Source organism: Loxodonta africana, chromosome 9, assembly GCF_030014295.1.
Source record: "Loxodonta africana isolate mLoxAfr1 chromosome 9, mLoxAfr1.hap2, whole genome shotgun sequence".
NCBI classification, from domain to species: domain Eukaryota; kingdom Metazoa; phylum Chordata; class Mammalia; order Proboscidea; family Elephantidae; genus Loxodonta; species Loxodonta africana.
In genome coordinates this window covers 114,039,694-114,290,233 of record NC_087350.1, presented here as the reverse complement: position 1 = coordinate 114,290,233, position 250,540 = coordinate 114,039,694, and the positions used below count along the sequence as shown (strand labels likewise).

Here is a 250,540-nt window from a genome sequence, read left to right as displayed (position 1 = left end):
ACAACAACAGGCAAACAGGTATTGCCCAGTCAAAAAGTCCCTGGGTGGTGAAAAGATTTTGCACTTGACTACTAGCCTAAAGGAAACCCTGGTGTCCTAATGGTTAAGAGCTACTGTTGCTAACCAAAAGGTGGGCAGTTCGAGTCCACCAGGAGCTCCTTGGAAACTCTATGGGGCAGTCCTTCCCTGTTGGGTAGGGTCGCAATGAGTCAGAATCAACTCGACAGCAACAGGTTTTACTAGGCTAAAGGAAACATTGGTGGCACAGTCCTTGAGAGTCACAGCTGTGAGCAAAATGGTCAGCAGTTGGAATCCAACAGGCGCTCCTTGGAAACCCTATGAGGCAGACCTACTCTGTCCTATAGGGTACCTATGAGATGGAAATCAACTCAATGGCGATGGTTGGGTTTGGTTACTAGCCTAAAAAGGAGCCCTGGTGGTGCAGTGGTTAAAGTGCTCAGCTGCTAACTAAAAGGCTCAGTAAAGATTCCAGCCTTGGAAACCCTATGGGACAGCTCGATTCTGTCCTATAGTGTCACTATGAGTCAGAATCAGTGGTCTCACTAAGGGGGTGTGAGGGGCCTAGACTGCACTGGGTGACACTGTTAGAAGGAGTAACACCAAAATGACATCTGTAAAATTTTGTATAAAATTTCAGCAGAAATTTCTTACTTTTTATAAAAATATCCCCGTAGATGGAACAACAAAAGAAATTTTTATAAGCCCAGCTTACATGTGTGGATATACCTACAAGGCTAAAACTTTGTGCTGATTGACTTTTTGAACCTTCTAGCACACTCTGGTCAGAGCTGTCATTATCGCCCGATTACAGTGACGCTTCCAACCACGAGGTTTTGTCTGCTGGAGCTACAAGCACCACCGTTGTTTTCATTGCTGCCAATGTTTTTGTAGCCGCTGATTTCGTCAAAATTTCTGGTGTTTAAGCTACAATGGAGCCCTGGTGGAGCAGTGGTTAAGAGCTCAGCTGCTAACCAAAAGGTCAGCAGTTCAAATCCACCAGCTGCTCCTTGGAAACCCTATGGGGGCACTTCTACTCTGAACTATAGCATCGCTATGAGTCGGAATGGACTTGAGGGCAACAGGTTTGGGTTTTGGTTTTCAGCTACAATACTGTGGTAATTAGCATAGAGGGTGACACCATGAGTTACTCCACTGGGCAACGCCAACCCTAGTGATGCCACTGGTCAGAATTGATTCGACTGTGATGGATTTTTTTGTTTTGTTGTTGTTGTTGTTTTAAATCTTTTTTTATGAAATTAAAGGTTGGAGGTTTGAAACCACCCACTGGCAAGTTCTTTCCAAGGGACTTTGATTAATACTACAGAACCCTAGAGAACTCTCCTACCTACTGCCCATGGCCCTACACCAAACAGCTTCAGCCTCACTCCTCTGGAGAGCAACAGAGAGAGACCAGACGAGGATGATCCAGAAGGCCTGCTCTGCCCCTTTCTACACCCCAAAGCTCAGAACTCAGCTTTCACTAGTTGGCTTGCCACTTAGTTATAAGCACTACAAAGCGTAGGAAATAAACATAAAATAACCCAGTTGCTGCCTGTCTCAGAAAACACATACGATAATCATTACCTAAATCTAGGAAGAAAACCGGAACCCTGCTGCCATCGAAGAAGAAAAGAGGACCCCATTTATTTTGACCTACAACATGAAAGCCCCACACTCCTTTCCTGGAAACAAATGTGAAAGATAAAGGCGACTTGGATTCCTTTGTTTTAGTTACTTTCAAAAGTAAGGGAGGGAGGGAGAAAGGGGGACCTTTGCTTAGGGGGTGCTGAATTTCCACGGATGGTGATGGAACAATGTAGAAAAGCATAGTGGCGATGGTTGTACACATGATGAACATAACCTCACTGAATTGTAAATGTGCAGATGGCTGAATTGGCAAATGTTATATATATTCTGACCACAGTATTAAAAAAGTAAGTTAGGGTTCAGTTTACATGAAGCTGAACCCTGTAGGGGTAAGTTTTATGCTATTGAAGGATATGGCCCTAGTTCAGGAAATTTGAGCTTAGGAGTGAATAATCTTTATTCATCATGATAGTCTTCATTATCCGATTGTCACTATTATAAAATATTTACGGAACATTCAAAAGTGTGTGACGGTCTACTGGGATCCTAAGTGAAGGGATTATGTGTACAACCTGTCCCTGCAGACCCACTATTTTTAGAACATTTATTTATTTAACAATATTTTCCGAGTGCTACTGTGCTCAAGGCATTGGGTTAGGCTTTATAAAGGATGAAAAACAAAAAAACAAACCTGTTGCCATCAAGTTGATTTCAACTCATGGTGACACCATGTGTGACAGAGTGGAACTGAGCTCCATGGATTTTCTTGACTGTGGTCTACACAGAAGCAGATCACCAGGCCTTTCCTCCTTGACACCGCTGGCTGGCTTTGAACTGCCAACCTTTAGGTTAGTAGTTGAGCATAAAATGTTTGTGCCACCCAGGGACCTTGGAAATAGGTTTCGGTGCCATAAATTCTTTATTTATTTACAAGCTAGGAAATCATGATTCCGCGTTGATAGTTTGGACTGTCTCTATGGTCACAGAGAAAATGACTGCAAACTGGAGGGGAGGCTCCTGGGGCCTTTTATCATGATGATGATGACACTATAATTACTCTGCCCCCACCTCTCCCCACCCCAGCCCCACTGCTCTTCTCGCTGTTCTTAGAACACCCCAGGCGTGTTTCTGTCTTAGGACAGCTGTGCTTCATGTCCCCCAGCTGTCCCCCCAGATCTGCATGGCCCCTTCACCCACCATCATAGCTCAAGTGTCACCCCCTCGGAGAGGCCTCTCCTCACCATGGTATTTAAAATCACACTCCCCCTATCAGGCTGGCCCACCTTCCTTCCCCTGCTCTTTCCCACTGCACTTATCACCGTCCACATCCTACGTGGGAATCTCTGGGTGGTGCAAATGGTTAATGGGCTTGGCTGCTCACCGAGAGGTTGGAGGCATGAGTCCATCTAGAGGTGCCTCAGAAGAAAGGCCTGGAGATCCACTTCAGAAAAATCAGCGTTTGAAAACCCTGTGGAGCACAGTTCTACTCGGACACACCCGGGGTCGCCATGAGTTGAAATCGACTCAATGACAAAAGACAAATATCCTACATAATTCCCTTATTTATCATGTTCATGCTTGTCTCCCAACACCAGAATGTAAGTGCCACAAGGGCAAAGATTTTGGTCTCTTTTCTTCCTGACCCCTGCTTTGTTCACTGAGAATCCCTAACCCTAGAACAGTGCCTGGAATTGCCCTGCTTGTGGATACGTGTGTGCTGGATAAAATGATTAAATAACAAGAAACCAAACCCATTGCCGTGGAGTCGATTCTGATTCATAGCAGAGTAGATCTGCCTCACAGGGTTTCCAAGGAGCGGCTCCTGGATTTGAACTGCTGACCTCTTGGTTAGTAGCCATAGACCCCTTAACCACTTCACCACCAGGGCTCCCCAGCAGCAATACCAAAACCAAAACTAAACCCATTCTAACCCATAGCGACCCTGTAGGACGGAGTAGAACCGCCCAATATGGCTTCCGAGGAGCACCTGGTGGATTCGAACTGTCAACCTTTTGGTTGGCAGCTGTAGCTCTTAACCACTACACCACCAGGGTTTCCCCAGTACTAATAAAACAAAACCCAGTGCCGTTGAGTTGATTCCGATTACCAGTAGCAATAGGGGCCTTAAATTATCTTGGTATCAGAGTAGCTCAGTTGAAAATTTAATTGTCAGTTTATTTTCCAGCCATGCCACTTGAAATTTGGTAATGAAACTATGAAGAGACTTAGTCCAAATAGATGTTTCTGGAGAGGATTATCCCCTTTTAAAGAATATTTTCCCGTTTGCTGCAATGTTTACTTATTAGCCAAAGAAGATATGAAAATTTCTAGAAACAAAAGTTCTGAAAACAGACGACGCTTTTAACTTAACAGAGAGATAAACCAAGTCAGGAGTAAAGTGTTTCTACTGCCAAGTCATATTCTGTCTAGTGACCCTATAAAGCCTGAACAAATATTTATTTACCTTTGACATCAGGAAACTCACTTGAGCAAATGATATTTCATAATGAATGAAATCAAAGAACTTCCTTCCTTTATTTACTCTGGATAATCTACTAGTTTTTAGTATGGTTTTCTTCCCCCAGACACAGAGGAGGTATTGTGTGGTAGAAAGTTAGCACCTGTTCTAACTTTGCCCAGTTCTACCTAGAACTATTAACTATCATCTTGCTCATTTCAGAGTGTCAATTTACTAGTTGAGAGTGTATTTAACAAAGGTCTCATTAATACTGAATTTTTCTTCAAACCAACTTAACAGACCAGCTATAGTAATAAAGCTAAACGCCCTGGTAGTTCCGTGGTAGGATTCTCACCTTCCAAGTAGGTTCAGTTCCTGCCCGTTGAACCTCATGCGTGGTCACCACCCATCTGTCAGTAGAGGCCTGCACGTTGCTAGGATGCTGACCTGGTTTCCGTGGAGCTTCCAGACTATGATGGACCAAGAAGAAAGGCCTGGCAATCTACTTCCAAAAATCAGCCAATGAAAAACCTATGGATCACAAGGGTCCACACAGGTGGCCATGAGTCAGGGAGGGCTGATTTGATGGTAAACTAACAGTTATCAGGAGGGGTCAATCCCTGGAGAAGGACATCATGCAGGGCCAGTGAAAAAGAGGAAGACATTCAATGAGATGGATTGACACAGTGGCTGCAACAATGGGCTCAAGCATAGCAACGATCGTGAGGGTGGCCAAGGACCAGGCAGTGTTTTGTTCTGTCGTGCACGGGGTCGCTATGAGCTGACATCCACCTGACAGCGCCTAACAGCAACGACAACAACAGCAACGAGTGCTAGGCAGCATGCCCGCATTATCTCTAAGTCTCCCAGTTCAAAGCATGCTGTACGCACTGTACACACTGTTCATACTTGTACATAGTGTACATACTTCGGTCACACAGGAGATGACTGAAACCCAGGAAGGTTAAGCAAGTTGCTAAGATCACAAGGTCAAGGCAGAGACACAAACTAAGGTGACCTGTCTGATTCCAAGGCCATCCCAGTTTCAGCATGTGCCTCCCTAACCCCGTCCAGCAGCCTGAACGGTGGCCTCATCCATTTATCTTTGCACTCGCGGCAGCAGCCAGCCTCTCTCCTGCGACAGTCTTGCCTATGCGCGAGATTGCAGCAGCGAAATCTTTTTCAGCTGGATTTCTATAGATTCCAGGAGATCCAAGGCAGATTCTTAACTGAAGAATAGTAGTAACTCTTGACCTAGAAATGGACCATACCTCTACAACCATCCACAACGCCTTCCCATTGGCCTAATTAAAAAAAAAAAAAATTGTTTATTGTGCTTTAAGTAAAAGTTTACGAATCAAGTCAGTCTCTCATACAAAAACTGAAACACGCCTTACTATGTACTCCTAGCTGCTCTACCCCTAATGAGACAGCACACTCCTCCTCTCCACCCTGTATTTCCATGTCCATTTGGCCAGCTTCTGACCCCCTCTGCCTTCTCATCTCACCTCCAGACAGGAGCTGCCCACACAGCCTCGTGCATCTACTTGAGCCAAGAAGCTCAGTCCTCACCAGTATCATTTTCTGTCTTATAGTCCAGTCTAAATCCCTGTCTGAAGAGTTGGCTTTGGGAATGATACCAGTCTTGGGCTAACTAAGGGTCCTGGGACCATAACCTTGGGGGTCCCTCTATTCTCAGACCATTAAGTCTGGCCTTTTTACGAGAATTTGAGGTCTGCATCCCGTTATTCTCCTGCTCCATCTGGGATTCTCTGTTGTGTTCCCTGTCAGGGCAATCATTGGTGGTAACCAGGCACCATCTAGTTCTTCCGGTCTCAGGCTGATGTAGTCTCTGGTTTTTGTGGCCCTTTCTGTCCCTTGGGCTCAGCTTTACCTTATGTCTTTGGTGTTCTTCATTTTCTTTTGTTCCATGTGGGTTGAAAACAATTGATGCATCTTAGATGGCCACTTGCTAGCATTTAAGACCCCAGATGTCACTCACCAAAGCGGGATGCAGACTGTTCCTTGATACGTTTTGTTATGCCAGTTGACCCAGATGTCCCCTGAAACCATGGTCCCCAAACCCCCGCCCCTGCTACTCTGGCCTTCGAAGCATTTGGTTGTATTCAGGAAACTTCTTTGCTTTTGGTTTAGTCTAGTTGTGTTGACCTCGTCTGCATTGTGTGTTGTCTTTCCCTTCACCTAAAATAGTTCCTGTCTACTATCTAATTAGTAAATACCCCTCTCCCGTGCTCCCTACCCTTGTAACCATTAAAGAATATTTTCTTCTGTTTAAACTTTTTCGTGAGTTCTTATAATCAGGTCTCATACAGTATTTGTCCTTTTCCAACTGACTAATTGGAAACCCTGGTGGCCTAGTGGTTAAGAGCTATGGCTCCTAACCAAAAAGTTGGCAGTTTGAATCCACCAGGCGCTCCTTGGAAACTCTATGGGGCAGTTCTACTCTGTCCTATAGGGTCGCTATAGGGATCAACTCGACAGCAATGGGTTTTTTTTTTTTTTATTTTCACTCAGCATAATGGCTTCCAGAGTCCTCCATGTTATGAGATGGTTCACAGATTCATCGTTGTTCTTAATTGTTGCATAGTATTCCGTTATGTGAATACATCATAATTAAATCTTTTTAATTAAACATTTTATTGTGGTGAAATATCTATAACAAATGTTGGCCATTTTAACCATTATTTTTTTATTTTATTTTAACCATTTTAAAGTGTACAATCCAGTGACGTTAATTACATTCACCATGTTGTGTCGGAAACCCTGGTGGTGTAGTGATTAAATGTTAGGGCTGCTAACGAAAAGGCCGGCAGTTCGAGTCCACCAGGTGCTCCTTGGAAACTCTATGGGGCAGTTCTACTCTGTCCTGTAGGGTCGCTATGAGTCAGAATCGACTGGATGGCAATGGGTTTGGTTTTGGTTTTTTTATGTTGTTCCCATCACCACTATCTGCTTCCATGAGTTTTATATCACCCCAAAATGCAGAAACTAAGTACACCTTAAGCAATACCTTCCCGTTCCTTCTTCCCTCCTGCCCCTGGTAACCGCTAATAGACCTCAGTCTCTCTGCATTTGTCTATATTCTAGATAATTCATACAAGTGGGATCGTACAAAGCATACCTTTTGTACCTGACTTGTTCCACTTGGTATAAATGATCTCCAGGTTTGTCTATGTCATAGCATCTATCAGGACTTCATTTCTCTTTATGCCTGAATAATAACCATTGTGTGGATATGCAACATTTTGTTTATCCTTCATTTGTTGATGAAACTTGCCTCCTGATTGGCTTTTCATTCTATGCATTCTATATGATGATTAGAACAACATCAACAACAAAAAGAAACCATTTGCTACAATGGTTTCTAATATCCTAAAGTATCAAGTTGGTTCTTTTCAGAGGAGTTGGCGTAAGGGGCATGCAACAAGAAAGTCACCATGACTGGCCATGGTTCATCAAATCACAAGTCGGAATAGGCTCAACGGCAACAGGCACCGGTATTCTGTGCTGAGTGTTTTTCTAGGTCTGCAGACACAGGGAGAATCAAAACAAAATGAATAAATTCTAACCTTGCGCAGTTTCCCAGGTGATTCCCAAACTCATCCCGATTAAGAAACAACTGATCAGCCACCATAATTTTACAGATTGGGAGACCTGAGGCCCGGAACGATGACATTATAGCTCAAAGTCACTGAAAGAGAAGGGCCTGGAGATCGATTCTCTTAACTCCTAGTCCAGTAATTTTTTTTTTTTAAATGTCTCCCTGTTGACCATATGTCCTCAATTTTCCAGAATACTCCCCTTTTAAAATAGTCCATTATCCCCCAAGGAGACCCTGGATGATGCAAACAACATGCTCAACTGCTAACCAAAAGGTTGGAGGTTCAAGTCCACCCTGAGGTGCCTCGAAAGTAAGGCCTGGCAGTCTACTTTGGAAAAAACAGCCATTAAAAACCCTGTGGAGCACAGTTTTATGTTGACTCACATGGGCTTGCCATGAGTCAGAATCAATGGCCACTGGCATTGTCCTTAAAATTACAATCTTTGGTTTGCAAAATATGAACTCAAAAGCTATGCTATCCTTAAACCCAGCAAACCCAGTGCCGCTGAGTCGATTCTGACTATCCTTAACAACTAAAGAAATTTAATACTGCTTGGGGCTCTCTCTTGTCACCATGGCACCCTGACTGGGATCACAGATGTTAACAGAGAGTAGTGGCAGAGAATCCTGACCCCAAATGAAGGAGGCAGTCATTGTTGGGGCTAGCTTCATTAAGATGTAGCTGTAACGGCCTATGTGGTATGCGTGCTCATAGTTCATGGACAGGACCTCATTCATTCCTTTCATCAATGACACGGGGAGGGATACCGTCGTAACTGCTCTTTTACTGTTGATGTACCTGAGATTCACTGACAAGTTCAAGTTCAAACAATTCATACACATGGCAGACACGGACTGAAATCCAGGTTTTCTGTCTCCATATATTGGAATGAAATAATCTGAGGGCAAATAAGAATTTCAGCTTATGTGTTTTTCTTCCTCTTCCAGCATGAATGGGCGACAAAGCACCTGCCACAAAGGTGGAAGAAACCTGTAGTTACTTTCCAGGCATGAACGTCCCCTCATGTGCCAAGGCCTCTCTTTTGCCAGCAGCTCTGTCCTCCTCTCAGGCTACACATTCCCACCAAATTGGACATGTTGAGGATAGGCCATTGCGATGGTTAAGGTTATGTGTCAGCTTGGCTGGGTCCTGATTCTCAGTGGTTTGGCAGTTGTGATGTAGTTTGGCAGCTATGTAATGATGTAATCATCTCCATAATGAGATCTGACATGATGTAACCATCTCCATAACGAAATCTGCTACGAGCAATCAGTTGAAAGGGAGTTTCCTTGGGGCTATGGCCTGCATCCAATATGTGTGTTCTTCCCTGCAAAGCTCAATGGCTTTTGCTTGCTCGGATCCTGCAGCTGGCTTGTCATCTGACCTCAGGTTCTTGGGACTTGAGCTACCAACTTACCTTCCAATCTTGGGACTCGTCAACCTCCACAGCCTGTGAGCCAGCAACCTGCTGTCTGATCTGCTGATCTTGGGTTCACCAGCCCCTGCAGCTACGTGAGTCAGGAGGAGCCTCCAGCCTAAACCATGGACTTGGGACTTTCCAGCCTGTACAACCGCATAAGCCATTTCCTTGATATGAATCTCTCTTTCTCTCTCTCTATATATAGATATATGCTTCACTGGTTTTGCTTCTCTAGAGAATCCAGCCTAAGCCATTTATTGCAGAGAACCTCAATTAAAATGTAAGCAAGTCACCCAGGGGCTGCACCCCAGGGGGCCCCAGTACTTGCAGGGATTAACAGAGCAGATTAACCAGTAAACACTGAATGCACAGGTAAGGGCCAGGATGGAGAGTTTTCCCACAGATAGGTATGAAATTGTACTAGGACAGGGAAGAAAAAACCAGGAAGTGAGAGCTTGGGTTAATCGAGAGGATGTTTGCTATTGTCGCTAGTTGCTGTCCAGCAAGTTCTAACTCATGGCGACCTTATAGGCAACAGAAAAAAACGTTGCCTGGTCCTGCGCCATCTTCATGATCATTGGTATGTTTGAGTCCATTGTTGGGGCCACTGTGTCAGAGCATCTTGTGGAGGGTTTCCTTGTTTTCATTGACCTCCTACTTTAACAACCATGATGTCCCCGTTGATGGGAAGATGTTTACTCCTTGTTAAATTTTCAAGTACCCCCAACGCAGGCATACCGCTTATCAGGGAGTGAAATAAACTCCACTTGAATTTTTAAAATAAAACTGAAAGAGGCTGCTGACAGCTGTGGCCCTAGGCTCCTGTGGGTACCAGGCTACCTTCTGCAGTGACAAAGCTCTGGAGGGTTTGAGAAGCCCAGCTCTAGCCCACCTCCATCGTTTGAGGAATAGCCACGGTCATTTTCCCAGGTCTCAGCGTTAGTTTCTTCATTCCACACTCCAGCCCTCCACACACTCATCCCACTGTTTTCCAGGTTATCTATCTATCCCTTTAGCTCAATTATTTCCAATGCCCTGATGATGAGTACTGATTTCAACAATGGCATTAGAATGTGGAACAAAGTTCTGTTGTACCTAGGGTCCAAGTCACGCTCAAGTACTGGTGCAGACCCCGTATGTTAAATAATTATATTTTGAAGTATTGCAAAAGCAATTTTGCAAACCGCTCTCCCCACCTACAAACCCACCTGGCCAACTCCCTAAACCCCCACGCCATCCTGTATACATCCACAAGCTGAATTTTCCACTACTTTTACCATGGCCTTTCCTGCATAACAGACTTCCACGGTGGTACTGCATTATAACAACAATGCTTATTCACCTGCTAATTCCTGGCCCACCACAGTGCTTAGGTAAGGATCAAAGGAGACAATGTCAGTGAAAACCATTTGAAGAGGATATTACATGACATCCATACAGCATTTCCCAGAGCGCGAAGCACTTCATGTGTCTTGTTTAATTCCGAGAACCCAGCCAGGAAGGGCAGATGTGTTATTTTCCTTTTTTAACACATGTAAATCTTGTTTTTGGAGCCCTGGTAGCGCAGTGGTTAAGAGGTCTACTGCTAACCAAAAGGTTGGCGGTTAGAATCCAGCCACTGCTCTTAGAAATCCTATGGGGCAGTTCTACTCTGTCCTATAGGGTTGCTATGAGTCGGAATCAACTTGACAACAACAGGTTTGTTTTTTTTTTTTAATCTTGTTTCTCTAAGTAGGCTGCTAATTTCTTGAATGTGAATCAGGTCTTGTACTTTTTTGATGAAATTTTAAGATGCTTACTAAATTATGATATTAAATATCAATTACCATCTCCTATAAAATACCAATTAAAATTAATAAGGCAGAGAAGTCATCCATTTTACATCACAAACCCAAAACCAAACCAAATCTGTTGTCATCAAGTCAGTTCTGACTCAGGGCACGCCCATGTGTTTCAGAGTAGAATTGTGCTCCCTAGGGCTATTATTATTATCATTGTTATTACTGTAATTACAAAAGCACTTTGCCAGACCTTTTTTCCATGGAGCATCTAGGTGGATTCAAGCTGCGAGCCTTAAGGTTAGCAGCTCGCTGATGGCAAACCATTTGCACCACCCAGGCAGGAATAAAAAATAAGACTTTTGCCACCATTGGTCCTTGTTCGCACTGGATGTTGAAAATAAAAGTTGTAGGAAACACAAAGGTGCAATTAGAACTGCAAACAAGTTGTTTGATTCCATGAAAAAATGGTTTTATATAATTAGAAGGGCTTGTCAAATATGTAAAGTACTTGTTTTATATTTTTATAGTGAATAAAGTCTAAGTTCAGAAAAAGGTGTTGTCTCTGAATGAAAAGCCAATGGAAGTCTGATTACTATGTGATGTAAGGCTGCTTCTTATTGACAGGAGGCAGGAAATGCATGGACTCTGGAACCTGTACAAAATCTGGGTTCTGGTACTTTCCAGTTGTATGACCTTGGACAAGCTAACCTCTTTAGACCTCTGTTTTCTCATCTGTAAAATGGGGATGATAAAAACACCAGCCCATGGAGTGGTTGAGAACAGTAAATGAGTTAATGTTAGCAAAATACTTAGAACAGGGTCTGCCATATATTAAGCATTTTATAAAAGGAAATGGCTATAATTATTATTATTATTTGAGGAGAGAAAGACAGGATGAAACTCAGGTCACAGAGAGCCGAAGCCTTGTCCAAGTTCAGCTATGAATCCTGGCTACACAATGTACGTGCCTCTGCAGGACTGAATCTTTGTAAAAGAGCCTCTGTGATCATATATCAAACAAATCTGTGACAACAAGAGATCTGGGGGTGGCTCTCCCAGCTGAATAACCAGTTAATAAAGGTTCCAACTCTAGTCATTAGAGATGGATCAATAATTTTTGGAGTCAGTTGAAATTCTTCCCATTGCAAGAGATGGAAACCCCAAGTCAAAATGGCTTAAGACAAGGGTGGATTTCTTGGCTAGTGTAACTGAAAAATTAAGGAGAAGCGCCCGCTTCAGGTTTGGTGTGATCAAGATAATCCACTGGTCTCACCCCTTCGGGAGCGAGGAAGAATGAGGAAAACCAAAGGCACGAGGGAAAGATTAGTCCAAAGGACTGATGGACCACAACTACCACCAGACTGAGTCCAGCAGAACTAGATGGTACCCGGCTACCACTGCTGACTGCTCTGATAGGGATCACAATAGAGGGTCCCAGGCAGAGGTGGAGAAAAATGTAGAACAAAATTCTAACTCACAAAAAAAGACCACACTTACTGGCCTGACAAGGACTGGAGAAACCCGAAGAGTATGGACCCTGGACACCCTTTTAGTTCAGTAGTAAAGTCACTCCTGAGGTTCACCCTTCATCCAAAGATTAGACAGACCCATAAAACAAAATGAGACTAAAGGGGCACACCAGCCCAGGGACAAGGACTAGAAGGCAGGAAGGGCCTGGAAAGTGGTAACAGGGAACTCAAGGTTGAGAAGGGAGAGTGTTGACATGTTGTGGGGTTGTTAACCAATGTCATAAAACAATATGTGTACTGTTTAACGAGAAGCTAGCTTGTTCTATAAACCTTAATCTAAAGTACAACAATAAAAAAAAAATTCTACTCAAAAATAAAACAAAAAAAAGTTAATCATAGAATCACCATATGACCCAACAATTCTACTCCTAAGTATATACCCCAAAAGAGGCGAAAACAGGGACTCAAACAGATGTTTGTATGTCAATGTTCATTGCAGCGTGGTTCACAAAAGCTGAAAGGTGGAAACAACCCGAGTGTCCATCAACAGATGAATGGATGAACACAACATGGCCTATCCCTGCAGCGGAGCATTATTCAGCCATAAAAGGAATGAAGTTCTAATACATACTATGACATGGATGAAAACCTTAAAAACATTATTATACTAAGCTAATAAGCCAGACACAAAAGGAGTAATATTATATGATCTCACTTACATGAAGTATCTGGAATAGGCAAATGCATAGAGGCCAAAGCTTATTAGTGGTTCCCAGGGGCTGTGGGGAGGGGGAGGGAGTGATTGCTTAAGGGGCCCTGAGTTTCTGTTTGAGGGGATGAAAAAGTTTCAGGAACCAGTAGCGGAGTTGGGTGTACAACACTGTGAATATAATTAATGTCACTGAATTGTACACTTAAAAATGGTTAAAAGGAAAGACCAAATTCACTGGTCTGAAAGAGACTGGAGGAGCCCCTGAGACCATGGCCCCCGGATGCCCTGCTAACTGAGAACTGAAGCTACTCCTGAAGTCCACGTTTCAGCCAAAGATTAAAAAAAAAAAAAAAAGACAGACCTAAAAAACAAACAGCACAGGTGAAGAACCTGCTTCTTAGTTCAACCGAGTGTGCGAGACCAGATGGGCAACACCTGCCCAAAAGCAAAGCCAAGAAGGCAGGGAGGGACAGGAACCCTGGACAAATGGACAGGACAAACCCAGGTTGGAAAGGCAGAGAGTGTTGGCACATTGTGGGGATTGCAACCAATGTCACAAAACAATCTGTGTATAAATGTTTGAACGAGAAACTAATTTGCACTGTAAACTTTCACCTAAAGCACAATTTTGAAACATGGTTGGAATGGCAAATTTTATGTTATAGATATTGTACTGCAATAAAGGAATTTAAAAAAGGCAATGAGACAAAAGGAAAAAAAAAAAAAAGGCCAGTGAAGGTGGGATGAACCATGCTGGAATTTTGTTCTTTGAAATACAGAGAGTAGCAATCCACACATAAATCCAGAAGGTCCTTCTCTCGGGACTTAAACACCTCAGCCCTTCCTGCTGTGTTGTCTGAGGCTCGGTGCTGCCCAGTGACCCGTGGGGCCCACAGGTGAGCTATGAGAGGAGCCCTATGGGAGAGACAAATCAGCACCTTTGTTTGCTGTCATTTTATACCCTCTATTTTTTTTTTTTATCACATCTCTCACTGTCTCTTTCAGGCTTGATTCCCACTGCTTGGGACCATGGGTCAAAGGAGGGCAGAGGTAATGGGGCAGGGTGACAATATGGCTCCAGCTTACCTGATTTTCCAGGGCACAGGGAGAAACGGTGCTGCAGGCTCTTCTTTCTTAAAGGATGGCAAAATCACCACAAAATATCCAGGTGCCTCCTAAGAGCTAGGTATGTGCTAAGTGCTCTACATCATTGTTCTTTTAATCCTCGCCACCACTCTGAACACTGGATAGTCTTGTTGCCCGCATTTATGTGTGAGGACACTGTGGCTGAAGGAAGTTAAATAAGGCTGCACAGCTTGTCTGGGGTAGAGTCAGACTGGGGGCCGGGTCTGTCTGCAATGTGTGAGCTTTCAACCACCAGGCTGTTTGTCTACCTCGAACAAGTCTACAGGGACCTAGGTGTGTTAATGGTGTGTTCTCAGCTGCTAAGCAGAAGGTTGGCGGTTCAAACGCACCCAAGGCACTGTAGAAGAAAGGCCTGGTGTTCTCCCTCTGAAAAATCAGCCATTGAAGCCTCTAATGGAGCACAGGTTTACTCTAACACACCTGGGGTCACCATGTGCTGGAATCCACTTGACGGCAATGGGTAAAAAGTCTGTGGATTGGCTGCAGGACCATTCACAGGGACGGATCGAAGGGGAAGCACTGCTCTTGGATCACCTGTGCAGAAGCAGGGAGGAGTCTGACCTGGATACATGTCACTGTTGGCAGCAAAGCTACAGATGGAGCTCCTGGAGGTACAAACTGCTAGCGCACCTGCTGCATTTGGAGGAGGTGGAACCGTTGGGCCAGCACCATGGTGGTGGCGATGGCCATTATTAATGAATTTGAATGCGCTTCATCCAGGCATCTTCTCTCCATGCCTGCTTTCAGCTCTCCTTATTCTATAGTTATCTCAGCTACTTCACGCCTGTTACCTGCCTGGCTCTGAAAGGCATTTGTCTTCATGACTCTGAAACAGTGTGTGGGGGGGAGGCTAGCAAGTTACCAAGAATGTCTGCACAACCGCCTCCTCCACCCCACTGTCAAAACCAGGAAGAACCTTGAAAACATGAAGCTAACTGAAATAAGTCAGACAAAATGACAAATTTTATATGACCCCACTTATATGGAAAAAGAGGAAGACTCTCAACAAGATGGATTGACACAGTGACTGCAACGATAGGCTCAAACATAACAACGATTGTGAGGATGGCGCAGGACCAGGCAGGGTTTAATTCTGCTGTATGTAGGGCGGCTATGAGTCAGAACCGACCTGAAGGCACCTAACAACAACAACCATTTATATAAAATATCTAGAATAAGCAAATGCATAGAGACCAAAGTTTATTAGTGGTCGCCAGGGGCTGGAGGGAGGGGATAAAAAAAAAAACCCAAACCTGTTGCCATCAAGTCGATTCTGACTCATAGTGACCCTATCCGACAGAGTAGAACTGCCCTATAGAGTTTCCAAAGAGCACCTGGTGGATTCAAACTGCCGACCTTTTGGTTGGGAACCATACTTCTTAACCACTATACCACCAGCAATTCCCTAGGGAGTTACTGCTTAAGGGGTACTGAAGTTCTGTTTAAAATCCCATTGCCGTTGAGTCGATTCCAACTCATAGCAACCCTACAGGACAGAGTAGAATTGCCCCATAGGGTTTTCAGCTGGTGGATTTGAACTGCAGGCCTCTTGGTTAGCAGCCAAGTGCTTAACCACTCTGCCACCAGGGCCCCAGTTTCTGTTTAGGGCCATGAAAAAGTTTTGGAGATAGATAGTGGTAATGGTTACACAGCACGGGGAATGTAGTCAATGTACTGAGTTATACGCTAAAAAATGGTTAAGATGGCGAACTTTTTGTGACATATTTCACCACAATAACAATTTAAAAAATCAAACTATGAAAAACAACAGCAAAAAAATAAAAAGCAAACAGACAAACGAGCAGGGGATAGATCTTCTCACGCAAACACATGGTCTTTCCACGTGAACTTTGATTTCACTGTGGAGCAACAAGGCTGTGAAAGCAGACCAGGGCCTAACCATGGCTGCACACCCTCATTCCCGCCTAGCTCAGTCCTCGCATCAGCCCTGTAAGGCAGACACGGCTCTCACCCCCATATTACAGGTAGGAGGCTAAGGCTCAAAGAGGTGACAGTCAGCCCAAGCGCTGGCCCTCAGCCCCACTCACTGCCGGTGTCCTCACTCCGCCTCACGCTAGAGCCCAAGGCCTCTCAAGAGCACACCATCTCTGGTCCAAACCCAAACCTATTAAACCCAGCTCCCTGCTGGGGGTGTGCTGGGACCTGGGGAGTTTTTGTTTGTTTAAGCGCCCCAGGTCACGCTACTGTGGTGAGAATGCCTCACTAACAATTTGAAGAGTGGGTATCTTAGTACTTCAGCGCTGCTGTAACAGAAATACCACAGACAGAAATTTCTTCTCTCACAGGTCAGGAGGTTAGAAGTCTGAATTCAGGGCGCCGGCTCTAGGGGAAGGCTGTCTCTCTCTCCGGGTCAACTCTATCGGCTCTAGGGGAAGGCTGTCTCTCTCTCCGGGTCAACTCTATCAGCTCTAGGGGAAGGTCCTAGTCTCTTTTCAGCTTCTGGCTCTCAGGTCCTTGGTGAACTTCATGTGGGGTGGCATCTATCTTCTGCCATGTCTGCTTTCTTGCTGTTTGCTTAATCTGATCTTTTATATCTCAAAAGCGATCTCTTTAAGAGACAGCGTACTCTAATACTGCCTCATTAACATAACAAAGAAAATTTATTCTCAGATGGGATTATAGCCACAGGTATAACCAAAACCAAACCCATTGCTGGGGAGTCAGTTCCAACCTGCCCTATAGGGTTTCCAAGGCTGTAATCTTTAGGGAAGCAGACTGCCACGTCTTCCTCCCGAGGAGCAGCTGGTGAGTTCAAACCTCCGACTCTTCAGTTAGTAGCCGAGCGCTTAACCACTGTGCCGCCAGGGCTCCTTTACCACAGGTACAGGGATTAGGATTTACAACACATATTTTTGGGGGGCACAAATCTGTAACAACGGGTGATACAAATTCACACACATCAACTGGGAGCTTTGCTTGGGCAGCCGGGGTGCACATCAAAGGGAAAGGGCAGAGCTCTGGGTACTGCAGTCTGTGTTTACACATGGAATGCCACACACACGTGGTTAAAGTGGTCAGTTTTATGTTATATACATTTTACCACAACACAAAAATCAAAAAGGAAAAAAAAAGGTAAAGAGGACAGGGGTTTGCTTCTCCCACCCTCGTTAGCTCTATGACTCTGGGCACATATGTTCTTTAAGTCCTCTGAGCCTCAGTTTGCTAATCTCTAAAGTGGGGATGATAATGGACCCCACCTCAGAGGCTGTTGTGCAGAGACGAGTGAGGACATGCATGTACTGAGCTCAGCACGGATCCCGGGAGCAATTATTCTCCTCAGCTACTGAGGGCTGCCTCCACCGCCACCAATGACGAGTGCGTACTGCAAATACCAAGTCGTCTGGAAGAGAAACTCAAACTCCTAAGGGGATTCTGCTTCCTCACTTCTGATCACCTGGTTTTTAGAATTAACCCTCTTCACTTAAAAATTGAGTTCACTTGCCTTGGTGGTTCAGCGGCAAGTGTAATTTTCCTAGAAGTGGCCTCAAAAGTTGGTCACGAAGGACAAATCTTATACCATCCCATTTACAAGAAAGAGCTACAATAGGCAGGAGGATAGAGACCAAAGTTTATTAGTGGTCACCAGCAGCAGGGGGAAGAGTCCTGGTGGTACAGTGGTTAAGCACTCGGCTGCTAACTGAAAGGTCGGTGGTTGGAATCCACCAGCTGCTCCGCAGGAGAAAGGTGTGGCAATCTGCTCTCTTGAAGCTTACAGCCTTGGAAATCCTGTGGGGCAGTTCTACTTCTATAGAGTCCTATAGGGTCACTATGATTTGGAATCGACTTGATGGCAGTGGGTTTGGTTTTTTGGGTAGGGGCAGGTAGAAGGGAGGGAAAAAAGGAGACTCATTGCTTCTGGGCACTACCTTCTATTAAGGGTGATGGAAAAATTTGGAAACAGATAATGGTGTTGGTTAGCCAACATGATAAACACAATGAATCACACTGAATTGTACATGAGAAGAATATTGAAATGGCAAATATTTGCTACAGATACTTTTACCATTTACCACAATAGTAAAAAAAAGTTCTTCCCAGATGGAAATGGTACTTCACAGACAACCAGCTGAAACCAACCTGTTCCACATTAACTTCTTTAAATCCTTTTGGTGGCTCATGCTTCACTACTTAAGGCTTGTCCCACCCCTGAGCATTCAAGCACAAAGTTGATTTAAGCCTTTAATCAACATTAAAGATATAGTTACATGCATCTTTATATTATGCAAGTATCTCAACTGTGTACATGTGGATGCCTTTCCCAACTTGCTCTTTGGGAAAAAGGCAGGTAACCTGGATCACATTTGGCTTTGTTCTTCAGCTACAGCTATTTAAAAATGACGTTGGCCAACAGCCTCTTCACTTTTCTGGAAGAAGGGCTGCGTGAGTCCATTCAACCTTTTGTCCTTAAGAAGGAAATTTCTCTGTCATCTTGGAATAATCTTATGTTCGTCTTGGCTAGCCTGGCTGGGGGCGTTTTCAGAGTCGGGGAGGCACCAGCACTGCAGAAGTCGGCGCTGGGAGAATATGATGGATCTCAGGAGATCTTATCGCCCATGGCCCCACCAGGCCCAGACATTTTCACAGCTTGCCACATAGATGTTAGCGCCTGCCTGAACGCACAGGAATGCAACCCCAGCAATTATTTACCAGGTGGAATGCTGTCTCGGAGCTGCTCTCTGTCTTAAAGGAACTCTGTCAAAGTTTTCGGTTCTAGTTTTGCCTGAGTGGTTTGTAGATCTCTTATAACCTGATGAGGGGAAAAAAAAAAAATTGAGATTTTTCTGTTTTTAGGAAAAACGATCACCCTAGGAAGGGCCATCTGGAGAACTGGCTGTATAATAAATCACTGCTAACACCAACACCAACTATACTTACGGGGCCCTGTGGTTTTCTTGCAAGCAGAGACAGGAGGATATGGTATTGGCTCCCGAAAGCAGTATCGTCATGGACTTGCTTGTGGGAACACCAAAGGTTGGGAAGGCCCCAGGCTAGTCTGAGAAAAAGGACTTGCTGGAATGGCAGAAATGGAAGATCTTTTGAATTTTTTCTTTTCTCCTTGAGCTGTAAATAAATATCACAACTTTACTCAATTGTAATACAAAATTAAATATGTTTTTATCCTACCCAGCTTTTTAAAATGGAGTCCCCGAGTAGAGCAAACGGTTAAGCATTCGACAATTAGCCGAAAGGCTGGCAGTTCAAACCCACTGAAAGGGGACTCAGAAGACAGGTCTGGTGATCTGCTTCTTAAAGGTCACAGCCTTGAAAACCCTACGGAGCAGTTCTACTCAGCACCCCTGGGTCGCCATGAGTCAGACTCGACTCGGTGCTAACTGACAGTATAGCCTATGTATAATTCTGAAAACTGTTGTCCTTTGCAATTTGCACCGACCCATTAATCCTGAGATGCAGATTTTCAAGTCAGAGACTCAGGTTCATGTTCTGGCCATGTCACTCATTCCTGGACAACTTTAAACGTGTCGTCCAGCGCCTTTAGCCTCTGCTTCCGTTTGTAAAAAGTGACTAGTGGAAATATGAGCAGCAGGGCTAACTTCTTGGTACAGAGGTGATCAATTAATATGGAATTCCCTTCTCGTGTAAGTAATGAGTCCAAGAGAAGAGGCGGTCTATATCTAAATAACTTTAAATCGGAAAATAATCGAATCCAACCTGAAGTACAACCTTGGAAGCAAGGATGGCGAGAGTACGTCTCACATACTTTGGCCATGTTATCAGGGGGGACCAGTCCCTGGAGAAGGACATCATACTCCGTAAAGCAGAGCGTCAGCGAAAAAGAGGAAGAACCTCATCGAGATGGATTGACACAGTGGCTGCAACACAATGGGTTCAAGCGTAGCAACAGTTGTGAGGATGGCTCAGGACTGGGCAGCGTTTCATTCTGTTGTACACTGGGTCACTGTGAGTTGGAACCGACTCGATGGCACCTAACAACAACAACAATGACCTAAATATTAAGCAATAGAATGTTTAAAGAAATTATGGAACATTTATGTGTGGGAGACCCAACATTTAGATAATATCTTTCTATTAACAGATTCCACCTTCTCCCTTGTGCTCATGAAGAACCAAACCAAACTCATTGCCATTCAGTCAATTCCAACTTAGGGTGACCCTATAGGACAGAGTAGAACTGCCCTATAGGATTTTTAACGAGTGGCTGATGGATTCGAACTGCTGACCTTTTGGTTAGCAGCCGAACTCTTAGCCACTGTGCCACTAGGGCTCAGGGCTTCTGCCCATCAAAGGGGTAGAAAATCAACTCAGAAAAGGCCATAGCATCCGTCCCTTCAGCCACAGTGATTGGGCCAGGACAGCACATGCTCCAAGCCAGCCAAAGGGCCTCCCCTTAGATTTTGTCTTCCTTTCCAGTGGAGAGCTGAGTGACAGAGATGTCAGCTTTGCAGGTGAACGTGGCCCTCATCATGTGGAGGACCTGGAAGACTCATGAGCCCTGAGGAGCCCTGGTGACATCCAGCCCTCAATCCCAGCACTCAGGCCCACAGGGCCGTCTGGCTCCTGGAGTTCTCATTCCGTTCAGTGGACAATGCTGGTATTCTTCCTTGAAATCCCCCCTTTCCTTAAGCCAGCTGAAGTTGGGCTTATGTGACTTGCAGCCCTCAGAGTTTTGACCATCAGCTCATCCATCTATTAACACTGATGATCAAGAAGACACAACAGCAGCATGGAAAACTACTTGGGTGAATTTTAACTACAGCATGATATACAATTATGTGAGTGGTATGGTTACAACTATCTAACATGCATTACTAGTAGGGAACCCAGGTGGCCTAGGGGTTAAGCTCTAGGCCGCTAACTGAAAGGTTGGTTATTTGAACCCACCAGCTGCTCCATGGGAGAAAGATATGGCAGTCTGCTTCCGTAAAGATTTACAGCCTTGGAAACCTTATGGGGCAGTTCTACTCTGTCCTACAGGGTCGCTATGAGTTGGAACGTACTTAACAGCAATGGGTATGCAAACCAAGTAGAAAGGAAATACCTTAAAAATGCAGTGGTTGTTTAGCGTGTTAGGGTTATGGATGAGTTCTATTTTTCTTGCTGTCGTTGTTGCCCGTTTGTTTCCCCTTCATATACTTGTTGCCGTTGATCGTTTCTGACTCATAGCAACCCCACAGGACAGAGTAGAACTGCCTTCATATAATGGGGTCAAAGTTTATCAAACTACGTTCAGCTGTGCTGAGTGTGTGTCACTGACTTGTTTTCCACAACCCACCAAGTCTTCCTCAGGGGCTCTCTCCGTATTCACCACTAACTGTATCTTAGTCTCTGAGTATGAAAGAGGGTTTGGTTTAAAGAGTCTTCCTTTCTATTTATTTATTTATTTTCTTTTATTGTTCTCTGCCCTCCTTTCCAACATGGTGTCTTGGTGTCCTAGGCTGATGGCTGTGTGACCTGAGGCAGAGGATAGAGAAAGTTCTAGATGTGCACACCCTGGGCCTCATACTATTTTCAGAGTTGGTTCCCTGCATCCTCATTTTGTACTAAACGTGTTGCTGTAGTGTCGATTCTGACTCATAGTGACCCCATGTGACAGAGTAGACCTGCCCCATAGGGCTTCCGAGGCTGTAAGTCTTTAGGGAAGAACACTGCCATGTCTTTGTCCCGTGGGGCGGCAGGTGGGTTCAAACCTTTCGGTTAACAACGGGGCACTTAACCACTGTACCACCAGGGCTCCTTCCAGTTTGTACCAGCCCCTGCAACTTATACAGCGAGCTATTGTAGCTGGACCTCTTTCCACGGTGGCTCAGAGCTCCAAGAGGGTGAATACAGCTAGCAGCTGCCTTCTTTTTTTATTTTAACTTTAGTGAAAATACACACAGCAGAGCATATGTGCCTTCATCAATTTCTGCATGTTCAGTTCAGTGACACTGGCCACACTCTTCCCATTGGGTCACCATTTTCGCTGTCTCTACCCACCCTGTTCCACCACCTCAGCTTAGACTCCCTGTCCCTAAACTTCTCATCTATGCCTAAGAGTTACTGGGGACAACTGAATCTCATAAAAATAATTCCTGAAAAGACCACAATGCTCATGGTGAACATTCTTTACTAGTTTAGCTAAACATTTCATTAGTTTAAAGATGGCTTCAGGGGATAATTTTGGTTCATGGTTTGAAGATTTTCTCAGAGCGACAGATTTGGGAGTTCCTCCAGCCTCAATAGATCCAGTAAGCCTGGATTCTGCAAGATTCTGAAATTCTGTTTCACATATTTTTCTCCTTTTAATCAGGATTCATCTATTGATTCATTGATCAGAATGTTCAGTAATGGAATCCAGGCACCACCCAGCTCTTCTGGTCTCACAGCTAAGGAGGCAGTAGTTCATGAAGGCAGTTAGACCTGCAGTCCAGTTTCTCCTCTGACTCCTTGGTCTCCTTTCTCTGCTGCTCCAGGTGAATATAGAACAATTGGTTTACCTTGGAAAGGCTGTTCCCAAGCTATGAGACTTCTTAAGGTCTAGGCTGGAACATCACAGCATCACTTCTGCCACACGCTCTTGGCCGAAGCAATTCTTAAGCTCACCCCCAAAATCAAGGCGAGGACCAGGAAAACCTTTTGACCATCCACTTCACCTCCATTCCGTTTCACTCCAGGTACACGTTTAGCCGCCATTTCTGGGTTCCCAGGATTCCATGAGTGGTATAAACAATTAACACACTCAGCTGCTAACCGAAACGCTGGAGATTCTGGCCCACACAGAGGTACCTAGAAAGAAAGGCCTGGCAACCCACTTCAGAAAAACCAGCCATTGAAAACCCTATAGTTCTAGTCTGACACACACAGGGTCACCATGAGTCAGAGTCAACTTGACAGCAAGTGGTACCGGTCTGGGTTCCCAACTGGAGGGGCCCAGGAAAGGGATTTTAGAACTATATCCACCTGCCATACAGAGCTTTAGTGGGTTTTACTTGATTCCCAGGAGTTCCTGAATGGTGCAAACAGTTAAGTGCTCAACTACTAGCTGAAAGTTTGCCAGTTCAACCCACCCAGAGGCACCTCACAGGAAAGGCCTGGTGATCTGCTTCTGAAAGGTCACAGCCTTGAAAACCCTATGGAGCGGTTCTGTGCACACTCGGGGCACCATGAGGTGGAATCGGCTCTATGGTCACTAACAACAACAACCACAATTTGATTCCCGCTTCAACTCCTTTTCCTGCAGCTTCACAACTCTTGGGAGAAGCTTCGCCCCAGCTTGCCGGAATCTCTGGGCTCCTGCTGTGCAAAGCCTCAGTTTCCCTGATTGCCAGCCGCTCGCTGATGATAGGCTGAAAGCAGAGAGCACTGCAGGGAACCCCGTGACCTGGAACCCCATTTAACTGTGGTGCTGCCTGAGGTAACCCTCGCTCAATTCTTGGTGGAATGGGGTCATTGGGTTTCTTAATAGTTGGGACCCTTGCAGGAGCGGAATAACCAGAGGCTTGCACTGAGCAAGGCACCCAACCCAGCCCAGTGCCGTCGAGTCGGTTCCGACTCATAGCGACCCTATAGGACAGAGTAGAACTGCCCCATAGAGTTTCCAAGGAGTGCCTGGCGGATTCAAACTGCTGACCCTTAACCACTATGCCACCAGGGTTTCCGAGCAAGGCACACAAGGGCTTAATTGTATTTACTTGCTAATCTGTGGTGAGCAATTTCACACAGGTTTCACCACATCTTTAACGAAGTAGTGGGCTACAGGTGAAATTGTGCAGTGCAGATTGGTGGGAAGGCACAATTGGGCCCACATGTACCTTGCTTATTGGGTGATCCGGCCCTGGATCCATACAATCCTCTTTAGAAACTTTTTCTTAATATGCACCTAGAGACGTTCACCTCCTGGGTACTAAGTTGGAGCCAATGGAGTGCAGCAGGCAGGCTGCAGACAAACCTGGCTTCTACACGAGCAACGTCAGCTTCCTTACAGTAACTCTGCAATGGCTGCCCTGTCCTCTCTTTCTTCCTATTAACCGGGAGGAGCCTAGTGGCACAGTGGTTAAGAGCTCAGCTGCTAACTAAAAGGTCGGCAGTTAGAATCCACCAGAAGAAAGAAAGAGCGACTCATGGCTATTTCACCGTGAAAAACCCGACGCTCAGCGAGGTAGAGACCAGGCAAATTAGAGGGCTGGAGGATGGGAGAAAAAGAGACCGAGGACCAGAGGCTTTGAGCAGTTAGAGTCTTCTTCATTATCTCGCTAATGTCACTGATAATCCTGTTGGATGACAGAACAATTTATTTACCCATGCCATGTTCTCTCATTGCATAAAGGAGCTGAGCAGAGATGGGGTGGAGGAGCTGGTTTCTGAATCCTAATCTTTGGAGCTATGCTGTTACTGTTGTTAGTTGCTGTCCACTTGGCTCCGACTCATAGAGACCCCTCGTACAACAGAATGAAACACTGCCCGATCCCGTGCCGTCTTCACCATCCTTGGTATGCTCAAGTCCATTGTTACCACCACTGTGTATTCCAACCCAGGGGGCTCTCTGCCAGCACAGTATTAGTTAGTACTCAGTTGTGATCCATAGATGGAGCCCTCGTGGCATAGCGGTTAAAGCATTCGACTGCTCACCAAAAGGTCGAAACCACCAGCGGCTCCATGTGAGAAAGATTTGGCAGTCTGCTTCTGTAAAGATTTACAGCCTTGGAAATCCTATAGGGTCACTATGAGCTGGAATCCACTCAATGGCAGTGGTTTGGTTTGGGTTGATCCATAGGGTTTTCTCTTGCTGATTTTCAGACGTAGATTGCCAGGCCTTTCTTCCTAGTGTGTCTTAGTCTAGAAGCTCCATCAAAACCTGTTCACCATGGGTGACCCTGCTGGTATCTGAAATACTGCTGGCATAGCTTTCAGCATCATAGCAACATGCAAGCCACCACAGGACAACACACTGACAGATGGATGGTGGTTCAGAGCTATCCCAGCAGTCGAGACAATTCTGACTCATGGTGATCCCATGTGTTGCAGAATAGGACTGTGCTCTGCAGGGTTTTCAAGGCTGTGACCTTTTGGATGCAGATTACCAGCCCTTTCTTCTGAGGCACATCTGAGTGAATATGAACATCCAACCTTTAAAGCAGTCAAGCGTTCTACCATTTAACCCCTTAAAAATTGCTTCCTTATCCTTGCTACTGCAGTGGTTAATATTGGCAGTCCAAATCCACCAGGCGCTCCTTGGAAACCCTATGTGGCAATTCTACTCTGTCCTATAGGGTTGTTGTGAACGGGAATCAGCTTGATGGCAACGGGTTTGGTTTGGTTTTGTCCTTGTACCAGTGATTTGCAATCTTCCGATTTGTGGGAAAAATAGTAAAAGTGAAGCCATGGAGCTGTCAAGTGATACCACAAAAATCACCATCAATGTAGGAGCAGAACTGGGTTCAGAAGCACCATTCCAGGGGAGCCATGAGGACCCCAGGATCAGGGAATGTGGACCGCTCTCCAGGTGTTTTCAACCAAGGCTATGCATCGCTTCCTCCACTCATCTCATGGCTGGACATCTACTGATCATCAGAGAGCTTGCTGTTCAATCAGGCTCCATGAAGCTGGGTTTAAGATTACAGAGAAGAGGAAGACTTACTACAAATAGCATGGCTCAAGGGAAAGTAGCAGAAAAAGGGGAAATCCTCTTAATTCTGGCCAACGCCCTGGTAATAGGCAAAGTCAACAGTGAATGGAAAGCCGTTCTTCTGGAGCCAATTGATCCTAGTAGCCTATCCACCATTGTAAAAATGATAACCAGTTGCTGGCAGGTCAACTCTGACTCACAGAGACCCCACGTGTGTCAGAGTAGGACTGTGCTCCATACGTACACCATGACTGATTTTTCAGAAACTTGATCATCAGGGCTTTCTTCCAAGGTACCTATAGGTGGACTCGAACCGCCAACATTTCAGTTAGGAACTGAATGCTTAACCATTTGCACCACCTAGGGACTCCTACCCTCTGTTAGGTGCTGCTCTTACCTCAGAGGTGCAGGAACGGAATAGTCCGGCATGAAGTGTCACCGATGGCCACCTTCACTCATTACTTTTGTCATTTACAAACATTCCTTGAGTACCTGCTGTGAGTCAGGCACTGGGGAGACAATGATGAGCAAGAGACAGTCCTGACACCTGACTTTTCCCTCTCAGCCCAATGTTCTTCATTTCCTGTTATCCTCTCTCGTCTCCCGCCGCCACTCCCCCTTCAGCTCTATAGTTGTGACTCCTGATCATTGGCTCCATTTCTGGCAGGACATTCTAGAAGATGAATTACTGGTTCAACAAGGACACCCCTCCCTGCATCTATTCCTGTCCCCACCCCAAGCCATGGCCTTTTCAATCATCTCGTATGCATGTACAGCCAGACAAAGAAAAAGGAAGACAGAGGAAGAATGGATGCATTCCAACTGCGATGCTGGCAAAGAATATTGGAATATACCATGGACTGCTAAAAGAAAGAACGTATCAGTCTTAGAAGAAATACAACCAGAATGCTCCTTAGAAGCGAGGATGGCAAGACTTCAGCTTGCTTACTTTGGACACGTCATCAGGAAAGACTAACTGCTAGAAAAGGACATCATATTTGGTAGAGGGTCAGTGGCAATGAGGGGAAACCCTCAATGAGATGGATCAACACAATAGCCACAACAATGAGCTCAAAGATACCAAGTATCATGGAGATGGCCGAGGACTGGGCAATGTTTCCTTCTGTTGTATGTGGGGTCTCCGTGAGCCAGAGCCAGCTCAGTAGCATCTAACAGAAAACTCCTCCTTCATATACTGCATGTCCTCCTCTAGGGAGGGTCCTGCCAGGCCAGTTGTCGAGAACATTCTATTCCATAAGCTGTAATCCTGGTCTCCACTCTTCTGAAGGCAGGCTGCTTTAAAGCCAGCTGCCTTGCAGTGAGGCCAGTGGTTAGCTTCCTTTCCCCTTTCTTCCTGGTTCCCTGATTAACCTCTAGTCCCCTACCCTCAACCATGTGGTTTGAGTGATATCAATCCCACATCTAGCTCCAGGGGAGAACCCTGATTGGCACGAAGCTCTCCAATCAGTGTGCACCCAATGAGTTCCACTAGGAACACTGGGAGACCTTCTCTTCTTTGTGGGACTTGGTGGTGCGAGGGTGTGACACTGAGGTCTGCCTTTGCCTTGAAGGGAGAGCCTTGAATTTCCATGGACCACTATGGAAAGTCTGAAGACAGAACCAACCAAAAGAAGTAGAGATGAAACTGGGCCCAGGATATTATTGTGTGCATCCTGAATCAAACTGGCCCTGAGCCAGCACTACCTCGGGATGGTTCTGTTAAGTGATCCAATAAACTCTATCACTGCCTCCCGAAATACCAACCTGAGTTTGGGTTTCTGTCACTCACAAAACATTCCCAGCTGAGACCTGCCCTTAGGCTAGTACTTCCCAAGTGGTATGCCCTGGTGCACCAGTGTGCTGGGTTATAGATATTCCGTGATGTTGACCACCCGTCCCTCTAGGAAGGACTGGGGCAGCCAGGGTGGTTATCTCCAGCAGCAGATAGCCTTGTCCACTTACCCCAGTCAGATAACAAAAACACAAATTTTTAGCACATACCCATGTGAATGGTTAAACACTCAACTACCAGCTGAAAGGCTATTGTTTTGAGTTCATCCAGAGGCACCTCGGAAGACAGGCCTGGCAATCTGCTTCTGAAAGGTCATAGCCTTGAAAACCCTGTGGAATACAGTTCTCTGCACACATGGGGTCATCATGAGTTGGAGTTCGACTTGACGGCAACTAACAACAACATGGTGTTTTTAAAATGTCCAAAAGTTCTTTGACACTCCTCTGTTCAAAATGTAGAGCCTATTTCCCCTCCCCTTCAATGTGGGCTGGATGAGGTGACCCCCTTGTACAAAACAGAATATGGTGGACATGGGAGTGTATGGCCTCTGAGGCTAGGTCAGGAACTATACTGCCACCTCTTTGGATCACCCCCGCTAGGAGAGGTCAGCTGCCTCCCCTTGAGGGAACTCAAGCAGTCTGGGGAGAAGCCCACATGGAGAGAAACTGAGGTCTCCCATCAATGGCCAGCATCAACTTTCCAGCCATGTAAATGAACCACCTGATTCCAAGATCCTCCAGCCCCAGTCATGCCCTCAGACAGCTGCAGCTCTGGCTAGCATCTTGACTGCAGCCCCATAAAATGCCTTGTTACGGATTGAATTGTGTCCCCCCAAAATGTGTGTCAACTTGGCTAGGCCGTGATTCTCAGTATTGTGTGGTGGTCTACCATTTTGTCATCTGATGTGATGTTCCCATGTGTTGTAGATCCTACCTCTACGGTGTTAATGAGTTGGGATTAGTGGCAGTTATGTTAATGAGGCAGGACTCAATCTACAAGATCAGGTTTTGTCTTAAGCCAATCTCTTTTGAGATACAAAAGAGAGAAATGAGCAGAGAGACAGGGGGACCTCGTACCACCAAGAAAGTAGTGCCAGAAGCAGAGCGCATCCTTTGGACCTGGGGTCACTGAGCTGAGAAGCTCCTAATCCAGGAGAAGATTGATGACAAGGACCTTCCCCCAGAGCTGACAGAGAAAGCCTTTCCCTGGAGCTGGCACCCTGAATCCAGTCTTCTAGCCTCCTAGACTGTGAGAGAATAAATTTCTGTTTGTTAAAGCCACCCACTTGTGGTATTTCTGTTATAACAGCACTAGATAGCTAAGACCTCAAGTCCGACCACCCAGCTAAGAAACCGGGTAAGATAACAAATGTTTATCGCCTTTTTAAGATGCTGAGTTTTGGGGTAATTTGTTATGCAGCAGTAGATGTATTTACACCCATGATATAAAAAAGATTGGGAAACGTTGCCTTGAGCCCAAGAAAGAAGACATGGGACACTTGTGGACTTGCCCGGCATTCTGGAAATGTACTAGAGCCTTTAGTTTTTTTGTTGTTTGTTTTTTGTAAAACGGTACTTAAACAATGGTAGCTTTACAACATTTGGGATCACAAGCACTTAAAAATACATTCAAAGGAAAGCAAAGATTCCCTGTCTTTGGAAACATACTTGCAGTTGCAATTACCAATGGCTTTTCTAAAAGGTTTTTTTTTTTCAAATAAATCTATTGTCGTCGGAAGCATCCCTTACAGAATAGGATGATGGCATTTCGGACAACGTGTGGCATGGAAGCCCCATCAGATCTGTGTAGCATACCCACGTTCCGTTTTCCTGAGATGTTAGGAGACAGAGTGGCGGTCATGACCTCGTGGAAGGTGAGTCATGGAGCTCATCAGAAGGGTCCCTTCTATAAGCTATGGTAGAAGGGGTTTCCAAAGTCAAGTCAAGATGGCTATTATGGCCTATAAGTTGCTGTCATTTTCAGGAGACAAAAGCCTTCATTTGCTTTACCCTTGTTGTTGTTGTTAGGTGCCTTCAAGTCAGTTCCGACTCACAGCGACCCTATGTACAACAGAATGAAACACTGCCCGGTCCTGCACCATCCTCACAATTGTCATTATGCCTAAGTCCATTGTGGCTGCCGCTGTATCAATCCATCTCATTGAGGGTTTTCCTTAGGAATGTGTAAAATGCTTCCTTCCTCACCCCATATTTAAAATACAAAATCAGATGACCAATGCCCAAGATCTTTGCTCGTGTCATTATTTAAACAAGTGCAGCAATGCCCCCACTTTATAACTATTACTTAAAGAACGGGCCCTTGGGTGGCGCATATGGTTTGCATCCTGGACTATTAACCTAAAGCTTGGCAGATCAAACCCGTCCAGCAGTGCCATGGAAGAAAGACCTGGCAATCTGATTCCATAAAGATTATAGCTTAGCAAACCCCATGGAGCAGTTCTACTTTGTCACATGGGGTCAACATGAATTGGAATTGACTGCTGGGCAACAGATGCTTAAAGGACACCTAAACTACGTGGAATTGAGGAAAGAGTGGGGGTGGGGTGGGGTGGTGTTAGCCCAGAGAGCGTAAGAGCAGCCAAAGTCAATATTGACTCGTCCGTACTCCCCAATGCCATGAACTTCCTTCCTAGGCAAGCCCACGGGCTCTCACTGAGACCCTGTCATTCTTGCTTTATTTAGATACCCTCCCTCCTACTTTGGTTATCTATATGCTGAGCCAACAGATCACAGGCATCAAGTCTGAAAATCCGGAACCTTCTGGAACTGCTCTATCCAATATGATAGTCCCTAGGCATATGTGGCTATTGAGCACTTGAAATGTGGCCAGTTCCCATGGAGATGTGCTGTGTACGTGTAAAATACCAGATTCCGAAGACTTAGTATAAAAAAAGAATGTAAGATGTCTCATTAATAATTATTATGTTGGTTACATGTGGAAATAATATTATATATATATATTGGGTTAAATAAAATATATTATTAAAAGTAATTTTACCTATTTCTTTTTACTAGAAAATTTCAAATTGAGTACGTGGCTTGCATTTTCGTTCTGTCGAATGGCGATGTTGTAGAAGCAGGCAGACGCACCTTCCATTCATTTACACTTCATTCAATCATTTGCTCATGCAGCAGATATTTATTGTCTTCTGTGTGCTGGGAGCCCCGACGGTGCAGTGGTTAAGGGCTACGGCTGCTAACCAAAAGGTCTGCAGTTTGAATCCACCAGCCGCTCCTTGGAAACCCTATGGGTCAGTTCTACTCTGTCCTATAGGGTTGCTATGAGCCAGAATTGACTTGACAGCAATGGATTTTCTGTGTGTTGAGCACTGGGCTAAGGGACAGGAACATGACAATGAACACGGTTCTTCACTTAAGCAGCAAGCGGCACCCACCGTGGTATAAGAGAGAAAACAAAAAAATAACACAAAAACAAAAAAGTACCACCAGGGATCTAAACATAGGGGACATTTAATCAGGAACATTTTAGATCATTTTTTTTGGTCATGAGGGTTTATAGCCAGACTTACACAGCTTAAAAACCAAACCACCCCAGTTGCCACCCAGTCAATTCCAACCCATGGCAACCCCATGTGGGTCAGAGTAGAACTGTGCTCCATAGGGTTTTCAATGGTTGGTTTTTTAGAAGGGATAGCCAGGCCTTTCTTCCAAGGCACCTCTGGTGGGCTCAAAACACCAACTCTTCAGTTAGCAGCCGAGCACTTAACCATTTGTACCACCCAGGGACTTCTACATAACTCAGAGCCCCTTCTGTTTTCAGGCAGAATATAGTTAGGTGTTGACAATGACAGGCATCCCTGAGTCACTCAGAAAAGGTTCCTTTCTATGGGCTCTGCTCTGCTCTGTCTTGTGTTACGGACACACACATATGAACTGAGAGGCACTGGCGGGCAGCAACAATGTTTTATGACCACATGTCTCAGACAGTATATCCCACACAGAAGGTGCTTAATACATATGAAAATACACGTGGAATAAAATTTTGCTCTGTCTGCTCATTTAATCAGTTAAATGTATAATGTATTTTAGAAAGAGTTCTTCCCCCAATGACTAAAAAAAGGCACTGAAACTAGTAAGCTTTGGTTACTTTTTAAAAAATGCCCTCTTTCAAGAATATAAATTCATGCATACCTGATGCCATAAACAAACAAACAAAAAAAAAGCTCTGTAATGTCCAAACTACATTCTCCCTCGTGGCCACAAAGACTAATTACTGAACAAGAGGAGCAGTCTAGAAAACACTCTTTGACCAAGGCCATGATTATGCCTCTTTCCTCTCTGAAGTGATTTTAAAAAAAAAAGTTACGAGTTCTAAAAAAAAAAAAAAATCAGTCAAAAGGGGAAACGTTTTGTTTGTAATTCTTATTACATTGTTAGTATAAGTCAAGATAGTCATATTAAAAATATATAATTTAATTCTCAAATAATAACTTCGTTCATCTGTTTTCTGAAATATGTTGTCCAAAAAGAATGCAAAGCTGGATATCATTTTGTACATAGGCAGACACTCGGCACAGTGTTCTGAAAAGAAAGCAGAGATATTATCCTTTCATAGAACAAACCTGGTCCCAGAGTGGGCGGAAAAAAGGGAGAGTGAGTGAGAGCGAGCGCGTGAAAAGAAAAAACGCAAAGCACTGGGAACTGATTCAATTTAAGTGATTGCAACATCCACAAGCTTTGGCTGAGGGCTCAGAGTACCATGTGTCTCCGAAGTCAATGTTTCTGGTGTGTTGCTCTATAAACACACATGCATTTAACTTAACAATAAAGCAAAAATAACCATGCAACGAGTCCACCATTACCAAAAGGGTAAGAACCCTGCAGGTAACGAATGTACCCCTAAACTTGTAGCCATCAGGAGTTTTAGATTTCTAGTGTAGCCCTCTTGTCCTCTCACAAGTGTATGGAAAATGTTGCCCCTCCCTCAAGCTCCTTCTTCCTTCCCTGAAAGAGGGGATGAGTGAGTTCATTTGGAATAAGTTGGTGGGCCAATTTTCCAATTTTTGCCTAGGCAATTTATCTTGTAAGTCCCAATCCAAGCCAGAGGAAGTCATCTTGCCATGCAGATGGTGAGTGACCACTTAGCAGGATAAGCCACTTAGGCCCCATGTGGTACAACCTTGTGAAAACATGTTTTAATAAATACACAGGCACCCTCAATCCAGTATGGCCCACTTCGGGTCAAAGTCCATTGGGTCTAATTCCCGTGGTCCCATAGACCCCAAAGCTCTCAGACTTGGTTTTAGGGAGCTTGCGGGCTGTCCTGGGTGGAAATGTCCTATCTCTCCAGGGCCCCAGCGCCTCCAAGGGTGAAGATGGCTTTTCTTAGCTGTCCTGTGACAACTGGGTCTCACATTTCCTGAAACTGGATCTGTGGAAGGAGTCTCTGAAACGAAGAAGAGGGAGAGAGAAAAAGAAAACAAAAACAAAAGCAGAGGTGAGTAAGATCAGTGAGCCTTTTACAGAGAAGGAGAGAGAGGAAAAATCACCCACCAGGAGAAGAAATCAGTCATAGAGGAAAAGAGGGAAGGGGCTGGGACCCCCTCGCGGATGCCAGGAACAACACAGGCGGCCATCTACCCTGGGAAGACTGCTGGCAGGGGGCCAACGCACAGGGGTCCCCACGCGGTCATGGGCAGGTGCCGGGGGATCACACTCTGGCTGTGGCTCTGATTCCAAGTGCCCGCTCCCACCCTGGAGGGTCTGCAGATGACAGTACAGCTAGGTATTCCCTGATTACGGGCCCCACGTGCTCACTCTCTGTCCCTAGGAAGACACCCCCCTGCCTGCTCTTACCTCTTTTGACTCTCCACTCGGAATATCGGCTTGTAGAGCTCTGGAATTTTCCGCTCCATCATGGGCCTGAGGTTCTCTCTCAGCTTGCTGTAGTTCTTTTTGAGTTCCTGCTGATACTCCCTCTGGTCGGCAGTGATGAGGCGCTTGTTTTTCTCCACGGCCTCACCACATCTGAGTTAAAAATATAAGGGTGGGGGCAAAACACGGATTCATTTCAAATGTGTTTGTCAGAAGTTTGGAGATAATGATACGTCTATTCTTAAGTAGGAGCCCTGGTGGTTGAAGTGGTTAAGAGCCCGGTTTCAATCTACCAGCCACTCCTTGGAAACCCTGTGGGGCAGTTCTATGGGTTTTATTCTTGAGTAAGCATTCAGCTGCTAACTAAAAGTTGGCGGTTCGAAACCACCCAGTAGCTCTGCGGAAGAAAGGCCTGGCAATCTGCTCCTGTAAAGATTATACCCTAGAAAACCCTATGGGGTGGTTCTACTCTGTCACGTGGGGTCGCTATGAGTTGGAGCTGATTTGACAGCACCCAACAACAACAACAACACTCGTGAGTACCTCTGAGAGTGTTTCCAAAGCTGGTAACAATCAGGATGACCTGTGAGGCTTTTCAAACTACAGCTTTCTGGGCCCCATCCCAGATGTCAGAATCTCTGAGGGTCAGCGCCCATGAATCTCTGTTTTTGAACAGTTTCCCAGGGAACATCAATGCCTAACTAGCCAGAACTGAGAACTTCTGGCTTAGTATGCAGCAGGCAGAGTTTTACACGTCTTATTATCTGTGGTGAATAACGCTGACTATACCACGCACTGCCAGAAGAATGAACAAACCAGTCTTAGAAGAAATACAACCAGAAAGTTCCTTAGAAATGAGGATGGTGAGACTTCGACTCACTTATTTTGGATACGTCATCCTACCCATTGCTGTCGATTCCATCTCATAGTGACCCCATAGGGTTTCCAAGGCTGTAAATCTGTACAGAAGCAGACTGACGTATCGTTCTTCTCTGGGGCCACTGGTGGTTTCAAAGTGCCAACCTTTCGGTTAGCAGTGGAATGCTTTAACCACTGCGCCACCAGGGCTCCAGGACACGTCTTCAGGGGAGACCAACCACTAGAGAAGGATGTCATGGTTGGTGAAGTAGAGGGTCAGCGAAAACGAGGGAAACCTTCCATGAGACGGCTTGACACAGGAGCTGCAACCACACGCTCGAACATATCAAAGATTATGAAGACGGCCCAGGACGGGGCAATGTCTTCTTCTGTTGCCATACGTAAGGTCGCCATGAGTCGGAATCGATTTGACAACAACAAATCTTTATAACAACCCTGCAAAGTCTATTTCTATCTTAGTTTTATCTCTGTTGAAGGAGCCCTGGTGTAAGTGCTTGGCTGCCCACTGAAAGGCTGGCCTTGAAAACCATCAGGTGCTCTGCGGTAGAAAGATGTGGCAGTCTGCTTCCATAATGATCACAGCTTTGGAAACCCTATAGGGCAGGTCTACTCTGTCCTGTAGGGCAGCTAGGAGTCAGAATTGACTCAATACCATGAGGTTTTTGTTTGGTTTTGTCTCTGTCGCTCAGAAGTGTTAAGTCGCTTGCCTAAGGTAACACTGTGAGGAAGCAGTGCGTCTTAGATTCAAACCCAGGTCATGCAGATTAGGGCCTGTTGTTCTTACAAACAGCTCGCTGTGATTTAGGGCCAACATGGTAGATGGAGCAGATGCCACTCAGCTCCCTCCCGCTACATCCACGTGGGAGCGCTGGGAAAGCACAGCAACCACTTGCTAGGAGAGAAAGCGAGACCCCCCCCCCAGGTGCCAGGAAGGAAGAGAACAATCAAGGCCAGAGTGATAGCAGGTGTTGATACCATGACAGTGGCCACTTGTTATTGCTGTGGCTGGGTGCCATCAAGTGGGCTCCAACTCATAGTGACCCCATGTACAACAGAGCCCTGCCTGGTCCTGCACCACCCTCATGGTCCTTGCTGTGCCTGAGCCCATCGTTGCTGCCACTGTGTCAATCCATCTCGTTGAGGGTCTTCTTCTTTTCGCTGACCCTCACTTTACCAGCATGATGTCCTTCCCCAGGGACAGGTCGCTCCTGACGACATGTCCAAAGTATGTGGGATGACTGCATGTAGGTCCCAGAGGCTGGTGGAGGGGTCTCAGTGCCCACAGAGGAGCAGTGATGTAGCCTTGGGAAGGGCAGAGTATGGTCTGGTCCATGTTACCGACATATTAGTCAGAGTCTTTTAAAGCTGCCCCATCTATGCAAGGGACCTAGGAAAATGCCGTACATCGTCCAGACAGGTGAGTGGAAGCCTGAGGCCATTAATGAGAAAATCGCCTTGAGAAACTGAAGTTCTGAGCCTGCACCACACGCGGATGTGAGTTACACATTCACCAGATTTTATGCAAATAACGAGCACCTTCTAGGTTCGTTTGCCAGCGGCTCACTCCTTCCCCCTGCAAGGTATTTTCATAAGTGCTGCTGTGCCAAAAAAGTGGCGAAGGCACGCGTTACTTGCATAAAGTACGGTATATCCCCCTATGGGTGCTACTTAGGACAGCAGAGGTTCAGTAGTAGAATTCTTGGCTGTCCTATGAGAGACTGGGGTTCGAGTCCTGGTCAGTGCACCTCAAACGCAGCCACCACCTGTCTGTCCGCGGAGGTTTTCCTGTGGCCGTGACGCTGAACAGGTTTCAGTGGAGCTTCTGGATTGAGACAGAGTGAAAAGGAAGGCCTGGCAATCTACTTCTGAGAAATCACCCAGTGAAAACCCCGTGGATCACAATGGTCCAATCCCATTGTACAAGGGGTCGCCATGAGTCAGGGGCCAATTTGATGGCAGCTAACAACAACAACATTGTAGCTACTCCAAGGTGGGAAATAAACTTAAAAATCAGTCTAAGATTATTGAAATTCCTGGGTTCACACAGAAACAATTGTAAAGTTGCTTTGTAGGAACATTTTTTGAATCAGGGCACTCAGGTCTCCTATAGAAGCACCAAACTCCACCAAAGATAAGCTCACAACAACCATGACGACAAAATTACAAACCACGCAAGGAAGCCAACCACCATGAGGGAGAGCCAACAGTTGCAAAAAGCAGAACAATCAGTCTGATAAAAATTAGAGACAATAGAGCAATGAAAAAAAACCCAAGTTAATAAAGAGATAAAAAGAAGGCATAAAATCTATTAGAACAGGACAGTATGAAAAAAGAGGCCAGGAAAATTTGAAAACAAATCAAATAGAACTTCTAGAAATAAAAAATGTAGTCACTGAAATAAAGAGCCTTGGTGGTATAATGGTTAAGTGCTTAGCTGCTTACAGAAAGCCACCCAAGTCTCTCCGAACTCAGAGGGTAGGATTGGTGGTAGGGGCAAAAAAAAAAAAAAAAAAAAAAATCCATACTACCCACCAAAAATTCAACAACACGCTAAACAATTCGGCATGCTTCCATTAATGAAAACACATGGTATCAACACAAATTTCAGAGCAGAAAAAGTTAGGCCTTGAAAGGGTTAAAGACAAAGAGACAATCTTTAAACCTCATTGTGACTTTGTGGTTTGTGGGCCCTGAGACCTAATATTTTCATAGGCTTCCACTCAGTGTGTGGTGAATCTCCAAGAAGAAAATCATGTTCTTAAAAGACCATGAAGTCTTGCCTTTTATTTTACACCGTTCTACCCAAGGGAACTTACAAGTCAACAAACCTTAAAAAGAGCAATAAAATGGCTGAAATTAGGCTGACAGGCAGTAAGTAATAATTCTGTCATCTGTCAAACTATAAGATGCTGGTGATCAATGTGGTTTGAATTGTTTTCCTGGTGCCTGATTTGGGTTAAGTCATGGAGATTCCAGGCCTCGTTACCAAATCCAATTACCACTGAACACTTTCAGCGAAGAAGGGCATGTGGCTGTGGGGCAGGCGAAAGGTGCCTGGCCAAGGCAAAATTAACCCTCTGGCCTCAGCTCGTCATGGAATGAATCTTCACCATGGAATTAATCTGCTGTAGATAGAGGACTTGATTTAACTCACCCAGAAGCCAGAAGGACTCACTTAACTGGATTCTCACCTGTCTTTTAAGTCTGACATTAAACCAGTTGCCATCAAGTTGGCTCTGACTCACGGCAACCCCATGAGTTGAACTGAGCTCCACAGAGTTTTCAGTGGCTAATTTTTTAGGAAGTAGATTGCCTGGCATTTCTTCCAAGGCACCTCTGGTGTCTCTGACACACACGGGTCGCCATGAGTCAAAGTTGACTTGACAGAAACTGATTGGTTAATTCATCTCCAGCCCCAGCACCCCTCCCTGCATGGTGCCCCTTCCCCAAAGCCACAGAGCACTGACACGCTGTGAGGACCAAGATCCGACCAAGGGGGTGGGGGTGGAGCAAGGTAGGGGAGGACAGAGTCCCACTGCAGCAGAAGTGGATTTTATAACGCAGGTGAGATGGGAGGAAGGAGGGGCCCAGGTGTCTGCATGTGCCTGGGGGTGGTGTGTGTGTATGTGGTATCTGTACCTGTGTGTGGTGTGTGTGTATGTGGTGTGTGTATGGTATGTGTGTAGTGTGTGTGTGTGGTGTGTGCATGGTGTAGATGTGGTATGGGCATGTGTGTGGTATATGTATGTGTATATATGATGTGTGTGTGGTGTGTATGTGTGGGGTGCATGTATGGTGTTGTGTGTGTGTATGGGTATATGCATGTACACCCATAAATCCTCACAACTGGACCAATAAGCAACATCATGATAAATGGAGAAAATACTGAAGTGGTCAAGGATTTCATTTTACTTGGCTCCATGATCACCCCATGGAGGCAGCAGTCAGGAAAGCAAACAATGCGTTGCATTGGGCAAATCTGCTGCAAAAGACCTCTTTAGAGTGTTGAAAAGCAAAGATGTCACTTTGAGGACTAAGGTGTGCCTGACCCAAAACAGTGTTTTCAATCCCCTTATATGCGTGTGAAAGCTGAACAATGAAAAAGGAAGACAGAAGAATTGACACCTTTGAATTATGGTGTTAGTGAAGAATATCGAACATACCATGGCCTGCCAAAAGAATGAACAAATCTGTCTTGGAAGAAGTACAACCAGAACGCTCCTTAGAAGCAAGGATGGATAGGCTTCATCTCCTGTACTTTGGACATGTTATCAGGAGAGATTAGTCCCTGGAGAAGGACATCATGCTTCGTAAAGTGGAGGGTCAGTGAAAAAGAGAAGACCCTCAGGGAGATGGATTGACACAGTGACTACACAAATGGGCTCAAGCGTAACAGCGTTCATGAGGATGGTGCAGGAATGGGCAGTGTTTTGTTCTGTTGTACATAGGGTCGCTATGCGTCGGAGTTGACTCGATGGCACCCAACAACACATATGGTGTGTGCGTGTGTACGGGTTTGTGTATGTGTGGCTTGTGTGTGGTATGGGTATGTGTATGTATGGTGTACGAACTATATGTGTGAGGTGTGTATGTATGGTGTGTACGTGGTGTGTATGTGTGTGTGGGTGTGTGTGTGTGGTATGTGTATGGAGTGTGTAATGTGTATGGGTGGTGCTCTACTTAGTGCTCAGTTTTCTGCCCAGCATCCTTGGCCCCCTAACACAAGGTTCTGTGACCCTGGCAAAATGACAAAGGTCACATGTCCCCACTGTTGACCTGCTCTTGAGAAACCCCTCATGAAATTTAAGGCCTAAGCAGGCTTTGTTCTCAGATCTCTTTCCACACACTGCTTCTCTCAGGTGACACATGTTTGTCTTTCCTTTGGCCACTTTGGGCAAGTCCCCTCTCCTTCCTCTTTCCAGACCCCAACTTCAGCTTACGACCACCACTGCTCGACACCCTGTGTTCAACTCCATGGCCATGTAGGCAGCAGAGCCCTCTTCCGTTGTATCTTCCCTGCAAGGGGACCTGCACAGGTGCCATGGAGCCCTGCTGTCTTTTATTAAAATATAAAAGTGTGTTTTACAATCACATATTCTTTATAGAAACAAGAAATTTCAGAGAAGATGAAGGAAATTTAGAAACAGATTGTGGTACCTAAAATGGTCTGGTGCTTTGGGGTGCAGGGGAGGGAAACAGGGCCTTGTACCTTCCCATCTTGGCTTTGGAAACCCTGAGGTGTTTTTTCTTATTGCAGGAAAAGGCAGGAGGGACTGAGGTCCCAACTTGGCAACCTCCTGAGAGCTGCAGGGCTGTCTGTGTGCATGTGTGGTGGCTGCCAGGTTCTTTAAGGCCGCTGCGGCTGAGTCAGGAAGGTGCTACTGGGGGCGGAACCCTGGCCGCCGTGTCCCTGGCAAGCGTGCAACGCCACTATTAGTGGTCACCATCAGAAGGCTCACTCCTGTCACCTCGGGAATGGGCTTACTGACCTGCAGCCCAAGTAGAACTCACTAAGGGAGAGGCTGAGAGCTTGTCCCCCCAAACGCTGTCCAGCTCTGCTGTCTGAAGGCAGCATCAGGAGGAAAAAAAGAACTGGTGCAAACAACTTGACCAAGCAGTTGTTCTTTCCATTAAAAAGCTGCAAGGGCAGGAGGGTGGGAACGGTCGCACAACGTGAAGAATGCAGTCAATGCCACGGAATTGTACATGTAGAAATGGCTGAATTGGCGTATGTTCTGCTGTGTGTATCTTCAACAACGACGACAAAAGTAAATTACTTTTTTCAATAAAAGGGAAAAAGGAAAAAAAAGAAAAAGTTGCAAGGTGCTGACTGAACCCGAGACGCAATGAAGCAGTGGGAGAGGGAAGCTTTCCTCACTTGCCACTTGTACGGAGGTATACTTTTCACACCATAAAATCCCCCCTTTTTAAGTGTACAGCTTGATGAGTTTTAGTGAAGTTAGACAGGCGTGCAGCCAGCACCACCATCTCCCCCATGATTGCTGATTTATGTGAGACGAAGTGGAAGGTAAGTGAGCCATGGAGGCCGGGAGCGGTACAAACAGTGAATGTTCTCGCCTACTAACCCAAAGATTGGAGGTTCGAGCCCACCCAGAGATGCCTTGGAAGAAAGGCCTGGTGAACCACCTCCGAAAAAATCAGCCACTGAAAACCCTATGGAGCAGTTCTCCTCTGACACACTGGGTTAGCCATGAGTTGGAACTGACGTGACAGCAAGGGGTTGGTGTTGGGTTTTGTATCTGTTCTGTTGTCAAGAGCAGGGCTCTTTGCTGTCCTATAACCTCTGTTGTACCTGGGTCACAGAGTGCCTAGGAGACCTCTTACAGGTCCCCTCAGAGGCCAAAGAGGTCAGGCCACTGCCAACTTTGGGAGCCTTCAATCAAAATTTTAAACGAAGATACGTGAAAAAGCAAATAGGTCTAAATAATTTCCCCAAATATTTTCAGCCCTCTGTTCTGGGCAAATGTTACTACTTACTGAAAAAAATCTAGCTTTGGTGTAATATCAGAACTGCTATCTAATACAGGAAGCCAGTCAAACACCCACACATGAGTAAACACAGTCTCTGTGTGTGCATGTCTCTGTATATACACACATACACAGGCAGACACACAGAGACACACACACCCATTCTACTGTGTATACACACACATACACAGGCAGACACACAGAGACACACACACCCATTCAACCACCAAGCAGCTGTGATTCCCTGCGGGGCAAAGTGTGCCTCCGCTAAACACCACCCCGCTACATACCTCTCACCAAAGCTGTCAGAGAAGAGATGTCCCTAACCTCACGCAAAACCAATATTATGGGATTGCATTGCGTCCCCCTCATCCCTCAAAATATGTGTGGGAATCCTAACCCCTGTATCTGTGGATGTGATTCCATTTGGAAAGAGAGTTTTCTCTGTTATGTTAGTAAGACCATATATATCAGTGTAGGGTGTGTCCTGAACCTACTTGCTCGTGAGTTATAAAGAGGGCAGATTAGACAAAGGAGAGGGCATAAACAGGGGAAGAGATAGGCCACGTAAAGACCACCAAGAACCGAGGAACGCTGGGGTTACAGAAGCTGAAAGAGAAGAATCTTCCCCCAGAGCTGACAGAAAGAGCGCCTTCCTCTAGAGCTGGTGCCCTGGATTCAGACTTCTCATCTTCTCAACGTCAGAAAGGAGCCCTGGTGATGCAATGGTTAAGTAGCTCAGCCGCTAACTGAAAGGTCAGTGGTTCAAACCGACCAGTGGCTGACGGGAGAAAAGACCTGGCGATCTGCTCCTGTAAAGACTGCAGCCTAGAAAACACTACGGGGCAGCTCTGTTCTGTCATGAAGGGTCACTATGAGTTGGAATCAACTCAACTGTACCCAACAACAAACTGTGAGAAAAAAAATGTCTGTTCATTAAAGCCACCCGCTTGGGGTATTTCTGTTACAGCAGCACTAGGAGACTAAGACAGTCTGCATTCTGATACGTTTTCACTAAACTTGGCAACCCTTACAGCTTTTATCTTCCTTCATCCCCATCTGCCAGGTGAGAACATCCCTATTCTTTATACGACACTCTAAGGTTCTGTTGTTGTTAGTTGTCATTGAGTTAATTCCAGATGAAACAAAATATGGGAGGGGGGTTTTCTAATGCCCGTTTCTCTCAGAGGTGAAATGCCACTATATCCTTCATAAACATTCTTTTTAGGACCCCAGGAACCCCGATATACCCGTCTGTATTACAATAACAGACTGTAAGATCTTGCCCAGAGACAAGATCTTGCCATTCATACCCGGGCTGAAAAGGGTGCTGGTGAAGGCCACTCCAACGCAGAGTTAAGGAGCAGAGAGGAGGCTTGTCTCACCCTGGGAACAGTGATAACGTGATACCTTTGTAAAAGCCTGGTTTTAGAATCTTGCCTTTCTCTCTCATCTTGAAGCTGCGTCTATTTTTACAGTCCTAAAAGTAAGTTATTATATGATATGGCAAATTACAAAGACTGCCAAGGCCAAGAACTTCCGGACAACTAATGCATCAGCGGGAGATCAGCCACGTCGATGAGGGTACGGGCTATCTGGGCTCAGAACATCTCGGCTTGCACTTGACTCTGCGGGTTACAGACTGTCTGACCTTAAGTTAAATCATCTCCCTTCTCTGAACTGCCAATTCCTCCTTTGAAAAATGAAAAAACAAAACAAAACCAACAAGCAAAAAACTGTTGCTATTGGGTCGACTCCAACTCACTGAGACCCCATATGTGTCAAAGTAGACTGTGCTCCATAGGGTTTTCGATGGCTGATTTTTTGCAAGTAGATAGCCAGGCCTTTCTTCAGATGTGCCTCTGGGTGGACTCGAACCTCCAACCTTTTGATGAGCAGCTGAGTGTGTTAACTGTTTGCACTATCCAGGGACTTTTCTAAGTGAGGATGACCATGATAATAACTCTTACAGTGTGACCGTGAGACACAAAACCAAACCAGACTCACTGCCACTGAGTTGATCCCGATTCATACTGACCCTACGGGACAGAGGAGAACTGCCCCGTAGAGTTTCCAAGGCTGTAATCGTTACGGAAGCAGACAGCCACATCTTTCTCCCACAGAGCAGGTGGTTGGTTTGAACTGCTGACCTTTCAGTCAGCAGCTGAGTGCTTAACCACTGCGCCACCGGGGCTCCTTCGTGAGGCACAGGAGAGATGATAAACACGACGACACTTTGCAGTTGAAGGTCAGTTACTTATTAGTAATACAAGTAGCTGGCTGTAATGCCTGGCGTCCCAAATTTTGGATGTACCTGAAGGGCTTGTGAAAGCAGAGACTACTGGGCCCTGCCCCCAGGCTTTCTGACTCAGTTGGACAGGGTTGAGACTCTGCCTTTCTAGCAAGTTCTTGGAGTCCCTGGGTGGTATAGACTGTTAACACACTCAGCTGCTATCCAAAAGGTTGGAAGTTCGAGTCCACCCAGGGGTGCCTGGAAAGAAAGGCCTGGCAACCTACTTCCAAACAATCAGCCATTGAAAACTCCATGGAGCACAGTTCTTCCCCGACACATGGGGTCACCACGGGTCGGTGAGTCGGTGTGGCCTCAAGGGCAGACAGTTCGGTCCCAGGTGATGCTGAAGCTCTGGCCCAGGGACCGTGTCTGAGAGCCACCGCCGTACGGGATGCCCAGCCATCTCCCGTCTTACCGCATGATGAACTCCTTAAAGCATAGCCTTAGCTTGTTGTGGTGTCGATAGAGTTTGGGGTCAGCTGGGATCTCGGCCAGGAACACTTGGGCCACTTCCAGGGGTCCCTGGTCGGAAAATAAAAAAAAAAAATACTGATACCGGAAGGAAAGTTAGATCATTTGGCAGAAAGTATTGGAGTGACTTCTTAGTTTGAACATTCAAGTCTGTAGTTGGTGTGATTAAAACAAGAAATCAAGGAAGGTCTTGGCTTTCTCAGGGAACTCTGAATTCTGAGGAGGAGTCTGGAGTTTTAGGAGAATACTTGGAAGTAAAAATGTATTTTCTCAGGGAAACACCACTACTCACAAGCTTTCCTTCATATATAAAGTTAAAACAACTGCACTAAAAGGTATGTGCTTTGAGTTGCTTCTCTAACGTGGGGATTGCCTTGATCCATCCATTCATATTTACCTGTCTAGCTGCCCTACTGAAGAACACCCGTTTGCATAATTCCTGACATAAGACAGAGAGAGGCGTCGGTATCTAAGCAGTCCAAGGCTGTGGGCTCACCAAATCTTCTATTTTCATCAAAGGACTGGGGTTTTACAGCAAAACCTTCCTCCTTTCTTTCGATTTGGAAAATAGTCATTTTCCCTCTCTGCTATTTCTGCTCCCCTGATGTTAAGTGGGCTCAGAATTCTTCTGGGGAAATTCAGTTGCGCTGAGCAAGCAAAGAGTCAGAGGCTCATTTAAATTCTGAGTGGGAATTTGTGGACAAGGGCTGGCCCGGAAATGAAACCAAAGAGGCCTCCTGGGCAGAGACTGCTGGGCTAGTTCCTCCAGCCACCTGAGAGTGGTTTTGTTCCTTACTGAGCTCGGCAGTTAGGATTCTGAGTCTGAGACCATCTAGCCTGGTCTAAAGGGGCCCAAGAAGCCTGGTCAGCTGAGGTCACATGGCTGACCACTCCTGCTTAGCAATCCCTGGCATGCTGGGATCATCTGGAAGTGACCTAGTGGCTGGGTGTTCTAGACCCTCTCTCCTAGACCCTTCTCTGCTACAGGCACGCTTAGGTTATTCTCAAGCTCTGCAACCCCTTTGTCTCCACTGGGTACGGATAAGCATTCCCCAGCAGGACCCCAGATCTACACCCTATTGCCAAGTCTGGTCCCAACATGAAGACTCCTCCAGGAAGACGGAGCTCCTGAGACCTGGTCCGCTCATCTCCAGGATTTCTATTCTGCCTCGAGTTGTTACATGAAGAAGAAGGAGCCAGTAGAAGTCTTCTAAATCTCACACAATCTAAGTGTAGGAGTGTCGTCTGCGTGCAGATTGGACTCTTCACCGACCCCAAGGAAGGTGTAGAAATTCCCTGATAACTACAATGACGAGGGTCAGAGGCTTTCCACACCTGGTTTACAGTTGTTCCCACTGAGCCTTGTAGCACCATCTGAAGCATCTTTGCGTCAGGGGGCTCCTGGTTAACGGCAACAGCTAACTGCAGGGTCTTCTTCTTCATATCTTCAATGGCGACTTCAATTGGTGTCAGCACAAACTGAACACAAAACACAAATGCAGGTGTCATGGTCCTGTCTCAGAAGCCATGGCCACACCTCGAGCTATGACCCAGAGGGCACCGGGATTTGAAGAAGCAGCTGAGGAAAGACTTTCAGAGTAATTCAAAATAACCAGAACAGGTTAAAGAGGCGGGAAGGGCCTAGTATTCCTTAGGAACTTACTAGGTTCCAGGAACTACACACACAGTTACCACTTACTCCCTTAAACAACCTCATGATTCTCCCCATTTTACAGTCAAAGGGGAATCTGTAAGGCTACGTTAGTTCCAAGGAGCCTGGGTGACTCGAGGTTGCTAACCCAGCGACTGGCAGTTTGAACCCACCCAGCAGCACCATGGAAGAAAAGGCCTGGCAAACTGCTTCCGGAAAGATGAACCAAAAAAGAAAAAAAAAAAAAGAAAGATCAAACCCATTGCCGTCGAGTCAATTCTGACTCATAGTGACCCTACAGGACAGAGTAGAACGGCCCCACAGGGTTTCCAAGGAGCGGCTGGTGGATTCTAACTGCTGACCTTTTGGTTAGCAGCTGTAGCTCTTAACCACTCCACCACCAGGGCTTCTCCATAAAGATTACAACCAAGAAAACCCTATGGAATAGTTGTACTCTCTAACACATGGGCCGCCAGGAATCGGGGGCTGAGTGGACAGCAGCTAACAAGTCCCCAAAAATGACACGGTTAATAAGTGGGAGGCCAGAATTTGATCCCATTTCTGTCTAAACTTAAAGCCGTACTCTTTTTAACCTGGTAGCGAGGTTTCCTTCTATTCTCAACGAGTGATAGGCTCACACCTGGGGGAGCTATGAGAAGGAAGGTACTGAATTCCCTACCGTAACCAACTTGTGGCATCCCTGGTGCCTTCTTCAACGCGACCTGCAGGTGAATTCCTAATAAACAGACTGTTCTGAAGGCTCCATCTGCTAGTTGCTAAGATCTGCTGGTTTGGGGTTGGGTCCTTCCTGAAGGATGGCCAAGAATAACAGATAGCCAAGAAAAGTTTTGCTAATACTTTTTGGGACCATGAGTTTATTTCTGCACTATGTATAGAATGCCTAAGTCTTAAAAGTCCAAAACAATAAGAGATAGAGCAGATACCTTCTTAACCAACCTCCTTGTACCTGGCTCCCTGGCCAGGTCTCCTTTACCCTCTGTGACAGTCACCCTCTGAGGCTGTTGGCTGCTGAACCCTCAGCTGGTGGGTTCCTCAGCATAAGCTCAGGCTTTTCTGCTCCTCCCCAATGAGGCGCAGATTCCCCAAGACCCATCGTATTGTTTACCAACCTGATTGTTCACCAACCTGATTGTTCACCAACCTGATCACGCCAGTTACACTTGTTATTTTAATGACCTAATCTAATTAAATCATGTGTCATCTGATGGACGCTGGGTGTGGGAAAAAAAAAGAATTGGTCCTATGAAAACCAAGCGGGATGTTTGGGCAGGACGTTATAAAGATTCCTGTTATATTAGGCATGAGTAAGACAACTGTAAAAGCCTGGGGAGGGGGGGACCATTAACATCTAGAAGGATTCTGTTGTTACATTTTTAGTAAGTACCTTGAAGCTCTCACTCTGCTTTACAGAAACCAAAACTGAAAATCAGAGACAATGCATCACGGGTGTAGTTTATACCAGACAGACAATGCTGAACTGTGACCAGGGAACCACAATCACAGAGAATGCTGTGGCCCTGTACAAAAAGAGTGACAAATAAATGTACATGTATGTGTTTTAGGAGTCCCTGGAGGTGCAAATGGTTAATATGCTCAGCTACTAACTGAAAATTGGAGGTTCAGGTTCACCCAGAGGTGCCTCGAAAGAAAGGCCTGGTGACCTACTTTTGAAAAATCAGTCACAGTTTGTCATGGATTGAATTGTGTCTCCCCAAAATATGTGTCAACTTGCCTAGGCCCTGACTCTCAGTATTGTGTGGTTGGCCTCCATTTTGTGATCTGATGTAATTATCCTACGTGTTATAAATCTTAACCTCTATGATGTTAATGAAGCAGGGTTAGAGGCAGTTATGTTAATGAGGCAGGACTCAAATCCACAGGATTAGATTGTATCTTGAGTCAATCTCTTTTGACATGTAAAAAAGAGAAGTGAGTGGAGAGGAGAAGGACCCCCTACCACCAAGAAAGAAGACCCTGGAGCGGAGTGAGTCCTTTGAACCCGGGGGCCCTGTGCTGAGAAACTCCTAGACCACGGGAAGATTGATAACAAGGATGTCCCCAAGAAATGACAGAGACAGAGAAAGCCTTCCCCTGGAGCTGGCGCCCTGAATTTGACTTCTAGCCTCTCCGACTGTGAGAGAATAAATTTCTCTCTGTTAAAGCCATCCACGTGTGATATTTCTATTATAACAGCACTAGTTGACTAAGACACAGCTCTGCTCTGATGCATATGGGAATGCTATGATTCGGAGCCCACTCAAGGGCAGCTGGTTGACTGGCATGTGTTTTAATGTAAAATAAAATGTTCGTGGTCTGTGTAATTCTGAGTGATCCTGTGGTTTGAGAGACCTTCTTAATCAGTCCTGTAACAGTAGCTGGGAAGTCCTCTACTGTACATAAAATCAGAGAAGCCACAGGGCCCCCTCCTGTCAACATACAGAAGAGGAAACTGAAGTGGCTTGTAGGGGGCCACAGGATGAGGTCACGAGTAAAAGCTGCCAGTCTCCTTGGCCATCTTGCATGGGGCCCCGCCTACGGTATACCAGTGTTCCTGGGGACCACTCACTTGCTGCTCTTGTCCCTGATAATTAACAACAATGCTTGAATCACCTGAACACTTCTAAATATATACAAATTTTATAGAGAAAATTTAAATATATAAAATCTATATAAGTTAATCATTAAATATATACCATTAAAAAAAAAAAACCTGCCTTTGAGTTGATTCCAACTCAGGGCAACCCCACATGTGTCACAGTAGAACTGTGCTCGATACGGTTTTTAATGGCCGATATTTTGGATGGAGATTGCCAGGCCTTTCTTCTGAGGTGCCTCTAGGTGGACTCAAATTTCTAACTTTTTGGTTAGCAGTTGAGTGTGTTAACCATTTGTACCATCCAGGGAGTCCAATTAAATATAGAAATATCTGATATTATGTATTGTAATTATGTATTTATATTAAGCATATGTGTTTAACATAAAAAATATTTAAATATACAATCATGCCATAGAATATGTAGCTGCCTAAATGAGATCCCAGGTCCCTGGGTAGCGCACACAGATTGCCCTTGGCTACTAGCTGAAAGGTTGGCAGTTCAAACTCACCCAACAGCACCATGGCTGTCTGCTTCTGTAAAGACTATGGCCTAGGAAGCTCTATGGGAAGTTCCACTCTGTCACATGGGGTCGCTATGAGTCAGAATCGACTCAACAGCAGAGGATTTTTAGTTTTAAATGGGACTCCTGGCAGCACAGAAATAAGAAAGTAACCACCATCACAACATTTCAATATTTCCACTCCAGGCCACCAGGAAGGAGCCCTCAGGTTTGCGGTCACCCTGGGGAGTCTCCCGGTCCACTCACTCAGCGGTGGCTCCAAGCTGGAGCCCGGTCCCCCTGGTGCCATTACCTCCTCCTTCTGGATAACTCTGATGCGGGTCTTGATGTAGGGGAAGGCGTGCATGGTGGTCAGGACAGTGTTGCGCTGGTACTGCTCCTGCAGATCCCCCCGGGGGCGCCCCTCCAGGGTGAAGGGCGTCGTGTACATGAACCTCCGCAGGTTGAAGCTCTTCTCGAAGTAGGTCACCCTGTCTTTCATCTCATACTCATCAAAGTAGGGCTCCACAAAGGTGATCTGGATGTAGGCCTGAGGGGGAAAGGGAGGGGACGGAGAAGGTGAGTTCTCCAGGCACAGCACACCATGATGCACCTGAGGGCGCACTGGGACAGGGTGCAGCACACCCCTGCCCTGCCAATGCCACAGAAGCTGAGGGCATCTGCGGGAATCCAGCCCTGCAGTCATATCTCCCTCCGCCACGAGGCAGGAGCGGAGACAGGTGCACAGGTCAAGTCAGGCTACCAGCCGCCCGTCTGCCAGAACTAACCCAGCCAACTGGACGTTTAGGCCGGCAAACTGCTTTTCTTCATTTTTTTAAGTTGTGGTAAACATAGTGTAACAGAACATTTGACATTTCAACAATCTTCCCGTGGGCCGTCCAGTGACATCATGTTCACCGTGTTGGTCAACCACCACTCTTATCTGTTCCCAGATTAAACCATTGCCCATAACAGAAGCCCAGTGTCCCCTGAGCAATGAGCCCCCCTTCCCCCCTCCCTCCCGCCCCTGGTGACCACTAATGAACTCTGGCCTCTACACACCGCTTGTTCTATGTATTTCATAGAAATGGGATCGTACACTGGCTGTCCTCTCGTGTCTTGGCACTCAGCATAGTGTTTTCAAGGTTTATCCATGTTGCAGCATGTACCAGGCCTCCATTTCTCTCTATGGCTGAGTAATATTCCATTGTGTGTGTGAACCATATTTCATTGATTCATTCATCTGTTGACGGGCATTTAGGCCGCTTCCACTTTTCAGCTATTGTGAAAAGTGCTGCAATGAACATGAGTGTACAAGTATCTGTTCACATGCCTGCTTTCAATTCTTTTGAAATTTCTAGACATGGAATTGCTAAATTCTATGGTAGTTCTACGTTTAAGTTTTTGAGAACTGCCAAACTGTTTTCCATAGCAGCTGTACCATCCTACAGTCCCACCAGCCATGGAGCAGGGTTCCCATTTCTCCACATCCTTGCCAACATCTGTTGCCTTCCATTTTTTTAATCATGCAGGCTGCTCTTCCATAGGGACAAACTCTCCTTTTGAGGACAACCAAGTCCGCGCTGTACACTCATTACAAGGGCTAAAGAAAATGGACGATACCAAGTGCTAGCAAGGGTGGAGCTGCTGGAGCATGCATCATTGGGGATGGGAATGCAAAATGGTACATCACGTTACAGAACAGGGTAAGGCAGTCCCTTTCACAGTTCAATATACACTAACCACACAACCCAGCAATTCCATTCCTACGTGCGTGTCCAAAAGAAATGAAAATTTAGGTTTCCACAGAAACCCAGACCCCAACGTTTATAGCAGCTTTATTCATAATTGACAAAACTAGAAACAACCCAAATGTCCCCCAAACGGAGGTACATCCCTACAATGTCGTACCGCTCAGCAATGAAAAAGAATGAGCTACTACACATGGGTGGACCTCAAATGCATTACGTTAAGTGAAAGACACCAGGCTCAAAAGGCTCCTGTACGATTCCATTTATAGAACCAAACAAAATGCCAAACCTGTTGCTGTCGAGTTGACTTCGACTCATAGTGACCCTATATGACAGAGTAGAACTGCCCCACGGGGTTTCCAGAGAGTGGCTGATGGATTCAAACTACCAATCTTTTGGTTAGCAGCTGAGTTCTTAACCACTGTGCCACCAGGGCTCCATTTATATGGCATTCTGGAAAGAGCAAACCTTCAGACAGAATACAGATCAGCTGTCAGGGGTTGAGGGGAGAGGGAGGGAATAGCCACAGAGGAACACAGGGAAACTTTTTGGGGCGATGGAGCTGTTCTACATCTTGATTGTGGTGGTGGTTACACGTGTTTGTTAAAAATCCTAGAACTAAGTACCAAAAAGAGTGAATTTTATTGTGTGTGAAGAAGGGTATTTATTAAATATAAGAAAAAGAAATCCAGTTGCCATTGAATCGATTCCAACTCATGGCAACCCCATATGTGTCAGAACAGAACTGTGTTCCACAGGGTTTTCAATGGTTGATGTCTTGGTAGCAGATCACCGGGCCTTTCTTCTGAGGTGCCTGTGGGTGGACTTGAAATTCCAACCTTTCATTTAACAGCTAAGCGCGTTAACTATTTTGCACCACCCATGGACTCCAAAAATATAATAAAAGCCCTCTTTATCCAAGATACAAAAATTGGTCTCTATTCACCTGGAGCAGCAGAAAAAGGAGACCCAGAAGTCGGAGAAGAAACTGGACTGGAGGTCTGACTGCCTTTATGAACTACTGCCTCCTTAGCCATGAGGCCAGGAGAACTGGATGGTGCACGGCTACCATTACTGAACGTTCTGATCATGAAATCAATACATGAATCCTGATCAAAAGGTAAAAAAACGTAGAACAGAATTTCAGAATCTCAGAGAATCCAGACTTACTGGATCTATTGAGACTGAAGGAGCTCCCGAATCTATCGCTCTGAGAAAATCTTCAAACCATGAACCAAAATTATCCCCTGAAGCCATCTTTTAGGAAAAGTTTAGCTAAACTAGTAAAGAATGTTCACCATGAACATTGCGTTCTTTTCAGAAATTATCTTTATGAAATTCAGTTGTCTGCAGTAACCCTTAGGCATAGATGAGAAGTTTAGGGGCAGGGAGTCCAGGCCAAGGTGGTAGAACAGGGTGGGTAGAGACAGCGAGAATGGCGTCCCAATGGGAAGAGCGTGGCCAATGTCACTGCACTGAACATGTAGAAACTGATGAATGCGCGTATGCTCTGCTGTGTGTATTTTCACCAAAAAGAAAAAGTCCTCTTTAAAACATAAAAAAGATTGGCCCAGGGCCATGGACTCAGGGATATCCAAGTTCTGAGGGCATGGGTGGGGTCACTGGCCTCAGTCCCAAAGTCATGAATCAGTGTAATGAAATGTGGTTGGAATTTGGGGTCCAGATCCTCATTCAAAGCTCTCACCACCTACCTTGGGCATTTTAAAAGAGGGGAAAAGGCCACCTGTTCTGGTGATGTCACAGCTGATCCTACGCAGCACGTGCTGGGCACCGAGCACCATGACGCATGGCAGAGCCTATCTTCCAAGGACCTCGGGCGTTTTGTCTAAAGCTGAGCTCCACTGTACAACAGTCACTGCTTTTCAAGCCTTGACTAGGGAATGCATCTAAAGTGAGCAAGTGCTCTGAAATGTGCAGAAAACAAACCCCTCCGTCTAGTGCAGTCCTCCCTGCTTGCATCACTTTCATCATATCTTGGGGGAGAGAACAGAGGGAGGAGCTTGGAGCCTGCATTTTACAAGCCCGCCAGAGGGGGACGGATCCTCCATCCTTCCCCTTATTATACCTTGCACTTGCATGGTTTCCAGCAGCGGAGAAAGCTCTTCCATGGCAGGTGGGCTGGGCAGTCAGGCATCACCCTGAAGCCCAAACCCTTTCCATCGTACCCCCAACATCACAGTGACACTTCACCTGGCTGGAAAGAACACCTGCAGCCTAAGAAAGGTGCTGCTGAACGCTCGCTATCTGGGAACAGCCTGCATCTCTACAGCACGCTTTCAACTGAGAGCGTAGAGGTTTGGTAGAAGGCATTGGAGGGCAGAGATGATTAAGGGTCTAGGTTTAGAGACAACAGACCTGAAGTTCGAGTACTGGCTCTACCACTTGCATGAGCTTGGAAAGTTGCTTGACCTGACAGATTTTCTCATTTGTAAAATGGGAACAAGGAAACCTACTTCAAAGAGATGCTGGTGGATGAAATGAAATGATCCATGCAGAGGGCCTACTGTAGGACTGGCCTCCCACCCGTTGCAAAACCGGTGGTGCCCCACATGAGTCCGGCCTTTGAGTATGGTTTCTTTAAGATCTAACCAAATAGTAGTTGAGCCCTAGACAAGAATGTCTGGCTGCATTTGAATGACTTGGAGAGCCCAGACAGAGCAGGTCATTTTATGTTTGGGGGTAGAATAAGGGGACTCAGAACCTGATGGTCATTTTGTGCAAACTGTTCCCATACCTTGTTAGGATCCAATTTAGCTTTGTCCACAGGTGTCGAGTCTTTGATCACTTCCACAAATCCTGCACCAAAACACTGCCCATAGAACCCCTGGGTAAGAGGAAGCAAGAGTTTATTAAAGTCATTGTAATATAATGCACCTCTTCGTCTTCTCAGAAGTAGAATCCATTTGGAATAAGTATAAGGTAGCATTTGCTCATTGATTACTGAAAGTGCCCCTGAGCTCCTGAGCAGAGTTCAGCATTTCCTGAGACAAAAATAAAGCTAGAAGGAAGTGTAGCACCGCCTCCTACAATACGTAGGCTTGAGCTCGACTTCAACGAAAGTCATCATATCTTCTAAAGCGGCTCTTTTGAGATGGCATTATTTACTTCTTGCCATTTGTACTGTGGGAACTTGGAGGTCACCAGATTTCCCGTAACATGGCAAACCACAGTGCACACGGAGACAAAGTAGATGCCTCTAGGCCTTAGTAAGGCGTCCTTGGGTGGTGCAAACAGTTAACGTACTCAGATGCTAAACAAAGTTTAAAGTTCAAGTCTGCCAGAGGTGCCTTGGAAGAAAGGCCTGGCGATCTACATCTAAAAAATCAGCTATTGAAAGCTCTATGCAGCACAGTTCTACGCTGACTCACGGGGTCACCATGAGTCGGAATTGACTGGACGGCAACCTTTTTTTGTGGTTGTTGTTGTTTTTTAGACTCAAGCTGTGGTCCAGGGTGGATGAGTGACTTGCCCAAAGTTGTTCAGCTCATGAGAAGGAGACCTAGGAACAGACCCCAACCACTTGTTTCTCTGTCTGATATTATTTCCCCTACTTAGGACTAACCAATTGCCGTCTCGTTGACTCCAGCTCGAGGCGATTGTGTGTGTGTCAGAGTAGACCTGTGCTCCATAGGGTTTTTGATGGCTGACTTTTCAGAAGTAGATCACCAGGCCTTTCATCTGAGGTGTCCCTGGGTGGACTTGAACCTTCAACCTTTCAGTTAGAAGCTGAATGCATTAACCGTTTACACCACCCAGGGACTTCTTTTTTCAGTCAAGTAAGGATAAAAGTCCTTTGTCTTATTTGGCATGGATGAATAGTGTCAAGAATAATTAAACAATAAATTTAAAAAGGATAAATTTAAAGCAGTAGCAAGAGAGCAGGGGGTATCAGCTCAGGGGACCCCAGTCATCCTGCCTGAGTGGGTTTTGTTTGGGGGGTACCCTTTGGCTTTCTTCCTGAGTTCTTAGAGCTTGGCTCTTTCAACTTCTGCCTCACTTCCTCTGACTCCCGTCCATGCTGTTTCTCTGTTTCCCCATCTTTTCCACCCTTTCCTCTAAGAACATGCTTCTCTATTCTGGGACATTAGGGATCTAATGTAAATGGCAGGTTGGAATTGGGGCCACCAGCCCGCGAAGAGGACACTGGCTCTGATTGTCCAAATAGCGGCCTCCTTGAACCAGCAGGACGAGAGCGCCACCCTACAGCCCCAGAGTGCGCTACTGTTGAGATCTCCTCTGTGTCAGAATTGGGGTCTATCCTGCAGTGACAACAAACCAACATTTGCTGAAGCCTTTTCTAGGGGTAACTCAGTAATTCGGCCTGATTCTAACCTTAAAGCTGCAAACATTATTACTAAAATCTGGACAGGGTTATAAGAAAGCACAAGACATGCATGGAATTTTGGATCGAGAGTCTGGAAAATAAATACTCCCAATATAAATCTACCAGTGTCGAAAAGCAGACCCAGGGATCTTAGGGGAAAGCTACCCAAATTGCTTTACCACGTGAGCCCAGCTAGTGCCTTCATACAGTAAACTCAGTGTGGAAAAAATTTCACGCAGGTCAGTGATGAACCCGTGACTTGTGTTTTGTAACACAACCTCTGATGACCCACTGTACCTTGTTTATTCTGAAACAGACATTGTCAAGCACACAGACCACTTTGCTTACCTCTAGCCTGTGGGAGATTTCAGGAAGCTTGGTAATTGCAGGCTCCTTGTACACAAATTCCTGGCCATTCAAATCCCCAAATTTGGATCCATAGAAACCAACTCGGAAGTAGGTTCCAAACATTCTCTTATGTCCCTGATGAACAAAATGAGAAATCTCCCCTTAGCTACGTAAGATCCATCGGGTTGCAAAGGGCAGGAGTCTTCTCTTGCTGTGTTACCAAGCATTTTATCCCTATGGTTAATATAAACAAGAATCATTCCTTTAAAGAGTATAATGATTATGGAATCAACTTTGGAAATAATAAGCAGAGAAATCCCACGAAAGGTTTCTAGGACTTCTTTTAAGTGAATTTAAAGTGATTCTCGCATTTCCTGGTCATAAGGTAATTCAGGCTTCTTTCTTTCATACACAGAATTCTGGCCCCCTGTCTACTCCCAGCCCTTCTCTGTTTGGTAGGTGAGAGCTACTGTAATGATGGTGTTGTTAATTGTTATCAAGTTGGCCCTCGACTCATGATGACCCCTGCGTAATGGAACTGCCCAGTCCTGTGCCATCTCTGTGATTGGCTGTGGATCAGACTGTTGTGCTCCACAGGGTTTTCACTGGCTAATTTACAGAAGTAGATCACCAGGCCTTTCTTCCTAGTCTGTCTTAATCTGAAAGCTCCACTGAAACCTGGGTAGCATCATAGCAACGTGTAAGCCTCCAATGACAGACAGGTGGTGGCTGTACACGAGGTGTGTTGGTCGGGAATCAAACCAGGGTCTCCGGCATGGAAGGCAAGAGCTCTGCCACTGAACAACCCCTGCCCACTTAACGTAATGATGTGCTGAAGGTACATCGCTTGCTAGAGAGGAAGGGGAGCGAGCATCTTCAGGTCACAGGAAGTGCTGGTAAAGATCTGCAGCTACCTTGTTTATGATGCTGTCAAAAGCCTTCTGCAGCTTGCTGTGAGTGGCGGTCAGCTTCCGGAAGTCTCGATGCGCTTCCAAGATGGGGATGACCAGCTTGTACACTTCATTAACCGTCTCGTACAAGCCCCCCTTGGAAAAAGAGGAAGAAGATCAACAGAATTCAATGCACTGGAAACATAAGAAGTGGACGCACAGTTCATTTTCCAAGCAGTGGACGCGAGAGCAGGTTTATTGCTGGCATCGCTGACTTTACAGGGCAGGTGTGATGTCAGAACCTACTCTTGTCTTGGGGTGGCCTTAGGTCAAGCTGAACAAGGCCGGAGCTAAATGGCTCCGTACCCTGCTGTCAGTAGGAGAAGGGTTTTCACGGAAAACAAAATATCACACGAGGTGAGGAGACTGGCAGCAGGGACTAAGGGCAATTCAGAAAAGAAGCCTTAGTGCGTGTACATTTCACCAGGGAGCCTCCTGCATCTGGGTGCTTAGCATTTGCCTGGAAGGAGTTAGAAGAATCCCAAGGAGTTCATTTTCTTGAATTTCAGGCAAAACAAGAGTATATCAGACTTTCTCTGACTCCTGAAAAGAAAAGTAGGAAAAAAGAGAAAGAGAGAGGATAGCTAAAACAATAAATAAAATACACAGAGGTTATAGGGAAGAAACTGAGAAATGAAAAGTGAAAAGAAAGAATAATATAAGGATGAAAATGACCTTGGATCAGCTAAGTTTAGTAAAGTATTAAATATTGTTGTCACTGTTAGGTGCCGTTGAGTTGATTCCAACTTGTAGCAACCCCACGTGACAGAGCACAACTGCCCCACAGGATTTTCTAGGCTGTCATCTTTATAGGAACAGATATCCAGGTCTTTCTCCCACAGAGCCTCTGGGTGGGTTTGAACCACTGACCTTTCAGTTAGCAGCTGGGTGTTTAACCACTACGCCATCAGGGCTCTGTATTAAATATTAACTTGGCTTAAAATTTAGGGGAATGGGGATTATTAAAATGAAAAAGGGCAAGAGACTCTTTCTCTCCTGCCCTGAACCTCAGTGACTTAGCTCTCTAAGTTTTCTCACATCAGGAGTGTTAAGGCCCAGTGCTGGGCTATTCAGTTGAGGGTCTCAGTGGTTGCCCACATGTCTCTGAGCTGGTCCTGAGTTGCAATAATTCTGAGATAGACACTGTCTAGTTACGTCTTCCCTCTAATCCCAGGGGCTCCTTTCCAAGTTTTTTCGCCATGAGACAGAAAAGGAGAGAGTGCGAACACGTCTTGTCATTTATTGTGTAACCCTGAGCACGTCACTTCATCTCTCTGTGGCTTCCTTTCCACCCTTATTACATGGAAATCATACAGTAAAATTATTGCCCAGTGACAAGCGTGCAGTGAGAACCAGAACGTTACAGGGATGAAGGCTCTGTGCCTCCCTCAGGGAGCTGACGCAATTTGCATACATCACCCACTTCCCAGCCCAGCCAAGCCCTCCACGCCCAGCCTGGCAGGTTGTCGTCATGAAGTGTGGCTGACCAGGTGGTGAAGACCACAGAAACCGGAGCTCAGCCTGAATGCGTGAGGTCACACTCTGGGTGGGTGCTTCATGCACTGTTAAGGATTGCGTTAAGTCCCCCCAAAATATGTGTTGAAATCCTAACCCCTGAGACCTCAGCTGCTAATCAAAACGTCAGCAGTTCGAATCCACCAGCCACTCCTTGGAAACCCTGTGGGGCACTTCTACTGTGTCCTACAGGGTTGCTATGAGTCGCAATCGACTCAACGGCAATGAGTTTTTTTACAGGTACCTGTAAATATGACCCTATTTGGAAATACGGGTTTTATTTTGCTATGTTAATGAAGTCATACCAGGATAGTGTGAGTCCTAAGCCTCATCACTCCTGAGTTATAAAAAGCAGAACAGATGCAAACACACTCGGGGGAAGACAGACATGAAGGAACACCAAAGAACTCCGGAGGAAGGACCCTCCCCTAAAGCCGATGTCCTGAATGGACATCCAGCTTCCAGAACTGTGAGACCATACAGTTCTGGTTCTTCAAAGCCACCCGCTTTGGCGTGATGGAGGCCCCAGGAGACCAAGGCGGGCACTGACCGTGCTGAAGAGCTCAGCGGCCTGCTCCAGGAGGCCTACCAGGCCGCTCTCGGTGAAGTACCGGCCTGAGCACACGCCGTCTTCGTCGGGAGACAGGGTGTCGTCAGATACTGCAGACTCCTCCAGCACATTGGATGAGATGTTCTGAAAGGGACCAGAGGAGAACCAGGCTACAGAGTGGCTCCGACAGGAAGTCAAACAGAAGGGCCAGGGACACTCAAAACCCTCGCCGGCCTGTGGTTATGCAAGGTCTGTGATGCCACCCAGAAGAGATTCTGGTGGCTACACTTTCTGACAGGACACACTGAGCAACTGAGCAACCGACGACCATAACTCCGTTTTCTTTTCTAGAAACTGTACTTTCCCTGTTGTTGTTGCAGCTGCTGGTGAGTCGGCCCCCAACTCATGGTGACCCCACGCACAATGGGGTCGCGCATTGTGGCCCATAGGCCTTTCACTGGCTGATTTTCAGATGTAGATTGCCAGGCCTTTCCTTCTAGTCTATCTTCATTCGAAAGTTCCACGGAAACCTGTTCAGCATCATAGCTACATGTAAGCCTCCACTGATAGACAGGTAGGTGGTGGCTGCGCATCAGGTGCATTGGCTGGGAATCGAACCTGGGCCTCCCGCATGGAAGGTGAGCATCCTACCACTGAGCCACCACTGCCCCCCATTCTTTCCCTAGGACCCTTAGTACACTTACCACCATGTAGCATCAGTTGATTTGGTTGAACTACCTGAAGGGACATATAGTTGGGGTCATGGTTTTTCAAAAGCAAAGACTGATTCACAGTTAACTGAGATGCCTTGTTTCAGCAGCTGAGGGAACCTCGACTTCTGGTGGTGGGGGGGGGGTTGTTCTGAAATAGGCTGCTGCTACGACTTGCCTTTCAGATGAACAGCCACAGAACTATATGACAACCACGAAGGAGAATATCTACTTTATGGATGTTTTTATGGTGATATAGCATTTACTGACGTTTTACCCAAAATATTCTATTCTTTTCTACACAATACACCTTTATGTAAACTACAGAGTTCAGAATCTCTGGCTGGGAGTCCAGTGCCCAGAACAGGACTGGGGGAGGCAAGTGACGCACCCATGGTACAAAATTTAAGGAGGCAATCTCTCTCAGGATAGCACCAGTGCCAACCCTGCACTTGGTCACCTGAGAGGGAGTACCTCCTAGAAGCTTCACTTGCCTCCCCCAGTCCTGGCCCCGGCAGTGACTCTCCATACGTTTGACAGCTCAAGAGTCATATTCTTTGACCTGGCTCACAGCTATGGAAGAAATGCAGGTGGATCAGGGGAGGAAGAGGAAGACCCCATATACAACAGAAGGAAACCCTGCCCGGTCCTGTGCCATCCTCACAATCCTTGTTATACTTGGGCCCATTGTTGCAGCCACTGTGTCAATCCCCAATGTTTGGCAAATACTTTTACAGTTGTCAGTCTACTGTGCCAACCACAAGTCTTTGAGACCAAGAAAGACTTTAAATGACCTTAAGCAATCGCTTTATCTCTCAGTTTCTTCATCTGTGGGAGAGTCGTACTAATATGTTCCCTATCTGTTTCACAGGCTTTGGGGAAGGTCAAGTGAAATCACACATGCAAAGGTGTCTGGGAGTTTCCAAAGTGCCTATCAACTCCATTATGAGTATACACAGTAAATCCTATTAGGACAGCATTATTAGTTATCATAATAGTCATAGCATGTAATAATATTATAAGGAGCAATAATACCACATTACGGTAGAGCATTATAATTATTTGGAGTCCCTGGGTGGTACAAACAGCTAATGCACTTGGCTGCTACCTGCAAGGCTGGAGGTTCGAGTCCATCCAGAGGTGCCTCAAAAGAAAGACCTGATGATCTACTTCTGAAGAACCAGTCGCCGAAAACCCTACGGAGCACAGTCCTACTCTGACACACGTGGGGTTGTCAGGAGTCAGAGTTGACTTGATAGCAATTTATTATTATTATTATAATGGAGCCCTAGTGGTACAGTGGTTAAGAGCTTGGCTGCTAACCAAAAGGTAGGCAGTTCGAATCCACTAGCTGCTCCTTGGAAACCTCATGAGGCAGTCCCACTCTGCCCTATAGGGTTGCTTGAGTCAGAACCGACCTGTCCGCAATAGGTTTATTATTATTATAGCAAACAATAATTAAAAAAAAGAAAAAAAACACCAAAAAGAAGATGGCAAAGGGATTCATATTATAGACACTCGGGGCTAGATTTTTTTGTCGGAGGGATGTCCTGTGCACTGTAGGGTGTTCAGCAGCATCCCTGGCCTCTACCCACTAGATGCCAATAGCAGCCTCTCCCCACCCCTAGTTGTGACAACCAAAAAGGTCTCCAGACACAGCCAACTGCCCCCTGGGGGCAGCAAAATTACCTCCGCTTGAGAACTCCTGCTCCAAATTACCAGGGGACCTGGCTCCTCACCTGAAAGCTGACACTGCCCACGGGTAGGTAGCTGTGGTCCTCCAGCATGCTCAGGTACTCGGCCACCAGTGCGGCCGCGTGCACCAGGCACATGGCCGCCTCCGTGTAGCACTTCCTCTTGGTGTGCTTTTCTGCCATGTTCTGGAGCCAGGTCAGCCGCAGGTCAGGAGACGTCTGGTAGCTCTTGGCGATTCTGAAGACAGAGTGAGGAAGGCTTTCAAGAAAAACTGGCCTGTGACACTGTTCTTCTAGGGGGTGTGGTCACTTTTTCCCATGAGTTTCCCCCGAACTCCCCAGGATTTTTGCTACATATATAGAAAATGAGAGAAAAGGCAAACATTTATCAATCCAACTGTTTTCATGCCGTGTCTAGGGTGTGCTAGAGCCTATGAAATAGCTTTTAGTAAAAACCTTATAGGAGCCCTGGTAGTGCAATGGTTAAGCACTTGGATGCCAATCGAAAGGGTGGCAGTTCGAACCCCCTAGCCACTCTGCAGGAGAAGACCTGGTGATCTGCTCCCATAAAGATTACAGCCTAGAAAACTGTATAGGGCTGTTTTACTCTGTCGCATGGGGTCACTTTGAGTCGAAATCGACTGGACGGCACAAAATAACACCAACAACAAAAACTTTATGGGAAAAAAAGACCTGCTAGGATGATGCAGATTTGAATGGATCTTTAGCAATCTTCTTCCTTTTTTTCCCTTTCTCTCAAAATAATAACAGAAGACAAAACTATTTCCCTTCTTACGAGGTGTATCAGAATAGTTTTGTCTTTGAACCAGGACTGCAAAGCTAGGTTTTAAACTCCAGAGTCAAACACGATTCCTAAACTATACAGGCACATTTGAAAAAATGATTGGAAAAAAGCCATCCAGGAGATAATTTGCATAACAATTGATCACTTTTCTCTTTCATTCTGTGGTGAATAGAAGATAAGCCAGTTGCCATGGAGCCAACCCCAACTTATGGCGACCCCATGTGTGTCAGAGTAGAACTGTGCTCCACAGGGTTTTCGATGGCTGTATTTTTAGAAGATCACCAGGCCTTTCTTCCAAGGTACCTCTGGGTGGACTCGAACTGCCAACCTTTTATTTAGCTGCCAAGCACATTACCTATTTGCACCACCTGAGGAATTCAAAAAGTAGAAGGCAGTGCTGTAAAATAGGTTCCTCTCTTTGAATTAGGGAGATGTTTTTGAAAACTTGTATATAAAGCAACCCACTCTGAATGGTGAATTTCTCTTGGATGTCATTCAGAGCGGTGTATCCACACTGCCCGTGATAATCACGTTAGTAAAAACTCTGCAGTGACACATCCTAGACCCTCAAGTGACCCCCTCTTGATTTTTTTTTGAAAAGTTTACCTGTACATGAGATCCATAAGCATCTCAGGGTCTTCCTGAAATTCCCTCATTTTCACAGTGTCATATAAGATGCTATTCAGGTTGTACAGAAGTTCCTCCACCTGCAAAAAGCAGAAGTACCCAAACACCCTTGGCTTTGCAGTCTGTGGTAAGGAATTCAGATATCATTGGGAGTGCAAGGGGAAGCAGAGATCAGAGCTGCAGGGCATCTAGACTGGACTCTCTTGGCCTTCATCTTCACTGGGCCATTTGCTTCTGAGGCCCGGTATGTCCATGAACTAGCCTTGAATCCTTATATCTCCCTCGCCACCACATTTTGGTTTAAATTAGTTTCAGTTATTTGCAACCTGAAAAGTCCTAAACTCTACCCTTGAACATCAGGGCTTCTTATACTAAGTAGGAGGCAGCTTAGGACCTCGGCTTGGGTACCACTTCTCAGGAGTTTCCTGGATCTTCCCGCTGACTCAGAGTCTGAGAACCTCTTGGTACCACTTGTTCTTAATTACAAAAGCCAGCAGAGGGGCCACCAATGGATCCTAAAGCACAGAGAGGGTCAGAGACTCTGGCTCGGTCTGGGGACCCTGACAAGAGGCTCCGCTGCAGAACGTCCATCCTGCCCACTCTACACCAGCTGGCTTCGAAACTTTCTACCACTGCCCTGGGCTAGGGCATTGAAGAGCTCCATTCAACTGTCAGCATTTTGCTTAGTCTTACTGGTAAATATCTCTACATAAATGATGACACTAGATAGAGCCCATGGCTGAGAGGAAATGGAAGAGAAGAGAAGAGAAGAGGAAAAAGATTCTGAGAGGGAGGAAGCAACATTGCAGGCAGGACAGGAGAGACTCTGAGCAAATATGGCTTTTGGACCAAAGGAAGGAAGAAAAGCACTCACTCGTTCATGTAGTACACAATTAGAACCTTCTACACCTACTCCTTACTTACCAACTATCTCATTTTCCAACATTTCACATTTACGACAACAGTAAAAAATTTACTATCTATTTTGTGCATTAACAACATGTCTGGCAGTGACAGACACCGAGGTGCGAGGTAAGAGTAACACTGGCTATGATGGTTAAGGTTATGTGTCCACTTGCCTGGGCCATGATTCTCAGTGGTTTGGCAGTTATGTAATGCTGTACTTTGGCAGTTAAGTAATGACGTAGTCATCCTCCATTTTGTGACTCCATGGGTCACTATGAGTTAGAATCGACTTGACAGCAACAGGTTTGCTTTGATTTTGGTTTGATGGCCATCCTCCATTTTTGCATAACACCAATTTTCGTATAACAACTCAGTCTTTGGAACCTAACCATGTCAATAAGTGAGGAGTGGATGTACATAGTAGGCTGTAGATTAGGAGCTGGAGTTAAAAGAGAAATGAGACATGCTAGAACTCCATCAGGCTTTGTAACGGACATGGAAGAGAGTATTGTTCCCACAAATTTCCAAGAAGCCTAGTGGCTCAATGATTAAGTGCTTGGCTGCCAATCGAACGGTTAGCGGTTCGAGTGGCTCTATGGGAGAACAGAGTAGAACTGCCCCACAGGGTTTCCAAGGAGCAGTTGGTGGATTCCACCTGCCGACCTTTTGATTAGCAGCTGAGCTCTTGACCACTGTGCCACCAGGGCCCCTGTATATGTGTGTATGTGTATGTATATATATGCATATATATGTGTGTGTGTGTATACCACATATACATATATATAACCAGTTGCTTTTGGGCCAATTCCAACTCATGGCAACTATATACATGTATCTACAAATTTATAACTGGTTGATGCCAAACCCCGGAGAAGACCAGGCCTGGCCTTCAGGCTACCTGCGTGGGGAAAAGAGTGGTCTGCATGGCCGTGTCCTCTTCTGCATAGGCCAAAATCGTCCTCAAGGATCTTCTCAGGTGCTCCTCATTAAAGTCTTGTGCTTTGCCCACCAAAGATGCCAGGGACATGGTTACCTGCATCTTTACTCTTGCAAAGTTCTAGACCAGGAGGAAAAAAAAAAAAAAAAAGGAACAAAAAAGAGGCACTCAGCTGTTAGACAGGTGAAGACCATCGAGCCAGACACCAACAGCGGTCTGATGTTTCTCACAAGTCTCCCTGGCTTCCTTTTCTCTCAATGAAATACGAGCTGTGCTCTGTACAAGAGTCATCTGATTGTTTAAATGGATAGCGCTCCGACATAAATCATGCTTATACCGTTGGACTCCCTTTAAATTTTAATTTAGGATTGGGCTGCTGCCATGCTCGCTGGCTGGAATATTCCTACAAAGTTGGGCCACAGGATTTATCCTTTTTCGCCAAGGTTCTTCTTCTTAGGTCTTTATTTAAACTGCAGGGAGAAATGGCGTCTCCAGGGCAAGGATTACTGAGATTTCAGACTCTAGGCAGGCAGCCACTTCCTGTTCTCCCTTTCCTTCCAGGCCCATGGAAAAACACGGCTATCCCAAGGGTCCCCGAGGAATGTCCTAAAGACTTTCAAACAGTGATCCCTGATATATTCTGAGGACCCTGCCTTTCTACCATGGGCCAATTTATCTTCTACTGCCACTCAAGCATGTTCATGAACATGACCCCAAATGGAAATTCCAAAAGAACAGATCCAAATCTAGACATACACAAGCAAAGGTTGACTGCCGGCAACCCAGCTGAACTCCAAAGGCTGCTAAGCTTTGTTGGAAACCTGGGCCCAGCGGATACTGATGATTTGGAATTCTCTTCCACAGTCTCCTCTGCTGCCAGCCAATCAGAGTCTAGACTACAGACATCTTTGGAATTCTTAGCCTGTCTGTTGCATTTCCCTCCACAACTGATAGTTTTGAATCTACACAGATTCATTCATTTCCTGTTGAAATAGACCACTGGAAACCACTGTATTCCCCATCTTGATATTTCACTTTCAGATGCAAATTCAAACCAAAGATGGAGGCCATCTCTACACTCAATTCTTTCTTTCCCCCGGGACAGATGTAAACGGCAATACTGCAAACTTTGGCTTATTTTTTGCCTCTGGGTCAATGCCTTGCATTGACTCTGTCTGTGGACACCCGGTCCCCAGCGGGTCTGAGCTCTTACACTGACGGCTCCGAAGCTGAACCGCATGAGCAGGTAGAGGGTGGCGCAGGCTTGGCTCCGGGTGACGTCCATGCTGCTGCTGCAGTGATGCAGCACACGCTGGCACAGGTCCGCACACTGCTCCCCCTCCTCCTCGAACAGCAGGTCTCCGAACTAGGAGAGACACAGGGGCCGTCAGCCAGCACCTGGCACTCCGCCCGCTTGCTGCGCTAGAAGCCCGCTGAAGTGTGCAAATGTCTGCTTGGGAAAGCAGAAAGCCCAGAAGAGTTAACGCACAGGTCCGTAAACATAACGAGCCACCTGAGTCAGAAGACGGGCTGAAGCAACAGAGTCGACTCGAGATTTAGTTACGAATTGCACAACCAAAGTAAAAGCCAGTGGCTGACGAGTCGACTCCGACTCCTGGAAGACCCCACGTGTGTCAGAGTAGAACTGTGCTCCGTAGGGCTTTCAGTGGCTTGGTCTTTCAGAAGTAGATCGCCAGGCCGTTCTTCTGAGGCACCTGCAGGTGGACTCCAGCCTCCAACCTTTCAGTGAGCGGCTGAGGTTAGGTATTGCATTATTAACAGTACTGCCGGCCAGGCTGCATTCACTGGCGAAGTCACAGCTTTGAGGGGATTATCCTCAGTTTCTTGGGGCTCCTGGAAATGACTGGAGACTAGAAAGAAAGTGGCCTTGATGAGGGAGAGCAGGAGAATCCCACTGTCTAAATTTAAAAGATCCCATGCAGAAGGCACCAACCAAGGCTTTTAACAAAGGGGAAAACGTATCACCCCAGCACGTTTTACCTACGGATAATCTATATTCCTTAGGCTGTGGGAAGTTTCTTTCTAAATCTCCTGGCATTTTATGACCTGATATTTCGTGAGACTTATTAATAAGAGTCATGTGTAGGGCTTTCAACGCACTTGTCGTGTGCTGTCGAGTTGATCCTCACTCCTAGTGACCCTGTAGGACAGGGTAGAACTGCCCTGTAGGGTTTCCTAGGCTATAATCTTTATAGAAACAGATAGCCAGGTCTTTCTACTGTGGAGCCTCTGGGTGGGTTCCAAACGCCGACCTTTTGGTTACTAGATGAGCACTTAACCATTCTGCCACCAGGGCTCCTTTCATCACGCTTAGAGCAGATATTAAACAAGATAAAAGGCAAAGCTGCTTGACTGGCATCTGCACACACATCTTAGACCCTCCGTGAGCGGCTGTTGCAAATGTCTACGGCTGGGCCCACGTTCCAGGTGGGAGAGCCACTGTTTTCCTGCCTCGTGGTGACTTCCTATAGACTCGGTGCCTCTGCTGTCTCCTGGGAAGACATCCTGCCCCTTGATACACCCTGTGGGGTCTGGGTGCCCTGAAACAGATGGGTGAAGATAGACGAATGTCACTCATAATTAAGAGCCAGAAAACGAACAGCCCATGTTTACCTTAGCAATGAGAGCCCGGAGCGTGGCGAAGCAGTGCGTCAGGTACGTGGTGCTCTGATCACAGCTTAGAGAATTCACCAGGACCCTCAGGACACCTCCCAGCAGGTTGTCCTTACAGTCCAGAGCCGAGGTGGCCTGGGGGAATGGAAGAACAGCATGGCTGAGTCCTGCCTTCTGACGGCGCATCTGTCTCACGGGTTTGGTGAGCCACCACACTATCACCATCAACCATGACAGCTGAAGACATATTTCCATATGATCTCGTTCCAAAGCTGCCAGTTGATCTGGGATTTACACCTGATTCTGGGCTCCCCAGCTAAGTCATAGGGCACACTGCCCCATCCTGGGCCACAGCCTTTGGAATGTTCTTTCTTCCCATACAAGGCACAGCTTTTCTCTTTAAAGACACAACTGTGGGCTTCCCGATACAATAGGGGTTACTTGGTGGCAGCAATATTTCTAAATCAAGCTTATTTACGAGCTACCAAACAAACAAACAAAACCTGTTGCCATCCAGTTGATTCTGGCTCATGGCAACCCCATATATTACAGAGTAGACCTGTACTCCGTAGGGTTTTCTTGGCTGTAATCTTTATGGAAGCAGATCTCCAGGCCTTTCTTCCACAGCACTGCTGGGTGAATTTGAACCACCAATCTTTCAGTTAGTTGTTGTTGTTAGGTGACATTAAGTCGATTCTGACTCATAGTGACCCTATGTGACAGATCAGAACTGACCCTTGGGTTTTCTTGGTGGTAGTCTTTATGGAAGTAGATTGCCAGATCTTTCTTCTATGGAGCTGCTGGGCAAACTTGAACTGCCAACATTTTGGTTAGCAGCCAAGCGTTTAACCTTTGCACCACGCAGGGACCTCTTATCAGCTACAATAGGACTAAAAACACCATAACCCCCAAAACCCGTGGATGATGTCAATTAAGTTTCAGCTCTCTTTGAAAACTGTGAGTGCATTTTGGGACTGATGTTAGACATACAGCTGTCAAAGTAGTGTCATGTAAAGATGTAGTCTACGTGATATCAGGCATTTAAATTGTCAAAGGTATCGAAGTTACCAAAGATGCCACATTCTTTCTGTCTTAATTTTTCTATAATAATTACTTTGATTTTAGAAAACCTAAAAAGCTAGATAAGGAAGGTCGCACTGTGTTTTGACAGTATTTCTTCTAGCCCTAAAAATCAATACTAGATCTATTCTAATAAATGATTTCTCAGTGGAAACATTTTTCCACTGGGCTTAATTATTAAGTTCCAGTGGACTCATTTTTCTGCAGAACTAAAAGCCCGTTATTGCCGAGACTTGGGAGATTTGGAAACATCTACCTAGAAGATAAAATTAGGATGGTGAATTGTGTCACTGCAAAGTTCACAGTGACACCACTCTTCAGGCAAATACATGTGCACGGATACCTTCCCTTCCCTGAGTTGTGCCTGAAGCAGACATCATTAATCAAACTCAGCACTCTTTTCCTTGTAACCTAGCCCAGTCATAGCCTTACCTCCCAAACCAGGCAGGATTAACGGCTGCACCCACCCACTAGAGCTGACCCATCGGAAGAAACCTATTTGCCTTCCCTGTTCCAGATTCTGAACTATAAGCCCACCACCTACATTTATTATACGCTTGGTACACACTCTGGCGTATTTAACCACAAGGGCCAGCCAGCTTGACAAGCATCCAAACTGTTTCCAAGTGAACAGCAACTCAAAGAAGCCAGAAAAATGTTCAGTATCTGTGGAATTTGTAAGATGGACACTATTATAAACAGTAAATGTCCCAGCTTATATATATAAAAAAAAAAAAAGGCATTTTGGGATCATGCCTGTTTCTTTCACAATTCTGTATAAAGGATTCCTTATTAAACTCCTGTAAACACGTTCTTGTCGGGCCGATCAGGTGTTCTTTGGCCTCACCTGGATGATATTTTCCTGCATGTCCAGGATGATTAAATTCGCCTCGGTAGCCAGGTTGCCACTGATCAAGGCCTCTTGATCCAGCTCTGCCTTTGTCCTAAGATACAAAAAGAGATCAAAGTAAAGCCCATGTCAAACCTGGACACGGTCCAACGATGGCAATCTATGCACCAAAGTGTAAAGAAACCTCTAGAACAGTCAACCTCAAATAAAAACAAAGCAGCCAGCGACAGGTAACTGTGGAACGGCAGGCGTATTCTGCGATTGGCTAGTCAGGTTAGAAGGATGGTCTAGGTAGGCTCCAGGCCATTATCACCCTCACTGTTACTAACAATGATGGCAATCATAAAAACAACAAGAACGGAGAGAGGAACAATTACTGGTTGCTGCTAGCCATTAGGCTAGAGCATTGGGTTGTGGACTAGTGGCTGGGGCCATTCAGCATTTCCTGTGGAGAACAAGCTCTGGATCTGAACCACAGGCTGGAGACGGTGAGGCTGGGTGTGGTGTGAATTTGGCAAACGGTGATGCTACCCAGGGTACGGGATGCTTCCAAACTGGGTCAAGGAAATGTCCGGCTTCAGACTTAACAAAGACCACCTGGGGGTGTGGAGTCAAGCCTGGCCTTTCGTCACTCCTCTCCATTGGCTGGGTCCGTTTCCATGGGAACCCAGGCTGCCTCCCTGTGGGGTAGGTCAGCTACCACCCTGGTGGGGGTTGCTGATCACTACCTATGACCAGTTGCCATGGAGTCGACTCTACTCATGGCGACCACACGTGTGTCAGAGTAGAACGGTGCTCCATTGGATTTTCTTGGCTGAAATCTTTATGGAGGAAACCCTGGTGGCGTAGTGGTTAAGTGCTACGGCTGCTATCCAAAAGGTCGGCAGTTTGAATCTGCCAGGCGCTCCTTGGAAACTCTATGGGGCAGTTCTACTCTGTCCTATAGGGTCGCTATGAGTCGGAATCGACTCGACGGCACTGGGTTTAATCTTTATGGAAGCAGATTGCCAAGCCTTTTTTCCAAGGCACCTCTGGGTAGAGTCGAACTTCCAACCTTCTGTTTAGCAGCTGAGAGCCTTAACCAGTCTCACCAACAGGGACTCCCAATACCCACTAAACTACCCCATTGTGACTCATGGCGACCCCATGTGTTACAAAATAGAACTGTGCTTTTTCTTTTCCTTGACTGTAATTTTTTTTTTAATTGTGCTTTGAGTTTACAGCTCATTAGTTTCTCATACAAAAATATATACACACATTGTTATGTGACCGTAGTTGCTATCCCTATGGTATATCAGCACACTCCTCCTTTCTACCCCGATTTTCTGTGTGCATTCAACTGGCTCTTATCCCCTTCTGCCTTCTCATCTCACCTCCGGACAGGAGCTGCCCATTTAGTCTCATGTATCTACTTGAACTAAGAAGTACACTCTTCACGAATATCATCTTATGTTTTATAGTCCAGTCTAATCTTTATCTGAAGAGTTGCCTTCGGGAATGGTTTTCGTTCTGGGTTAACAGAGAGTCAGGGGTCCATGTCTTCCAGGATTCCTCTAGTCTCAGTCAGACCATTAAGTCTGGTCTGTTAAGTAGAATTTGAGTTCTGCACCTCACTTTTCTCCTGCTCCATCAGGGACTCTCCGTTGTGTTCCCTGTCAGGGTGGTCATCGGTTGCAGCCAGGTACCATCTAGTTCTTCTGGTCTCAGGCTGATGGAGTCTCTGGTTTATGAGGCTCTGTCTCTTGGGCTAATATTTTCCTTGACCCTTTGGTGTTCTTCATCCTCCTTTGTTTCAGGTGGGTTGGGACCAACTGATGCATCTTAAATGGCCACTCACCAGAGTTGGATGCAGAACATTTTCTTAATAAACTTCGTTATACCAATTGATCTAGAGGTCCCCTGAAACCTTCATAGGGTTTTCTGGACTGCAATCTTTATGGAAGCAGATTGCCAGGCCTTTTTCTGTGGTGTGTTTGAACCGCCAACTTTTTGGCTAGGAGCCAAGCGCAAACCACCCAGGGACTTCAAATTCCCAGTAAACCAAAAGAACAAGTCTCTCACCATCGAGTTGATTTTGACTCACAGTGACCCTGTAGGACAGAGTAGACCTGCCCCACAGGGTTTCCAAGGCTATAATCTTTATGAAAGCAGACTACCACCTCTTTTCCCATGGAGTGGCTGGTGAATTTGAACTGCAGAGCTTTCAGTTAGCAGCTAAGCACTTAATCACCAAGGCTCCTTCATTGCGCAGCCCATGACGGGAAATTACCTGGCACTGCTTTTCAATGAGGTTTCATTTTAAGGAATCAACGTTTGATGGCCTAGCTCATCTACCCTCATAAAACCCATGTGAGGCTGGAAAGGAACACTTCGTATCCCTGGCAAATGTAGTTGCCAGGAAGGGGTGTGTGAAGAGTTGACCTTCCCAAGATCTGCTGTGGCCACGATGTTGCCACAGGGGCTGGGACACCATGCATCAGCTCAGAAGTCTGGGACCAGGGCTGTCACTTAGTGGTTCTCTAGTCCCCTCAACCCAATTATGTACCCTTGTGGGCTCAAAATAAACCCTTGCGGGTGTGAAATGTTTTCACTGTTAGGATAGACTCTCCTGACCTGAGCTGCTGTACATTTTTTCCTCCACATTCTTCAAGTGATAGTCTTTGTGTGAAGTAAGTGAAATCTAAAAGCTGTTTTTTCTTAATTTACTGGTAAGTCACAGGAACCCTGGTAGTGCAGTGGTTAAGGCGCTGGGCTGCTAACTGAAAGGTTGGTGGTTTGAATCCACCAGCAGCTCCGTTGGGGAAAGATGTGGCTGTCTGCTTCCTTAAAGATTACTACCTTGGAAACCCTATGGCACAGTTCTACTCTGTCCCATAGGGTCGCTGTGAGTTGGAACTGCCTCAACGGCAACGGGTTTGGCTTTGATTGACGACAGCAACAACAACGTGAGAGAAAAAGCTATGGATCACAACGGTCCAACCCCACTGTGCATGGGGTTGCCATGAGCTTGATTTGACAGCAGCTAACGACGTAAGTGAAAAATACGCGTCGGATTTTGAAGACTTGGTACGAATGAAAGAATGTGAAATACCTCATTAGTAATTTTTGTATTGATTATATTTTGATGTATTGGGTTAGTAAAATATAAACCAAAACCAAACCCGTTGCTGTTGAGTCAATTCCGACTCACAGAGGCCCTACAGGACAGAGTAGAACTGCCCCATAGGGTTTCCAAGGCAATAATCTTCAAGGAAGCAGGCCACCACATCCTTCTCCCACAGAGCTGCTGGATACCTGCTGCTAACAGGAATAGGAGACATATGCTATCTAGTCAAACAAATTTAGTTTTAGTCTTCATATGTCTAATTTGTTGCATATATGAGATATAGATATATAGATCGATCGATCTATCTACTATCTATCCATCCATCCCTCCGTATATCCATCCATTGCTGTCTTCAGGTGCCGTTGAGCTGATTGACTCATAGTGGCTCCACGTGACAGAGTGGAACTGCCTCATAGGGTTGTCTGGGCTGTAATCTTCAGGAATGCAGATCCCCAGGTCTTTCTCCTGCAGAGCTGCTGTGTGAGTTCAAGCTGCCAGCCTTTCAGTTACCAGCTGAGCACTTAACCATTGCTATATATATACGTTATATGTATACACATAAAGTGTATAGTAAAGTCAAACAGGATTCTTCATTCTTTTTTCAATATTTTTTTCCTGATAAAAATACACATCCACTGTGGGAAAAATAGCCAAGAATAAAGAAGAAAACACTAATTACCTATATTTTCAACACTGAAGAAAACCACTGCTGCTATTTCCGTAAATTTCCTCCCAGCCTTTATGTAACTGCACACACGCAATTAGAGACTTGAGATGATGTGGCCCCCACCCGCCGTTTTTACAATTTCAAATAACACTGACATGAGTGTCTCTGAATGTCCACCTTTACACATGTCCCCCAGTAGAAATCTGGATTTGAAGTGATGTGTTCTTGTCCCCCTTACTCTGTTTCTCTGCCTTCCCCACCCCCAATGGCTGCTTTTGTCAAACTATCCAAGGTTGCTAGATATTAGTTTTTTTGAAATGTTTATCAATGTGTTACATTTTAAGAGCTGGAAGTCATAATTCCTTATGGTTTTGGTTATCCCGGGCCCCAGGGAGGAGCTGCATTCACACAGACACTGATGTTTTTATTTCCTACCCCTGGAAGGATGTCTTTGGTTGTTACAGTAACGCAAGCAGCCTGGGAAAAGTAGTTCTGGCCATTGGGGAAAAGCTGCACTACGACGCCGAGTGACTTACTTATCTAGCTTCTCATTAGCTTGCCGCCAATGTGTCTGCTCTTTCCGCCATCTCAGGTTCTCACTGAGGCCTGGAAATCGGTCATTCCCTAGGAGTTAAGAAAAGCACGAGAGGAATTTGATTAGCACGAGAGCCTCCCAGATAACCAGAAGTTCCGTAACAGAGCAGACTCAGCAGCTCTCCTCCCACTAATAGGTGGCCGTGCTGGATGCCCATGTTGTTTGGCCTGCTCTCTGATGGACAAGCTAAAGCTGCAAAAGAGCCCCTGCCCTGCCATTCCGGGGCACCGGGGAGCCCGTTTCTCATGAACAGAGGGTTCCTGTGAGGCTCTGGGTTTCCCACTGTCGTTGGAAAGGAAAGCGTTGGGGCTGAATGAGGGTGCCCCACCACCACTGAAAATGCGGAGCTGTCTCCAAGCGCCCCGCCATTGTGTCCCATGGAACAGGACAAGCTGTCTCTCTGTTCTAGTTGGAGCCCAGCCAACAAGCTGAAGGGACCTGAGCATTTTTCTATCTACAGCTCAGCCTTTTTCAGATTGTTCCGGGTGGGGTGGGGTCTCTGGGGGACTAGAACACTCTGAGATCATTTGGGGGACTGGCTTCCATCCTAAGAGTGCTCCCAAATGACTTGTTGGATAATCTTCAGACCAGAATTATCCACTTTCTTGGTCCTGACCTAGATTTTCATGGCGCCTCCATGTGTGTCAGAGTAGAACTGTGATCCATAGGGTTTTTAATGGCTGATTTTTTGGAAGTAAATTGCCAGGCCTTTCTTCCAAGGTGCCTCTGGGTGGACTTGAACCTCCAACCTTTATGTTTAGCAGCCAAGGACGTGAACCATTTGCAACACTCAGGGACTAGATAGTCTAGCTCAACTAGTCAAATGCCTCCAGAGAGGCTGCTGCTTTGACGGACACGACTCTACCTCATCCTACAACTCAGCTCTTGACCTTTTACAACCACAAGTGTGAGTCAGAAGACGCCATCTGGGGCCATTTCCAGTGTTCCTGTGCTCTCAGGACAGTAGCTCCCCCTCAGAGGAGCAGGGCTGACGTTCTGTACATCACTCTCTGAATCCCAGAACCTGCTGTCTCTCTGATGTTGCCATAACATCTGAAGGAAGTGGTGGTGCCTACTCACCCTGGGGACAGCCCTACCCACAAAGGGCTCAGAGCTCTTCACCAAAGCTCTGCAGGGCCGGCACTGCCCTCACTCACACACCTGGAGCCCCACCGCCACCCACGCACCTGGAGCCTCATCTCCTACCTGCACACCTAGAGTCCCCCACACCCACATCTGGAGCCTCATCTCCCACTCACACAGCTGGACCCTACTGCCACCCACACACCTGGAGCCCCACCCTACCTACACTACACACCGGGAGCCCCATCCTACCCCCACCCCTGGGCCTCATCTCTCACACACCTGGAGCCCCACCCCCACTCACACACCTGGAACCCCACATCTACCTGTACACCTGGAGCCCCAGCCTCACCCACACGCCTGGAGCCCCACCCCCACCCCACCCACACACCTGGAACCCCACCCTCACCCACCCACCTGGAGCCCCACTCCCGCTCCCACACCTGGAGCCCCACCTCTACCTGTACACCTGGAACCCCACCCTCACCCACCCACCTGGAGCCCCACCCCCACTCCCACACCTGGAGCCCCACCTCTACGTGTACACCTGGGGTCCCACCCTCACCCACATACCTGGAGCCCCACCCCACATACACTATGCATGGGAAGCCCCACCCCCACCCCACCCCTGGACCTCATCTCTCACCCACACACCTGGAGCCCCACCCTCACCCACATACCTGGAGCCCCACCCCACCTACACTATGCATGGGAAGCCCCACCCCCACCCCACCCCTGGACCTCATCTCTCACCCACACACCTGGAGCCCCACCCCCACCTCCACACCTGGAGCCCCACCCTAACCCACCCACCTGGAGCCCCACCCCCACCCACAAACCTGGAGTCCGGCGCCGCATCATCTCTCCTCGGGCCCCTTCCCCACGCAGCAGTGCCTCCTCCAGCCGGGCCTTGACGTCCCTGGACTTCTGCAGGACCTGGGTGCTGACCTTATCCGAGCTCTGCTTTCCCTGGACATGAGAGAGGAGCAGAACATTTCACCAGGTGAGATCTCCATCCACAGAGAGAATCCTCCAAACAGAACACTCCCTGGTACCCACAGCCCATTTAGCCACATGCTGATAGCTACATGTGCTGCCGGGGGCAGAGGGGGGAATCTTTTGGACAAAATCCTGCTTTGGCTATTTACTAACCAAAGGGATGATCCTAATTACAACAACACTCTGAAATAGCTACACATAAAATGGTAATAATGGAAATAACTGGGGTTAGACAGAGACCCCCTGCCTGTGGAATGATCATGCTCACAATGTAAACAGGTTACAGGTGTGAGCACAGACACAAGAAAAGTTAATGGTGCCACCATGGCCCACACAAAGGGGACAGTCCCAGGACAGGCCTGAGCGTGGGAGACGAGAGCCAGCACACAGCCAGCTGCCCCACACTTACCTTGTACTCAAAACAGGAGACGCAGATGAAGAGCAGGTCTAGAATCCTGTTAAGCTGCATGGAGGGCAGGTCGGCAATCCACTTCCGGATGAGGCTCTGGTCAGCGTTCTTCATGACCCAGAGGAAGCAGATCATGAGGTTGCGGGTGGTGTCGGCACTCAGCACGCTGCACTGCTTGTAGGGCTGGGAAGAAGGCATGTGGGGACTTGAGGGTGAGCAGCAGAAACATGGACGGCTGCTGGCTCCTGAGCTCGTAGGGCACGGGCCTAGGTTTCTCCTTGGGCTGGGATCTGTTTGCAGTAACCCTGCCTTCCCCGGCCATTGGAAGCTGTACTTTTTGTTTGTTTGTTTTGTAGCACAAACACATTTATGGACTAACCAAAGGGATGATCCAAATTCAATCAACACTTTGAGATAGCTGTATGCAAAATGTTTGTGATAGAAATAATTGAACTAAACCATAAATCAATAAATAAAAACGTGTTGCTGTCGAGTCAATTCCAATTCATAGTGACTCTACAGGACATAGTAGAACTGCCCCCGATAGGGTTTCCAAGGCTGTAATCTTTACAGAAGCAGACTGCCACATCTTTCTCCCATGGAGTGGCTGGTGGGTTTAGCTGTTAGCAGCCAAGCACTTAAACCACTGTGCCACCAGGGCTCCTTTTGAACACAGTAATGAAAAAAAAAAAAAAAAAAAACAGCAGCGGTACAGAGATTTACTCATTGAATTGAGCTTGTTCACTCTCATGACTTCCTGTCCAAAGTGATGATGGGATCTTTGTTCTACTTTCTCATAGAAGAGAGACAGACGACATTGTTCATAACTCATGACCCCTGGACTTGGATTGTTGGAGTACACTGTGCCTGGGGTTAATTCGATTGTTCCTATCACAATTGTCCACCTTCTACGTTCCTTGTTGGAGCCCTGTGGTGAAGTGTTTAAGAGCTACGGCTGCTAATCAAAAGGTTGGCAGTTCTAATCCACTAGCTGCTCCTTGGAAACCCTATGGGGCAGTTCTACTCTGGCTGGAATCAACTCAATGGCAACAGGTTTACTTTCTTTGTAATTGCACTTTCCTCTCCACCCCACTCCTCCCCACCCCACTCCCAGGGTTGAAGAAAGCACTGCTGGGACTGCTGCAGACAGTCTCAGCTTTTCCGCCATCAGCTGTAGCTTCTTCCAACTTTTCTCCCAGGTTACCAGGAAGCTTTGTTATTTTGGGTAGCTTTGTTCTGTTTTGCCACAACGTGAAGAATGTAACCAATGTCACTGAATTGTATATGTACAGATTGCCTAGTGGGCATGTGATCTGCTGTGTGTCTTTTCACCAAAAACAAAGTGCTCTCAGTTTTGTTGGTGAGGATCCTACAATCAGAAGAGATGACACAATCTGACATGGCCACTGCACCCATTTTCCGCATAGCCATCCCTGCTCTTTCTCCTCCCTGCATTAATCGGAGCCTTGCTCTCCCCCAGGTGCCATCTTCCTATCAACTGAATGGTGGCCATGGTGCGTGGATGGGTGGATGTGCATGGCGGACGCACAGGTCCCTGCACCAAGAGTGGGTGGGCTGGTAGTGTGTTCTTGGGCTTGGCTGCTCAGCAAAGGGGCCCCTCATGGGGCGGTATGTATCTGGGTATGTAACTGGGCTGCCTCCATTGAGGAGGTTGTCTTAGTCCCTAATGCTCCTATTACAGAAATATCACACGGGGGTTGCTTTAATGAACAGAAATTTATTTTTTCACAGTTTAGGAAGCTAGAAGTCCAAATTCAGGCCTCTAGGGGAAGGTTCTGTCCTTGTCTGCTCCGGGGGAAGATCTGTGTCTCGGCCTCTCTAGCCCCAGTGTTCCTGGGTTCCCTGGCGATCTGTGTGTGGTGTCTATCTCTCCCTGTTTGTGCTTGTCTCTGAGTCTATGCTGCTCCTTTATATCCTAAAAATGCTTAGGGTTAGGATGCCCTACACTGATGTTGCTCATTAACATAACAAAGAAAACTCTATTTCCAAATGGCATTACATCCACAGGGGTGGGGTCAACACATATTTTGGGGGGATACGATTCAACCCATTATGGCAGTGTGGTCTGGCAGTTTTCTCTAGTCTTTCATACTCCCCAATCTCAGTGATACAAAAGGGGCTTTCCTGTTGTGAAACTCTCCAAGTACTTCTCCTTCAACTGGACAGTGGAGGCTTGGACGTGCAGAAGAGGACTAGCCTGGCTGGGAGCCACCCACACTCCCATTGTCCCTGATCTAGCTTCTCGGTCACAGACTCCAAACATTGGGGTCATGACCTGCTTGGCAAATTAATCAAGTCCAGAACTCCGTGAAGTCTTCCGTCATAAGACGAGCCATGAATTATGTCTGCCTGTAGGTGGGGGTCAGCTAAGCCTATCTGCTTTAAGCCTTTGGCCACGAGCGCTCATTTTACGGCGCCAAGTGCAGTGTTACTCATCAAATCCACACCAACAACAATACACGTCTGCAGCCTCCGTTCAGGAGGCATAGCTAATATCTGGTGGAATGTGCTGGAGAAATTGCAGTGAGGTATTTGTGAGTAAATGAGGGTGGAGTCAGTTGTGGATGGGGATATCAGCTGATGGAGGTACTTTGACTTGAGTTTTTCAGAGCAGGTTGAAAAGAAGAATGAAGTCTTTAGATACATTATAACTTTGCAGGGAATACGTTCTGACAGGTCATCTTTAGGCGGTGGAGTTTCTCCCTTAGAGGCAAACAATATCAAAGAGAAAAACTGATAGCAGATATCTTGCTTTGATTTGGGGGTTTTCTGACCAACAAAACCAAGTATTCACTTTAAGGAAATCCCTGACCAAAACGAATCCGCCTGTGGCTTTTCGTTCTCCCAAGGTGACAAATCCTTTCTTTCCTGCTCAAAGTCAGGGTTACTAAATTTGAATCTGAAAAGATATGGTTGTCAACCAATGTCGCAAAAACAATGTTATTGTTTAATGATAAACTAATTTGCTCTGTAAACCTTCATCTAAAGCACAATTAAAAAAAAAAAAAAAAAAGGTATGGCTGGGTGGAGGGGCAGACACCATCTTGTGACCTGGTATCAACTGATCTCAGTAAAGGGACGAGGGCAGGGTTCAATCAATCATGTTAAGATTAGCCAATGGTCGATCATCTACGTGAATTTCTCCCACCTCTTCTCTTTATAAGCCTCACCATACCTAGCTAGGAAACCCTGGTGGCGTAGTGGTTCAGTGCTACGGCTGCTAACCAAAAGGGGGGCAGTTCAAATCCACCAGGCGCTCCGTGGAAACTCTGTGGAGGTGTTCTACTCTGTCCTATAGGGTCGCTATGAGTCGGAATCGACTCGACAGCACTGGGTTTGGTTTTGGTTTTGCACCTAGCTTACTTTGAGCCATTTGCTTTTTCTGGAATTAAAATGGTCTCCCTATGTGCATACAGGAGCCCTGGTGGTGCAGTGGTTAAGACCTCGGTCAGCAGTTTGAATCCACCAGCTGTTCCTGGGAAACCCCATGGGGCAGTACTACTCTGACCTATAGGGTTGCTATGCTTCGGAATCAACTTTATGGCAACAGGTTTGGTTTTGGCTTTTATATGCATAAAGAGTAACAGCTCAGAATAAAGTGTTTGTTCAAATTTTGCTGAGTTTTCATTATTTTTAACAAAAACAATGTAAAAGGCATGCAGTGCCTCAAGCAATTAACTTTCGGAAGACGGATATTACCATGGGGGAGGAGGTCATAAATCAAACAATAGCTATCCAACTGTAGGATCAGAGACATCAAATCTCCAAAGTCCTTTCTCCTTCCTCTGCCTCTGCCTGTCTGCACTCCAGCCCTCACGGGGTGTTTGGGGACAAGGAATTGCTAAGTGCCAGAGGGAAGAGAAGAAAGTTACCAGTAAAGAAGAGTTAGCCCTGGACCTGTGTTATGGATTAAATTGTGTCTCCCAAAAATATGTGTTGTAAATCCTAATCCCTCTACCTGTGGAGGAGCCTGGCAGTGCAGTGGTTAAGAGCTTGGCTGCTAACCAAATGTTAGTTCGAATCCACCAGCTGTTCCTTGGTAACCCTATGGGGCAGCTCTACTCTGCCCTATAGGGTCTCTATGAGTCAGAATGGACTCCACGGCAAGAGTTTTGATTTTTTTGGTTTGGTCTTGACAAAGAGATAGTCAGAGCTCATGAAGGGATAGAGATGGGTCTTACCTCAAGGGAATCAGAGGCTGCCTTCCCTGAGGAGCCTCTCTTTAAGCCCACACAGTCTGCTCAAAGGACAGAACCAAACAATTCCTTTTTGGCTCCGCCTTGTTGCTGTTAGCTGTCGTGAGCTGGCTCCTACTCAGGGCGGCCCCATGCACGACGGAACAAAGTGCTGCCTGGTCTTGTGTCATCCCCATGATCAGATGCAGAACGAGCCATTGTGTCCTACACTGTTTTTTCATTGTCTGACTCTCGGAAGTAGCCAGGCCTTTCTTCCTAGTCTGCTTACTCTGGAAGGTCTGCTGAAACCTGGTCAGCGTCACAACTACACGTAAAACTCCACTGACAGATGGGTGGTGGCTGCACGTGAGATGCACCAGCCAGGAATTGAACCTGGGTCTCCCCGTGGAAGGTGAGAGGTGAGAATTCTACCACTGAACCACCACTGCCCTCATGTAGGTTCCCTGGGGACATAGTAAAGCTGACTTCCTTTACTTAAGATGCGCTTATCCCAAGCTACAAGCCCCCTTCGTCTCTTTTTTTTGTAGGCAGACAAAGTACAAGGAATGAATACACAGAATAAAACAGTCCCAGCGCCTGTCCTTGGGCAGCCTTCCTTTGATCTCCTTTGCAGTGATCTCAGATTTCCCAAGGCACCTCTTTCCTGGTTTCCTGAACCTTGAACTTGGCACCTTTGGGTCTGCAAGGATTTGACTGAGGATCTGCTGTTGCCAGAACCCTGACCTTGACCTGCCTGCTGCTTCCTTTGTGCCATCTCGGCCGCCAGCCTCTCGGTGATTCCTTCCGGAAACAAGCAGTGAGGCAGACACCCCCACTGCCTGCTCTACACCAGCTTCTGGTCGTGAACATAAGAACAGACCCATCAGGAGGTGGGAGAAAGTGCGCAGTGGAAATCTGGCCATGGACACTGGCTGCACAACCTGATTAACGTAATCGACATCACTTACTTGAACACATGAAAAACGTTAAATTGGCAAATATTATGCTACAGATGTTTTTGTTAGTGTCGTTGTTGTTGATTGTGGCTCATGGTGATCCCATGTGCGCTGAGCAGAGCTGCTCCATAGGGTTTCCAAGGCTGCGTCCTTTTGGAACCAGGTCACCAGGTCTTTCTTCTGAGGTGCCTCTGGGTGGGCTTCAGCAGCCAACCTTTCGGCTAGTAGTTGAGCGCTTCACTGTTTGTGCCACCCAGGGACTCCCAACAACAACAAAAAGTAGCCTGGGGGAGGGGAGAGGATAAACCAGAGAAACGGGCACCAACATACCAAAGAAGACAGGCTAATTCCGCTGGCCTTCAGATTAAAATTATTCCCAGCGATGGCCAGGGCTACATTCTGGTTAATTGGACTTCCTCCTTCCTGTTCTTCATCTGAGCCGTTGGATCGACTTTTTCCACTACGGGCATCTGCAACTGTAATTAAAACACCGTTGGTGATGCCAAGCCAAAGACACTATTTCCCTGTGTGTCCCCTGCCCAGCAGTCAGCAAATCTAAGTTCCAACTTATTGATGTTGCTGTGAGTTGCCCTTGCATCAATTCTGCCTCATAGCATCCCTGCGTGCGCGGAGTAGACCTGCTCCATAGGGTTTTCAAGGCTGTGACCTCTTGGAAGCAGACTGCCAGGCCTCTTTTTCAAGGTGCTTGTAGGAGGCTTTGAACCACCAACCCTTTGGTTAGCAGTTCATTGCTTAACCATCTGCCCCACTCAGGGACTCGACTTATTTATACTGATACTTACTAGTCACAGAATTCGGCAGAATAATTTTAAACCTGAGGTCTAGCACTATTTAATCTGGTGCCATCTATTGGAAAAAGCAGGCCAGCTAGCAAGAGAGATAAAACGCCCACTACAAGATAAGGCTAGAATTTAATTTTTCAAACTGGTGAAGACAAAAGTTTTCAAAGCTTTCATGAAACTTTCCTGCAGTCTAATTTTTTTTTTTTTACCTTACCCATATATTTTAAATAATGACCACATAGAAAGGACTTCAAATTTATATAATTAAATAAGCGCCTTATAGAGTAACAAGCCACATAGCTGTAAATTCAACAATAATTTATTAAATTTCAAAATGTTGGAAATGTTATTGTTATCTATGAGTTGGAATTGACTCAACAGCAACAGGTTTATACAACAGAAAAATATCTGTAAATAGGTATAAGGAGCCCTGATGATGCAGTGGTTTAAGTGCGTGGCTGCTAACCAAAAGTTGTAGGTTCGAACCCACCAGCGGCTCTGTGGGAGAAAGATGGCAGTCTGCTTCTGGAAAGGAAACCCTCTGGGGCAGTTCTACTCTGTTCTACAGGGTCTCTAGGAGTCAGAATCAATTAGGCAGAAACAGGTTTTTTTCTACATAGGTATAGATGCATACAAGCAAACAAAAGAAAAAGATCCTGCAATTTAAAAGGTTGGTTGTTAAGAATGCTACCGGATATAGGCACAGAAACTGTTTGAGCAGTTCTTGGAAAAGTGTTAAAGAAAAACCTTGCTGCTGATTTATTATTAGAAACTCATTGTATTAGACCTGTCAACACCGTAACGATTTGGACCTTACATTTTCCAGAAAAATAACTGTGTAAACAACATTTTCATCTGGTAAAGCTGCTAAGACAGAACACAATTTTTAATAATAATAATACACTATTGTGTTTTAAGGCAATTTCATCACACGGTACTTTGCATTTGGAGGGAATGGGAAGAGCTGGACGGTTTGAAATTCCAAGAATGACTTCCTGAAAGGATGGCTTGGCTCACGTAAACAATCCCCAGACCCCAGTCTCCTTCGTCAGCCAAGAGAGGAGCATGGTAATTTCCAAGAACTTCCTCTAAGTTGAGAAAAAAGCAATAACCACTTTCGGAAGTGATCAGAATCGTGTGTGTGTGTGTGTGTGTGTGTTTCTGTGTGTGCATGTGCGGTCGGCAGGCAGATAACTAGCTGCTGTCAAGTCGATCTCAACTCACGGTGACCCCATGTGCAGAGTAGAGCTGTGTTCTGTAGGGTTTTCATGACTGTGAGCTTTCGGAACCGGATCTCCAGGCCCTTCTTCCGAGGTGCCTCTGGGTGGACTGGAACCTCCAATCTTTCAGTTAGTAGCTGAGCATGTTAACCATTTGCACCACCCAGGCACTCCCCATACGTATGTGCTTGTATGTAATTTCTAAGCAAACATATGTGAGGTTATATGCTTTTGGATTTTTTTTTTTTAATCGATTGGGACCTGTGTTCAAGAGGCTTTGGGGATGTGATGGTTATTGTTATGTATCAGCTTGGCTAGGCCAGGATTCTCAGTGGTTCGGCAGACATTATGTAATCATCCTCCATTGTGAGACCTGAGGTGAGCAGCCAATCAGCTGGAAGGGAGGTTTCCTTGGGGGTGTGCCCTGCCTCCAATATATATGGATGTTCTGGCAAAGCTTGCCATCTCCTCCTACACTCCACCCTGCATTTGCTTTGTCGTTCGCTGACCTTGGTTCTTAGGATGTGAGCCAGCAGCCTGACCTGCAGATTTTAGATTTTCTAGCTCCCACAACCCTGAGAGCCAGCGGCTGGCCACCTGACCTGCAGATTTTGGGTCCGTCAGCCCCTACAACCAGGTCAATTCAGGAGAAACCTCCAGCCTGTTGCCTGACCCACGGATTTGGGATTTGCCATCCTCCACAATTGTATGAGCCATTTCCTTGAAATCAGTCTCTCCCTATGTATATATTTATATATATGCTTACTGGTTTTGCTCCTCTGAAGAACTCAGATGAGGACAGGGGACCACCAGTGTGGAGAATTGCTCATACAAACATGTTCACACTGGAGCTAATGTGAGTGACCTCATTCTGCTGGGTATGTGGCAGAGGCTCCCATCGATCTGGAGTCCCTGGGTGGTACGAATGACTGGTTTTTGAAATTCACCCAGAGATGACTCAGAAGAAAGACCTGGCAATTGGCTTCAGAAGGATCATAGCCATTGAAAACCCTATGGAGCACAGTTCTACCTGAAACACATGGGGTGACCATGTGTCAGAGTTGACTCAGTGGTAACAGGTTTTGGTTTACCTGCCAGTCCAAGGAAGGAAACAGAAGGTGTCTTACCTGTAAAGTCATAGAACTGTGGCAGAGCATCCAAAATGATGCCGACCAAGGGCAGATAGAGGGAAGCAATTTTGACCTTCACGTCCGGTTTGACACACCGCGGGTCCAGGTCGTGACTGCTCAGCAGGCTGTGGATGGCGCTGACAGCCTTCCTTTGCACTTTGCTGATTCTGGGGGCACAACACAGAAAACAGAGGTTATGGTGCCCTGAGACTACCCAGAGAGCTCCTAAACAATAAGGACATCAGAGTGCCCCTCAGAATGAGGTGACAATGTGAAAAACAGGCAGAAAAGGGCAGAAGTTAATGGATTCCACAGCCAGGCCACGTGTGTTCCAGTCCTGGGTCTGCTGCTCCGCACGCCGTTCTCGAGGTTCATCGTGTCGTAGCGTGAATCGGTACCTCTTCCTTTTGTACTGCCAAATTGTGCTACGTTGTACGGATACACTGCATCTTATTCACCCATTCATCAGTTGATGGACGTTTGGTTTGTTTCCGCTTTTTGGCTACTATGAATCACGACTGCTGCCATGAGTATTCACATACAAGTTTTTGTGTGGATGTGTTTTCATGGCTCTCGGGTATCTACACGGGAGTGGAATTGCTGGATCATATGGGAGCTCTGCGTTTAACCTCTTGAGGAACTGCCAGGCTGTTTTCCAAAGTGGCTGCATCTTTTTACATTCCCACCAGCAATGGATGAGGTTACAATTTTTCCACATCCTTGCCAACATTTGTTATTGTCCATCTTTTTGTTGTAACTGTCCTTATGGGTATAAAGTGGTATCGCATTGTGGTTTTGATTTGTATTTACTTAGTGGCTAATTGAAGAAGCCCTGGTGGCACAGTGGTTAAGTGCTCAACTGCTAACCAAAAGGTCTGCAGTTCAAACCCACCAGCCTCTCCGTGGGAGAAAAACCCATTGCCATCAAGTCGATTGCAACTCATAGAGACCCTATAGGACAGAGTAGAGCTGTAGGGTTTCTAAGGAGCAGCTGGTGGATTTGAACTGCTGATCTTTTGGTTACCAGCCTGAGCTCTTAACCACTGCACCGTGAGGGCTCTTCCCAGGGGAGAAAAGACCTGTGATTTGCTCCCATAAATATTTCAGCCTAGAAGAGGTGAGAGCAGACATCTTTGTCTTATTCTTGATCTTATGGGGGAAAGCATTCAGCCTTTCGCCAGTAAGCATGATGTTGTTGTTGTTGTTGTTAGGTGCCGTCAAGTTGATTCCGACTCACAGTTACCCTATGTATGACAGAGAGAGACAGTGCCCAGTCCTGCATCATCCCCACGAACGTTGTTACGCCTGAGCCCATTGCCACAGCCACTGTGTCAATCCATCTTGCTGAGGGTCTTCCTCTTTTTCACTGACCCTCCTCTTTACCAAGCATGATGTCCTTCTCCAGGGACTGATCCCTCCTGATAACAAGTTCAAAGTATGTGAGATGTAGTCTTGCCATCCTTGCTCCTAAGGAGCATTTTGGTTGTACTTCCTCCAAGACAGACCTGTTTGTTTTTTTGGCAGTCCATGGTATATTCAATATTCTTTGCCAACACCACAATTCAAAGGCATTAATTCTTTTTCAGTCTTCCTTATTCATTGTCCAACTTTCTCATACATATGAGGTGACCGAAAAACAACACGGCTTGGGTCAGGTGCACCTTAGTCTTCAAGGTGACACCTTTGCTTTTTAACACTTTAAAGTGGTCTTTTGCAGCAGATTTGCCCAATGCAATGTGTCTTTTGATTTCTTGACTGATGCTTCCATGGGTGTTGATTGTGGATCCAGGTACAATGAAATTCTTGATCACTTCAATCTTTTCTCTGTTTATCATGATGTTGCTTATTGGTCCAGTTGTGAGGATTTTTGTTTTATCTTGAGGTGTAACCCATACTGAAGGCTGTGGTCTTTGATCTTCAACAGTAAGTGTTTCAAGTCTTCTTCACTTTCAGCAAGCAATACTGTGTCATTTGCATATCACAGGTTGTTAATGAGTCTTCCTCCAATCCTGATGCCCTGTTCTTCTTCATATAGTCCAGCTTCTCAGATTATTTGCTCAGCATATAGATTGAATAAGTATGGTGAAAGAATACAACCCTGACGCACACCTCTCCTGATTTTAAACCACGCGGTATCCCCTTGTTCTGTTCGAACAACTGCCTCTTGATCTGTGTACAGGTTCCTTATGAGCACAATTAAGTGTTCTGGAATTCCCATTCTCTGCATTGTTATCCATAATTTGTTATGACCCACACAGTTGAATGCCTTTGCAAAATCAATAAAACACAGGTAAATATCCTTCTGGTATTTTCTGCTTTAAGCCAGGATCCATCTGACATCAGCAATGATATCCCCAGTTCCATGTCCTCTTCTGAATCTGGTTTGAATTTCTGGACGTTCCCTGTTGATATACTGCTGCAGACACTTTTGAATGATCTTCAGCAAAATTTTACTTGTGTGTAAAATTAATGACATGCTTCTAGGTGATCCAATTTACAAGAGGTAAATGGACTTAGAAGGAGCCTGGTAGCGCAATGGTTCAGTGCTGGGCTGCTAACTGAAAGGTAGGCGGTTCAAACCCACCAGCGGCTCTTGCAAAGATTATAGCCTTGGAAACCCTATGAGGCAGTTCCATTCTGTCATACAGTGTCGCTTTGAGTTGGGATTGACTTGACAGCACCCAACAACAACAACAACAAATGGACTTATACATCCTGAGCATGTGGCTTCTGTCTTAGCCTGTGAGAAACACAACCCAGACACAGAACAAGTCTTCGTCATCGGCAGCCATGTCTTTGGTCAGCTTTGAGTCATGTGCCACCTTGCTGCAGCCTCTGGGGACTGTCCCCATAGTTAAAAATGGTTTTGTGGACCTGTACATCAATGTTCACTTTAGCACTTTTCACATTAGCCAAAACGTTGAAACAATGGAAATGTCCATCAACAGACAAATGGATACAGAAAATGTGGTCTATCCATACAATGGAATACTACTCAGCCACGAAGAGGAATAAAGTCCGGACACATGCTACAACATGGATGAACCTAAAAAACACCATGCTGAGCAAAATAAGTCACTCCCAAAAGGACAAATACTGCATGATCTCACTTATATGAAATAAGCAAATATATAAAGAAACCAAAAATAATTAACAGTTAGCAAGGGAGGTGAGGAGGGGCAAAGGAAAACCATGTTTATGTGAATGGCGGTGGAATATTTTTGGGAAAGGATTGCAATAATGGTGGCGCAACACGAACAATGTAATCAACGGCATTGAATTGTAAACGTAGAAGTTGTTGTGCTGGCTAATGTTTTGGGTGTATATTTTCACCACAATAATAAATAAACGGCTTCGTTCCTGTTCTCAGGGAGTATACCAATCAAAGTATCACCGTGAAAGCTGTTATAATAGAGTTGGTAAATTCTCGCCCATAAATAAGTGACTGAAAGAAGTCATTCTGTGGTCCCTCTCCCGCCCCCGACACCTTTCCTGCATTCCTACTGGGACCTGTTTCTCAGAACACGAATGCATCTCCCCTCTGGAACTGGCAAATGGTAGAGTTTTACACCAAGCATGAGACGTTGGACTCCAAATCTTATTAAGGACATCTTTCAGCTCCGTATTTCCTTTTAAAGGTCAGAAACACACCCTTCCCCTTCGGCATCCAGAGCAGCAGCCAGTTCAGTAAAGAGAAGGCCGGTGAGGAAGTGCTGCTGGCGGTACTCGGGAGTCAGGTCGAACATGCCAGCGATCTTCTGGTCCTGGAGACTGGAGCCGGAGCTGGAGTTCTGCAGAAACACAAGGAGTAGCTGTAACTATAGGAACGAGTGTTCCTGTAACTATAGGAACGAGTGTTGTAGTAACTACAGGAACGAGTGTTACTGTAACTATAGTAACAAGTGTTGTTGGGTGTCACAGAGTCCATTTCCACTCATAACAACCCCAGTGACAGAGTAGAACTGCCCCATCGGGTTTCCTAGGCTGTAATCTTTACGGGAACAGATCGCCAGGTCTTTTTCCCACGGAGCTGCTGGTAGGTTTAAACTGCTGACTGTTTCATTAGCAGCTGAGTGTTTAACCATTGTGGCACCAGGGCTCTTAGAGAAATGATTTGTTTTTTTTTTTGTTAGTTGCCATGGAGTTGGTTCTGACTCACAGTGACCCTATAGGAGGGAGCAGAACTGCCCCACAGGGTTTCCAAGGAGCAGCTGGTAGATTTGAACTGCCAACCTTTTGGTTAGCAGCTGAGAATTTGAGGCGGGTACTAGTATTATCCCTACGTTCCAGATAAGGCAATGGTGGCTTAGGGTGGTTGCTTTGTTTTACCATACCCACAGATGGAGGATCCCTAGGTGGTATAAACAATTAAGCACTCAGCTGCTAACTGAAAGGTTGGAGGTTCAAAGCCACCCAGAGGCACCTCGGAAGAAAGGCCTGGCAATCAACTTCCAAAACATCAGCTACTGAAAACCCTGTGGAGCACAGTTCTGCTCTGACATACTTGAGATTCATTAGTCGAAGTCAACTCGATAGCAACTGATTTGGCTTACAGATGGAGGACTGCTAATTGGGAAAATGAATGTAAAGCACTCAGGGTCTGGCAAAATTGATTAGCACTCCCTTCCCCACTGCAGATCACAAGTTGAAGATTCAAATCCCAGGATGCAATTTGGATGGGGAAGTGGGGACTGTGTCCCAGCCCGTGGTTGGAAACAGCAATTCCCCTACAACTAACTGCCCGCCTTTTGTAAGGCCCCCTTTACTCAGCTACGGTTATGAATACACTTAAACACACTGTCTGCATTTTGCCAGCCGGGACCTAGAGGTGGCATCAGGCACGGAGGTGTCAGATTTACATCCGGGGATTCCCTGTGTACTTATTGGGCACGCTGGGTAATTCACGAAGAGAAGCTAAACTGTCTCTCAGGTCCTTCACAGTGTGACCACACTGAGCCTGGCAACACTGAGCCTGGCCCTGGGCTTGTCAGTGCCAGAACGGGGGAAGGATCGGGTGCAAAGTTAACTCCTGCCTTCTTAGGAGGCGTCTGCGGGACAGGATGCTGCAGAAAGGCTACGCAATCGGAGTGGCAGCTTGTCAGTCAGACGCTTCCTGTTCACACCAAGATGGCTATCTAGCTAACATCTGGACCATGTCCTCTGGTATGAGTGGCTAGGATTTTTTAAAAAATTAATAACAAGCTTTTATGTTTGTGTCAGTAACAAGGGGTATGCAACAGAATTAGAAAGTAATATTGAGAAATCTTGTCTGTTCTGGGCTACTGAACTGTCCCCTATAATCAGAACATGGCTATAAAACAGCATTTCCTAAAGCTATTCTAGGGCAGGAGCCCTGCTGGCGCAGTGGTTAAGAGTTCGGCCACTAGCCAAAAGGCTGACAGTTCAAATCCACCAGCCGCTCCTTGGAACCCTATAGTGCAGTTCTACAGTGTCCTGTAGGGCTGTTATGAGTCGCAATCCACTTGAGAGCAATGGGTATGGGTTATTCTAGAGGAAATACAACAGCCATTTCAGTGGATGGTTGCGTGTCGCTACAATGCTGAACAGGTTTCAGTGGAGCTTCCAGACTAAGATGGAATAGGAAGAAAGGCCTGGAAACCTACTTCTGAAAATCAGCCAGTGAAAACCCTATGGATCACAATGATGTGATTCGCAACTGATCATGAGAATGGCACAGGACCAGGCAGCGTTTTATTCTGTCAGGCATGGGGTTGCCATCAGTCGGGGCCAACTTGATGGCAGCTAACAACAATTCTAGAGGACACTAGTCCCTTGAGATGATCTACAAACAAAAAACGTTCCCTTAGTCAATTCACTTTGGGAATCCCCGCTTATCATACACTTCCCCTCATTTCCTTCTCCGCCCCTGGGGCATTCATGATTTACACTCACAAGTTAAAGGCTCTGGGATGGACCTTTGCAAAGAAATCTATTTAACACTTAACACTGGGTTTCCAAACCTTATTTGACTATGGGACCCTGCATTTGTCTAATACCTCTTAATATCCTGCAGAAGTTGGAATTTAGGGAAGCTAACTTGGGAAAAACTACTCTACAAACAGATTGGCCACTTTCATCAAAGCCTTGCTTCTAAATATTCATACAAGTGCTACTTCTCTACAAACAGATTGGCCACCTTCATCAAAGCCTTGCTTCTAAATATTCATACAAGTGCTACTTTCCTTAGCTTGTCAAGAAAAAGACTTGGTAGGAATACATTCTCTATACAACAGGCAAATGAGACCTGGGGGCACAGTGGTTAAGGACTGCTGATAACTGAAAGGTTGGTGGTTCAAACGCACCAGTGGCTCCTCAGGAGAAAGTCTTGGCAGTCTGCTTCCGAAAAGATTGTTGTCATTAAGTGCCATTGAGTTGGGTCTGACTCATAGCGACCCCATGCACAACAGAACGAAACACTGCCCGGTCCTGCACCATCCTCACAATTGTTGCTATGATTGAGCCCATTGCTGCAGCCACTATGTCAGTCCATCTTGCTGAGGGTCTCCCTCTTTTTTGCTGACCCTTTACAAAACGGCCTCAGAAACTCTACGGGGCAGTTCTGCTCTGTCCTATAGGGTCGCTATGAGTCAAAATCGACTCAGTAGCAACAGGTTATACAACAGGCCATTTGATTAACATAATGCGATCTTCTTAGTGCTTCAAGAACTAAAGTATCTGGAATATGATCCAAGACAGACCGATTTTATACTGAACTCTGGTCTGTAACAGTGTCAACAGGGAGCTCTAGGGTAGTTCAATGACATAATATCCATGTTAAAAAGCGCTGCTAGATTAGTTTGGAATCAACATGAAGTAACCCACATTTTCATAAATTTTATGGTACTGGGATCTAGGCAAAGAAGCTGTCAAGCTAATGTAGAGAAACGATTGACGGCAGAACTAAGGAAAATCGCCACACCTGTCTGTCAGTGTGTTGCACTGTGGTGGCTTGTGTGTCGCTGTGATACTGGAAGCTACACCACCAGTATTTCAAATACCAGCAAGGTCACCCATGGTGGACAGGTTTCAATAGAGCTTCTGGACTAAGACAGAGAAGGAAGAAAGTCCTGGCAATCTACTTCTGAAAATTAGCCAATGAAAACCATATGGATCACAACAGAATGTTGTCCCGTACGGTGCTGGAAGATGAACCCCCTTGTGGCCACAGCAATGGACTCGGACACACTGACAATCGTGAAGATGGTACAGGACTGGGCAATGTTTCATTCTGTTGTACATGGGGGGTCACCATGAGTCAGAGCCGACTTTACAGCAACTAACAACAACAACAAGGAAAACAGGTGACTTTTTGACGCATTTCTAAATGTTCATAGTGCTTGAGGGTTCTTCGTTCTATAGGCCTCAGCGGGGCCCGTGGTCCTTGGAAGGAAGCATTGCTTAGCTTATAAAGGATGAGTTAAGATGGGGCAACCTCAGGATCTGGTCTTGTCTATATCTGGATCAACTGATCTGGTGTGAATAGCTTGAGTTTTCTTCTAATTGGTAAGAACAACTGCAGGGTGGTGCTATTCAGCTATATGCATTCCCTCCTGATGGAGTCAGCTTTGCTCTTCCCCAAAGCATGCTGGGGATGAACTCGGGATGGACTCGGGCTAAGGTACAAGGCTGGGAGTGGCATGACTGGGCCAGGGGCCAAGGCTGAGGAATGCCTTAGCGACAAGAAGAAAAACATCTGGGCCTGGACACGAAGTCCCTGGAAACGCTGGCTGCCCAAGGACTTGGGAAGAAAAACAAATGAGCCTTAGTCCCAGCTGGAATGGTATATAAGCTTGTGTCCCCTGCTAGGCGGTTGTGGAGCGCTCACCTGGTCCAGCCACCGCCCTGGACCCAGTGTCCTGTAAGTAAGCTCCCCGAATAAACCATATGTCATCATCCCTGGTTCCAGAGTCTTTCTTCGGTCTCTTGGAGATGCGGCCAACTTTGGGTCTGAGTGCCGCTGGGTTGTTACACACTAGCAACCTTTATAGAAAATGAATGAACTAAACTAAGCTAGTTAAGTAAAGCAGCTTGAGGAATTCTTTCTGTTAACTGGTTACCTGGGAAGATATAGAGGGGCAGGGCGATGCTGGTGCAGTGTCAGCGCTCATGAAGAAGAGGTTCAGGTTGAGGTAATGCTCGTGGCTGCAGAGGACTCGCAGGAATTCCAGCCGCATGGAAATGAGCGTCGGAAGGTTATTGAGCTTGGCCGACAGCTGGGGACACAGCGGAGAAGGGAAAGCCGCATTTACTATCAGGTGAATGGGATTGTGGTTGAAGGGCACAAAAATTCTTTTTCTCCCCAGATGAAGGCAGTCACTTTAATAAAAATGATTGGGACAGTGCAGTGCAACAGATTGTAAACTGCCTTGCAGAGAGTTTCCACCCATTGCTGTCCCCTTTGATGCTTCCAGCCTAGTGCTGCCCAAAATGAGGGTTCCTGCCTGACCCCTCCCATCGCCAAGTCTATAATGCCACAGCAAACCCGTGTTCCACTTGAACGTGGGGGACGTCTTCAGGGTAACATGCTATGGAGGAAAGGACCTAGTTTTACCCTAAGTAAGATGGCTTTAGGAGCCCTGGTGGTGCAGTGATTAAGTACCCAGCTGCTAACTGAAAGGTCAGAGGTTCGAACCCACCAGCTGCTCCTTGGGAGAACGATGTGGCTGTCTGCTTCCACAAAGATTACAGCCTAGGAAACCCTATAGGGTCATTATGAGTTGGAATTGACTTGGCAGCAGCGGGTTTTTTGTTGTTGTTAATCTTTACAAAAGCAGACAGCCACATCTTTGTCTTGTGGATTGGCTGGTGGGTTGGAACTGCCGACCTTTCAGTTAGCAGCTGACCACTTTAACCACTACGCCACCAGGCTCCTTCGGTAAAGATTACAGCCTTGGAAAGCCTATGGTGAAGTTCTACCCTGTCCTATAGGATCAACATGAGTCGGAACTGACTGGACGGCACACAACAGCAGCAACGACAACAACAGGAAAAGACAGCTCACCACAGCGAGGAGCATTACAGCAGATGAAAACCAAACCTGTTGCCACTGAATCAATTCCGACTCATACCGACCCTATAGGACAGAGTAGAACTGCCCCATGGGGTTTCCAAGGAGCAGCTGGTGGATTCAAACTGCCAACCTTTGGGTTAGCAGCACTGTACCCCCAGGGCTCCTACAGCAGATGAGAAGGGACAAAATGGCGCCCTCGGAAGCACACCCACCTGATTGCAGTAATGCCTGACGAGGTTGAACACGAAGCCCCGGTCCATGAGGGAGAGGAGGTCGTACAAGAAGAAAGCCAGGCTGATGTTGATCTTTTCCGCCTGGTCATTTTCCTTAAAAACAAGCCGACAGACAGACACCTGAATCATTTTGTGGTAAAACCCAGGATATGGACTCCCTGATCCCTGGTGGGCAAGGTGGGAGAAGGAGGCCCTATTATTTAGCCACCGTCCCACCGGGCGACACTGGGCAAATCAGGTACCCTTTCTTTTTTATTGTGTTTTAGATGAAGGCTTACAGAGCAAATTAGTTTCAAGCAGGTAACCTTTCTGTCAGTTTCTCCCTCTGCAAAAGTGTAGCAAATATAATTTAGCCCTTGCTGTTAGCTGCTGTGGAGTTGGCCCCCGACTCATGGCAACACCATGTAAACAGAACAAAACAGCACCCAGTCCCATGTGATCCCCATGTTCAGTTTTGGGTCAGACCATTGTGATCCATAGGGCTTTCACTGGCTGGTTTTTGGATGGTGATCACCAGGCCTTTCTTCCTAGTCTGTCTTCATCCGGAAGCTCCGCTGAAACTGGTTCAGCATCATAGCAACACACAAGCCTCCACGGACAGATGGGTGGTGGCCGCACATAAGGTGCCTTGGCAGGGCTTCAAACCCAGGTCTCCTGCATGGAAGGGGAGAATTCTATCACTGAACCACCACTGCCCTCAATTCAGCCCTTAACTAATGCCATAGTGTTGGGTTGAATCAAATAATTCCTTGTCTACTGTTAATATTTAGGTACATTTCCTTCCAGTAGTTTTTTTCCCCCCACATGCATATTTCTGCCCGCATTTTTTCTGCATGCATATTCTACATATATGTGATCCGTCTCCCTTCTATATGCAGTGTCAGGTCCTGAATTTTATTCAACCTTTGGTTATGAACACTTTCCTGCATTTTTGAAACGTCTTCACAACCAGTTTTTAAAGGCTGCCTGACAGTTCTTCATAGGACTACCGTAATTTAATTCTGGTAAGGATTGTTTTTGTAAAACTCTTAAAATGTAGTAGCCACCAGATTCTTCATTTATAACGATTGTTGCAGAAAATCCAATCAGGATGAGAGAATCAGTTTTTACCTAAAGATTTTTTTCCTCCAATTAGGCAACATTCCCAGAGTAAGAGGTCAAGGGCGTACACGGCAGAGTGAACTCTTGGCACAGATCAGGCCAGAGATAACTGTTTCTTTTATCATTACTTCTCAGTGCTCATATTTATGAGGGCTTTTATGGCACATTTGAGCACCTGGGGATTCACCTTTTCAGGTTTATGTCCCTGATTCTCAGAATGATAAATCAGTTTCCTCTGACGCTATTGAAAACATGACTTGAAAATGTTTTCATCTTTGTTATGATGTGCAATTTGCAAAATTCAGGCTCAGCTGGCCAGCCATGGGGAGGGACAGAGGCCTGGGGGAGAGGCTTCACAGCACCAGTGGGAGGCAGGTCCTCTGCTCTCAGCATCGGCCACGCGGGCCACTTCTCCTGGGTTGTCTGCATAGGCAGTTGGGAATTCTGAGCTTGGAATCTCCAGTCTTGGCTTTGCTGCTGGCTGTGTGGCTTTTGGAAAATGGATCAACCTCACTGTGCCTCATTTTTCATACCTGCAGAAATGGTGATGCCATTCTTGCTCTAACTGAAGCTTTGCCAGGGGAGATAACCAAATGGAAATCATCTCCCAAGCACTTGGTATTGTATACTGCTGTTGTGGGCTGCCATCAAGCCAGCCCCCAACTCATGGTGACCCCAAGCACAATGGAACGAAAATCTTCTGGGTTCTGTGCCATCTCCGTGATTGGTTTTGGATAGGACTGTTGTGATCCACATGGTTTCTGTTGGCTGACTTTTGGACCTGGATCACCAGGCCTTTCTTCCTTGTCTGTCTTAGCCTGGAAGCTCCACCGAAACGTGTTTGGCATCCTAGCAACACACATGCCTCCACTGACAGACAGGTGATAGCTGCATATGAGGTACACTGGCCGGGAATCAAACCTTGGTCTCCTCATGGAAGGTGAGAATTCTACCACTGAATCACCAATGTCCTCTCTGGGTACCTTGTAAATTCTAAATAATGATAAAATTCATAATAAACACTGCTGCCTAAAATGTCATAGTTACCTTTTAAAATTTTGTTTTGTTACATTTTACATATTTTTTAACTTTTTATTTTGAAACAGTTTCAAACTTACATAAAAAAAAAGCAAGAACAGTACAAAAAACTCCAATATGCCTTTGAACCAGATTCAGCAGTACTTGACACCTCACTACATTTGCTTTATATCATTCTTTTTATATATATATATATAAATTTTTTTTATATATATATATATATAAGAAGTCCAGTCCCTGGGTGGTACAGATGGTTAACTTGGCTGTTAACCCAAAGGTTGGATGTTCAAATCCACCCAGAAGTGCCTTGGAAGAAAGGCCTGGCAATCTACTTAAAAAAAAAATCAGCCATTGAAAACCTTATGGGGTATAGTTCTCTGACACACAGGGTCTCACCATCAATCAGACTCAACTCAATGGCAACTTTTTTTTTTTAAATATGTATCTATGAATTAGTTTTTTTCTGAATCATTTTCAAGTAGGCTGCAACTATCATGCCCATTTACCTCTCAGCATTTCAGGGTGTGTTTCCTTAGAATGAGAACAGTCTCTTCCCTACCTGCCTTTATACTATAATTCAAACTATAGGGTACATTATAATTCCTTTGTAGCCCCCCCCTTCTAATCCAATGTAACACACTGTATTTAGTTATCACCGAGAGTTACCTTCTAATCACTGTTTTAAAATAGTGCTCATTTCCCTCTGATTGTGAGAGTAACAAGTGCTCAGGGTGAAACGTTTAGAAAGCAGAGCGTAAAGCCCACAGGTACCTTCTGGGGTTTTACTAAGAGCGCCGCAATCTCCGAGGTGACCACGTTGACAATAGTTGTTATGTCATCTTTGAAGCGGTCGGAAAAGCGGGTCCTCCGAAAACTGTCCCGTTTGTCTGTGTTGTGTACATACTGGGCCATGCTTTTCACCTAGAGGAGGGGGTGAGGGACGTCAACAAGGAAATCGGTGACCAGCCTGCACGGCGCGGCAGTGGGGCACAGGCTTGAAGGAAAGCTCATTAACAATGGCCTTTCTGACACTGGATCTGTGCTGGTGGCTGCCCAAGCAGGCTTAGTGATCAACGTGCTCCTGACACACGAGTGGTTACCATGGTGGCAGAAGGGGGGAGGGTGTCCATCCTCTCCTTGACCCCAACACAGGGGACTCCCTTCTTGCTGCCGACAAAGCCAAGGAGCTTAATACTTTAGCTCCAGTGTCAGCAGACACCCATTCTCTCTAGGTCCAGGAAGACAGACCTCGCCAGCTCCACACCCACCCAGGCATCCCTCTGCCAAAGCTCAGAAAGCGAAACACTATGGACTGTGGCTCACGTGGACTGAAGCCCTTTCTGTCCTTAAAACTGTAGTCAAGAGAAGAAGGGGTACATGTTCCTCCTATCTGGAGAGCCAAGTTGAAATCTGGAGCACAGCTTCTCCAGAAAAAAATTCTACAGTTTGTAATAGTGTTATTTTCTGCTTCTGTACATTTCAGGTGTATTCTCTTTGGGGCAGGGTTTTGTTGGCTAGCTAGAAAGCTAGACTATTTAGAACATTGCGTCTAGGGGAAATTATGTTGGATCTAGGGGAAATTATGTTGGAATATGTGTTGGAATCCTAACTCCTATACCTGTAAATATAATGTAACATAATGTAATTATGTTCCATAATGCGATCCGATGTTAACATTAAGGAGGCCATACCTGAGTAGTCATAAACCTAATCACTTCTGAGTTAAAAAAAAAAAAAAAAAAGAGCAGGGTGGACACAGAGAAGCAAGCACACACAGGGGAAGACAGAGGCCATGGGAGGCTCAGCCACAAGCCAAGGAAACAATGAACACCTGGGCTACCAACAAGAAAGGAATCAACACAGCTGAGACCCTGATTTGGACTTCTAGCTTCCAGAACCATAAGAAAATGGAGTTCTGTTCTTTATAGCCACTCACCTGTGGTATTTCTATTATAGGAGCATTCACAAATTAAGACAAGTTCTTTAAAACTAAATTGTAGTGATTGTTTTCTTTTTTAAAATAAAAACCCAAGTATCAACTGGTGACTGCTTGTATTATGACCAATGCAATATCAGCTCAAGCCTAGCCAAAACCCAAAACAAAACCCATTGCTGTAGAGTCGAGTCCAACTCACAGTGACCCTACAGGACAGAGTAGAACTGCCCCATAGGGTTCCCAAGGCTGTAATCTTTATAGAAGGAGACTGCCACATCTTTCTCCCGTGGAGGCTGGTAGGTTCCAACAACCAACATTTTGGTTAGCATCCGAGTGCTTAACCACGGCACTACCAGGGCTCCTTTCATGCCTAGCATACAGTTTTAAATCATGAACATGCTTGGTTTTTAGGCTGCTTTTTGGGGCCAGGGTATTTGTGGGCCAACACAGTCCACTTTGACACAGTCAGAGGTCGAGTCTTGTCTGTGTTGAAAGTTGCTTAGAGCTTTAAGGAACCATCTGGTGGGCAAGATTGTAAGTTCCTTGTGGCTGGGTGCCTATCTCTGAGGCTATTTTCCTAAGCATGTCCAGGCTGACCAGAGAATCCCCACATAAAGAAGTGGTTCTGTGTGCCACCACACGGACGAAGACATCGTGCTGAGCAAAATAAGTCAGTTGCAAAAGGACGAATACTATATGAGCACACTTACAAGAAAGAAGCAAATAGAAACCAAAGGTTATTAGTGGCTCCCAGGGGCAGGAGGGAGGGGGAAAGGAGGGGTTTTTGTATGGGGGCATAGAGTGCATGTGAGTGGTAGTGGAATATTTTTGGAAAAGGATCAAGATAAGGCACAGCCTGACAAATGTAATTAATGTCACTGAATTGTAAATGTGGAAGTCATTGCGCTGGTGAACGTTTTGGCGTATACGTATTTTTACCACAAAGTTTAAAAAAACAAACAAGGAAGAAACGGTTCTGGAAATGGAACCACCACATTTGCCTGAAGGTGACACCAAGGTCAGGGCTGGAGGAGGAGAGGAGAAGACAGTCATGTGAGAAGCCCGCCTTCCACTCGCAAGGGCACTGAGGGAAGAACTCCTGCACACTGACAGCAGATTTCTGGTTCTCAGAATGTGCGACTGGCAATTTTCATGAGCAACGAGCCAGAGAGAAAAAATAAGGAAAAGCTAAACCAAGAACAGAAGGAGAGAGAGAGACAGGCTTTCTGTGTTTCTCATTTGAAGACAGTGCCAGGACTGGCTTGCAGAGGACTTGAGAACAACAATTCTGAAGGCCAGGTGAAGACTCTGGAGTTCCACTTGTACGACACTCGGATCCATCCCTACCCCAGAGAGCCACACAAATTTGATGGACAGACCTGATCCGGTGGCGAGAACCAAACCCCATTTTTTTCTGACTCAAGTGTCTCTCTCCCTTCACTCCTAACAAAGGACCTGAGAAGACAAGGCCTCTTTGTCCTGGGCTACCCCAATCCCAAGTCTCTGCTGGCTTTTAGAACACACTGCTGTTTTCGGCTCCTGCCTGCTGAGTTGGCCATCCTACGACCAAATAAATAATTCTCACAATAGCGTACTTCTAACAGATGGCCTCTTTCCAGACTGGCAGCAACTTGCCAGCTACTGTATCCTCTGGGTCCCAGGGAAGAACACCCAGTAGAAATATTAGCGAATGTTTGGCCCATTATTTGGGAGGTGGAGGGAGTGGAACGAGGGAAGAAAACACTTCCCCCTATATTGGCCTTCGTGGCTCATTCAAAGTAGGGGTGCCTCTAAAGGACCCATTGGTGTTGAACTTGAATAAGTAAATCAGGTCACCCATTTAGCTCTGGGTCCCGGAAGGCTGGCTCAGGAGTTTCAAGAAGCAGAGGGGTTCATTCATTAGCAAGTGTGAGATTCGCCAGGGACTAGTTCCACAGCTCTCCAGCCACAGTGGTGGCTCATTAGCACTTGGGCAACCCCACCACAGAAGGGTGTGAAGTTGTCCAGGTTGTTGGCCAAGCCCAGGAGGCTGTGGTTTCTTTCTCTTCAAGTTTCTTGGGAAAAAGCTGTCTTGGTTTTTAAATAACTTCTCTACCATCACTAAGGCAGATATCCATGAATAAAGAGGAACACTGCAGGCCCTGTCTGACATCAATTTCCTCGCGAGGGTCTAGCTGATACTTCTCGCTTGGCACCACCCATCCCTCAGATGGAATTCTTGCCTTCTCTGTCCAGCACTGAGCCCTGAGAAGCTGATCTATGGGCTGTATCACCAGGCCCCTTGCCTTCTGGCTCTGGTTGGGATTGGCCAATGGGAGGCACCAGCAAGGATCAGTGGGCGGAGAATAGAAAGGCTGGGGTATTATCCATCCTCACAGCCCTCATCCCTGCCTGCTATGGATTGAATCATGTCCCCCGAAAATGTGTTATAAATCCTAGCCCCTATACCTGTGGTAGCTACAGCTGCTAACCAAAAGGTCAGCAGTTCGAATCCACCAGGTGCTCCTTGGAAACTCTATGGGGGCAGTTCTACTCTGTCCTATAGGGTCACTATGAGTCGGAATTGACTTGACAGCAATGATATGGGTATACCGGGGGTTAGAATCCCATTTGGGAATGGGTTTTCTTTGTTATGTTAATGAGAGTATTAGTGTAGGGTGTGTCTAAGTCAATCTCTTTTGAGATATCAAAGAGATTGAACGAGCAAGAGAGCAAGCAGAGATGGCCGAAGAGAGATGCCACACCACACAGATCAGCAAGGAATGAGGACCTTCCTTCCCCCAGAGCCAACAGAGAGAGAGTCTACCTCTAGAGCTGGCACCCTGAATTTGGACTTCTAGCCTCCTAACCTCTGAGAAAATAAATTTCTGTTTGTTAAAGCCATCCAGGAGCCCTGTTGGTGCAGTGGTTAAAGCGCTCGGCCGCTAACCAAAAGGTCGGGGGTTTTGAACCCACCAGCTGCTCCATGGGAGAAAGATATGCCCATCTGCTTCCTGAACTGTGAGAAAATAAATTTGTTTGTTAAAGCCACCCACTTGTGATATTTCTGTTATAGCAGCCGTAGGTGACTAAGACAGGGAAGTGAAGGGTGGGGAATCCGAAAAAGGCCTTGAGGCTGAAAAGCCCTTGGCACCCTCAAAGAACCAAAAGGGGGACAACGTGGTGGAATAAGGAGAAAGACAGCAGGGGACGAGGCTGGAGACGGAGGGAAGTGACAGAATCACACAAGGGCTTTTTAGGCCACTGTGAAAATTTGTGTTTTTTTCCCAGTCTGCTGGAAACCATTATTATTATTTTTTTAATTTTAACTTTATTGTGGTAAGTTTCATATAAGAACTTTGTCATTTTAACCATTTTTAAGTGTACGATTCAGCGACATTAATTGTATTCACCGTATTGTGCAAATATCACTACTACGTTATTTCTGAAAATTGTTCATCACTCGGTACCCACTGAAGAAGAGTGCTAGGGGTGGTGACATGGTTTGTTTATACTGGCTGCCCCGTGCAGAATGAATGGGGAGGGGCAAGAATGGGTGCAGTTAGGGAAAGAGGAGGTGATAGCAAGAGGCACAAGAGACAAGATGGCGGCTTGGCCAGGTGGGAAGTGGCAAAGACAGTGAGAGGTGACAGGTTGGACATGGATTTTAAAGATAACATCAGTAAGACTTGGTGAAAGACGGATGAGGGGTCACAGTGTTAGATTCAAGAAACGAGTCCAGGTCTCTCAGACAAAGTGTTTCTGAACCAGGGAACTTCACTGCCTTTCTTGACAATGCGCTTTTCACTCCACACTGAGCACGGGTATAAACATGCAAGGGTCTCACCAGAAGCTCAAAGAAGAACCAGGCGTACTTGAAGACGTTTTCCCTCACCATCCCAGTGCTGACCACCATCTGCAGAGCCAGCTCCTCATGGAAATGCTGAAGGAAAACCACAAAGACCAGTCAGTGGCCACAAGTGCTCTGGGTCACCAACGCCCCCTTTCTTTTTACCAACTCTATCAGCTTGTTGGGAGCTCCTGGTTTATGTAAACGGTTAACACGCTTACTGGCAGTCTACTTCTGAAAATCCAACCATTGGAAACCCTATGGAGTGCAATTCTTCCCTGACACACATGGGGTCGCCATGTGTCGGAGGTGACTCAACGGCAACTGGTTTGTGTTTTCTTTTAACCCCCACGAAACCTAGAATAACGATAGATAACCTCATTATTTACTGCTCAGTGGGTGAGAAAGCTAAAGCTACTTAAACACCATGGTGTTCTGAAGTTGCATCTTACGTGGAAGCTTTAAAGTCAACACCTAAAGCAAAAATTGCTCATGGCAAAGGTTGCCCATGACAATACCTTAAATGACCCACGACGTCCAGTATGGATGCAACCCAACTTGCTCACTCTTATGTGCACTGGCGCCCTGGTGACACAGTGGTTAAGAGCTGGGCTGCTAACCAAGAGGCCAGAAGTTTGAATCTACCAGCCACTGCTTGGAAAGCCTCTGGGGCAGTTCTACTCTATCCTATAGGGTTACTATGAGCTGGAGTCGACTTGATGGCAATGGGTTTAGTTTTTCAGTTTTGGTTTATGTACATTAAAAAGGAGCCCTGGTGACACAATGGTTAAGCACTTGGCTGCTAATCAAAAAGTTGGTGGTTCAAACCAACCCAGCGACTCCAAGGAAGAGAGACCTGGTGATTTGCTCCCATAAAGATTCTGGCCTAGAAAATCCTATGGGGCAGTTCTACTCTGTCACATGGGGTCGCTATGAGTCAAAAAATGACTTGACGGCACCCAACAACAAGATGTACATTAAAATCTGAGAACTACTTCATAAAAACCAAACTTGTTGGCGTGGAGTTGATTTTGACTCATAGCGATACTTTAAGGACAGAGTAGAACTGCCCCATAGGGTTTCCAAGGCTGTAATCTTTATGGAAGCAGACTGTCACATCTTTCTCCCATGGAGCTACTGGTGGATTTGAACTGCCGACCTTTTGGTTAGCAGCCGAGCACTTAAACCTCTGTGCCAGTAGGGCTCCTAGAGAGCAACTTAGCTAAACCAAAAGGAGACAAATGGAAAACCCGTGTGCAGATGTCTGGGCGGCCTATCAATTTATACTGCCAGCTGGTGAGTGATGTTGATGGAGAATGTGTGTTTTAGCCCCTCAGTAGGTCTCTTGCCATTGGGTCAGGCTCATCAAACCTTCTCATCTTGATTCACGATCACACAATACTAGCTGTTGTGAGTCTTACGAGGCTCTCCGGCCTAGGGGAGGCGTGGGGCTGAGATTTAAGCTCCCATTGTTGTCTGTTTACATGGTGTACCTCGGCTCCACCCCATTCCCACTGCAGGAAAGAAGGGCACACCAGCTTCCGGGGCAATCTCTGGAAAGTAGGTCAGTCTGTCTGCGGAGTCTTACGGCAAGCAGAGATTAGGAAGGATAAGCGCTTCTTAAAGGAATTTGTGCTGCTTCGGGGTGGCATCATTACAATACTTCGCTCCAGAGGTTACATAAAATAGCCATGCAGCAAAACCCCGTCTGCTGAGCGATGAAGGAAAATCACCGGCTAAACATCCCTCTGAAATGAAGTGACTCTGCCGGCCCTTTCAGGTCAGAACAAAGCAATTGCAAAAACAAACACGAATGTTCCCGAGAGAAATTAGACGATGCCTTAATGAAGTCAGGCTGTGGGCAAAGGAAGGTTTTTAAGGAAGAAAATGGTGCTTGGAACCGATCACTGCAAAGGGGCTGTGTCAGCCTGATGCTAAGCTTTAGAATAAGGGAGACATTTATTTTTAGCACCTAGCCACATCTTTGTTCACCTCTGCTTTTCCAGTTAATTCCTGGGATCTCTCACCAGACATACGCAGTGCCTGGACCATTACAGTCTGCAGCACCTGGCCCCAGCTGGGCCTCCCGTGCTAGAACTTTCCCTCATTCAGTAGAAGTGAGCCCTCCTGAGGCTCAGTCCCTCCGTGCCTGCTTAATAGGCAAATTTCCCTGTGGTGTTAGTGGCTGCAAATGGCTTCCTGCATTCATCTTTCCTGATTAACATCTTTGCATTTTAATAAAAACCAGTTGTCCTTGAGTGGATTCCAACTCCTGGTGGCCCCATATGTGTCAGAGCAGAACTGTGCTTCGTAGCGTTTTCATGGCTGTGATCATTTGGAAGTAGACCACCGGGCCTTTCTTCTGAGGTGCCTCTGGGTGGGTTCGAACTGTCAACCTTTCAGTTACTAGTTAAGCACGTAACCACTTATGCCACTCAGGGGCATTTTAATAGGAGTCTTGAAAGACACTCAAGGCCTTAACTTATGCTGCTACTATAATGGCAAGACTTCTGGGTGCCTGGCGGGGAGAAAACTCGAGATGACAGCTTTTTTTCCCCTCATCCCTTAAACACACAGGAGCCCGGGGGGGAGCAAACAGTTAACACATTCAGCTGCTAACTGAAAGGTGGGAGGTTCAAGTCTACCCAGGGGTACCTCAGAAGAAAGGCCTGGCAATCTACTGCTGAAAAGTCAGTCACTGAAACCCCCACAGAGCGTGATTTTACTCTGACACACGTGGGGTTGCCAGGAGTTGGGGTCTACTAGAACTCCACTAGTTTTAGACCACACAGGCCATGACTATGATTTGGACGTTTTAATTAACGAGCCTTGGTAAGCAGCTTAACAGCTTGTAAAGATTCTGAACTCAAAGCTAAGGCTGACTATAGAGAATAACGAGGAAGCGTTCTGTATTATGTTAGGAACCACAGAAACGAATGATAGCTAATTGCTGCCATTCACTTTGGTCAAGGATGAACTATCCCCGAGATCACCGTCTGCTAAAGGAAGACGCTAATGCAGTGATTCTGCAAGTGCGGCCCTCCGGACCATACACCAGGTGGGAATTTTTGAGAAATGCAAATTATTTGGCCCCGCTCAGACCTGAATCAGAAACACCAGGGCGGCCCCCGACCCCGCAATCGGTTCTAACAAGCACCCAGGTGCTTCTGAGCCATGGTAAAGTTGGAGAACCACTGAGGAAACAGGCAGGTGTTTGCTGCCGTGGAGTTGGCCCCCTACTCATGGTGACTCCACGCACGAGGGAATGAAGTGCTGCAACGCTGCCTGGTCCCGGGCCATCCCCGTGATTGGCTGCAGGTCAGATCGCTGTGATCCACAGGGTTTTCACTGGTGATTTTCAGAAGTAGATCACCAGGCCTTTCTTCCTGGTCAGCCTTAGCCTGGAAGCTCTGCTGCCTGTTCAGCATCATAGCAACACCCGAGCCTCCAATGACAGATGGGCGGTGGCTGTGCATGAGGCGTATTGGCCGGGAACTGAACCCAGGTCTCCCACGTTAGGTGAGAATTCTAGCACTGAACCACCGTGGCCCCGATAGATGGTCAAACAATGGGGGCAAGGAAGAGGGCTGCAAAAGTGTGTATACGTGTGTGGGTATGTGTACATGCATGTACAGGTATGTGCACACGGGGGTGTGCGAGTGTGTGTACAAGCGTGTGTTAGGACGCTGGGGAGCGAGGCGGGAGAGCACTCGGATGGTGAGTGTTTTTGATCATTTTCATAACCTTCTCTCGTCCTGAGATTATCCTCGTGCTGTCTAGCACAGTACCTTTTTGTTGGCTGGCCTCGGGGCGGAGGTCGAATTCGGGACATCGTTGTTGCCAGAGCTGTAGTATGACACCCGGTTGCAGTTGCGATCAGCAATCTGAAATACATAAACCACAACTGAACAGTCAACCAACAGTGGCACCCCACAGCCTGGGCATCAGAACCTCAGAATTAATTTGTAATATATCTCTTATTTTATCTGGCTACAAAGGGAAAACAACTCTCGTAGATAAATATAAAAATTTTTTGGGTAGATAATCGCCATTAACAGTTTGATGTGTTGTATAGTTACAAAGTTGCTTAGAATCAAGGAGTAATGAATCATTCCTTAAGCATTCTAAGATTCTGTGACTTTACTGGAAAACAAGGGAGAAAAAAAATGTGTGGAAACAGCGCCTCTCTGTGGTAAAATATGGTACCGTACTCAGTCTCCTAAACACACGCAGACTTTGGAAGGTACTGTCACGCTCTATTCTTTTGCTTGGACAAAATTCCCACCCCTTGCTACAAAATAATTACAAAATTGTTAACCCAATTCACATAGGAATTTAATATTCTCGTTTTTATTAAAATAAATCATAAAGATCAAGGCTGTCCATCAGAGTTGGAATCAGAAATTGGTGTTGCTTAAAAAAAAAAAATAAATAAAGGAGCCTTAAATATAAGGTTGAATTAGTAGCGTACTGGCAAATTTTAACTGCTGCGGTGGGGGATTAATTTGCCAATCTCCGTGGTGTAAATGCTTCCATCGTGGCCGGTTCCAAGCTTCCAACATGATGTCATTGAATGCAGAAGAATAAATTATACGGTATTTTTACCACATGGATACAATAGGCATAAACAGCCTCAAGAACATAGATAACAGTAGCATGTAGAAAATAATTAGGGAAGGTTGAGGTTGAGTATTTATTACCTTTTTGAAATAAACTTTTAATTTGGCGATAATTTTGGATTTACAGAAAAATGACAAAGCTTAGCCCAGAGATTCTTGTATACCCTTCACAGTTTCCCCCAATGTTAGTATCTTACGTGACTGTGGTACATTTGTCAAAACTAAGACATGAACACTGGTACATGTAGTTTATTAACCAAATCCCAGACTTTTTTTCAGATTTCACCAGCTCGTCCACTAATGTCCTTTTTATGTTCCAGGATCTAACAACCCAGGATACCACACTGCACTCAGATTACCTTTTTTGTTTTTTCAATGAATGTTGTGTTTTTAAACCAACTTTTTATTTTGAAAAATTTCAAACCCACAAATTGCAATACTCCGCACAAGAAGCAATCATAAACCCTTCACCCAGGTCTAGCGATCGTTAACATTTTGCCGTGATTGTTTCTCTGCTTCCTTCTCTCTCTCTCTGTGTATGTATGTATATAAACATATTTTAAAAAACCACTTGAAAGATGTCTGTGTGTGTTTAAGTATAGATGGCATAAGCAGTTTGCACACAACTACCAACCGAAAGGTTTGCGGTTCGAACCCACCCAGAGGCTGTGGAAGACAGGCCTGGCAATCTGCTTCTGTAAAGATTACAGTCAAGAAAATCCTGAAGAGCACAGTTTTACTCTAACACACAGGGCTGCCACTGAGTCGGAATCAACCTGACTGCAACAGTTTTGTTTTTTTTTTAAATACACACAAAATGTATTTTTTGAACAATTTAGAGTTGCAGACATCATGAAGGATTACCTTTGTTTTTAATATAGTTTTTTAAATTTTAAGTTTTATAGTTTTAGTCATGTCTGTGTCCAACAAGTGGCTCAAAAAATTCCTGAAAACTTAGCAATCGCCTCTCCTAAATGGGTACGAGGCAGTGTCAGCACACCACTGGGTTGACTGCTGAAAATAACAAACAGTAGAATAGTGACAGTTTTATTTAAAGGTGTAATTTAAAAAGATACAGTCATTTAAAAAGATCCATAGATAATTCCTAAGTCCAACCAGGGCTCCAAACCTCTGCAAAGGTGAGGAAAACCACAGCCCACAGCGGGCAGGCGGGGTGTTGGAGCCAAGGCCCGAACCCTGGTCTGGGGATCCCTTTTCTCATTCCCCACTGACCCACGTAGGTGGCGTTTGTAAGGACGAACTATCTAAGCCTAGAGGTTTTGATTTATCTTAAGCAGGGGGAAATGATATTTCTCCAAAAGCTTCCACCACCAGGAGGCCGAAGATAACTAGAAAGAAAATTTTAAAAAGTAGTTCGGTGAATATGCAGAAAATCATTGAATTGTACACAATAAAAGGGTGAATTTTATGATATGTGACTTACATCACAAAATTATTATTTTTTTTAAAATTCCAGTTGAGGGACATTCTACAAAATACTGACCAATACTCCTCAAAAGTGTCAAAGTCAAAAAAACCCAAAAAACAGGGAAGGTCTGAGAAACTGTCACCCACACTAAAGAGGAGAGAGACCAAGTGGACATACTGATTAAAGATAACCTGGGGTCTTGGATGGGGTCCCAGGGCAGAAAAAGGCCAAGATGGGGAAGCCAAGGAAATCCGCGTGATGTATAAACACCAGTTAGTGACAATGCCGTAATATTGTTCATTAATGACAAACGTAGCCTTCTAATGTAAGATGTTATCAACAGGAAACTGGAGGTGAGGTGTACAAGAAGTCCTAGACTATCTTTGCAATAACTCCGTAAATCTAGAACGTTTCTAAAATAAAAAGTTTATCAAGAAAAAAACGAATTCACATAAGGAAAAAAAATGTATACTGCAAATCACCAACCCTCTCAGAATCTCAGTTGTAATTTGTTTACAAAATTTTGGGTTTACTCCTTGGGGTTATTATAGGGGATCATCAATCTATGGATGTTAATGAGTGTACAAAAACTAAAAAAAAAACAAAAAAACCCAAACCCATTGCCAATTCTGACTCATAGCAACCCCAAAGGACAGAGTAGAACTGCCCCCTAGGGTTTCCAAGGAGTGTCTGGCGGACTTGAACAGCTGACCTTTCAGTTGGCAGCCGTAACTCTTAACCACTACACCACCAGGGTTTTCGAAGCAGGTATTAAAACAAAAATGACAAGACAAAAAACAACCTCCCTAGGCATCCAAAAAAGTGAAAAAAATTTTTTTTCCCTTGAAAATAAAATTCATGGTATTTATTGACTCAGTGTGGCTAAACCAGCTACCTGTTGCCATCAAGTCGATTCTGACTCACAGTGATCCTATAAGGCAGAGAAGAACTGCCCCATAGGGTTTCCAAGGCTCTAATCTTTACAGAAGTAGCTTTCTCCCATGGAGAGGCTGGTGGGTTTGAACCACTGACCTTTCGGTTAGCAGCCAAGCACTGGACCACTGTGCCACCAGGCTCCCACCAGAGTTTACTAACTCTGAAAAGACCCTCAAGTGCCAGTCTTGCCTCTGCAGCTTCAGCTCAAAAGAGAAGAACTTCAGAGCTGCTGAAGCTGGGTACGGAAGCATTTTACCAAAGCAGTGGGCAAAACAGCACAGAACAGCCTTCCTCTGGCTAGGGTCCTTCAGTGAAGGTTGATTTTGTGTTGTTTCCCCACGTTTTAACAAAACATAATACAGCCTGTGTGGCCATTGGGGTTTGACGTCTCCCTACCTTTGCCGACATGATGCTCTTTACTTCCTCGTCCGCTGCAGAGTGTGCCCCCGCGAGGTCCGGGTTGCTGCTACTCATCACCCGGGCCTGTAGCAGCTTCGAACTCACAACGGCGGCAGAAGTGCGTCCGTAAGTGTGGTAACGAGGATCAGGGACAGGAGTGAGGCCGCCTGCATGCCACCAGGGAAAGAATGGCAACAGACAGGGACCAGGGTCACTTACGTGGAGAGGGACTGGGTAGATGGTGGAATAAATACCTACTTGACAGGCCTTGGAAACCCTGGTGGTATAGTGGTTAAGTGCTATGTCTGCTAACCAAAAGGTTGGCAGTTCAAACCCACCAGGTGCTCCTTGGAAACTCTATGGGACATTTCTACTCTGCCCTATAGGGTAGCTATGAGTCAGAATCTACTCGACAGCCAATGGGTTTGTTTTGTTTTTAGACAGGCCTTGGAGCCCTGGTGGCACAGTGGCTAAGAGCTCGGCTGCTAACCAAAAGGTCGCCAGTTCAAATCCACCAGCCACTCCTTGGAAACCCTATGGGGCAGCTCTATTCTTCCTATAGGGTCGCTATGAGTCGGAATGGATTCGACGGCAATAGCTTTAAAAACATTTTTTTTTTTTATTTATACAGGCCTTGGAATTAGGGTCTTATTATCAAATGCCTAGGGGAGCCAGCGAGGTTACGTTTAGGGTGTGAGGCATTAGGGAGTGGTGAGGACTGTGGTGAACTGGAAACACATGTCTCGTTCAAAGGCAGAGGCTATTACTGTATTTTAATGCAAATAATGCCCCTTTTTTTGCCAACTGTGCCCTCCCCCCAGCCCCTTCGAGGTATTTCCCGTAAGCTCCCCTTCCCTTTACATGTTGCTGTAAAAAAATTAGCATAGTGAGCTTACAAAAATACCTCGATGTGGGGTGGAAGGTGTGGTTGGTTAAAAAAAAAACTGGGTAAAGACCAGTGAGGGATTCTTAAGGGGGCAAAGTAAGTGCTTAAAGTGCAAAAAAGGGAGGAAGAAAGTGAGAGAGAAAAATCTAGAAAGAAACTTTTACTTTCAGCACTCATGTCAGTTTTTTGTTATTCTGAAAAAGGACACTTTGACTTGAGGTTTTTTTAAATTCTATTTTGAAGTTCATGGCCAGGGTGAGGAGTGGGGGCACCCTCCCCTCCTGACTCTCACCTCCGGCAACCCACCTGACTTGGGCACATCCCTGTGCAGCTCTGGGAGGCGGAAGACGTAGTGGACGTAGGAGGCGAGCAAGCAGTTCCGCCCGTGCTGGTCCTTGCTCAGGTCCTTGCTGTTGTGGAGACTGTTGACAATGGCTACCACGGACTCGAAGGCAAACTGGGAGAAGTTGGCTGAGGAACCAAGAGAAGGGTGGCGGCCCCATTAAAATCAGTTGCCGTTGAGTTGATCCTGACTCACAGCAACCCCACGTGTATCAGAGTTCAACTGTGCTCCACAGGGTTTTCAGTAGCTGGTTTTTTGAAAGCAGACTGCCAAGCCATTCTTCTGAGATGCCTCTGAGTGGACTCGAGCCTCCAACCTTTTCCAACCTTTCAATTAGCAGCCAAGCATGTTAACCATTTGCATCACCAGGGACTCCAGCCTACAACATAGGACATCTCACCTGTGGAGCCACAAAAGATGCATCCCAGGATGCAATGGCACCTGGCAGATGAAGAGGAAACCTTCCTCCCTGGGACTGAAACCCCCACGTGGCTCAGCCCATGCGGTCAGCCTCAGGGCCCCGCCCCCACACTCATGTCACGCAGTCAGCCTCAGATCCTCCCCCCGCCCACACCCATATTCCATGGAGACCCTGGATAGTGCAAACAGTTAATGCTCTCCGCTGGTAAAGAAAGGGTTGGTGGTTCGAGTCCACCCAGACGTGCCTCAGAAGAAAGGCCTGGTGATTCCACTATAAGACAGAAAGTAGGTGAGTGACTGCTAATGAGTATGGGGTTTCTTTTTTGGGGGAGATGAAAATGTTCGGGAATTAGTTCCATTTTTTGAGATTCCCTGGATGTTAAAAAAGTTAAAGAAACATTAAAATAGGCTTCTTAAAATTATGGTATTTTAAAAAATAACCTTGATTAAATCACTAAGGAAGTCTTTCAAATCATGTTCTTAGCAATCTATGCATTTATTTTACTTCTGAGATATTTCTGTTTTCTTGGCCAACAAAGAAATATAACATTTTATATTGTGATAGTTGTACAACCTTGTGAATATATGAAAACCCACACATTAAATACTATATAACTAAAATACTGAATTATATGGCATGTAAATTATCTCAATAAATAAAAAAGAGTGACCATGCTGAATTTGAACTCCGAGAGCTGATTCCTCTCCATTGATCATGGTCTGTCTTAGTCTTTTAAAATGTTTAATTTGCTTGTTGGTCAAGAAAACAAAAATAGAGGGGAAATAAACAAGTCCATAAATTACCAGGAATGGGATTTGAAAGGCTGCCTCTAGTCATTCAATAAAGTTTATTAAAAAAAAATACTGTCACCTTCCCACCAGTCGCTATCATCGACTCCAGCCCCTGGTAACCCCGAGCATCACAGAAGAACTGTGCCCCATGGGGTTCTCAATGGCTGATCTTTTGGAAGTAGATCCCCAGGCCTTTCTTCCAAGGCTCATCTGGGTGGACTCAAACCTCTAACCTTTGTGGTAGAAGCCAAGTGCATTAAAGGTTTCTACCACCCAGGGCCTCCACAATAGTCTTAGGAACCCTGCTTTAACATTTGTTTGTTCGTTTGTTCATTCATTCGTTTATTCATTTATTTTTAAAATCCAGAGAGTCACAGAACAATGCACCTGGGCTTGGCTTCCCCTGGAACTCACATCACCAGTAGAAGGGAAGATGACATTGCCCCTGCTCCCTGGGTTGCTGGGAAATCCTGTTTCACAGACAGAGCAAGGCCTCCTCCCAGGACCAGGCACCTCCCTGGCCCAAGCCTGGCCGCAGGCATGCCTCCCTGGCCCTAGCCTAGCTGCAGGCGCCCACCTGTCTGGCCTGCGATGACCATGGGCTGCACCGACAGCTGGAAGAGCTTGTCAAGCACCAGGTGCAGGAAGAGCACCAGCGGCTCCAGGCGGGAGGAGTTGAGGCAGATGATGCTAAGCTTCAGCTCGTGCTCCAGTGCGCCCTCGCTGATCTTCTGGTCCAGCACGCGCAGCGGGAAGGTCACCTGGCTCTCCAGGGAGTGGCAGAGGGTGAAGAACTTCTCCAGGTGGTTGTCCTGGGGAGGGACAAGCAGACCATGTGGTCTCATCCCACCCACGTTCCCCAGTGGACTCAGAAGCAGAGCCAGATAGCTCTTCCTAGGCGGAGCCTTTTAACCAGTGTTCCAGGCCAGGAGCTCTATGACAAGATGCTTCAGACCAAGTTCATGAACATTGCTGTGCACAGGCTATGACCTCTCCATGGTCATGAACCAAAGAGAGCAACATTTCAGCTCTGACATGATCTGCAAGCAGAGGCCAGCACAGCAGATACACACTGTCCAGAAAGGGGTCAAGAACTGCCATAGGATGTTGCTGGACGGTATGTGCTCAAATCGTTGACTGGGTGCATGTTTTGCTTTGTACAGTTCCACCAGAAACAAAATTAATATTATTTAAAAATGAACAAAAAACTGCCATATGACCCAGCAATCCCAATCCTAGGCAGATACCCAAAAGAACTGAAAGCAGGGATGCAAACAATACTTGTACACCAATGCTCACTGCCACTCTACTCAGAATAGCCAACAGGTGGAGAAAACCCAAGTATCTGTCAACAGGTGAACGGGTAAGCAAAATGTGCTGCCTCCATGCAATGCAATATTGCTCAGCCATAAAGAGAAATGAAGTCCTGATCCATGCTGCAGCATGGAAGTACCCTGAAAACAAATTGCTGAGCAAAATAAGTCAGTCACAAAAGGACAAGTATTATATGATCCTACTTATATGAGGAAACCCTGGTGGTGTGGCGGTTAAGAGCAGTGGCTCCTAACCAAAAGGTCAACAGTTCAAATCCACCAGGCGCTCTTTGGAATCTATGGGACAGTTCTACTCTGTCCTATAGGGTCGCTATGAGTCGGAATCGGCTTGGTGGTAATGGGTTTGGTTTTTTTGGTTTTACTTACATGAAATATCTAGAATTTGGCAGATATGTATAGAGACCAAAGTTTATTAGTGGTGACCAGGGGCTTGGAGGAAGAGGCATGGGGAGTTATTGCTTAGGGGGCACTGAGCTTCTGTTTGGGGTGATGGAAAAATTTGGAAATGGATAGTGGTGACGGTCACAAAACATGGTGAATGTAATTAATGTCACTGAATTATATGTGTAAAAAATGTTGAAATGGCAAATGTTTTGGTATATATATTTTACCACAATAATTTTTTTTCAGGTTTAAACAGAAAATAAAGGGGTCTAAGCAGATGCAAAACTCAGACAGCGACAGGAAAAGGAAGGAACGTGGAGCTATAAGAAATGAAAAAGGCTGGTCAAATGGCAGAATTACGACCGGCAAGGAGACAGCAGCAGACAAATGTTTCAACAGGGTAGCTACTGGCTTCCTTCATTCTGGGGCTTGACATTTTTGTCGGGTCTTTCTATTTAAACCACAGATAGAACCCGAAAAGTCTTGTAAGTGCCCACTAAGAACTGAAGGTTCTTTTCATGATTTTAAATCCATATACAGAGGTTTTCATTTTTGCCTCTTCTTGGCTTGTCCCTGGAAGGTCTCCCCGCTGCCGCCCCTACCTTCATCACCAGCCTTCTGGTCTGATTGCAAGTTGACCTTGAAGTTTTTTACCTGGGTGTGAACGGAAGAAACAGCTTGCACTTCAATATTAAATACTCCCTTATGTCCTTCAGCCCACTTGACGGGAGGATTCTGTAAAGGGATTTTCTGTGTTAGAGAAAAACAAACAAACAAAAGATTAGCCATTCAGTCTCCTTTTCTGATTACTAATAAGCAGAGTGAAGGCAGTGACTGCAAATGTCAAGGCTACACAAATATAAACCAACCAGGTGCCTTGGTGACCGCATGTGTGCCAGACTCCAACTCATGGCAACCCTTGTGTCAGAACAGAACTGTGCTCCATGGGGTTTTCAATGGCTGCTTTTTTTCAGAAGCAGATTGCCAGGCCTTTCTTTCAAGGTGCCTGTCGGTGGACTTGAACCTCCAACCTTTGGGTTAGCAGCTGAGCATGTTAACTGTTTGCACTACCTAGGAGCTCCTTACAAACATAAACACCACCCCCTAAAATAAAGACCTTGGAGTCAGGAGCTGGGTTCAAGTTCAATCCTGCACTGAACTAGTCTTTTTACTTTGGCAAGCCGGTTAAAACGCCCTCAATGCATGATGACCCCACCCACAATGGAATGAAACACTGCCTGGTCCTGCACTACCCCCGTGACGAGTTGAGGATTGGACTGTTGTGAGCCATAAGATTTTCGTGGGCTGATTTTTGAAAGTAGATCACCAGGCCTTTCTTCCTAGTCTATCTTAGTCTGGAAGCTCCACCTAAACTTGTTCAGCATCATAGCAACACACAGGCCTCCGCTGACAGGTGGGTGGTAGCTGCCCAGGAGGTGCGGTGGATGAGAATTGAATCCAGGGCTCCCACATGGAAGGTGAGTGTTCTCCCATGGGCCCACCACTGCCCTCTCAGAGATCATTTCTTGCCTTCAAGTCCCATCAGAATTGTCTTCCTCCAGAGCCACTGTGCAGTGTGGAGTAAGGAGGGCCTCGGCTGATGCTGCCACCCATGTGGGGTTTTGTGTCCATTTCAGTTTTAAGGAACCAGGCTGTATCTCCAATGGTCGGTGTGTACATGGCGTGGGGGCCCTGAGAACCATCTAAGGCAAAGAAAGTGACAACCTGGGGCCCACTGGCTCGATCCGGGCCACAGAGTGTTGGAAACTTTTTTTGAATTTGTTGCCAATATTTGCAAGTCAGGAAATTTCACATAAAAGACTGCTTCTCTAACTTTGTTTAAAAGGTGGAAGATATGAAAACAGTGGCCTTGAATCCAGTGGAGGTGCAGCTGTGGCCTTCGAACCGGCAGGCAGCCTCCAGTGGGGACAATTTCCACCAGGACTGGCTCTTACTTACATTACCCGTCTGGCTCCCAGGGAAGCCCGAGTTTGCCATCTAAGATCCAATGCAGCGCTGTCATTAGAAATATGTCAGCCATAGATGCAAAAGTTAAAATTTTCCAGTAGCCACATTAAAAAAAAATGAAAAGGAACATACGAAAATAATTCTAATAATACATTTTGTTTAACCGTATATAGCCCAAAGACGATAATTTCAACGTGTAATCAAAAAACACGATTGAGCTATTTTGCATTCTTTTTTCTAAGTCTTTGAAACTTGATGCGTATTTTGTACGTACAATGCATCTCAGTTTGGACTGGCCACGGTCAAATGCTCAGTAGCCACACTGGGCAGCGTAGGTCTAAAGGATATTTCAAGAGGCTGGGGGTGTATCTATGAAGATAGCCTAAGGCAAGTAGGAAAAAAGAGCTAATATTTACTTCATTGACTTTGTTGCTTGACAGACATTATCTTACTCAATGCTCACAGCAACCTTACAGGCAGATATGGGTTCAGTTTCATCTTTGAGACTCAGAGAAGGCAAGCAACTTACTCATTGTCACACAGCTAGTGAGTGGCAGAATGTGGATTTTGGATCCAGGTATGCCTATCTTCAAAACATAGGTCTGTTCCAAACATTAAGAAGGTGATTGGGAGTTCTAGGAAATTAGCATGCGGGCAGTGGTGGGTCAGTGGTAGAACACTCGCCTTCCATGGGGTAGACCTGGGTTCGATTCCCAGCCGATGCACCTCATGCATAGCCACAACCCGTCTGTCAGTGGAGGCTTGCGTGTTGCTATGATGCTGAACAGGTTTCAGCAGAGCTTCCAGACTAAGACTAGGAAGAAAGGACATGTGATCTATTTCCAAAAACCAGCCATTGAATATCTCACGGATCACAACAGAATATTATCTGATACAGTGCTGGAAGATGAGCCCCCTAGGTTGGAAGGCATTTAAAATAAACAGTGGCTGCAACAATGGAATTGAGCATACCAACGAACATGAAGATGGCACAGGACCGGGCAGTGTTTCATTCTGTTGCATATGGGATCTCTGTAATTCAGAGCCGACTTGACAGCAACTAACAATAACAACACATGAAGGAGGTTTCTCGACCAGTTACTCCTCCTGTCCTATCAGACCAATGAGTGTGTCCTGAGCGGTGCAAATGTTTGCACTTGATTAGTAACCTAAAGGAGCCCTGACGGCGCAATGGTTAAGAGCTCGGGCTGTTAACCAAAAGGTCGGCAGTTGGAATCCACCAGCCGTTTCTTGGAAACCCTATGGGGCGGCTCTACCCTGTTCTATAGGGTCTTTCTGAGTCAGAATCGATTCAAGGCAACAGGTTTGTTTTTTTAATGTAATCTAAAGGTTGGTGGCTGGAACCCATCCGGTGGCACCAGGCCTGGCAATCTGCTTCCGAAAAGTCAGTCACCGAGAACCCCGTGGAGCAGTTACACTCTGTAACACTTAGGGTCTTCATGAGTTGGAGCTGACTCGACAGCAACAGGTTTGGTTGGGTTTGGGTTTTATCAGTCCAATGTGTCCTCAGAAAATGTTGTGTCCTGACAGCTTACTGCTCCGAAAACAAGACGAGCATCCTGGGTCGTGTTTAAGGTGAGGACGTGTGGGTCTGGGAAGGTGGTTACCTCTGCAGAATGCATGGAGTAGTTGGGCGGCAGCTTCTCCAAGGCGACGGGGAGACAGAAGGATCCCATCTGCAGACGTTCATTTAAGAGCATTGGCAGCCACTGCAACAGAGGACGTAAACACGGAAGCGGCGTTGATCACAGCGCGTGACTCTGGCAATTTATCCCGCTCACAAGAATCAAATGCAACTAAACGATGACTAGATATTGACCATGGCTCTTTCAGGCCGTCATTTCTGTCAAGTTCTTTGCATTTTAAATCCCCTGAGCGCTCCTGAGGTGGAGGGTTTGCAAAGCCAAGGAGGTAGCGCTTTTCTCGAGAGTCAACATCTGTGTGCATCTGAATACCATCAATGTTTGTTTTTCCTTTTCTATATTTTTTAAAGAAATAACTTTTGTTTTCCCCCCGGAGAAAAAAGAGCTGAGTTCACCTACGAAGCACACGTATTAAACGTGCGACTCTTTTGCTGGGCCTGAGCGCTCTTCCTCAATCTATCAGGCACTAGCTTTCCGTTCCTGTAATCCGTCGTTGGCTAAGACAAGGCTCTCCTGCTCTTTGTGAGAGTCTGGGTTAGCACATATCGCTCTGTCTGACCGGGAGGAAGCAGGTGAAGGGTTAGCACATATCGCTCTGTCTGACCGGGAGGAAGCAGGTGAAGAGAAGTTAGCTGTTCACCTCTGCAGGGGCCCTGAGTGTGCTAACCGCAGGGTGGGTAGTCAGGTGAAGACAACTTACTGAGTATCCCAGGAGGCTCTCCACGGAGGCGCCCTGCTTCTGCTGGCAGCTGATGTGATAGAAGGTGAACAAGAGGTGGTGGTTTGCTGTAAGCTTGGCAGGGAGCTTGATTTTCACTTCTTCATAAAAGTCAGGAGACCTGTTTCCAAAGCACGTTAGACACAAATAACTTTTAGTGTGAACAAGGACTTGTCAGGCCGCAAGCCATAATACCACACACTCTGTGCCCCTCAGAATTTGCCGGCTTGGCTGTTGACTTTTCTTTTTACATTATCTGATTCCTATACCGGAAGTCCTTGGAGTGGCTCACAGAAAACTACTCAGAAACGAAAGGTGTCAACAGGAAAAAAAAATCCCCCACACAATGGAAACACCCAACAACTTAATTTGAAAACAAGGTGAGATTCGAAGTCCTGCAGTAACCTCCTTTTCCATCTCTGCCCTGAGACAGGCACGTGGCACACTTATCGGATGGTTTTCTTATTTGTGTTTTTTTTAATTTTTATTTTGTGGTGAAATATATATACCAAAACATTTGCTATTTCCACCATTTCTATGTGTACAAGTCAGTGACATTAATTACATTCGCCGTGCTGTGTGACCATCACCACTGTCTGTTAGCAAGTTTTTTTCATTATCCTTAACAAAACCTCATGGGTCCCTGGGTGATGCAAATAGTTAATGCACTCAGCTAATACCAAAAGGTTGGAGGCTCGAGTCTACCCAGAGGCACCTTGGAAGAAAGGCCTGGCAATCTACTCATGAAGAATCAGCCATTGAAAACGCTATGGGGCACAGTTCTACTCTGACACACATGAGGTCACTGTGAGTCAGAGTCAACTCAATGGCAACTGGTATCAAACACTCTGTACCCCTTACACAGTGGCTCCCCATTGCCCCCTCTCGCCCACCCCTGGTTACCACTAATAAACTTTGGTCCCTCAGAATTTGCCTATTCTACATAGAAGTTTCCTAGTCATATCCAAACACCCTGAGGGCAGCGTTGCTGGGGCTGGGGGCTGGGGACCACAGTCTCAGGGGACATCTAGGTCAACTGGCAGAACATAGGTCATAAAGAAAATGTTCTACATTCTCCTTTGGTGAGTAGTGTCTGGGATCTTAAAAGCTTGTGAGCGGCCATCTAAGATATATGTATTGGTCCCATCCCACCCCAAGGAAAGCAGAATGAAGAAAGCCGAAGACACAAGACAATATTAGCCTAAGGGACTACATGAACCAGAGCCTCCACCAGCCTGGGCCCAGAAGAACTAGATGGCGCCCAGCTACTACCACCAACTGCTCTGACAGGCATCACAACGGAGTCCTGGACAGAGTGGGAGAAAAATGCAGAACAAAATTCAAATTCACAAAAAACGGTCAGACTCACTGGTCTGACAGAGGCTGGAGGAACCCCCGAGACTATGGCCGTTGGACACTCGGCTAACTCAGAAATGAAGCCATTCCCAAAGCCCACTTTCCAGACAAAGATCAGACAGGCCTATAAAACAAACGATAACACACATGAGGAACCTGCTTCTTAGTTCAATCAAACATACAAGACCAAATGGGCAACTCCTGCCCGAAAGAAAAATGAGAAGGCAGGAAGGGACAGGAAGACTGGATGAATGGACAAAGGGAACCTGGGGTGTAAAGTGTTGTCACATCGTGAGGACTGCAACCTATGTCACAAAGCAATATGTATATAAATTTTTGAATGGGAAACTAATTTGGACCGTAAGCTTTCACCTAAAGCACAGTAAAATTAAAGAAAAAAAAAAAAAAGGAATTTGCCTATTCTAGATATTTCATATAAGTGGGATTATACAATATTTGTGCTTTGGGGCCTCAAAGGATGTTGAAGAAACAAATGAGTGGAGTGAGGAGGAAAAGGAACTTGAATTTAATGAATTACTAAGTACCAGATATTCAGTGCTTTATGTCGAAGATCTCATTTAACTCTCATCCTAGCCCTGGGGGTTCAGGGAAGTATTCAAACGGGCCAAGGTTATCAGGCCAGGATGAAACCCAAACTTGTCTAATCCTGTAAAGGTTTCCCTCCTCATCTGTGAAATGTGAGTAACACTGTAGACATTATTCTGTGACTCAGTTTACTGACAGTAATGAATGCTGCATTTCTACTTGGTCAAGTTAAATTTTCTTCAAGGAGGTAATGAGGCAGGTCTGAGGTGGTATCTACAAGATGAAGGGACGGCGTGAGGAGAGCTGGGTTCTGTTTCGGGCTCCCTCCAGTACCTCAAAGGAAGTGATGAAACTTATCTGCTTATCGAACACCATAAAACTTCCCTCCATCATACTAGAAGGTTCTAGAAAAGTCAAAACAATATTAGCTTCTTGAAGATTTGTTCTTTCAGTCTTAGTTAGACTGCACATCTCCAACACAGGATCATGGAACTACCATGGATTTCCTCTGTCTGTTGGCCCCTAAATTATAACATCCATTGCAAGGAATGACCCAAAGAGCTCAGAAAAGGCAGGAGATAATGAGCCAACCCTGGCAGACATTTACAACTCTGAAATGTACTTACTTATTATGGTAAGTGACAGCTGTGTACGCTTCCTGCAGAAATTCAGGCCCACTGGACTTTCCAAAGATGACCTGTCCAACAAAATAGAAAGGGCCAAATTAACATTTGGGTCTATCAAATCCATGGTCATCAGCCCAACAGGATGTTCTGATCTCATGGAGCTGTATCTTGTAAATCAAGGCTGCTGGGCTGTACAGCTGGCCCAACCACACCAATGCAGAAGAATGGTTATGAAGGGCAAACTGAGGTACCAAAGAACTAAATTAGGGATCAAGGGCCCCAAGTATGTGAGGCTGAAACACCAGGGTCCTCTCTACACGGTCTCACCACCTACAGGTGTACTCTACAGGGCAAACCCACATACTTTTGCTCTCAATGATAGATCCCAAGTCCAGGCTCTTCTCCCTCCAAAGACATGGCCTGGTTGCTTGGGGAGAAGACTGGTGAACACATATCTGTGCGCTTTAGAAAAAGCTCCTTGAGGCTGACGCAGCTCTAAAGGCACCTGATTTGACAAGAAGGCTCACCTTTGGGCAAAGAACTAAAGAACCCTTTCCTCCAAATGAGGCCTCCTGGGCGGTGCCAACAGTTTGTTCTCAGGTTTGTAGTGAACGGGGGGCCCTGGTGGCACAGTGGTTAAAAGCATTCGATTGCTAGACAAAAGGTCAGCAGTTCAAATCCACCATGCGCTCCTTGGAAACCCTACAGGGCAGGCCTACTCTGTCCTATAAGGTCGCTATGAGCCGGAATCAGCTCGATGGCAGTAGGTTTGATTCGGAGCCCTGGTGACGCAGTGGTTAAGAGCTCGTCTACCAACCAAAAGGTCAGCAGTTCGAATCCACCAGACGTTCCTTGGGAGACCCTATGGGGTAGTTTTACCTTGTTCAATAGGGTTGCTATGAGCCGGAATTGACTCGACGGCAGTGGGTTTGGTTTTGGGTTTTTATTAATCGAACAGTGGCTGCAACAACGAGCTCAAACATAGCAATGATTGTGAGGATGGTGCAGGACCAGGCAGTGTTTTGTTCTGTTGCACACGGGGTTGCTATGAGTTGGAACTGACTCGATGGCACCTAACAACAGCAACGTTAACTGAAAGGTTGGTGGTTCAAACCCATTCAATGGTGCCATGAAAGAAGGGCCTGATGATTTGCTCCCATCAAGGTTACAGCCAAGAAAACCCTATGGAGCTCAGCTGTACTCTAACATGCGGGCCACCGTGAGTGGAACTGACTTGGTGGCAACAGGTGTGGTGTTGGTCCTCCTTTCAATGTAGCCATCCCCATGCTGGGTGACTGGAGGACAGGCTGGAATGGAGCCCCCGCCTGCCCTCTTGGCTGGGTGCCTACGTGCACAACCACACCTGGAAGGCCTGAGGATGGTGTTCCAGAGGCCAGAGCAGGGACAGCCAGAGAGTCCCCTTTGAGCCACGCATTTCTGCCCATTGCAAGAGCACTCCTTGCATTGAGAAGGTAGGTGGGACATTGTTGGTGTCAGCTGCTGTCGGGTTGGCCCCCGACTCATGGCCACCCCCTGTGTTACAGAGTAGAGCTGTGCTCCACAGGGTTATCTTGGCTATCATCTTGACAGAAGCAGATGCCAGACCTTTCTTCCGCAGAGCTGCTGGGTGGATGTGAACCACCAACCTTGGGGTTAGCAGCTGATCGCAAACTCCTTGCACCACCCAGACTCCTATGGTGGGACATCAGAAAGATGGTAAAATAAGAGAAGAAAAAAGTAAACATTTGAAGAATGAAAGCACTGGAAAAAATCACCTCAGTAGAAAGGAATGTGAACTGAATTCCATGGCTTATGCCAAAACCAAACCAAACCAAGCGCCGCTGAGTCTATTCTGACTCCTAGTGACCCTGTAGGGCAGAGTGGAGCTGCCACTTAGGCTGTAATCTTTACGGAAACAGACTGCCACATCTTTCTCCCGAGCAGCTGGTGAGTTCCAACTGCTGACCTCTTGGTTGCAGTTGAGCGCTTAACCGCTGTGCCACCAGGGCTCCTTCCACGACTTATGGGACATAGTAACAGCTTACCACCCATTTCATTTAGTGGAAAATGGTTAAAAAGTAAAAATTCTGGCATTTTTGGTTCCTCAGAGAACAACTGCATTGTACTATGTATTTATTATTTAAGAAGCCCCGATGGTGCAGTGATTAAGCGCCTGGCTGTTAACCAAAAGGTCTGCAGTTCGAACCCACCAAGCCACTCTGCGGGAGAAAGATGGGGCAGCCTGCTTCCTTAAGGATTTATATCCCTGGACACCCTATGGGGCAGGTCTACTCTGTCCTGCAGGGCCGCTATGGGTCAGAATCGCCTTGTACTTGCCGAGTACTGTAGACCCGTAATAGACACACTCTGTATACTGATGTAAGGCCCTGGGTGGTGCAAATGTGCTCGGCTGTTTACCGAAAGGTTGGAGGTTCAAGTCTATGGTGAGGTGCCTTGGAAGAAAGTCCTGGCAATCTGTGTCCGGAAAAAGACTTTCCACTGAAAACCCTATGGAGCACAGTTCTACTCTGGCACGCCTGGGGTCACCAGGAGCCGGGGCTGACTCAACAGCAGCTGGTATAAAGGACAGTGACGAGCGCTCGCTATCGCCCGTGGGAATTCACAGGGGAGTTGAGCCCACCCTGGTCTGAAGCCAAGGCTCATTTCCCTCGTTACCGGCAGAGCGTTGCTAGCATCCTCTCCGCACATAAACTGGATCTTTATTGTAATGTTCCGGGCAGATGCCAGCTTGCTAGCAAAGTTCAGCCTCTGTGGGTAAACGTAGAGAAGGTTTCTGGAAAAGAAAAGATAAAGAACCAGTGAGCAAGGCCTAGAGTCTATTTTAACCAAGTTCTTCGTGGAATGCCGAGGTCTACACTCCTGGGGTGATTATTTTGAAGGGGTCTTTCCTTTCAGGAGAGGATTATTTTAGGAGAAGCATGTGTGTGATTCAGCTTGTAGTCATGTGATAACAGGCAGCAGCACCATGCTCCCCTGTTTTGGTACATTTAAAGGTGTACCTGTATCTGGTGCAGCTCAGAAAGTCCTCGTGTTTAGGAATGTGGGACTCTGCCTAGAGGTGATGGTACCCCTGACATACGGAGAAGAAAGCAGAAAAGGTTCAGCTCATTTTCAACGAAATCCACAGCCACAGGGGATTGCCTAATTGCATCCCTTCTCTTTCTCGTTTTCTTCCTTAATCTTTATGGAGTCGTTTCGGTTGTCCACACTGGCATAGCTTTCTCTGCTGCTTTCGCTTCTCTCTCCTATCTCAGATGAGAGCTGAAACCACCAAGTCTCACTGAACTGTATGTCAGTAATAAAAACAAGCAAACAACAGCGACGATACGAGTGACGCGTCCATTAGGTCACAACTATAGGGCAGGTACTGGGCTAAGCATAACTGTGCATGGTTTTTTTCTCCATTTGCGTGATTACTAATACCTTCCATTAGAAGGACGCCCTGGTGGTGCAGTGGTTAAGTGCTCAGACGCTAACTGAAAGGTTGGTGACTTGAAACCATCAGGTGCGCGGTGGGAAAAAGATGTGGCCGTCTGCTTCCGTAGAGACGACAGCCTTGGATGCCCTATGGAGCAGTCCTACTCTGTCCCACAGGGTTGCTATGAGTCAGAATCGACTGGACGGCAGTGGGTCCATTAGAATGGAAGCTCCATGAGAGCAGGGATTTGTGTATGTTTTATTCACTAACATACCTCCTGTAGCTAGAACAGTGACTGGGACAGAGCAGTGCTAAATAAATATTTGTTGACTTAAGGAATAAATACGTATATTTTGATAAGCTGTATTCCTGACTTAAAGAAAACAGTAACGCCACTAACATGACACTTCTCCTGAGTCAAACAATGTTCCGAAGACTTTTCGATGTACTAATTCCTTTAATTCTTAGAATTATCCTGCTGGGTAGGCACTATGATCATCTTCACTCCCTTTTCGCAAAGGAGGAAAAAATGAGATAGAGTTGTAAAATAACGTGCCCCGGATCATATGGTCAGGAAATGGCAGTGGCTGGAATCGAAGCAGATGGCCTGGCTCCACAGCCACCCTCTTCAGCACTAGGCTGCACTGCCTCAGCTAAGGCTCCCATGGAAAAGGTAACAATGCCTTTTTATACCAGGTTATCCTTTGTGTGGGTGTGTATGTGTATGTATGGTGAAATGTATCCAACAAAACATTTGTCCTTTTGTGTCTGACTTACTTCACTCAGCATTGTTTTCTAGGTTCATCCATGTGTAGCATGTATCAGGGCTTCGTTTCATTTCTTGGCTGACTAACATTCCATTGTACGTCTACGTCACATTTTGTTTATCCATTCATCTGTCGATGGATATTTAGGGTGTTTCTACCTTTCAGTCTGCCATCTCGTGAGTGCGTGTGTGTGTGTGTTAGGGGTAGGGAACGGATTTCCAGGCCAGTGTTTGCACAATCCATAGGTTTACCCCGCCATCCTTGCTACTACAATATCAGCAGTGACACACCTGTAAGTAACTACCACCCTGGGTGAGACCAAAGGCGACTGCCTAGACCTGCCTCCTAGACACGTGGTGCAGACTGCTCGTGTAAATTACTGAATGGCAAATATACAAATGGAGGGCGCCCAGGTCACGAAGCAAAAGGGAGGGCTGGTTGAAACTGTCCTTGTGAACCACCAGGGCCAGTGGCTCACCCTTGCAATGCCTCTTCTGCTCTGATGGGAGAATATGAGATGATGTCTGACCCGTTAGGATAGGAAGCTATCCTCAGAGCTAAGAAGGCACTAGACTAGAACGGCTAGTGCTGGGAACCAGGCCTCACTGTATCCTATTCCACAGTCTAGCTTCACTTTCAGAATGAGTTTTACTTTTTTATTCTGTAGCCCACCCAGAGGCACCTCGGAAGAAAGGCCTGGCCATCTGCTTTGGAAAAAATCAGCCACTGAAAACCCTACGGGGCACAGTTCTACTCTGACACACGTGGGGTGGTCATGAGTCGGAATTGACTCAATGGTTAGTTAGTGTATTTCACAGGGCACAGTTCTACTCTGACACACGTGGGGTAGTCATAAGTTGGAATTGACTCAATGGTTAGTTAGTGTATTTCACGGGCAATATTTATCATTGTTAAAAGCAAAGATACTTATTTCATTTAGCCTTCCAACAGGGATAAAGCTAAGGCCTCACCACAAACCAGCATTTCCCAGTGCGTTCCGGAGAACCCCAGTGTTTTGTAAAACATTCCCGAGTGTGTGGGGAAGGGCTGGTGGAGTCAGGCACTGCTGGGAAAGACGGGTGAACCAAGATAAACAGGTGAACATGCACTGCGACTCTCTTAGATGCTGCTCGTTTCCCCACGTTCTGACCTCAGGTTTCATTGTATTTATTTTTTCATCGTGTATTTCACAAGTTTAATATTCTGGGAAATCACTTAGGGAAACTTTGCAGTAAACCTTTCTGACTTCAAAAGAACATCCTACACCAATTAAGGAAAAATGAAAGCATAAGGTTTCCCTAGCAAAATATCTTGTACGATAACGAATGCTGTCAGGTACCCAGGAAGAGAAAATAATATGTACTTGGAACTATCAAGAACACAGGAGCCGCTACTTTACAGGTACAAGGTCAGAGGCCATGACAGCTAGTCAAATAACATTGCTATGTCTTACTTTACCCCACTCTCTCTCGAGGCTCAACGACCTTCAAACAAGTGATTCACCACTCGTACTGTGGTGGCTTGAGTGTTGCTGTGATGCTGGAAGCTATGCCACCAGTATTTCAAATGCCAGCAGGGTCACCCATGGTGGACAGATTCAACAGAGCTTCTAGACTAAGACAGACTAGGAAGAAAGGTCTGGTGGTAATCTATTTCTGAAAATTAGCCAATAAAAATTCTATGGGTCACAATAGAAGACTGTCCGACAGAGTGCTGGAAGATGAGACCCCTAGGTTGGAACGACTGAAAACGCACAGCGGCCACAACAACAGAGATCGTGAAGATGGCGTCTAGGCGACATTTCCTTTTATCGTACACGGGGTCGCCATGAGTCGGAGCCAACTCAACAGCAATGAACAATTACTATGATTATGATTATGAGGTACGTACAGCAAGTCAAGATACACACCTCAACCTACACGCCCACCTGCTCAGTCACTTCTCTTCTGGACCCCGGCCACACTTTCCTAATTGGCCTCTTGACTTCTACACTGGCCTCTTTACAATCTACCCACACCTGGGTCCTAGGAGCTTTCAAAGCTGAAAACATCTCACTTTCTTACAAGAGGTTCTCAGCTTCTTATCATGAGTCCTACATGGCCTAGTCCTTGGCAATTTTTCTGATGTTATCGCTTATCACTTTCCCACACTGGCCATTTATCTGGACCTAGAACATTCCAAATCTACTCCAACCTCAGGCTTTTGTTCCTCCTGTTCCCCATGCCTGGAAGGACTTCTCCCCAGGTTTAGAAATGGCTGGCTCTTTCTCATCTCCTGGGTTGCAGTTCGAATGTCATATGCTGTTTCTCATTGGTCCACCTCTCTGCCTCTTAAAATCAGATAGATGGGTAGGTAGGCAGGCAGGCAGGCAGATGGACAGATAGATAATAGATAAGATAGACGATAGACAGGCATACACACGACGATGAAAGTAAGATACGACTAGGAAACTAATGCGTCCATTTTCCAGTCCTGAGTAGTTAAAAAGTCCCGGGAAGTATAAAGAAGAAAATAGCAACCACCCACTATCCCAGGACACCAAGAAAAATCACTGTTAGAACTTTAGCCTCTTTCCTTATAGTCTTATTTTTCCTGTACATTAAATCTTTTTTTTAAATCACACCGTATACGCAAAGCTTTATCCTGTATTTGTGTCACTTAATCTTGTTCCATCCAGGCCATTTTACCAAAAAATATTCTTAATAAACATTATTTTGATGTTTGTGTATTATTCCATATTATGAATGTGCCATAATTTAAACAACTATTCTCAAAAAAAAAAAAAAAAAGCATTTAGGTTATTTCTCTCCCCCACCCCTTGTTTTTCCAACTATAAAGCTGGGATGAGCACTTTGTACATGTATCTTGCCCCTCTGCAATACAGTATACTTTGGGGGAAATTCCTTTAAGTTCTACGTGCTCTGAAGTCTCTGGGTGGTGAAAACGGTTAATGTGCTCAGCTGCTAAGTGAAAGGTTGGCAGTTCAAGTCCACCCACAGGCAGCTAGGAAGAACGGCCTGGTGATCTACTTCTGAAAAATCAGCCATTGAAAACCCTATGGGACACAGTTCTACACTGACACACACGGGGTCGCCATGAATCCGGATCGGCTCGATGGCAACTGGACTGGTCCCTATAATGCCGTTTCTCCATCTCTGAATTAACTGGATCAAAGCCTTTCTTTCTGCTGCGTTTCAGGTATAAGGAGCCAGAGCGTGTTCAAATGCTCTGATGTAGCTGGATGAGAGGGGCTGTGTAAATGACCACAGCAGCAGCCTTGCCAGGCTGGATGGTCACATAAGCAGTGAGCAGACTCCTCTCCTTCCCTCTTCCACAGGGGTACCAGCCCCCTGCCCCCCACACCCCCCAAAACTGGTCCACAACAGTGCACGCTGCTTCCACTGTGGGTGCTGACCCCGTGTTCAAACCTCACCGGGAAGCCAAGGGTATTCAATGTCCTGCCGTCCTGCACGCACTTTCTGCATAAAAGCTGGAAGGGAGGGCCGAGATCATTCCATCCAACCTCCCTTTCTGCAAGCCAGGAAGCCGACTCCCAGAGGGGTTCAATGAGTTTGCCTAAATTTTTTCCAAGAAGATGCATTTCCCAAGGATCTTCATATTTCTTCTTGGCAAGAACGCAAAGTGATATGTTTTGCTATGTCTGCACGCTCTTTAAGAAATGAATATAAGAGAATAATAAAGTTTTCTCTTGAGAACAAAGACCTGACCTTATGGCCAGCAATCCCACAGCCTCCACCAGCTAGGAGTCACTATTAACAAACTGACAAGCAGGCCTGCAGGTTTTATATGTGGTAAGTGCTTCACGTTAGCTGGAGAAAAGCCTAAGAATTATGTTATCTAAGGATTTTTGAGATGATAGCTCATGACCCAAGTAAGCATCGCTTATTACGGCCAAGTTATTTTCTGAGTTCTTTAGTAACTACAAGTCCAGCGTACGTGCAAGGCGTCAATATAATCTCATCTGTCCCCAAATATGGACAAAACGGTTTTCTTCTGGACGTACATCTCAACATAGAACAGAACATTTGGGATTCATCAACAATTGTCCTTCCGGGGTCACTTCAGATGACTTCTCTTGATTACAACCTGTTTTGGAAACTCCAAATTCTTTCCACCGACTCAGCAACAACCTCTCAACTTACCTGCAATGTGCTGTCATTGAGCAGTTCTAAGGAGTTAGGGGTTAACTTCTGGACTTTGGTCATTCTTACATTGAATTGGTAACCAAACTGTCTGTGCTTGGCGTCTGGGACCTTCTTCTGCTTCCATTACTACAAACAGGTGAGAATACCCCAAGGACCCTGAAGTCCTTCAAAGCCACGATGCAAAAGACACCAGTGTGGCTTCTTCAAAGCGTCACCTATACTTCACTCAGTGCACTGAAAACAGAGAAACCTGCCCATGTCACTTACGCCCAAGATGGCACCAATGTGCTCTTCCATGGGCTTCTCCAGCTTGGGGCTGAGCTCAAGCATCGAGTGAGCTACAGCAAAAAGCACACTGTTTCAACAACTGGACACGGTGAATGCCTCGCTAGGTGAGCTGCTAGCACAAGGCCTGGAGGGGAGAGCTGAGCAGCTGGAGCAGAGAACAAGCACCTCCACCAGCTGGTAGGGCAGCTCCAGCACCAACCAGCTGCAGGAAGAAGGTCCAGAGAGATTCAGTGACAAGCTAGCATCACTGGAGCAGAGGATGGAGGGCACTGTGATCTTCAAGGCGGGCGGGCTTTCTCTGACAAGGGGGATGGAGAACGTCATGGTGAGTAGGTCATTCTCGAAAATTTGAGTTGGCCATCATTTCAACAGATTGGCAAATAAATCGCAGGGAGTCAGATTCATGAAGTTGGGGTTATTTCTTCTGCAAAAAGGACAGGCTGAGAAGAGCGGTGGTAAGGACAGGAGTTGTATCATCCCATATATGAAATATCCAGAATAGGCAAGTGCATAGAGACCAACGTTGATTAGTGGTTACCAGGACTGGGGGAGCGGGAGGGGGAAGGTATTGCTGAAGAAGCACTGGGTTTCTGATCCATACAGAACGTGCTTCTTAGTTCAATCAAGTATCCAAGACTGAATAGGCAACACCTGCAAAAGCAAAGATAAGAAGGCAGGAAGGGACAGGAAACCTGGACGAATGGACACGGGGAAGCCGGGGTGCAAAGGGAAAGGGGGAGAGCGCTGACACATTGTAAGGATTGCAACCGATGTCGCAAAACAATTTGTGTATATATTTTTGAACGAGAAACTAATTTGTGTTGTAAACTTTCACCTGAAGCACGTTAAAAATTACGAAGAACTACTGAGTTTCTGTTAAGGGTGATGGAAAAAACGAAATGCACAGTGGTGATGTTTACACACCATGGTGAGCTGCATTGACACGTAAAAGTGGTTGAAATGGCAACTGTTCTGTTATTTCTAGTTCACCTCAGTTAAAAAAGAGAGAGAGAAGGAAATTAAACCTTCATGATGTAAACGCTGATTTATTGTCCTCTCCTGATAACGGCAATGTCTGAATAAAAAAACATTTTTCGTTCCCTCTCACACCTGCCAAGGCACCCATGAAGGAACCATTAGCCAGGTTATAAAGCCACACACCTAGCCTTCTAGGCTCTGAGAACATTTTACTCATAGAAAAACAAACAAAAAAAAATAGGGCCTTGGAAATCCCAGAGTGACGAAAGGTCAACTGTGGTCTGTCAAGGACAATCTCTGATCCTTCTTTCCTTGCGCTTCCCTGAACACAGGCCTGGAGTCAGTTCAGGGGCTAACGCTCACCGCATCATGGTGAGGGAAAATGCAGAATATACAGTTTTATCTACCACAGGATGTAAATACGCAGAAACTCAACGATTACCCCTTCCGACTCACAGCGACCTTGTAGGACAGAGCAGAACTGCTCCATAGGGTTTCCAAGGCTGTAAATCTTTACGGAAGCAGATTGCCACATCTTTCTCCTGAGGACCCCCTGGCGGGTTCAAAACGCCGACCTTTCGGTTAGCAGTTGAGCGCTTAACTGCTGTGCCACCAGGGAAAACCCTGTGCAGCAGCTCAGCTATCACATGGGGTCACTCTGAGTTGGAATTGACTTGTTGGCACCTAAGAACAACAACAACAACAAGTCCTTACTCAAGGCTATCAAAACAGCCTTTTTCACGAAAAGCATCCTGCTTTTCTAAATAAACACTCTTTTCAACCCAGTTATTTTGGCGATTTCACAGTAGCTTCCTATGCATTGATCTTACTCAGGTATAGACTGATTTTCCTTTCACCCAGAAATGTTATATCTTGTACAATCTCTACATGGTGCTTCAGGTAATTTTTATGAATGTTGTCATTGTTAGGTGCCGTCAAGTCAATTCTGACTCATAGCGACCCCATTTGACAGAGTAGAGCTGCCCAATAGGTTTTCCAGGGTGTAGTCTTTACAATAGCAGGTCATCAGGTCTGTCTCCTTCAAAGCCACTGGTGGTTTCGAACCGGCAACCTTTCGGTTAGCAGCCAAGTGCTTAACTGTTTGCACCACCAGGGCTCCTTGGTTTATGAAATAAAACACTTGCAATGTCCAGTCCTGCCATTCCACGGTCTCACGCCATTCCTTGTGTTTATTCCTGTTTCCAGCGCTTTAGGTTAGAGCAAAGCACAAACTCACAAAGGCGCTGATGCAAAAATGGAAATGGAAAGAAAACCCCTGGTGGGCAGGGTGAAGGGGACGTTGCATCTTCAGAACTCAGAGCGGCCAGAACGAAGCACGAAACCTTCCAGGCACCCATCAGAGGCCACGCAGCCGCCTGCCTGGGAGACTCTGCAAGATGACAAGGACCCATTGGGGCCGTCACTGCAGCAGCTGGCCCTTCGTCACCCCTGTGCTCTGTGGGCCGGACGGCTGTATAAATGCTATCGTCACTGCAGTGGGAACATCGGGACCTCTGCTGCCCCATAGACTGTGAATGGGGTTCAGGTGTTAGAGACAACACGCTACCAACTGTTTAGAAACACTAAAATAACGACTCCATCTTCTCTCCCAGTAACCTTCTGTTAAAAAAAAAAAAAACACTCAAAAACAGAAACCAAATGAGAGAGGGAGAAAAGCAAAAACAAAAACCCAGCAAATCCTAGTACCTCTAATCACAACCTTGTAAAGTTTTTTTTGAAAAAAAAAAAAAAAAAAAAACCGCTTTCTCAGTTGATGGATTACAATGTGAACAGGAAATATTGTGACTTTACACAGAATAACCACTATTACTACTAACCATTTGTCTTTGACTGTGAACTAATTAAATACTCTTCCCGGCCAAGAATTCACCGTCTGAGCCAACTAAAGTGTACAACTGTGTGGCTTTTAGGACATTCCTGGTATTGTGCAACCATAACCGCTAAGTCATTTCAAAAGATTTTCATCACTCCTAAAATAAACCTCAGGTCCATTCGGCAGTCATCCCCTGACCCCTTTTTATGAAACAAGCAAGAGTTCCTCTCACGTGACTGCTTGGCCGACCAGCGCTCCTCCTGTAAATAAAGGAGAACGTGAAGCTGGCACAGAAAGAAAGCTGCCTTTTCAAAGCAGCTGAAATGCCCTGAATCAAACCCGTTGCCGTCAAGTCAATTCTGACTCATAACGACCCTATAGGACAGAGTAGCACTGCCCCATAGGGTTTCCAAGGATGTCACCTTTATGGAAGCAGACTGCCACATCTTTCTCCCATGGCTGGTGGGTTTGAACTGCCAGCCTTTTGGTTAGCACTGGAGTGATAACCTTTGTACCACCAGGGCTCCTTGAAAGGACCTGAACAAAAAAACCAAACCCATTGTGGTCAAGTCAATTCCACTTGTTTAAGAAAAGTCTAACTATGCAACTAGTTTTCAACAGCAAAAGACTCAAGGAAAAGCTGGGGTTATGGTCTTAGGTCTCACCCAGATCAGACCTCCATCACAAAGAATCACAAATACACGAGCCCTTGGAACCTGCTGGAGAAAATGGCAGAACAAGGCACTCTCTGACCCAGACGTTATAGAACTGACTGAAATTCTACCAATTACAATACCCATCTTGGCAAACGTCCTTTGAAAACACTACTGAGCAAACTCATGGAATGAAGGGGTTTATACTCCCACCTTCCTACGAATTCGTTTACTCTGCTCTTCTCCCCCTCACGGAGTGGGGTGAGTGGGGAAAAGGGATAAAACAGAGGATGGGGAATTCCTGACCATGAGGAGCTGCTCCGGGGAAGAGCCGATGCTTGAGGGGGGTCAAGGAGAGGGGGGAAGCAAGGGGAGATGGAAGGTGCCCAACCCCGAATTTCTTTATTCCACAAACCAAAAATACCAAGCTTGTTGGTGTCGCGTCAACTCTGACTCACGGTGGCCCCATGTGTTACAGAATAGAGCTGCTCTATAGGGTTTGCTTGGCTGTAATGTTTCCAAAAGCAGATCACCAGGCTTTTCTTCTGTGGCACCTTTCAGTGGATTCAAACTGCCAGCCCTTAGGTTAGCAGTTGAAAGCAACTTCTCTAAAACTTAAACCTGAGACTGACGAAATCGTCAAAAGATTCACTGGGCAACTGCCCTTCTTCTGATGCTCAGGCCCCCCCCATGGTACCCACGATGGGCTTTCAAGGCTGAGTTATCTGGATATTCCTGTTTTATTTGTCTTTATGATTCCCACCAGGGAGAGCTCAGACATTTGCTGAATAGATTGAGCCCCTCAGTTGGCTGTGAGAACCCTGTTTTCAGTGACTGTATGCCTAGGAAACATTTAACAAGAATTTTTTTTTTCTAAATGGGGAGAGATTGGGACCCTTTTAATAGCATCCTGACCAAGCCAAACTCATTGCCGCAAGTTGATTCCTACTCATGGTGACCCTATAGGACTGGACAGAACTGCTGCATAGGGTTTTCCAGGCTGTAAATCTTTATGGAAGTAGGCTGCCACCTCTTTCTCCTGCGAAGCGGCTGGTGTGTTTGAACCTGAAACCTTTTGGTTAGCAGCCAAGTGCTTTAACCACTGCACCCCAAGGGCTCCCTTTTAATAATACATATTTCAGAAATCCTACAAAAACCACCGTTCCGTACCTACATTTTCCATTTCTGTCAGAATAACTTTATATATAGAATTAAATAGGGAGCCAGAGCTACACACACGCAGGAAGCGAGGGTGTGTGGGGGAAGGGGACAGGGCAAAGTCCTGGAGGCTGAGCAGGGAGATGATTGAGTTATAGTCTCAGAGGCCCCATTCCTTAATACGCACAGCTTAGGGCTATTTTTTAAAAATATTTTATTACTACCTATAGAAAAATATTCTTAATCTTAAAATAGCCTCCTTGGAGTCAATCCAGTCCCAACTAAGTATAAAAACTTGGGAATTTCTAATAATATAAATACTTTTTCTTTGGTCCTAGTTGTGGTTCTATTAAAGGAACTAACTAGGGTCTCACTCATGAAGAGGCTGCGACAGTCCAGACAAAAGATGAGAAGGAAGCTGAAAAGTGCCTACCACAAACACCTTTCTTTCCCCCTTAAAACATTAAAATTTACAAGGCTTCCAACAAACTGGTGCCGGTTCGAACCCCCACCGAGAACCCGCATTTCTAACAAGTTCCCAGGGGATGCTAATAGTGCTGGTTAGGGACCCATTCTGAGAACCACTAGCGGAGCAGCGCATCTCAAAATTTATTATACATAAGAATCACCCGGGGAGCTTGTTAAACTGTAGATTCTGATTCAGTATATCTGTGAGGGACATACAAATTCTCAGCAGGGGTTTGAACCAGATCAAACCAGTTAGAAATGCTGAAAAATTTTTTTTTTTTTATAACTTTATTAAGCTTCAAGTGAACGTTTACAAATCCAATCAGTCTGTCACATATAAGTTTACATACATCTCACTCCCTACTCCCACTTGCTCTCCCCCTCTTGAGTCAGCCCTTTCAGTCTCTCCTTCCTTGACAATTTTGCCGGCTTCCCTCTCTCTCTATCCTCCCATCCCCCCTCCAGACAAGAGTTGCCAACACACTCTCAAGTGTCCACCTGATATAATTAGCTCACTCTTCATCAGCATCTCTCTCCCCCCCGCTGACCAGTCCCTTTCATGTCTGATGAGTTGTCTTCGGGGATGGTTCCTGTCCTGTGCCAACAGAAGGTCTGGGGACCATGGCCGCCGGGATTCCTCTAGTCTCAGTCAGACCATTAAGTTTGGTCTTTTTATGAGAATTTGGGGTCTGTATCCCACTGATCTCCTGCTCCCTCAGGAGTTCTCTGTTGTGCGCCCTGTCAGGGCAGTCATCAATTGTGGCCGGGCACCAACTAGTTCTTCTGGTCTCAGGATGATGTAGGTCTCTGGTTCATGTGGCCCTTTCTGTCTCTTGGGCTCTTAGTTGTCGTGTGGCCTTGGTGTTCTTCATTCTCCTTTGATCCAGGTGGGTTGAGACCAACTGAGGCATCTTAGATGGCCGCTTGTTAGCATTTAAGACCCCAGACGCCACATTTCAAAGTGGGATGCAGAATGATTTCATAATAGAATTATTTTGCCAATTGACCTAGAAGTCCCCGCAAACCATGTTCCCCAGACCCCCGTGCTTGCTCCGCTGACCTTTGAAGCATTCATTTTATCCCGGAAACTTCTTTGCTTTTGGTCCAGTCCAATTGAGCTGACCTTCCATGTATTGAGTGTTGTCTTTCCCTTCACCTAAAGCAGTTCTTATCTACTGATTAATCAATAAAAAACCCTCTCCCACCCTCCCTCCCTCCCCCCCTCGTAACCACAAAAGTATGTGTTCTTCTCAGGTTTACTATTTCTCAAGATCTTATAATAGTGGTCTTATACAATATTTGTCCTTTTGCCTCTGACTAATTTCGCTCAGCATAATGCCTTCCAGGTTCCTCCATGTTATGAAATGTTTCACAGATTCATCACTGTTCTTTATAGATACGTAGTATTCCATTGTGTGAATATACCACAATTTATTTACCCATTCATCCGTTGATGGACACCTTGGTTGCTTCCAACTTTTTGCTATTGTATACAGAGCTGCAATAAACATGGGTGTGCATATATCTGTTTGTATGAAGGCTCTTGTATCTCTAGGGTATATTCCTAGGAGTGGGATTTCTGGGTTGTATGGTAGTTCTATTTCTAACTGTTTAAGATAACGCCAGATAGATTTCCAAAGTGGTTGTACCATTTTACATTCCCACCAGCAGTGTATGAGAGTTCCAATCTCTCCGCAGCCTCTCCAACATTTATTATTTTGTGTTTTTTGGATTAATGCCAGCCTTGCTGGTGTGAGATGGAATCTCATCATAGTTTTAATTTGCATTTCTCTAATGGCTAATGATCGAGAGCATTTTCTCATGTATCTGTAGGCTGCCTGAATATCTTCTTTAGTGAAATGTGTGTTCATATCCTTTGCCCACTTCTTGATTGGGTTGTTTGTCTTTTTGTGGTTGAGTTTTGACAGAATCATGTAGATCATGTAATGAAAGCCCTCCCCCCACAATGAAAACAAAACAAATGCTTCAATAATACCTGGCTTTGTTCAAGACCTAAAATTCAAGTTTTAAGACACCATTTTGATGCCAAACCTGAACAACACAACATTTTAAAAAGCCACCAGACGGAACTGCCACATGCAGGCTACCCACAGCCAGCCTGCCTGCTCCTTTAATGGACAGAGGGACACATTTCTTCCAGGCTTTGCAAATAGTTTCCGAAAACAAATCTGCCAGCTGACAAAAACACATGTCTGTGCCTAAACAGTTCCAATTTTTGCTGCTGCTGAAGCGGATTTATTTATTTTTTGCTTTGGATACTCTTTTTTTTAGTCCTCTACCCATTCAAAGAAACAGCCCATGAGTATGTCAACAGCATTTGTTAGCATGCTTGTTTTATAGAATACTTTCAAGTAACATTATAAAGCAAACACGTTCAATTTAACGTAAATTTATCAGATAGGTACTCAGTACGTGCCCACCAGCGCCTCACCTTCCTCCCTACCGGGGTGGTTAAGGCACAAACTTTCATAGCACCGTAAGGTCCTTGCCCAGCCAGGTGGCAGGTGTATTAGTGGCTGCCTCCTGCAGGTGTGGCTGCCTCCTGCAGGTGTGGCTGCCTCCTGCAGGTGTGGCTGCCTCCTGCAGGTGTGGCTGCCTCCTGCAGGTGTGGCTGCCTCCTGCAGGTGTGGCTGCCATCAGAATGTTACGCAGACTGGGGTCATGGGCTCGCAGGGGTGCCAGGGATGGGCCACACCGTGCTGAGGGCCCACTCTACGGTACCTAATGACTAACAATTTTATCCTTCTTAAACTGGTGTCGTTGTTGTTAGCTGCCATTGAGTAGATTCTGACTCCTGGCGACCCCATGTGTGCAGAGTAGAACTGCTCCATAGGGTTTTCAAGGCCGTGACCTTTCAGAATCAGATCTCCAGGTCCATCTGCTAAGGCGCCTTGAGGTGGGTTCAAACCACCAACTTTTCAGCTGGTAGTCCAGCGCTGAACTGTTTGCACCACCTAGGGTCTCCTAACTCACAGCAGCGTCTCCTCATTACTGCCTCACCAGTGGATTCCAGGCACGTTCCTTACATTCTCTTAATTTTGTACACAGGGTAGAATTGGTAAACGTGTAAATATGTATAGTGAACAACCCAGACACACACGTACACACATCACCCCAAAAGACCTCTTTGTCTCTTTCTCTCCCGCTCAGCATCAACCAAAAACCCAAACCCACTGCCGTCGAGTTGATTTCGACTCACAGTGACCCTACAGGACTGAGTAGAATGCATTACAGGGTTTCCAACCAAGGCTGTCATCTTTACAGAAGCAGACTGCCATATCTTTCTCCCATGGAGTGGCTGGTGGGTTTGAACTGCTGACCTTTCTGTTCGTGTCTGAGCGCCTTACCACTGCGCCACCAGAGCTCCTTTATTCAGCACCTCGGGGTAAATTTCTCATCCCCCTCCCCACTGCATCTTCCAGAAAGTGCCTGATTCCACAGCCCCACCCACTGCTATCCAGCGGATTTGGACTCTCGGCGACCCCACAGGGTTTCCAAGGCTGTAAACCTCTTTGGAAGCAGACTGACACATCTTTCTCCCTGGGAGCTGCCGGTGGCTTATGAACTGCTGACCCTCATGGTGAGCAGTTGACACCTTAACCACTACTCCACCAGGGCTCCTTGATTCTAGAGTCAGTACTCACTAAGGAAAGAAGACAGAAGCTAACAGGTTAGAATAAAATTCTTGGTAAAAAACGACTCCAGAGATCTCTCGGGGAACTGGAATATTTTTTCAGTTTTTCTCGGTCCTGCGTTTTAAGGGCAAAAAATAAAATGCGTGTTCTACTTTAATAATCCATGAATCCATCTGTGTTGCAGCTGTAATGTCTAAGTATGCCTGAATCTAGAAAGTGAGCAAATTCTTCCCTCTAGTGGTGAAATGTTGTACTGGAAGGGTATTTTTGCAAAACCTACAACTATTTATTAACCTTACGTAATCGGCTTTTTTAATCGGCTTCCTCCATATTTTTTTCATCGTAATAAAAAAACTTATGATAAAATAATAATAATAAAAACTCATTCATTGTGTTTTGGAGCAAGGCATCAGGAAAGCGAGGACTGTTTTCCTGATATATTATTGAAACCAAGTAGCCACTAGCAAAGTCAAGTGATGGTGGTGTTTCCTGTTGTCGATTTACACTCATGAGGTTTCCACGGCTTTAATCTTTACAGAAGCAGACTGCCACATTTTTATTCCACAGAGTGTCTGGTGGGTTTGAACCACTGACCTTTTGGTTAGCAGCTGAATTCTTAACTGTCACACCACCAGGGCTCCTTGCAAAGTCAACTACCCGAACCAAACCCTCTGCTGTTGAGGCAATTCCGACTGATATGTCGACCCCATAGGACACAGTAGAACTGCCCCATAGGGCTTCCAAGGCTATAATCTTTATAGAAGCAGATCACCAGGTCTTCCTCCTGTGGGTAACTGAGTTCGAACCACTAGCCTTTTGGTTAGCAGCCCAGCGCGTAACCATTGCACCACCAGGGCTCCTTCCTATAGAACTGCTCTTCAGACTGTAGTGTTCAGTGAAGACGTCATGGTGCAGAGGAGTGTGTAGGTTATGCTGTACTGGTATTAACCCAACCAGCTGCCATCAAGTTGACTCTGACGACTATCCCACGTGTTAGAGTACAACTGTGCTCCACAGGGTCTTCAACGGCTGATTTTTCAGAAGTAGCTCACCAGGCCTTTCTTCCAATGCACGTCTGGATGGACTCAAACCACCAACCTTTTGGTTATCAGCCTAGTGTGTTAACCGTTTGTACCTCCCATGGAGTCCATATTTGTATTAAGACAGGAAAAATACGTGGCTGGATTGGCCTGTGTAGACACAGTCTATGTCTGCAAGGATACACAAGAAGCCGATCTAAATGGCTGCCTCAAAAGGTTGGCAGTTCGAATCCACCAGGTGCTCCTTAGACACCCTATGGGGCAGTTCTACTCTGTCCTATAGGGTCGCTATGAGTTGGAATCGACTCGACAGCAACGGGTTTGGTTTTTTGTTTTTTAAAAGGAGGAACTGGAAGGCTGGAGGTCAGGAGTGGCAGGGAGAATTTTGACTACTTGCACTTTTGCACCTTTCAAATATTGAACCATTAGAACAGGCTACCTATTCCAAAACATAATTCAAGCAACAAGGGAAACAATACAGAAGGAAGAGCTATTACTCTGACAGAGGTATAAGCAAGACATTGTTTTGAGAGTGATTTAAAGAGACAAGAGTCCATCACGCCAAAACCATCAATGTGTTAATGTGTGATAACGCTGAAGTACTTCTAGCATCAAGGGGCAGTGATGGTCATGGTAGAATTCTCGCCTTCCATGTGGGAGACCCTAGTTCGATTCCCCACCAGTCACCTCATGTGCAGCCACCACCCATCTGTCAGTAGAGGCTTGCTTGTTGCTATGTTGCTATGTCCCTGGAAAAGGACATCATGCTTGGCAGAGTACAGGGTCAGCGGAAAAGAGGAAGACCCTCAACGAGGTGGATTGACACAGTGGCTGCAACAATGAGCTCAAGCGTAACAACGATTGTAAGGATGGCTCAGGACGGGGCAGTGTTTCGTTTTGTTGTGCATAGGGTCACTGTGAGTCAGAACCGACTCGACAGCACCTAACAACAACAACAACATGTTGCTGAACAGGTTTTAGCTGAGCTTCCAGACTAAGAAGAAAGGCCTGGCAATCTACTTCTGAAATCAATCAACAAAAACCCTATGGAGTACAACTGTCCAATCTGTAACCCATTATGCAGAGGGTACACGGCTGGGCAGTGTTTTGTTCTGTTGCGACTGGGGGCCCCATTAGTTGGGGGCAGGTAACAACAGAAACAATCCTTTAAAACTGCACTGTGATGAGGAAGGCACTCCCCTGTTAGGCCAGATACCAGGTCGGCTCTGAGAATGCTGACTGCTGGTCTGGGGACTTTCGGCTGAAAACGAAGAGGCCTAGAAAACGGCTAATTATCCATCAAAGAAATCGTGTTTCCATAGATAGGCTTGTTCTCAGCAATCACGGTCCTCCACAGCAAGTCTGATAATTGGATAAACAAGACCTCTGAGACTCTCAGGGGCTGGGAGAGAGATGAAAAACACTTTATGTGGCTTTCTCGAATGTAATCACCAGTTAAAGGGCAAGCAAGTTGTTTAATGAGCTCATTACAGCCCCATCATCTGTGATCTCCACACAAAATCCTGCGGCAGCTGCAGTACCACAGGCCCATGAAGGCCTGGCTGGGCCTTGGCTCCGACCCTGCTGTTTTCCCTCGGCCTTCACCAGGAAACAGCTGGCATCTCCACGTCCAGCTGCTGGGCCACATGGAAAAGAAGCCCAGAGTTGGTTCAAACGTGTTTCCAGGCTCATAGCTAGTGTTTTCTTAATCTGGGCATGGAGAAAATAATGTCAAACTCAGGTTTGGCTAATCCTGTTTATCTGCCTGATTTTTCCAGCTGTTCGGCTCTACTTTCAGAATTGCTAGCTGGCTCGTGACTTCTCAAAGCCTCTTGCCTGGGCCTTTTTCAGGGAACGTTAGTCTGCCTTCATGCCTTTGACCCATAGACAGTGGACTTGGCATGGCAGAGGAGCAAAGCCCCTGGTTTGGGAGACCCTAGGTATTCCTGGGATAACACTCTCAGCTGCTAACTGGAAGGTTGGAGGTTCGAGTCCACCCAGAGAGCCTTGGAAGAAAGGCCTGGCAATCTGCACCTGAAAAATCAGCCATTGAAAACCCTATGGAGCAGCTGCACTCTAACACACATGGGAGCACCACGAGTTGGAGGCAGCTGGTGAACTGGTTAGTCACTCTTTGGATCAGCACTTCTGGCTGTAGAAGCTGACTGCTCTCCCCAGAGCAGGTGTTGGTTGTACGAGTGCCCAGCCCTCACTGGCTCCCAGGGGTGGTTCCTGGAGTCCTGGGCAGGTCAGCTGTAACTGATCCAGCTCGTTTTCTCAAAGCAATCTGAGTACGGAGAAGGCAGCAGGGACACCACCCACAATGGATACAATCTGAATGGTGCCCCTTGAAGGACAACATGGTAGCTGTCCTAGTGGCCCAGGCTGCTGTCACAAAGTATCACAAAGTGGGTGGCTTGAAATGACAGGAACTTACTGCCTCACAGCTCTGGAAATTAGCAGCCAAGTTCAGGGTGTGGGCAGGGTCATGCTCTCTCTGGGGGCTCTAGGGAAGACTTCTCTCTCCTGGTTCTTGGTGGCCCCAGGTGTCCCCTGGCTTGCAGCTGCAGCATAGCTCCCTGTCCTCTCTCTCTGTGTCTTCTCCCTGTGTTGGGTAAGGGCCCACCATATTCCGGTATGGGAGGGCATTGGAGGTTTAGTGGTAGAATTCTCACCGTCCGTGAGGAAGACCTGGGTTCTATTCCTGGCCAATATACCTCATGTGTGGCTACCACCCACCTGTCAGTGGAGGCTTGGATGTTGCTATGATGCTGAACAGGTTTCAGCAGAGCTTCTAGACTAAGACAGACTAGGAAGAAAGGCCTGGCAATCTACTTCCAAAAACCAGCCAGTGAAAACCCTATGGATCACAATGATCTGATTCGCAACCCGTCAGGGGGATGGTGCAGAACCGGGCAGCTCTCCGTGCATGGGGTCACCATGAGTCGGCAGCCAACTCAACGGCAGGTAAAACAACTCCAGTGTGACCTCATATTGGCATAACTGAGAACGTCATCAAAGACCCTATTTCTAAACAAGGCCACGTTCACAGGTAAAGGGGTTAGGCCTTCAACATATCTTTGTGGGGGACACAATCCAACCCATAACAGTGACCCTGACTCAGGGCACCTGAAGAGTCAGGGAAAAGAAAGGAGACGTGTGAAGAGGTGGGAGGCTATTCTGGCTTATCCCAACTTTACCTGAGGCTTGATGGTAGCACCCATTTAAGAAAAGGTAAAGGTACCTGGGTTCTGCTCACTGTGTTAACTGGAAACCCTCCCCCAACACTAGAATCCCATAATGTGTGACTGACTGCCCCTCACGCTCAAGGCCAGACAACCCCCGCCATTAGAACCACGGAACAGTTCCCGCCAAGGAGCCCTGGTGGCGCAGTGGCTAAATACTCAGCTGCTCACTGAAAGATTGGCCATTCAAACTCACCCAGCGGCTTCAAGGGAGACCTGGCGATCTGCTTCCGTAAAGATTACAGCCTAGGAAACCCTATACGGCAGTTCTACTCTGTCCTATAGGGTTGCTAGAGTCGGGATCAACTGGATAGCACCCAAAAATAGCTCCCTCTACCCAAAGGTGCCCTGCCGTTTATGTTAGAAGCACAGGGATTAGAGATTGGAATCCTGGCTTTGTCAGTGTAGGTATTTCCTGCTTGGCCCAATAGATGGATTCTCCAAAGTTACAGGTGGGCCAGATTTTTATAAGTCAAGCCATATCTCAAATTCCTGAGGTGAATCCTCTATAAAACAAAGGCTTATACCTGAACGTATCTGTTCTAGCAATCTTAACTGTCATTTATCTCCTTAAAGGTATACAGCTGTGACAGGGATAAAAAAACCCAGTTGTGGTCAATTCCGACTCATGGAGACCTCACGCGTGTCACAGCAGGACTGTGCTCCCTAGGGTTTTCAGTGGCTTACTTTTCAGAAGTAGATCGCCAGGCCTTTCTTCCAAGGCACCTCTGGGTGGACTCAAACCTCCAACCTTTTGGTTAGCAGCTGAGCACTTAACCGTTTGTGCCACTCTGGGCCTGCTGTGACCAGGACTAGAGGCACGGAAATAGCAGCTGTCAACAGGAAAAAGTACCCCACATGCCACAGCCTATATAGAACTCTTCAACTAAGTCTTCAGCTTTTCTGCAAGAACCAGGAATGGCTGTTCCTACTGAAGTGATAATACTGTGGGAGAGATAAGACTTAAAACTGTACCTGTTATTGATACAATAGTGTGAGTGAGTTTAGAGATCTTTGCTTGAGAAAAGCCTTTTTATTTATTTTTTAGGGGGTGTGGGGTAGAAAAACTATGACAATATACATTTTTTGAGGTATGGGAAGATGATACCAAAAAACCAAACCCACTGCCGTCGAGTCGATTCCGACTTATAGCGACCCCATAGGGAAGATGATTGGAAGGGTCAAAAAGAGGAGGAGATAGACAGAAATGAGAAGATTAGGCCACCATGACAAACTTTGCCAACCTAGCAATCTTACCTAGTGTCATGGACTGAATTATGTCCCCCGCAAAATGTGTGTATCAATTTGGCTGGGCCATGGTTTCCAGCATTGTGTGGTTGTCCTCCATTTTGTGACTGTAATTTCATGTTAATAGGCTTAGGATGGGATTGTAACACCACCCTCACCCAGGTCTCATCCCTAAGCCTATGTAAAGGGGGTTCCCCTGGGGTGGGCCTGCACCACCTTTTATCTCTCGAGAGATAAAAAGGAAACTGAAGCAAGCAGAGAGTTGGGGACCTCATACCACCAAGAAAGCAGCACCGGAAGCAGAGCGCGTCCTTTAGACCCGGGGTTCCCGCGCAGAGAAGCTCCTAGTCCAGGGGAAGATTGACAAGAAAGACCTTCCTCCAGAGCCAACAGAGAGAGAAAGCCTTCCCCTGGAGCTGACACCCTGAATTCGGACTTTTAGCCTACTTTACTGTGAGAAAATAAACTTCGCTTTGTCAAAGCCATTCACTTGTGGTATTTCTGTTATAGCAGCACTAGATGACTAAGACATCTAGGGTTCAAACCTGACTTGATTCTTTCCATTTCCATCTTGTAAGAGCGGGGTGGAAATGTGGGAAAGGGGAGCGTTAGTCTAGGACTGGGTTCTGTTGAGACCAACCTAATCAAAACCACTATAAAGCATGTGATGGCTGGGGAAGAAATTTTTACAATAGCAGCGGAGATTGAAACAAGATGCCTTCTGAGTTTCTGTAGTGTTCCCATAGTAAAATTCTAATCCAAGTTCATTGTAGCTCTTCTGCCTTAAACAAGCCATAAAATTGATCAAAGATGCTATGGCAGTATCCTGATCAAAAGAGGGAAAATGCAAAATGGAATTTTAAAATCTCATGGAATCCAGACTTTCTGGATCCATGGAGGCTGGACGAACCCCTGAAACGATTTCCCTGGGTAATCTTTAAATCTTAAACTGAAAATATCCCCCCAAATCTTCTTAAAGCCAAACAATAGTTCAGCTTAACTAGTAAGGACTGTTTGCCTTGTGCGTTGTGCTTTTAAGAACTATCTATACAGGATCAAATTGACCTCACTAACTCAAAAGGTTAGACAGGAAACGAGAGAGGAACAACGCAGAGAAGGCGGGTGAGAAGGGCTGCACAACTCGAAGAATGTAATCAATGTCACTGAATTGTACATGTAGAAATGGTTGAATTGGTGTATGTTCTGTTGTCTATATTCTCAACAACAACAAAAATAAAATAAATTATATATATTTTTAAAAGTTATAAAATGTGATGGCCTGGGAGCCCAGAGAAAGGGCTGTGACCAAACCGGAGGGAAGGGTTTTCTTCTATCATTCTCAAGAGCAGCAACCTGGCTTCTGATGGGTGGTCTTGGCATTTCTACAGGGCACAGGACAGCTAAAGAATATTCGCTCCACACTTTTTCTTAAGATGCCCAATAGGGTCCCCAGTACTCTGTCCAGACTTGTCTCCTGCGCACGCCTACGTTTCTGAATCATCCAGTGCAGACTAGCGCACTCCCTGCCTGCTGTGATGGAATTAAAGGGTGATGCTTGCAGCCGGGAGGAGAGAGTCGTAAATGCATCCCTGGGTGATTAAATGCTATGAGGAAGTTGACTAACTGTAGGATTCTCTCATGCAAACTTATTCCAATGTGACGCGTTTTTTTCAATCATAGGAAAAGGTTTACTAAAAAGAAACAAAGCGCTCCATCCCTAAGCAAACATTTTCATGCTTTCACGGGTTTGGTTTTGTTTTTTTTGGCTCTCTAGGAAAAAGAAGGTTAAACCTACTGCACCGTGGGGACCCTAGTGGGTGTCTTATCTGGGAGAGGGGTTTGGGCTGAGTTTGTATGTAAAAAATGGGGATAGAAAATGAAGAACTAGTTCAGGAAGGACTAAGTGGGGGGAAACGGGTGTGTACCTCATGAATCTGGGAAGGAAGAGGCATGTATCTAACTGTGTGGGTAGTTGGTTTTATTTCTCATTGTCATTTTTTACCTTGATTAACTGCTCACTTAGAAGTCCCGGGTGGAGCAGATGGGTAAGTGCTTGGCTGCTAAGCAAAGATTGGAGGCTCGAGCCCACCCAGAGGTGCCTCCGAAGAAAGGCCTGGAGATCTACTTCCAAAAAATCAGCGATTGAAAACCCTTTAAAGCACAGCTCTACTCGGACACACACGGGACCACCAGGAGTGGGAAGTGACTGACAGGAGCTGGCTACCTACTCACTTATTTTCTCTGGGTCTCAATTTTGTCACCCGGGAATGTCGGGGGTCGGGGTGGGGAGAGCTTGGATTCCTGAGCTCCGAGGTTCTTTGCATTTCAGTCCCACGTGTGTCATCCTGGAAAGTGTGAGGATCTGGGAAAATGGGAACTCTCATGCCCTGCTGGTAGGCTTGCAAGCCGGTACAATTTGGGGCAAAAAATAGCAGTATGAAGACAACTGGAAAGGCACATAACTGGTGCACCACTAATTTCAATTTTAGGCATTTTCCTTAGGGAAACTTCCACACATGTGCACAGAGACACAGACAAAAAGTTTTCAACGCACAGTGTAAGAGCAAAAGCTAGGGAAAACATGTTAGCTAGATAAACAGCTACTGATAGGGAAGGGGATAAATAGAACTGGGCCAGGTCACAGAAAGGAAAGCCATACAGCAGTTTAATGGAACGACGGAGCTTTTTGTAAAGCCAATATCCGTATTTCTGCGAGTGACACACGCCGGTAAGGAGTCCCACGGGCTAAATTTGTGAAAATAATATAACTTAAAAAGAAATGAGTGCAACTGAGTGTCACACATTAACTCTTAATAGAGTTAACTCTTAAATTATTATAGACTCATGAATTAATAAAATTCATGAGTCTATAATAATACTCGACCGAGCCTTCGTGGCACAACGGTTGAGCATTCAGCTGCTAACCGAAACGTCGGCAGTTGGAACCCACTCAGCAGCTCTGTGGGAGGAAGACCTGGTGATCCCCTCCCATAAAGATGACAGCCTAGAAAACCCTATGAGGCACTTCTACTCTGTCACGTGGGGTTGCTGAGTCGCAGCTGACTCGATGGCATACCACATCAAAGACCACGATAACATAGTAATAAACAAAAATCATATTGCTGAGTGAAGAAAAGCAAAGTGCAGTAAACAGGTACAGTGTGAACTCCTTTATGTAAATGGGATTGTGTAAAACTAACCTCCTCCAGGGTTCACAGATACACATATGAGTGTATAAAACCTGGGAATCTGTCATCTGAGAGGCAAGACAGAGGCCTGGGGATGAGGAGACCTGGGCTTAGTCAGCATTAGTTTATTTCTTTTACATAAAAAAGGCAAAAAACCTAACAACAAATGTCAACAACATAATACCATTTCTGGATGGTGGGGGAAAGGTGCTGGTTATAGCATTCTTCTCTGCATTAAAAAAATTTGTTTTCAAAATACATAAAGGGACGTGAACAACAATGTTCTGGGCAAGTGTGTCCTGGCAGTGGCCCTTGCCAGCCCTGCAGGGAGGCTTAGGTGGCACTATAGGGGGCACTGAGAAACAGAGACGGCCTCATTTTTTAAGGTCTCTATGGTGTGGTGTTGTGCTATCCCATATGGTAGCCACTGGACACATGCAACTACTTGAATTGACACCTAAATGAATTAAAATTAAATAAAATCAAAATGTCAGCTTTGCCGTCGCCCTGGCTAAATCTCCACATGTGGCTAGTGGCTATTGTATGGTCAGGGCAGATACAAATCACTTCTATCACTGTAGAAAACTCTACTGGACTGAGTTGGTCTAGAGAGAAATACCTGTCTTTTAAGGCCCTAGAACATTTTTGGTCCCATTATTCTTTTCCTGTTATGACCTTCTGCACAGAGAAAAACCAAGATAACGACCAGGAGGTATTTTTCATTTCTGGAAAGATTATGTCCACTATGGTCCTAAATTATGACCGAAGTAGAGGGCTCTTGTTAAAAGAGACTTGGATAAACCACTTTTAGAAAGAGATCTAGCAATTATAGGTCTGGTTGCGCAAACATGTTTCATTTCCCCCAAAATTTAGGAAGCAGGAAGATAGGCTGCAGGACGATGAAAGCATTATCCAAAAAAAACTCGGGATGTGGGTGCCATGGCTTCCCAGAAGTCTCCGGCCCTTACCTGTACACAGTGTGAGGGACGTATACTTCCCGGGTTGGAAATTCCAAAATCTCTTTGAGTGGACGTGACCGGTTTTCAGAAAATGGTCTCACTGGCAATATTTCAGGAGTCAGACAGCAATTGAGAGTCTCTGGAGCTGGGGAAATTTCCAGTTTAAGTGAGCCTAAAGGGGGGAAAAAAAAGGACTGTTTTAGTAAAGAAATTGCCACGTGACAAGGGAACTGTGAAAGGTTGTTGTACTCCACATTCTTTTATGAGAATGAGTATAGGTTGGGGCAGTGTAAGAGTTTTGGAATTCTCAGGTATTTTCCTGTAGTTTGTCACGTTGTCACGGCAACATATGAGCTTTGGAAACCCTGGTGGTATAGTGATTAAGGGCTATGGCTGCTAACCAAAAGGTCGGCAGTTCGAATCCACCAGGTGCTCTTTGGAAACTGTATGCGGGCAGTTCAACTCTGTCCCATAGGGTCACTATGAGTTTTGGAATTCCTAGGTATTTTCCTATAATTTGAGAAAAATGCACATCATGACAACATTTGAGCTTTAGTTTCTATAAGTTAAAAAAGAAGAAGCTGTAAAACGAATAGGGATGTGTTAGATAACCTTTAAAGTCTCTTCTGGAACTACTACCCTATAACAGTACATAGTTAAGGAGCTTCCACACATTAAAAATTGGTGGTTTTCAAACTGAGCTCCCTGGTGCCCTAGGGTGCTACAGGAGTGCCTCAGGGGCTACTAAGCTAAGGATGAGGTCGGTGCCCTCACCTGCAACCAGAGAATTGGACTCTTCATTATTTGTTTTTATAACAGGGTTCCATATAATATTTCATTTGACAAAAAGGGGCACACATAGGATTGCCATGAGTCGGCATCGTCTCTACGACAGCTAGTTTGGTTTTTTTTTGTTGTTGTTCAACTGGTTACCTGAGAGCCCTGATCTAAAGCATGGTCTCTATTTACAGAAGCAATCTTTAAAAAAAATACAAAAACAGAAAACATTCGTTGCGTTGTCAAAAATGGAGACCAAGTCAGGTTTCTTAACCATTAAAGCAAAATCCCACGTTTCACTCGGCAAACGCGGTTTTATACATTCCAGCAGGAGACACGTAACGTGTCTGTCATCCTGGCTCTGGCACAGTGGTAGAGGATAAAGACCAGAATCCCCACCTGGAATGGACTTGACCCTCCTCTGTAAGGATGAAGACCTTTTGTAGTCAGCTAGGAACTTGAACAAGTCTTCGTCACTCAGGCGGTCTCCCTCCTGCCAAGAGAGGCATCATGTTAGCAAAGAGCTGCCGTTGGCTCTTGGGTCAGGAGCTAACGGTTTCTGGGTAGCCTTTTATCTTTAAGTGCTTTTTTTTTTACCAACCTGTCTTTCAGAGAAATTAGAATTACAGGTAACTCTGAAATCATTTGGTTCAACCTCTTGTCAAATATTCCTGCTCTTCCCCTCCCGGCCCAGCCTCTTATCGTGCCGTCTAACACTTCCAACAGCCATGGAGGACGTGTCACCATCCCTGTTTGTAGATAACGACCTCGAGGCTTTGCTCCAAGCCCCAGCCCCATCTCTGTATCACTACCTATGCCCCTCCCTTAGAGTTCCAGCACTCCTGCCAAGGTGGGGCCAAAGCCAGACACAGTGTAACGTGGAAAGGTACCTGCTTAAAAAAGCTGTTAACGTTCATGGGAGTGGCTTTGAAGTTGTGTCCAACCCCATTTTCCTCCAAGGACAGGGCTCGCTCAGAAAGCCTTCTGGATTGGGACAGAGTCCTCCGCTCCCCCACAGAGCTTCTCCCTTCAAGGAAAACGGTCATCATTCTACAGCATGCCCTTCTGTTCGAGCACGCGAGTAGTTGTTAACTTTACTGTATATACCAGTACCAGCTGCTGTGGGATCAGCTATGACTCACAGTGACAGGGACTCCTTACCACATAGAAGATACGTTTAAGGTCTTTGAGAAGGAGCCCTGGTGGCGTAATGGATAAGTGCTTGGCTGCTAACTGAAGGCTCAGTAGTTAAACCCACCAGCTGCTCCAAAGAAGAAAGATGTGGCAGTCTGCTTCTCTAAAGATTACAGCCTTGGAAACCCTATGGGGCAGTTCTACTCTGTCCTACAGGGTCACTATGAGTCAGAATTGAGTCGACGGCACACAACAACAACAAAGTCATTGAACAAGAATGCTAAGCATGGCCACAATATTTTGAGTAACAGTTTCCCCCTGCTGGTTCTCACCTTTCCTAGTCCTCCTGTTGGAGTCCCAGGTGCCCGCCCCTGCATGTCTAAGTATCTAATCCCACTCTGGCTGGAGCAGAGAGGCCGTGAGCAGCTCCTCCCACACAGAGATCAGGGTAGACCAGATGCCACCAGCAGGACTCCCAGCTGTAGCTAGCCAAAGTCTGCAGAGATTACTGTTTGCTTTTGTTTTATTTTTACATTTGAATTCCACTGGGAGAGGCATGTACTCACATGGCCTTAAAGGCATTTGGGATTACCACCCAAACAGGCTAGGGTCAGTGTTGGCACCTTCCAAACCCCAGCTTTCCTCTGCTCTCACTCTGTGAACCAGGCAACAGAATGGGGTCCCTGTCTTGGTTGGCCTGCCCAATGGGGGTCAGAACCCTGAATCACACCCCGATACTCTGGGCTGAGACCCCATACTCTGCTTCATTGTTTCTCATCCCCTTTTGGGATATATGTTGTTGCTTTTATACTGTTATACGCAGGGGTTCTCGTCAAATTCCTTACAACTCTAATATTGCTGATCCCTGTCTTTGACTATCTTCTCATCCTTATTCATGCCATGTTGCTGAAGTGGAACTCTGTGTCACCAGTGCTCGCCACACTGCCCCAGTATCGTACACTGCATCTTCTGATTGCTTCTTAAGAACCAGCCTCTGCACCTGGGTGAATTTATCCCTGAGCTGGCTTCCCTGTCCTCCCTCCCTGCCTGTTACGGAGGTCCCAGCATACCCCACACCTGAACTTACCCTACTTACAGTGGCCTCTAAGCTCTAGGCGTAACGCTTTCAAATAAGGCTACTGGGGTCTACATAGAAGTCAGCATTAAAAAAAAAAAAAAAAAAAAGTTGTGCTCTGAAGGTCAGGGTGCACTAAAGTGAGGTTTTTTATTAACAAGTCAGAAATAACCCAGGGATTCTGACTGGTAACTAACCAAAAGATTGAAAGTCTGAGTTCACTCAAAGGTGCCTTAGAAGAACTCCTGTTGATCTACTTCTGGAAAATCAATCATGGAAAACCCTATGGAGCACAGTCCTACTCTGACAGACATGGAGCCGCCATGAGTCATAATCAAGTGGATGGCAACCGGTCTTACTGGTTTTCATTATGCAACAGTGACTCCAGAATAGTGGCAGCAATGACAAAATACCCTTTTCTCCACTTCCCTGCTTAAATGGCAACATTTCAGAAGTGGCAGAGCGAAAGAATGCATGAGAAATGTGAACCTAGACTTAAAGATTTGCTGGACACCAAGACATTGAGGAAAACAGAAACTCCGCCACAGGTGGTGGGGTGGGTCTACCTGAAAATTCTGAAACCCTGCCATAGCTCCAGGCCCAAAAATTGCAAAGGAAATTAATGATTCAGATCCAGGCTGAGGTATGAAAAAGAGAGAAATATGCTGAATATATTGGAACAGTAACTAGATATTCTTTTTTTTTTTTTAATTGCATTTGGCAAAATAAACACTCAGGGACTGGACATCGTGCCGAGAAGCCTCAGTTTTGCTTTCTGAAACCTTGAGACGGTTGGTTTTCTTAGGTTTAGGAGTCAGCCACGTGCCTTTGTTTAATGCACTGGTTACTAGATTTTCTTGCCATTTTTAAGAATTTTACTTTTGAGTGGGGTGGCTACTGAAAATTAATTTTTTAAAGTGTCAATCCATCCAGAACATTCTATCCAAAAATCTTACTATAAAAGAAGAATTTATTTAAGCTCCACAAATATTTGAGACAGTGTTGTGGGCCACTGTCTAATCAAGCATTTGTGGTTCAGTCACAACTGTTTCATCCTATCTCTCGCCTTCTTTTCACTCCCCAAATCCTATTGTCTTCCCTTGCCCCCCCAAAAAGCCAGACTAGTTGCCACCGAGTCAACCTCGACCCATGACAACCCCGTGTGTGTCAGAGTGGAACTGTGCTCCAGAGGGTTTTCAATAGTTGATTTTTTGGAAGTAGACTGCCAGACCTTTCTTCTGAGGTACCTCTGGGTGGATTCAAACCTCCATCCTTTCAGTTAGTAGCCAGTCCTGTTAACTGTTGCACCGCTCAGGGACTCTACTGCTTCCCGAGCCCCTCTAATGAGCAGTTGACCTTGGAGCTGGTATGAAGGTTGAAAATCTTACCAACCATGGTCTCCGCATCAGTTACCTCCCTTTCGAGGGTGTAGACATTGAAGAAGCTGCTCAGGCTTATGGGAACCCAGGCAAAGGGCATCCGGTACTTCCCTAAACGCTGGCAGAAGGACTCTGCTTGAAGTTTCAGTTTTTCAATCTTGTCTTTACTCTAGAGAAAAATGGAAAGAGACCATCAGAAACAAGCAACACAGTATCTTCCCCAAGTCTACTGCCTCTGACGTGGATCTGACAGCCTTCTCTGAAATCCCTTGGTAACACAATAGTTAAGCGCTACTAACCAAAAGGTTGGCGGTTTAAATCCACCCAGTGGCTCCATAGGAGAAAGACCTGACAATCTGCTCCCATAACAATTACAGCCTAGGAGACCTGAGGGGCCAGTTCTAACTCTGTAACACATGGGGTCACTAGGAGTCGAAAATCGACTCAACGGCACCCCACAACTACAACAACAAATGATAAAAAAGAGCCAACAAGCAGAAACATGACTCAAGTGGGATCAGAAGCCTAGCTGGTAAGGAAATCAAAGTTTTTTTTTTTTTTTTAAAGGAAAGGTCTAAAGAGGGGCTACATTCAATTAATAAATTACACTTTCAACTTACAAAATATATATATATCTCCAAGGCTTGTTATCCCCGCTACTCAATTAATGCCTCTTTTGGGGGTTAGTTATATGATGCGGATTCATATGGGGGACTCTCAGGCTAAAAAGTCCTGTATGTCATCTACCAAGCTCTCAAGCTAATCTGTTTTTCAAAAGTTGCCTTGGGAAACTCCAAAAAGACACATAAAGGTTCTTAACAACTTCCTTATTAGGTTGACAGTACTTCCAAGGTCTTCTTCTAAATTCAGAATAAAAGGTGGATTCTTAAAAAAAAAAAAGTCTTTAGCTCAACAAATCTGACTTGAAATCTATGAGTCTGTAGTAGGATGCTGACTTTAAAACCCCAAACCCATTGCCAGCAAGTCAATTCTGATTCATAGTGACCCTACAGAACAGAGTAGAACTGCCCCATAGGGTTTCCAAGGCTGTCATCAACTGCCACATCTCTCTCCCGTGGAGCAGCTGGTGGGTTTGAACCTCTGACCTTCTGGCTAGCAGCTGAGAGCTTAACCACTGCACCACCAGAGTTCCAGGATGCTGATTAGGTAAGTGCTATTCCAGAAAGACCAGGTTTTTACAATTATATTGGGGACCTTGGCAAATGAATACCAAGGAGCAGTGTCCTTTTCACAGGTTCCCTATCTGTATTGTGCTAATGACTTACGGTGTACATTACCACAAAGATCAGTTGCCATCAGGTCAACGCCAACCCATGGCCACCCCATGTGGGTTTGAGTAGAACTGTTCCATAGGGTTTTCATGGCTGTGACCTTCTGGAAACAGATCACCAGGCCTTTCTTCTGAGGAGCCTCTTAGTGAATTCGAATTGCCAACCTTTCAATTAGTAGCCGAGCGCTTATCCTTTTGTCCCACGCAGGGATCGTGTGCAGTGATCTCAGCCCTCCCCGTTGCCCTATTAGACAGGACGGTGCCCCAGGCTGCTGAGGAGGCCAGTGGAGCTTTGGGCACTGGTGGGTTTCGTTGGGTCTCCACAGCCATCCCAACCAGCTGGGTCAAAGCCACAGACCCAGTAAGACAGGAGGTGGCTTGCCCCGGTCAAGTTTTGTTTTATACTCTGGTGTGTATCATCATTGTGTTGTTGTTGTGACTTGCCGTTGATACAATTTCAAGTCACAGTGACCCCATGTGACAGGCAGAACTGCTGCATAGTGTTTTCTTGGCTGTAATCTTTACAGGACCAGATCACAGGTCTTCCTCTCAAGGAGCCGCTGGGCGGATCTGAACCACCAACCTTTCAGTTAGCAGTTGAATGCTTAACTGTCGTGCCACCAGGGCTCCTCAGAGCATCATTGGTGAGTTCAATAATTTATGTCTTTTAAAATGTATCCTCACTGGCCAGTTTCTCTTGTTTCTTTTGTTTAAATACAATTAATTATGTCTCACCTGGGGATGCAGTATGGACCACGCCCCATTAACTATTTCATGGAACACACCTGAAAAGATCTGCCTATTAGAAAATGTCGATATTCAACAATGCGCGAAACAGCATACCTTTCCACCATCGCTTTCTTTGATAACCATGTAGGGTTCTGCACAGTCTCCGATCTCTCCTTGCTGAAGGACTTTTTCTATCTGCCAACAAAAATAATGTTAAAACAAAGCACATTCGTTGACATTCACATCGTGGAATCTACGCCACCATCAAAATGATGTTTTATGACACGATTTAACAACATGGGAAGATATCTATGATAGGTTTTTTTGATTAAAAGATAATTAATATGAAGATTATTATCCAGTTTTGTTAAAAAAAAATCATCAAGGCTTATTAGAAGGGTAAGGGTAGATACACACCAAACGTTAACAGTAGATGTCATTGTATGGCAGGATTATAGGTGATTTTTATTTTCTTCCTATTGCTGATGTCTACTTTCTACCTTTAAACAATAAACATGTATAATGTCTACAATAAAAATGCAGTGAAAGTTATCTTATAAAGCAAAGCACAGGAGACATATGTAGGAAGCGAGAAACTCATTTTCTTGACGATTGCTTACATTGTAAAAAAAGAGATACGGCCTCTCTGAAAGTCGGGGTAGGGACTGGAACCTTCCACTAAATGAATAAATGAACAGAATAAATTATCTGTAATTATCTCCCTTGTATTTCCTATTAGGGCTGCTTCTCTTGATTTAACAGACCAGAAAGGAAATGCGAAAGCCCAAGGATCATACGGCTTCTCTCTTTGGTAAAAAAAAAAAAAAAAAAACCCAGCTGGTTGATAATACCAATAAGTGCTATAAAAACTCAAGTATTTACAACACCACGCAATAAATACTCAAGGGTCTTCTTCCACTTTGCTTCAAGTAAAGGACCTGCCTGGCACCATGTTTAGAAAAAAGAAAGGGAGAATGAAATTTTCCAACCCTCTGCTCAAGGAAAATTCAGCCAAGCGCAATTAGCTCTATTAGCTTTGTGTCATTAGTTGAGATGGTTCTTGCAGAAGAAATGTGGGTCAGTATACTCCAATAGGAGAGGTCTATTAATTAGGCAGAAAGCATTTAAACCAGAAATACCCTACTGATGGAGGGACGTTTAGTGGGGTTTTTAAGGGGGTAAGTTGGGACTACTCAACGGACAACAACTTCAGGGACTTCAGGGACGCCTCGGGAAGGAAGTCTCTCCTCACGCCAGACACTTAAGTCACTCTCACATTGTCAGAATATGAAAGGACGGCTGATCCCCCAGAGAGACACCCCAGGTGGGAACACAGACACATGGCCTTTGAGCTAGCACACCAAAACACCCATTGCCGTAGAGTCGGTTCTGCCTCATAGAGACCCTGTTTGGCAGAGCACAATGGCCCTGTAGGTTTCCAAGGCTATAATCTTTATGGGAGCAGATCGCCAGGTCTTTTCTCCTGAGAAGTGACCAGCGGGTTCAAACCTCTGACATTTCAGTTAGCAGCCAAGTGCTTCACCACTGCGCCACCAGGGCTCCGTAGTTGAGCTAGAGATTCCCCAGTATCCCCACTAGTCAGCACCAGTCACTTGCTCATTCATTCAAAAATTATGTAGTAGTTACTGGAGAGGGAGAGGGGTGAATAAGATGAACATGGCCCGTCTTCTCCCGAGGCTCATGGTCAAGCAGCTTGGAGAGGAAGTTGGATGGAAGCTCAGTTTCCCACAATGCCCATGGGTAAGGATGTGGTCTTTAAAAGTGAACTTTGAACAGAGGTGAGGAACTTTTTAATGAGGACGTTAAGCGAGAAATGGGAACTCCATGGCTGAAGCACTCCTAGTGTGTAGCGACCCAGGTAGCCCTCGTGTGTCCTCCACGATTTACGTGTAAAAGTGCGTCTCATGAAATGTGCACTTCCTCATAGCCATGGAGGGTAGGGGAAAGGCACGTGTCACAGTCACCTGGGAATTTTTTTTAAAACTTATTTTAAAATAATCTACAACTTTAGAGTAGCTGTAATAGTAGCTTCTTTAGTCGCTAGTTGCTAACATTTTTCCGCATTTGCTTTATCACTCCTGTACTCTATATTAGGAGCCCTGGTGGTGCAGTGGTTAAGTGCTTGGCTGCTAATCAAAAACATCAGCAGTTCGAACCCTCCAGCTGCTCCATGGGAGAAAGATGTGGCAGTCTGCTTCTGTAAAGATTACAGCCTTGGAAACCTTGTGGGGCATTTCGACTCTGCCCTGTAGGGTCTCTGTGAGTCAGAATCAACTCGACGGCAACGGGTTTGGTTTGGTATTCTCTATATCAAAACATTTTTTTCTTGAGACATTTTCTTATTGTGGTAAAAACATGCAACAAAATATTTGCTATGTCAGTCTTTTTTCTCAAACCATTCAGTGACATTAATCACATTCACTGTGTTTGTAAACATCTTCACTATATCTTCACTACCCACTGCCAAATTACTTTTTCATCGCTTTTAATAACAGAGCCTCAGTGCTTCTTACGTTTAACTGCCCTTTTCTCCCTCCCACCTGCCCCTGTACCACTAATGAACTGTGGTCTCCGTACAAGTCGGTGGGCTCATACAATATTTGTCCTTCTGTGTTCAGCTGCTTTCACTTAGCATGACGTTTTCAAGGTTCACCCACGTCGTAACATGTATTGGGGCTTTGTTTCTCTTTCTGGGTGAATAATGCTCCGTTGTACATATTTACCACACTTCGTTTATCCATCTATCTGTTGAAGGGCATCTAAGCTGTTTCTATCTTTTAGCTACTGTGAATAGTGCTGCAGTGAACACTGGCGTACAAATACCTGTTTCAGTCCTTGCATTCAATTGTTTTGGTATCTACCTAGGAGTGGAAATGCTGGGCCATATGGTGATTCTGGAGCCCTGGTGGCGCAGTAGTTAAGAGCTGGGCTGCTAAGCAAAAGGTCAGCAGTTCGAATTCATCAGCGTCTCCTTGGCAACCCTATGGGGCAGTTCTACTTTGTCCTATAAGGTCTCTATGAGTTGGAGTGGACTCGATAGTAATGGTGATTCTATGTTTAACTTTTTGAGGAATTGCCAAACTGTTTTCCACAGCAGCTATGCCATTTTACATTCCTACCAATAATGGATGAGAAGGCTCCAATTTCTCCACGGCTACTCTTTGAGATCTGTGTTATTATCCCCACCTGATGGATGAGGAAAGTAAGTCTCAGAGAGGTTAGGTAATTGACCAGAGTCATATCGCTACTAAGTTGTAAAATCAGGATTCAAACCTAGGGCCGGGAGAGTCCAAAATGCACTGTCTTTCCAGCTTCTGGCACAGAATTTTCTCGTATTGGGGAAGAAAGAGGGAAGTTGAGAAGGAAACAAAAAGAACCTTGCAGAAGACAAGCAGACACTCCCTGATATCTCTTTCACCCCAGACATGTGCTGGAGATGAAGCGGCCATGGGAACAACAGGATATGCAAATCAGATCATGTTTAATACCTTGATGACCAGGTAGATGTCGGTGGAGGGGTAGGTGACAGAGAACACCGCAGATCTCGCCTGGCTCGACGCCGCCACGGAGGGGGTGTGGGTGCGCAGAAAGCCTTTGAACTGGTCCGAGTTCAGGTCGCAGTGGAAAGTTTCTGAGATCTGTAAAGGAACCGCAGAGGGCACGGGAAGTCAGAACTGTTTTGTTCTCATGGTCTAAACATGGTAAAAAAAAAACAAAGGAGTGCAAAAACACAAAAACATCTCAACAGAGGAATGGGTGGAATCAAGGACACGGTTCAGAAAATCTGATCTTTTGCCACAATTTCTAGATATGTGGAAGCGATTTGAGAGAGACTCCCCAAAACATCCACATTCTTATCCAGCAGCCAGTATTTCCAGAGTGCCAATGATGTCAAGACACAAAGACAGAAACTTCTTGTTCTTTAAGCGGGTGGTTCTCAAAAGGCTCTCAGGCCAGCAGCATCAGCATCGCTTGAGAGCTTGCTAGAAATGAAGATTCTCAGGCCCCACCCCCAAAAAGCCAAACTGGTTGCCATGGAGTTGATTCCAACTCATGGTAGCCCCACGTGTGTCAGAGTAGCACTGTGCTCCATAGGGTTTTCAAAGCTGTGATTTTTCAGTAGCAGATTGCCAGGCCTTTCTTCCGAGGCGCCTCTGGGTGGGTTTGAACTGGCAAGCTTTTGGTTAGTAGTCAAGCCCTTAGACGTTGTTGGCACCCAAAGACTCAGACCTGCTGAATCAAGAAGTCTGCAGGTAAGGTCCAGCAATCTGTGATTTACTGAAGATTGGCAGTTCAAATCCACCAGGCGCTCCTTGGAAACCCTATGGAGCAGTTCTATTCTGTCCTTTAGGGTCAACTCGATGGCAATGAGTTTGGTTTTTCTTTTTATAGGGTATTCAGAGAGGCCCTGGTGGCACAACACTTAAGTGCTCTGCAGCTATCTGCTAACCAAAAAGTTGGCAATTCAAATCTACTCAGCGGCTCTGAGGGAGAAAGACCTGGCAATCTGCTCCTGTAAAGATTACAGCCTAGAAAACCCTATGAGGCAGTACTCTGTCACATGGGGTTGCGACGAATCAGAATTGACTGAACAACACAGGGTATTCTGATATGTATTACAGTTTGAGAACCATTGCTGTAAACCACTGAATTTGAGGGTCTGTTTGTTACAGCCATTAGCCTACCCTCATACAAATCTCAGGGGTTATTAATATTCATTCAACAGACACATGTTTCCTTAAATCTACAAGGGTTATGGGTAAAGAGGGACTGAAACATCCTGCTCTGGTTTTGGTATTTTTTCTCCTTTGTCGTTGTTGTCAGTTGCTGTCGAGCAATTCACAGTGACCCTGCATACAACAGAAGGAAACACTGCCCAGCTCTACACCATCCTCATAATCGTTGCTATGTTTGAGCCCATTGTTGTAGCCACTGGGTCAATCCATCTTGTTGAGGGTCTTCCTCTTTAAGTGTTACAAAATGACTAACCACAAAAACACTCAAGGGGATTTGTGGGTCACAGAATTCTTTTTGCTCAAAAGCACTTTGCACTTGCTGAGGTCTTCCCCAGTGGGGTATGAAGATTTTTACTGCCAAGATGCTTTGCGTTAACAATGAGCCCATTTCACGGTGCAAAACATGCCCAAGGTGAGGAAACTTTCTGTGCACACTCCAGCTTGTCAACAACGTATTTAAATGGCTTTGTTTTATGGGGACCCCATGTGCTATTTTATTTCTCTCTGTATCCCAACCCAGCCACCACCTCCAACAGACCTTTCCCTGAAAGATTCTGCAAAGAACATATATCACCAATGTTCTCAGATCATCCATTCAAAAATTACAAAGGCAAGAGAACTGGATCCATCAGAGGTCGCATGCTCTCAAATCTGAGATGTCTTTGCTGCACAGAAGTGAGATTTAAAAACGGGAACCCGAGAATCAGGGATGGTCTGTGTACCTCACAGATGGGCTATTCTCTGCCACCCTCAAGGTTACAGTGGCTTACCTTTTTTCTTTCTTTAACGTCATAGAGGGCAATGCTGGCAAACAGAGGCTCAATTTCAATCTCAAACCTGGGAGAGGAAGAGAGAGATAGTTGTAACTTGGCTAATTTTGAGTTTTCTGAAAGTACCTGGACATAAACCAAAACCAAACCCATTGACATAGAGTCGATTCTGACTCGTAGTGACCGCATAGGACAGACTAGAACTGTCCTATAGAGTTTCCAATGAGTGCCTGGTGGATTCCAGCTGCTGACCTTTTGGTTTGCAGCGGTAGCACTTAACCGCTACTCCACCAGGGTTTCCACCTGGACATAGGAAATGGTTAAAAATGCAGACGTGTTTGGATAACTCCATACATATGCGAATCTCACACACACACACACGCATTGCCATCTAGTCGATTCTGACTCATAGCAACCCTATGGGACAGAGTAGAACTACCCTATAGGGCTTCCAAGGAGTGGCTGGTGCATTCCAACTGCTGACCTTTTGGTTAGTAGCCAAATGCTTAACCACTGTGCCACCAGGGCTCCATGAGAATCACACTGGGACTCTGAGTAGAACCTCCCCTTAGGGTTTCCAAGGCTATAATCTTTATGGAAGCTGAATGCCACATCTTCCTCCCAAGGAGCAGCTGGTGGGTTTGAACTGCTGACCTTTCAGTTAGCAGCCGAATGCTTCAACCACTGCACCATCAGGGAATCGATTTGACGGCAATGGATTTGGTTTTTTACTGGGATCTTGGTTGAGAAATATGAGAAGCTCGTGGAAAATTTATCATCAGTTGAGATCATGGTAGATGGTACATTCTCCCAAAAACTGCTTGGGACAAACTTCCAAAGAGTTTGTCAAAATGCAGGTTCCTTGGTTTCCACCCAGGACCTAAATGTGAACCAGCATCTCTTGGGGGAGCGGGGTGGTGTAGAGGGAGGTCTCCCAAAACCTGCATTTCAAATAATTTTCCTGGGTTAAATCTTACCCACACTGAAAATTCACCACCTAGAAGGCCCCTCCAAGCCTAAGATGGCATTAAACTTTAAACTAAAAGACTTTTTCCCTCCCTTGAAACACAAAATAGAAAAATATTTTTATTGTCTTCTTTTTTTTCTTGCTGCTACAAGCATTTGCAAAATCATGCCAGGCCTAATTCCTTCTGTATCCTTCAAGGTTTATGTATTTCTCAAAAGCAAAACACAGACATTTGTATATCTCAATGAGTTTTTAAAAATTCCCTTGTTGATAAAACCTATAGGATTATAAATAGAACCCCGCTTATTAAGGTCAACGGGAAAATGTGTCTTTTTAACATTAATGCTCAATTTTTACTATTCATATTTTTAACATTCTAGGTTTATTATAAGAACTTTCTTCCTTTTATCCAGTTTACTCAAAGTTGTAGGACCTTATCTTTGGTCCATCACTCCTCTTGCAGGTCAGTGTGGGTATGAATGCTATTTAAGATACATACAGGGTCACTACGAGTTAGAATGCACTCCGTGGTAACTGGTTTTTCAGCAGGCCAGGTGCACTAGGCAATACCTCAATTCTACTTAATTTCATTTTTCAAAGTTGGAGGAAAAAATCGCTTGGCAATTTCCATTAAGAGAAATCCAAGTGACTCATTTTTTTTTTTTTTTTTTTTAATAGCACATGTGTATTAACGGGCCATGTTTGACCACCTGTGAGAATAGGTGCCGCTTGTTTACTGGAACGGTCTAGAAGGCTTGGTGATGAGCATCACCGGGGAGACTTCCTCTGTCCCTAACAGCAGAGCTACTCACTGCATTTAAAATCAGCCTCGCCAGGCATCCTGTGGGGGCAGGGAGAGGGCTGACAATGGTGTCGGGCTTCCTGAAGGACGCTCTCTCTACTCTGGTCACTGTTAAATGTGCGTTGGCAGGGAGGATGGATGACCCCTGAAACTATCACCCTAAAATAATCTTACCTTAAACCAAAAATATCCCCTGAAGTCTTCTAAAGCCCAACAATAGCTCAGCTTAACTAGTAAAGAATGTCTGTTGTGACCATTGTGCTCTTTCAAAGAACTATCTATATGGGATCAAACTCACAACAGCAACTCGAAAGGTTAGACAGGAAGCTTAGGGGCAGTGAGTTTATGTTAACGGGGGAGGAACAGCTCAGAAAGGGAGGGTGAGAGTGGTTGGACAACTGGAAGGGTGTCATCAATGTCACTGAATTGTGGGTGTAGAAATGGTTGAATCGGTGTATGTTCTGCTGTGTATTTTCTCAAGAACAGCAACAAGAAATAAAATCAATTATTTTAAAAATGAATAAAAATTATCTTTTAATAATGTATAATATAATAATATCATTCAAGATCTGATGATAAAGACACAATTTGTATCTAAAAGGTAAGATGAATCCTAATGTCATGGGTAATGTGGAACTGATACTTACTTCAGGGTCAGCAACTTGACCAGGATTCTGTTGCCCAGATGTTCCTTAGGACATTCTGGTACCGGACGTATTTCCACAGCATCCTCCTGTTATTAGTCACATTGCAAAGAGATCAGGAGTGAGTTTCCAGGAGGGGTGGCTGTCCAGTTGGACTCAACCCAGGGGAGGGAAGGCCACCCTCACTGCCAGAGTCAACTCGCATTTGCTTATTTCTAATGGCAGAAAAACATCCCGACTTTTACAAGAGACTGCTCTCCAACCCCCAGCCATCAGAGTCAGCACTTAGGCCAAAGCTTTTCTCCTTCCAGAAACCCACACACCGAAGACAAAGAGACTGAGGGAGGAAGGAAGGAAACGGGACATGGGTATGGCTTAGTAATATCCACCAGATGGCATTGCAAAATCTTATACCTATTGTTTTTTGTTTTTTTGGCCTGCTTCAAGTACACACTCAGAATATTTCTCCAGCCAAAGGGCATTAGTTGTAAATACATGAGTTTCAGATCCGAGATCTGAATCAGAATAGTTTGCTTCAGGATAGAGACCTTCAGTGCTATCACAGAGCCTCTTTCTCCATTCATTGTTTTCATAAAAAGATAATAAGAGATTTGGGGTTGAATTTACAGATTCTATATAGATGTGCCTAGCTAGAACTCACTGAAATTCTAAGTATATGAAAGCCTAGTAATGACAAATTAAAAGATATGCCTGCCTATTTTACCACCCAGGGACGAACAACTTAAAGAGCTATATCAAGTCCTTATAGTAACATTTGCACCAGCCATTTTTTTATCTGTCAGTGTGTCATCCTGAGGTGGCCTGCATGTCACTATGATGCTGGAAGCTATGCCACCGGTATTTCAGATACCAGCAGGGTCAGCTGTGATGGACAGGTTTCAGCAGAGCTTCCAGACTAAGACAGAATAGAGAGAAAGACCTGGTGATTTACTTCTGAAAATTAGCCAGCGAAGACCCTATGGGTCACAAGCAAAGTTTTGTTATGCTTGTACATAGAGTTGCCATGAACCGGAGATGGCAACAACAACTGTAACTTTTAACCCTTAAATCGGAACTACCATTGCATCTTCGTTATATTCCTCTACACAAAGACAAGGTCCCCGGGTGGCACAAACAGCTCTACACTCGGCTGCTAACTGAATAGTTGGCAGTTGGAACCCACCCAACAGATGCCTGAAAAGAAATGCCTGGCACCCTGTTCCCGTAAAGATTGCAGCCTAGAAAACTCTATGGGGCAGTTCTACTCTGTTACACGGGGTTGCCATGCATCAAAATCAACTCGATGGCACACAACAACAACAGGGATCATACCCTGCTCTTGGGGTCTCCCCTGACATGCCCCAGCCTGAGACATGCACCCACCTCGTCCACCGACGGGTAGAGGGCGAACAGCTCGGCCTGCCGGTTGGTCTTCCGGGCCTCCTCATTCTGCCGCTCAAAGTCTTCGGCGCTGACATGTTGCAGGAGGTGTCCGAGCCGCTGGTCAGGCTGCAGGCTGCGGAGGTCGAAGTCACAGGCAGTGATAGGACCTTTCCCGGACACGTCACACAGCACACGCAAGCTCCGGGGGCCTGTCTGTGCGAGAAGGCACACCTTCGTGAGACAGCGGGGTGGAAAATGAAGACTAGGAATCTAGGATGTCCCAGTGCTGCTCCAGCTTTGGTCTACAGAATCTAAGGCCTCAAGGAGTTTGACAGAATGATGCCTTCACTTGCGAGCCTGACAATCCCAAAATGAAGTATCTCTTTCCTACTCTTTGGTTGGAGCCGTGGTGGCACAGTGGTTAAGAGCTCAACTGCTAGCCAAAAGGTCAGCAGTCTGAACCCACCAGCTGCTCTTTGAAAGCTCCAAGGGGCAGTTCTAGTCTGTTCTGCAGGGTTGCTATGAGTTGGAATCGACTTGACGGCCACGGGTTTGGTTTGGTACTCCTTGGTGGCATATAAGCCAGTCTTTGCGGAAAGGTTTGAAAACCGTACTATGTTCCAATGAGCTTGGGCCTTGTTCTTCTCTGGAGGTTGGCAGCCAAGTCTCTTATGAACCATGTCCAAGTCTCATGCTCGAGCAGACAGAGAGGGAATAGGGTGCAAGCAGGACAAAGAGGCTGAACTGGGGCAGGAAGAGACCCCATGGTAACCTCAACTCCTGAACTGGATTTTCCAAATTGTAAAATAAGATCATCACTGAGGACCCTCCCAAATTAAACCTTATATAAACCCCAAAGCTGAACATTATGCTCCCAAAGACAGGAAGAGACCAGTCCCTGGAGAAGGACATCATGCTTGGTAAAGTAGTGGGTCAGTGAAAAAGAGGATAACCCTCAATGAGATGGATTGACACCCAAAAATGACACAGTAGCTGCAAAAATGGGCTCAAGCATAACAACAATTTAAGGATGGCCCAGGACTGGGCAGTGTTTCATTCTGTTGTACCTAGGGTTGCTATGAGTCAAAACTGACTTGATGACACCTAACAACAGCAACAACAATAATAAAGACAGAGAGGAGGCTCTGGGAACCCTTTCCTACAGGACTTCTGTAACTCTCACAGGAACATGCACCTGCCTGCCCCCCAAAAAGGAGAAGGAAAGCCAGAGGAGGCAGAACATTTGTTCTTTGAGCAGTATCCTCTGTTAGCTGGAACACATTAAAAAAAAAAAAAAAAAAAACGCATCTTAAATCAGTCACAGAGTAGATTTCTTCAATTAGGAATATCTTGGTAGTGGGAAATTGCATGCCAAACAAAGATTTGGCAAAGAACAAGTAACTATATTCAATATGTCCTAAGAATATAGGTGGATCAGTTATAAATATCTACACGATTTACACTAAGATGCTATTCCTGAGAACCCTGGTGGTGTAGTGGTTAAGTGCTACGGCTGCTAACCAAAGGGTCGGCAGTTCGAATCCGCCAGGCGCTCCTTGGAAACTCTATGGGGCAGTTCTACTCTGTCCTATAGGGTCACTATGAGTTGGAATTGACTCGACAGCACTGGGTTTGGTTTTTTTTTTTTTTTTTTTGCTATTCCTTAAGTTTCACTAAGTGGACGTGCCATTGCGTGTTTTTATACACTACACACTTTTTTGTGGCATGTGTCTACTCAGAAAGGGCTAATCAACCAGATTATAAATTTGACCTAAACTTAATGTGCTGGCAATAATCAATATTAATACCATAATTATTAACTCTTTTGCCTGGATTAGAATTCCTAAGAGATTGGGGAAAATGAATTGAATTGCTTTTGGCACTTGCCTTGGAGATACTAATACCAGCAGGGCAATTCCTCCTCCTTGGCCACGCTTCCTCCCCTCTTTGGAGGTTCTAGGTTCTGCTAACTCCAATCTCTTCCCTCATGATATCAGCCTGGCCTCATGGGAAGGTAGAGCGTTGATTCAATCAATCATGTCTACATAACGCAAAATAAACCCCATTGCCATTGAGTTGATTCTGACTCATAGTGTCCCAACAGGACAGAATAGGACTGCCCCTTTATGGTTTCCAAGGATCAGCTGGTGGATTTGAACTGCTAACCTTTTGGTTAGCAGCCGAGCTCTTAACCACTTCACCATCAGGGCTCCATGTCTACATAATGAAGCCCTAATAAAGTGTTAGGATCCCTGGGTGGCACAAACTATTAAGAGCTTGAATACTAGCCAAAGGTTAACAGTCTGAACCCACCCAGAGGAACCTCAGAAGAAAGACCTGGGGATCTGCTTCCAAAAGGTTGCAGCCTTGAAAACCCCACATAGCACGATTCTATTCTGCACTACTCCCACAGCAATAAAGGCTCTGGACGTGGAAACTCCATGGGCTTCCTGGTTGGTGATAGACATCAACAATACATGTGGGAGGTAGTGCATCCCCTTTTGGGACATGGAGCTCTAAACAGGGAATCCTTCCTGACCTCACCCTCTGGGTCTCTTCATTTGTATCGTTTTTGCTATAGTAAAAACTGTAAACCTAAGTATAGTGCCTTCCTCAGTTCTGTGAGTCATCCTAGTGAATTACTGAACCTGAGCGAATAGCGGGAGCCAGTAGGTCAGAAGTGAGTGGGATCTGGGGACCCCCAAGCTTGTGAGTAGCATCAGAAGCAGGGCTTTGAACCAGTTCTTCCCGGTTCACTCACGGCCAAGGAAGTAAAACCGCAACAGACCCTAAAGTTTACAATTTGGGTGCTCCAGAACGGTAACCAGAATGGGAAAAAATTATACTTCGAAGCCCTGCTAGAAACCTAATGGCCTTCTTACAAAACAAGGGCAGTGTACACATTGCATAGCAACCGAACCTCTTGCCCCTCAGATTTGGAGCAGAGTCGGAAACAGCACTGCCCTGCTCAGAGATGGCAGCCTACTGCGCTGCTTTGAACGTGTGTGGCTCTCCGCAGTCCTGACAATAATCCAGTCTCCTGCATCAGGCTCCTGAAAGGGCTCACCACGCCTCTTCTGAGTACCCCATTTCAGGGATGTGACTGGTTATTTTTCCCGTTCCAGTCCAGAACACCCAAATTGGGAACATTAGGGTCTGCTCCAGTTTTGCATCGTCAGCCATGACTGAACTGGAAAGAACCAGGTCGAAGCCACGGGCTGAAGCCTTGGGCAGACCTGGCAGTGTGGAGGATGGTGTTCTTTAACTTGTGAGGTCTGGCAGAGCTCCAGGTGGTAAGGGTCAGGGAAGAAGTGCTGCAGGTGCACTTGAATTGGAATTGGATCGATTGCACTCACTCAGTCAGTGTCAGAATCGAAGTGGAGTTGACCGTGAGAAGTGGAATAGATTTGATGGACAATACAGTTACTATAATTATCGGGTTTTCCAGGGGAGGAAATGCAAGCACGTAGGGCTAAACATCTTGCCTAAGGTTATAGTGTTGGCATGTGGCATGGCCACAAAGAGAACTGGGGCAGACTGGCCTCAGAGCCTGGCTTTTTAATCCCTCTGCAGAGCCCTGGTGGCACAACAGTTAAGCGCTTGGCTGCTCACTGTAAAGATCAGCAGTTTGAACCCACCCAGTGACTTCGCACCAGAGAAAGACCTTGTGATCTGCTTCTGTAAAGATTACAGCCTAGAAAACCCTATGGGGCAGTTCTACTCTATCACATGGGGCTCCTATGTGTCGAAAATCAACTGGACAGCACCCAACAACAACACTGCCTAGTGGTCACTTAGAAGCCCTGGTGGCACACTGGTTAAGCGCTTGGCTACTAAGCAAAAGGTCTGCGGTTTGAACTCATCAGCCTCTCCATGGGACAAAAATGTGGCAATCCGCTTGGGTAAAGTAAAAATTACAACCTTGGCAACCCTGTGGGGCAGGTCTACTCTGTCCTATAGGGTCACTATGAGCCGGAATTGACTCAATGGCAACGGGTTTTTGGTGGCACAGAGTTTAAGTGCTGGGCACTAACCCAACAACTGGCAGTTAGAATCCGCCAGTGGATCCAACAACAACAACATCCTGCCTTTGGGACCCCACCGAGCTTCTGCAGGAATTGTCACAGCCCCATTTATTAGAGATGCTCCACTTTGATCTACTTTACTTATTGAGCTCCTGGGTTTTCACTGCAGTTACAAACAAGTTTGGGAAATAGGTGTCCCTGACTCAGATGTTGGAGTTCCTCTTCTAATACTCTGCGAGGCTATGTTTTATTTCAGCTAAGAACAAGTCGACAGCTTGCCCTGGGCAGAACCCTGCAGGTACCAGGTAACCCAGGTGACCTCGTGTTGACAGGAAGTACCTGAGCACTGGGTACAGCGTACTCCAAGGTCTCTGACTCAAATGTCTGCTTCTGCAGCGTCTTGTGAAAATCTTTTCGGGATCCAGTCTTCTTAAAACCGCAGGTCTCCGAGCTCCCTTGATTCCTTTTGTGGTTGTTATTATTCAATTTGTAAAGAGAGACAGAAAAGAGAGGGAGAAGGGCAAAACCATTAGCTTGGACATGAAAGTAACAGCCTAAGTTTGGACTTAAGTCTGAAAGCACTTGCAGAGACAGGACCAACTGTAAATGCTCACGTCTAATTATGCAGCGGGGCTACTACAAGGCTCTGTTGTCACGAGATCCGGGGTGGCCTTCTGGCTGGCCTGCTATTGAAGGCAGGGCCGGCCTGGGAGGATGGCATCCAGAGGGGCAGTCATTCAGCTGTGGGGCATTTGGCTACAAGCCAAAGTGTAAGAGGCCAGGATAAATCCAGCAGCATGCAGAAGAAGCAAATAAAGATCGTTTGAAGATAAAAATAGAGGAAAACATTTCATCTGCACAGCAATGCGCTTAAAAATGAATAAAAAAGGAGGGGCGTGGTTAAGGAAAAATAGAAATCCATGATGTAGCCACCAAAACTTTTGGCTAACATTCTTAATCTATGCTCCTTGAACTCCAGCAGAAGTTGTGTTTTAAAAAATGTGTAGCTATGGAAAAAGGGTATTGAAATATAATGCCTAGCACTTTCCCCTGGAGAATGAAATTAGAACATTCTGGAAAAGGCAACAGACCTAAGTGGCCAAATAATAACTACAGAAACCAGCGTATGTACTATTCCCCATTTTTATGACCCAAACCAAGGCCTGTTGTGCTGGAGTTGATTCTGACTCATAGCAACCCTATAGGACACAGCAGGATTGCCCCATAGGGTTTCCAAGGAGTGACTGGTAGATTCGAACTGCTGACTTTTTGGTTAGCAGCTCAGTTCTTAACCACTGCGCCACCTGGGCTCCTACGACTCAAAGGCTTCCCAGAGAATGCAATTGCACAAACATGCAGGCATCTTGCTTGGATTCCCACGTTACTAGAAACACTACTGAGTAAGTTGGGAGCAGGACGTGAAGGGAGGTTGAGGATTTATTAGGCAGGCCAAATAGCAGACAGAGCAGAGAACGTAGGAGAGCTAGTGATGATCCAAATACAGCATTTCTAACCCTTTGGGGTGCAGGGTTATGCACCCTGGTGAACACAGAGCAAGTGTTTAATGAATTAAAGATAAATTAAAATGTCTCAGTGTCACCTGTGGAGCCCTGGTGGTTAAGTGGTTAAGAGCTCGGCTGCTAACCAAAAGGTTGGCAGTTTGAATCCACCAGCCACTCCTTGGAAACCCTATGGGGCAGTCCTACTCTGTCCTAGAGGGTCACTATGAGTCAGAATCAACTCGACGGCAACGGGCAAAGTGTCCCCTGTAGGGAGAGCAGCACTCTCTCCTTGGATATCATCGTGCTTTGAAGACAAGCAATTTGTTTTTAGTAAAAGGATACCAGGAACAGCCAGGAAGAGAGCCAAGACAGCTTGGGGACTAATTTCAGTTTCCTGCTGGCCATTTTCAATGTCTCCTGGCCACCTGAAATGCCCTAACCCAAACCTGTGGAGTCGTGGTCCCTGGGTGGTACAAACAGTTAATGTGCTCAGCTGCTCACCAAAAGGTTGGAGGTTGGAGCCCACCCAGAGGTACCTCAGAAGAAAGGCCTGGTGATCTGCTTCCAAAAAATCAGTCATTGAAAACCCTCTGGAGCACAGTTCTACTCTGACACGCATGGGGTCACCGTGAGTTGGTCTCAAAGGCAACTGTTTTACTATTTTTTTAATGACAATACACTGAGTCAGAGATGAGTTTTCCTGAAAAATTGACTTTAACGGGGGGGAAAATAATGCCCAGAGGAATGAACTAAGTAGTTCTAAGATTTAAAGCAAACAGCAAATTAAAATTCCATTTTCAGCCTTTGGCATTTGCCCTTGGCCTTTTTTAGGGTCTGTATACTCCAAGGAGTACTGAGGCATGTTCAATGCCATATGCCTCTTCACAGAAGACTCATCCGGGCCCCAGAAGTCCCAGCTGGGAAGGAGCCTCGCTAAAGGCCTGCTGTGTGGGGGGCTTAGCGACCAGAACCGTATCTGCTTTACCTTGACTTTTCGTCTCATAAAACGCACCTATTTACTTGAGTGTTTATTTACAGGTGAACGTTAACCACACATGCACACACATGTGCATACACGTCCGTAACATGCATGTATGCAAACACACACACGTGCACATACACGCATATACACACGCACACAGGCAGACATGTATCTGCCTCCCTGAGGTTCAGTGCCCATCCTCTAGTCACTTTGCTCTGAACCTCTGTTTCTTTGTCAGGTGAGGCAGGGACCTGAGGTGGCTTCTAAGACTTCCCCACAGTTTTAAGATGTTCGCATAAGAAGTTCATACACTCTATCTGAAACACTTAAAATTCAATTTTCTGCGCAAAGGATGCACACATTTTGGGGACATGTCATTTATTCGGCTTCTGTCCTTTGCTGTTTTACACAAATGAGCACTCACTTTCATTTTTGTCCCCCGTTTTCCTAGAGTGCTTCTGGAGTTCTTTACAAGGGCCTCAAAGCCATGGATAAACGGGCCTTTAAATAAATTAGTTATAGGATATTATTAAAAGTTCACTTCACAATATACACACTCTAACCTATGTATGGAATCCCCTGGGTGGTGCAAATGGTAAACATGCTCGGGTGCTAATCAAAAAGCTGGAGGTTGGGGTCTACTCAGGAATGTCTCGGAAGAAAGGCCTGGTAATCCACTTCCAGAAAATCAGCCACTGAAGACCTCATGGAGCACAGTTCTACTCTGAGACACACTGGGTCACCATGAGTCGCCACGGGCTGCCAGGAGTAGGCTTTTTTTCAACCTCCATATATACCAGGTTCAGGATTTTTGCTATAGAAAGCATTCAGACTGGTGTCTTCCATAGCTCTGTATGTCTGAAACCAGAGCAAACTTCTCTTCCTCACTCTAGGCTTAGCATCTACTTCCCCATTTAAAATCTCAGAAGGTCACAAAAGCTCCCTCTGGCAGCCAGGGTAGAGCTGGCTGGGAGGAGAGGACAAGGGCCAGCAGATGACTCATTTCAGAATTTTCAGCCACCAAAAACAGGAACCACAATGTGGTGGGTAGTGACATCCCTGGCTGGGTGCCCCTGGTGACAAGAGCCTGAGGCTTATTACCCCACCCTGGCATCTATGCCAAATACGGCCAAGTTCCTGTCGAGCCTCTTCACAGACAAGAGAAAGATGGGGAAGTAGGCCAAGTGGTGGAGAGGCTACTCTCATGAAATGAACATAACCTATTGCTTCACAGGAGAACATTTTTTTCTTCAGATTCTTGTACATCTGGGGACAACGCAGAGACCAGACATATTGTGGGAGCATTCTCCTTAGAGGCAGTGTGGTGGGAGAGACAGTTACTTAATTTCTCCAAGACACAGTTTCCTCAGGTGTGAAATGGGAAGAGCATTGCTCATTGCAAAGGGCCTTTGTGAGGATGAGAAAATAATACGTGTTCCTCTTCTTCTTTTTGCTTGTCCCCTCCCATTCTGTCATATTCCTTTTCCCCTTCCCTTCCTGTACAAACGGGCCCTAAAGCCATAAGATGCATCTGAACAGGGCAGCCATCCATGCCTGGGGTGGGAGAGGGGTAGTCCAGGAGACCCAGAATGGGAAGTTGAAACCCAAACAACGTGAAAAAACAGTTGCTATCAATTCAACTCCGACTCATGGCGACCCCGTGTGTGTCGGGGTTTTCAATGGGCTGATTTTGCAGGAGTAGATTGCCAGGCCTGTCTTCTGAGGTGCCTCTGGGTGAACTTGAACTTCCAACCTTTCGGTTAGCAGCCCAGTGTGTTGACTCTTTGCACCATCCAGGGAGAGACCATCTATTTAAAAGGGCTGCCTGGGCTGGAAAATCAGAATCCAGATGGTAGAAGGAGGCATCCCAGCCTGGTTTCACTCATTCTCCCACGCAACAAATGTTTATAGAGCATCTCCTGAAAATAAGGTACTGAAGAGGATACAGACGGGGACACACAAGGATCCTGAGTCTAATGGAGTCCCTGTCCTAAGTAAGTCACACTCCATTGAGAAAGGTCACCTATTTAGCAGGGGCGATAACATTTAGACAAGTGATCAGAATTTAATGTACAGTATGCCAAGCGCTTCTAAGAGAAATACAAGCAATATGCTTGGAAATCCAGGGAAGAGGGCGATTACTGATGGCCAGGTCAGGGAAGGCTTCCTGGGAGTTTCGGCGTCTGACCTGCACCTTAATGGACGTGGACTTGTGGAGACTGTGGGTGTGTGCACAACAGGTCAAGAGCAACTCAGTGATGTCCGCGGCTGGTTGGCTCTTCATAACTGCAGAGATGGATGAGCCTGGCTTGCTTTCCAGACTTGTAGAAAGCAAATCGCTAAGCACCTTGACAGCCAGCAAAACAACTGCTTGTCATAATAAGCAATTTTTGATCAGGGAGACATTTTTATTGTGTTTTGGGAGTAACTGAATTATATGCACTGATGTGTTTGAATTTTAATTGTTTACCAGTTCACTGGGAGTAAAGGATGAAGTCATAAAACAGATGATACCCCGTTCCTTGATATCCCAGCTCTCCTTGAACTTGACCTTCCCAGGGAGTTAGCTTAATCGCCCAGGATGAAAGACAAAGCCTCCGGGTGTTTATGATGCTGCCCATAACATTCATGAAACGTTTCACTGTCGCTGGGGATAATACTCCAAGAATAAACAGCATGTAAACGAGTTTAATTACTGAAGAGTTCAGCCCTCCACCAAGACATCAGTACATCCTGAAGTTAATCAGCCTTTGGTTCATTTAGAGAAAACAACAGAGAAAATAATACTTAAAATATGCAATGTCACCCACAGGCTTGCCATCAAATTTCAATCCACACAAAGTTATCCAACTATATGGAAGTAAGACAAGATACACAAGCAATCATGACACCATTCTATTCATTAGACCAAGGGTCATGTTCCAAAGTCATGGAGAGAGTATTACCATAATTTGCAGAGCACAGACGTCAAACTTGATGCTACGGACATAAAGAGAGAAGGGAATTCATCCAATGAACCCTCCAGTCTAAGTGACACAGACAAACATTTCAAGAAGGGAATACATACCCTAAAAGGAGATCACGTATTTTGTGTTTCTCTGTGTTTAATCTTTCCCCATTAAGTTAACAAGAAAATCTAAAACGTGCCTCCACCCTTCACGGGCAGCATCGTTGGTCTGATTTAAAAGTCTCAATTATAAAACTTGAGTGAAAGATGCCTTGTAGAATTACGAGAGTGGGAGGGAATGCAAGCAGCCATTACTCAACTCCTCTGCCCCCTAAGTGGGACCCAAAGCCATTATCACAGCCAGCAAGAATATAAAAGCCTGTCCCCAGAGATTACAGAGAAATGCGGTAACAGCAAGGAGATAATGGAAGAATAAAAGAGCTAACTATACCAGTCTTTGACCGCTTGGTTCTGGATGACAAAGATGTTCATCAAAGGCAAGGTGGCTTTCATTAAACATGGTCCTCCAGAGAAAAGTAGTTATACAAATTACCAGGGGTATTTTTCCATGGAGCATTAAAGCATATGGGTTAGAGTTTTGGGTTGATTCCTCTGACATGCGAACACAAAGGCCTTTTCTGAAATCTTCAGATCTTATTTCACTTGGAAAAAAAAAAAAAATAGATAGGTTGGATAGGTTGAATTGAAACTAGATAAGACTTAAAGTGTAAGTCTTATGATTTTCCAAATCTTTAATTCCATGGCTATATAAATCTATAGTGCCCTTGATGTGAAATCTACTCTGAATCATTGAATTAGAAGACACTTCAGTAACACTGAGTTGCGTCTTTATTTTTTTTCCTCCATATATGATGTCTTACCAATTGGCCTAAATTAAATTAGTTGCCAACTGGGCGGGAACAACTGAGCCGTATTCTTTAATACTATTTCATAAACAGCAGAAATAGTAGCTAATATTTATTAAGTTATTACCATAAGCCAGGAAATACTCTGAACACTTCATACATGTTAATTTATTTTTTGGATACAACAAAACTCATGAGTTGGTTTTATTCTCATTCCTATTTTCCTGATGAGAAAACTGAGGCACAAAAAAATAATCTGCCTTAGATCACACAGCTAGTAAGCAGTGGAATCAGGGTCTGAATCCATTTACTCCGGTTCCCTGGGTGGTGCAAAGGGTTAAACATTGGACTATTAGCCTCAAGGTTGGCAGTTCGGATCCATCCAGAGGCAGCTCAGGAGACAGGCCTGGCAATCTCCCTCTGGAAGGTCACAGCTTTGAAAACCCTATGGAGAGGCTCTACTCTGCACACATGGGGTCAACATGAGTCACAATCTACTTGATGGCAACTAACAACAACTTCTGCTCCAGGAAAATCACCATGCTATAAAATAGCATAATAAACCATGGCAAAGGCATAGATTTTACACTTAATGAACCATTACTTAATGCCAGGCACTAGCCTAGATTTCTATCCATTGTTTTTGAGGTACAATTATAATCTGTCTTTTTTGACGAATGTATACAGTCATGTCACTACCACTCCAATCAAGATACAGTTCCAGCACTCCCCCAAACTCCCCACCCCCAGGCTCTGTCTCTATATAGCTCTGCCTTTTCCAGAATGTCATATACATGGAATCACACAATACGTGGTCTTCAGCGTCTGGCTTCTTTTTCCATTTAGCATAATGCTATTCATTCACAATGAGAGTCATCCGTGTTGTTGTGCCTATCGGTAGCTGGTTCCATTTTATTGCTGAGTGGTGTTCCATTGTATGGATGGACCACAGTTTGTTTATCCATTCCCCGAGTACTCTGGGCTGTTTCCAGTTTGGGAAACCTTTGCATACGGGTTATTATGTGAACATAGATTGACATACCTTGCCTATTATTTCACTCAGGTAAATAACTAGGAGTGGGATTTCTGGGCAGTATGCTTAAGGACTTGATGGCACTGGGTTTGGTTTTTTTTGTTTTTTTTTTTATGCTTAAAGAGCCCTGGTGGAACAATGATTAAGCACTTGGCTGCTAACTGAAAAGTTGGCAGTTCAAACCTATCCAGTGGCTCCATGGGAGAATAGACCTGGCAATCTGCTCCCGTAAAGGTTACAGCCTAGAAAACCCTATGGGACAGTTTTACTCTGTCACATGGGGTCACTATGGGTCAGAATTGACTTGATAGCAATGGACAACAACACAGTAAGTGCTATTTAACTTTACGAGAAATAATCAATTTTTTTTTTTCTAAAGCAGCATTACAATTTTGTATTCCCAACAGAATGGATGAGAGTTCCAGTTGCTCCATTACCTTGTCAGCACTTGGTATTGTCAGTTTTTTTTTTTTTTTAATTCTATTGTGGTAAAATATATGTAAGATAAGATTTGCTGTTTTAAGCACTTCGAAGTGTACAATTTGGTGACATTAATTACATTCACAGTGTTGTGAAACGTTCACCGCTATCCATTTCCAAACCTTCTTCATCACCACAAACAGAAACTCTGAACCCATTAAGTAATAACTCCCTATTCTTTCCTCTCCTCAGCCCCTGGTAACCTCTCATCTGCTTATGTCTATATGAATTTGCCCATTACAGATATTTCATATAAATAGCTTCATATAATATCTGTCCTTTCGTGTCTGACTTATTTCACTTAGCTTAATGTTTTTAAAGTTACCCATGTCATAGCATGTATCGGGACTTCATTTCTCTTTACGGATGAGTAATATTCCATTGTAAAGATGGACCACATCTTGTTTATTCATCCGTCGATGGACACTTGGATTGTTTCCACTTTTCGGCTACTGTGAATAGTGCTGCAGTGAACGTCAGTGTAAAGGATGTGTCTGAGTCTCTGCTTTCAATTCTTTTGAGTATATACCTAATAGGGGAATTGCTGGGTCATATCATAATTCTACATTTAACTTTCTGAGGAACTGTGACAGTGGCTGAACCATTTTGCATTCCTATCAGCACTGTACGGGTTCCAGTTTCTCCTCGAAAACGCTTGTTTTTTTCCCTTGATTGATTGATTATAGCCATCCTAGCAGGTGTGAAATGGTAGCTCATTGTAGTTTTGATTTGCATTTCCCTAATAACTAATGATATTGAGTGAGATTGCAAGATCGTATGGTATTTCTATGTCTAGTTTTTTAAGGAGGCGCCATATTGTTTTCCGTAGTGGTTGCACCATTTTACATTCCTGCCAGTAGTGCATAAGAGTTCCAATCTCCCACCGTTTTAACTCAGTACTGAAGTCACTCTTGAGGTTCACCTTTCAGCCGAAGGTTAGACAGGCTCATAAAACAAAATGTGACTAAAGGGCCATACCAGACCAGGGGCAAGAACAAGAAGGCAGGAGAGGATAGGAAAGCTGGTAATGGGGAACCCAAGGTCAAGAAGACAAGAATGTTGACATGTCATGGGGTTGGCAACCAATGTCACAAAACAATATGTGCATTAATTGTTTAATGAGAAACTAATTTGCTTTGTAAACCTTCATCTAAAGCACAATAAAAAAAAAATACAACCCTAAAAAAAAAAAGTCCAATCTAACAAAGAAAATGCGAATCAATACTGAAAGTCACCCTTTTTCACCAAAAGGAAATTGGCAATTTTATTAAGATTCCTGAGGACTCAAACAGATATAATTAATAACCTCTCTGATATGTTATTGCCAAATCCTTAAATCTGTGCAAACCCTCGGATACAGACATTTCTCTTATAGGAATTTATTCTAAAGGGAAAAGTTGCAGATGTGCACATAGTATCCTTGTAGCTAAAAGGATGTTGCAGTATTTGGATATAACACTGAAACGATGAAAAACAGGGAACCGCCTAAATATTAAAAATGGTTAAATACATTTTGGTACAAATACAGTATGCAACCATTTAAAATATGTACTGTATTTTACATGAATAACACGCATGTTATACTTTTTTGCTGACTGAACAACCCCCTTGCGCGTTATTTTCCTAGGCATGTTATGCGTGTTATATTCATGGGTGCGTTCTTTACATGGGCACCTTATTTGTGAAAATAGGTAATAACAAAGAGAGAAAATCATCACTTACGTCAAGACTGAAAAAGCGTACAACAAAATAGTATTATAACCTGATTTACAAATACATATACAAAGAAACACAGCTCAAAGCCTATGTACAAAATGTTGGTGGTGGTCATCTATCTGAGGAAACTGAGTGAATTTTGTCTTCTTCTTTTGTTTCCTATAATCTCTAAAATTTCTACAATGGGTATTCTAAAAAAAGAGTCCTCTTTCCTTCCTTCCTTCCTACGTTTTCTTTCTTTCTTTTGTGTGCAAGACTGAGAAGGAAGAATATTCCAATGGACTTGCATTGCCATGGGGAATGGAGAAGTACAGTGTCCCAAACAGAAAATAAATGTGAAAACCAAATGTAGTAAAACAGACCTTTCTATTTATTGTTCCTTCTCAGATTTTTTTAGAACCTTAGTAGCCAGAAAGTACCTCTAGCTACAACAGCTAAAAGCTTGAGAACAACTTGTTCTAGAATCTTTTATTTATAAGCAGCAAAGCAGAATCTTATGTGACTGCCTGGTTGATTCAGTTCTCCATTCTCATGAAAACAGATGATGGATTACCATCTAACGTCCTCTTCTCTTAATTACTGTTTATAAGCTATGCTTTCTCTTTCTTGGCTACTGAAAACACTATACATAATGACGTTACTAAAAAAAAAAAACTCAGCATAAATTCAATGACAATACTTGCAGGGGCTGGATAAGATCCAATCCCCAAAGTCTTTTGTATTAGCATCATTTATCCCATAGAACAGTAATTCTTACTAGAGTGCAGAGCTCCAATGAGATCAGAAATTCTGAAGGGTGGGGTTTCTTCAAACCATGCAGGTCTGGTCAAAGACTCCCTGAGGTTTCTCTAGTGAGGTGCGCTTGCCATTCTCTAGACACTCTCCACGCAACCCCCAGCACATACACACCTACAGACTGAGAATTTTATTGGCATACTGGTTAAGAGCTCGACTGCTAACCAAAAGGTCAGCAGTTCAAATCCACCAGCCGCTCCTTGGAAACCCTATGAAGTAGTTCTACTCTGTCCTGTAGGGTCGCTAGGAGTTGGAACCGACTTGACAGCACATAACAACAACAACAGATGTTTCTCTTGAGGAAATGCCATCCAGGTCAGTAGTGTGGAGGCAGGAAACAGATGAGAACAGTGTTCTAGAACATTCCACTAATCTAGGAGAGAAAGCCCCTTCTAACTGGAAGGGTAGCAAGTAATCTATTTCTTGGTCACAAATTTAAAGGTTACTTTTGAATTTGAGGCCAAGTTTCAATTCATTTATTTTTCCCCCCTTACGTAATGCATCAGAATAAAAAGAAAACAAAAAGGCTCTACTCCTTTATGTTAAAACATGACTTACTTCCGGTTCACAATTAGCCATTCCCGAGTATAGGTCTGAACACAGTCTCTGACATGAGGATCCAGTTCAACCCTAATGAGATGGAAAATGAAATAACAACATGTTACTACTGAGCTAAAAAACACCAGTGAGTCAATTCCAACTTACAGTGACTCCATGTGAGTTAGATGCTCCTATACGATTTCCAGTGACTGATTTTTTTGAAGTAGATTGCCAGGCCTTTCTCCCGAGGCATCTCTGAGTGGACTCCAACCTATAACGTTTTGGTTAGCAGCCAAGGGCATTAACCATTCGCAAAACCCAGGGACTCCAAAATGCAAAACAATCCTTACCATGCCCAAGGATGGCAGCATGATTTCAAACCTGTATCAAACGAGAATGCAAAGGGTGTTCTTTTCCATTCACTTCAAGTCTCTAAAGTATTTCCAAGGCAACAAGAAATTTACTTTAATGAGACAAACATGTTGGCATTTTATGCTCTGTGGGTTTTCTTTATTATAGACAATCGTGTTAAATACAACCGTCCCTTGAGGCATTCTGACACAAGACATGTAGAACCTGCCATAATCCAATACAAGGCAAAGGAAGTGAGTATAAATACATATCTCCCACAGGGGTAATTTGGAAATATTTTTTGCTCATGGGTAGCCTTGTTAGGACATGCATATTCTGCTTTTGGGAAGCCATGAAGAAGTCTAGCTGTCTTAGACTTTGAGGAGTTGGCCGGCACTGGCTTCGGCTGGTGATTACTAAATCAGGTAGTTCGTGTCATACCTGTTCAGATGCGAGCATGCATGAGAGGTACTTTCACTGTTTCCGAGTCCAGAAATTGGAAGTAACTAATTTCCCCCGGTAGCAAAGCTTTTTACAGGAGCCTTTGTGGCCTAGTGGTTAAACTCTGGGCTGCTAACCAAAGGTTGGTGGTTCGAACCCACCAGCGGCCCCACAGGAGAAAGACCTGGTGATCTGCTCCCACAAAGGTTACAGCCTAGGAAACCCTGTGGGGCAGTTCGACCTGATGGCACACAACAACAGAAAAGCTTTTTACCGTTACTTGTAATTGTGTTGGTACTAGACTTAAATAGGTCTAAACGCTTGCTACAGGTCTTCATTTTCTCGTTTGTAAAATGGGGATAAGAGCAGAACCCGCCTGTGGGACTGCTAATAGCATTAGATAAGACGTTGTAGAGGTTAACGAGGTGGCCTCTGGGCCTGGACTGCCCAAAGCCCAGCTCCATCACTTACCAACTGGGGGACCTTACGTGAGCCACTCAGCCTTGTGCCTCAGTTTCTCCATCTTAATGCAGTGATATTAATAGTAGACTGCCTACCTTAGAGAGTTGTGTTGAGGATTAAATAAATTAGTGTGTGAAGGGCTTAGGAGAGAGCCTGGCACATAAGAAAATCTATGTATGTGGTAGTGTACAGTCCCTGGGGGGTGCAGACAGTTAACGCACTCAGCTGCAACCCAAGAGGTTGGAGATTTGAGTCCATCTACAGCCCAACTCTAAAGAAAGCCCTGGCAATCTACTTCAGAAAAATCAGCCACTGAAAACCCGGTGGAGCAGAGTTCTACTCTGACACACGTGGGGTTGCTGAGAGTCGGAATCACTCAATGGAAAGTGGTAATATTGGCAGCTCACACGTACCATTTACTATGCGCTAGTGAACCCACCAGCTGCTCCTTGGAAACCCTATGGGGCAGTTCTACCCTGTTCTGTAGGGTTACTATGAGTCAGAACGACTCGATGGCAATGGATAAGCACTGATCTAGCCCTGCTGGTGCAGTGGTTAAGAGCTCAGCTGCTAACCAAAAGGTCAGCAGTTCAAATCCACCAGCCACTCCTTGGAAACCCTATGGGACAGTTCTACTCTGTCCTATAGGGTGGCTATGAGTCAGAATCAACTTGATGGCAATGGGTTTGGTTTTTTGGTTTAGGCGCTGATCTAATCATCTTATATGTATGAATTCAATTAATGCTCGATCAGCCTTCTTTGGTAGGCACTATTATTATTCTCATTTTGCAGAAGTACAAGATGCCCAAGGTCATACAGCTAGTAAGTGGTAGAGCAGGGCCTTGAACCCAGGGAGTTGGGCTCTGGAGTTCATGGTTTTAACCGCTGCACCATGGAAGCTGGACATAAGGTTCTGGTCCAGGTACAGGGTACTCAGTAGGAGTCCCCTGTTGCTTGCTCAGGTAATGAAATGGCAGCTTCCTGTGCTTTAATTATACAACGGACTTCTTGGTAATGGTTACAGCAGCCAAGGTTGTTTTAAAGTCACCAGAGAGATAATGTGTTAGCTATAAATTCTGGTGGCAGGATAATATTAAACTCTAAAACCAAGGCTAAAGAAAAAAAGTACCTCCTCTTTCAAATTTCAAAAAATATCCCCCTACATCTAAATTTATTGTATTTTTTAAAGGATTTTCCCAAGATTCCGATCTCCTTTGAAGACAGCTAACCACACATTTGTATGCAAAGAAATAAAAATTAAATGATTCCCTACTGTGGGTGAAAATAATAGACTTTACCTGTGCTGACATCGCAGAAGCCTTGGTGGCACAGTGGTTAAGCTCTCAGCTGCTAACCAAAAGGTGGGCGGTTCGAATCCAGCAGTCGCTCCATGAGAGAAAGATGCAGCAGTCTGCTTCCGTAAAGATTTCTGTCTTGGAAACCCCATGGGGAAGTTCTGCTCTGTCCCACAGGGTTGCCATGAGTCAGAACTGACTCCATGATCATGGGTTTGGTTCTTGGTATACTAAAGTCATGCCTGAATAAATGGGCCAACAACAGAGAAAAACGGTTCCCAAGGATGACCGTGGTTTTTTTTTTTTTTTTGGGGAAGTATTTGCAAACTGTTAGAAGTGAGCATAAAAGGTCAGCACCTTCATCATGAAAAGTTCCCTACTGTGTGAATGACAGCTGTCTGAACGAGCAAGGAAAAGGCCATCCTAAGACCAAATCACTGTCATCCAACCTTAAAGTATGAAGAAGCAAATCCAAAGTAGAAGTAGACTATCTCAGAGCAATAAGGGTAGGGCTGTGTTTCACGATCTCCTTTCTGGGACTTTTTGGGGAAGACAAGAAGAATGAAAATGTCCAAGAGGATGTAAGTCTTAATTTTGTTTATAAAATGAATGCAAATAGAAGTTCGCCTTAATAAACCGAAACCAAACCCGTTGCTGTCAAGCCGATTCTGACTCATTGCAACACTACAGGACAGAGCAGAACTGCCCCATAGGGTTTCCAAGGCTGTAATCTTTATGGAAGCAGTCTGTCACATCTTTCCCCCCAAGAGGGGCTGGTGGGTTCAAACTGTCGACCTTTCAGTTAGCAGCTGAGTGCTTAACCACTGCACTACCAGGACTCCTTAAAAGTTCACCCTACCAAAAAACAAAACCAAATCCATTGCTGTCAAGTCAATTCTGATAATAGTGACCCTACAGAACAGAGTAGAACTGCCCCATAGGGTTTCTAAGCAGCGGCTGGTGGATTCGAATTGTCAACCTTTTGGTTAGCAGCTGAGCTCTTAACCACTAGACCTCCAGAAAGACATTGAGTTTTACCCTATGGAAGCAACAGAATTTTGTTTAGATATAATTCCCTTGCTTGGTCCCAACAGCTGGTGCCCACACCTGTGAACACCTGTGAACATCTGACAAAACTTTCCTCAAGAACCAGGACTTCGCCTTGTTCGTCTTTTAACTGAGTGCCCAGCTCACAGTGGATGCTCAATGGGTGTCCAACTTCTGTTTACAGCTTGATCCAGTCTCTTATTTGCAAACAATTAAAATGCTTCTGGATGTCGGCATTTCAATGATCATTATTAAAAACCTTGATACTATAACAAATGGAGAAACTGAGGTCTTGGGAAGTCAAGTGACTCGCCCAAAGTCAGGTGCTGGTGACGGGCCCAGGCAGCATGGCTCCATAGCCTACCCTCGAGAGCTGCATTTGCGATACTGGGGCCCTTTAACTGGCTTAGTCCCCATATGGCTTTCAAAGTCTCTGGTCAAACCAGTTTTAAAAACTACCTACATCTAGATAACAGGACCATATCCGCGTATCTCAATGGATCTGAGTAATTTTGTTTGGAGTCCCTGACTACTAACTGAAAGGTTGGCAGTTCAAACCCACCCAGGGGGACCTAGAAGACAGGTCTGGTGATCCGCTTCTGGAAGGTCACAGCCTTGAAAACCCTATGGAGCAGTTCTATTCTGCACACACGGGGTAACCAGGAGTCGGAATCAACTGGACGGCAACTAACAGCAACAATTTTGTTTACTTTTAAAAGCAGACCTGGTAGAATTCTCCCCTTCTATATGGGAAACCAGGGTTCGATTTCTGGCCAATATCACGTGCAGTCACCACCCATTTCTCAGTGGAGGCTTGGGTGTTGCTAGAATGTTGAACAAGTTTCAGTGGAGCTTCTAGACTAAGATGGACTAGGAAGAAAGGCCTGGCAATCTACCTCTGAAAATCACCCATGGTCTGATCCCCAACCGATCATGGGGATGGCACAGGACCAGGCAGCATTTTGTCCATTGTTGCATGGGGTCACCATAAGTCAGGGGCTGACTTGACTGCAGCTAATGACTCCCTTACTCATGACAACCATGACAGCCCCCATCCTGACCACATTTTAAGAAAACAACTCACCCTTCCTCCGGCAAAGAGGGCTGCAGGGTCCTGCATTCCTTCGGCGTGAACACCACATCTAGGTCGTCATCGGTGAAGTCCCCCAGCTCCTGGGTCAGCTCCAGATCCAGGCTGTTCAGGTGGGTCATCAGAAGTCCTTCAAAGTCCACGGGCTCTACTGGGTCGTAAAACTGAGGCTGGGCATGGGGAGAGAAGAGACAAAGGGGTCCCCACCTGAGCGGCTGGAAGGGCCAGCTCTCAGGCAAGAGTAGAGGGTCGCCTCACTCTCCCTTTCACTCAGGAAGGGGTTCCCTTGCTGCGAAGGCCAAGCTGCTCTGTGGCGAGCTGTCAAACCCGAGGCAGTGGAATGGAAGTGGAAAGAAAGGCAGCAAGCAGAGTCAAGTCCTAACAGGATGAGTAATTAAAATCGCACCCCAGGGCCGAATTTTTCTCTGCTTAATTGCATCTTGATGAGGAATCCTGGGGAGATCCAAAATGAGATCACAAGGCTTTGCGGAATTTTTACATTTTCTCCTGCAAAATTCCTCTCAGGCCATGTTTGCCCACAGCGCAGAACAGATGGAGGCAGTTTTCCAGAAACACGGGCAAACCACCGCGCCTCCTGGCTGAGTGTTAATGCGGTGTTGCCTTGGGCCTGAGGGATCTGGCACACTGGCTCCCTAAAGCACTTCATACGTAATCACAGCCCCCGCTGACTGACTCAGGGGTTGACACTCTGTAAGGGGAGACTCCAACGCCGCTACCTGACTGCTGCTGGTCTGGAAGAAATTTCCACCAGGCTGCAGCTAAGTGAGGAGCCCTGGTGGCACAGTGGTTAAGAGCTCAGCTGTGAACCAAAAGGTGGGCAGTTCAAATCCACCGGCCGCTCCTTGGAAACCCTATGGGGCAGTTCTACTCTGCCCTGTAGGGTCGCTATGGCTCAGAATCGACTGGAAGGCAGTGAGTTTGGTAGCTAAGTGAGCAAACTGAGAGCAACCTGCTGAGTTTTCCTGTGGCTAAACTCACTGGCTCTAAAGGATCATTCTTTGCTCTTCAGTTGCACCCTTCTACTACAGAAGAGGGACAGGTTAAAAGAACGAATAAAAGTTGATGAAACTTTAAATTGGCATATGTCCTGTTTTGTATATTTGTACCACAGTAATAAAAAGTAGATGGTAATTTTAAAAGAGGAGTTCCTGGGTAGTGCAAACGGTTAAGCAGTGGACTGCTAACCGAAAGGCTGGTGGTTCAAACCCCGCCAGAGGCGCCTCGGAAGACATGCCTGGTGATCAGCCTTGAAAACCCTATGGAGCAGTTCTGCTCCGCATACACGGGGTCACCATGAGTCGGAATCAACGTGACAGCAACTCACAACAATTTTTAGTGATTTTCTTTAGCTGGCAAGAAGTTGGCCATCCTTTGTCAATACCCGATTAAACAAAATACTTTTTCCTTGCCTTTCAAATTCAAAGACTTGGGAACCACTGCCTTAAGGAAACAAAAGAATCAAAATCAGACCCAGTAGATCTGTACAACATCAACAGCAGTAGTCATAGCAGCTCTGTATGAACTATTCCCTTATGGTAGACTATTTAGAGCCATCGGAGCCCCTGGGTGGTGCAAACGCTTAATGCATTTGGCTGCTAATCTAAAGGTCGGAGGTGTGAGTCCACTCGGGGGTGCCTTGGAAGAAAGGCCTGGCGATCTTCTCCTGAAAATGAAAACTGTACGCAGCACACTTCTGCCCTGAGGCACACAAGCTTGCTGTGAATCAGAGCTGACTTGATGGCAACTGGTTTGGTTTGGTTTAACTTTATGGCAAGAAATTGAGCTAGATCATTATATACATTATCTCAGTTAATCCTCACCAGAATTCCATGCAGCACGCATTATTATTATCCCCATTTCCAGACAGGGAAATCGAGAGCCAGAGACTTGAGTAGTTTGCCCATGGTTACAGAGCTAAAGCAGCCCGTCCGGAGGTAAAACCCAGGCAGGCTCACGTTCTTAACCAGGGGAGTGTTAACTGTTCTCTCCTGAGAGCTCTTCAGGTCTTTGCTGAGGATCTATCAAATGCCAGTCACGGGGTCGGGGTGAGGGCTACAGAGGAGAGCAGGTAGCCACTCTCATCAAGCATGCACTCCAGTCAGCCATGAGACAGGGAAGTTTGCCACATTCTCACATAGAGATAATGCCACCTTCAGGGGAGGGAGGGCTATGATAAAGAGCATACTATCACCACTAGGCACCAACTGAGTGGCCATGCGCCAAGAGCAATATATACACTTGATCACAAGGTCATAACCTTTCCCAGTCTGAATACATAGATCCTAGGACCTAACAGAATGCAAATACAAATGTTAATGATAGAATTGAGTATGGTTCCAGCATTGCACACAGTAGGCATTTAATAATTTGCTACCCCTTGTACACAGTGCCCTGGTGGCGAAGCTGTTAAGGGCTTGGCTACTAACCAAAAGGTCAGCAGTTAGAATCCACCAGCCGCTCCTTGGAAACCCTTTGCGGCAGTCCTACAGGGTCGCTATGAGTCAAAATTCACTCGACAACAATGGGTTTGGTGTTTTGGTCCCTTCTACACGGAGCCCTGGTGGCACGGTGGTTAAGCACTCAGCTGCTAACCGTCGAAAAGTCAACGGTTTGAAACCACCAGCTACCAGGAAAAGACGTGGCAGCCTGCTTCCGTAAAGATGATAGCCATGGAAACCCTATGGCGCAGCTCTACTCTGTCCTATAGAGCCAGTATGAGTCAGAATTGACTTGAGGGCAAGGGGTTTTACCTATAGAGGAGTCTGGAGGTACAATAGTTATCGGCTAGGCTGATAACTGAAATGTTGGCTGTTAAAACTCACCCAGCAACTCCATGGGAGAAAGACCTGGTCATCTGCTCCTGTTCAGATTACAACAAAGAAAACCCTGGGGCAGTTCTACCCTGTCACGTGGGGTCATTATGAGTCAGAATTGGCTGGATGACACCTAACAACAACAACAACCACTTCCATAGGAGTCCTGGGTGGTGCAAATAGTTAAATGCTCAACTACTAGCTGAAAGGTTGACAGTTCAGACTTACCCAGAGGCACCTCAGAAGACGGGCCTGGTGATCTGCTTCCAAAAGGTCACAGCCTTGAAAACCCTGTGGAGCAGTTCTATTCCGCACAACAACAACAACCCAACAGGCTGTCTATTCCAAATGTGATATAAATGTCTTGTGACTAGCAAGTGGATAAAGACTCCAATTCTTGTTAACGAGGCCTCCAAGCAGCTGTTCCTCTTGGCAAATTCAAATGATAGCTAGGAACCAAAAAACAAAAACAAACAATTCTGTTCTCTAAACTATCTAAAGCCTTAATCTCAAGAGCAGGTTTCCTAAGACCACTGGTGTTGCACCTAAACATGTTTACCCTCCTGGAGGGTGGTCCTTGTGCCTACTTGTCTACTGGGCTGCTCATGACAGACAAGCCTCCATGTTGACAAGTTCCATGGCCATTGCTCAGTCCTCTTTATCTACATCATTTGACACAGTTGATCACTCCCTCCTTGTTTTCTTTTGTTTTTTGTCCATTGAGGTGTTTCATTTGTATGTATTACATCCCTAGAAAAAAAATCCCAGGATTTTCCCCCATGTGTTTTCGTCTTGCTTCCCCACGGTCCATGATACCAGCTGATGTAGTCAATACAAGGAAAACAAACTGATGGGATGGGAGCAGGTGATTCTATTACTTCTCTAGGTCTTCAAGTTGCACGTCAAATCGGGGGCCCATCACTCCACACCTGTTCAACCTGCCTGTGAAGTTTGCAATTTTCCCAGCTCTGTGATCATCAGCAATTTCAAATTGACCATCATAAGCAGCTTCATCATCATAGTTAGAATCTCAACAATGACTCAGGAGCACAGTCTGATAAGTACCTGTCATTTGCTTCTCTTCTCCCATTGCTGATGCTCTTAAGAGCCTTGGCCAGTACATTCATGTGCACCATAATGGCTGCAGGGAAAGATGGCGGAAAGAGAGTGGGAGCCGCCATGCCCTCCTTCTTGAAACACTTTCCTTACACAGGGGTGACCAGTTGTCCAAGTGTGTACCAGCTTCCAGATTTAGCACCAAAAGTCTCCTGTACCAGGAAGCTCCCCAGTCCTAGACAAATCAGGATGGTTGGCCACTCCACCTTTGGGATGCCCCCTTTTCTAGGCTCTCCTCCTACTATGCAGTGCTCCAGGGTTCAGTTTTAAAATGTCTTCTCTTCTCAGTCTACATTCACTCCCCAATGGTCCCACCCAGTCCCATGGCTTTAAAACACTATGTATTATTTTTTAATTATAATTTTATACCGATATCCTCAATATCTGCTGTGAACCCCAGGTTGACTTTTCCAAGTACACCTCGACATCACCTCTTGGTGATCTACTAGAACCTTCAAACTTAACAAATTTCAAACAAACTCTTAATTTTCTTATTAATCTGCTCTTCCCATAATTCTAAGCCTTCACATCCCAGCAAATCACAATACCACTCCACTGGTGCCCAGGCCAAAAACTTTGCTGTCGACGTTGATTCTTCTCTTTCTCTTACACAGCACATTTAATCCACCAGGAAATCCTATCTGTGGTATTTCTGAAATATATCCAGAATCCAACCGCTTCCTACCTCCTCTACTGCCATCACCCTACTCCAAGCCACTGCCATCATTTTTCTGGGTTACTGTGATGTCCTCCTAACTGCCAGCAACACCTGAGTCAATTCTCACCATAGTGGCCAGAGAGATCCTTATAAAAAGAGCTCTGTGGCCCAAGAGATAGAAAGGGCCACATGAACCAGTGACTACATCATCCTAAGACCAGAAGAACTAAATGGTGCCCAGCTACAACCGATGACTGCCCTGACAGGGAACACAACAGAGAACCCCCGAGGGAGCAGGAGAGCAGTGGGATGCAGACCCCAAATTCTCATAAGGCCAGACTTAATGGTCTGACTGAGACTAGAAGGACCCCGGTGGTCATGGCCCCCAGACCTTCTGTTGGCCCAGGACAGGAATCATTCCCGAAGCCAACTCTTCAGACATGGATTGGACTGGACAACGGGTTGGAGAGGGATGCTGGTGAGGAGTGAGCTTCTTGGATCAGGTGGACACTTGAGGCTATGTTGGCATCTCCTGCCTGGAGGGGAGATGAGAGGGTGGAGGGGGTTAGAAGTTGGCGAAAAGGACAGGAAAAGAGAGTGGAGGGAGAGAGTGGGCTGTCTTATTAGGGGGAGAGTAATTGGGAGTGTGTAGCAAGGTGTACATGGGTTTTTGTGTGAGAGACTGACTTGATTTGTAAACTTTCACTTAAAGCACAATAAAAACTATTTACAAAAAAAAAAAAAAAGAGCTCCGTGATCAATCCTTATTAAAAAAAAAAAAAAAAAAATCAGGTTGTTTGGGGCCTGTAATCAATCCTTCCAGGGGCTTCCAATGTAAATCAGATTATGAGCCAAAGTTCTTCCATGGTCTCCGAGCCTATGACCCAACCTTGCTTTCTGTAGGATTGCATCTCCTGTGGCACACCCTGCTCAAGTCACACTCCGCTGTCTTGCTGCTTCTGGAACTTACCACACAGGCTCTTGCCCTGGGGGCTTTGCACTTGCTGTTTCTTCTCACCAGAATGCTCTTCCTTCAGGTAGGTATCTCTCAAGTTCATACAGTGTCCATGTGTCTCCTTTCCAGATAGAGGCCTTCAGAGACCACCCAATCTAAACCAGCATCTCCTCCTGTCGCTCCCCATCCCCTTTTCCTGTTTTATTCTTCAGAGCACTGACCACCCCATGACACAGTCTCCATTTACTGGTTTGTCTCTGTCTGCCTCCCCTTTTAGGAGGTCATGAGAGCAGGCCCTTTGTTGAATCCAAAGGGCTCCGAGCTGTATCCCCAGCACCAAGTGTAGTTCCTGCACAGAGTGAGACTCAGTAAGTATGCTTTGAATGAATGAACCATTAGGACGATTCTCTTGGCTCTCTCCTATCTTTAAATAAACGGAGCTGAAGGTGGTAAGGTCTTCTGGCTTCATGGACTTCAAAGTGCTCCACGGCCCAGATTAAACCATGCTTTCCTGCCTCCTCCAACTGCAATCCCCCACTGCTGCCATAAAGAGGAAGAGGCTGACAGGCCATATGGGCATCAGTCCATTTTTACTAAAGGCTGCTCTGCTTGGCTGGCTTTGCAAGACAACGATGACACTTCTGCTCCACCTGCGGGGTGCCTGCCACCCCTGCATTTAACTTCTGTTGTGAATTACCACGGAAACTAAATTGAGATCTTCACGTTCCATCAATAGAGCTCCAACAGTGCAAAAGTTAAGCACTAGGTTGCTGACTGAAAGGTCTGTGGTTCAAATCCACCAGCACCTCCACGGGAGAAAGACCTGGTGATCTGCTCCTGTAAAGATTACAGCCTAGGAAACCCTATGGAGCAGTTCTACTCTGTCACATGGGGTCACCATGAGTTGGAATAGACTCAACAGCACCCAGCAACAACATTTTCCATCATGTCGCCCCAAGTGAAATCAATGAAACCCAAAAACAGTCCAACTCCTTGAAAGATGAAGCACAAAAGAATAATGGAACCAAAAGACTCAGAGAGGACCACGTTTACCAAGTGATGCACCATTGAAACCATTCTTAACTCTTGTTTACTGAACAGTAACCTAAAGACGCAACACAAAATGAACACCTTGCAAAGTACTTTTTTTTTTTTACATAGATGTTACATATACAAATATGCCCTGTAGCTAGGGGCCATGGTCTTGGTGGACATATAGCTCAATTGGCATAACATAGTTTATAAAGAAAATGTTCTACATCCTACTTCGGTGAGTAGCATCTGGGGTCTTAAAAGCTTGTGAGTGGCCATCTAAGATACTCCACTGGTCCTACCCTGTCTGGAGCAAGGGACAGTGAAGAAAGCCAAAAACGCAATGGAAAGGTTAGTCCAAATGACTAATGGACCACAAGTACTACAGCCTCCACCAGACTGAGTCCAGCGAAACTAGATGGTGCCTGGCTACCACCACTGACTGCTCTGACAGGGATCACAACAGAGGGTCCTGGACAGAGTTAGAGAAAAATGTAGAACAAAATTTTAACTCACAAAAAAAGACCAGATGAACTGGTCTGACAAAGACTGGACAAACCCCAAGAGTATGGCCCCTGGACACCCTTATAGCTCAGTACTGAAGTCACCCCTGAGATTCATATTTCAGCCAAAGATTAGATAAGCCCACAAAAAACAAAATGAGACTAAATGGACGTACCAGCTCAGGGGCAGGGATGAGAAGACGGGAAAGCTGGTAACGGGTAACCCAAGTTTGAGAGAGGTAGAGTGTTGACATGTCATGGGGTTGGCAACCAATGTCACAAAACAATATGTGTATTAATTGTTTAACGAGAAACTAATTTGATCTGCAAACCTTCATCTAAAGTACAATTGGAAAAAAAAAAAATCAAATACATCCTGTAACCATGGTTTTTGGTTTGTATCCAGGATGTGGCTTTTTACCTTCTTCAGCTGGAGCTGTTATGGTCCAGCTGATGCATTCCATTTTACTTTGAAACTTTTCTATTCTCATTTTTTAAAACAGGATTTTTCCCTCTATTAAAATGTCAGTTGAGGTTATTAACCATTTTACACAGTGGCTCACATCCTCCTTGCTCCTTTAGAGCAGAGAGTCCAACTCTCCTTTCCAAATTTCAATAATCAGAAAATAATTTTCGTAATTTAAAGTTTCATCTTAACCAAGACATCAAATAGAAGGAGCCCTAGTGGTCAAGAGTTAGCCCTTGGCTGTTAACCACAAGGTGGACAATTTGAACTCACCTAGTGGCTCCATGGAAGAAAGGCCTGGCAATCTGCTCCCATAAAGATTATAGCCTAGAAAACCCTAAGGGATTGCCATGAGCCGGAATTGACTCAACACCCAACAACAACAACAGGTGGCTGGCATCACAGGGTCTGGCCAGCCTACTTGGCCATGGCAATGTGGAATGTCCTAGACAATGGGTGATCCCACACACAGGGATATTAACTCCCAGAGCCACACTCTCTGTCCCTTGTTACCAAGGACCCTGGGCTGGATCGTCAAACAGACCTAGGGCAACACCCCATCATGCCTAGAGAAACAATTCGAAGTCGTGGGACTGCTTCTTATATAAAAATGCAAAATCTGAAGACATTTTATCTACTTTGAAAATATACATTCACGCAACCATCACAGTTAATATTTACAAGTAGGGTTAAAAGACAAAAACCCAACAAACCAAAAAAAATCAGACTTCCTCGCTTCCTCTCCTTTGATGTATCAGGTTTCTGACAGCACCCAGATCTACCTGATTGCCTGTTCCCACCTCTAACAAAACAACAAGGGCCTGGTAGTCAATTGATCCTGCAAACGCCTGGGTTGTAAATAAGTTGACTCCAGTGAAATTCTTTTTTTGGTTGCTCACTTGTTCAGCACACAGGGCTGCTGAAACAGTGGTGATAGAAATAAAGGTAAGAGAAACGAAAGTCAAAATGCACTCTTTCTCATTTTGCCAGTGTTCAAAGAACACAAAGAATAGTCCCTGGCCTCTCACTTAAGTTTTCTAAAGCTGCTCCTCCGCCTTGCCAGAAATGAACCTTGCTCAAAGTTCCACTATTTTTCTACAAAAAAAAAAAAAAAAATTTTTTTAAGGCCAAGGGAAATCAGCATACTAAGTGGAGAAATTTTCATCTGGGAAGATTATCCCAGGAAGAAAATGGCTATTCCATTTTGGCCTTACAACATGACAGGCAGGTAAACACTGAAGTGATGGGATTTCCTGCACAGATCAACTACTTTAAAAATAAAAAAAAGGAATCAACTCCAGGCCTCTGGGCTTTCACATGTCCCCTGCTCTTTAGGCTGTTCACTGTTCACGAGAAGGGACAAAAGCAATAGATGACTGTGCCGATGCGGGAATAAAGAGCTGGGAAAAGAGATTCAGGAAATGAACCCGGGATAGGCAGGAGGAATATATTTTAAAAGATATTTATTTGCCAAGTGAGCCAGGAATAAATTATGGCAGGTAGGAATACATGATTCTTGGAGAGTTTAACACTTTTGCTACTTCTTTTGTATCTTCTTTTAGGAAATGGGTAGTTAAGCCACATGCCAATGTGACTACCTGGAAAATGAACTAATTCACAAAAATTCACTTTTATCCAAACCTACGGGGGAGGCTGCTTAGCTACCGAAAGAACACCTACAAATACTGAGCAATTTTTTGTCTGTAACTTTGAAGAAAAAAGGATTTCTCCCCCAAAAAAAATTTTTTTTTTAAGCTGTAGCATAAAATAAAAGCTAGCACGTGGAGAAGGAAGGGGTCAAAGCCTCTGAGCTAAACTTCCTTAAAGCCTTGTAACAGTGATGTTCAGTGATGTTTCCAGGACAGTCACCGAAGAAAGATGCACGTTTAATTTACAAAAAAGCAAAGCACCAAGACCTCCCTTTTGTTTAAAATATAAAAGCATATTCAGTTACTTTTTAACTATATTCCGTATATTTTAATGCAACTTGAGTCACAAGTTTAAATAATAATAATAATCTTAGTTTTCAATTAAACATATACCCAAACAAAAATCCATTGCCGTTGAGTCGATTTCAACTCATAGCAACAGTATAGGATAGAGCAGAACTTCCCCATAGGGTTTCCAAGGCTGTAATCTTTACAGAAGCAGACTGCCACATCTTTCTCCCAAGAAGCAGCTTGTGCATCTTTCTGCCGAGTAGCAGCTGGTAGGTTTGAACCCACCAACCTTTCGGTTAGCAGCTGAGCACTTTAACCACCGCACCACCAGGGCTCCTAATTAAATATTAGCACCAAATTCAGCCAAAAAAGCATACCTAATATATCTTTGTTTAAAGCTTATCTAATATATCTAAAAACAGAAACATTATGCACTTGACACACTTTTTATTATAATTTGCAATTATGCAACTGACAAAAAAAAGTGCAAATAAAAAGGACAGGCTAGCCAGCCTTCTAAGTCATAAATAGATTTTTGTCGCTGTTGAAGAAATGTTATCACAAGTTACTTCTTTGCAATCAAAAGTGCTACACCTTTTTCGGTCCTATCCATTTCATTTACGACCCAACACACAAATGATCCTACTGAAATATCATAAATCGCTCCAGTACACATACCTTGGAAAGAAACACAGTTACACGGCGTTTAAATTGGTACAGGCTGACAAAATGGCGGCCACAGGAAACAGTGGAAGGTTACAAAATCTCTAAGAGCAGAAGTGGTTTTGAAGTAGTAAGTGAGGGGGGAAAAAGAAAAAACAACTAACCTAGCCTCCTCAAGATAACTGCTAGAGCAAGAAAGAGCTGCAGTGCCGAGCGTGAGGAAGTGAACACCGAGGTGGTTGTAGCGCTCTCGCACAGGAAGCCAGTGCTCACTTCTGGTTTTACAAACCATCTCAGTTAAGTCAGATTTACCCCCACTTGGCACATGTCTGGCGTTTAGTCCGCAAATAATATAACACATGTAAGCAACCTAATTCAACGATTGGTGTTAATATAAAAATGCAGGCAATCTTATCACCACCCATCTGTCAGTTTATCATTCTGTGGTGGCTTGCCTGTTGCTGTGATACTTGAAGCTATGCTACCAGTATTTCAAATACCAGCAGGTTGACCCATGGTGGACAGGTTTCAGCAGAGCTTCCAGACTAAGACAGACTAGGAAGAAAGGCCTGGTGATCTGCTTCTGAAAATGAGCCAATGAAATCCTTAAGGATCACAACAGAACACTGTCTGACTCTCTCGCTTTGGACGCATCATCAGAAAGGATCAGTTACTGCAGGAGGACATCATGTTTGGTAAGTAGAGGGCCAGTGAGGGCAAGAGAGTGCCTCGGTGAGGTGGATTGTCACAATAGCTGCAGTGATGGGCTTGAACATGCCGGCAATTGTGAAGATGGTCCTGGACCAGGCAGCATTTTGTCGTGTCATAGTTGACTCCATGTGGCAGCTAACAACAACAAGGCAATTTTCAACTTAAAAAAAGAGAATGTGTTTCAAAACTGAAGGTTTATGCATACTGCATGATTCCAGATTTTGGTTATATGACGTTCCAGAAAAGGCAAAATTATAGTGACCAGTGACTGCCGGGGGCCAGGGCTTGGGATAGGAGATCACTGCAAAGGGGCACGGGGTTTTTTTAGGGCAAAGGAGCTGTTTTATGTCCTGACTGTGGTAAATGACTATAAATTCCAAAATTCATCAAGCTGTGAAAAATGAGTGAATTATATTATATGTAAATTTTACCTTAAAAAACTATTTAAAAAAATGAGGGTTTGGAGAGTGTTGACATGTTATGGGGTCATTAACCAATGTCATAGAACAATGTGTATACTGTTTAATGAGAAACTAGTTTGTTCTGTAAACCTTCATCTAAAGTACAATAAAAATAAAAAAAAACAATGACAGGTTGTAACTTGGCTTTTGGGACTTTGAAATATGTTCTTCCAATAAAAGTATGCTATAAAGAGTGGCAAGATTCCAAGCTAGTCTCTCCCCCCAAAAAAATATGAGCCATAATTTGGGTGATTATGAAGCCTGTGAACCCACTAGAAGTCCCTGGGTGGCCCAAACGGTTAAGTGCTCAGCTACTAACGAAAAGGTTGGAGGCTCAAGTTCACCCAGAGGGTGCCTCGGAAGAAAGGCTTGGTGATCTACTTCCAAAAAATCAGCCATTGGAAACCCTACAGGGCACAGTTCTACTCTGAAACACATGGGTCACCAAGAGCTGGAATCAACTCGACACCAACTGGTTTGTTTTGTTTTGTTTTCGGCAACCCACTAGGTCCAGAAGCTTCAGAACCACAGCCCCGGAGGTCCAATTTCCACTCTAAGTCCAGGTTGCGGAAGGAGAGAGGGAAACTGCCTGAGGTCAGTAATCAGGCGTGGAGCCATGGGGTGGCCACTGGATAGTGTAAGGTGGCCTTGGAAGACCTACGGCAATTCAAGCAGCAAAGGTACAAGCTGGCAGCTCTGCCCTTGACCGTTCGCAAAGCACGCCTGCGACTCATACTTACTAGCTGGAGGGAGGGGAAGCCGGAGGTGCTGATGCTCTGTCGAGGGCACTGACCGAGGTTTGGTGGGAGAGTGAACTGCTTCCTAATTTCTGCTGAAGAATACCTTGGATTGAAAGAGAAAAACTAAATGAGGTGATTGTTTTTTAAGAGTTATTAGAATTACAGATACAACCTGTGGTACCATGTCATAAACCCTGGACCTTGGCTGGGCTCCAGGCAGCACCCCCTGAAATGTCCTTAGTGGACACACTGGTAGTGTCTGTCTGATAGGCCATACTCTGGTGTAACTCACAGAGGCTGGGATGCCAGCCATCATGGCTCCTGCCCAATACTTAAAGGATCATGGCATAAGGAGGAGTCTGGGCCCCCCCCCAAAAACACTCAGAAAAAGTACTTCCAGGACATTTGGAGAAATTGTCTCTACCTGAGGACATTTATTCAGAAACCCAAGAGGGTCCTTTAAATCCTAAGCCGCCATTTTGGTCCAGTCATTCTCATTATTCTGTTGGTGAAGAATATTGAATACACCATGGACTGCCGGAAGAACAAACAAATCTGTCTTGGAAGAAGTACGCCAGAATGCTCCTTAGAAGTAAGGATGGTGAGACTTCATCTCACCTACTTTGGACATGTTATCAGGAGGGATCTGTCCCTGGAGAAGGACATCATGCTTGGTAAAATAGAGGGTCAGCGAAAGAGAGGAAGAACTTCAATGAGATGGATCGACACGGTGGCTGCAACGATGGACTCAAACGTAACGATTGTGAGGATGGCGCAGGACCGGGCAGTGTTTCATTCCATTGTACCTGGGGTGTGGCTGTGAGTCAGAACTGACTTGATGGCACCTAATAACAACAATTCTCATTTCAAGAAGCTGAACCCTTCTGGTGAGCTGCCTGCTAGACACAGAGCGCTAGACAACTGATAAATGAACATGCAGTGAGATGGACTGACACAGGAGCCACATCAATGGGCTCAAACATACCAGAGATCACAAAGATGGCTTTGCAGGACTGGGCAGCGTTTCCTTCTGTTGTACGTGAAGTCGACATGAGTTGGAGTTGACTTGAGGACGCCTAACACCAACAACAACCTTCCTGCAGATCCCTTAGATGCAATTTACTTAGGGAATTCCTAAGGACTTTATTCATTCAGGAGCCCTGGTGGCGCAGTGGTTAAGAGCTCGACTGCTAACTAAAAAGGTTGGCAGTTTGAATCCACCAGCTGCTCCTTGGAAACCCTGGGGGGCAGTTCTACACTGTCCTTTAGGGTTGCTATGAGTTTGAATAGACTCAACAGCAACCGGTTTGGGTTTTGGGTTATTCATTCAAAACTGCTTCCAGTGGAGTGGTCCTTCATGTCACCCATATTGACACTGCTGAATCCTCAGCCAACACCCCTGGTAGCCTGGAACCAGGCACAGGAGAGAAGGTTGTTTCCTATCATCTCCTCCCAAGTCCTGGTACGAGCCTGCCCACACCCAGCTCACAAACATGTTGACTTCAGGGCACTCGTTGTCAGTTCTATGTTTGGAACTCAGAAAACGTTTTCTCACTAAATCAGTTGTTGGTGGTTGGAGAGTCAGGCTAGTTCACAAAAGCATATGCAAACCACAAAGAGGCTGAGGCATACACTATTAATACCTCTATGCAATATAACTAGAAACCAGCAGAGATTAAACAAAAACAAACAAAAAACCCAGACCCGTTGCCATCGAGTCAATTCCTACTCATAGTGACCCTATAAGACAGAGTAGAACTGCCCCCTAGGGTTTCCAAGGGGGGGCTGGTGGATTTGAATGAATGACATTTGGGTTAGCTACCAAGCTCTTAACCACTGCACCATCGAGGCCCCCAGAAGAGATTACTAAGAATCAAATAATGAGATCATATTTTTGAAGCATGCTGTACACCCAAGAAGGGACAGAGAAATTTTAAAAATCATGTGTTTTTTAGTAAGGCGTATTTTATTTTCTCCATTATAACGTGTGCTGAGGCATAATTATTAATGACTCGGATAATAAGCTTTCTAACATGGTCTGCTTGGCTGCCAACTGTGGCAATGGAGTACACAGAGGAGTAGGAAGTCTGGATTTTGGTTCCAAATGTGGTATTCATTCTCCCTTCCCAAGGCGTCTCTGGGTGGTACAAATGGTTAATACACTCAACTACTAAACCAAAAGTTGGAAGTTCAAGTCCACCCAGAGGTACCTCAGAAGAAAGGTCTGGCAATCTGCTGCCAAAAAGTCACAGGCCTGAAAACCCTATGGAGCACGGCTCTACTCCGACACACATGGCATTGCCATGAGTCAGAATCAACATCATGGCAACCGTTTTTGTTTTTTAATGTTTACCTTTTTGGTATCCCTTCCCAAGAGCACCTTAATTTCCTTGCAGGAGTTCCCCACTTCCATTGTACATTGTCCAGGCAGAGCTAGAGACCAAAGGGGCGGGCACCTGACCTGAGCAGGACAATCATCTCTCCCTCCCAGGATTCCGGATGGTGAATGGATACAAGCATGGAAGAAAACAGCTGGGGCACATTCCCGCTCTTGGTGGCCCCTTGCAGTATGAGGCAATGGAACTTGATGCCCTAGAGAAAGTTACACAGCCAGCACTAATTATATTCCTTCATTTCCTGCAGCATTTTCTTTCTTCAATTTCAAAAACTATTAGAAAATAGGAGGGTAAAAAGGAAGTATTCTATTAGCCATCGGGAAAGTGTAAATCAAAACCACAATGAGATACCACTTCACACTCACTAGGATGTGACCAAAAAGATGGACAATAACAAGTGTTGGCAAGGATGCAGAGAAATCGGATCCCCCATACATTGCTGGCAGGAATACAAAATAGTGCAGCCATCTGTTACTTCCTCAAAAAGTTAAACATAGGGAAAAAAAAAGTTGAATTGGCGAACGTTGTATTATATATATATTCTTCCACAGTTAAAAAAAAAACAGTTAAACAAAGAGTTACCATATGACCTAGCAATTCCACTTCTAGGTATATACCCAAGAGAAATGAAATATATGTCCACATAAAAACCTGTACACAAATGTTCACAGCAGTATTATTCGTAATACCCAACAGATGGAAACAACACTAATGTCCAACATTATGCTAAGTGAAAGAAACCAGACCAAAAAACTACATGTTATATGATTCCATTTATAGGAAATGTCCATGAATTATATATATATAAATGTATATATATATTTGTTGTTATGTGCCGTTGAGTTGATTCCAACTCATAGAGACACTATAGAACATAGGGTTCCCAAGGAGCGGCTGGTGGATTCAAACTGCCAACCTTTTGGTTAGCAGCCAAGCCAGCAGGGCTCCATATATATATACGTGTGCATGTGTGTATACACATATATATACTTATGTATGCACACATGAAGTAAGTATTCTTCTATAGAGACAAAAGTTGAAGGCAAAAGTTACCAAATTTAGTACAACAGACAGTCAGGAATGGAGGGAAAATGTCAGAATTTGTCTCTAATTCTCTACTAAACATTCTATACACTGATTTTCATTACAAGTCAGAGTCTTAGTTACCTAGTGCTTCTATAACAGAAATATCACAAATGGATGGCTTTAACAAAAAGAAATCATAAAATATGTAGTTTTTTGTCGGGTTTCTTTCACTTAGCATAATGTTGGACATTAGTGTTGTTTCCATCTGTTGGGTATTATGAATAATACTGCTGTGAACATTTGTGTACAGGTTTTTATGTGGACATACATTTAATTTCTCTTGGGTATATATCTAGAAGTGGAATAGCTAGGTCATATGGTAACTCTATGTTTAACTTTTTTTTTTTTTAACTGTTAAAATTTAAAAACTTAAATTTTTTTTTTTTTTATAAGGCTAGAAGCCCTAATTCAAGGCATCAGATCCAGGGGAAGGCTTTCTCTCTCTGTCGGCTCTGGGGGAAGGTCCTCATCATCAATCTTCCCTTGGGTCTAGGATTTTCTCTGTGCAGGGACCCTGGGTCCAAACGACGCTCTCTGCTCTTGGCTCTTCTTTCTTGGTGGTATGGGGTCCCCCTCCTCTCTGCCTGCTTCTCTCTTTCATATATCAAAAGAGACTGACTAAAGATACAAGCTAATCCTGTAGGTTGAGTCCTGCTGCATTAACATAACTGCCTCTAATCCTGCCTCATTAACATCATAGAGGTTTGGATTTACAACGCATAGGTTAATCACATCAGATCACAAAATGGTGGACAACCACACAGTACTGGGAATCATGGCCTAGCTGAGTTGACACACATTTTTGTGAGACACAATTCAATCCATAACATTCCACCCTTTGGCCCCCCAAAATTCATGTCCTTGCCACATGTAAAACACATTCACCTCATCATATCATCCCTAAAGTCTTAAATCAACTCCAAGCACAAATTCCATCCTGGGGCAAAATTCCTCTTCATCTGTGAAATCTAGAATACAAGTTATCTGCTTTCAAAGTACAATGGTGGAACAGGCACAAGCTAGACATTTTCATTACAAATGGGAGAAATTGGAGGGAAAGACAGGATAACAGGCACCTAGCAAGTCAGCAGAACACACTACATTAGCTCTCAAAGCTTGAAAATAATTCTCTGTTCTCTGAGACCATTTAGGCAATGGCCCTGTCCTCCAAACTCTCTGGATTCTGGGTGGAGGCCCTTCGGCCCTGGGCATCAGCTCCACCTTCCAAGCCCACTGGGATGGCAACTCTGCTCCCTTGGATTTGGGCGTACCCATTCTCTTAATCTGTCCGAGTAGTGAGCCTACCCCCTTGGCCCAGGCAGGCCCCTGTTCTTCTGCGCCTTGGACATGGCAGCCCCGCCCCCTCAGCTTTGGACAGTGGATCCAGCCGCATCGTGCTGGCATTCGTGAATGGCAGCCCCACACTCCAGAATCAAGTTTGTGAAGATCTGACTCTTTGAAATCGAGGAAGCTATGGCCCCACCTTTTGAGACCTAGCAGCCATGGCTCCGTCTTTGGGACCCCAGAGGCTGTGGTCCTACCCTTTGAGACCGAGGCAGCTCTGCTTTCTGTGCTCCTTGTCTCTTCAGCTTTTGCTTCCTGTTCCCTTGAACTTTTGGCCCCTTGGGCATCTTGGGCCAGCCTGGCATCTGTCTGGCTCAGGCAAGTGTTCCAAAGCTCTTTAGCTCTACCAATAAGTGCCTGGAGGCATCCCACTCCACCAGCAAACCTCGGCCAGAAGGCACTCAGCTGTCTTCCTCCATGGGTCAGCAAGCCTAGCTCCACTGATAGGTGCCCAGAGGCACTTCACTTTACCAGGAAGCCTCCTGCCTGAAGGCACTCAGCTCTCTCACTCCGTAGGTCAGCTCCAGTGCCATGGCATGCCCGTCTCCCAGTTCTCTTACTGCCATTTCTTTGCTGCTACTCCTCACCATCTGTGCCTTCTCTGGTGTTACAGCTCTCCTCACTTTCTTCTGAGTCCTCACCAAAATTGTTTTTAATATCCATAATTCCACCAACAGTCTCTTTGAGGCAAGCTAGGCTTTTACCATTAGATACTTTAAAACTCTTTCCAGCTTCTACCCATTACTGAATTCCAAAACCACTTCCACATTGTAGGTATCTATTAGGGTAGCACCCCACTCCCGGTACCAAATTCTGACTTAGTTATTTAGTGCTGCTATAACAGAAATACCACAAGAGGGTGACTTGAACAAAAAGAAATTTATTCTCTCATTTTACAAAGCTAGAAGTCCTAATTCAGGGCACCAGCTCCAGGGGAAAGCTTTCTTTCTCTGTTGGCTCTGGAGGAAGGTCCTTGTTATCAATCTTACCCTGGTCTAGGAGCTTCTCAGCACAGGTGCAAAGGATGTGCTTTTCTCCTGGTTCTTTTTTTCTTGGCGGTATGGGGTCCCCCTCCTCTGCTCCCTTCTTTCTTTCATATCTCAAAAGAAACTGACTCAGGAAACAACTAATTCTGTAGATTGATTCCTGTCTCATTAACATAACTGCCTCTAATCCTGCCTCATTAACATCATAGAGGTTAGGATTTGCAACTCATAAGATAATTATATCACATCACAAAATGGTGAATACCCACACAATATGGGACTTATGGCCTAGCCAGGTTGACACACATTTTTGGGGGGCACAAGTCAATCCATAACAGACAGTTACCAACATTGAAATCACCAGATTGTTGTTGTGGTTATACACCACTGAATCAATTCCAACTCACAGCAACCCCATGTGACAGAGTAGAACTGCACCATAGAGTTTTCTTGGATATAATCTTTATGGAAGGTGATCGCCAGGGCCTTTCTCCTGAGGAGCCGATGGGTGGGTCCAAAAGATCAATGTTTCAGTTAGCAGCTGAGTACTTGCTGCTGTTGTGCTCCAGGGCTCCTTAGGCCACTATAAAGATCCATCTGGCATAAACGACATTGCATCTTGTGTTGGGCACCAGAGAAACCCAAACCAAAGGTGCAATCATTTATTTACTCCCTTTAGGTGATGGCCATAAGTCACAAGGACCAAGACAACCAAGCAAATGCCCTCTTGTGTGGTCAAGCTGCTCCATTCACAGACAAGACTGACTTCTCCTGAGACTTCTGCTTCCAGGGTTTTCCCCTAAGATCTCTCAAATAATGCATGTTTGTTTCATGGCCACCCTAAAACCTTCCTGTTGTGGAGCAGAGGCTGGTGGAGATAGCTGAACGTGTTCAGAGAGGAAATGGCACTGTGAGAGAATCAAAGGGTGGCACAGGATGACAGGTTTTTGCTTTCATTTTGAGGCTAAATCTACTGTCCTGAGCCAAAGCACAGTGTTCTTGTCATGCTGAAATCAGAATGTGCCTGCTCTCCATTCCTTCTTAAACAGGATCAACTGGCATTTCTTTTCCATCCCTCCAAGTAAGAGTTTTCTAACTCAGAGTTTCACAACTGATCTTCTTCCCTGATATCTCAAGCCCGATCCCGTACCTCACGCCAATCTTGTTTCCCATCCACAAAGAACCAGTTATACAAAAGGTAAGTAAAACTGCCACTGCAAAATTGTGAAATATGGAGATGAACTGTCTGTCCTTAAAGTGAAAGTGATGAGTCGCCCCACATGGGAAAGAATTGCTTTGTTGTCACTTGAAGAACTTCACAATAAAGTATCTTGAGGTCCTCAAGTCCCTGGGTGGTGCAAAAGGTTAACAGGCTTGGCTGCTAGCCGAGAGGTCCCCGGAAGAAAGGCCTGGTGATCTACTTCTGAAAAATTAGCCATTGAAAACCCTACAGAGCACAGGGCTACTTTGACACACACAGGGTCACAGACAGATCGACTCAATGGCAACTGGCAGACAGGGCCTACAAAGAGGGCCTACAAATCTGTCTTGGAAGAATTATAGCGAGAATGTTTCTTAGAAGCAAGGATGGCAAGACTTTGTCTCGTGTACTTTGGACATGTTATCAGGAGGGACCAGTCCCTGGAGAAGGACATCAAGCTTGGTAAAATAGAGGGTCGGTGAAAAAGAGGAAGACCCTCAAAAAGTGGCTGTAACAACAGGCTCAAACATAGCAATGATTGTGAGGATGGCGGAGGACTAGGCACCGGTGTTTCATTCTGTCATACATGGGGTTGCTTTAAGTTAGAACCGACTCAATGGCACCTAACAACACCACTCTTTCATCTCACCATCTCACTTTGGAGAATCCACCCCCAAAGAATTCATGCAAACAAAAACATAATTTGAGCAGAAATGAGCATAAGAATGCTACATATGAGAGCAAATCACTGAAAATAACCAAAGTATATTTAATTCCATTTTGCATTTAAAATGACAAATATATGAATTAGGCTGGCCGTGAAAACTTGCATACAAAATAAGTTACAAGTAAACAATAGTGCCGCCGTGGTCTCTCAGTTTGTCACACTGGGGGGCTCGCGTGTTGACGTGATGCTGGAAGCTCTGTCACCGGTGTTTCAAACACCGGTAGGGTACTCATAGTAGACAGGTTTCAGTAGAGTTTCCAGACAAAGACAGACTAGAAAGGCTTGGCAATCTACTTCCAAAAATTAGCCAAGGAAAACTCTATAGATCATAACAGTATATTGTGCAATATAGTGCTGGAAGATGAGCCCCCTAGGTTGAACCCAAAAAACCCATTGCCATCGAGTTGATTCCAACCCATAAGGAACCTCCAGGACAGAGTAGAACTGCCCAGTAGGGTTTCCAAGATTCTAAATCTTTATGGAAGCAGACTGCCACATCTTTCTCCCTCAGAGTAGCTGGTGGGTTTGAACCCCCGACCTTTTGGTTTGCACCCGAGTGCTTTAAGCACTGTGCCACTAGGGCTCCTTCTCCTTGAGAAACTCAAAATACACAGTGGCTCGAACAATGGACTCAAGCACAATCATGAAGGCAGCACAGGACCAGGCAGCGTTTCATTCTGTTGTACACGGGGTCACCTTGAGTTGTAGCCAACTGGACAACAGCTAACAACAACAAACAGTTGTATAAGGAACCAAATACAAATACGTTCCAGTGTATGTGTAAGTACACCGTAAGGATCAGAAGTCCTCTCAGTAATCACATAACTTTAGTAACAGCTCTTTCTCCTGAAAATTTTCTTAAATTCCTAATTAAAAAAAAAAAAAAAAAAGATGTATACAAATAAAATAATATGCAGACATGGGAGAACTACTTGGAGTTTTTAAAAACTATGTGTTGTTGTTGTTAGGTGCCGTTGAGGTGGTTCCAGCTCAATAGCGAACCTATGCACAACAGAGTGAAACACTGTCCAGTCCTGTACCACCCCCACAATCGTTGTTATGCTTGAGCCCATTATTGCAGTCACTGTGTCAATCCATCTTGTTGAGGGTCTTCCTCTTTTCCGCTGACCCTCTACTGTACCAAGCATGATGTCCTTCTCCAGGCACTGGTCCATCCTGACAACCTGTCCGAAGTATGTGAGGCATAGTCTCACCATCCTTGCTTCTAAGGACCATTCTGGTTGTACTTCTTCCAAGACAGATTTGTTCGTTCTTTTGGCAGTTCGTGGTATATTCAAGATTCTTGATGAGCTAGTGTTACAGGATGCATTGTGGCCCCCAAAAATCTGTGTTGGATTCCTAACCCCTGTAACCTGTAGAAGTAATCCCACTTGGGAATAGTTTTCTTTGTCATGTTAACGAGGCCATTCCAATGTAGGGTGTGTCTTAAACCTACCCACTTTTGAGATATAAAAAGAGCAGAAAAGGCACAGAGAAGCATGCACTGATGGTGGAAAGACAGATGCCATGTGGAAATACCCAAAGAATGCCAAGAAGACAGCTAGAGAAGCTGAAACAAGGATTTTCCCCCTGCGCCAACAGAGAGCGTCTTCCCCTAGAGTGAGCGTCCTGAATTCTGCTTCCAGCCTCCTAAACTGTGAGAAAGTAAATTTCTGTGTGTTGAAGCCACCCACTGGTGGTTTTTCTGTGATAGCAGCACTAGAGAACCAAGACAGCTAGGATACCCTTCTTCTAAGGAGCTCAAAGTGCACTATAAGTATTATTGTCTTTATTTTCCCAGTTTACGGGAACGGAGCATTGAGGTTTGTTTAAAATATCCACACTCATACTAGGGGGTCAGAATGGTGGGTCAAGGGTGGATCAAGAAGCTCTCTGTTTTTATCAACAGATAACTGGGTACCCAGTCAGGACGAAGAACCAGTGAAACAAATGAAAGAGCAGACCTTCCCAACTGTTTGCATCCAACCATCAGCTGCTTCATAAAAATGCAGTCCTGGACCTGCCCACCCCCTCGCCCCCCCCCCGCCCCACTGCCCCAGCCCTGAATCAGCATCTCCTGCTAAACTGCACTTTTAACCAGAAACTTCAGGTGAGTTTTATGCCCACAAAAGCATAAGATTCACTGATAGTGGAAGACTAAGAGAGAGGGGTGTGTTTGTTCATTCATTCATTCATCCGTTCATCAGGCATGTCTGGCTTACAAAGCTCCAGACTCTCAGACAAGCACGAGGCGGGTGGGGGATGAGGTAGAGGAAGACACTTGCTGCTCCCGGGAAGCTCCGTCCGGTGGCATGGGTGGGTGGGTGGGTAGATGGGTGGCTGGAGGGTTGAGGGGAGAGAGCAGATGAAAACTGAACTGAAAACTACAATAACTATAATACAGTAATGTGCACAGTGCCTGTGAGCAAAGAAAGCCAAAAAAAAAAACAGTTGGCTTTGAGTCAACTCCAACACATGGCAACCCCATGTGTGCCAGAGTAAAGCTCTGCTCTACAGGGTTTTCAATGGCTGACTTTTTGGAAATAGATCACCAGGCCTTTCCTCAGCGGAGCCTCTGGGTGGACTTGAACCTCCAACCTTTTGGAGTACATTAACTGTTTGTACCACCCAAGGACTCTGTGAGCAGAAAAGGGAACTACTAATTCAGCCTAAGAGTGCTTCTGAAATTTCTGAGACAAAGGGATATTTGAATAGGATTTTTTTTTTTTTTTTGGAAGGAAAGCCTGATGGAAAGGAAGACAATGACTTTCAAGCACCTTCACCATCTCATGGCACCTAGGTATGCAGTTTCCTCATTCCTACCTCAAGTATTTCAGTTATCACACCACCCTGCTTCTTTACAATAGATGTGGCTAGAAAAGCAAATACAAATACGGATCTCTTCCAGTTGGTTGCCCAAGTATTTGCGTTGGGCAAATGTGCTGCAAGAGACTTCTTTAAAGTGTTGAAAAGCAAAGATGTCACTCTGAGGATTAAGGTGTGCCTGACCCAAGCCATGGTGTTTTCAATCGCCTCATATGCATGTGAAAGCTGGACAATGAATAAGGAAGACCAAAAAGAATCGATGCATTCGAATTATGGTGCTGGCAAAGAATACTGAATATACCATGGACTGCCAGAAGAATGAGCAAGTCTGTCTTGGAAGAAGTACAGCCAGAATGCACCTTAGAAACAAGCATGGTGGAGAGACTTTGTCTCATGTACTTTGAACAGGTTATTAGGAAGGATCAGTCCCTGCAAAAGGACATCATGCTTGGTAAAGTATAGGGTCAGTGAAAAAGAGGAGGCCCCTCATTGAGATGGATTGACACAGTGGCTGCAACAATGGGCTCAAGCATAACAATGATTGTGAGGATGGCGCAGGACTGGACAGTGTTTCATTCTGTTGCATACAGGGTCACTAGGAGTCAGAACCAACTCAACGGCACCTAACAGCAACAACAGAGGAGCAAAGACAAAGAGAGCAAAAACTCAGTGGCTCAATCCTGGATTTTGCCATTTGCCAGCTGTTGGAATTCAGGTTAATTAGCTAACCAGGTTGGGTCTTTGTTTTGTCCCATGTAAAATGAAGGGGCTAGGCTGTGGACATAGGCACCTTTCCAGAAAGCTCTAGCTGGCAAAGATGCTCACGAATCCCTACGTGCACAATGGGCTCCATGGACTACACCAGCAGCTCTGCCAAGGACCAAAGTGCCCAAAGGCTGCGCTCTGGCTTCCACCCTAGGAAGAAAATTCTTTCACTGTATGTATGGCCAGTAGCCAAAATAGTTGGAAGAATTTTAAAAAAGATTCAAGGAAAAAAGCTTGCATAGAAGTCCTTAAAGAGGTTTGGGGGAAGCCTGAGGTTTCCCTAAATCTGACATGTTCCAAACAACAGTGAAAGGGGTAAGCTAAAAAAAAGCTAACATATCGTTTTAGTAGCTAACAACTGACTACCAAACCCTCAACGAACACACAGTGTAAAGCACACAGCTGGTAATAAACAATAATTATAGGCATTTGTGGGTGGCAAACACAAGCATATGGTTTAACTACGTGCTGCTGTCAAGTCAATTCCAACTCATAGACACGGTAGATCTGCCCCATAGGGTTTCCAAGAAGCAACTGAATTCGAACTGCCACTCTTTTTGTTAGCGGCCTGAGCTCTTAACCACTGTGCCACCAAGGCTCTATGGTATAGCTAAACCTTGCAAAAGCAAAATAGCCATGGTTTAGGACTAAAGATGACTTACAACAAGCAAGCAGTGAAAGAATGCTGCCCCCAAACAGGCACTTCATTAAAGAAGATATTCAGGTGGCTAACAGACACGTGACGAAATTGCTCGTGAGCACTAACCATTAGAGAAATGCAAATCAAAACACTATGAGAGACCATCTCACCCCAGCATTTCTGGCACAAATAAAAAAAAAAAAAAAAAGAAAATAACAAATGTTGGAGAGGTTGTGGGGAGATTGGAACTTTTTGTTTCTTTTTTATTTATTATTGTGCTTTAGATGAAGGTCTACAGAACAAACTAGCTTCTCATTAAACAATTAATACACTTACTGTTTTGTGACACTGGTTGCCAACCCCACAACATGTCAACACTCTCCCCTTCTCGACCTTGGGTTCCCCGTTACCAGCTTTCCTGCCCCCTCCCGCCTTCTCGTCCTTGCCCCTGGGCTGGTGTGCCCCTTTTGTCTCGTTTTGTTTTATGGGTCTGTCTAATCTTTGGCTGAAGGGTGAACCTCAGGAATGAGTTCAGTACTGAGTTACAATGGTGGGAGACTGGAACTCTTATACGCTGCTAGTAGGAATGTAAAATGGTACAATCACTATGGAAAACGATATGGCGCTTCCTTAAAAAACTAGAAATAGAACTACCATTTGATTCGGCAATCTAACTCCTAGGAATATATCCTAGAGAAATAAGAGTGGCCACACAAATAGACATATGCACACCCATGCTCATTGCAGCATTATTCACAATAGCAAGAAGATGGAAACAACCTAGATGCCCATCAACAGATGAATGGATCAAAAAAATTATAGTACATACACACAACGGAATACTATGCAACAGTGAAGAACAATGATGAATCTGAGAAAGATCTCTCAGCCTGGACAAATCTGGAGGTCATTATGCTGACTGAAATAAGTCAATCACAAAAGGACAAATATTGTATGAGACCACTATTATAAAAATCCAAGAAAAGGTTTACACACAGAAAAAAATAATCTTTGATGGTTACAAGGGAGGGGAGAGATGGGAAGGGGAAATCACTAACTAGATAGTAAAAAAAAAATAGACAAGTGTTAACTTTGGTGAAGGGAAAAACAACACACAATATAGGGGAAGTCAGGACAACTTGACCAAAGCAAAGTCGTAGAAGTTTCTTGACACATCCAAACTGCTTGAGGGACCGAGTTACTGGTGCTGAGGACTGGGTACCAAAGTCTCAGGGGACATCAAGGTCAATTGGCATAACATGGTTCTTAAAGAAAATGTTCTATATCCTACTTGGGTGAGTAGTATCTGGGGCCATAAAAGATTACAAGCAGCCATCTAAAATACATCTATTGGTCCCATCTCATCTGGAGCAAAGGAGAATGAAGAAAACCAAAGATACAAGGAAAATATAAGTCCAAAGGACTAATGGACCACATGAACCATAGCCTCTAACAGCCTGAGCCCAGAAGAACTAGACGGTGCCTGTCTACCACCACCGACAGCTCTGACAGGGATCACACTAGAGGGTCCCTGTGCAGAATGGGAGAAAAATGTAGAACAAAATTCAAATTCACACACAGAAAAAAAAGACCAGACTTACTGGTCTGAGAGAGACCAAAGGAACCACCCGACACTACGGCCACTGAGACACCCTGCTAACTCAGAACTGAAGCCACACCCGAAGTCCACCTTTCAGCCAAAGTTTAGAAAGGCCTATAAAACAAACAGTAATACCCGTGAGGAATGTACTTCTTAGTTTAATCAAGTATACAAGACTAAATGGGCAACATCTGCCCAAACGCAAAGACAAGAAGGCTAGAAGAGACAAGAAACCTGAACGAATGGACACAGGGAACCCGGGGAGGGGGGAGGGAAAGGGGAAGAATGCTGACATATTGTGGAGATTGCAACCAATGTCACAAAACAATTTGTGTATAAATTTTTGAATGAGAAACCTTCACCTAAAGTACAACTGAAAAAAAAAAGAATGCTGCCCCCCAAACTTCTCAAATTACGAGGTTAGGGCAGTTTAGGATTTTAAAAAAATAAGCTCATTTTTTAACTTGTTGTATGCAGAAACACTGGCCGTGAATAATCCGAATATAGGCTTGGATCCTAGTGCACAGGACACATAAGGTCTGAAAATGGCTGGAGTTGACCACCTAAACGTGATCTAAGGGTTTTTCTGAGATGCACCCTCAGATATCTTAGTAAAGTACACTTTTAAATTTAATAGGCTACAAATTGATTTCTGTAGCAAATGTGTGTGTGTGTGTGTGTGTGTGTGTAGCCCCTGGGCAGTGCAAGCAGTTGAGCGCTCGGCTGCTAAAAGAAAGGCTGACAGTTTCAATGCACCCAAAGGCACCTTGGAAGAAAGTCCTGGCCATATGCTTCCAAAAGATCAAAGCCGCTGAAAACCCTATGAAGCACTGTTCTATTCTGACACACACACCACGTTGCCGTGAGTCAGAATACACTCAACAGCAACTGGTGTGGGTATGTACGTTGTGTGGGTGTTTCTCCACACATAGATGTACATGCATACACGCTTTGAGGGAGAAAGTCAGGAATAAATTCCTCAGAAGTTCTTCAGCTGGAGGCCTCATGATAGATTACTTCCGGTTTCAGAGTGGCTCATATTTCCCACCTCTTCTCATAAAGAGATGGGCCGTGAACGTGTAACTTCTGCAAAACTGATTCAACAGGTGGAAACATGACTACCAGAGAAGACTACCAGAGAAGCTTGCCTCTTATTAACAAGCTGTGGAACTTATGTTTCTTCCTCACAGGGGAGTCCCAAACCCCTTTCACTTGGAAAATTCCTCTAAATACGGAAGAACAATTTATTAGATGACTTAAGAGTCTGAGAGAAGGTTACTCAATGTTGCTAGCATCTAAGCCAGCTTCTCTCTCCACCCTCATCATATCATTATACAAATGAGTTTCCCTTCTGACACAGTCGCCACCTACTGAGGAGGCAGCAACGTTCCCCAGAAGAACAACGGTAAATACCGAGGACTTTTTTTGGGCGGTGGGAGGGGCGGGGGGACTGTTTAAGAAAAAAAAAAAGTTTCTCCAGAAAACCATGTAGCGATGTAAAGAAACATAAACACAGAGGAGGTGAGAAACATGGCAGCAGAAGGAACATTTAAACTACTATGTTTGACAGAAATAGCAAAGCTTCAGATTCAAAAAGATCTACAAACCCCAACCAAATAAACGCAAAGAAAAATCAAACCTAGACACATCATAGTCAAACTGGTGAAACTCAAAGAGAAAAAATTTTAAACCATCCGGAGAAAAGGTTTAAACACATGATTTTCAAAAGTGCAATAAGACTGATAACCGACTTTGTAACCAAAAAAATGAAAGCCAAAAACCAATGCAACTCCATATCGAAGGTGCTGAAAGAAAACAACTACCAATCCAGAATTTTCAACCTAGTGAAAAATATTCTTAAAATATAAAGGAGAAGTAAAGACTCTACAGGATAAATTAAAACCGAGACAATTTATCACTCGTAGACCTGTATTGAGGCCCTGGTGGTGCAGTGGTTAAGCATTTGGCTGCTAACCAAAAGGTCCCGGCGCTCCTTGGAAACCCTATGGGGTAGTTCTACTCTGTCCTATAGGGTCGCTATGAGTTGGAATTGACTGACAGCAACAGGTAGACTGGTATTAAAAGAAGTACTAAACAGAGGTCTTCAGGCAGAAGGAAAACAATTTCAGACAGAAGCCAGCGGCGCTGAAGGCAACGAAGTCCCCAAAAGGGTAAGCGTGTGAGTATAGCTAAATGATAGGGGTTGTACAGATGTCTCTTCTGCACATTTTTCTTGTTTCCAATTTTGGCCAATCAGAATACTGATCCGTACATCACACATAGGCCAATTCATTCATTCATAAATATATCTGCAGCATAAAGTCCTACAATTAGAACTGCTGAGTCAAAGGATTCATGCACTTGTCCTTCTCAGTGTTTTACTCTAAGCAGCAATAGAGGAGAGAGTGCAAAATGGTTCATCCAATGGAAAGTGAACCAACTGGCTAGTCTGCCTGTCGCTACCTGTTAACTATCCTTTAGAGTCAAGAATCTGTTTATTGGAGAAGCAAAACCAAAGCCCCCGCCAAGGGGCTCTTTTCTTTCCCTTATGGGCAGGAAGTTGCTATCTTCTAATGTCAGCTCCTTTGATGATGGGGCAACTGTACAACTCAAGACAGGTTGGTGACCTTTCAACAGGCTGAAAATTTGGTTTAGACATGTTAACGCTGAGGTATCGATGAGGACTCTACATGGGAGTCAAGTTAGCACTTGGATAAACAGGTCTGGAGCAGAAAGGAGAGGTCCAGGCTGTGAATGTAAATTGGATCAAGCTTGAACTGGGGGTGAGAGATCTACACCTCTCCACCCATGGTTTCTTGGCATCTCTCTAGCCACCTATCACCTAGATTACCAAGATGGCTGTGGGTGGTGCCTGCAAACGAGCCCTTACAATCTCCTGTCCTGCAACAAAGCCACTCGCCTGGCTAAAGGGCGACAGAGTCCATCTCTTACTCCAAGCCCTAAGGATCATTTGTATATTTTGGCTCGGACTCCGAGTCTAATTTCTGAAGGAAACTCAGGTAACAAAAGCTGCCAAAGAGCTGTACTAAGATGATCTTCCTGGAGCAACTGCTAAATCACAGAAGAATTTGTGGAATGAAATTTTGACAAACTCATAGAGCAAAAATAAGTACTCTTCTAGACATAAAGAAGAACTTCCCTAAAGATTAGACACGTCTACAGGGTCGTTATGAATCAGAATCGGGCTTTTTTATAGGGCAAACAATAACACGTGTGAGGAAGGTGCTTTGTAGTTCAGTCAGGTATACAAGACTCAATGAGGACACCTACCCAAAAGCAAAGATGAGAAGGCAGGAAGGGACACGAAAACTGGACAAATGGAAATAGGGAATCTGAGGTGGTAAAGGGGAGAGTGTTGACACATTGCGAGGTTGGCAACCAATGTCACAAAGCAATCTGTGCATTAATTGTTTAATTAGAAACTAATTTGCTCTGTAAACTTTCATTTAAAGCAGAATTTAAAAACAAGAAGAAAAACTTCCCAATTATTAGGCTTGTGGAAGGCTGCCATATCTTTTTAGGGGAAATGGAAAATTGTGCCCTATTTATTGAGAGTTCACACTACGTCACGCCTTGTGCCACCCACTTGATTAGCAGCATTTCCTTTAACCCACAGAGCAGAACTAAGAACCAGCTTGTCTTAATTCTCTACTGCTGCTATAACAGAAATACCGCAAGTGGGGGGCTTTAACAAACGGAAATTTATATTCTCACAGTTTAGGAGGCTAGAAGTCAGAATTTAGGGCGCTGGCTCCAGGGGAAGGCGCTCTCTCTCTGTTGGCTCTGGGGAAAAGTCCTTGGTTCAGGTTCTCTAACGTTCTAGTTGTTCCTTGGCGATCTCCACGTGGCGTCTGTCTTTTCCCCACTCATGTGGGCTTCTCTGTGCCCCATCTGCTTTTTTAATATCTTGAAGGGAGTAGGTTTTGAGGGTGATGCAATTTAACCCATAACACAGGCTTAATATCCTCATCCAACAAACACAAAACTCAGCGCTGGACACATCTGTAGTCAGGATTTGAAACCCAGGCTATCTACTACAAAGACCATGCTTTTCATCATAGCTTTCATAAGTTTTTAAAAAATAGATTCAAATCTAACTACACAATTGAAAAATACATAGAAGAATAGAATCATAGGTGATTTTTTTCCCTATTCTCTCTTAATTTTCCAAAATGTGTGTACACTGGTTGCCATAATGACAGAAATTATACACACACACAATTAACCTACCATGTGGTCACCTTTCTGAATAATGTACATTCTCCCATTGAGACAGAGGCATAGGCTTAAGGGCCTCTTGAGGGCTCCTTTCATCTGTATTAGTCTAAGTCTTGGGGAGTTTCACAACAGAACTGTGTTCTCAGCATACTCTGAGTTCCTATGCCCCACTTCTAGGGCTGCCTGCAGTTAACTCTGGCAAACACTGTTGGCTGCTATTGGTGAAAAGCACCTCGTTTTCCCACTCTGATTTGTGATTTATCTAAGTAATTCATCCTGAAGCCTGACCAGCTTCTTTTAGTGGGCCTATTTTTATTTACCACAATAAAATTTAAAAAAAGAAGAAGAAAATGTACCAAGACTAAATTTAACTAAATGTAGCCATTCACACAGCAAAGGAAATCTCCCTGAGATGTCCAAATCTTCTGACTGCAGGGGTTCCAAGCATCACGCACGTTCTTAAAGCAGAATCCATTTGCGTAACAGCTCTCCTGCGGGAGAAGTAATGTCCCCATTTCACAGGCAAGGAAAATGAAGCACAGAAGAACTGGGTAACTGGGTCACATTCTGGAGCTGATTGTGAGTGGCCATCTAAGATACTCCACTGGTCTCATCCCATCTGGAGCAAAGCAGAATGAAAAAACCCAAAGACACAGGGAAAGATTAGTCCAAAGGACTAATGGACCACAACTACCACAGCCTCCACCAGACTGAGTCCAGAACAACTAGATGGTGCCCGGCTACCACCACCAAATGCTCTGATAGGGATCACAATAGAGGGTCCCAGACAGAGCTAGAGAGAAGTGGAGAACAAAATTCTAACTCAAAAAAAAAAAAAAAAGAACAGACTTATTGGCCTGACAGAGACTGGAGAAACCCTGAGAGTATGGCCCCAGGACACCCTTTTAACTCAGTACTGAAGTCATTCCTGAGGTTCACCAATCAGCCAAAGATTAGACAGGCCTGTAAAACAAAACAAGACTAAAACAACACACCAGCCCAGGGGCAAGGACTAGAAGGCAGGAGGGAACAGGAAAGCTGGTAATAGGGAACCCAAGGTCAAGAAGGGGAGAGTGTTGACATGTCATAGGGTTAGCAACCAATGTCACGAAACAGTAAGTGTACTAATTGTTTAATGAGAAGCTAGTTTGTTCTGTACAAGTTCTGTTCATCTGAAGTACAAGAAAAAAAAAAATTCTGGAACTAAGCCTGATTCTGAGCTAAGGACCCATGTCTCACTCACACAGGTTTTCCTTGCCTGGATGGATATATTTATACTTACACTCACTTGGTTTTACCACTGATCGTTTTCCTGAGGTGAGGCCCAGTCTTCTGTCAACAGTCTTCCAGGAAGCCACCACATCCTTTATTATTTCTTCAGATATTCTTCCCTGCTTGCCTCAGGTAGAAAGAGCTTCCTTCCTGGGTTCCATCTACTATTTGCCATAAAAATCCTCATGTTGTTGTGTGCCGTTGAGTGAATTCTGACTCATAGAGACGCCATGCCCCATAGAGTTGCCTAGGCTGTAATCTTTATGGGAGCAGATCACCTGGTCTTTTCTGCCACGGAGTTGCTGTGTGGGCTCATACTGCCAACCTTCCAGTTAGCAGCCAAGTACTTAACCATTGTGCCACCAAACTAAAACCAAATCAAATCTATTGCCGTCAAGTCAGTTCCAACTCATAGCAACTCTAAAAAACAGAGAAGAACTGCCCTATCCAGTTTCCTAGGCTGTAATCTTTACGTGAGCAGATCCCCAGGTCTTTTCTCTCGAGGGGCAGCTGGTGGGTTCGAATCACCAACCTGTTTGTTAGCAGCCAAGTGCATAACTGTTGCGCCAACAGCACTCCTTAAAAATTTTTGTGCTGAACCTTTAATAAGATTTCTATCTAGATATAAAAATAAGTTCCTTTTCTCATCTCTTGTTAAAGTGTTGGTCACACTAGTGTAAACTATGCAGAAGTAAAAGCCCCTTCAATCGCTTCCCAATCAATGGAAGTACATCCTGTGCTCTACACAGTTTTTCAAGATGACAGTTATTAGCGTATTTGCTTTGGTAAAATTGTGAGGCCTGAGTTATGGACCAAGAGGGTATTTTAAGTCAAGATCTCTGGATAAAAATGGCAACTCTCCTAGGTCTCTGGGAAGAGGTGTCTTGCAGTTATTTCCCCATGTGCAACATTTGAATAATAATACTACACTTACTGTATGAAAGTCTAGTAAAATGCATAATAAGAGATATAAATTATTAATACTGAGAAATGATAAGAGATTAGAGCACATGAAGGGTAAGGTTATATGAATATTAGAAAAAAGTTTTAAGAGACATGGGCAAATGTGAAGACTGTATATAAAGAAATGCGTTTCCTTCTTCATTAATTGATTATTTCTTCCTTATTACCTGTTATGGATTGATTTGTGTCCCCCAAAAGTGTGTGTCAACTTGGCCAGGCCATGATTCCCTGTGGTGTGTGACTGTCCATCATTTTGTCATCTGATGTGATTATCCTACAGGTTGTAACTCCTACCTCTATGACGTTAATGAGGCAGGATTAAAGGCAGTTATGTTAATAAGGCAGGACTCAATCTACAAGATTAGGTTGTGTCTTAAATCAAACTCTTTTGAGATACAAAAGAGAGAATCAAACACAGCGACAGGCAGACCTCATACCACCAAGAAAGCAGAACCAGAAGCTCACATCCTTTGGACCTGGGGTCCCTGGGCTGAGACACTCTTATATCGGGGGAGGACTGATGACAAGGAACTTTTCCCAGAGCTGACAGACAGAAAACACCTTCCCCTGGAGCTGGCACCCTGAATTCGAATTTCTAGCCTCTTAGACTGTGGGAGAATAAACTTCTGTTGTTAAAGCTATCCACTTGTGCAACTTCTTATAGCAGCACTAGATAACTAAGACAGAGGCCATTTTAAAGTCAAAAGGAAGATTTGGAGACATTCAGTTCAGTCTCCTAGAAGACTATATAAGATACTAGAATTGGGCGCATATATAACAACGTGTCCTTTTATATATTGGGACTGTTGTTTTGTTTATATATTTTTTTCTTTCATAGAAAACTTTGCTACAAAACTTCCTGACATATTGAAGACTGTGACAACAAGGCTACCTTCACCAAACTTTGAACACCTCCTCTGCAGTCTCCATCCTGGGATCCTCTTCCTCCCAGCAGTCATTCTGTGCTTGAGTGGACATAAGAATCAGCCAGAGCTGGTCAGCAATGCAGATTTCTGGGCCTCTCCTCCGGATTTTCTGATTCAGGGGTCTGGGCACAGTGGGCAGGAATCTGCATTTTAACCACCCCAGGGGTTCAGATGCACCCTGAGAACCAGCACCAACTTCCTTATGTGCTCAAGCCCGTGGAAAACTGACCGAGAGACCTACCTGGCCATCCGACCCATCTCAGGTATAACACCTACTTAGATGGTGTTTAGAACTGTGGTGCTGGCAAAGAATATTGAATATAGCGCGGACTGCCAGAAGAATGAACAAATCTGTCTTGGAGGAAGTGCAGCCAGAATGCTCCTTAGAAGCAAGGATGGTGAGACTTCATCTCACGTACTTTGAACATATCATCAGAAGGGCCCAGTCCCTGGAGAAGGACATCATGCTTAATAAAGTGGAAGGTCAGCGAAAAAGAGGGAGACCCTCTTGGCACAGTGGTTACAACAGTGGACTCAAGCATAACAACGATGTGAGGATGGTGCAGGACTGGGCAGTGTTTCGTTCTGTTGCTCATAAGATCACCATGACTTGGAGCCAAGTCAATGGCAGCACACAACAACAGACGGCCCTAAGAGGGGAATGCGTATCAATGTGGCTCTGTCTGTAATTCCCACTTCCCCCGGCAGGGAAGTGATTTACCCATAGTGCTATGAGGTCAGATTTCCCAGGATACCCTAAGTTAATACATTCCTCCTCACCATTATGTAAGGAAGTTCGAGGCAGTTTAGATTAGAGAAGTTTAGAAAAAGGAAAGAGAAAAGAAGAAGAAAAGGAATTTTTCACAGGGGAAAAAAAGCTAATACTGCTCACGTAACTAGACTGAGCTGGACTGTGGACGCTTCAGAAGGCAACATGGATTCAGCTAAACCAGGCTCACTGGCCAAGATCCAAATAGCAAGAGTTAGGAATTATTATTGTCTGTGCAGGCCTTTCCGCCTAGTGTGTCTTAGTCTGGAAGCGCCTCTGAAACCTGTCCACCATGGGTGGCTCTGCTGGTATTTGAAATACCAGTGGCATAGCTTCCATCATCATAGCAACGCATAAACCACCACTGATAGTCCATGATGAACAGGTTTCAGCAGAGCTTCCAGACTAAGACAGACTAGGAAGGAAGGCCTGGCAATCTACCTCCGAAAATCAGCCAGTGAAAATCCTATGGATCACAACAGAACATCGTTCAATACAGCGCTGGAAGGTGAAGCCCCTAGCTAGGAAGGCACTCCGAGTACACAGCGGACTCCAGCATACCAATGATGTGAAGATGGGGCAGGGCCAAGCAACGTTTCACTCTGTTGTACTTGGGGTCACCATGTGTCAGAGCCAACTCAACAGTGGCTAACAACATTCTCTGCAGAACTCATGTGGGTTTAGACTGATCTTTTTCAGAAACCACAATCCATAACGAATTGTGGAATGAAACTGCCCTTCTTGGTGCTATCTGGCTGATAAAACTCTTCATCTATCCTATGCCTACCCAGGGCTCGCAAATGGTGCCCTGGGGCTGGTTATTACACTAACAACACCTCCTACTTTGGATATTATGGTCCCTCTTAATTTATTATCCTCTGTACAGCACCGGTGGTTAAAAGCTCAGGCTGCTAACCAAAAGGTCAGCAGTTCAAATCCACCAGCCGCTCCTTGAAAACGCTACAGGGCAGTTCTAACCTGTTCTATAGGGCTACCATGAGTTGGAATCGACTCGATGGCAATGGGTTTTGGTTTTTTGGTAGTTCCCAAATATTAAACACACCAGGAAAAGCACTTTCCTAAAAATAGCTTCACTTTTTACTGTCAACGAGGGAATAACATTTTAGTTGTACCTTTCTACAATTCCAGAATACTTTGTGTTGTAAAAACCTCCAGGGCCCATGTGTGAGTTATGATCCCTCAGGGTGTCCAAACGCCTTTGCACCAGGTGACTGCACACCAAACCCTCCAGGGTGAAGGTGGTGGTTGTTGTTAGGCGCCGCCGAGTCGGTTCCAACTCATGGTGACCCACGTACAACAGAAGGAAATGCTGCCTGGTCCTGCACCATCCTCACCATCGTTTGTATATTTGAGTCCATTGCTGTGACTCTTGTGTTAATCCACCTTATTGAGGGTTTCCCTCGTGTCTGCTGAACCTCTACTATACCAACCACAATGTCATTTTTTAGCGATTGGTCTTTCCTGATAGTATGTCCAAAGTAAGCAAGCAGAAGTCTTGCCATCCTTGCTCGTAAGGAGCAATCTGTTTGCACTTCATCTAAGACTGATTTGTTTATTCTTCTGGAAGTCCATGGTACATTCAATGCTCTTCACCAACGCCACAGTTCAAATGCATCAATTCTTCTCCTTTCTCCCTTTTTCATTATCCAGCTTTCACATGCATACCGAAAGTATCAATAGTCCTTATAACCTGGAAAAGCCTACTACTAACTTTACTGTAGGGTCACTACGAGTCGCAATCAATTGGACGGCAACGGGTTTGGGTTTTTTGTATTTTTTCTTTAAATTTACTATGGAGTTCCTGGGTGGCACAAATGGTTATACACTTGACTACTAGCTGAAAAGCTGGTGGTTCAAAACCACCCAGAAGAGCCTCAGCAGACAGGCCTGGTGGTCTACTTCCATAAGGTCACGCGCCCTCGAAACCCCCATGGAGCAGTTCCACTCTGCACACACAGGGTGCTGTGAGTTAGGATTCACTCAATGGCAACCACAACAACAACACTGCTATTCCCATAACTAACAGGGATAACTGACCCTTAGTGGGTACTTACAGTCTGACAGTCACTGTTCCAACTAACACATTTTATTCTCACAACAACCCAGTGAGGTACGTTTTATTACACCCAGTCTACAAGTTAGGAAACTGAGGTCAAGAAAGGTCACATAGCATGCGTAGGCTTTATTCTCAGGCACAGAAAAGGAAGGAAAGTGCCCTGATGGAAAACCTTATCACCAGGAACATCTCAGGAGAGTTTCTATAGGACTTAAACTTCCGGCATTTTTCTTCCCCAGTAGCTTAGCCATGGAAAGCTTAGCATGTGAAAGCTTTCCAAAGAAAGGATATTAAACTTCACCCTGACAATGGAAAAGAACAGGTTTTGCTCTGTTGCCGAGACTTTGAACCTAGCTCCAATGTCGTTAATCCTTCCACAGATAAGTAGCCCTGGAATATGTCCCAAAAGTAACTGAAATGCCCGTGTTAACAATGGGTAAAAGATTTAAGGGCAATCACTAAAGCTTCACTTTTCACCAACCACGATTCTCTTTTTGGATAATATGTTGTCTCTTCACGTTTCACCAAGGAACAAATCTCAAATGCAATAACAGGGAAGCCCTTCGAAATCCAGGATGTGTTTTTGTTGTTGTTGGATGCTGTTGAGTCAATTCCCATTCATGGCAACCCTACAGGACAGAGTGAACAGCCCCATAGGGTTTCCAGGGCTGCAATCTGCCTTAGAAGAAGTACGGTCAGAATGTTCCTTAGAAGCAAGAATGGTGAGACGTCATCTCACATACTTTGGACATGTTAACAGGAGGGACCAGTCCCTGGAGAAGGATATCATGCTTGGTAGAAGGTCAGCGAAAAAGAGGAAGGCCCTCAACGAGATGGATTGACACAGCGGCTGCAACAGTGGGCTCAAACAGAGCAAGTACCGTGAGGATGGTGCAGGACAGGGCAGTGTTTCTTTCTATGAGTTGGAACTGACTCAGTGGCACCTAAAAACCTCACAACAACAATCTTTACAGGGGCAGATTGCCAGGTCTTTCTCCCACGGAGAGGATGGTGGGTTTGAACTACCAACCTTTCAGTTAGCAGCTGAATGCCTAACCACTGCGCCACCAGGGCTCCTTCCAAAATGTGTTAACACACCAAATATGCTTCCGGAATGTGGGATGGGAAAGGCAGAGGAGGGAACTGGAACAGAAATTTCAAGTTTTTCCTGGAGACCCTGGCTCATCAAGTATTTCATGTTACCCTGATGATCAGTCCCCACTTCTTGCCGTCTCTCTTCTTCCTATAAACCTGCTCAACTCATTCCCATCAGAGGACCTACCTTAATGCCCTGTCTCTCTCACCCTTGACCACCATGCCTTTTCTCCCTCCACTCCTCTCATTCCCTAACCCAAAGCTCTCAGCCTCCGTCCTCAGGCCTCTGCTGGCGCTGCTCTGGACACAGCCTCTAAGCATATTCCACTGCACGACCCAGTGACGTCCATCCAGTCCTGTTCTACCTTGTCCTTTCTGTGCCATCAGACACTGTTGGCCTTCTCCACCCTTTATGAAACTCCTTCCTGGGATTAAACACATACTACCCACCAGTTAGGAAACTCTGGTGGCGTAGTGGTTAAGAGCTATGGCTGCTAACCAAAAGGTCAACAGTTGGAATCCACCAGGCACTCCTTGGAAACTCTATGGCGGCAGTTCTACTGTGTCTTATAGGGTCGCTGTGAATCGTAGTCGACTCGATGGCAGTGGGTTTACCGACCAGTTGCTGTCCCTGGGTGGCACAAACAGTTAAACATTCTGCTGCTAAACAAAAGGTTGGCGGTTCAAATTCTCTCGGAGGTACCTCAAAGAAAGGCCTGGCAATCTACTTCTTGAAAAACTAACCACTGAAAACCTTATGGAGTGCAATTCTACTCTGACACACATGGAGTCGCTATGAGTTGGAATTGACTGATGACAACTGGTTTGATTGTTCTCAGTTTCCTTAACTAGATTCTTCTCCCCTTGTAAGCCCCTGAAATGTTCATTCCCATGTGGCAGCTCTTGGCCAAACTTGGGGCTGAGGGTGGAGGAACCAGATGCCGCTCCAGGTGAGTCAATATTGGTCCTAAAACATGGGGAAATGTTAAAAAAAAAAAAAAAAAGGGAGAGGGAACAGGGAATCTCAGCAAAAACAAAACAAAAAAAACCCAGCATTATGTGGCAACAGAGGGCTCTTCTGCGATGACCCTACTGTGGCTATTTTCCAGACGGTGGATAAAAAACCAGTGGCTACTGAGTCAGTTCTGACTCATGAAGATCCCGTGTGTCAGAGTAGAATTGTGCTCCACAGAGTTTTCAATGGCTGATTTTTCAGAAGCAGATCACCAGGCCTTTCTTCCAGAGTGCCTCTGAGTGGACTTGAACCTCCAAACTTTCGGTTCACATCCAGACACATTAAGCATTTGCACCACCCAGGAATAAGTACAGTGGATAGATTATTATAAATGGCCTTTTCTCAGAGAAAAGCAGTTGCTTTAACGGTTTCATTCCTTCAAAGGACAATGTCAAAGCTGTTGAGCCCAAAACTGCCCCTCTTGATCATTTAGCTCCCATGGAAAATTTTTCCCCTAAGAAAAAAAAATGCAGAAAGGAGTTTCTACAAAGCCACAAATTTAGCCTCTTTTGCCCAGCTGAAAGCACTTGAGTCTTGGCTGTTTCCTGCCAGTTTAATAATCAACAACTCAGCCCTTTCATGCCCTCAAGTCTTGAACCACATACTCCTGATGACATGCTTGTGGCCGAACACGATGACAACTTGAAAGGTCCTCAGTGTGTCGGACACGGGCAGGAAGTTCGGATTCTTGCAAGCCATGGCTCCTCCTTACAAAGCCTGTGTTTTAAAAGTGGGGCCAGCGGCAACTTCATAGAGCTTTGGGGCTACTATGAGTTGTTCTGATTAAAAGTAAAATGATATCCTTTTATTTTTCTTTAATTTAGGCAGTTTCTTTTTTTTTTTTTAATTGTTGTTGAGAATATAAACGGCAAAACATAGACCCATTCAACAATGTTTACACGTACGATACAGTGACAAGGATTACATTCTTCCAGTTTGCGACCATTCTCAGCCTCCTTTTCCCGACTGTTCCTCCCCTGTGGATACAAGCCCACTGTCCCCTAAGCTTTCTATCTGACCTTTCCAGTTGCTGTTGTCAATTTGATCCCATATAGACAGTTCTTCAAAAGAGCACAATGCTCACGGCAGACATTCTTTGCTAAATAAGCCAACTTATTGTTTGGTTTAAAGATGACCTCAGGGTACAAATGATATCCTTGTGAAGGGCCAAAATGGCACGGCTGACACGATACACTCTAAGCAGCCAGTGACAGAGAAGAAAGGCTTGGATACTGTAGGTTAAATTTTTGAAAGATGATTTATTGAGGCTGTCAGATTGGTGCTGACGGGACATAAATCACTGACTTTTCTCTTTTCATGGATCTTTGTGGAAGAGTGGGCTGCGGCCAGAGGTGGGTTCAGCCACGGGTGGGGACTTGTTGCATCTCTTCACAGATTATCCTCAGGATACATGAATGCTCTGGGGAGGGCACGTCTGTCCCCAAAAGTCACACCACAGGGCTACATCTGGGCTTGAAATTTTGTGAGTCCTTGGCATTGGCCGAGACCCTGGGGAACTCCCCGGTAGCCCTCTCCCTATACCTTCATCCCAGGTAAGGGAAGATGCAACAACGGTTATAAAGATAACCAGGTACAAAGAGGAAAATGAGATGGGATGCTGGATTCACCTCGGGGGAACGTGACTTCACCGTGACCTCCTGCTGTCTACGTGGAGGCGACCCCCTTCACAGCATGCCTGCAGGGTCGCCCTCACCTAACTCAGTCACCAAGAACAAAGTGACATTGTTGCTGTCAGTTGCTGCGGGGTTGGCTCCAACTCACGGAGGACTCAGGTATAACAGAAGGAAACGTTGCCTGGTCCTGTGCCGTTTTCACAATCGGTGGTACGCCTGAGTCCATTGTCGTCACCATTGTGTCAGTCCATCTCATCGAGGGCTTCCCTTGTTTTTGCTGACCCTCTATTTTACCCTCAATGAGGTGGACTGACACAGTGGGTACCACAATGAACTCAAGCATAGCAACGATCGTAAGGATGGCGCAGGACCTGGCAGTGTTCCATTCTGTTGTGGACAGAGTCGCTATGAGTCGGAACCGACTCGACGGCACCTAATGATAACAACGACTACTTTACCAGCTGTCATCGACTGAATTGTGTCCTCCAAAAATATGTTTTATCTTGGCTAAGCCATGATTCCCAGTATTGTGTGACCGTCCACCATTTTGTCATCTGATGTGATTTTTCTCTGTGTTGTACATCCTACCTCTGTGATGTTTAGGAGGCAGGATTAGAGGCAAATGAGACAGGACTCAAGCTACAAGACTAGGTTGTGTTTTAAATCAAACACTTTTGAGATATAAAAGATAGAATCAAGTAAGGAGACGGGGGACCTCATACCACCAAGAAAGCAGTGCTGGAGCAGAGTGCATCCTTTGGACCAGGGTTTTCCTGCTCTGAGAAGCTCCTAGACCAGGGAATGATTGATGACAAGGACCTTCCTCCAGAGCCAACAGAAAGAGAAAGGCTTCCCCTGGAGCTGGCACCCTGAACTCAGACTTCGAGCCTCCTGGACTATGAGCAAATAAATTTCTCTTTGTTAAAGCCATCCACTTGTGGTATTTCTGTTAAAGCAGCACTAGATAACTAAGACACCAACCATGATATTCTTTTTTAGAGGCTGGTCTTTCCTGGGGGCCCTGGTGGTGGGCACAGTGGTTAGGAGCTTGGCTGCTAAGGAAAAGGTTGGCAGTTTGAATCTACCAGCTCTTCCTTGGAAACCCTATGAGACAGTTCTACTCTGTTGTATAGGGTCGCTATGAGTTGGAATCGACTGGATGGCAATGGGTTTAGGTTTTGGTCTTTCCTGATGATGTGTCCAAAGAAAACGAACCAAAGTCTCGCCATCCTCATTTCTGAGGAGCATTCTGGTTGTATTTCTTCTAAGACTGATCTGTTTGTTCTTCTGACAGTCCACAGCATATCCAATATTCCTTCCTCACCAACACCACAGTTCAAATGCATCGGTTCTTCTTCTGCCTTCCAAGTAACAATTCCAGGTCACAAATGTCCGTCCATAGGTTATTATGTTTCTGGAAAGTCCCTATTCTCCAGAGTCAGGTCTGCTTCTTCAGGGCAGCAACTGCATTTGGTAAAAGCATTTTCTCAGTAAAAATGCAACTACCTCTATGAGCAAGAACCCACTAAGAATTTACCCACTAGGAACAAATCCATTCCTGTTGAAGGATGAATCAGCTGAGGGCAGGTTTTGAAGGCAGTTGAAGGGAAAAGAAGGAAAACAGGTATAGATTGAAGCTTTGGAAACCACGTCTGGATGGAATCCCAGAAAGTACTAGAAGTGGGTGGAGCCATGAGAAGGTATAGCTAAGAAGGAGAAGAATTCTAAAGACAACATCACATATGTCCCAGTTTTCTTCAGACCCTGATAGCTGAATCAGATAAAAGGAGAAAAGACAAGACAGAGAAAGGTAACACTTGTTAGGTGAATGGTATTTCTTTGAAGGGAAGAAAGGTAAAATATAAACATGACTGGAAAGGAATCAAGCAGTACAGGGATAGAAAGTTCAGTGTTGAAGCTGTGTGAAGACACGTTAAATGACAGGGTGATGTTAATCTGTTTGTAGAAAAGGCACAGGCTGAGGAGAGCATAGGAAGAAATCGCCGAAGCCAGAGAACTGAGGGGCCCCTTGGGTCCCCAGGGACACAAGCCAGCGTGGACAGTGAGTTGGGCAGTAGGTAACACCTCAGGCTTGGTGTCCACAGAAAATACACCTCAGATGAGGCCCTCAACCCACCAAATTATTGGAATCTCTCTGCTGTACATGGTGTCCCTGTGTGGTGCAAACGGTGAACGCACTCGGCTGCTAACCAAAAGGCTGGAGATTTGAGTCTACCAGAGATGCCTTGGAAGACAGGCCTGGTGACTTACTTCCAAAAAATCAGTCATCGAAAACCCTGTGGAGCACAGTTCTACTTCGACTCACATGGGGTCACTGTGAGCTGGGATCGACTTGAGAGTAATTTGGTTGTATTTTCCTCTGTTGTATACAAGAGTCTTTTTCTTGAATGTGTTCAAGGTGTGCCTTAGTTATCTAGTGCAGTTAAAACAGAAATACACAAGTAGATGGCTTTAACAAACAGAAATTTATTCTTTCACAGGCTAGGAGGCTAGAAGTCCGAATTCAGGGCATCAGCTCCAGAGGAAGGCTTTTTCTCTCTCTGGGGAAAGGTCCTTGTCATCAATCTTCTCCTGGTCTAGGAGCTTCTCAGAGCAGGGACCCCAGGTCCAAAGGGCGCATTCCCCTCCCAGTTCTTCATTTTTGGTGATATGAGTTTCCTCTCCTCCCTGCTCCCTTTTCTCATCTATACCTCAAAAGAGATTGATTTAAGATATAACCTAATCTTGTAAATTGAGTCCTCCTTCATTAACTGCCTCTAATCCTGCCTCATTAACATCATAGAGGTAGGAGTTACAACACATAGGAAAGTCACATCAGATGACAAAACGGTGGACAATCACATGGCCTAATAAAGTTGGGACACATTTTGGGGGCACACAATTCAATCCATAACAAGGCATGACACAAAGTTTGCACAGCCTGTTTACTCAACTTTTTTTCCCCTTAATTCAGAGATCAAAAAGAACTTTTTAATACAATTCATTGAGACAGTGAAACAGAATTAGAAATACTTTAGTTTATTTAAAAACTGTCAGCAGAACTTAGAGTAGATATATTTATTTCCCCAGAGGCTGCCACACTTTTGAGAAAAGGTTTCTCTGAGGTAAAACTAGCTGGTGCATTTAAAAAATGACAAATGGACCCTGTAAAAATTTTTCTGTCAAAAATACCCTTTTGATTAAAAGATTAGCAAATTCAAGTAAATTGTGTATAGGCTCTTAACGAGTCACGTTTGATTAGTTTATGAAATGTAGAGGCAGTGGAGAGATATAAAATAACAGTTCATAATCTGGTTCTCCGGCTGAATTTAAAGCATCATGAAGAAACAAACAGCAAATTCACAGTGTGGTAAATAAACATGCATCTTTCTATGCATCAGGTGTGAGTAACGATTTATGCAGTGCTTTTATACTCTATTCTGGCTGTAAGTCTGAAAATATTTTTGTTATATGTCAAAAGAAAAATATTCAGGCCATTTAAAAGTGTCTAAATACTCAATCATCCAAATTCATAGGGATCCCGTAAGGACAGGGTAGAACTGCCCCCATAGGATTTCCAAGGCTGTAATCTTTACAGAAGCTGACTGCCACATCTTTCTCCCAGGGAGTGGCTGGTGGGTTTGAACTACTGACCTTTTGGTTAGCAGCCAAGCTCTTTAACCACTGTGCCAGCAGGGTGGCTATGAATCAGCTAATGGAAGTAAATTTGGGGGTAAATATTCAATATTCCATATCCATAGTTTATATGTGATCGTCAAAGTTAATTAAGGAATTCTAAGTTCAATATTCAAAGGAAAAAAATATGCTGTAAATCCAGTTTTTTTCTGTGTTCCCAGGCTTTATCCAACTTTCCTGGAATTGTTGAAGGTCTTATATTTAAAAACTAGTCGGTTACCTGTGAATTACATGCCCGCAATCTCTGGATTCACCAGCAAGGCCAGTTAGAAAATGGATCATTTTATAGGTATATTTTAAAGGTTTTAAAGAGAAATGTGCTTTTCCTTCTACCACAAGGAAACAACCCCATAAACATGCCTACATTCCATTTCTTGTGCCCCTCCCACCTCTGGCAGAGAAAAAAAAAAAAAGGTCAAAAGGGAACAATTTTTGGATGCCTTTGTAGGAGTTTTGTTTGTTTGTTTACCTAAATTGAATAATGATCTCAAAGCTCCAGACCCTTGGTCTACTGAGTTTGAAGTTTTAGCATCTCCATCTCAGTGCTCTAATAAAGAACTGCCCAGCAGACTTTGGTTTGCATCCCAGCTCCGCCACTGACCCAGAATTTTTGAGGATAAGGAAGATATTTGGGGAAGTGCCTGGAACCTGGCATAGAACAAATGCTTCCTGATACAGGTTTCTTCCCTTATTCAAAGCAACAGAGCAAATGAAGCTGGCCTGTGGTAGGAGTGGGGTAGGGGTCAGCCTCATTGGGGGCTATTGGGAGAATCCTTCAATTTCTTCACTGTTTGTCAAGATGCCTAGTGCTTTCATCAATGGAGATGAATTCCGAAGTCTTTCTTGTTAGCTACCTGACTCATAGGGAGCCCACGCACAATGACATTTGACTGTTGTGATCCACAGGGTTTTCCCTGGCTGATTTTCAGAAGTAGATCACCAGGCTTTTCTTCCTAGTTCCTCTTAGTCTGGAAACTCTGCTAAAACCTGTTCGGCATCCTAGCAACATGCAAGCCTCCACCCATAAACGGGTGGTGGCTGCAGATGGAAGGCGAGAATTCTACCACTGAACCACCAAAGCCCTCCTCTGCTTCTCTACTTCTCCCCAAAAGAACCATTGCAGATGGAACCAATGTTTTCATCTCAAGGAATTTTCTCATCAAGGACCCTGCTTCTAAACCCAGATTGAAGTGAAGGTCAAGGAGGCAGGGAAGCCAGAAGGGTAGCTGGAAGTACCTAAGTGCCATTGAGTTGATTCCAACTCATGGTGACACCATGTGTGTCAGAAAACCACAGGATTTTCAATGGCTGCGACAATGGACTCAAACATACCAGTGATCAGGAAGATGGCACAGGACCTGGTAACATTTAATTCTGTTATAGACAAGGTTGCCATGAGTCGGAACAGACTCAACAGTCCCTGACAACAACAAAGGAGAGACTAGGAGCCAAGGTCTAGTCACCAGGGTGGTGTTTTTTCATACACCATGATATAGTCCTAGAGAAAGAAAATATCGTCCAGTTCTGTGGGTTTTCAGTCATGGTTCATAAGGTCAACTGCACTCAGAGTCCACAGTATCTACCATAGTGAACGGGTCAGATGCAGATGGAACTGCATTTTTTACACATAGAAAGATCCCTTCCCCACCATCCCAAACATTCTCTCTCCCTCCGGAAATCAAGTTTCATGCTTGATACCACTGAGTTGATTAAGCCCCCAGAGGCTGGGCCGAACTTTTAGGGGACTGTTTCTAATTTTGATAATGTGATGGAGGAAAAAAAAGCCTAGAATCTTTAGTTTGAAAGCGCATCTTTGTGACAGCTCATTTCAGAGTAAAATCAAGTCAGTTTTGGCCTATTCCAACGGAAATAAAGAACAAATTTAAAATCATAGTCCAAGCTCTGGTGAAGAGAAACCACCACGAGGTTTGTAGAAGCTGTCAGGCTACGTCTTGTTGTGTTTGGAGCGGACATGGCCCATCTCTCCTGAAAGTTAACCCTCTGACCCATCTGAGGTGAAGCCAACCATACTACAGCATACGGAAAAAACTACTGTGGCACATTCCAAGGCAAGAGCGTGACGAAAACTTACTTCAGCAGGAAAGTCGGCTTGTTGGTAGCAGTTGTTGGCAAGAACAAGAAGCACGCAGTTAAGGGCATGGGTTTGGTTTCAGCTAGTCCTTGGTTTCCACCACAGCTCTGCCACCGACAGGCTGTACTCTCGTGGGCAATCTGCATATCCTCACTCAGCCTCAGTTTCCATATCTGCATCCTTGGGATAACAAAAGCATCTTTCACCTTCTGTTCCACCACCGTCTCTCAGTTTGTCCTACTGTGGTGGCTTGCGTGTTGCTGTGATGCTGGAAGCTCTGCCACTGGTATTTCAAATACCAGCAAGGTCACCCATGGTGGACAGGAGTCAGTAATGCTTCCAGACTAAGACAGACTAGGAAGAACGGCCTGGCGTTCTACTTCTGAAAATTAGCCAATGAAAACCTTATCAGTCCCAACAGAACACAGTCCAACTCACTTGCTTTGGACACATCATTGCTAGAGGAGGACATCACACTTGGTAAAGTCAGTGAAAAAGAGGAAGATCCTCAACAAGATGGACTGACGCAGTGGGTGCAACAATGGGCTCAAGCATAGTAACAATTGTGAGGATGGTGCAGGACCAGGCAGCATTTCCTAACAAAAACAACAACAAATGACTTGGAAAGGTCTCCAGCTGAGAACCAGTAGAGCCAGAAATGGAATCCAATGGGTTTGCCTCCCAAACATTCCTACTCAAAAGTCTATGTTGTTTTTGCTCTGCATTAAGGATTCTGTGACTTATTGGGTAGCATAAATAGTTAAGCACTTGGCTATTAACCAAAAGGTTAGCAGTTAGCAGTTAAAATTCACCCAGAGGTGCCTAGAAATAAAGGCCTGGCTATCTACTTCTAAAAAATCATCCATTGAAAACCCACATAAGGTCGCCATGAGTCGGAGTCAACTCGACAGCTGCTCATTTGGCTTCCTGTTGTTGTTTTAACATGAATAAGAAAGACGTATTTAGCAGGTTGTTAAAAGAATAAAACAAGAAGATTTGACAGACCCCCATTGAACCAGTCGTGTAAAGTGAGCCCTCATCATCTAACTTCTCCTCTCAGAGGACAGACGTGGGAGTGAACATTTTAAAATGCTTCTCTCTCATACTTTGGAAATATCTTGTTTCCCGTCAAATAAGATATCCTAAATTAATCACTCAGAAGCTATTTAAAACGATCTCTTAATCTTGTGTTGTTTTTTTTTCTAAAATATTTTAAATGGATTGTTCTCAGAAAAAATGCAACTTAGCTCCTTATCAATTTGTGGGGTTTCTAGAAAATGTTCAGTTCCACATAACACTTCTGGTGTCCTCGGTTGAAATTTGTGTGTGTGTGTGGTAAAAATACATATAAAAAAACATTTGCCATTTCAAAACAATTTTTAGATGTACAGTCCAACGTAGCATGTAATAAACCCACCACCGTCGAGTCGGTTCCGACTCATAGCGACCCTACAGGACAGAGCAGAACCACCCCGTTGGTGGATTTAAACTGCCGACCTTTTGGTTAGCAGCAGAGTTCTTAATCACAGCACTACCTGATCATAACAAATTATGGATAACGTTGCGAAGAATGGGAATTCCAGAACACTTAATTGTGCTCATGAGGAACCTTTAGATAGACCAAGAGGCAGTTGTTTGGACAGAACAAGGGGATACTGATTGGTTTAAAGTCAGGAAAGGTGTGCATCAGGGTTGTATTCTTTCACCATACCTATTCAATCTGTATGCTAAGCAAATAATCTGAGAAGCTGGACTATATGAAGAAGAACGGGGCATCAGGATTGCAGGAAGACTCATTAACAGCCTGTGTTATGCAGATGACAGAACCTTGCTTGGTGAAAGTGAAAAGGACTTGAAGCACTTACTAATGAAGATCAAAGATTACAGCCTTCAGCATGGGTTGTACCCAAACATAAAGAAAACGAAAATTCTCACAACTGGATCAATGAGCAACATCATGATAAATGGAGAAAAGATTGAAGTTGTCAAGGATTTTATTTTACTTGGATCCACAATCAACAGCCACGGAAGCAGCAGTCAAGAAATCAAAAGACGCATTGCATTGGGTAAATCTGCTGCAAAGGACCTCTTTAAAGTGTTGAAGAGCAAAGATGTCACCTTGAAGACTAAGGTGCGCCTGACCCAGGCCATGGTATTTTCAATCGCATCATATGCATGTGAAGGCTGGACAATGAATAGGGAAGACGGAAGAAGAACTGACGCCTTTGAATTGTGGTGTTGGCGAAGAATATTGAATATACCATGGACTGCCAAAAGAATGAACAAATCTGTCTTGGAAGAAGTACAACCAGAGTGCTCCTTAGAAGCAAGGATGGCGAGACTGCGTCTTACATACTTTGGACATGTTGTCAGGAGGGATCAGTCCCTGGAGAAGCACATCACGCTTGGCAAAGTACAGGGTCAGCAGAAAAGAGGAAGACCCTCAACGAGGTGGATTGACACAGTGGCTGCAACAACGAGCTCAAGCATAACAACGATTGTAAGGATGGCGCAGGACCGGGCAGTGTTTGTTCTGTTGTGCATGGGGTTGCTGTGAGTCGGAACCAACCTGATGGCATCTAACAACAAGAACAACAACACGATCCAGTGACATTGATTATATCGTGCAACCACTACCACTATCCTTTTGCAAATTATTCCAACACCATTGACCCAACCTCAGTGCCCCTAAACACGGACGGATTACCCGATTAGCAAGGTACGCACGGGCTTATTTGTGCTTACTTACTAATCCGTAGTGCACAATTTCACCTGTTACATGTTACCCATGTAAGCCTGTGCATAGCTTGCTTACTGGTTAATCCGCCCCTGCCCCTAAGCAATAACTCCCCCTACCTCTCTCTGCTCTACCCCTGGTAACCATTACTAAGGTTTAGTCTCTATACATTGATTGCAATTTGATTTTAGTGAAGTAGAGGGGCATCAAAAAAAAAAAAAAACGGAGACCCTCAACCACATAGATTGCACAGTGGCTGCAACAATGGGCTCAAACATAACAACGAATGTGAGGATGGTGCAGGACAACAAAATGTCTTATTTTGTTAAACGTGAGGTCACTATGAGTCAAAACTAACTCGATGGCACCTAACAACAACAATTAGATTTTAATTTTTTGTTTTTTTTTGGTACCATTAGCCAAAACAATGGGTTCAAACATATCAAAGATCATGAAAATGGCACAGGACTGGGCAACGTGTCATTCTGTTATATACAAGGCCTCACAGGGCAATTACATCTTGTATTCTCACTGCTTCCTCCTAGAATCTCAGGCATTTCAAATGCATTCCCTTGTACCTCCATGCGGCATGTCCCTGTGACTCAGAACTGCATGGTTTGTATCTATCCGCCAACAGAAAACAAAACCTATAGGCTGGATATTTTGTTAACGGCTCCTCTTCTGTGGTCAGGACCTAGTGGCAGAGAGAGCTAGCTGATCCCCAAACATTCACGTTCCCCTTTCACAGTGAAGAGTTATTGCTGGAAAGTGACTGCCAATCAAAGCTTGTATTTCCCAGCCCACCTTGCGTATCGATGGACCTTTGTGAGCAGAAATCACCAAGCAAATGTGAGTGGATGTGGCGTATACCATTTTCGAGCTAAAGTATTTAAAAATTGGATGCACGATCTTTCACTCTCCCCTCTTCCTGACCATTGACAGAATGATGCCAGAAAACCTTAAGCCGCACGATGGTAGGTAAAGTCATAATATGGCAGCAGCCTGGGTCCCTGAGTCACTGCCTGGAGGACAGCCATCTGGCCTGCATCAATCTGTGACATGAACATGAAATAAGTTTTTGTTAGGTTGATCCACTGAGATCTGGGGATTGTTACAGTAATTAGTTACTTTGATTAACACTGGATCTGTGTTGTTGTTGTTGTTTTTAGCTGCCTTCGAGTCAGCTCTGACTTACGGAGACCTTATGTATAACAGAATGAAACGTTGCACCATCTTCGTGATTGTTGGTATGTTTGAGTCCGTTGTTGGGGCTCTTGCATCAGTTTATCTCACTGAGGGTTTTCCTCCTTCTCACAGACTCTCTACTTTACCAAACACGACGTCCTTTTTTAGCAATTGGTCTTGTCTGATGGCGTGTCCAAAGTAAGCAAGACAAACTTTCACCATGCTCACTTCTAAGGAGCATTCTGATTTTTTTCTTCTAAGGCTGATTTAAGACCAGAACTCTAGGCCCCAATATTCCTCTTCATTAGCCCAGGCTCCTAGGACTTAGATGAGCCTGGCTTGGCTACATGTATTGATGGAGTGGGGGCACTGCAACAATGGAAGTTCTGTCACTAATTCATACCTGCGGCAATTGTTGGGGGCTGTGACAAAGACTGCTAGTTGCCTATGAATAAGACAATCATATCCATTACCTCTTCATTCTAATTCAACCCCAGCTCTGTTAGGGGTGGTAATGTGCTGGGTAATATAAACCAGCAACCAACTGCCCTTGAATCAGCGCCGACTCATGGAAACCCAATGTGTGTCAGAGTAGATCTGTGCTCCACAGGGTTTTCAGTGGCTGATTTTTCAAAAGTAGATGGCCAGGCTTTTCTTCTGAGGTGCCTCTGGGTAGGCTCAAACCTCCAACATTTTAGTTAGCAGCTGAGTGTGCTAACCGTTTGTACCACCAGGGACTCCTGATATAAGCTACACCTGCTAAAGTCCCTTATGGACAGACACAGCTCTGGCCAATGAGATATAAAAAAACCAAAAAGCCCATTGTCGTGGAGTCGATTCCAGCTCATCGTGAACCTATAAGACAGAGTAGAACTGCCCCATAGAGTTTCCAAGGAGTGGCTGGTGGATTTGAACTGCCAACCTTCTGGTTAGCAGCCAAGCTCTTAACCACTACATCACCGGGGCTCCAGTTAGTGTTATGTAGGCTTCTGGAGAAGTTCCTACAAAGGGGGCAAACTCAGCTGGCCTGCCTCTTTTGCCTTTCTTCTTCTTCCTGTTTCCAACTCTGACTCAATGCATACAGTTTCAGCAGCCATCTTGTGACCATGAGGATTACAGCCACATGCTGAGCATGGTGGGGTGCAAAGACACCAGGAGCTTGTGTCCAGGGGCATCTTGGGCCATCACACCAAGCCCAGACGGCCAACACCTGGAATTCTTGCTAGGTAAGAAAAAAACAAAAAGCAAAAAACCCTGATTTGTTTAAACCACTTTTTTAACTGGGTTGTCTGTTACTTGGCTGTCGTCAAGTTAGCCCCCGACTCGTGGCAACCCCATGCACAACAGGACTGGACCACTGTGATCCACAGCGTTTTCACTGGCTGATTTTCAGAAGCAGATCACCAGACCTTTCTTCCTAGTCCATCTTAGTCTGGAAGCTCCTCTGGAACCTGGTCAGCATCACAGCTACACACAAACCTCCACCGACTGACTGCTGGTGGCCGCATATGAGGTATATTAGCCCAGAATCGAATCCAAGCCTCTGCATGAAGGGCAAGAATTTATTTTGGCGTAACTGAAATTTTGAAGAATTGTTTATTTTTCAAATCCAGATATCATTATTTTCTGTAATACTGAAGTGATCCTTCTAAGACTGCCCATACACATATTTTCCTGATGTGTTTTTTTCTCTCTGTCTTCTTACTTCACTGTCTTCTTCTCGCTTTTAATTCTTCCCAGCCTAGAATTTTCCCTGGACAGCAGTGGTCCCTGGAAATTTTTTGAGGATAAGGAGCTCACTGATACTTTTCCTAGTCATTTACTTCAGCTTCAAATCCTGCTCCTTTGAGAGATACCTGGCAATTTTCAGGCACCTTCTCTCCCTGATCCTCAAACTGCTGCTTCATCTCTGGACCAGACAACATTGTAATCTAGGCTCCATCAGTGTAATTATGGGATTTCAGAGAAACCCAAGATGCTATTAAGTTCATCCACCTGCCTTCTAGCAGGACTGTCTTTAACTCTTCCAGACACATAATTGTGTTCCATGGCCCAAAAAAGTCTCTCACAAGGCATGACTCACTTGGGTACCTTTATAGGAGTCAACTTAATAGTCCTCAGTTTCCCTACCAATAAAATGGGTATTTTGATCTGAGCATGGAATGAGAAGACCTTCCACTTAAACATTCTGAAGTTTGAAATGGAATATGATTACTTTCTTTGAGTGGCACCAATGGGTTAAGTACTCATCTACTAACTCAAAGGCTGGTGGTTCGAACCCACCCACAGGCATCTTGGAAGAAAGGCCTGGTCATCTACTTCTGAAAGGTCACAGCCTTGAAAACCCTATGGAGTGCAGTTCCACTCTGCAACATATGGGGTCTTCACGAATCAGAATCGACTCGATGGCAACTGGTTTGGTTTTGGTTTTGGTGATAGACTAACATAGCCACATATTTTGAAGGTCCTCCCAACAAGAGGTTGAGTTTGTTTCCCTATCCCTTGAAACCAGGTTGCCTTGTGACTTGCTTTGACCAACAGAATGTGGCAGAAGTGATAGTGAGTTACAGACTTAAGAAGCCTTGCAGCTTCTGCCTTTATGCTCTTGGAAAGCACCTTCACCATGTATACAGCAGCCCTGGCTAGACTTCTGAAGGAAGAGAGACCATGTGACAATGGTAAGACCCAGCTGACAGCCAGCACCAAGGACCCAGACTTGCGAGTGAGGCCATCTCAGACCCCCCAGCAAAGCTGAGTCAACAAGTAATCATGACCACATGAATAACCACGGGAAGACCGGCAGAAGAACTGCCCAACAGAGCCCCAAATTGCCAACCCACACAGTCGTGAGAAATAATAAACTGCTGTTGTTTTAAGTCACTAAATTTTGGGATGGCTTGTTAAACAGCAAAATATAACTGATAGAGGCACTCTTTCCTATAATTTTTACACTTCAAAAATATGAAGATAAATGTAAAGATAATAAAATAAAAAGGATCACATTATTAAAGCTAATATATGGCAGTGCCAATCAGAATTTCAATATCCCTTTTTAAGAAAACACCTAAGTAGAAGATTTTACTAATCATTAGAAGTCAATGTTAATGTCAAGCAAAATGTGTTATACATTACACAATATCAGATAACCTGAATATCTTTAGCCTCACGGAGGTATTTTGGAGTCCCTGGGTGGTACACATGGTTAAAACAGTTAACGCGATCAACTCTTAGCTGAAAGTTTGGTGGTTCGAACCCACCAGAGGTACCTTGGAAGAAAGACCTGGCAATCTAATTCCAAACAATCAGCCATTGAAAACCCTGTGGAGCAGAGTTCTACTCTGACACACATGGAGTGACCATGAGTCAGGATCAACTTGATGACAACTAACAACAGCAACAAGGAGTTATTTTATGGGTATAAAACACGTTCTTAAGGAGTTATTTTATGGGTATAAAACACGTTCTTTCTCTCTAAGGCCAGAGCCATCCTTTGTTCGGCATTTGTGTGCTGTATCTGTGTAAATGTCACAGCCTTGCAAGAGACTCTGGTTACCACTGCGCCACTTCTCTTCTGCCACAGCCAAACTTTTTAAAGGAGTGTTCTCACGGGCTTCCTCTATTTCCTCTGCACAGACTTCCTCCATCGTCCCATGAAGTCTGACTTCCTTCCCCATGGCCCCACTCAACCTGCTGTCTCAGAGGTTTACAATGACCCCTTCAAGGCAAAGCCAACAGCTCTTCCTTTGCCCTCACAACTCAGCACCTGGCCTTTCTAACCACCCGTCAGCTCCCTTCTCTAATGCTACACCAGTCTGCTCGATCTTGGCCAAATTCTTCCTCGTCTCTCTTTGTAAGTCTTCCCCTTGTCCTGACTGGCAGGGGCTCTTCCTCAGGCTCAGTCCTCTTCTCTTCGCACTATACATTCCCCCTTAGAAAATATGTCCATTCTTCAATCCCCACCCTGGAGATGACAGCTTCGTGGCTTTTAAAAGGCTTGAAGGTATTGTCAGTATTCCCTTTTCCTGCATTAGGTATCCTCTCTACGCTAATGGGGAGTCCCTAGGGGACACACACACAGTTCTTGTGCTTGACTGACTATGAGCCGAAAGCTTGACAGTTCAAACTTACCCAGAGACACCTTGGAGAAAAGGCCTGGGAACCTGCTTCTGAAAAAGTCACCCACTGACTTTTTCAGTTGGAGCAGTTCAACTCTGACACACCTGGGGTCGCCATGAGTCCGAATCAACTTGATGGACACATGACAACAACTATAACAGTGCCTCAAGAAAGTCACAGGCGATCAAAAAAATTCTTATTGAGCTGAATGAAATCGTTGGGTGGAAAACAAGATATAACAGGTAAACTGGATATCTCTTCCAAATGGATGTCCCTGAGTGGCACAGATGGTTTTTGCTCGGCTACTAACCTAAAGTTTGGTGGCTTAAACACACCCAGCAGCTCCAAGGAAGAAAGGCCTGGCGATCTGCTTCCATAAAGATTTGGCCGAGAAAACCCTATGAAGCAGTTCTATTCTGTAACACATGGGGTCACCATGAGTCGGTTTGATTTTTTTTTTTTGGCTTTTTAGATGGATCCTGTGCAAACAGGGGAGTGATTTGGAGTGAAAAAGGAAGATACCAGAATAAAGCAAGCCAGCCAGAGTATCAGTCCATCTCTTTTCTCTTGCATCTGAAACCACACGGCCCTTTAAGATCTTGCTTAGAAACCTCCTCAGCCAAATATCCAAGTTCGTCACTTCCCAGTTCTACCTTCCACCAAACATTTGAACATAATCCAGACAAGTTCTTTGCCGTTGCATAAAAAGCACCGCTCTTCCTCCATCGTACTATCATATGCTTATCAATTTCTTATACGGCCTCACCCGAAGAACATGGAACACCCACATTTCTGGCAACATTCTGTTGCTGGTGCCATATGTATTCTCTAAGACGACAGAGACTTTCTCTATCGCTCTCTTCACTGCCTTCGGAGCCCTCACCAGAATTGCCTTGGATGTCAGGGAGGCAACCATCTTGTCCTTACAGGCAGATGGCCACCATTGCCTTGAAACATTTATTTTAAACAGCAGGATAAAGGACCTGTGAGCACTGTCAGTGGACTTTGAACCCAAGGTTTTCTGCTTGCATAAGGAAAGCAGACTGTCATCCTAGTGTAAATTACTGAGTGGTGACTCGTAAGAACCCCTAGAGGAATTCCAGCTTGCCTCCCTCAGGTACCTTGTACCCCAGCTGTGGAACTTTCTGACGGTGCTCAGCTTCTTTCTGCTGCTCAAAGTACACAGCTGAGAGCGAAGAACCAAGACCTGAACCCACTCCACCAAAGAAGGTGGCTGCTGCTTGCCAAGTATTGCCCCGTGGGGCACAAGGTAAAACAGAGATTTAGGAGAGAGCAGTTCTGCCCACAGCCACTCTTCCCAGTTTGATTTGGGAAGTAGGTTGCCAGGCCTTTCTTCCTAGTCTGTCTTAGTCGAGAAGCTCTGCTGAAACCTGCTCAGCATCACAGCAACACACAAGCCGCCACTGAGAGACGGGTGGTGGCCGCACATGAGGTGCACTGACTGGGAATCAAACCCAGGCCTCCCACACAGAAGGCAAGAATTCTAACGTCGAGCCACCACCGCCCCGGCACCATTCAGTCACAACGTGTTGCCCTAGAGTCCATTCCGACTCCTAGTGACCCTATAGGACAGAGTAGAACTGCCCTATAGGGTTTGCAGAAGCAGACGGCCACACCCTTCTCTTGCCAAGTATCTGGTGGGTTTGAACTGCCGACCTTTCCGTTAGCAGCCGAGCGCTTAACCACTGAGCCATCAGGGCTCCTTCATTCAGTCACACCAAGCCCAAAATGATCTGCACAAAGACTTTGGCGCAAACACTACCCCATCTTTTGCTGATACACATTCTTTCCCTAATCAAGTGTCCAGGCAATGAGACAAAATCTTTCTATGCTTTTAAAACCACATATTTAAAAATAAACATATGATCAACTGCTTACCTCAGGTCAAATGCAAATCATGGATACATTCATCTGATGGAGGAAAAAAAAAAAAAACTTTCTTTTTTTAATTTCCTGGCCACCCCAGGAAATACACCATGTGATAATCAAGCAAAGAGTGATTTAAAAATTTACCAGAATGAACACATCCAAGTAACTGTTTTTCAGAATTTGACAGGAGAAGCGCCACGTAGTTTATTTGGACAAAGCCGTCTGTCCTGAAATCGTTTTTGGAACTCCTCTTTTGCAACTGTTCTCAGCGCTCTTGCTGAGGTGCCTCGTAAAAGCGTCCCATTACTTTGCAGTGACATCTTTAACTCAGACTGGTAGTACTTCACTTGACAGGCTTGCTTGGGCGCTAATGATGTTGGCTACTTCCAGAAATGATATTCGATATACTGTTTATGAACGCGTGTGTACGCACACGGAGCCCTGGCAGCGAAGTGGTTAAATGCTGGTTTGCTAACCAAAAGGTTGGAGGTTCAAACCCTCCAGCTGTTCCGTGGGAGAAAGATGTGGCAGTCTGCTTCGGTAAAGATTACAGCCTTGGAAACCCTATAGGGAAGTTCTACTCTGTCCTATAGGTTCCTCTGAGTCAGAATCGACTCGATGGCAATGGGGAGGGGGGTGTACACACACACACACACACACACACACACCACACACTCTAAAAGTACAACTTCATGAGAATGCTTACATTGAGACAGGGGAGAACAGGTCTGGACAGCAGAACAAAGAGGACTTCAAATTTGTCTGTAGAGTTTTCTTTTTTTATTTAAATATACCTAAAGCCAATATTAGGAGTCCCTGGGTGGCGCAAATGGTTAAGTGCTCAACTGCTAGCTGGAAGGTTGGCGGTGTGAACCCACTCAGAGGTGTCTTGGAAGACAGGCCTGGTGATCTGCTTCTCAGCCGCATAAACCCTATGGAGCAGTTCAGAGTTGACGCGACGGCAACTAACAACGACAAAGCAAAAATTATAAAATGCTAACAGTTGTTCCTTCTGGCCAGGGGACCCACAGAGAGTTGCCGCATTATCATCTCTGTTTTCTATATTTTTGAAACTTTTCAAGAGATAAAGGAAGCATATTCTTCCTCAAGGGAAAAAGACTTCATTCCATTGAGCTTATCTTAGAAAGTAAGTGTGCTGCAGTCTCTGAGAACAACCCAAAGAGGATTTCTAAAAACGTTTTGGATGCTGGTGTTTATCCAGAGACTACCAATCTGAAATCACAATGACACTCAGCATGGAGGGCTAGGAAGGGGTCCCCCCGTCTCAATCCATTTTAAATTGACCTTCTTGCTCCTTCAAGACAAGTTCCATGACTCGCTTGTCCTTGTACCTAGCACAGCACTTAATGCAGTGACTCTCAAAGCAGGGGTGAATGAATGAGGGAAGGAACCAACTTTCAAACTGACCAGCCTAGGACTGCAAGCCTGCTGACTTACGCCTGGGCCGTAAGGTCAAGACATAGGAGAAAGAGAGAGGGGTTGATTGCCTCACAGTTCAGCATTTCTGAATTTAGTTCAGTTTAGCTTGAGTATCAGTAGGTTTTTTTTTAGGGGGGGATCATTAGGTAACCTAGTTTTTTTCCCCCCTCTAGCATAAAAGACCACCCACCCGTCTGTCAGTGTGTCATACTGTGGTGGCTTGTGTGTTGCTGTGATGCTGGAAGCTATGTCATCGGTGTTTCAAATACCAGTAGAGTCACCCATGGTGGAGAGGTTTCAGCAGAGCTTCCAGACTAAGACAGACTAGGAAGAAAGGTCTGGTAATCTAATTCCAAAAATTAGCCAGTGAAAACCCTATGGATCACGACCGAATATTGTCCGATACAGTGCTAGAAGATGAGCCTCCTAGGCACTCAAAATACACAGTGGCTGCAACATTGGGCTTAGGCATCCTAATGATGGTGAGGATGGTGCAGGACTGGGCAAAATTTTGTTCTGTTGTACATGGGTCGCCAGGAGTCGAAGCCAACTCAGTGGCAACTAACAACAAGAAGAAGCAGAGGAGAACAGGGAACTTTGTCCTTTGGATCACAGGAATGATAGGGGAACTCATAGTGTTTTGAGGTTTCTGAGCAGAACAGTACTAACATATTGTGTTGGCCCCAAAAACCAATCCCAGAGGAAAAGGAACACAAAGACGTATGAGACACGTCAGCACTCTCTGATCCAAGTGAAAGCACGTACAATGAGCCCTATAATCTGGAATTTGATTTTGGGATAGCTCAGGATTCTGGTTTTCTGTGTGCCGTTTTATTTAAAGGGCTAAAGTTTACACACTCCAAGGAGAAATGGATTGGATGAGGTTGTTAAACCAAGTAAAAAGTACCAGCACAGGTCTGGCAAACAGAGTCTAAAACGAAATCAAAGAAGAACCAAGTTTAAAAAAGAAAAGCAAAGCCAAGAACTAAGTTGTTAGAATCAGTCTTTATCATCAACCCACCTATTCAAGGGACAGAGACAGAAAGTAAGAACCGTAAACGTTACCACCATCTTTGATTGCATAGAAGGGAAAGGAGAAAAAAAAAAAAAGATGCTGACTATCTTAAAACCTGAAGGATGACTTCAGGGGTTGTGCAGAGACCTGGGAGACAAACTGAACAAGAAGATGTTTCAGAGAAGGGATCAAGGGTGGCAAATAAAGATTTGAGACCAATAAAACTCAGTGCTGGGGTGAAGGTGGGCCCTGGTGGGGCGTAAGCAGGTGGAACCTTCCCGAGTGACAATTTGGCAATGTGCATCAAAAGCTTGGGAAATGCTTCTTTTCTCTGACCCAGCGATTCCACTCCTTGGAATTCTTTCTTAATAAATTTTAATTTTGGTGAAATATATATTACAAAACATTTGCCACTTAAAGCATTTTTTACTTGTACTACTCAGTGACACTGATTACGTTCGCCACGTCATACAAGCTTCACCACCACCATTTTTCATCACTTTTAATAGATGGTTTGTACCCTTAAGGTAATGCCTCCTCATTTCTCCCTCCCCAAGCCCTGGTAACCACTAACAGACTGTGGTCTCTACGCATCAGTCTTTTCTAGGTATTTCACGTAAGTGGAATTGTACAAGATTTATCCAGTTGTGACTGATTTATTTCACTAGCTTAATGTTTTCAAGGTTCATCCAAGTGGTAGCACGTATAAGAACTTCATTTCTCTTTACGGGTGAACAGTATTTCGTTGTACGTATATACCACGTCCTGTCTACCCATCCATCTGTCGAAAAACATTTGGGTTGTTTCCACCTTTTGGCTATTGTGAATAGCGCTACATTGAACACTGGTATACCGGTATCTCTTTGAGTCCCTGCTTTTGATTCATTTGGGGGTCTACCTAGGCCACTCTTAGGAATTTTTAAGGAAGTATCTTTGCTAGCACATAAAGATGTCCATAAAAGGCTTTTTCATCAAGCACTGTACATCATTGGGAAAAACTGGAAGCTATTTTTTTTTTATCTTAATGTCCAGTGATAATTATTTCAATAAATCCGGTATATCCAGTCAATGGAATATTACATGAACAATGTAAATTAAAATTTAAATTGTAATGCAGATCTACAATGATTGACAACTAAAAGGTTGGAGGTTCAAGTCCACCCAAAGGTGCCTCGAACAAAAGACCTGGCAATCTACTTCCCAAAAACCAGTCATTGGAAGCCCTGTGGGGGGGCACAGTTCTGCTCTGACTCACATGGGGTTGTCCTGAGTCAGAATTGACTTGACAGTAACTGGTTTATGTGCAATGGTCTCATTTTGTAAAGGTGGAAGCATATACATCCAGATGTTAACAGCTGTAATTGAGGGCTGCTAGAAATGTGGGTGATGCCTTTTCTTTTTCTCACTCTATTTTTCTATTTTTGATGATGAACATGGGTGGAAAGAACACAGGGCTACAGAAACTCTGGTCCCGCCACTACTATTTCTACTTTTCTCCGTTTGCCCTTGATCTGAACGCAGCAGAACATGATACAATGATCTTACATCCTAGGCCAACTTCCCCAGTTGATTTCACCAGAACCCAGCATACAGATGTGTTCGTGTACACTTTCTGAGACATCAATCTGTTTTTGTTCTGAGTATCCCCAAGTTAAGGAGCCCTGGTGGTGCAACAGTTAAGCACTTGGCTGCTACCTGAAAGGCTGGCAGTTCAAACCCACCCAGTAGCTCTGCAGGAGAAAGACCAGGCGATCTGCTTCCATAACGATTACAGCCTAGAAAACCCTATGGGGTAGTTCTACTCTGTCACATGGGGCCATGATGAGTCGGAATCGAGATGACAGCACGTAACAACATCACCAAGTTTTCAGTACAGCAATCCGTCCCACTCCAGTGCCAACTCCAGAAGCAGGAGAACCACACTTAACCACAACCACACAGTCTCAGCTGTATTTACCTAGAGCCTGGAGAGTCTTTCTGGCTGCTGCCTGGTAATAAATTAGACTGGACACTTGTAGGAACAGGGATAGCACGTCCCATTGTTTTATCTCTAAACACACGCCAAGCCATCAACAGGCACCTGTGGTCAGCTTTTGAAAAGAAAAAAGACCTCCTGTTTCTTAGCCTTCTGTCAGCCCTGATTTCTCCAGCTATTGTCATTCCTGTCTTCTCAAGATCCCCAATAAGGAGGATGAAGAGTCAGGGTGAGTGTGACATCATCCCCCTCCACCACTAGCTCTGCGTCCCCTGAGCTTCGCCTCTCTCCCTAAGGAACCACTTGATGTAATTACATTTTCTTCCCACAGGTCCATGCAGACGTAAACATTGGCTTCACCCATAGATGTAAATTGTGGAAGCTCAAAGAACTCCTATTGAAGAAAATATCACCCTGATGGAAGGTTCTCTCAGTAAATGTTCCATAAGGCACCTTTAGGAGCCCTGGTGGCACAGTGGTTAAAGCCCTTGGCTACTAACAGGAAAGTCGGCAGTTCAATCCCACCAGCCACTCCGAGGGAGAAAGACCTGGCGACCTGCTTCCGTAAAGATTACGGCTTTGAAAACCCTATGGGGCAGTTCTACTCCATCCTATAGGGTCACTATGAGTCAGAATCGACTCCATGGCAATGGGTTTAGTTTAAGGCACCTTTACAACTGCACCAGATGTCTGAATTTCCAGTGGTGCTTTCCAGAGTGTCTAGATGAAAATGATCCTAAACATGAAAGACCAAAGATTCTGAATTTGATTGTCCCAAGGCCCCTGCTAGCCTTGGGTTCAGAACACATCAGACATGAAGCATTAACATAGCCCCAATCGCTATGTAACTGGACATAGAGAACACAACACCTTCCCACAGGTGTCTCTTATACACAAAGCAATTGTGCTGCCAGACGTATAATGATACAGTACATATATAACCTGCAACACATGTCTCGAGTCATAATAAACGCCTGTGTTACTGGCTTATGTATGTACTGTACTTTCTATTGCTGTTTTAATGTGATCATAGGCAGTAGCATTCATTTCTTGATGGCAATGGGTTTGATGTTTGGGGGTTTTTGAAAGCATAGGAGAGTCAGGGGAGCCATGGGGAAAAGCCATGGGTGGGTACTCCCAGGTTCCGCTCTGGCTTTGGCCTTGCCCTTAAACTGTGCAATGACGCTTGCAGGAAGCCACAGAATTTCAGAACAGTGAGGAACGCGCATTCCTACTGTGAGATGGTCTGTTTCCTCCCCTTGAGGTTGGTGTGGGCAGAACTGAGCTCTTAAATAAAATAAAATGTTTAATATATCAGATTTGAATATTTCCTGAATATTCAAATATTTGTGGTCTCATCCCACAAATATTTTTAAGGGATAGTTTGTATCATGTTACATAGTAAGGTGAAAAAAATACGAACACCTGCTGAAGTACCTGATGGCCCTATTTCAACACTGTCTTATGTTTGTAACTTGATGTATTGTAAAAAATAATAGGTAGGCATGTGAGAGAAAATATTTTCTCTTCCAACTTCAGAATTGCAAAACATCACATTGTTGGTCTGTTTACATATTGCACACCGATCAGAACACAGGACGATTTGCCCATGCCATTACTGAAATTCAAAAAAAAAAAAAAAATTAGTTCCCCTGCTTGCTTTTAAAGGAAAGTCTTCAGCTATGTGGATCAAATAGCACAGGCCCAATTAAGAGCACCATCTCTGAAGTCGTTTGGAGTATCAGCTCTGCCACTGCTTGTTGGGTGGCCTTGGACACATTCCGTGGCCCGTTCAAGTACATCTCCAAGCTCGGCTCTCCTCCTCTGTAAAGTGGACATCATGTGAGTTTCATAGGGCTTTTGTGAGGATCTAATGATATATATATATTTTTTAATGATATAACCCATTAAATGAATTACAGTGCCTGGGACATATTAAATGAACCATAAATGGTGAACTTTGATATGATATTGTGTTGTTGTTGTTAGGTGCCATGTCAGCTCTACTCATAGCAACCTTACATACAACAGAACAAAACATTGCCCAGTCCTGTGCCATCCTCACAATCGTTGCTGTTTGAGTCCACTGGGGGAAGAGCCTGTCAACCCAGGATTATATTAATACTAAAAAAAAAAAAGTAGTTTCTGTTGAGTCGATTCTGACTTATGGCGACCCCACATGTGTCAGAGTAGAACTGTGCCCCATAGGATTTCCAATGGCTGATTTTTTGGACATAGATCACCAGGCCTTTCTTCTGAGGTGTCTCTAGGTGGACTCAAACCTCCAGCCTTTCAGTTAGCATCCAAGACCATTAACCATTTGCATCACCCAGGGACTCCTACAGTGATACCAGATAGGTCTCTATTAACCCTTTCACGGACCATGGGATGTATATGTCTGTGTTACAGTTTCCACCCCTGGAGGTTTATTGCAAGCATTTGATCCACTTTAGTATATGTTCTGGTGTCATGGCGGATACTGGTGCAACTTCCTAAAAAACAAGGAAGTTGGTCTACACCACATTGGAGTGTTGTGAGCCATTTGTATGAGCGGATGCTTCCTGCAGGAGTGACTGTGTGAAACTTTTGTGTCTTGGCTTATGTACAGTGAGGTAAGGGTTGCAGGTATGTTCACTATCTCCTTTGTGTTACAGGGAAGGTACGGTTACCGGCATATGGAAATACTCAAGTAAATGAGTTATCTTGGGGGTGAAAACAGTTGGTGATGCACTTCCTGGGCCATGGGACCAGTCTGTCCCATGTGGGTGGGATGCTTCGTGGAACATGGTACTGATACGGCCCACTCTAAATCAAACTGGTAACAACTATGTGCAGCAAGTGCAATGTTTATTTAGTGTTTCGTGCATATTTTTGTAAAGTTGAGTAAGATATTTTATGGCTCAAGTGTAACCAGGAAGTGTGATGCACCATGGAACTGATATGTCCCACATGTGTGATGTACTTCATGGAACGTGGAACTGATACCTCCCACTTGCAATTGGCACCCTCATTTTTTCAGACAAAAAAAAACTACCAACAATGATTCAGCATCCATTCCATTAGAAAAACATGGCATCACCAAAAAATTCCCCCCCTAAAAAAAATTCATCCATGAAATGGTTAATCCATTCCTTTAAATAATAATTTCTGCCAAGTTCCTTACCATAAGTCTTCCAGCCAACACACAAAATGCTTCAAAAGGGAGTACTGAACTCCAAGAATAGGAGTCATGGCTCCATATTCTTGCCTGAAGGTTAGGGAACATTTTATATTTTATTCAACTTGAGTGGGGCTCCTCTAGGCCAGATTCCATCACATGTTCTGTTCCACTGAGTGCGTTTCATGTTCTCAGCACAGGAATGAAAGGCATATTGGAAGAACACTGGCCCCAAGACAGTTCTAATCAACCACTGGTACCTACTTACCCAGCCCCAAACCGGCCTCTGCCTGAAAACCCCTCAAACCTTCCTTTCTTGGAATCTCCAAGACAGTGATGATGAGGTGACAATGACGTTGACAGCGGTGATGATGACGACAGTTAACATTTATCTAGCACCGATTCCGAGTCAGGCACTACAAGCACTTTGTACGTATTATCTCTCTCAGTCTCACAACAGTCACGTGAGAGTGGTGCTATGATCCTCTCCACTTGACATATAAAGAAACCAGAGTTGAGCAAGGTTAGGTAACATGCCCAGTGTCACACAGTTATTTGGTAGCAGAGCAGATTTGCAAGCAGGTCTGACTCCAGCTGGTGGTGTTACTTGCCATCAAGTCAATTCTGATTCAAGGCGACCCCATGAGTAGAACTGTGCTCTGAAGGGTTTTCAATGGCTGTGACCTTTAGGAAGCAATTTGCAGGCTTATCTTCCAAGTCACCTTTAAGTGGGTTCAAACCACCAACCTGCAGGCTAGTAGACCAGCGTTTAACCATTATCTTCAGCCACCAGGGCTAACCAACCCCACAATTGCTTTCAGGTCCCTGAGTGGAGCAAACAGCAGGCAATCGACTGCTAGCCTAAAAGTCGGTGCTTCAAACCCTCTTAGTGGTGCCACAGCAGAAAGGCCTGGTGACCTGCTTCCATAAAGATTACAGCCTAGAAAACCCTATGCAGCAATTCTACTTATTATGGATTGAATTGTATCCCCCCAAAATATGTGTCGACTTGGTTAGGCCATGAATCCCAGTATTGTGCGGTTGTCCTCCATTCTGTGATTGCAATTTTATGTTAAAGAGGATTAGGGTGGGATTATAACACCCTTACCAGGTCACATCCCTGATCCAATGTTAAGGGAGCTTCCCTGGGGTGTGGACTGGACCACTTTTTATCTCTCAAGAGATAAAAGGAAAGCAAGGGAACCAAGAACGCAGTGCCAGGAGCAGAACGAGTCCTTCGGACCTGGGGTCCCTGCCCAGAGAAGCTCCTAGTCTGGGTGAAGATTGATGAGAAGGCCTTCCCCTGGAGCTGACGCCCTGAATTTGGACTTTTAGCCTACTTTACTGTGAGGAAATAAACTTCTCTTTGTTAAAGCCATCCACTTGCGGTAGTTCTGTTACGGCAGCACTAGGTAACTAAGACGCTGCTCTATAATACATGGGGTCACCGTGAGTCGGCAATGGGTTTGGTTTATAGGATCAGTTCAGGTCCTGGCTACTCTCCCCAAACTAACTCCACCCAAACTCACGGTCACAATTCCTGTCCTAAACATCACTGGGATGGACAAGTAGTGCCTATGGCAAGTGGTACATCCACAATAATATCAGTCGATCCCCCATTGCCCCCAAATGAACTGTCCCTCATGGCATGCCATAGCCATGAGACCCCGTGCAGGAAAAGATCCCCACAGGGAAATCACTAATATGCTTTATGCCTTCTGACCTCCAAATTAATATCCAGGACACATTAATAATTAAACTCCGTTTACAGATGAAGAAATAGTAAGGTAAAGGAAATTGTGTGCTTCCAGCTACATAGCAAGTAGAAATCAAATCGCCAATAAAGCTCAGCATACCCTCTAGAAGTCCTTCAACCAACCAACCAGTTACCGTGGAGCCGACCCCACCTCATGGTGGCCCCGTGTGTGTCAGAGTAGAGCTGTGCTCCATAGGGTTTTCAATGGCTGATTTTTCAGAAGTAGATTGCCAGGCCTTTCTTCCAAGGCACCTCTGGATGGACTGGAATGTCCCACCTTTCAATTACCAGCCAAGCACTTTAACTGCAAGACCCAGGGCCCTGGAAGTCCTTACCGCCTCATTTTTCTGGACTTCTCATTCCTTGTGGCTCAAGCCTTTTCACAAAGTAGCAGCACAGAGATGAAGGTACTGTGGAGCCAGCCTTTGGTGGGCTCAGCTAAAAGGCGACTTTAGCAACTTCTAGAGCAGTGCAGGACTACAGTGATCCCTGGACCCTTCAAGACTAGCTGCATATTATCTTTTAACCAGACAGTCTCCATTTCTCAGGGCAAGACCAAATGCCCCCAAATCCTTGTCAGCAGTTCTTAGCAGAGGAAAAATTGCAATGAAAGCACCCCTGCGGAGAACTTTGAGCATTCCACCTGCCTCCACTAAAGAGTCTGTCCAATTTCCATTACAAATGGCCCGGGGAGCTGGGGTTCAGTCCGAGTTCCTCGCTGGAGCGCTACAAATGTAAAAATAATGTCAGCTCCAGGCCATTCCTCTGTGTTTATTTAAACGGAGGACTTTAAAAATCACTTTTTCCACTTCATAGCTCCTCTGGACCCAGGCATAAAAATAGCGAGGGCAGCAGAAGCCAAACTTTTCCTGGAATAATAAAACGGCAGGGGAAGGAGCCCTACTCAGGTTCATAGACGTCTTGCAGCAGCTCCTCAAAGCAAAACTCTCACTTCAGCCACCTCGTTTCTAACCCTTGCTCAGAACAGCTTCAATGGAAGGCGCAGTTTATAAGCAACTCGGTGGCGTACCCATCAGCTCCCTAGGCCAGCCACCTGTCAGACCCTGCAGATGGCCCCGGCGAGGCCAGGCGGGGTGGGGTGGGGAGGTGGCTGGGAGGGTGCTCGGGGAAGTGACAACGGTGGCGGAGAGCAGCCTTGGGAAGGTGGCCAGGAAGTGGCTGGGAAGGGGCTCCAGGAAGGGGTGCCGGTGGCAGAGTGCAGCCCTGCGGAGGTGGCTGGGAGGGTTCTCAGGAAACGGACACTGGGAGCGAAGCGCAGCCAGGAGGAGGTGGCCGGGAAGGTGCTCCGGAAAGGGACACCGGTGGTGGAGTGCAGCTGCGGGGAGGTGGCTAGGAGGGTGCTCAGGAAAGGGACGCTGGTAGCAGAGTGCAGCCGGACGGCTGGGCTCGGGGAGAACCTGGCTGAGCCCAGCGTGCGGGCCCTCGGGCAGGGTCGTGCGCGCAGGGACCGCGCGCCCGAGTTTTAGGCGCGTCCCGGGGCCTCCATCGGGCTGCCGCGGCGCTGCCGCCCGGGCGTCGGGGCGCGCTTACCTGTTGAGCTTGAGCGCGAACGCCCTGCGCTCCGCGCTCGGCAGCGTAGCCATGGCGTCTGGGCTCGTGGGGCGCGGGGCGCGGGGAGCGGGGCCGCGGGGCCGCTGGAGCGCTGGCTAAGCCGGGCGCCCGCCTCATCTGTCCGCCCGGCCGGAGACTTCCGCCTTTTCACCTTCTCGCCGCATTCCCCGGGGGAGGGCCCGACGCGAGCCGGGTCACCGCGCCCTGACCCCGGGCAGAAGAAGCACGGGCGACGACCCAGAGACCACGGGGCGCAGCCGGGAAATTCCCTGCGCCCAAGTACCCCCGCGCCTTCTCCCCGTCCCACCGCGCTGGCGCGTCCGGGAGCCCAACCTAGACCTCCGAGTTCTTGGTCACATGAAGGGTTAACACCATTCTTTGGGAAAGGCAGGTTTTTACAAAGAAGTCAGTGCACTTAGGAGACAAGGCGACTTTTGCAAGAGCTATGCCAGCGGTCCTTCCTGCGTGGCCTTAAATAAATATCATGACTCCATCCAATTTATGAGTTAGCAAAAAACATTTTTACCAACCTGGGGTTAGATGAATACTGTTCCAGGGGAAAACACTGCACTTCACGTCCCTCTATTTCAAGAATAAGTTGCACCGGGTTCCATTGTCAGTTTCTAGCTTGGAACTGAGAAGCCCAGGCCTGAGCTCAAGGAAATCGCTGCGCTGGAAAAGCCCGTGTTTTTTATTTCAAGTTGCTGGTTTGCCATCAGCAAGCTGTGTTATACTAGAGCGCTCTCTGCATGATGCCTCTATTTGTCACTTTGTCCTTAAGAAAAAATACTCAAGCAAGTTATTTGGGCTTCAAAACTGTACTATTCAATACGATAATTGCTAACCACCTGTGGCTGAGCACTTGAAACTGTGGCTAGTTCCGGCTGAGGTGTGCTGGAAATGAAAACACACTGGGGCTTTGAAGACATGTACAAAGATAATAATAATGCAGCGACGTATCTTAGCCATACTTTTTATATTGATTACACGTTAAAATGATATTTAGATTATGTTGTTCGTTGCCAGCGGCCCCGTGCGTGCAGAATAGAACTGCTCCATAAGGGCTGTCAAAACTGTGACCTTTTGGAAGCAGATTGCCAGGCCTCACTTCTGAGGCACCTCTGGGTGGGTTCGAACAGCCAACCTTTCAGCTAGTAGTCGAGTGCTTAAGTGTTTGTGCCACCCATGGACTCCTATTTTGAGTATAGTAGGTTTGAAAATACATTTTTTAAATTAATTTCGCCTGTCTGCTTTTTCCTTTTTGGAAAATGTGACTCTCAGGAAAGGACATTTACGATTACATCTGTCTCACATTTGCGGGCCACATTATACTTCTATTGGGCAGCGCTGGTCTGAAACATTTCATCCAAAGCAACCTAATACCAAAATGCCTAGGGGCTGGGTTCTTGCTCTTCCTAGTGGTCTTCCTTTCTATGGTTTCTGCTGCTGCTGGTTGTTCACATTCCTCTCCGCCCTGCCAAATCAATGCCTTTTAGCATATAAGGCAAACTTCCTAAGTATAACATTACTTAAAAAAACAAAACCACTTGCCTTCAAGTCAGTTCCAACTCATGACAACCCCATGAGTGTCAGGGTAGAAATGTGTTCAATGAGGTTCTGATGGCTGATTTTTTTTTGGAAGTAGATCACCAGGCCTTTCTTCCAAGGCACCTCTCTTTGGATGGACTCCAACCTGGAACATTTCAGTTAGCAGCCAAGTGTGTTAACCGTTTGCACCACCCAGCGACTCCATAACATTACATGGGCTGCGAAAATAGCTCCACAGAAAGGAAAGCTTTTTGAAATTTGGGGTTTCTGACTTTGAAAATTTGCCAGAGTGTATTTACTGGCCTGGAATTTATAAGCAAACATTTAGACAGGAAAATAGTAACAGAACAGTTCTGTGAGTACCACTTCAAACTGGAAAGAAACAAAAGATTCGTAGAAAACTTCTGACGTCAGAGTCTTCGGTGGACTGTATCCTAAATCATCCCGACTAATGGGCTTCTCTGAGTTTCTGAGAATGTTTGTGACATACCGCTTTAGAAAGAGCAAAGACGTTATTCTTGTTTCCACATAAACTCATATAGAATATGATGAGAACACCTCAAATTTTCAGAATTTTCAGCTAAGAAAACTGAGAATTTTTTTGGGCGGGGGGGACAGAGGATCATAAAATCTTCCCCTTTATGTCAGACCGTGGTGCGTTCAAATGAGTATTTGGTTCTTAACTACGGTGGTCAGGCCAGCATTGTTCTCTTAGAGTTGACCCCATATTTCCTTCACAGTCTCTCAACAACTCACCATGAATGTATTCCCATTAATTTAGTCAAACGCCTATTTCCAAGCATTATCTGGTCTTGGATGCAGTCCCAAACCACCAGCAAACTTCAAAAATAGCCATTTCAAGGCCAAAAGGGACAGGAGCTGGTTGAATGGACACAGGAACTCTGGGGCAGAAAGGAGGAGTGTGCTGTCACATTACAGGGATTGCAACCATGTAAGAGGCATAACAATATGTGTATAATTTTTTTGTATGAGAAATTAACTTGAGCTGTAAACTTTCCCCCAAAGGACAATTAAAAAAAAAAAAAAAAGCCATTTCAGCATCTTGCCTCCGCGTTCTTACTGCCTCTTTAATTTCCTGTAGTTGGGTGTCTCCTCATTACTCCTCTGTCCACAGAGCACTCTGGAAGGTCTCCTTCTTTCCACACCTCTTGGCCTTTCTCAGCCTTCCTTTTTCTCTCTGTCTCTGCATCACGCAGTTTTGCTTTTCACCTTCATAAAATTCCTCCCTTGGCTTCTATGACCTACATTACATCAGTTATCCTAAGTTCTCCTCCTGGTTTTCCCCACATCATCTTCTTAAACCCAAAGACCAAACCCATTGTCAATTCTGACTCATAGCAACCGTATAGGACAGAGTAGAACTTCCCCAGAGGGTTTCTGAGACTGTAATCTTCACCGAAGCAGACCACCACTTCTTTCTCCTGAGAACCACTGGTGGGTGTGAGCCGCCAACCTTTTGGTTAGCAGCCAGGCGCTGAACCACTGTACTCCCAGGGCTCCTTGTCGTCTT

At 45.3% G+C, this 250,540-nt stretch overlaps 1 protein-coding gene and 1 pseudogene across 6 annotated transcripts; both read right to left on the bottom strand.

Moving 5' to 3' along the window:
- Nucleotides 1-30,753: 30,753 nt before the first annotated feature.
- On the bottom strand, nt 30,754-247,564 carry DOCK8 (dedicator of cytokinesis 8). 6 transcript variants are annotated; one of them, XM_064290563.1, is made up of 48 exons: nt 247,441-247,564; nt 193,270-193,372; nt 181,185-181,360; nt 176,523-176,594; nt 165,983-166,106; nt 161,619-161,831; nt 160,239-160,324; nt 157,823-157,889; nt 155,805-155,954; nt 152,410-152,490; nt 150,285-150,444; nt 147,578-147,714; nt 147,087-147,180; nt 145,920-146,082; nt 121,500-121,617; nt 118,824-118,894; nt 116,278-116,416; nt 115,542-115,643; nt 112,600-112,695; nt 110,805-111,039; nt 108,979-109,143; nt 107,784-107,953; nt 104,192-104,287; nt 100,401-100,496; nt 95,410-95,559; nt 92,479-92,592; nt 91,314-91,469; nt 86,887-87,026; nt 83,233-83,402; nt 80,413-80,558; nt 74,931-75,113; nt 74,362-74,491; nt 72,381-72,468; nt 68,069-68,165; nt 66,142-66,276; nt 64,721-64,873; nt 63,469-63,627; nt 61,644-61,744; nt 60,278-60,470; nt 57,829-57,972; nt 55,728-55,859; nt 54,814-54,948; nt 52,876-52,965; nt 48,683-48,919; nt 44,937-45,080; nt 43,546-43,652; nt 33,452-33,622; nt 30,754-33,041 (listed from the first exon to the last, which is right to left on the bottom strand). In XM_064290563.1, exons 1-48 carry the CDS (start codon nt 247,491-247,493, stop codon nt 32,981-32,983), a joined length of 6,303 nt encoding a protein of 2,100 aa, XP_064146633.1. In that variant the 5' UTR covers nt 247,494-247,564; the 3' UTR covers nt 30,754-32,980. The 6 variants fall into 6 exon arrangements, with proteins under 6 accessions (XP_064146633.1, XP_064146632.1, XP_064146637.1 ...); XM_064290562.1 differs by lacking the exon at nt 247,441-247,564 and adding an exon at nt 226,619-226,791; XM_064290567.1 differs by lacking the exons at nt 193,270-193,372; nt 247,441-247,564 and adding an exon at nt 191,522-193,186.
- LOC135232322 (small ribosomal subunit protein uS8-like) lies at nt 184,480-191,366 on the bottom strand (annotated as a pseudogene).
- Nucleotides 247,565-250,540: the final 2,976 nt, after the last annotated feature.

What these genes read in the sequence shown, in the direction of transcription:
- DOCK8 (XM_064290562.1), bottom strand. Translation starts at nt 226,764, where the DNA reads ATGCAGATTGCCCACGAGAGTACAGCCTGTCGGTGGCAGAGCTGTGGT. An exon ending in GGTCATCGCAGGCCAGACAG is followed by an intron (nt 109,144 to 110,804) that starts GTGGGCGCCTGC and finishes TTGGTTCCTCAG; the next exon opens with CCAACTTCTCCCAGTTTGCC. An exon ending in CGAGTGGAGAGTCAAAAGAG is followed by an intron (nt 33,042 to 33,451) that starts GTAAGAGCAGGC and finishes TCTTCGTTTCAG; the next exon opens with AGACTCCTTCCACAGATCCA.